The 288,358-nt window shown below is 42.8% G+C and overlaps 5 protein-coding genes and 1 long non-coding RNA gene across 8 annotated transcripts; 4 read left to right on the top strand and 2 right to left on the bottom strand.

The window, feature by feature from the left end:
* Positions 1 to 92,417: 92,417 nt before the first annotated feature.
* Positions 92,418 to 113,470, bottom strand: si:dkey-28n18.9 (sorting nexin-6). Its single transcript, XM_039015377.1, has 14 exons — positions 113,258 to 113,470; positions 112,267 to 112,371; positions 111,726 to 111,833; positions 111,214 to 111,274; positions 110,775 to 110,902; positions 99,439 to 99,522; positions 99,150 to 99,224; positions 99,036 to 99,066; positions 98,814 to 98,901; positions 96,147 to 96,186; positions 95,920 to 96,006; positions 95,248 to 95,337; positions 94,874 to 94,939; positions 92,418 to 94,692 (listed from the first exon to the last, which is right to left on the bottom strand). Exons 1-14 carry the CDS (start codon positions 113,468 to 113,470, stop codon positions 94,552 to 94,554), a joined length of 1,317 nt encoding a protein of 438 aa, XP_038871305.1. The 3' UTR covers positions 92,418 to 94,551.
* A 1,551-nt stretch (positions 113,471 to 115,021) lies between these two features.
* Positions 115,022 to 118,819, top strand: LOC120065277 (zinc finger CCCH domain-containing protein 10-like). Of its 2 annotated transcripts, XM_039016142.1 has the most exons (4): positions 115,022 to 115,415; positions 115,971 to 116,726; positions 117,057 to 117,256; positions 117,382 to 118,819. In XM_039016142.1, exons 2-4 carry the CDS (start codon positions 116,108 to 116,110, stop codon positions 117,904 to 117,906), a joined length of 1,344 nt encoding a protein of 447 aa, XP_038872070.1. In that variant the 5' UTR covers positions 115,022 to 115,415; positions 115,971 to 116,107; the 3' UTR covers positions 117,907 to 118,819. The 2 variants fall into 2 exon arrangements, with proteins under 2 accessions (XP_038872070.1, XP_038872069.1); XM_039016141.1 differs by having other exon boundaries at positions 115,971 to 117,256.
* Positions 118,820 to 123,879: 5,060 nt separating this feature from the next.
* On the top strand, positions 123,880 to 223,783 carry LOC120064772. The gene is made up of 95 exons (XM_039015376.1): positions 123,880 to 124,178; positions 130,003 to 130,096; positions 130,335 to 130,408; positions 130,564 to 130,636; positions 130,938 to 131,027; positions 131,249 to 131,304; positions 131,561 to 131,681; positions 136,848 to 137,024; positions 137,349 to 137,431; positions 137,703 to 137,751; positions 137,905 to 137,994; positions 138,196 to 138,297; positions 146,817 to 146,888; positions 147,046 to 147,132; positions 147,317 to 147,466; positions 147,704 to 147,823; positions 147,902 to 148,078; positions 148,408 to 148,493; positions 148,712 to 148,760; positions 148,925 to 149,014; positions 150,265 to 150,360; positions 150,547 to 150,618; positions 151,262 to 151,348; positions 151,457 to 151,603; positions 151,747 to 151,856; positions 152,056 to 152,257; positions 155,136 to 155,312; positions 160,490 to 160,572; positions 160,773 to 160,821; positions 160,960 to 161,013; positions 161,277 to 161,372; positions 161,576 to 161,647; positions 161,731 to 161,817; positions 161,992 to 162,138; positions 163,662 to 163,771; positions 163,929 to 164,130; positions 165,417 to 165,593; positions 169,570 to 169,652; positions 169,853 to 169,901; positions 170,040 to 170,129; positions 170,357 to 170,452; positions 170,656 to 170,727; positions 170,811 to 170,897; positions 171,072 to 171,218; positions 172,742 to 172,851; positions 172,991 to 173,192; positions 174,479 to 174,663; positions 178,577 to 178,714; positions 178,915 to 178,963; positions 180,050 to 180,139; positions 180,348 to 180,443; positions 180,633 to 180,704; positions 180,786 to 180,872; positions 181,042 to 181,188; positions 184,433 to 184,602; positions 184,735 to 184,873; positions 186,093 to 186,184; positions 186,310 to 186,451; positions 186,816 to 186,992; positions 187,268 to 187,350; positions 193,194 to 193,242; positions 193,682 to 193,771; positions 193,997 to 194,092; positions 194,286 to 194,357; positions 194,439 to 194,525; positions 194,824 to 194,970; positions 195,092 to 195,261; positions 195,400 to 195,538; positions 196,189 to 196,289; positions 196,415 to 196,556; positions 198,861 to 199,037; positions 199,313 to 199,395; positions 205,239 to 205,287; positions 205,727 to 205,816; positions 206,042 to 206,137; positions 206,331 to 206,402; positions 206,484 to 206,570; positions 206,869 to 207,015; positions 207,137 to 207,306; positions 207,445 to 207,583; positions 208,232 to 208,332; positions 208,458 to 208,599; positions 210,904 to 211,080; positions 211,356 to 211,438; positions 211,829 to 211,877; positions 212,027 to 212,116; positions 212,444 to 212,539; positions 213,113 to 213,184; positions 213,276 to 213,362; positions 216,337 to 216,483; positions 216,562 to 216,698; positions 216,971 to 217,102; positions 221,985 to 222,087; positions 222,363 to 222,412; positions 222,736 to 223,783. Exons 1-95 carry the CDS (start codon positions 123,961 to 123,963, stop codon positions 222,761 to 222,763), a joined length of 10,326 nt encoding a protein of 3,441 aa, XP_038871304.1. The 5' UTR covers positions 123,880 to 123,960; the 3' UTR covers positions 222,764 to 223,783.
* On the top strand, positions 160,325 to 161,046 carry LOC120065275. The gene is made up of 3 exons (XR_005478658.1): positions 160,325 to 160,572; positions 160,773 to 160,821; positions 160,960 to 161,046. It is a non-coding gene; the product is annotated as an uncharacterized LOC120065275 (long non-coding RNA).
* Positions 223,784 to 253,239: 29,456 nt separating the features above from the next.
* Positions 253,240 to 261,863, top strand: LOC120065274 (E3 ubiquitin-protein ligase DTX3L-like). Of its 2 annotated transcripts, none has more exons than XM_039016140.1 (11): positions 253,240 to 253,343; positions 253,772 to 253,861; positions 256,530 to 256,610; positions 256,708 to 256,812; positions 257,004 to 257,057; positions 257,295 to 257,429; positions 257,755 to 257,995; positions 258,285 to 258,457; positions 258,575 to 260,110; positions 260,253 to 260,470; positions 260,724 to 261,863. In XM_039016140.1, exons 2-11 carry the CDS (start codon positions 253,817 to 253,819, stop codon positions 260,791 to 260,793), a joined length of 2,658 nt encoding a protein of 885 aa, XP_038872068.1. In that variant the 5' UTR covers positions 253,240 to 253,343; positions 253,772 to 253,816; the 3' UTR covers positions 260,794 to 261,863. The 2 variants fall into 2 exon arrangements, with proteins under 2 accessions (XP_038872068.1, XP_038872067.1); XM_039016139.1 differs by having other exon boundaries at positions 258,285 to 258,475.
* A 3,786-nt stretch (positions 261,864 to 265,649) lies between these two features.
* Positions 265,650 to 271,407, bottom strand: LOC120064771 (low-density lipoprotein receptor-related protein 1-like). Its single transcript, XM_039015375.1, has 7 exons — positions 271,401 to 271,407; positions 268,895 to 269,078; positions 268,736 to 268,833; positions 268,140 to 268,190; positions 267,900 to 267,993; positions 265,958 to 266,102; positions 265,650 to 265,790 (listed from the first exon to the last, which is right to left on the bottom strand). Exons 1-7 carry the CDS (start codon positions 271,405 to 271,407, stop codon positions 265,650 to 265,652), a joined length of 720 nt encoding a protein of 239 aa, XP_038871303.1.
* Between the last annotated feature and the right edge of the window lie 16,951 nt (positions 271,408 to 288,358).

Raw genomic sequence — 288,358 nt, 5'->3', positions numbered from 1 at the left:
AGGTCCCTACTCCACTACCACATATCTACAACACAAAATCTGTGTGTGTGTGTGTGTGTGTGTGTGTGTGTGTGTGTGTGTGTGTGTGTGTGTGTGTGTGTGTGTGTGTGTGTGTGTGTGTGTGTGTGTGTGTGTGTGTGTGTGTGTGTGTGTGTGTGTGTAGTGCATATGCTATGGTGTGGGTGTAAGCATGTGTCTGTGCCTGTGTTTGTGTTGCTTCACAGTCCCAGGAACATGAAGGCTATCAAATGTGTACTGTAACAACTGTGTAGACATAGACCCCCATCCTCTTACTGGGACGACAGATCACTTTTATGTGAGGCATAAAATTACAACGTTTATATTGGTATAATTTCCACATCATATGTATAGTTACATGTATGTAGCGTTTCTTACCTGGATATGGTCACATCAGGTTAACCCTCAGAGGGAATGCTTTGTCCCTCACAAAGACATAAGAGCTCGTTGTTTGGGTCCTCAGCAAGCACTCTGGCCTTGGTAGCGGCATTTGGCCTGCAATGAGTTGGAAGCCGAACTTGCTTCGTGAGAAGATTCCTGCATCTCCCTCCCGACCATATGAGCCCACGTCGATCATGATTAAACGGTACTTTGCTTCGCAGTCTGCCATCAGGACCATTGAGAAAAAGCACTTGTAGTTGTAATACTTGCTGCCCAAGTTTGTCGGAGCTCAGATCCTGAATATATTTTACACAAGACGTATGTGGCAGGGGACTCCAGACAATCACGGATTACAAAGGAAAAACCAGCCTGGTCGCGGACACCGACGTCTTGCTCTCGGACAAGCTAAACACCTTCTTCCCCCGCTTTGAGGATAACACAGTGTCATCGACGTGGCCCGGTCCCAAGGACTGTGGGCTCTTGTTCTCCGTGGCTGACGTGAGTAAGACATTTAAGCATGTTAACCCTCGCAAGGCTGCCAGTCCAGACAGCATCTCTAGCCGCGTTCTAAGAGCTTGAGCAGACCAGCCGGCTGGAGTGTTTACGTACATATTCAATCTCTCCCTATCCCAGTCTGCTGTCCCCACTTGCTTCAAGATGTCAACCATTGTTCCTGTACCCAAGAAAGCAAAGGTAAGTGACTATCGCCCTGTAGCACTCACTTCTGTCATCATGAAGTGCTTTGAGAGTCATGGGTGAACAGTACTCCCTGTTCACCCATGACTGTGAGGCCACGCACGCCTCCAACTCAATCATCAAGTTTGCAGACGAGACAACAGTAGTAGGCCTGATTACCAACAATGACGAGACAGCCTACAGGGAGGCGGAGTGGTGGAGTGGCCATGGCTGAGTGGTGCCAGGAAAATAACCTCTCCTTCAACGTCAACAAAACAAAGGAGCTGATCGTGGCCTTAAGGAGACAGCAGAGGCAGCACGCACCCAACCACATTGAAGGGACCATAGTGGAGAAGGTGAAAAGGTTCAAGTTCCTCGGCGTACACATCACTGACAATCTGAAATGGTCCACCCACACAGACAGTGTGGTGAAGAAGGCGCAACAGCGCCTCTTCAACATCAGGAGGCTGAAGAAATTCAGCTTGGCCCCTAGGACCCTCACAAACTTTTACAGATGCACCATTGAGAGCATCCCGTCGAGCTGTATCACCGTCTGGTACAGCAACTGCACCGCCTGCAACTGCAGGGCTCTCCAGAAAGATCATCAAGGACAACAATCACCAGAGCCATGGCCTGTTCACCCCGCTATCATGCAGAAGGCGAGGTCAGTACAGGTGCATCGAAGCTGGGACCGAGAGACTGAAAAACAGCTTCAGACTCTTCAGCTCGTTCTAATATTTATATATTTCTAATATTTCATTCCTTTTACTTTGAGATTTGTGTGTATAGTTGTGAATTGTTAGATATTACTGCACTGTTGGAGATAGGAACACAAGCATTTTGCTACACCTGCAATAACATCTGCTAAATATGTGTATGTAACCAATAAAATGTGATTTGATTTGATTTCCGAAGACAGCTCCTGCACAAAACTTTGTTTTTGTGTTCTCCAAACTCTCTGGCGATTTCTTCCCATTTTGCCACAGAGGGATGCAACTAAATCCTCCTTCAGGACATGCCAGATAGCCTGGCCCATTTCTGTATCGATATCACAAACTGTCGAGATTCCTAGCTTTTAACTCGCAGTGATACTTTGCTGGGTGCGGCCACTCGCCAAAAACCGAAGGGTCACAGACAGCCTTTCTGGAGCAATTACAGGCAAGCTGTGAGTTCTCGTGCAAGATGTGAGGGGCAAGCAGCTGAAGCAAGTCGTCAAATCTTGCAACCGACATCCGAAAGCATTGAACATTTCTTTCCTCGTCAATGCTTCACATAGGTTGGACAAGAGACATGTATTCTCCATCGTCCCCTCTTGTAGTGTTCAGTGCATGAACTTGTCATTTTCTTAGTCGTTTTTCCCCCTTCTTCTCCTGAGTAGTAAGATCAGTTCAAGCTCTTGCTGTTCAAGCTGTAGCGATTGCAATTCATAGAGAGATGTGTTTGCCTCTGTTTCTGTGGCTAAAAGGTAGCGTTGTAAATCATAGCGCGCCAGACCAGCCAGAGATGTAGCTAGTTAGCATTTGTAAACAAAAAGGCATATAACACTGTTTTGCTTGGTTAGCTACTCTGGCTCCCCAAGATCTAGTGGGTATACATTACACAAGGCGGACTTCTTCTCTGTGTGGAACGCAACGACGATGTGGACAGAAATGTGCACTGCCCAAATAAAACATACTTCGCCCTTGCACATGCACGCACGTCGATCGACAAAGTGGAGCTTGTAGCTGCCTTAAGTCACTTTTCTATGAAAGCGTGTGCTCAATGGCATATATTATATTATATTAAGGATGTATATTAAGGATATTATAAGTGGATGATTCAATAAGAGCCTGTATGCAGCCGATATGGAGCGGGTGCTATAGGGACACTGCGGGCAGAGGGTACTTAGATGGCCCTGGATAAGATCATTCATTTAATCAGTCTTATTGGGTCATGCCATCAAGTCAGATAAGGCTACAGACCAGTGGAGGCTGCTGAGGGGAGGATGGCTCATAATAATGGATGGAACAGAGAAAATGGAATGGCATCAAATACATGGAAACCATCCGCTCCAGCCATTACCACGAGACCCCAATTATGGTGCCATCAACCTCCTGTGCTACAGACACAAACACATGTGTTTGAACACTATACTAGGGTATGCCCAACCTATCAAGCACAGTCTGCTTGTAAAGTTCAGTGTGGTTAGGTTTATCATTAGTTTTATCTTCAGGTACAATCATTTGGAATTGTAAGATCTGAAAATGTTTTCATTTCTCATCATACAATGCAACAGCATTACTCCACCTCTAATGGAGACAGGAATCTGAAAATGGAAATGTGATTCTGAGAAACATAAATCAGTGTCGCAATCTGCATACACACAATGCGTGATTTTTGGTTTTAAAGCTAGAATCCATAATTACTACATCCATTTTTGGACTTATAGCTTAGTGATATATACCCATTGATTCTTGAGGAATATAACTTATAAATGCCTCATGAGCTAAGTTCAACTGTAGTACCCCATCAGAACCCAAAATAGAAGCTTGTTTTACTCCAATGTTTGTAAACAATATAAGTGTAAACAAACACTGTATAGCCTCAAAACATGTTTAAAAAATGACAGTTTTGATATCATGGCTGATCAGGCCTTGCATCCATAGCTCTGTCTAAACATTTGAGAGTGGTTACATTTCTCCAGGCCCATCCCTCAGCTTTTTACCAAAACAGAGGTGGAGTGACCTCTTTGTTATTGTTTCAATTATTTCAATTTCAATTGTTTAACTTAAGTTTTTCGATTGCGCTCCTTATGTTATTTGATCTAATTAGCTGCTAATGTGAGACAGCTTGGTGGGGTTGTCAGTGGCAACTGTTGCAGTTGCCTCCTCCCACCCATATGTTTAGCACATTGCCACTGTCACATACCCACACCAAAGTGTCAAATACCCACGCCACACTGTCACACACCCACGCCACACTGTCACATACCCACACCAAAGTGTCACATACCCACGCCACACTGTCACATACCCACACCAAAGTGTCAAATACCCACGCCACACTGTCACACACCCACGCCACACTGTCACATACCCACACCAAAGTGTCACATACCCACGCCACACTGTCACATACCCACACCAAAGTGTCAAATACCCACGCCACACTGTCACACACCCACGCCACACTGTCACATACCCACACCAAAGTGTCAAATACCCACGCCACACTGTCACACACCCACGCCACACTGTCACATACCCACACCAAAGTGTCACATACCCACGCCACACTGTCACATACCCACACCAAAGTGTCAAATACCCACGCCACACTGTCACACACCCACGCCACACTGTCACATACCCACACCAAAGTGTCACATACCCACGCCACACTGTCACATACCCACACCAAAGTGTCAAATACCCACGCCACACTGTCACACACCCACGCCACACTGTCACATACCCACACCAAAGTGTCACATACCCACGCCACACTGTCACATACCCACACCAAAGTGTCACATACCCACGCCACACTGTCACATACCCACACCAAAGTGTCACATACCCACGCCACACTGTCACACACCCACACCAAAGTGTCACATACCCACGCCACACTGTCACACACCCAACGCCACACTGTCACACACCACGCCACACTGTCACATACCCATGCCACACTATCACATACCCATGCCACACTATCACACACCTACGCCACACTGTCACATACCACGCCACACTGTCACATACCCATGCCACACTATCACACACCCACGCCACACTGTCACATACCCACACCATACTGTCACACACCCACGCCACACTATCACACACCCACGCACAGTCACACAACACCCACGCCACACTGTCAATCACCCACGCCGCATCCAGACGCCAGCTAACACAGCTGACGACAAGTGACAGATGTCAGTGCAAACTCACACACACACACACACACACAACTCTGCGAAACACTGTGAGAGACGTGTCTGTGTCTGTCTCTGTCATCAGAGTAAGATGCAGTGAGATCAGCTCACAGATCATTTTTACCTGTTGTTGAATGTGGTAAGGAAACATACAAGGTACTGTAAGTACTGTACAAGTATATCCTGTCCTGGCTTTGTCTCAGATCCGGCTAGACGATCAGCAGTGGTGGAAAAAGTACCCAATTGTCATACTTGAGTAAAAGTATAGATACCTTAACATGCTGACCACACCGCTCGCGTCGCAAAATAAATGTAAACATACATGTTATTCAATTATTGCACTCACACTGCCTCTCCCATCTCCTCATTGGTTTATAGAAGCAGATACCCACGTGCCAACTCCTCATTGGTTATACCCACGTGGGTGATTGAAAGATGAACTGAGTTCGGTCGGTCATCGGGGTAACTATGAAAGTTAGATGCCAATCGCCATATAAAGTCCAAAGAAGAAAAAGCCTGGAAGGAGGAGAGATGATTAGAAATGATTTGGTTGACCGTTTTATGTGTGGATTAATTGTCGGAGTAGTGGACCTTCTGCATTTCAGGTAAAATAACATCTCAATGTTTATATCCCAGGACAAATTAGCTAGAAACGGCAAGCTAGCTAAAGAGGACAAATTAGCTAACAACTGCAAGCTAGCTAGCTAAATTGCCATAAATGTTTAATTCTTTTTGACCTGTCCCCAAATTAATCTAATTGGTTCAGAGTTTGTTTTGATATTTTAACCTGCGTGTCGTGATCACGTTTGGTGTAGGGGGACAAAATCAATTTGCGTACGATGGCGCACGCGCGCGGCCGGTTTGGGTACAGTGTAATACAAAGTTACTCAAGTAAAAGTGAAAGTCACCCAGTAAAATACTACTTGCGCAAAAGTCTAAAAGTATTTGGTTTTAAATATACTTAAGTATCAAAAGTACATTTAATTGCTAAAATATACTTAAGTATCAAAAGTAAAAGTAAATAATTTCAAATTCCTTATATTAAGCAAAGCGGACAGCACCATGTTCTTGTTTTTAAAATGTACAGATAGCCATGGGCACACTCCAACACTCAGACATCATTTACAAAAGATGCATTTGTGTTTAGTGAGTCCGCCAGAACATAGGCAGTAGGGCAAAGTACTCCTTAGGCATAGGCAAAGTACTCCTTACATTTTGAATGCTTAGCAGAACAAGAAAATTGTGAAATTCATGCACTTATCAAGAGAACACGTGGTCATCCCGACCACGTGTTCTCTTGATAAGTGCATGAATTTCACAATTTTCTTGTTCTGCTAAGCATTCAAAATGTAAGGAGTACTTTGGGTTGTCAGGGAAAATTTATGGAGTAAAAAGTACAATATTTTCTTTAGGAATGTAGTGAAGTAAAAGTAAAAGTTGCCAAAAAATATAAATAGTAAAGCAAAGTACAGATACCCCAAAAAGCTACTTAAGTAGTACTTTAAAGTATTTTTACTTAAGTACTTTACACCACTGACGATCAGAAATCAACTAGACAAAGTGGTCTCCGAGATCTGAGGATGAGCTGGGGATTTGCCTTAGTTATACCCGCCCCTGGTGTGATTGGGCAAGGTGCTGTCTCTGGGTGATGGGCATGTTGTGACACAGGGAGGAGAGATCTCACCTGACACCTATAGCCAGGAGAGGAGATGAGTGTATCTCTCTGTACAGGTTCCAGGGATAAACAACAACAGGCAATTGGAGTTCCTCTTCCTCCTGCTGAGGTCTTAGTGTGACAGTGCGTAGTCTCTGTCTGAATGTTGTCAGTGTAAGCTGTCCCTGTGTATTACCACTGTGTGTGAACTGTGTCATAAGGAGATATTTTATTGGTATTGATGTGTGTGTATGCCTGCCTGTGTGTGTGTTTGTGTCGATCCTGTTTTGTATGCCACAGTCTCAGGCTGAGCATCAATGTGAGCAGGTGATGAGGTTTCCTCTGCCATTTCACCAGTCACTACTCATTAGTCTTCACATTAGACCTTTCCCATCTCCAACCAATCAAAGCCACTTAACAAGAAAATCAACAGATCCCTTTATAATTGCTCCTGAGGAAAGCTATTTACCAAGGACTCTTGGGGTTTGATTTTCATTTGCGTTTGTCAAACATGTGCCTCGGTTAATTTGTTTTGGTCCAAAAACAAATTTAAACTGTTTTCTAAAAGTCACATGTACAAGTGTATTAAGCCGAATTGGCTGTCTGCGGTTGTTTGCTTGATGCACAATAAATTGATTAAATGACCTTAAAAGTGGGAGTTAAGGAATCTGGTTAATAGCAGCCATTTGCAAATTACCCCGTTCCCAATATTTATCCAAGCTAAGTGGCTGCATTTCAGACAAACAGGGAAACTTTTTTCAAACAAACAGGGAAAATATTTTTTTCAATTTATCCTCAATAAACAGAGCATAAATATTTAATTTAGTGGGAACAGTAGCTTTCTTGAATGCTGACTATTTGCGAAGGAGGGGAAACAATTTGTCAGTGACTGCATAAGTACTAGAATTACATCCATTAACACATTTTGAAAAACAGTTTTCTTGAGTGTGCAAACTGACATTTGCCTACACTTACAGAGCAGTTTCCTAGGCATAGCACCTACTGCCTAATCCAAGCACTCTTGTGGATGTCCACACAAACCATGCTTGATCAGTGACAGACTATACCATGACTAAACATAATCGCAGTTACTGTCATGCCCTGATCTGTTTCACCTGTCTTTCTGATTGTCTGCACCCACCTCCAAGTTTCACCCGTCTTCCCCATTATTCCCAGGGTATTTATTCCTGTGTTCTCTGTTTGTCTGTTGCCAGTTTGTCTTGTCAAGTCAACCAGCGTGTTTTTAAGTACTCCTGCTTTTTCCTTGGCTCTGTTTTTGTAGTCCTCCTGGTTTTGACCTTTTGTCTGCCCTAACACTAAGCCCGCCTGCCTGACCATTCAGCCTGCCCTGACCTTAAGCCTGCCTGCCTCCCTGTACCGTTTGGAACTCTGACCTGGTTAATGAACTTTTGCCTGCCTCTTGCCTGCCCCTTGTTGTTTAATAAATATCAGAGACTCGAACCATCTGCCTCCTGTGTCTGCATCTGGGTCTCATTATAGTACGAACTGGCCATGACTCAACCAGCAGACTTGGACCAGCTCCGTCATGCTGTCTCCCTGCAGGGAGCCACCATTAAAAAACATGAGGAGCTACTTCAGAACCTAATGGAAGGGTTCCAATCTCTGGCGGAATGCCACGACCAGGGGTTCAAGACGTTATTGGAGTAGTTCTGTGAATTATCTCACAGGCAGCATGCCACATCTGAGACCTCCCAGTCGCTCAGTAACCCCCCTACCAGTGGTAGGTTTGTTCAGCCTACCCTGCTTCCCCGAGAACCCTGCTTACCCCCTCCGGAGCGATATGCTGGGGATCCTGGAACCTGTCGGACATTTCTTTCCCAGTGCTCCTTTATTTTTGAGCTATAGCCATCTTCGTTCCCTTTGGATCGGTCGAAGATGGCGTATCTTATTACACTACTGTCTGGAAGGGCGCTCTCCTGTGCTACAGTTGTTTGGGAGCAACAATTCGCCTTTTGCTATAATCTGGAAGATTTCATGGCGGAGATGAGGAATGTGTTCGATTCTCTGGTGCCTGGGAGAGAGGTGGCCGAAAACGACTGAAATTACATCAGAGCTCTCGTACTGTGGCAGACTACGTGGTAGATTTTCACACATTGGCCTCTGAGAGTTCCTGGAATCCGGAGGCCCTGTTCGATAACCTTCCTTCGCGGACTATCAGAGGAGATAAAAGACGAGCTAGCAGCTCGGGAGTTACCTTTGGACCTCGATTCCCTCATCGCCCTTACCATTAGGATTGATGGGCGTCTACGGAAACGCAGGAGTGAGAGGAGGTCCGGTCTCGGTAACACTTGTTCATCTGCTGCTGCTTGCTCACCTCCGAAGGAACCCGGAAGTCCTCGAAGGCTGCATTTCCGAGAAGATCCGAAGCCACCCGAGTTCCCTCGAGAATCATCGGCAACGGGTGAGTCGGATACACTGGAACCTATGCAACTTGGCAGAGCTAGATTATTATGTAGGCTAAGTGTCGGGGTAGGTTCCTTGTTCCTTGTCAATCATTGGCTTATTGGTGAAATCAGCAGTCAAACAATATCTTCTTTAAGTAAATCAATTAAACCTTTATTAATGTAATAGCAGACAGAAGTTGACAACGGAAACACAACGGAAATAAGTTTCAGAGTAAGTTCTGCAAAATAAAAAAGTTCAAAGTTGCTTTAATATACTTGCAGTCGACCCCTAGTGGTGTAACTGCCTACGTCAACACCTTCTACTCATGAGACCAAGCCCATGCATATACAGTTATACAAACTTGCAGGAGAAAACAATTGTCCAGTGTTTTCTATGGGCTCAGCAGTAATTTTCTATTCACGTGTGGTTTACAGTGGTGTGTCTGACTTGTCTCTTATCTATTTACTCCCCTGCAGGGGTCTGTGTCTAAGTATCTCTTTTAGCTTTGAGGCGCTTTCTCACAGACACCCTGTTTTGACTGCAATGGCTCACACATCTGCTCAGACCGTTTCTATAAGAGGCAGAGACTAGAAAATAACTGTGGAACAGTATTAAACCTTATAATGCATATATTGCTAATCTGTGGTCCAGGACCCTATACATGTAGTGGGGGAGGGTCTTATAGCCCTTCCCCTTATATTAATACAACATAAGCATAATCAATTATTATAATACATCAATCATTTGGTGCAGCCCCTATCGTGACCCCCTATCATGACCCCCAATACAGACAGTTGTCTGTATTGTGGTGCTACGGGCATTACATAGCCACCTGCCCAGTAAAGAGACCTGACTCATTAGTAGGTACGAGTACACTGGTGAGCCAGACTGGGAATTCTCTGATTCCCGTTACCAAAACAATTTTTTTGTGATCCTGCTGTGGGGAGAGCAGTCTAAGTCTCTCCGGGTGCTCATTGACTCTGGGGCAGATGAGAGTTTTATGGACGCTACCCTGGTATCGGAACTAGGTATCCCCACTCAACTCCTCTCCGTTCCCATGGACGCCACGGCACTGGACGGCTAATCCATTGGAAGAGTCATGCACAGCATAGTTCCCATTAATCTGCGGGTATCTGGAAATCACAGTGAGTCAATACAGCTTCTCCTCATTGAGTCTCCCCACGTCCCTGTTTGGGGATTTTCTTATCTCCAGAAGCACAACCCCGATATTGACTGGATCACGTTGTTACATCTGCTCCTGCCACACCCTCTACTTCTCATCCTGGACCTCCCTAAACCTGCCACCACTCCCCCAGTGGTCTCTCCCTCTCTCTCCGTGTGTGTGTATGTGATTGTGTGAGTGGAGACAGGTGTGCTGGAAGCAGAGCAGATTTCCACCAGCTACAACCAGCTGTTCCATAATCAAGAACCCTACAAATACTCAGCCCTGCCACTTCCACGCTGCCAGATCGTAGGCTCTACTCAGTCAGTCTGCATTTCTAGCTGTTTGTTCCTGTATAGATTTTATTATCCTGGTTTGCCTGTTTTCCCTAGCCTCACACTGCTTTTTCTCTCCGCTACAGTCCCATCTGCTCTGACTCTGGTACCTGTCTCCAGACCCTCAACTCCTCAGTCCTGCTTCCCTGTCCTGGATCTTCGCTCTACTGCTTCATTGGATTCCGCTCCAGACCTGCTTACCCGGTTGCTAATCTCCTTGCCCCCAGCATCAGTCCCGATTCCCTACTACCTGCCCGAGATTCTCCTGGACTCCACCCCATCTCCGCTCCCACTTTGCAATAAATACATTGGTTACCTATCCTTGTCTCCTCGTCTGAGTCTGCATTTGGGTTCACCTGCTTCGCCCCGCGTAACACCCGTTCTGTCACTCACATTGCCTCAAGGTGCCGCAGCCTCCCCCGGAACATCCGCCTCCAGGTTTAAGTATGGCCTCAGATTTCTCTGCCGTTCCCGCAGAGTACCATGACCTCCTGGAGGTTTTCAGCAAGGCTCGTCCTACCTCCCTTCCTCCACATCGTCCTTATGATTGACCTCCTCCCGGGCACCACACCGCCTCGAGGCCGGCTATATTCACTGTCTGGCCCTGAGACCAAGGCCATGGGGGAGTACATTGAGAAATCTCTGGCTGCTGGGAGCATTTGCCCTTCTGCCTCCCTTGCCGGCGCAGGGTTCTTCTTTGTGGGGAAGAAGGATAAGACCCTGCATCAATGTATTGACTACCAGGGCCTCGATGACATCACGGTCATTAATCGTTACCTCTACCACTCCTCTCCTCGGCTTTTGAACCTTTCCAGGGGGCTACCATCTTTTCCAAACTGGACCTTTGGAATGCCTACCACCTTGTTCGGATACACAAAGGAGACAAGTGGTAGATGGCCTTCAACACTGCCAGTGGACACTATGAGTACCTGGTCATGCCGTTTGGACTCACCAATGCTCCCGCTGTTTTCCTGGCCATGGTCAACGATGTGCTCCGGGACATGGTGAATAATTTTGTATTTGTCAACCTCGACGACATCCTGGTTTTCTCTCGTTCTGCCCAAGAACACATTCTCCATGTCCGACAAGTCCTTCAGCGCCTGGAGAATCAATTGTTTGTAAAAGCAGAGAAGTGCGAATTCCACTGCTCCACTATTTTCTTTCTGGGATACATCATCGCCGAAGGGAATGTCCAGATGGATCCGGAAAAGGTGAGAGTGGTGGTGGATTGGCCCCAACCCATGTCCAGTGTGCAGCTACAACGGTTTCTGGGGTTTGCTAATTTCTACCGCCGTTTCTTTCGGGGCTACAGCACCCTGGCAGCTCCCCTCCCTGCATTCACCTCTCCCAAGGTACCGTTCACATGGTTCCCAGCAGCGGACAGGGCTTTTGTGGACCTTAAGCAGCATTTCATCCATCCGGACCCGACCCGTCAGTTTGTGGTTGAGGTTGACGCTTCCGACTTGGGAGTGGTGGCCGTCCTTTCCCAGTGACCTGTCCAGGACTAAAGCTTCATCCCTGTGCCTTACGTCCCAACATCTCAACTCTGCGGAAAGGAACTATGATGTTGGGAACTGGGAACTCCTAGCAGGTTAAGATGGCTCTGGAGGAGTGGAGGCACTGGCTGGGAGGGGCGGGGCATCCATTTTTGGTATGGACTGACCATAAGAATTTAGAATACCTCTGCACTGCCAAGCGCCTTAACTCTAGGCAAGCCCGTTGGGCCCTGTTATTCACCGGGTTCAATTTCACCATATCCTTACGCCCAGGGTCCAAAAATGTGAAGCCGGACGCCCTCTCTCGCCTGTACAGTTTCACTGCAACACCCTCTGAATCTGAGACCATCCTCCCTGCCTCATGTCTTGCGCTTCGGTCGTCTGGGGTATTGAGGCCCTGGTCTGCAAGGCACAACATTCCCAACCGGACCCTGGGGGGGAGCCCAACTAACCGGATGTTCGTCCCTGATTCGACCCGGTCTCAGGTCCTGAAATGTGCTCATTCCTACAGGCTTACCTGTCATCCTGGTGCCAGTCGAACCCTGGCTTTCCTCCGACAACGCTTCTGGTGGCCCACCATGGCTCCTGATGTCTCGGCTTTGGTTGCCGCATGAACGGTGTGTGCTCAAAATAAGACTCCGCAGCAAGCTCCGTCAGGCCTCCTTCAACCACTCCCTGTTCCTCACCGCTCCTGATTCCGTATTTCCCTTGATTTTGTCACTGGGCTCCCCCCGTCAGATGGCAACACCACCATCCTGACGGTGGTGGATAGGTTCTCCAAAGTCTCCCATTTCATCCCTCTCCCCAAGTTACCGTCAGCCGAGGAGATGGCCAAGCTCATGGTTACTGTCACGCCCTGATCTGTTTCACCTGTCTTTGTGATTGTCTCCACCCACCTCCAGGTGTCACCCATCTTCCCCATTATTCCCAGGGTATTTATTCCTGTGTTCTCTGTTTGTCTGTTGCCAGTTCGTCTTGTCTTGTCAAGTCAACCAGCGTGTTTTTCCATGCTCCTGCTTTTTCCTTGTCTCTGCTTTTCTAGTCCTCCTGGTTTTGACCTTTTTGCCTGCCCTGACACTGAGCCCGCCTGCCTGACCATTCAGCCTGCCTCCCTGTACCGTTTGTAACTCTGACCTGGTTAATGAACTTTTGCCTGTCCGCGACCTGCCTTTTGCCTGCCCCTTGTTGTTGAATAAATATCAGAGACTCGAACCATCTGCCTCCTGTGTCTGCATCTGAGTCTCTCCATGTGTCATTATAGTTACATTTGAATGTGGAGATAATGGAGTCATGTTAGAGACATGTTGTGCTATTTTCTCCAGAGAACTTTTAGCCATGCAGAAAAGGGGCCGTGTTAATAATAAAACAGCACTACAGTACTCTGTAATGCTGAGCCAGTCTGATCCAGCTCTGTCCGCCCTTGGACTAGCTGTCTACTGAAGGCAGGTGGTAAACACATTGAACCTAACATGCCCTTGTTGTAGATGTTGTTAAATGTTAAAGAAAATTGAGTTTATTTGTCCTTGTTTGTGTTGACTGGTTTGTAGTCTCAGATAGAGAGATCTTGAGGATTACAGATCATGATCTTCAAGGACTGAACTTGAAATACTTCTAGGTTCAAGCCTTATACCCCCTTTATCCCGTCCCCTCATTTGGCCCTCAGTGGGGGAGTGGGACTCAAATGGAGCAACTAGTGGTGGGGAGAGATGAATGAGGCCTCCCGGGTGGCGCAGTGGTCTAGGGCACTGCATCGCAGTGCTAGCTGCGCCACCAGAGTCTCTGGGTTCGCGCCCAGGCTGGGCTGGGTTCGCGCCCAGGCTCTGTCGCAGCCGGCCGCAACCGGGAGGTCCGTGGGGCGACGCACAATTGGCATAGCGTCGTCCGGGTTAGGGAGGGTTTGGCCGGTAGGGATATCCTTGTCTCAGTATGTAAAAATGTAATAAAATGTATGCACTCTACTGTAAATCGCTCTGGATAAGAGCGTCTGCTAAATGACTAAAATGTAAATGAATAAAGCCTAGAAAATAGAACATCACTACATAATTTGCGCACATCAGAAACTGCCAACAGATACCACGCAATTCATTCACAACGAGCCTTGTGTTATCCACAATGTCTGTACTGGCAGCAGTACTAGCTTTCCTTATATTTCTCATACAACAAATGTGGTTGAAGTCAGAAGTTTACATACACCTGAGCCAAATACATTTCAACTCAGTTTTTCACAATTCCTGACATCTAATCCTGGTAGAAAATTCCCTGTCTTAGGTCAGTTAGGATCACCACTTATTTTAAGAATGTGAAATGTCAGAATAATAGTAGAGAATTATTTATTTCAGCTTGTATTTCTTTCATCACATTTCCAGTGGGTCAGAAGCTTACATACACTCAATTAGTATTTGGTAGCATCGCCTTTAAATTGTTTAACTTGGGTCAAATGTTTCTGGTAGCCTTCCACAAGCTTCCCACAATAAGTTGGGTGAATTGATGTAACTGAGTTAGGTTTGTAGGCCTCCATGCTCACACACGCTTTTTCAGTTCTGCCCACAAATTTTCTATAGGATTGAGGTCAGGGCTTTGTGATGGCCACTCCAATACCTTGACTTTGTTGTCCTTAAGCCGTTTTGCCACAACTTTGGAAGTATGCTTGGGGTCATTGTCCATTTGGAAGACCCATTTGCGACCAAGCTTTAACTTCCTGACTGATGTCTTGAGATGTTGCTTCAATATATCCACATAATTTTCCTACCTCATGATGCCATCTATTTTGTGAAGTCACCAGGTCTCCTTCAGAGGATACATTTTGCGGAGTCTTTAAAGTCAGCCGGTGAATGAGATAATTTAGCTCCATTTCCTGGCTAGCTAATATCAATAGAGCGTGATGGAGAGTTAGAGTGTAAAGAGTGTGGGCTGCCATTCGCCATTATGAATCACACTGATTCCAGAGCGATGGAGCGAGTGGGAGAGAGAGAAAGATATGGAGATAAAGAAATAGAGAGCAAGTGAGACAGAAAGGGAAAGACAGAGACACTATCCTGCAACCTTATCTGAAACAGCTCCATCTGTCAGAATGATTGTCTCTCTCTCTCTTTCGCTCTCTCTCGCGCTCTCTCTCTCTCCCTCTCTCTCTTTCACTTTCTCTCTTTAGCTCTCTCTCCCTCTCTCTCTCATTCGCTCTCTCTCTCTCTCCTTTTCCATCTCTCTCATTCTCTCTCTCTTTCGCTCTCTCTTTTGCTCTCTCTCAACATCCAAGCTGTCTGCAGAAACAGACGAGTGGCATCCAGTTGAAGACTGAGTTAGGTTAGAATTGATTAGATCATACCGGGTGGTAGATCTGCTGGTAGATCTAACCAAATCTATATTCAGCCCTGTCATAGCCTGGACGCCAGGGTGAGCTATTGTTACTAATGAAGCAAACTTTGTCTGTTCTCAACCATAACTATGAGCCTTACAGTACATTTGGAATGTATTCAGACCCCTTGACTTTCTCCACATTTTGTTACGTTACAGCCTTACTCTAAAATGGATTCAATTGTTTTTCCCCCTATTAAATCTGCACAAAATATCCCTTAATGACAAAGCAAAATCAGCTTTTTAGAAATGTTTGCAAATATATATTTAAAAACAACTGACATATCACATTTACATAAGTATTCAAACCCTTTAGTCAGTACTTGAAGCACCTTTGGCAATGATTACAGCCTCGAGTCTTCTTGGGTATGACTCTACAGGCTTGGCACAGCAATATTTGGGGAGTTTCTCCCATTCTTCTCTGCAGATCCTCTCAAGCTCTGTCAGGTTGGATGGGGAGTGTCGCTGCACAGTTCTTTTCAGGTTTCTCCAGAGATGTTCGATCAGGTTCAAGTCCGGGCTCTGACTGGGCCACTCAAGGACATTCAGAGACTTGTCCCAAAGCCACTCCTGTGTTGTCTTGGCTGTGTGCTTATGGTCGTTGTCCTGTTAGGTCAACCTTCGCCCCAGTCAGGTACTAGCACTCTGGAGCAGGTTTTCATCAATGATCTCTCTGTACTTGGCTCTGTTCATCTTTCCCCACAACATGATGCTGCCACCACCATGCTTCAGCGTAGGGATGGTGCCAGGTTTCCTCCAGACGTGATGCTTGGCATTCAGGCCAAAGAGTTCAATCTTGGTTTCATCAGACCAGAGAATCTTGTTTCTCAAGGTTTGAGAGTCCGTTTGGTGCCTTTTGGCAAACTCCAAGCGGGCTGTCATGTGCCCTTTACTGAGGAGTGACTTCCATCTGGCCACTCTACCATAAAGGACTGATTGGTGGAGTGCTGCAGAGATGGTTATCCTTCTGGAAGGTTCTCCCATCTCCACGGAGAAACTCTGGAGCTCTGTCAGAGTGACCATCAGGTTTTTGGTCACCTCCCTGATCAAGGCCCTTCTCCACCGATTGCTTAGTTTGGCCGGGCAGCCAGCTCTAGGAAGATTCTTGGTGGTTCCAAACTTCTTCCATTTAAGAATGATGGAGACCAATGTATTCTTCGGGACGTCCAATGCTTCATACATTTTTTTGGTACCCTTCCACAGATTTGTGCTTTGACACAATCATGTCTCGGAGCTCGGCTTGGTTTTTGCTTTGACATGCACTGTCAACTGTGGGACCTTATATAGACAGGTGTGTGCCTGTCCAATAAAATTGAATTTACCACAGGTGCACTCCAATCCAGTTGTAGAAACATCTCAAGGTTGATCAATGGAAACAGGATGCACCTGAGCTCAATTTCGAGTCTCATAACAAAGGGTCTGAATACTTATGTAAATAAGGTATTTCTGTTATTTATTATTAATACATTTGCAAAAATGTATAAAACCCTGTTTTCACTTTGTCATTATGGGTTATTGTGTGTAGGTTAATGAGGAAAAACATTTATTTAATCCGTTTTTGAATAAGCATGTAACGTAACAAAATGTGGAAAAGGTAAAGGGGTCAGAATACTTTCCGAATGCACTGTACCATCCTGTATTTGACTGTGGACCGACATATTCAAATTAGTTTTGTTAATGTTTCATTGCCCCTAGCAGGTAACGTGCACACATTTAATGCATGCATACTAAATTGTAATGTGCGTGTGTGTTTCATTCCAGGTGGTGATATGGGACAAGGGGGTCCTGGCCAGCCCCTTCATGCCAGCACCCATCAAATAGTGGACAACCCAGGATGTAACGAGGTTAGACCCTCACGCTGTCTGCAGCTCCTCTCCTATGGGTTTTATACACTGCTGTATTCAAGTATACTGTATGCACAGTATTTATAGGAGTGTGTAGTGTGTAATGTTATTGGCCCCCTCCTACCATTTCAAACATTACAGCATTGTGCCATGGCCCTCAACATTTGCATAATTTATGTCTAGGATTTGCATTTAGCTCTAGTCTGCAGCTCATTCTGTGAGAATGGTGTGCTGCTTTATAGTTATAGGGTACCGGTGAAGGAGTTCTATTAACCTGAGCCGCAGTGCACCGGTCTATGGCTTGTGATGTGATCTGGCAAAAGCTCAATTTCGAGTCTCATAGCAAAGGGTCTGTTTTTTATTTGAAATAAATATGCAAACATTTCTAAAAAGCTGTTTTCGCTTTCTCATTTTGGGGTATTGTGTGTTGATTGATGTTTTATCCATTTTAGAATAAGGCAGTAACATAACAAAATGTGTAAAAAGTCAAGGTGTCTGAATACTTTTCAAATGCACTGTATGTGCTCTCCCTATGGGATCGTAACAATGAGACTGCTGAATAACACTATAGCCTGAACCCAGGTTACAGTGCAACTTCATATTGTATTCTGACACAAACAGTTCCGGGTTTCATGCACTACTTTTGACCAGTGTGGTCCCTGATCAAAAGTAGTGCACTATATAGGGAATAGGGGACCCTTTTTGACACAACCAGTCCCTGAGCCTTGAGCCTAATAGTGAATCTAGAGTACAGTTTAGTGATTGGAATGCATTCTTTTTTAGGTTTATCAGGGTAAATCAATAAGAGCCGGTCTTCAAAGAGAAACTCCCCACTGATGCCAGTGTCGGAACTCCTCTGAGCTGGGCCCCGTTTGCATAATTATTTAATATTAGTTTCCATAAACAGCCGACATGGGGCCTACTCCGACCACAAAGGCACACATGCTGAATACTGATGTGCATTGATGTGCTCTACCTAGCCATAGATGTTTTCAAGCTAAAATTACACAACGAAGCCCTATAATGATAGTACTGGCCCGCTGCTGTCTCAGAGGGGGTATTGAAGAACACAGATTTAACCACCCCCCCCCCACCCCCACCAAGAATCACTCAGTGCTCCCTCTTCCCCATTTTTCCTCCCTCCCCCTCCCTTCACCCTTGACTGAGAGTACAGTGGTTTCCATCACTAAGCACATCCAGAAGAACATGAAGTTTAAATATGAACCATCTTTCTGCCTGGAAACGGCATACACTCCAGGACAGCAGCACAGCTGCAGCTGATCTTAGATCAGTGCTCCAGGCAACGTCTCCTCTCTCCTCCTCCATCACACATGGGAGACACACTTGAGTCTTTTGTTTTACTTTCTATCTCATTCTCCCACACACCCTGAAGGCAGTTGGAGTGAAGGCTTGGATGGATTTTTAAAACACGAGGGGGTTTTTAAAGTCAGTGAACACTGTTGTGTCAATGGATAAAGCTGTGGCTGAGCAAGCCTGCTAGCAATGAATACCCTCTGAGGAGAGAAGGAGAGAAGAAAGGAGGGGAGCAGAGGGGGGAGGAAAGGAGAGGAGAGGAGGAGAGCTAGGAGACAAGAGGAGTGTGGTCCAGTGAGCCAGCATGAAGCTGTCCCTGATATCAGCAGTGGGCATCGGTCTGCTACTGCTGACAGGATCAATACACAGAAAAGAGCAGGGGTACCCGCAGAGCTAAATTAAACCACGAGAGAGAGAGAGAGAGAGAGAGAGAGAGAGAGAGAGAGAGAGAGAGAGAGAGAGAGAGAGAGAGAGAGAGAGAGAGAGAGATTTAAAATGTCTTTATTATTTTGGAACTTGTGTGAGTGTAATATTTACTGTTCACTTTTTATTGTTTATTTCACTTTTGTTTATCCATTTCACTTGCTTTGGAAATGTAAACATATGTTTCCCATGCCAACAAAGCCCCTCGAATTGAATTGAATTGAGAGAGAGAGGGAGAGAGACAGACAGACATGAGAGTGAAAGACAAATGTTTGGGTTCACAAAAAGGTTGTTTTGGTGACCATACTTCCCAGTCCCATCATAGGCCAGTTGGAACAACCTTCAACCTTGTACACACAACACAAGGCTTTATTACATAACAGGGACCCAGCCCAAGGAGATACGCGTCTCAATTCATTTAATCCAGAGCCAAAGGTAAGGCTGTCACAAATCCCGCCTGGCAACAGGCAGCGCTCTGTAAACACTGTCACCTTATACTCTTCCTCCTCACAGAGTGTCTCTGTCTGCCTGGTGGTACCGTGGCTAGCCTGGCGTCCCACTATAAAGCCTCTCAGCTTTAGCTCCTCATTTATATCATGGAAATTAGCTTGTGCGTTGTGCAATGTGAGTCTCCTTCCCAGCAGGTGGGATGTGGTTCCATTTGGTATTAAATGGGTCAAACGGTGGTGATTTATTCATGGTCTATGTATTTAGTGCCACTCAGCCTGGCTGGCTGGCAGGACAGCTGTCTGCTTTGCTGTCCTCCTCCCCCTCACAACATAAACTCTCCCACCCTCCCCCTTCCCTCACTCCCTCACTGTCCCACTCCATCATACCAACTCCACAGCCACTGAAGGGAATCTGAAGATTTATGTTACCTTAGTGTGCACTTTATGGCCAGAATAATTGCACTGGAGGAGATGGCTGCCGTTTTACTGACTCCTAACCAATTGTGCTATATTTGTAATTATTTTGAACATAATGTTTCTGCCACCGTCTCTTATGACCGAAAATAGCTTCTGGATATCAGAACAGTGATTACTCACCTCGTACTGGACTAAGATTTCTTCTTTAACGAGTCAGACGCGAAGGATTTACTCCAGATACCCGACAAGGACCAAATCCCTGTCAATCGCGTGAAGGGAAGACTCAGATACAGGGGACGCATGTCCGGGTGCCTTGTGAGAATTCATTGGCGAGTGTGTAACCCACTTCTATCATCTGTCGTATTGGCCACTGTGCAATCATTGGAGAATAAACTGGATGAGCTCCGTTCAAGACTGTCCTACCAACGGGACATTAAAAACGAATATCTTATGTTTCACCGAGACGACATGGATAATATACAGTTAGATGGTTTTGCCATGCATCGGCAGGACAGAACAGCTACCTCCGGTAAGACAAGAGGTGGCGGTCTGTGTCTATTTGTCAATAACAGCTGGTGCACAAAATCAAATATTAAGGAAGTCTCAAGGTTTTGCCTGTCTGAGGTAGAGTATCTCATGATAAGCTGTAGACTACCAGGAGACAGGCCAGTACATCAGGAGGCCGTAGGAGGGCAACAACCCAGCAGCAGGACCGCTACCTCCGCCTTTGTGCAAGGAGGAGCACTGCCAGAGCCCTGCAAAATGACCTCCAGCAGGCCACAAATGTGCATGTGTCTGCTCAAACGGTCAGAAACAGACTCCTGATGTACTGGCCTGTCTCCTGGTAGCGCCTCCATGCTCTGGACACTACGCTGACAGACACAGCAAACCTTCTTGCCACAGCTCGCATTGATGTGCCATCCTGGATGAGCTGCACTACCTGAGCCACTTGTGTGGGTTGTAGACTCCGTCTCATGCTACCACTAGAGTGAGAGCACCGCCAGCATTCAAAAGTGACCAAAACATCAGCCAGGAAGCATAGGAACTGAGAAGTGGTCTGTGGTCACCACCTGCAGAATCACTCCTTTTTTGGGGGTGTCTTGCTAATTGCCTATAATTTCCACCTTTTGTCTATTCCATTTGCACAACAGCATGTGAAATTTATTGTCAATCAGTGTTGCTTCCTAAGTGGACAGTTTGATTTCACAGAAGTGTGATTGACTTGGAGTTACATTGTGTTGTTTAAGTGTTCCCTTTATTTTTTTGAGCAGTGTATATTCCTCTGTTCCCCCCATGTCCTTGTGTGGAATTGTTTTGTTTCATGTTCAGTGTGACGTGCCAGGCTGGTTATTTCCCCCCTGGGTATTCTTGTTTAACCCATAGGAGTTTTGATTATTTACGTTAGTTTTGTGACTGTATTTTGCGCATTCCTTCTTTTGCATTTCAGCTGGAGGTTTGACGCAGTTGCGTCCATTTGTTGTGCTTCTGCCCTAATAAAGAGTGCGCCTGATCACAACTCTCTGCTCTCCTGCACCTGACTTCAACACCAGTAGCGCTTACGCTGACACCTACTACACCGGCTCCGACACTTGGCGGATGTGGCAGGGCTTGCAAACTATTACGAACTACAAAGGGAAGCCCAGACGCGAGCTGCCCAGTGACACAAGCCTACCAGATGAGCTGAATGACTTCTATGCACACTTCGAGGCAAGCAACACTGAAGCATGCATGAGAGCACCAGCTGTGTAATCACGCTCGCCGTAGTCGATGTGAGTAAGACCTTTAAACAGGTCAACATTCACAAAGCCGCGGGGCCAGACGGATTACCAAGACGTGTACTCCGAGCATGCACTGACCAACTGGCAAGTGTCTTCACTGACATTTTCAACCTCTCCCTGACCGAGTCTGTAATACCTACATGTTTCAAGCAGACTACCATAGTCCCTGAGCCCAAGAACACCAATGTAACCTACCTAAAGGACTACTGACCCATAGCACTCACGTTTCTAGCCATGAAGTGCTTTGAAAGGCTGGTCATGGCTCACATCAACACCATCATCCCAGCAACCCTAGACCCACTCCAATTTGCATACCGCCCCAACAGATCCACAGATGACTCAATCTCTATTGCACTCCACACTGCCCTTTCCCATCTGGACAAAAGGAACACCTATGTGAGAATGCTGTTCATTGACTACAGCTCAGCGTTCAACACCATAGTGCCCTCAAAGCTCATCAGTAAGCTAAGGACCCTGGGACTAAACTCCTCCCTCTGAAACTGGATCCTGGACTTCCTGACGGGCCGCCCCCAGGTGATAAGGGTAGGCAACAACACATCTGCCACGTTGATCCTCAACACAGGGGCCACTCAGGGGTGTGTGCTTAGACCCCTCCTGTACTCCCTGTTCACCCATGACTGTATGACCAAGCACGACTACAACACCATCATTAAGTTTGCAGACGACACAATGGTGGTAGGCCTGATCAACGACAACGATGAGACAGCCTTTAGGAAGGAGGTCAGAGACCTGGAAGTGTGGTGCCAGGACAACAACCTCTCCCTGAACCTGATCAAGACAAAGGAGATGATCGTGGACTACATGAAAAGGAGGGTCGAGCACACCCACATTTTCATCGATGGGGCTGTAGTGGAGAAGGTTGAGAGCTTCAAGTTCCTTGGTGTTCACAACAAACCATAATGGTCCAAACACGCCAAGACAGTCGTGAAGAGGGCAGGACAACGCCTATTCCCTCTCAGGGTACTGAAAATATCTGGCATGGGTCCTCAGATCCTCAAAGAGTTATACAGCTGCACCATCGAGAGCATCCTAACTGGTTGCATCACCTCCTGGTTTGGCAACTGCTCTGCCTCCGACTGCAAGGTGCTACAGAGGATAGTGCTAACGGCCCAGTACATCGCTGGGTCCAAGCTTCCTGCCATCCAGTACCTCTATACCAGGCGGTGTCAGAGGAAGGCCCTAAAAATTGCCAAAGACTCCTGCCATCCTAGTCATAGACTGTTCTCTCTGCTACCTCACGCAAGCGGTACCGGAGCCCCAAGTCTAGGTCCAAAAGGCTCCTGAACAGCTTTTAACCGCAATCCAACAGCTAATCAAATGGCTACCCAGACTATTCGCATTGACCCCCCCCCCTTTTTTTACACTGCTGCTACTCGCTGTTTATTATCCATTATCTATCCATAGTTTACCCCTACCTACATGTACATTTACCTCAATTACCTCGACTAACCTGTAGCCCGCACATTGACTCGGTACCAGTTCCCCTTGTATATAGCCTCGTTATTGTTATTTTGTTGTTGTTCTTTTATTTTTTACTTTAGTTTATTTATTAAATAGTTATTCTTAACTTATTTTTCTTATATCATTGTTGGTTAAAGGACTTGTAAGTAAGAATTTCACTGTAAGGTCTACCTACACCTGTTGTATTCGGCGCATGTGACAAATAAAATTGGATTTGATTTGATATGGGTATAGCACAATATGCATAGTCATTTGAGTCACACACTATCATACAACATGAGACAACATGAGACATGATAAGTGCTGTACCAAGATGGGACCATCCAGGTGATTCAGCACCATGGACAGTGTTAGAGACAAACAAGTACATGCAAGTGCATTTAAATAAATTTTAAATTGTATTATAGTCCCCCATCCCACCCACCCACAGTCAACAAGACACACAAGCGCATTCACATGAACATTATGCTGTAAGCACACAAACACACACACAAATGCACACGCACACTAAATATCGGTCTCCTCAAAGAGAGGGAGGAAGGAGGCATCGTGCCCCATAAACAGATTTCCACTGAGCTCTAATGTGGAGTGGCACTCCTGTCAACAGTCCTACTTCTCATCTGTACTGCACGCTAGAGCTATTACAGATCCCTCCCTCCTCTCCCTCACTTCTCTTTCTCTCTCTCTCTCTCTTTCTCACTCATTCACTATACTTTTCTGTCTCTCTCTTGCTTTCTCACTCATTCGCTCTTTCTCTTTGTCATTCACTCTTTTGCTTTTCTGTCTCAAACCATTCATTTAACCTTATTCACAAAAATGTGGGCCACAAAACAAGTAGCCCATCAGACAAGCTCCAGACAAGCTCAAGTCTATCTCCCCACTGAAAGCAACTTGATAAAATAATCCAGCTGTCTTGAATCTAGCCATGCCGCAGCCCTGGAGACATCAGCTTTAGAGTTGAGACATTAGAAAAAGGAAGTTTATATAGCTGATGTAGAGAAAGTCTCGAGTTTAACATATGCTACACAGCAAATTGGCCAGTGTTACCTCATGTTGATTTTTCAGTGTAACATTTCTAGTGTTGATTCAGGTGTTAAAAGAACACTCACTGGTGTAAAATAACCCCAGTCTTGGTGTTAATAACCAGTGTTAAAGAAAAACCATGCCCATCATGATCATATTTATCCCAGTATGCTCTATTGCAGGTTGATTTTTAGAATTGTTTTTGAGTACATTGATTGATTAATAAAGCAATAAATATGAATATGTAAATATGAATATATAAATATGTTACTTGGACTTATTGCATCCATTACTGAAATGCTTGTTCCAGTTTAGATGGTTTAGGTAGTCTCATATCTTAGTCTTAGTCCCAACCTGGCAGTTATTCTGAATGCAGGTTGCAGCTGAACAAAAAATCCAAATGTTGGATATCCCCAATCCGGCTGGATTCCAGTAGGAATTACATGTCACTTTGTAAGCCTTCATAATGTGACTTGCAGGCCTGAAAACCATGAGTTTCAGGCCATTGTATTAGGGTAAAACTAGGCCCTCAAAATAGGGCCTTGTTAAATAGTTTTTGTATTGTGTTCTATAATAAAAAATGTATGATAACATATTTTCTTAGGATCTCACTTGGGGAAGGCAACAGTGCTAAAAATGGATGAATGCAACAACCATGTCTCTGTCACTAACAAATAAAATAATAAGTGGTGACTACAGTTCACTTGAAAGGCAAGACACTGGGAAGTATGCAAACAAGGCTTTACACTAAGCAGTGTGTTAATTTTACCCTAAAAAGTCTGGGCTCGTAAAGACACATGACCAGTGTTAAATTTAACACTGTCAGTGTTGGTTTAACCTGCATTAATGAACAATGGGGGAGAATAGAGCCTTTGTTTTGTGTATTCAAATTCTACCGAAAGGTTCCAAAAGATCACACACAGGCACACACAGGCACACTCACACACAGGAACATACAGGCACACACAGGCACACACACTACTCTGAAAGAGATATACAGACAATTCTACCTCTCTCTGATCTTTTGTTTTAGAGAGTTTCAGGTGGCTGCTTTGATTCTCTCTCTTCTTTTCGGAGGGGAGGGGTGCGGTGTGTTCATTTAACTCCCCTGAGAGAACTGCTGATGTGGGGAGAGATGGAGGGCACGATTTCACAGAGGTTTACCCACGATTCGCCTCCGGCAAAAGCCAACACACACAAAAATAAAATACCCACCCCCCAATGCGGCAAACAGCTAGAGATCCTTATCAAGGTCACCATGCAGACAGCCAGGTACATTGCTTCTCTCACACCTTGTACTGTACAATCATAGCTCTGCATTCTCATTGCTATTTGTATCACTTGTCTGATGCTGACATTTTCTCACAAGTACCTCATCAGACTGTCTAGTACGTCTCAACTGAAGACAGATAAAAGGACTTTCTTTTTGTATATTTTTGGTATTTAGTATTTATTAGGATCCCCATTAGCCGCTGCAAAAGCATCAGCTACTCTTCCTGGTGTCCACATGAAACATGACATAATACATAGTACAGAACATTATCAAGGACTGAAATACATACATTTAAAACGTCACACACAGCCTACATATCAGTACAAACACACAATATCTAGGTCTAATACATAGTACAGTGCAAATTACAATACAATATATATAAAATGGCTGTGTCTCTTCACAGTCCCCTTTGTGCAGTAAGGTGTTCTTTTATCTCTTTTTTTAAACTGGTTTTATTGAAAGCTTGAGTTACCTGGGGTGGCATAGAGTTCCATGCAGTTATGGCTCTATTTAATACTGTGATTTTCCCAACCTCTGTATAGAGCACCTTTGTATCATTCCAACAACAGTTAACCATTATCACTTCTATTTATATCCATACCGAAGCTTGTGTTGTATTTTCTTCCCTGGTTATTTGCATAGCTACACATTCCTGCCACTTAAGATTCTATCCATCCCCCCTCCAGGGAAGGACACTTATCACCTTAACACCAAATCCCATAAGCAGTCACACAGTAAGAGGGGATATTTATCACCTTAACACCAAATCCCATAAGCAGTCACACAGTAAGAGGGGACACTTATCACCTTAACACCAAATCCCATAAGCAGTCACACAGTAAGAGGGGACATTTATCACCTTAACACCAAATCCCATAAGCAGTCACACAGTAAGAGGGGACACTTATCACCTTAACACCAAATCCCATAAGCAGTCACACAGTAAGAGGGGACATTTATCACCTTAACACCAAATCCCATAAGCAGTCACACAGTAAGAGGGGACATTTATCACCTTAACACCAAATCCCATAAGCAGTCACACAGTAAGAGGGGACATTTATCAGGGTAATACAGACACCCTCCACCCTTTGGCTCTCAACTCCAAACTCACCGTGTGAGATGCCCAGATAAGCCACCACTGTGCGCTCGCAGTAGATATTGACAGTATTTTGGAATATATGGGCTTGTTTGTACAGTGAGTGACAGTGGTGGGATGTGTTAATGCATACTCACTACTGTATCTACTGTATCAATAACTATATAGGTTAATATAACGGGTCTGATATTAACCCTGATACACACTCACCCCATTCCAAAGACAGTTCAATCCTTCCACTCACCAAGCTGTCTAGTTCTTCTATGGCAACTGTCTTAGTCACCATCCTTGTCTAGAAGCCTGACACATGAGGCAATGGCAACAGCTACACATGGCAGACAATATAGTAGCCTGATCCAAGGCCTCTATTCATGAGAACAGAACTATAGTCAGAATTCCCACAAAGGCCACATTGGCTTTGTCCCCAGAAGAATTAGGGCTGCTAGTTAATAGAGGAACCATCACAGTGAATGGACAGCCCCGAAGTCTAAGCTTATATCTATAGGAAATCTCAGTAACACCAACCATATCAACACAACACCTCCTCAGAGTTTGTGTTTCTCTATAGTGTGTGTGTATGTGCTTATTTGTTCGGTCTCTGGGACAGAGCAGACCGGATGGTCCCTTGAGAGCTAACCTTGGCCCTATTCATGAAGCAGGGTTTGACCCCATGACCTCTGAAGGGGTCACCTCTGACACTGGGCTCTTTAGGGTGTCAATAGATATGGGTCGGGGCTGTGGTAGTGCAACGACCCCCACCCCCGAATCCCACGACAGACTGCTTGACCTCTCCAGACTGAAGGCATCTGAGAGGCTGTGTGAACGACTGGGTAAGCCCCGCCTCGGCATGCCTTTACTGGGGTTCCCAGGCTCGGCTGTGGGGCCTCTGGAGGTGAACATCTGCCCTAACCAGAGAGGTTCTATAGAGGACTTAGACAGAGGGAAAGGGGGGAGGGGGTAGATGGGTAGCAGGGTACAAAGACAAATGCAAGGGAACAGACTAATGATGTCAGACCATGACAACACTGCAGCAGAGTGTGACATGAACTGTGAACTCTGTGTAGGATGTTTGGGTGAGCAAACAAAGCTGATGGGAATGTTCTAGGAGATCATATGGGAGATGCTTCCATGCTTTTTCTGCTAAAACAATGGCCTCCAACCAGCCCCTATGCCTGCGCAGTACCACCACACATTCAGCGGTGTAGTGGAGCACCTTTTTTTTGCACGACAGTTTACTCACCTCTGTGGAAAAAATGTATTAAAAGTATATGGACTGTTTTACTGTTCCGTAGGTTTGGGCCATTATTTGCTTCAAAATATAACTGAAACTTAGCCCTTACATAACCTAAGGGTTAAGCTGGGATGTGGACATGAAGCTTGCGTTAGGGTTAGGGTATGGATTGTGGTTGAGGCTAAGGTTAGGGTTAATGACTGGAAATGATAGGAATGGAAAAATCCATTGATCACATGACACTATTCATTAATATGCGAAGACTTAAAAGTGCATTGAAGCCAAATTAAGTAGTTTAACTTCTTATGGCTGGGGGCAGTTGAGTAGCTTGGATGAATAAGGTGCCCAGAGTAAACTGGCTGCTACTCAGGCCCAGTTGCTAATATATGCATATTAGCAGTAGATTTGGATAGAAAACCCTCTGCAGTTTCTAAAACTGTTTGAATGATGTCTGTGAGTATAACAGAACTCATATGACAGGCAAAAACCTGAGAAAAAATCCAACCAGGAAGTGGGAAATCTGAGGTTTGTAGGTTTGCCTATCCAATATACAGTGTCTATGGGGTCATATTGCACTTCCTAGGGCTTCCACTAGATGTCAACAGTCTTTAGAACCTTGTTTGATGCTTCTACTGTGAAGGAGGGGGGAATGAGAACTGAATGAGTCAGAGGTCTGCCAGAGTGGCATGAGCTGATCACGCGCGTTCACGTGAGAGTTAGCTCTGTTCCATTGCATTTCTACAGACAAAGGAATTCTCCGGTTGAAACATTATTGAAGATTTATGATAAAAACATCCTAAAGATTGATTCTATACTTCGTTTGACATGTTTCTACGAACTGTAATATGATTTTTCGTCTGAACTTTCGCCTGGACTTGCCCGCGCCTCCTGAGTTTGGATTTGTGTACTAAACGCGCGAACAAAAAGGAGGTATTTGGACATAAATGATGGACTTTATCGAACAAATCAAACATTTATTGTGGAACTGGGATTCCTGGGAGTGCATTCTGATGAAGATCATCAAAGGTAAGTGAATATTTATAATGCTATTTCTGACTTTGTTGACTCCACAACATGGCGGATATCTGTATGGCTTGGTTTGTTGTCTGAGCGCTGTACTCAGATTATTGCATGGTGTGCTTTTTCCGTAAAGCTTTTTTGAAATCTGACACAGCGGCTGCATTAAGGAGAAGTGGATCTAAAAGTCCATGCATAACAGTTGTATCTTTTATCAATGTTTATAATGAGTATTTCTATAAATTGATGTGGCTCTCTGCAAAATCACCAGATGTTTTGGAACTACTGAACGTAACGCGCCAATGTAAACTAAGATTTTTGGATATAAATATGAACTTCAACAAAACATACATGTATTGTGTAACATGAAGTCCTATGAGTGTCATCTGATGAAGATCATCAAAGGTTAGTGATTAATTTTATCTCTATTTCTGCTTTTTGTGACTCCTCTCTTTGGCTGGAAAAATGGCTGTGTTTTTCTGTGACTAGGTACTGACCTAACATAATCGTTTGGTGTGCTTTCGTCGTATAGCCTTTTTGAAATCGGACACTGTGTTGGAATATCAACAAGTTTATCTTTAAAATGATGTGAAATACTTGTATGTTTGAGGAATTTTAATTATGAGATTTCTGTTGTTTGAATTTGGCGCCCTGCACTTTCACTGGCTGTTGTCAAATCGAACCCGTTAACGAGATCTTAGCCGATCTCAGCCATAAAATAAGATGGTGTCTCATGGAGACATAACATGTTCAGTTTGAGCTATTCCAGGAAGAGACATTGCAGGCTAGCTCAGTGCTGCCCCCTCTCATTGACTAACTCAATTTGAAGACCGACCCGGGGTACTGCAGGCTGCCATTAGCAACTAAATTATCCTTCAAGGACATACATCTGGTTTATTAGAAGCAACTATTACAGACAGTTGTCTGTAATAAAGCCCTTTTGTGGGGAACAACTCATTCTGATTGGCTGGGCCTGGCTCCCAAGTGGGTGGGCGCATGCTCTCTCAGGCCCACCTATGGCTTCGCTCCTGCCCAGTCATGTGAAAGCTCTGATGAATTTATTTCAATTGAATAATTTCCTTATATGAACTGTAACGCAGTAAAATCGTTGCAATCATTGAAATTGTTGCATGTTGCCTTTATTTTGTTCAGTATAATTGAATAGAACTAATTACTGACAGAAAACCACACACTATTTACAACCAACCTAAGAGCATCGCACTATCAGAGTAACGAGATTGAGTGGACACAGGGCCATCTGCCTGAACAAGGGAGCCACAAAAACTAGATCTTAGGGTTTCTGAGTGGCACAGACTGATTAGGCCACGGAGCATTATGAATAGGCATGAAACTGCCATTGGGGATATACGTTTAAAAAAATGGTGACACAGCCTGGAATCTAATCAGGGTCTGTAGAGACGCCTCTAGCACTGAGATGCAGTGCCTTATACCGCTGTGCCACTCGGGAGCCCCTGTGGCTATACTACATGGTGTGGTTACTAGACTACATGGTATATAAATGGTATGATTACAGTAAGGACTATTGTATTGCATGGCAGTAACGTCTGTTTGTACTTTAGCAGCAGCAGCAGAAACCTGGGTGGATGGACTCTTTATTACTGATGGAATCTGGGGTGTATTCCACCACTAGTCCTTTACAGCGGCCGGCCGTGTTCATATCCGAGTAACGTTACATGTAACAGATTACAAAAGAAAACTGTAACTGTAATACATTATATTACCAGAAAAATATTGTAAACTTTTTACAGATTATTTTGAAAAACTAGATGATTACTTCTAGGATTACTTATAAAAAACAAACACCAGTCTCAACATCAACAGTGAAAAGGCAAGTCTGGGAATCTGGCCTTCTAGGCAGAGTTCCTCTGTCCAGTGTCTGTGTTCTTTTGCCCATCTTAATCTTTTCTTTTTATTGGCCAGTCTGAGATATGGCTTTTTCTTTGCAACTCTGCCTACAAGGCCAGCATCCCAGAGTCGCCTCTTCACTGTTGACGTTGAGACTGGTGTTTTGCGGGTACTATTTAATGAAGCTGCCAGTTGAGAACTTGTGAGGCGTCTGTTTCTCAAACTAGACACTCTAATGTACTTGTCCTCTTGCTCAATTGTGCACCGGGGCCTCCCACTCCTCTTTCTATTCTGGTTAGAGACAGTTTGCGCTGTTCTGTGAAGGGAGTAGTACACAGCGTTGTACGAGATCTTCAGTTTCATCTGCAATTTCTCGCATGGAATAGCCTTAATTTCTCAGAACAAGAATAGACTGACGAGTTTCAGAAGAAAGTTATTTGTTTCTGGCCATTTTGAGCCTGTAATCGAACTCACAAATGCTGATGCTCCAGATACTCATCTAGTCTAAAGAAGGCCAGTTTTATTGCTTCTTTAATCAGAACAACAGTTTTCGGCTGTGCTAACATAATTGCAAAAGGGTTTTCTAATGATCAATTAGCCTTTTAAAATTATAAACTTGGATTAGCTAACACAACGTGCCATTGGAACACAGGAGTGATGGTTGCTGAGAATGGGCCTCTGTATGCCTATGTAGATATTCCATTAAAAAATCAGCCGTTTCCAGCTACAATAGTCATTTACAACATTAACAATGTCTACACTGTATTACTGATCAATTTGATGTTATTTTAATTCGCAAAAAAATGTGCTTTTCTTTCAAAAACAAAGACATTTCTAAGTGACCCCAAACTTTTGAACGGTAGTGTATATGTGTATTTTAACCCAATAATGATTGAATTGAAGAAGCTTATGCTGCCCATCAGTCATTGTTTTTGCGACCAGGAGTGTATTCATTACAGAAACAGTTTACCGTTTAAGAACCAAACGGAAGCAAACAGAGAAAAATTAGAGTTTATATTGGACAAAGTCAGGTAAGTCCCGCCCCGTTTCCTTCCGTTTGTATCCGTTTAAGAAACGTTTTGCAACAGAATCGGAGTAATGAATAAACCCCAGTGGACAGCCAGTAAAAAATGTGCTCTTGCAACAGCTGCATAGTGCAGATCCCAGCCTATATAATAAACTCCCTCGTGGTATTGTGCTCCATATGGTCAAATACAAGTTTAATTTAAGAAGACCACGAGCTGAGCTTTTATTTTTGTATTTCACATGCAAATAGCACTTTTCAGTAGTGCTCAAAGCATGCCATTCCAAGAGCAACATTTATTTCTCAACTCCAAGCAATGAGGCCAATCAGTCCTCCATGACAAAACCCCCCAGATTAGGCTAATTAGTTTAGGGGTTATGCTCAGGTAAAAAAAATGCTAATCTATATTTCCAAGTCTTATTCTTGAAGATCAAGGACTATTAAATGAATTGCAATGACTGGAAATCTGACAGACAGTTTCTTATGTAAAGATATCGCCTAATAATATAATTATTTGTAGTAGAAAGCAATGAATTAGAAGAAGCCTACATAACCAATCCATAAAGTAAATGCAAATCAATTTATGGTCAGCTATGGAAACTAACAGATTTATCCTGCAATAGATGTTATTCAATTGGTAATATTCAGTTTTGTCTTCTTCTAATGCCTCTTAAGCAGGTTGACATTTATTGGGATGAGTCTTGTCCTTGAGACAGAGTCATTTTCTACAACACTCTTAGAAAAAAGGGTTCTTTGGCTGTCCCCATAGGAGAAGCCTTTTTGGTTCCAGGTAGAATCCTATGTGGAAAGGGTTTTACATGGAACCCAAAATGGTTCTACCTGGAACCAAAAAGGGTTCTTCAAAAGGTTCTCCTATGGGGACAGCCGAAGAACCCTTTTTGGTTATATATTGCAAAAAAAAATCTTAATGTTAGATGGGCCAGCTGCAAAGGCAAAATTGACTGTAGTGTAAAAGTTTATGAAAACACAAATGGGCTTTCTGGTCTGAATTGAAGGTTAGGATTAAAGTTAGGTTTAAAAAACAGATTTTATGACTTTGTGGCTGTGCCAGTTTCTAACCTGCGCCTCTTAAGGGAAAGTAATCTAAAAGTAACTTAAGGTAATCAGATTACGTTACTCAGTTTGGGCAATGCAAAAGTTACATTACTGATTACAATTTTGGACAGGTAACTAGTAACTGTAACGGATTACATATAAAGTAACCTACCGAACCCTGCAGGGGATAAATACAGATCCAGATGGATTAGCTATATGAATTATTTTTATGTATTCAGAAACTAGGTCAAAGTGCATATAATTTTCTCATGTCTCAAATATGGAAACTATTCAAACCCCTTATTTTTTTCCACAATTTGTTATGTTACAGCCTTATTCGGAAATTGATTAAATAGTTATTTCCCCCTTATCAAGCTACACACAATACCCCATAACGACAAAGCAAAAACAGGTTTTTAGAAATATTAGCAAATTTATAAAACAAAAAACAGATATCACATTTACATATGTATTTATACCCTTTACTCAGTACTTTGGTGAAGCACCTTTGGCAGTGATTACAGCCTCGAGTCTTCTTGGGTAGGACGCTACAAGCTTGGCACACCTGTATTTGGGGAGTTTCTCCCATTCTTCTCTGCAGATTCTATCAGGCTCTGTCAGGTTGGATGGGGAGCGTTGCCACACAGCTATTTTCAGGTCTCTCCAGAGATATTTGATCGGGTTCAAGTCCGGGCTCTGGCTGGGCCACTCAAGGACATTCAGAGACTTGTCCTGAAGCCACTCCTGCTTTGTTTTGGCTGTGTTGGAAGGTGAAACTTCGCCCCAGTCTGAGGTGAGCCCTCTAGAGCAGGTTTTCATCAAGGATCTCTCTGTACTTGGCTCCATTCATCTTTCCCTCGATCTTGACTAGTCTCCCAGTCCTTGCCACTGAAAAACATCCCCACAGCATGATGTTGCCAACACCATGCTTCACCGTAGGGATGGTGCCAGGTTTCCTCCAGACGTGATTCTTGGCATTCAGGCCAAAGAGTTCAATCTTGGTTTCATCAGACCAGAGAATCTTGTTTCTCATTGTCTGAAAGTCCTTTAGGTGCCTTTTGGCAAACTCCAAGCGGGCTGTCATGTGCCTTTTACTGAGGAGTGGCTTCCGTCTGGCCACTCTACCATAAAACCTGATTGGTGAGGTGCTGCAGAGATAGATGGTTGTCCTTCTGGAAGTTTCTCCCATCTCCACAGAGGAACTCTAGAGCTCTGTCAGAGTGACCATCGGGTTCTTAATCACCTCCCTGACCAAGACCCTTCTCCCCCGATTGCTCAGTTTGGCCGGGCGGCCAGCTCTAGGAAGAGTCTTGGTGGTTCCAAACGTCTTCCATTTCATAACGATGGAGGTCACTGTGTTCTTGGGGACCTTCAATGCTGCAGACATTTTTTGGTACCCTTCCCCAGATCTGTGCCGCGACGCAATCCTGTCTCGGAGCTCTACGGACAATTCCTTCCACCTCATGGCTTGGGTTTTTCTCTGACATGCACTTTCAACTGTGGAACCTTCTATAGACAAGTCTGTGCTTTTCCAAATCATGTCCAATCAACTGAATTTACCACAGGTGGACTCCAATCAAGTTGTAGAAACATCTCAAGGATGATCAATGTTAACAGGATACACCTGAGCTCACTTTCGAGTCTCATAGCAAAGTGTCTGAATACTTATGTAAATAAGGTATTTCTGTTTTTTATTTTCAATACATTTGCAAAGAATTATAAAAACCTGTATTTGCTTTGTCATTATGGGGTATTGTGTGTAGCTTGATAAGGGGGAAATAACTATTTAATCAATTTCCGAATAAGGCTTTAATTAACGTAACAAAATGTGGAAAAAGGGAAGGGGTCTGAATACTTTCCGAATTCACTGTTCACTTTCCGAATTCACAAAGTCATATGTGTATTAATATAATGAATCAACCAATCAATGTATATTGTAGCCCTTTTTGCAACATTATTTAGTCACAAAGTGATTTATTGTGACTGAAATGAGTGTTTGCACTCGGGTATACAGGACAGCAGTGGAGGCTGGTGGGAGGAGCTATAGGAGGATGGGCTCATTGTAATAGTTGGAATTGTATAAACAGAATGGTATCAAACACATCAAATACATGAAAACGACATGTTGGACTCCGTTCCATTGATTCCATTTCAGCCATTAAAATGAGCCCATCCTCTGTGGCTCCTCCCATCAGCCTCCACTGATGGACTGGTTAGAAGGTGAAAGCAATGCACCTGGATCTACACGTCACAGAACATAAACCAATAGAAATGTACCTGTCAAAAGAACAAAGGAAATGTGCTCAGGGAGCCGCAAATACAGTACCAGTAATAAGTTTGGACACACCTATTCAGTCAAGGGTTTTTCTTTATTTTTACAGTTTTCTACATTGTAAAACTATTAAATATGAAAAACTTTGAAATAACACATATGGAATCATGTAGTAACCAAAAATAGTGTTGAACAAATCAAAATATATGTAATATTCTTCAAAGTAGCCACCCTTTGTCTTGATGACAGCTTTGCACACTCTTGGCATTCTCTCAACCAGCTTCATGAGGTAGTCACCTGGAATGCTTTTCCAACAGTCTTGAAGGACTTGTTGGCTGCTTTTCCTTCACTCTGCAGTCCAACTCATCCCAAACCATCTCAAGTGGGTTAAGGTTGGGTGATTGTGGAGGCCAGGTCATCTGATGCAGCACTCCATCACTCTCCTTCTTGGTCAAATAGCCCTTACACAGCCTGGAGGTGTGTTTCGGGTCATTGTCCTGTTGAAAAACAAATGATCGTCCCACTAAGCGCAAACCAGATAGGATGGCGTATCGCTGCAGAATGCTCCTGTAGCCATGCAGGTTAAATGTGCCTTGAATTCTAAATAAATCACTGACAGTGTCACCAGCAAAGCACCCCCACACCATCACACCTCCTCCATGCTTCACGGTGGGAACCACAAATGTGGAGATCATCTGTTCACCTACTCTGCGTCTCACAAAGACACAGCGGTTGGAACCAAAAATCGCAAATTTGGACTCATCAGACCAAAGGACAGATTTCCACCGGTCTAATGTCCATTGCTCAAGCATTTCGATACACCCGCAATAACATCTGCTAAATATGTGTTTACATGTGTATGTGACCAATTTGATTTGATTTGATTTGCTCGTGTTTCTTTGCCAAAGGAAGTCTCTTCTTCTTATTGGTGTTCTTTAGTAGTGGTTTCTTTGCAGCAATTCGACCATGAAGGCCTGATTCACGCAGTCTAATCTGAACAGTTGATGTTGAGATGTGTCTGTTAATGTAACTCTGTGAACGATTTATTTGGGCTGCGATCTGAGGTGCAGTTAATTGCCGATTTCTGAGGCTGGTAACTCTAATGAACTTATCCTCTTCAGCAGAGGTACCTCTGGGTCTTCCTTTCCTGTGGCGGTCCCCATGAGAGTGTCACGTATACTCCCTCACTGGCGCTCTAGGTCACCATGCTGCTCATTGTTACGCACACCTATCACCATCATTACGCGCACCAGCGCCTCATCAGACACTCCTGGACTTCATCACCTTGATTACCTTCCCTATATGTCACTCCCTTTGGTTCTCTCCCCAGGCGTTTCTGTTCCATTGTTTCATGTCTGTACACTGCTCATGTTTCTTGTTTTGTCCATGTTCGTTTATTTATTAAATTATTCACTCCCTGTTCTTGCTTCCCAACTCTCAGGGTACACGTTACAGAGAACCAGTTTCATCATAGCACTTGATGGTTTTTGCAAATGCACTTGAAGAAACTTTCAAAATTCTTTAAATGTTCTGCATTGACTGTCCTTCATGTTTTAAAGTAATGATGGATTGTCGTTTGTCATTGCTTTTTTGAGCTGTTCTTGCCATAATATAGACTTGGTCTTTTACCAAATAGGGCTACCTTCTGTACACCAACCCTACCTTGTCACAACACAACTGATTGGCTCAAATGTGTTAAGATGGAAAGAAATTCCACAAATTAACTTTTAACAAGGCACACCTGTTATTAATTGAAATGCATTCCAGGTGACTACCTCATGAAGCTGGTTGAGAGAATGCCAAGAGTGTGCAAAGCTGTCATCAAGGCAAAGGGTGGCTACTTTGAAAAATCTAAAATCTATTTTGATATGTTTAAAACTTTTTTGGTTACTACATGATTCCATATGTGTCATTTAATAGTTTTGATGTAGAAAATAGTAAAAAAACAAAAAAAAACTTGAATGAGTAGCTGTGTCCAAATGTTTGACTTGTACTGTATGTTTACAAACAACGTGAGAAAATAATTGCCCGTGTCATTCTAACAAAAATACAAGGTCTCTTTGTTCACATTCTTACTGTATCTGTGAAAGCCAGGGGAGAATGACTGCCCCCTCTCAATGGAACCATGGAAGTTCAATGCCCACTGCCGTACTGCAGGCATTGTTTGCAGAAAACAGGATTCCCCCATTATAGTGAATGGAAAATTGTCAATCTTTGTGGTCAATCTTGACGTAAATAAAAATGTGAGTATTTTTAAATTGTACAGAGAAGAAGTTATAAGGATAATGTAATTGCTAATGGCAGCCTACCCCGGTTGGCCTTCATATTGAGTTACTCAATGAGAGGGGGCAGCACTGAGATAGCTTGCAACGTCCTGGCACTCGGGTATACTGGACAGCAGTGGAGGTTGTCATGTTATGTCTCCATGAAAGGCCATCTTAACCGACTTCATTTGGCTTCAATGCGCTATTGAGTCTTCACATAGGAATGAATGGTGTCATGTGATCGATGGCTTTGTCCATTCATATATACAGTTATTGGTAGACGCACACAAAGGAAAAAGGGATTTGATTGTAGCAGGAGATGTTGGCAGGAATCCAGGGAATATTCCTAACAGCCATTGGACAAGTTATTTTTGCATGGCCCGGTGCCCCGGGTGGGTAGTTTGCACATTTTAGATCATTCCATTTGTCCTTAGTCCTCTACAAACCTGGGGCACCAGGCCATTTTTAGCTCCATGGTCACAATTAAAGGGGCAGGACCCAATTTGGCCTTTGGAGCACAGGCTCTGATGAGCCTTTTGTACAGTGACCCAACTTAGACCCAACCTAGTTAGCAAGTAAAAACACCATGGTAGGTAGAAAACATACATAATGATTCAATAAGAGCCAGTAGACATGGCTGAGAATTTCAGTCACAAAGCAAGATGCTGGTTTTGATACAACACTGTTTTGACAGTATGGGATTGTTTTGCACTGATGTAATAAGGATTGTAATAGAGATGTATTTGACTGTAATATGGTCTGGGCAGTGAACAGCATACTCATTGTTCAGCAAGTCTGGACTCGAGCAGCAGAGAGAGAGAGGCAGAGTCAGGATGGACCTGTGTGGGCACTGACTAACGCCATACTCCAATGCCATCTCTGGCAGACTGCAAGGCATGCCTGGTGAGGAGCCACTCTGAAGAGCCTCATCCATATAAGCGAATTATGTTTCCCCCAGAGACCCCCCTGTTCTGTACCACTTTATTTTAGGTAGCCATGTATTATGCACTTATTATGTGCACAATGGCAGCTAATTAGCCAACCATTAATAATTGATATCCTCCATGTACTAGGCACTGGTTCAGCTATCTCTGAACAGCAATAGGCTTTCAGAAGGAACCTGGTTGAGTTAGAGTGTCTCATTGTCTCACAACATCTTCAGGGAATGCCACACACTGTCGCACACACTCCTGAGGGTCGTTCCATGTAATTTCCGCAGGCCATGACACCCACCATCTCAGATTGTTCTGAAATTTCTGTAGTTAGAAACAGATATGATTAGGATTCCTGCAACATTATTTTGTTGAAATAAAATTTGACCTGAAATTAAGCTGATTGATTGCACTTAAATTGCCCATTTTAATTCATAGGATTCATATAATATTCAATAAATATAGTACCTAACATCCGATTTGGACCAAACCTTTTTCTAACAATGAGTTAAACATGAGGAATCCAAAGAAATTGTCAAAAGCCACCCACAGACCAACCACACCATACGCCCAACCACACCATATGCCCAACCACACCATACGCCCAACCACATCATACGCCCAACCACACCATACGCCCAACCACACCACACACCCAACCACACCATACACCAATACCACCCTAACAATGAGTATACAGTAGCAGTTCTCTATGTTTAACAAGTAGTATGGAGCTGCAGCTCGGAGTACTGTTTCTCCTATGTAATTCATCTCAGTGAATTTGGTGATGTTTTTTTCCCCTGTTCAGAGAAAGTTGTTAGGTTTATGTTCCATCCTACAACTTGATATTATCAGATTCTAACCACTAGATAATGCCACTTCAATGTTAAAGGGATAGTTCACCCAAATTACAGAATTACATATTAGTTTCCTTACCCTGTAAGCAGTTTATGGACAAGGTATGACAGCAATCCATGCTTTGGTTTTGTTTACCTGGCCACTGTTTCAAATGCAAACTTTTTACCTACTGTATGTTAGCATTTTCGTAATTCATATCCAAATCATCTATAAGTAACATAATTGAGTTACACAATCCATTTTTAGATACTTCAGGTTGATATGGACATAATGAACTTGTAAGTAAGCATTTCACGGTAAGGTTCACCTGTTGTATTCGGCACATGTGACAAATAACATTTGATTTGATTAGGTACCAATGACTTGGATTTGTACTACAAATGATAAAAAGATAAGCATTTGAAATAGTGTACAACAAAACCTACTCATGGATTGCTGTCATACCTTGTCCATAGACAAATGTAATTTAGTAATTTGGGTGAATTATCCTTTTAACGTTGTCTTCAACATCTAGTGGTCAGAACCTAGTACTATTGGGGAAAAAACACAGAAAAGATGGTGCCGAAGAACATGGCTGACGTTTTGTGCTATTGTGCTATTTTGTTATTTTTTTGCGTTTTGTGTAACTTATTTGTTTACTTATTATGTACATAATGTTGCTGCTGCCGTCTCTTATGACCGAAAAGAACTTCTGGACATCAGAAAAGCGATTACTCACCCCCGACTGGAAGAAACATTTTCCTTTAACGAGTCCGACGAGAAAGATATCCTGCTTTCACTGGAACAGGCCCAAATCCACGCCTTTTGCGTGAAGAAAAGACGCCGGAAAAGGGGCCGCAGATCAGGCAGCCTTCTGAGAATCTGGAGGCGAGCAAGTAAACTCCCACTGCCTTCCATTCTTCTTGCTAATGTGCAATCATTGGAAAATAAAATTGATGACCTACGATTGAGATTGTCCTACCAACGGGACATTAAAAACTGTAACATCTTATGTTTCACCGAGACGTGGCTGAACAAAGATGGGGACAATATAGAGCTAGTGGGATTTTCCATGCACCGGCAGAACAGAGATGCTACCTCTGGTAAGACGAGGGGTGGGGGTGTGTGTCTTTTTATCAATAACAGCTGGTGCGCAATGTCTAATATTAAAGAAGTCTCGAGGTATTGCTCACCAGAGGTAGAGTACCTTACGATAAGCTATAGAACACACTATCTACCAAGAGAGTTCTCATCTATACTATTCGTATTATTCGTATCTATTTACCACCACAAAATGAATCTGGCACTAAGATCGCTCTCAACCAACTCTATAAGGCCATAAGCAAAGATGAAAATGCTCATCCAGAAGCGGTGCTCCTAGTGGCCGGGAACTTTAATGCAGGCAAACTTAAATCAATTTTACCAAATTTTTACCAGCATATCACATGTGCAACCAGGGGGGAAAAAATGCTAGACCACCTTTACTCCACACACAGAGATGCATGCAAAGCTCTCCCCCGCTCTCCATTTGGCAAATCTGACCATAGTTCTATCCTCCTGATTTCTGCTTACAAGCAAAAACTAAAGCAGGAAGTACCAGTGACTCGCTCAATACGGAAGTGGTCAGATGATGCGGATGCTACATTACAGGACTGTTTTGCTAGCACAGACTGGAATATGTTCCGGGATTTATCCAATGGCATTGAGGAATACACCACCTCAGTCATCGACTTCATCAATAAGTGCATCGATGACGTCATCCCAACAGTGACTGTATGTACAAATCCCAACCAGAAGCCATTGATTACAGGCAACATCCGAATCGAGCTAAAGGCCACTTTCAAGGAGCGGGAGACTAATCCGGACGCTTATAAGATATCCCGCTATGCCCTCAGACGAACCATCAAACAAGCAACTGGTCAATACAGGATTAAGATTTAATCCTACTACACCGGCTCTGACGGCAGGGCTTGAAAACTTTTATAGACTACAAAGGGAAACCCAGACGCGAGCTGCCCAGTGATGCGAGCCTACCAGACGAGCTAAATGCCTTTTATGCTCGCTTCGAGACAAGCATAACTGAAGCATGCACGAGAGCACCAGCTGTTCTGGATGACTGTGTGATAACGCTCTCGGTAGCTGATGTGAACAAAAGCTTTAAACAGGTCAACATTCACAAAGCCGCTGGGCCAGATGGATTACCAGAACGTGTACTCAAAGCATGCACGGACCAACTGTCAAGTGTCTTCACTGACATTTTCAACCTCTCCCTGACCGAGTCTGTAATACCTACATGTTTCAAGCAGACCATCATAGTCCCTTTGCCCAAGAAAGCTAAGGCAACCTGCCTAAATGATTACCGCCCCGTGGCACTCACATCAGTAGCCATGAAGTGCTTTGAAAGGCTGGTCATGGCTCACATCAACAGCATCCTCCCAGACACCTTAGACCCACTCTAATTTGCATACCGCCCCAACAGATTCCCAGATGACGCAATCTCAATCGCACTCCACACTACCCTTTCTCACCTGGACAAAAGGAACACCTATGTGAGAATGCTGTTCATTGACTACAGCTCAGCATTCAACACCATAGTGCCCACGAAGCTCATCACTAAGCTAAGGACTGACTAAACACCTCCCTCTGCAACTGGATCCTGGACTTCCTGACGGGCCACCCCCAGGTGGTAAGAGGAGGCAACAACACCTCTGCCACGCTGATCCTTAATACTAGGGCCCCTCGGGGGTGTGTACTTAGTCCCCTCCTGTATTCCCTGTTCACCCACGACTGCGTGGCCAAACACGACTCTAACACCATCATTAAGTTTGCTGACGACACAACAGTGGTAGGCCTGATCACCGACAACGATGAGATGGCCTATAGGGAGGAGGTCAGAGAACTGGCAGTGTGGTGCCAGGACAACAACCTCTCTCTCAATGTGAGCAAGACAAAGGAGCTGATCGTGGACTACAGGAAAAGGCGGCCGAACAGGCCCCCATTAACATCGACGGGGCTGTAGTGGAGCGAGTCAAGAGACTCAAGTTCCTTGGTGTCCACATCACCAACGAACTATCATGGTCCAAACATACCAAGACAGTCGCGAAGAGGGCACAACAAAATCTTTTCCCCCTCAGGAGACTGAAAAGATTTGACATGGCTCCCCAGAACCTCAAAAGGTTCTACAACTGCACCGTCGAGAGAATCCTGACCGGTTGCATCACCGCCTCGTATGGCAACTGCTCGGCATCTGACTGTAAGGAGCTACAGAGGGTAGTGCGAACGGCTCAGTACATCACTGGGGCCAAGCTTCCTGCCATCCAGGACCTATATAATAGGCGGTGTCAGAGGAAAGCCCATAAAATTGTCAGAGACTCCGGTCACCCAAGTTATAGACTGTTTTCTCTGCTACCGCACGGCAAGCGGTACCGGAGCGCCAAGTCTAGAACCAAAAGGCTCCTCAACAGCTTCTACCCCCAAGCCATAAGACTGCTGAACAATTCATAAAATCGCCACCGGACAATTTACATTGACACCCCCTCACTTTTGTACACTGCTGCTACTCGCTGTTTGTTTGCTATGCAAGGTCACTTCGCCCCCACCTACGTGTACAGATTACCTCAACTAGCTTGTACCCCCTGCACACTGACTCAGTACCGGTGCCCCCTGTATATAGCCTCGTTATTGTTATTCTTATTGTGTTACTTTTTATTATTACTTTTTATTTTAGGCTACTTGGTAAATTGTTCTTCTTCTTGAACTGCACTGTTGGTTAAGGTCTTGTAAGTAAGCATTTCACGGTAAAGTCTACACTTGTTGTATTCGGCGCATGTGACAAATAAAGTTGATTTGAATATCAGGATGTAGGATGGGACAGAAACCCAACAACTTCAATAAATTATTTCTCTGAACAGGGGAAAACAACCATCACCAAATTCACTGAGAATACATTACATAGGATGAGGAAACAATACTTCAAAGCCGCCGGTCCATACTACTTGTCGGACATAGTGAACTGATACTATATGGGGTGTGGAGGGTGGGGGTCTGGAAGGTCTGTGGGGGACTTTTGACCATTTCTTTGGATTTCTCATGTATATAAAAAATGGGATGTTAGGTACTGTATTTATTGAATATGATATGAATCCTATAAATTAAAATGGCCAACTTGGGTGCAACTAGCTCAATTTCTCAGAGATCAAATTATTGTTTCAACAAAGTAATGTTGCAGGAATGCTAATTTTATCAACAGAAACAATTTCAGAACAATCTGAAATGATGGGCGTCGAAATCTCTCTTGTGCTTTTTGAGGTGGAACGACCCCTGACACAATTGTCACGCACACTCCCGACACCCCTGACATAGGCCCTGTCATAGGCCCTGACATAGGCCCTGACACCTGGCATATGGACCCATCTGCAAGCGTCGTTACTCCCTACACCTGTTCCATATGACTTGTGTCACACCCATAGAAATAGAATGGAATAGAATTCTAGTTTTGTGCTCACACCTATAACCGTCGGGCCAACATATGTCATATGACAATGTAATGCCTGTTAACGGGAATACTGTCATTGTCACTGCGGATCTTGGAGTTGACAGTGAGGGTCTGTCCTTCAATGCTGTGACAGTGTGATAGAGAGTTGTTCAATCCAGGGGGCTGCTGGGAGAATGAATCTGTAGTATGATCTAAAATAAGGACGCGCAACAACGAGGTTCTAGCTCCAGCCTGTTTATTAACCTAACCCTCGCATGTCATACATAGGTACGGATAACCCCAAGGGATATCCTACTAGATCTTCCCCTCTCCCATGAACAAGAACTCAACATGCATAACCACTGAAGCATAACTGAAATGCAATTTGGAAACCAGTATTATCCTCTAACATGCTACTTCCCATCCTGAAACAGTATGAAAGCATTAAATCACACAGTATGAACATTAACTTAGGTACAGTCTCTTTTTGCTGGGTATGGTCCCCAACAGTACGTTTTCTCTTCACGTAACATAGTCTTTCAGCCACTCTGGTGGCTTCACATCCCTTTTTGGGCGCGCTTGTGGCTCTGTGAGCATTCTCTCTCCTTCACCCTCTTTTTGTGCATTTTCTGTGGCCTCAGTCTGTGTGGCTGGTAGATCTGGAAGAGCTCTGAGGTGTGTTCTGTTCCTTCGTATCTCTTCTGAGCCTGTGTCCACCACATAGGAGCGTGGGGCATCCGCTTTCCTCAGCACTATTGCTGGTGTCTTTGAGTTTGTAATCCACACACGTTGACCTTCGGTCAGCTCTGGCCTCTCCTTAGCACGGTGTCTCCGATTAAAGTCTCCAGTTTGCATTTGTTTCAGCTGTTTGTCCCGCTCAGCGAAGGCCTTCCTGTTAGGCCATCGGGGTTTGAGCTGAGCCGGCGAGACAGGCAATGGAGAACGCAGCCTCCTGCCCATCAGGAGCTCGGCAGGCGACGGCCCATGATGCAGTGGTGTAACTCTGTAAGCTAACAGAGCCCTGTATGGATCCTTGTTCTTTTTCAGCGGTCCTTTGACTGTTTTCACAGCTCTCTCTGCCTCACCATTACTCTGTGCATGGTAGGAGCTACTGGTCACATGTGTGAAGTCATATTCTGCGGCAAAAGCAGAAAAGGAGCTCGCAGAGAACTGGGGAGCGTTATCTGTAACCAGGACCTCAGCGACCCCTTGCCTGGAAAAAATTGACTTTAATCCATTGATAACACCAGCTGATGTGGTTATGGGTGTCTTTGCTATTTCAATGTATCTTGAGTAGTAATCTACCACTAGCAGATAAGTGTAATTTTTCCAATAGAACATATCTGCCCCTATCTTTTGCCATGGCCGTTTTGGCAGCTCCGTTGCCATCATTGGCTCCGGATGACAAGGTTGACATTTTGTACAGACCTCACACTGGGCCACCAGCTTGGTAATCTGAGTACTCAGACCAAGACACCACACTGACTGTTGAGCCCTCAGTCTGCATTTGGTTATCCCCATGTGTCCCTCATGCACTCTGTCTAGCATTTCTGGTTGTAGAGTCTCTGGGATAACTATCCATTGTCCTTTCATGAGAAGGTCTCCATTACAGTGGAAGTCACTTTGGTGCACCCAATAGGGCTTCAGCAGCTGAGGCAGTTCCTCCTGCCTGGGCCATCCCCTTTTGCACTGCTGCACTATCTGTCGGCAGATGTGGTCTCGTTGTTGCTCCTCTGCAATCTGCTGCAGTTTGGTCTGAGATGCAGGTAGACTGTCCCTTATTGCATTAATGGACACCTGTACCTCACCCTCTAGACATTGCTCCTCCTCTGATAATGGACGTTTAATTGGGGCCCTGGAGAGTGCGTCTGCTGTGATCAGTGCCTTCCCTGGCACATACACCATCTTGTAGGTGAACCTCAGTAATCTGAGGCAGAAGCGCAGAACTCTGGGAGGCAAGTCGTCCAGTGCTTTTGTCCCTAACAGAGCCAACAGTGGTTTGTGGCTATCACATGCCCATGTGATAGCCAACGCCTCCTTCTCCACTTCAGCATACCTTTGCTCTGTGTCGGATAAGCTTCGGGAGGTGTTATAAACGTTGTGAGTGCCCTACTCTCTGATGACAGCGGTATCTGCCAGAAACCTGAGCGGGCTTCCAGCTTTGTGAAGACTTGTGAGCCATCCAACTGAGCCAGTGACTGCTCCACTGATGGTAAGATGTGTCTCTCTCTGTCCACACATGTCCACACAGATCCTTATGTCCCTATTGGCTTTTGGGACCACTACCATCCCTGCACACCAGTCAGTGGGACTCTCTATTTTAGACACCGCCCCAATGTCTTCCATCCTCCCCAACTCTTCCTTTACTCTGGCCAATAAAGGGATAGGCACACGGCGGGGGTGGTAAGGGCATAGGGGGCAGCATCATCTTTCAGGCGGATTTTGTAGTCACCTTCTATCCTTCCTAGGCCAGAAAACACTTATTTTTGAAAACTTCACCTGGGTCCTCCAGTTCGCTCACTCTCTCAATGAGTTGCAATGCTTCAATTGCTGGCAGCCCCAGCAACGGTCTGGCTAGAGAGTCAATGACGAAGACAGGCTGGGTGGCACTTTTGTCTTTACTCTCCAGTGTAATCACCAAGTGCCCTACCACTGGTAAAATCTTATTACTGGGCCCGTACAGTTTTTTGTTTGTAGAGAGCAAAGGGCCATCTCTGCTATAGCTATACAGCCTAGTTGGGATAGCTGTCACTGCTGCCCCAGTGTCTAGTTTAAATGACACAACCTCCCCATTGAGTTTAATGTCTGAATGCCAGCCAGCATTGTTTTCCTTTACTTCTCCCAGAAAGATGCTGTCCTGCTGTACCTCCTCTGAGACCTCATGCATTTGCTTTAATCGACAGACAGCTGAAAAGTGTCCTCTCCTGTGACATTTCCTGCATTCTGCATCCTTTGCTGGGCAATCTTTCCATCTGTGGAAAGGGGATTTCCCACATTTGCGACAAACACTTGAACTAGCTACTGGTGCTGTCTGTGATTGTTTTCTCCACTTCTGTCTCTGTTCTGTGTTCCCCTGCGATTTTTTAGCTCGGTATGAAAATGCACTTATTTCCTCACTCTCTTCGCTCTGCAAGGAGCTGCTGTCGAGCAGCATCATCTGCTGTCTTTTTACTGTCTCACTCTGCCTAACCTGGTTTACAGCTTTGGACAAGGTAAGCTGGGAATCCATCTGTAACTTTTCAGAAAGTGATATATTTCTTATTCCCACTACAATCCGATCTCGGATCAGCTCTTCCCTGAGTGCGCCAAACTGACAATGTTCTGCTAGCTTGTGAACAGCTGTGATAAAACTGTCGGTGGTTTCACCCTGCTCCTGTTTGCGCATATTAAACCTAGCTATCTCAAATATACTGTTGTGTCTCCCTACAAAATGCGTTTCAAAACAGTCTTTAACGGCACTGTAGTTAAGTTTCTCTTCCTCGGTCAACGGTGAAGCATTTAATATATCCTCGGCTTCATCACCCATAGAGTAGATCAGTGTTTTTTCCACCCACTTGAAATGCCTCATTTTTCAGGTTTAAGCCTGATGCTACTCTGTACCTTTCAAAGCGCCTGATACATTTCGGCCAGTTTTGAATGTCCATACAAACAAAATTCTCCGGGGGACTAAGGCGAAATCCGTCAGCACTAGCCACTGGCCTGTCAGTGTTTGCGCCAGAGCCCGTTGAACTTGGAGTTGCAAACCCAACATGTTGCTTAGCAGTCATTGCTTGTTAGCTAGCAAAATAATGATATGTGCTGTTTTATCTCCAACACTGTGCCCTCCCTGCTTTGAAACAGCCTGAATGTATGGTTTACTTGGTACGTCCTTCACGTTTATGTGAATTTTAAAACCACTTCTGACACCATGTAGTATGATCTAAAATAAGGACGCGCGACAACGAGGTTCTAGCTCCAGCCTGTTTATTAACCTAACCCTCGCATGTCATACATAGGTATGGATACCCCGAAGGGACATCCTACTACAGAATCAATGAATCAATTTGCACACCTTCCATTTTCTGCCTTTCAATTCATTGACTTCTGTTGTGAATTCCACCCACAGTACAGCAGCACACTGCTTGGCGATGATGTTTCCCAATTAACTACATGCTGCTGTGCCGTTAAGAACACTGTTATATTTATTTGGTTGTATGAGTAAGAGTACAGCCTTATCACAGTATGTAACAGAGGAACACTGTTACTGCTGAGACACTTCCTTCTCAGTAAATCTTTTAATCAGTTTTTCCATTGGGCTGTTATCAATGAGGCAGCAGATCGTTGAAAATACAGAAACCACTGTGTCTTCTAATGAACTATTTTTCCTGCCCTCTGCATCCCACTGTGGGGGGTTAGAGAGCCACAGCTGTCACGGCCCACAAACGCAGAGATGTGATCCATGGTGCAGAGGTCACCGGTCCCACTCCAGGGTCATTACTGGGAATGGTAAGTGTGGGATGATGGGGGAAAGACAGGGGCGTGGAAGTGCTGAACAAGGCTCCAGCAGCAGGAACAGAAGACGCAGCATTAGGCCAGTAATGGAGCACTGAGAGGCCTGCTTTAGTGGATGAGCCTTTCCATCTCAGGGTGATGTTCTCTGGCTAACACATCTCAACCTCCACACGTTGACCCCACCCCGGTTAGTGTTCATGTGTGCTTGGGTGTGTGTGTCAGTTATTTTAGTCTGCTAGAGGTGAGAGGACTCCATCCATGACCAGGCAACAACTCTGGCTGATTCACAGTAGGGAGGAAATGCTGGTTGTAGAAGGAGAGGAACGAAGATATTCTTTCAAATTAAGATGAAGGTGGTCAAAATATCTGCAGTGAATTCTGTCTATCTGCATGAATGTCATGAAAATAACCGATGTCCGATGTTTCTATTCAATTCAGGTTATGTGTATACTGTAGGTATCATGCTTAGTGCATGCTTTGTTGCACAGCATGGGTCTGTAGTATGACTTTGAGGCATTTAAAACATAAGACCAGTATGGCAGAGAGAGAGAGAGAGAGAGAGAGAGAGAGAGAGAGAGAGAGAGAGAGAGAGAGAGAGAGAGAGAGAGAGAGAGAGAGAGAGAGAGAGAGAGAGAGAGAGAGAGAGAGAGAGAGAGAGAGAGAGACAGACAGACAGACAGACAGACAGACAGACAGACAGACAGACAGACAGACAGACAGACAGACAGACAGACAGACAGACAGACAGACAGACAGACAGACAGACAGACAGACAGACAGACAGACAGACAGACAGACAGACAGACAGACAGACAGACAGACAGACAGACAGACAGACAGACAGACTAACAGAAAAAAAATCCCCACTGAGACATCGTACTTCATGGCATTATATCATTATGTTACCTTTGCAACCATTGTGACCCCTGTTCCTTACCTAAGTGTCCCATCAATACCTCCCTCTTCTGATTGACAGGCCCCATTAGAACAGGTACTAACTTTAACTAGTTTAATACCGTGGAACTCGTTAGAGACGTTATACCTCTAACGAGTTTCAACATGTTCATGTACAAATTAAACCAGATTTAATCCTGCGATGGTTGAACTCTGATTGTAGTAATCAGAACACAGAGCTCCTGAAACACTCATTGCAAGTGAGAATTGTTCTGGTTCCAGTTAATGGCAAGGCTACAGAACTAGACGGCACAGTTACATAGGACTTCATGGTGCATGTAGACAGTGAAAGCTTGTCGCAATTCTCTACCCACATACTTAATAAAAGGGAACAGTTTACTGTGAGATCATATTTATCATGCACAGGCCATTGTAACCTGAAGAGGGAAGGAGTGAGAAAGAGAGAGACAAAAAAGAAAGAGTCACACACAGAGAATGACTAAGGTCATAGAAGTCTGTCCCTGTGAATATTATAATATATTCCATTTAGCAGACACTTTGATCCTAAGCGACTTTCAGTCATGTGTGCATACATTTTTTACCTATGGGTGGTCCCAGAAATCAGACCCACTATCCTGGTGTTGCAAGTGCCATGATCTACCAACTGAGCTACAATTCCTCCCATAGATCCTGCAGAGAGAGGCTGCTCATGACCTCAACACTAACCTTTGTCTATGCCCACTCCATGTGTTCTAGTGTACGCAGCATCCCTGCAGCAGTACACTCTAACCAACCATTTCACCCATACACACTCAAACACAACACACACTCTAACTCATACACACACTCATTTCGTCTCTGTGTGTGTGCGTGTGCATGCGCATGCGCGTGCGTGTGTGTTTATGAAAGAGTGATGATGTACCTGTCCGTCACCCCGTCGCTCAGTGATGATGGATGGGTTCCACTCAGTGCCTCCTCACCATTACTCAGGGGGAGGACCCAAGAGAGACCACCTTCATCTATATTCATATAGTCTCATTCATATTCATCAGTGGTTACACAGCTTAGATTAGCGAGCTCTGAGTGTATATCCATCATTTAACTCTCAGGAACTATGTCTAAAACTGCCACTTTTTCATGTAGCCCTATTGTGCTAGCCTGGTCCCATATCTGTTTCTGCTTTGCCTACTCATTGTCATTGTAAAGCCTTTTGCATGACAGTTCGATATGGAGTTGGCTGGAGAGCAGAAACAGACTGCCACCCAGCTTAGATTGTACTCTAGCCTCTGCTTAACTCATGGACTGTCTAATCAGAAATCCCTTTCTTGCCACACTGATCCTCAACACTGGAGCACCCCAGGGGTGCGTGCTCAGTCCCCTCCTGTACTCCCTGTTCACCCACGACTGCATGGCCAGGCACGAGTCCAACACCATCATTAAGTTTGCAGACGACACAACAGTGGTAGGCCTGATCACCAACAACAACGAGACAGCCTATAGGGAGGAGGTCAGAGACCTGGCCGGGTGGTGCCAGAATAACAACCTATCCCTCAACGTAACCAAGACTAAGGAGATGATTGTGGACTACAGGAAAAGGAGCACCGAGCACGTCCCCATTCTCATCGACGGGGCTGTAGTGGAGCAGGTTGAGAGCTTCAAATTCCTTGGTGTCCACATCAACAACAAACTAGTATGGTGCAAACACACCAAGACAGTCATGAAGAGGGCACGACAAAGCCTATTCCCCCTCAGGAGACTAAAAAGATTTTGCATGGGTCCTGAGATCCTCAAAAGGTTCTACAGCTGCAACATTGAGAGCATCCTGACCGGTTGTATCACTGCCTGGTATGGCAATTGCTCGGCCTCTGACCGCAATTGCTCGGCCTCTGGCACTTCAGAGGGTAGTGCGTATGGCCCAATACATCACTGGGGCAAAGCTGCTTGCCATCCAGGACCTCTACACCAGGCGGTGTCAGAGGAAGGCCCTAAAAATTGTCAAAGACCCCAGCCACCCCAGTCATAGACTAGCCTGACTGCCATTAGGTACCGAGATGAGATCCTCAGAGCCCTTGTGAGACCATATGCTGACACATGCACATTTGTGGCCTGCTGGAGGTCATTTTGCAGGGCTCTGGCAGTGCTCCTCCTTGCACAAAGGCGGAGGTAGCGGTCCTGCTGCTGGGTTGTTGCCCTCCTACGGCCTCCTCCACGTCTCCTGATGTACTGGCCTGTCTCCTGGTAGCGCCTCCATGCTCTGGACACTACGCTGACAGACACAGCAAACCTTCTTGCCACAGCTCGCATTGATGTGCCATCCTGGATGAGCTGCACTACCTGAGCCACTTGTGTGGGTTGTAGACTCCGTCTCATGCTACCACTAGAGTGAGAGCACCGCCAGCATTAAAAAGTGACCAAAACATCAGCCAGGAAGCATAGGAACTGAGAAGTGGTCTGTGGTCACCACCTGCAGAATCACTCCTTTATTGGGGGTGTCTTGCTAATTGCCTATAATTTCCACCTTTTGTCTATTCCATTTGCACAACAGCATGTGAAATTTATTGTCAATCAGTGTTGCTTCCTAAGTGGACAGTTTGATTTCACAGAAGTGTGATTGACTTGGAGTTACATTGTGTTGTTTAAGTGTTCCCTTTATTTTTTTGAGCAGTGTATATTAAAACATCTTGCATATATTTATTTATTTCCACAATTAATGAATAATATATGTAATGTAGGCAGTTCAAGTGAAGGATTGTTACCTATAACCAGGATTGTCATTCCAAACATTACATTTTTGGCAAGCAATTATTATTTTGGCAAACAATTATTGTGATTCATCCTACATTGTCCTTAACATTACCCCATAGCAACAGATGTGGGATACATACGCACACATACTCATACACACTCTCCACCCTTCCCCCACAAACAACCACAAGCTCAGATGTTCAACAGTTGTTCCATCCCTGAGCCCAACTCAAGAAAGGACTTGATGTGCAAATGCATATACAGTTGTAGCTGTTTGAGAAGGCATGCAAAATTGAGAAAGAATGGAGAGATTTGATTAACCAATGTCAAGTCCTCGCTGATGGTGCAAATCTTTCCCTGAAACACACACACACTGGTCCCCCGTTGTGACTATTTTCCCAAGCATCTCTGTGCAGTCAGACCTTTGATTATTTTGTGCCACCATGGCCACAATTTGCCCCCTCTCTGATTGTCAGAGTGTGACCCCCTCCCCATGGGTTACTGCAGCTAGTGTAGCCAGCACTACCTGGGTTGGGGCACCACACCGGAATTCCCACCAGCTAGGTACAAGGTCGTCAAGGTTCTCATTAGCAGCTTTGAGAAATTCCTTGTATATTATGCTCTCCCATCTGCAGGCTTTGGCTTTGTAGGACCAACCCTGCCAGGCAGGCTCAGACTCATGAGGGGGCTGCTTTAGTGGGTTCATCTTTCGGTCCTGGCTGCATACACTGTAGGCTACTTGCAGTAGGCCTATTAAACAGTTAAGGACTTCTCCTTAGTGTATCATTCCATCATAAGACAATAAATAAACTATACTTATAACTTTATTTTTAAATGTATATATACAAAATGGAAAGCTGTCTATGTCACAACTCCTGCTGGCAAAAACACATCGGCTCAGGAATTTGAAACCTTTTTCCTTTTTCACTCCCTTAACTCCACACTTTTCCAAACACAAAAACACACACCCCACCTTCCATCGCAATACACATACCCACATACTGTTCCTTCTATGTCCTCTGTTTTTATCCCTACCATGTTGACTCCTACCTAATTTCAGGCTTTTGAGTACTTTTGTGTTCCAGCTCCTTATATTTGAAGATGTATTATTTCAATAATGACCCTTTTTACTAATGCTGTCTTATCTATTTATAAATAATATAAATAGAAAGTCTAGTACTAATTATTTTACATCATTCCCTATCTTGAATGGTATAGTGCATTTGTAGTTATTTCTTTATCAATTGTTGTATTTGATTGTTTTCCTGTTAGTTGTTTTATTACAATCCCTACCATGGATAGTATTGGGTGTTCCATTATTCAACTCCTCTATGGGATTTTTGTATTATTTAGAATAGTCATGGAGTAGTCTTGGTGTCTCGGAACAGTTGGTTATCAATATACAGTTTATTGACGACAAGAGCTACACGTTTCCCTTTTAATCTAGAGTGAGTACAGAACTTTGCACCATTCTGCAATTTCCTTCAGGAACTGATCATTCATGCCTATTTTCATGCCAGTGAGTCTTTTGCCCCGGCTTTCAACCATTATTTTTCATCTTAAAGAATGCAAATTTGGCAACGATTGGGCGCTCATATCTCTGTCCTCTCTGCCCGAAATGGTGTACATGGTCGAGTTTGTCGACAGTATCGCCTGGGATCTGTAGCACTTTAGGAAATAATTATTTCACCACACTTTCAGTATCTTCACCCTCATTTGATACTAGTAAGTACCAGATTTTCCCACATAGATTTAGTATGTATTTTAAGTAAGGCTTCTCTGATACATGCTCTCCTTTTTAAGTTCTTTAATGTCCGTTTCAATAGTATTGACTACCTTTGAGCTTGTTTGTTTCTTTCTCCATTTCTCCATCGCAGCTTTTTCATCACTCATTTCGAGGCTTGCCTTCAACTCCTTTATATCTTTACTGACTGGTTCAAGTATGCCCAGTTTTATAAGGATACAGGGCGAGACCCAGACGCAGACACGGGAGGCAGATGGTTTGAGTCTCGGATATTTATTATAATCCAAGGGGCAGGCAAGAGAGTGGTCGTGGACAGGCAAAAGATCATAACCAGGTCATCTACTTTTTTAGTTTTTACTGAAATTAACCTGTTGATGGCTGCTTGAAAGTTGGGCCACAAACTGCATGAAAATACATCTTTAGAGCAGTGCTGGTGTAAGTGCCAAGCATTTGCAATGGACTAAAGTGTTAGTGTGAGCTTTACTCTTCCACTAAACTTCTCTTATCCAATGAAAACATGTAGAGAACTGAACTAGGGTAACTCATGAGATGTTTAAGGTGTAAAACTAAGGCTGGTCAAGGTAGCTCCAGAACAGATAAATAATTTGAAGGTCCTCATTTAGATGACAACCCTGCCTCATCTCTGACCTAACAAAGTTTAAGAGCCCTGCTCTGTATTGGCTATTGATTTGCCTGCAGAGGAGACAAATGGAGCACCCTCAACATTAGATGAAGCCTGATGAAATAGTTTAGTAATGATTGTGAATGGGACCCCAAAGCGCTTACTTGTGTTTTTCTCTGGCCAGGGTTAAGTCATCACACTGCAGTGAAATTACTTTATTATACCTTAATTTAGGAATAACTCGCTGGCCTCGATCCGCTGATCCCAAGACTCTCATTTGAACATTGTCTTCTTTTGTGTAATGTACTACACTGTTATTTGATAGCAGGAAGTGTAAACATATTAATTATTGTGATGCCAGACCAACAGCTCAGTATAGTTCTGCTGTTAATTACATTTACCATGGCTACAATTATCATAACTCCCACACGTAATTATAGCTTTATTGGTAAAGCATTAAGATGCTATTTTAGTCCTTTCTAACAGATCCCTCTCTGTCTCATAGAGAAGTAGATGGGATATCAGTCCTCTGCAGAAATCATTCAGACATGGCAGCAGGACTCTCCCTCATCATTCATTATCAGCACCACACACTAATTCACTCAGCTGTCTGCGTTTGATTAATACCGCAGTCGCCATGTGGAAGAAAATACCTGGATTCTGTGAAGATTACCCAATTAATTAAACTTTTCATAAAAGGGAGTCTGGTGTTTTTTTCATATTCTTCTTTTCCTCCAATGTTCTTCCGTGTGAGTTATGTTCCACCCCTCTCTCCTTTGCTTCCCACTGTAGCACCCCATTCTTCCCCAATCATTCTTTAATTGGCCAATCTCCTGCCGTGAGAGGGAGTTCAGACCTTCTCTCTCTCTGTGAAATTGAACAGAGTGTTACCTTCACAGCCCTGAACAACCACAGAGGCTCTGCTGGTGTTTCAAGGCTGGTTAGAAATGTTCCTTTCTGCTTCATCATTTTAAATGACTCTGGTAAACTGGTAGTTACTGTCTCGGGAATGCTTAGCGTTTTCTCTCCCCTGGTGTATTTGAGACGCTCACCAAGGACTCATGGACTGATTGTATCTCTCTCTCCTTTTTCTCTTTCTCTCTTTACTTCAGTCCCTTTCATTTCTTCCGCCCTTTCCTGCTTTTATCGGTCCACCTCACTCTGTTTCCCTCTTTCGTCTTGGGAGTTGAGTCGCCATCTGGGGGTCTGAAGAGGTCCTTGGGTGAGGCAGGCATGTGAAAAGGACAGAGGGGGAGAGAGAGGTGCAGAGGTGAGAGTGCGACTGAGAAAGAGAGACACTAAGAGTGTTAGACAGAGAAGGATGACAGAATAGTAGTAGTGTAGGATGCTCCCTGTCTGGTGTGGGGTTGGTCAGAGTCCCAGGGGTCTGATAGAAAACTGCTTCCCTCCTGTACAGAGCGTTACATAAAAGCATCAATCACTGATCAGTGAGTAGGCCTACTCAGTGAAAAAACAGAAAGTATGTGTGTGTGCTTGCTTGCATACATGTGCGTGCATAATATGCATCCGTGCATCTATTCATGCATGTTTGTGTATGTGTGCATGTTTCTGGCCGTGTTAAATCAGTGGGGGTGTAGTCCTCTCCCTTGTCTCAATATGTATGTCTGTTTTGTTGACCTAAGTGCTGTGATCAGCAGTAAAAGGCCTTTAATCACCACCAATTAGACGAGCGGCCAATCTCTCCTGGGTCCTGACCAAGACTGAGGAGAACATGGCACTCTCTCTTGCAGCTGATGAGAGCCACATCTTCTCTCCAGGCGTCCCATAGCCCTACACAGGTCAGGCCAGGCTCCTCACAGAGAAAACCAACCAGTCTCTCCACTGAGACACTTTAGGGATGCATCCCAAATGGCACCCTATTCCATATAGTGCATTACTTTTGACCAAGCCCCCTATGGGTCCTGGTCAAAAGTAGTTTCAAGTTGTATTTGTCACGACAAAAGCAACAAAAAAACATGAAAAATTAGAAAGGAAGAAAAAAAAAAAACAGGAGACTAAGCTATATACAGGGTCAGTGCCAGTACCACATTTACAGTGTGCAGGGATACTGGAGTAGTTGATATGTACATGTAGGCAGGGATTAGGAGAAAGTGACTGGTAGCAAGATTAATAATAATAGTGAACAATATAGCAGTGTAAACAGGCCTGAAAAGTGACTGGTAGCAGGAATATATAAATACTTATGGTAATATACACTGAGTGTACAAAACATTAGGAACACCTGCTCCTTTCATGACGTAGACTGACCCGGTGAATACAAGTGAAAGCTATGATCCCTTATTGATGTCACTTGTTAAATCCCCTTCAATCAGTGTAGATGAAGGGGAGGATTTTTAAGCCTTGAGACAATTGAGACATGGATCGTGTGAGAGGGGGGGTAGAGAGGGAGAGCAGTAGCTGTTAGCCATTTAACATTATTATGGCCAGAGTATAGAAGTTGTTTAGAAGTCTGTTGGTCTGGGCCTTGATGAACCGGTACCGCCTGCCAGACAGGAGCATGGAGAACAGTCCATGGCTCGGGTGGCTGGAGTCTTCGCCAATCTTTCGGGCCTTTATCAGACGTCGCCTGACATGTACTTGTACGTCTTGGATGGCTGGAAGCTTACCCCAGGGATGCGGTGGGCAGTCCGCACCACCCTCTGTAGGGCCTTTCGGCAGTTGCCATACCAGACGGTGATACAACTTGTCAGGATGCTCTTGATGGTGCAGCTGTGAAGGTTCTTAAGGATCTGAGGGGCCATTTCAGCCTTTTGAAGGAGAAGAGACACTGCCGTACCTTTTTAACAACTGTTCTGGTATGAGAGGGCCCTGTTAAGTCCTCAGCGATGTGGACACAGAGGAACTTGAAACTCTTGACCGTCTACACTGCGGCCCTCCCCCCTTTCCAGTAGTCCACGATCAGCTCCTCGGTCTTGCTGATTGTGACGTAGAAGTCCGTCACTGGCCGCGGGCAGCATTTGGTTCTTTAACGCACACACACATTCATCAAATCAAATCAAATTTTATTTGTCACATACACATGGTTAGCAGATGTTAATGCGAGTGTAGCGAAATGCTTGTGCTTCTAGTTCCGACAATGCAGTAATAACCAACAAGTAATCTAACCTAACAATTCCACAACTACTACCTTATACACACAAGTGTAAAGGGATAAAGAATATGTACATAAAGATATATGAATGAGTGATGGTACAGAACGGCATATGCAAGATGCAGTAGATGGTATAGAGTACAGTATATACATATGAGATGAGTAATGTAGGGTATGTAAACATAAAGTGGCATAGTTTAAAGTGGCTAGTGATACATGTATTACATAAAGATGGCAAGATGCAGTAGATGATATAGAGTACAGTATATACATATACATATGAGATGAGTAATGTAGAGTATGTAAACATTATATTAAGTGGCATTGTTTAAAGTGGCTAATGGTACATTTTTACATAATTTCCATCAATTCCCATTATTTAAGTGGCTGGAGTTGAGTCAGTATGTTGGCAGCGGCCACTAAATGTTAGTGGTGGCTGTTTAACAGTCTGATGGCCTTGAGATAGAAGCTGTTTTTCAGTCTCTCGGTCCCTGCTTTGATGCACCTGTACTGACCTCGCCTTCTGGATGATAGCGGGGTGAACAGGCAGTGGCTTGGGTGGTTGTTGTCCTTGATGATCTTTATGGCCTTCCTGTGACATCGGGTGGTGTAGGTGTCCTGGAGGGCAGGTAGTTTGCCCCCGGTGATACGTTGTGCAGACCTCACTACCCTCTGGAGAGCCTTACGGTTGTGGGCGGAGCAGTTGCCATACCAGGCGGTGATACAGCCCGACAGGATGCTCTCGATTGTGCATCTGTAGAAGTGCTTTTGGTGACAAGCCGAATTTCTTCAGCCTCCTGAGGTTGAAGAGGCGCTGCTGCGCCTTCTTCACAACGCTGTCTGTGTGGGTGGACCAATTCAGTTTGTCCGTGATGTGTACACCGAGGAACTTAAAACTTTCCACCTTCTCCACTACTGTCCCGTCGATGTGGATAGGGGGGTGCTCCCTCTGCTGTTTCCTGAAGTCCACAATCATCTCCTTTGTTTTGTTGACGTTGAGTGTGAGGTTATTTTCCTGACACCACACTCCGAGGGCCCTCACCTCCTCCCTGTAGGCCGTCTCGTCGTTGTTGGTAATCAAGCCTACCACTGTAGTGTCGTCCGCAAACTTGATGATTGAGTTGGAGGCGTGCATGGCCACTCGTGGGTGAACAGGGAGTACAGGAGAGGGCTCAGAACGCACCCTTGTGGGGCCCCGGTGTTGAGGATCAGCGGGGTGGAGATGTTGTTACCTACCCTCACCACCTGGGGGCGGCCCGTCAGGAAGTCCAGGACCCAGTTGCACAGGGCGGGGTCGAGACCCAGGGTCTCGAGCTTGATGACGAGTTTGGAGGGTACTATGGTGTTAAATGCTGAGCTGTAGTCGATGAACAGCATTCTCACATAGGTATTCCTCTTGTCCAGATGGGTTAGGGCAGTGTGCAGTGTGGTTGCGATTGCGTCGTCTGTGGACCTATTGGGTCGGTAAGCAAATTGGAGTGGGTCTAGGGTGTCAGGTAGGGTGGAGGTGATATGGTCCTTGACTAGTCTCTCAAAGCACTTCATGATGACGGAAGTGAGTGCGACGGGGCGGTAGTCGTTTAGCTCAGTTACCTTAGCTTTCTTGGGAACAGGAACAATGGTGGCCCTCTTGAAGCATGTGGGAACAGCAGACTGGGATAAGGATTGATTGAATATGTCCTTAAACACACCAGCCAGCTGGTCTGCGCATGCTCTGAGGACGCGGCTGGGAATGCTGTCTGGGCCTGCAGCCTTGCGAGGGTTAACACATTTAAATGTTTTACTCACCTCGGCTGCAGTGAAGGAGAGCCCGCAGGTTTTGGTACCGGGCCGTGTCAGTGGCACTGTATTGTCCTCAAAGCGAGCAAAAAAGTTATTTAGCCTGTCTGGGAGCAAGACATCCTGGTCCGCGACGGGGCTGGTTTTCTTTTTGTAATCCGTGATTGACTGTAGACCCTGCCACATACCTCTTGTGTCTGAGCTGTTGAATTGCGACTCTACTTTGTCTCTATACTGGGACTTAGCTTGTTTGATTGCCTTGCGGAGAGAATAGCTACACTGTTTGTATTCGGTCATGTTTCCGGTCACCTTGCCCTGGTTAAAAGCAGTGGTTAGCGCTTTCAGTTTCACGCGAATGCTGCCATCAATCCACGGTTTCTGGTTTGGGAATGTTTTAATCGTTGCTGTGGGTACGACATCGTCAATGCACTTTCTAATGAACTCGCTCACCGAATCAGCGTATTCGTCAATATTGTTGTTGGACGCAATGCGGAACATATCCCAATCCGCGTGATCGAAGCAGTCTTGAAGCGTGGAATCAGATTGGTCAGACCAGCGTTGAACAGACCTGAGCGAGGGAGCTTGTTGTTTTAGTTTCTGTTTGTAGGCTGGAAGCAACAAAATGGAGTCGTGGTCAGCTTTTCCGAAAGCTCCTCCCTGCTCCGTTATAAGATAAGTTAACAATGTGGGTCGACACACAAATTAACTTCTGTCTTAGTACATACATTTCACACTTGTCAATGTTCATATTTTAAGATATACAATATTTATTATACTTATCAATGTTGTGGACGAGTGCGTTGTTTGTTCTGTTCCTCTCTCTCTCCATCTCGGTAGCTTCCGGGTATGCTGGTTAAGGTCCCGAGCTAAGGGATTGGGCTGACTTTATAATGCCTGTCCCAAATGGCTCATTAATGTAAATGGGCATATGGGCATATTGAAAGATACTGTCAGTAGTGATGTAATGTTGTAAATGTTATGTTGTGATATTGTTTAAAACTGTGTTGCAATGTATATCCTTTAGTATGTTTAGTTAATGGAAAATGTAGGTTTGACTAGGTAATTGCTTAATTAATTAGGGTAGTAATTGTTCTGAGGGGAGGGGCTAGTCCTACAAAAGGAGCCTCTCTTTCAGTTTATGGGGAGGTATTTTGGATCAAGCTGTGGATGGGGCAGCATTGTTTTTAAGCTGTCCCATAAAATAGACGTTTGATGGCAGTACTGTTGTTTTTGTTCCGGAATCACCTTGTAAATAAACACCTTTGCACAGAAGAACTTTTGCGGCTCCGTCATCTTTTTATTTTGATAGGTTTTGTTAGGTTTTCCAGTTTAGCCTTCTGGCCTACTCTACGTGACACTGATGCTGAGGGAGAGGTTGTTGTCCTGGCACCACACTGCCAGGTCTCTGACCTCCTCCCTGTAGGCTGTCTCATCGGCGTTGTTGATCAGGCCTACTACCGTCATGTAGTCAGCAAACTTGATGATGGAGATGGAGTTGTGCATGGCCACAGTCATGGATAAACAGGGAGTACAGCAGGGGGCTAAGCACACACCCCAGGGGGGCCCACGTGTTGAGGGTCAGAGTGGCGACTTCTCAGAGTGGCCTACTCTTACTTCCTGGGGTCAGCCTGTCAGGTAGTCCAGGATCCAGTTGCAGAGGGAGGCGTTCAGTCCCAGACTCCCGAGCTTGGTGACGAGCTTGGAGGCCACTGTGGTGTTGAACGCTGAGCTGAACAGCATTATCACATTGGTATTCCTTTTGTCCAGGTTGGAGTAGGCAGTGTTGAGTGCAATTGAGATTGCATCGTCTGTTAGATCTGTTGGGGCGGTATGCAAATTGGAGTGGGTCTAGGGTGTCTGGGATGATGTAGTTTACAGTATGTGTGCCATGACCAGCCTTTCAATGACCTTCATGATTATAGATGTGAGTGCTACAGGGCGGTAGTTATTGTGGCAGGTAGCCTTTGAGTTCTTGGGAACAGGAATGATGGTGGTCAGCTTGAAACATGTGGGGATTACAGACTGGGACAAGGAGAGGTTGAACATGACCTTGAAGATGCCTGCTAGCTGGTCTGTACATGCTCTGAGAATGCGCCCTGGAATACTGTCTGGCCTCACGGCAGGGCCGACATAATGGGCAACCCTTAGGGGGCCTGGCCAGTGTCGTGGCTGAATCAGAATGAGTTGGGTATTATTGATAAGATGTTTTATTTTCATCATATGCTTGTGAGATACTTGTCATTAGACCCTTTGGACTATAGGGTTGGCAGTTGCAGTTATCACTTCTAAGCTAGGGCTTAGTCACTTGGGGCCCAGAGAGGGGAGAGGTCAGGCTTGTCTTCATATGTCAATGTATCTGTTAAACCATGTGGTGCTATGTAGAATATCAGAAGGGGAGGAGGACAGAATGGAACATTGTCTTCTTATGGGAATGTGTATGTAACTATTCCTAAACCATGTGAAGGGATGGCGTTATTAATGGGGAACCAGTTAGTTATCTCATACAATGTCTGTACGCCAGTCACTCCCTACTTTTCTCATTGGGGGAAGGAGTATGGCAGTGTCTGGAACCATTGTATGTCCCCTCTGAGGTTGCCCTTATCTTGACCTAGTATATGACCTAATAGGCTCACTGTCTTTTCTGAGCTTATCCAGGAGGGGGTGTATTTGAGATGGGAGTATCTCAATTGACAATTGATATATGCCATTGGATGAGGTAATGTTGTGGTACCAAGCATGAGATTGAAACCTCGTCTTAGGAAACCAAACTGAACGATAATTTATAGCTAATGCTATCTAGCTATGGGATACTCCTCTTTCAAGTAAAAGGTTATTTGTAAGTTGAGAGGGGTGTATCTTGGCTATAAATGATACTAAGAATTGTTTTGTAGACACTCTCAGATAATTAATTTATAGACACTGAATTGATCTGAGTCAAAAAGGGCTATGGTGAAGCTCATATATTATTAAAGATGGAATTTATAATATAACTCTGACTTGTGTGTGGTTGGCTCTCTCATCATTGAGTAATACAGGAAATTACCACGACACCAGCCTTCCGTACCTCCTTGCCCGTCCAAATAAAATATTGAAATATTGACCATTAATTTGACGGAGACGTGCCCCAACAGAAATACGCATCAATCTCAGTTAAAGCATCTGCGTGAGCGAAACAGCGCCCTTCTGTCAGTATGTGTAGACCATGTATCTGATGCTGTCTGGACCAAAAGAGTATGGCATGTCATACTATTCCTGTTTTGCCACTCTGATGCTTTTCCGGTGATATAGTTACAGTAGAGAGGAAGAGCCGATACGAGAGGGCTCACACTTGCCAAAATCTGCCCAGTATAAGCCCCATTAATTTCTATGGGAATAATATGCAGACCTAAGCTTGTCGCCTGCCTTCCTGCCTTTGGGACAACAACTCCCATTGTTAGGTCAGAGACATGAGCATCTCATTACTATATACAGATCTCTAGTTTCAGACTCTTGTAAATTGGAAAGGAAAGTTGGCGGGTGGATGCTGGAATGCCCTAAAGTAAATGTTTCGCAAACATTATATAATTACTCCTGTCTAAACAAAATCATTCAAAATACTTCCCCAGGGAGCATGACCTAGCCACAGAGGATCATTAGATTTTTTTTTGCTGTGGATTGTTTAAAATCACAAGCGTGTTTGCAAGTTTTCTAGCAACAGCTTCGGGCTGGACCAAGTGATGATTTGATACAATGCTGCACTTCACTATCAATAGCTCAAGAATTCAAGACAGATACACTATATGACACTATATATACATGTGCATGAATATGGAGTTGGTCCTCTCTTTACTGCTATAACAGCCTCCACTGTTCTGGGAAGGCTTTCCACTAGATGTTGGAACATTTCTGGGAGACTCTCTTCCATTCAACCACAAGAGCATTAGTGAGGTCGGGCACTGATGTTGAGAGATTAGGCCTGGCTCGCAGTCGTCATTCCAATTCATCCCAAAGGTTGTCGATGGGGTTGAGGTCAGGGCTCTGTTCAGGCAAGTCAAGTCTTCCACACCGATCTCGACAAACCATTTCTGTATGGACCTCACTTTGTGCACGGAGGCATTGTTATGCTGAAACAGGAAAGGGCCTTCTCCAAACTGTTGCCACAAAGTTGGAAGCACAGAATCGTCTAAAATGTCATTGTATGCTGTAGCATTAAGATTTCCCTTCACTGGAACTAAGGGGCTTAGCCCGAACCATGAAAAACAGCCTCGGACCATTATTCGTCCTCCACCAAACTTTACAGTTGGCACTATGCATTCGGGCAGGTAGCATTCTCCTGGCATCCGCCAAACCCAGATTCGTCCATCGGACTGCCAGATGGTGAAGTGTAATTCATAATTTCAGAGAATGCGTTTTCCACTGCTCAAACAAAGTCAAACTTTATTTGCCACATGCGCAGAATACAACAAGTGTAGACTTTACCGTGAAATGCTTATTTACAAACCCTTAACCAACAGTGCAGTTCAAGAAGAAGAAAATATTTACAAAGTAGGCTAAAATAAAAAAAGTTATAATAAAAAGTAACACAATAAGAATAACAATATCCAGAGTGCAATGGCCGCGAGCTTCACACCACTCCAGCCGACGTTTTGCGTTGCGCATGGTGATGTTAGGCTTGTGTTCGGCTGCTCGGCCATGGAATCCCATTTCATGAAGCTTTCGACAAACAGTTATTGTGCTGACGTTGCTTCCAGAGGCAGTTTGGAATTCTTTAGAGTGTTGCAACTGAGGACAGATGATTTTTACGCGCTACGCGCTTCACCACTAGGCAATCCCATTCTGTGAGCTTGTGTGGCCTACCACTACGCGGCTGAGCCGTTGTTGCGCCTAGATGTTTCCACTTCACAATAACAGCCCTTACAGTTGACTGAGGCAGCTCTAGCAGGGCAGAAGTTTAACAAACTGACTTGTTGGAAAGGTGGCATCCTATGACATTGCCACATTGAAAGTCACTGAACTCTTCAGTAAGGCATTTCTACTGCCAATGTTTGTCTATGGAGATTGCATGGCTGTGTGCTCAATTTTATACACCTGCCAGCAACGGCTGATGCTTAAATAGCCAAATCCACTAATTTGAAGGGTTGTCCACATACTTTTGTATATAGTGTAGAAAGGGAGGCATACAGGCGTAACAGAGAGATGAATGTGACTGAAAGAAACATTTTCATCAGAATATGTTCTACTGATTTGTATTGCCAGCTTTTACTTACTATAGTTGAACATGGAAGTTATAGGCCTACTGCATCTGTATAGTGCAGGGCTGCCCAACCCTTTTCCTGGAGATCTACTGTCCTGTAGGTTTTCAGTCCAACCCTAATTTAACATATCTGATTCAGCTAGTTAAGGTCATGTTGAGCAGCTGACTAGTAGAATCAGGTGTGTTAAATTAGGATGGTAGATCTCCAGGAAGAGGGTTGGGCAGCCCTGGTATATTGTATAAATGAGTCCATACTTTATGACCGAGGCTAGTGCTCTCACTATAGTTGAATTTTAACTTTGAGATTTTTATCATTTGACTTCATATTTTTATGATTAACCACATGGCAATGATTTTGAGAAATAAAAACATTATTATTGAAGTGAAACTGTGCATATGCATATCAAAATAATCATAACTGGCATGCAGATTAGTAAAAATGGTAGGGTAAATTGTAAGCTTCCCCAAACTTGAAACTCACTAGCTGCCTATGGTCTTTACTATTACATCCATTACAAAGAATGTGAACACACAAGCGTGGGCACACATAGGAGGTTCCGTGAAAAAACGTGCCCACCTATGGAAATCAAATGCCCTTCCAACTGATTCGTTCTGGTGCCCGGTCTGCCCCGCGGCCTTGCAAGTGAAAGACCAGTAGTACACTACAGGGAATAGTGCTACAAATTCCCTGCCGATGGCGGTTATCAGCACCTCAGAATCCTTTCAAGCTGCACACTCCATTCCCCAGGAGCGGTGCATGAGAGTCTAGGGGCACCATAAACCGGTCTCTCAAACTATCCCTGACCTGTGTGAAATGGGCCCTGATTGGTTGCTAAGGGGCACATTGTTAGAGGCAGGACACCTGACAGCTCTTCTGACTGTGCAGGCCAGTGTCTCCTCACTTCTCCACTTCTCCTCTGAGTGGACTTGTGTGTTGGAGTGTGTGCTGATGTGAGTTGTTGTTATTGTTGTACCTTGGTGTGTTTACTGTTACTGGTTGCAGTTGCTGATAGTTGTTTGCATTTGTAGTTCTATTATTATATTATGAGTGTTATTATTGCCCCAGCTGTGCTACTGTTGGTATTAGTCCATTCTATTCTGGATCCATTTGCTTATCCTGTTGATCCATTGCATATATTCATTGCTCTTATTTTCCTGTATTACAGATAACCACATCCTTCCCACATCTATTTCCTGTTGGTTGTGTGTAGGTTGCCTCATTCCCCTCTTACCGGGGAAGAGCAAGTGGGTGACAGATCAGCCCAATCTTTCAAATAGGATGCCATTTGTGACGCAGAAATACATTGTACAGAGTGAACCAAGCAGGCTCTTCACTGAGGCACATTAGATGAACAGGAGCCATCACATTGCAGGTTGTTTTCCTCTCAGTGGACGGTGGCAATGATAAATCATAGGGAAGAAACAGCAGGAGGCTCCTGGACAGCTGCTGGCTCCTCTGAGCTCCTCTCAGCCAAGCTTAAAACACCCCGACCATCTGTAGATAAGCACAGTCCTACGCACACAAACACATAACTATTGCTCACGCAAACAAACCTACTGGTTATTATATGTCCACGCAAACAAGACTACACAGATACACAACGCTACTATTCTTAGGCATGCCCAAGCTTTTTGAAATCAGACCCACATAGCTGAAAACTCACTGCATTAGGTAAGATGCAACAATACTGAAGCTGTCTGCTTATTAGGTTGGGATTTATTGCGTTTGAACTCATTAGATATTTTTCAGATGATGCTTGTTCCTAATGCTCAACTGTACCAACAGGTGAGAGATATAACAACATAAACTTGGTAAAATTGGTACCATATTCCCTATATAGTGCACTACTTGTGACCAGGACCCATATGGGTTAAAAGTGTATGACCTAATTGATCCATCTCACTAACTTCTGCCCTCCCCTAGAGTCAGATACGTGTATATTCTGTATGATTTTATTTACCACTACAAGCCCCCACCATCTAGTGTCTTGCTGATTATGATGTGTCAAATGTCCCCCAGCTGTTTCCATAGCATGTTGTTATAAAACTTTTAATTGGCTAATGGAACCAAACAGGTCAGCTATCTATCACTGTGACACGCCCGTCGCATGCTTTTAGTCCACACAGATGACAAATACTGCCCCATATGTCAATACACACCACCACACAACATGCTTTCTGTTAACAGTGGAATGTTTGTTTGCCCTTCATTAAAGACCAAAATGTGCACCAAAAAATTGTCATTTGAAAAAATATATACAGTGACTTGGGAAAGTATTCAGATCCCTAGACTTTTTCCACATTTTGTTAAGCTACAGCCTTCATCTAAAATAGATTTTTTATGAAATCTTCAGCAATCTACACACAATGCCCCATAATGACAAAGTGAAAACAGGTTTTTAGAAATGTTTGCAAATGTATTAAAAATGAAAAACATAAATACCTTTTTTACATACTGTAAGTATTCAGACCCTTTGTTATGAGACTCAAAATTGTGCTCAGGTGCATCACCTGTGGTAAATTCAATTGATTGGACATGATTTGGAAAGGCACACACCTGTCTATAAGGTAACACAGTGCATGTCAGAACAAAAGCCAAGCAATGAGGTCGAAGGAATTGTCTGTAGAGCTCCGAGACAGGATTGTGTCGAGGCACAGGGGAAGGGTACCAAAACATTTCTGCAGCATTGATGGTCCCCAATAACACAGTGGCCTCCATCATTCTTAAATGGAAGAAGTTTGGAACCACCAAGACTCTTCCTAGAGCTGGCCGCCCGGCCAAACTGAGCATCGGGGGAGAAGGGCCTTGGTCAGGGAGGTGACCAATAACCTGATGGTCACTCTGATAGAGCTGTGGAGATGGGAGAACCTTCCAGAAGGACAACCATCTCTGCAGTACTCCACCAATCAGAGAGATCCTTGACGAAAACCTGCTCCAGAGCGCTCAGGATCTCAGACTGGGGCGAGGGTTCACCTTCCAACAGGACAACGACCCTAAGCCCACAGCCAAGACAACGCAGGAGTGACTTCGTGACAAGTCTCTGAATGTCCTTGAGTGGCCCAGCCAGAGACCGGACTTGAACCCGAACGAACATCTCTGGAGAGACCTGAAAATAGTTGTGCAGCAACCATCCAACCTGACAGAGCTTGAGAGGATCTGCAGAGAGGAATGGGAGAGTCTCCCCAAATACAGGTGTGCCAAACTATTAGCGTCATACCCAAGAAGACTTGAGGCTGTATTCGTTGACAAAGGTGTTCAACAAAGTACCGAGTAAAGCGTCTGAATAATGATGTAAATGTGATATTTCAGTTTTTTTTATTTTATAAATTGTGATTTATTTATTTTTAAACAGTTTTTGCTTTGTCATTATGGAGCATTGTGTGTAGATCGATGAGGGAAAAAAACAATTTAATACATTTTAGAATAAGGCAGTAACGCAGCAAAATGTGGAAAAAGTCAAGGGGTTTGAATACTTTCCAAATGCGCTGTATATATACGGCATACAACTATCTCAGCTCTGCAGATTTTGCTACGAAGAGACAGAATCATTAGATCACTTATTTTGGTATTGCCCCGATGCAGCTTGTTTCTGGTCACAGGTTCAGGAATTGCTGAAAAACCACAACATTTATCTAAATTTAAACCTACAAATAGCACTGTTGGGAGATTTGGAAAAACATAGTCAATCAACAATATAATAATACTGTTAGAGCCAAATAGCCTATTTGTATACAATAACCAGAGCATTATTAGTCAAAGTATTAGTCAAAGTAAATCTCACACAAATTATCAAGGAACCCATCAGGTACTACTCTAAATCCGTAAACATGGGCACCCTCATATTACCCTGACCAACTTGCCCTCCAAATACACCTCTGCTGTTTTCAATCAGGATCTCAGCAATCACTGCCTCATTGATTGCCTACATCTGTTATGGGTCCGCAGTCAAACGACCACCCCTCATCACTGTCAAACGCTCCCTAAAACACTTCTGCGAGCAGGCCTTTCTAATCGACCTGGCCCGGGTATCCTGGAAGGATATTGACCTCATCCGTCAGTAGAGGATGCCTGGTTGTTCTTCAAAAGTAATTTCCTCACCATCTTAAATAAGCATGCCCCTTTCAGAAAATGTAGAACTAAGAACAGATATAGCCCTTGGTTCACTCCAGACCTGACTGCCCTCGACCAGCACAAAAACATCCTGTTGCGTACTGCATTAGCATCGAATAGCCCCCGTGATATGCAACTTTTCAGGGAAGTCAGGAACCAATACACACAGTCAGTTGTGAAAGCAAAGGCTAGCTTTTCAAACAGAAATTTGCATCCTGTAGCTCTAACTCCTGTAGCTCTAACTCCGCTGTGCAATCCGGTTTCCGAGCTGGTCACGGGTGCACCTCAGCCACGCTCAAGGTACTAAACAATATCATAACCGCCATCGGTTAAAGACAGTACTGTGCAGCCGTCTTCATCGACCTGGCCAACGCTTTCGACTTTGTCAATCACTGCATTCTTATCGGCAGACTCAACAGCCTTGGTTTCTCTAATGACTGCCTTGCCTGGTTCACCAACTACTTCTCAGATAGAGTTCAGTGTGTCAAATCAGAAGGCCTGTTGTCCGGACCTCTGGCGGTCTCTATGGGTGTACCACAGGGTTCAATTCTTGGGCCGACTCTTTTCTCCGTATATAACAACAATGTCACTCTTGCTGCGGGTGATTCCTTGATCCACCTCTACGCAGACGATCCCTGCCCGCACCTGTCCACCTGACTAGCATCACTACTCTGGACGGTTCTGACTTAGAATATGTGGACAACTACAAATACTTAGGCTAGACTGTAAACTCTCTTTCCAGACTCATATTAAGCATCTCCAATCCAAAATTAAATCTAGAATCTGCTTCCTATTTCGCAACAAAGCCTCCTTCACTCATGCTTCCAAACATACCCTCGTAAAACTGACTATCCTACCGATCCTTGACTTTAGCGATGTCATTTACAAAATAGCCTCCAACACTCTACTCAGCAAACTGAATGCAGTCTATCACAGTGCCATCAGTTTTGTCACCAAAGCCCCATATACCACCCACCACCGTGACTTGTATGCTCTCGTCGGCTGGCCCTCACTACATATTTGTCGTCAAACCCACTGGCTCCAGGTCATCTATAAGTCTTTGCTAGGTAAAGCTCTGCCTTATCTCAGCTCACTGGTCACCATAGCAACACCCTCCCATAGCACATGCTCCAGCAGGTATATCTCACTGGTCATCCCCAAAGCCAACACCTCATTTGGCCGCCTTTCCTTCCAGTTCTCTGCTGCCAATGACTGGAACGAATTTCAAAAATCTCTGAAGTTGGAGACATATCTCCCTCACTAACTTTAAGCATCAGCTATCTGAGCAGCTTACCAATCGCTGCAGCTGTACACAGCCCATCTGTAAATAGCCCATCCAACTACCTACCTCATCCCCATATTGTTTTAATTACTTTTTTTTGCTCTTTTGCACACCAGTATTTCTACGTGCACATCATCATCTGCACATCTATCACTCCAGTGTTCATTTGCTAAATTGAAATTACTTCGCTACTTACTCCATTTGCACACACTATATATAGATTTTTCTATTGTGTTATTTACTGGACTTTTGTTTATCCCACGTGTAACTCTGTGTTGTTTTTTGTCGCTTTGCTTTATCTTGGCCAGGTCGCAGTTGTAAATGAGAACTTGTTCTCAACTGGCCTACCTGGTTAAATAAAGGTGAAATATATATATATATATATATTTGTTTATATATATATATATATATATATATATATATATATATATATATATATAGTTTTTAATTCACAAGTCTCAGAAGGAGCTAAAGAAAATGGAATGAATGCTTACCCTGTAACGCTCGTCGTTGGAATGAGAAGAGGAGGACCAATGCGCAGCGTGGTAAGTATCCATTTTAATAAGAATACTTGAACAATGAACAAAAACAATAAACTGACAAATGACCGAGACAGTTCCGTATGGTGAAACACAGACACAGAAAATAACCACCCACAAAACACAAAGAAAAACAGGCTACCTAAATATGGCTCCCAATCAGAGACAACGACTGATACCTGCCTCTGATTGGGAACCATACTAGGCCAAACACAGAAACAGACAACCTAGACATACAACATAGAATGCCCACCCACATCACACCCTGACCAAACAAAACATAGAAACATACAAAGCAATCTATGGTAAGGGCGTGACAGTACCCCCCCCCCCCAAAGGTGCGGACTCCGGCCGTAAAACCTGAACCTATAGGGGAGGGTCTGGGTGGGCATCTGTCCGCGGTGGCGGCTCTGGCGCGGGACGTGGACCCCACTCCACCATCGTCTTAGCCCGCTTAAGTGGCATCTTTGGCGCGGCGGCCCTCGCCGCCGACCTTGGACTGGGGACCCTAATAAAGGGCACCACTGGACTGAGGGACGCCTCCGGACTGAGGGGCAGCTCCGGACTGAAGGGCGGCCCAGGCACCTCTGGACTGAAGGGAGGCTCCGGACTGAGGGGCAGCCCCGGACTGAAGGGTGGCTCAGGCGCCTCTGGACTGAAGGGCGGCTCAGGCGCCTCTGGACAGACGGGCGGCTCAGGCGCCTCTGGACAGACGGGCGACTCAGGCGGCTCAGGACAGACGGGCAGCTCAGGACAGACGGGCGGCTCAGGCGGCTCAGGACAGACGGGCGGCTCAGGACAGACGGGCGGCTCAGGCGGCTCAGGACAGACGAGAGCACCTGTAGGGAGGAGACGGAGAGACAGCCTGGTGCGTGGGGCTGCCACAGGACCCACCAGGCTGGGGAGACCTACATGAAGCCTGGTGCTTGGAGGAGGCACCGGCAGGACCGGGCTGTGGGGGAGCACTGGAGCTCTGGTGCGCAGCCTTGGCACCACTCCCCCAGGCTGGATGACTACTCTAGCCCGGACCCTCCAGAGTGCAGGCACAGGTTGAACCGGGCTGTGGGTGAGCACTGGAGATCTGGTGCATACTACGCGCACCTCCCCCTTAGGCTCAATACCCACATTTGCCCGGCACGAGCGGAGCGCAGGCATAGGACGCACTGCACCCTCCCAGCGCCCCAGAGACACAGCACGCAGAGCCGGCGCAGGATACCCTGGACCGAAACAGCGTGCCGGAGACCAGACACACTGAGCAGGCACAATACGCCCTGGCTGGATGCCCACACTCGCATGACACTTTCGGGGGGCTGTCCTATAGCGCACCGGGCTATGGACGCGTACTGGCAAAAATGTGCGCTTAACCGCATAACACGGTGCCTGACCAGTGACGCGCTGCTTATAATAAGCACGAGGAGTGGGCTCAGGTCTCCAACCTGACTCTGCCACACTCCCCGTGTGCCTGTCGCGCTGCCGTGCTAACTCCTCATATCGCCGCCGCTCAGCTTTCGCTAGCTCCAGTTCTTTCTTGGGGCGGCGATATTCCCCAGCCTGTGCCCAGGGTCCCTTACCGTCTAAAATCTCCTCCCATGCCCAGGAGTCCAGAGCTCGCTGCTGCCCATACCACGCTGCTTGGTCCTTGGTTGGTGGGTGGTTCTGTAACGCTCGTCGTTGGAATGAGAAGAGGAGGACCAATGCGCAGCGTGGTAAGTATCCATTTTAATAAGAATACTTGAACAATGAACAAAAACAATAAACTGACAAACGACCGAGACAGTTCTGTATGGTGAAACACAGACACAGAAAATAACCACCCACATGTCACACCCTGGCCTTAGTTATCTTTGTTTTCATTATTATTTTAGTTAGGTCAGGGTGTGACATGGTGAAGTATGTGTTTTTGTATTGTCTAGGGTGTTGTTTGGTTTAGGGGGTTAAGTAGAGTAGATGGTTTAGTGTTCAGTGTAGGTGTCTAGGAAAGTCTATGGTTGCCTGAATTGGTTCTCAATTAGAGACAGCTGGTTATTGTTGTCTCTGATTGGGAGCCATATTTAAGGCAGCCATAGGCTTTAGCTGGTTGTGGGTAATTGTCTATGTGTAGTGTTTGTGTCAGCACTATTTGTCTGTATAGCTTCACGGTCGTCATTTTGTTAGTTTGTGTATAGTTGTTCGTTTCTTGTTTTTTCTCTCTTCTGAAATAAAAGAAGATGTACTTTCCACACGCTGCATTTTGGTCCTCACTCTCTTGTCAAGACGATCGTGACAGAATTACCCACCAATCTAGGACCAAGCGGCGTGTCAAGCGGCAACAGGACCCACCTACACAGGATTCATGGACATGGGAGGAGATATTGGATGGAAAGGGACCTTGGGCACAACCGGGAGAATATCGCCTCCCTCGTGAAGAGCTGGAGGCAGCTAAAGCCGAGAGGAGGCGATATGAGGAGGCAGCACGGAAGCAAGGCTGGAAGCCCGTGAGTACAACCCAAAAATTTCTTGGGGGGGGCCTTAAAGGGAGTGTGGCGAAGTCAGGTAGGAGACCTGCGCCTACTCCCTGTACTTACCGTGGAGAGCGAGAGTACGGGCAGACACCGTGTTACGCAGTAGAACGCATGGTGTCTCCTGTACGCGTGCATAGCCCGGTTCGGTACATTCCAGCTCCACGTATCGGCCGGGCTAGATTGAGCGTTGAGCCGGATGTCATGAAGCCGGCCCAACGCATCTGGTCACCAGTGCGTCTCCTCGGGCCGGCTTACATGGCACCAGCCTTACACATGGTGTCCCCGGTTCGCATACATAGCCCGGTGCGGGTTATTCCACCTCCCTGCACTGGTCGGGCGACGGGGAGCATACAACCAGGTAAGGTTGTGCAGGCTCAGTGCTCAAGGGAGCCAGTACGCCTGCACGGTCCGGTATTTCCGGCGCCACCTCCCCGCCCCAACCCAGTACCACCAGTGCCTCCTCCACGCACTAGCCCTATGGTGCGTGTCTCCAGCCCTTTACCACCAGTGCCTACACCACGCACCAAGCCTCCTGTGTGTCCCCAGAGTCCTGTGCGTCCTGTTGCTGCTCCCCGCACTAGCCCTGAGATGCGTGTCCCCAGCCCGGTACCACCAGTTCCGGCACCACGCACTAGGCCTAATGTGCGTCCCCAGGGTCCAGTATGCCCTGTTCCTTCTCCCCGCACTAGCCTGAAGGTGCGTGTCCTTAGCCCGGTGCCTCCAGTTCCGGCACCACGCACCAGGCCTACAGTGCGCCTCATCCGGCCAGAGCCATCCGTCTGCCCAGTGCCATCTGAGCCATCCGTCTCCCCAGCGCCATCTGAGCCATCCGTCTCCCCAGCGCCATCTGAGCCATCCGTCTCCCCAGCGCCATCTGAGCCATCCGTCTCCCCAGCGCCATCTGAGCCATCCGTCTGCCCAGTGCCGTCTGAGCCATCCGTCTGTCCCGAGCCATTAGAGCCGCCCGTCTGTCCCGAGCCGTCAGAGCCGTTAGTCAGTCAGGAGCCGCTAGAGCCATTCGTCAGTCAGGATCTGCCAGAGCCGCCAACCAGACAGGATCTGCCAGAGCCGCCAACCAGACAGGATCTGCCAGAGCCGCCAACCAGACAGGATCTGCCAGAGCCGCCAACCAGACAGGATCTGCCAGAGCCGCCAACCAGACAGGATCTGCCAGAGCCGCCAACCAGACAGGATCTGCCAGAGCCGCCAACCAGACAGGATCTGCCAGAGCCGTCAGCCAGCCATGAGCGTCCAGAGCCGTCAGCCAGCCATGAGCGTCCAGAGCCGTCAGCCAGCCATGAGCGTCCAGATCCGTCAGCCAGCCATGAGCAGCCAGATCCGTCAGCCAGCCATGAGCAGCCAGATCCGTCAGCCAGCCATGAGCAGCCAGATCCGTCAGCCAGCCATGAGCAGCCAGATCCGTCAGCCAGCCATGAGCAGCCAGATCCGTCAGCCAGCCATGAGCAGCCAGATCCGTCAGCCAGCCATGAGCAGCCAGATCCGTCAGCCAGTCATGAGCCGTACAGCCAGGATCCGCCAGAGCCGTCATCCAGCCAGGATCCGCCAGAGCCAGCCAGCCAGGATCCGCCAGCCAGCCAGGGTCCACCAGAGCCAGCCAGCCAGGATCCGCCATCCAGCCAGGATCCGTCCCTCAGTCCGGAGCTGCCCCTTATCCTGGTGCTGCCCCTTATCCTGGTGCTGCCCCTTATCCTGGTGCTGCCCCTTATCCTGGTGCTGCCCCTTATCCTGGTGCTGCCCCTTAGTCCGGTGCTGCCCCTCAGTCCGGTGCTGCCCCTTAGTCCGGTGCTGCCCCTTAGTCCGGTACTGCCCCTTAGTCCGGTGCTGCCACTTAGTCCGGTGCTGCCCCTTAATCCAGTGGGGTTAAGTTGGAGGGTGGTCATTTGGAGGAGGCTACGAAAGCGGGTAGTGACTATGGTGGGGTGGGGACCACGACCAGTGCCAGAGCCGCCACCGTGGACAGACGACCACCCAGACCCTCCCCTAGACTTTATGCTGGTGCGCCCGGAGTCCGCACCTTAAGGGGGGGGTTATGTCACACCCTGGCCTTAGTTATCTTTGTTTTCATTATTATTTTAGTTAGGTCAGGGTGTGACATGGTGAAGTATGTGTTTTTGTATTGTCTAGGGTGTTGTTTGGTTTAGGGGGTTAAGTAGAGTAGATGGTTTAGTGTTCAGTGTAGGTGTCTAGGAAAGTCTATGGTTGCCTGAATTGGTTCTCAATTAGAGACAGCTGGTTATTGTTGTCTCTGATTGGGAGCCATATTTAAGGCAGCCATAGGCTTTAGCTGGTTGTGGGTAATTGTCTATGTGTAGTGTTTGTGTCAGCACTATTTGTCTGTATAGCTTCACGGTCGTCATTTTGTTAGTTTGTGTATAGTTGTTCGTTTCTTGTTTTTTCTCTCTTCTGAAATAAAAGAAGATGTACTTTCCACACGCTGCATTTTGGTCCTCACTCTCTTGTCAAGACGATCGTGACACCACAAAACACAAAGAAAAACAGGCTACCTAAATATGGCTCCCAATCAGAGACAATGACTGACACCTGCCTCTGATTGGGAACCATACTAGGCCAAACACAAAAACAGACAACCTAGACATACAACATAGAATGCCCACCCACATCACACCCTGACCAAACAAAACATAGAAACATACAAAGCAATCTATGGTCAGGGCGTGACATACCCGAAGAAGGAAAATCCCAGTGCATTTATGGAAGATGAACCAACACCTGTAACATCACCTGTGGATTTCATAAAGTTACGTGCTGTTCCAAAAACCACACTGCAAAGGGCCTTAGACTTACCGTCAACATTACCAGAGTCTATTTTGAAACCAGCAATAGGAAGAGGTTCACCCCTGCTAGCACAAAGGTCCAATCAACAACGGCCTTGTCAACCAAGCCATGGTAACCATGACAACCTAACCACTGTCATGCAAAGACAGAATGAGATAGCTGACCTGCTCATAGTACAACATAAACAGGCTACACTTCCAGCTAGGGAGATGGCAACAATTGAGGGTAATCCTTTGGATTACAAATCCCTTTATGCAGGCATTTGAGCATGGCATAGAGGCCAAGACAAGTAGCAGTGAGGACAGGCTCTACTAACTCGAGCAATTCACTTCCGGTCAGCCTAGGGATCTGGTCAGAAGCCGTCTTCATATGGATGCGCGAAGGGGCTTTACTGAGGCTAAGAGATTGCTGGAGGAGCACTCTGGCAATGAATTAAGTCACCACTGCTTTCATGGAAAAGTCTCTGAATTGGAATCCTGTTAAAGCTGATGATAGAGTGCATAGCTATACAGTCCTTTTCCATATGTGAGGCTGTTACAATACTATGCAAGACCTGGAATACATGGAAGAGCTCAACCTTCCCTCCAATTTGAAGCTGATTGTATCCAAACTTCCATACAAACTAAGAGAGAGATGGAGGTCAACTGCATTTGATGTTTTAGAGAGAAGCAAGCATAAAGTCAAATTCTGTGACTATGTGACTTTCATGGAGAGACAGGCCAAGGTCATGCAAGATCCATTGTTTGGCAATAATTAAGACCCAGTTACCAGCCCAAAAATGAAGACCATAACAGACTCCAGATGGAATAAATCAAAGAGCAAAGGAAGCAGCTTTGCTACATCAGTGGCTGTTGTGGATGACACAGCTGAAAGCCCTTCAACGGAAATGACATCCAAAGTGAAAAGGCAAAGCAGCAACATACCTGACGCCCCCAAAGGCTCAGGACCATGTATGTACTGCGATTGTAAGCATCCTTTGGTTGAGTGTAAGCGAGTCAAAGCACAGTCACATGACACTAAGATTGAGTTCCTGAGAACCAATGGCCTCTGCTTTGGTTGTTTAACTAAAGGTCACATGAGCAGAGACTGCAAGAAAAGATGACCTGCCTAAGCTGTAATGGAAGGCACCCCACCATTCTACATATGGAAGGAAAAGAGATCTCCATGTCAGAAGGCAGAGCGGTCAGACTCTCAAAGGTCAAAAGGTGGAAGAGTAGCAGCCATGCAGGAGGACACATCTGTCAGCAGTGCTCTCATTTCATTGGGAGATGGTGAAGGAACTGTGACTGGTAGGGATTAAACATTGGCAATAGTACCTGTTCAAGTCAAAGTTGCAAAGGGAACCAAGACCGTGTTCACCTATGCTTTCCTTGATCCTGTTAGCTCAGCAACGTTTTGTACGGAGGAATATGTCGGAAGATGGAAATTCTCCTACGGACAATAGGACAGGAGAAGCCTGTCAAGAGCTATGTGGTATCTGGTTTGGAGGTAGGTAGCGTAGACGGCAACATGTTTTTGGAACTCCCAAAGGCCTACACACAGAGCAAAATCCCGGTGACAAGAGACAACATCCCCACTCAAAGATATCCAAAGGTGGCTTCATCTAAAGGAAATCCAACTGAATGAGATTGACACTGACATTGAGTAACTGATTGGAGTCAATGCACCAAAGGTGACAGAACCCTGGCAGATCATTAATAGTGAAGGAAACGGACCGTATGCGGTAAGGACAGTGAGATGTCAGCTGAAGATCTCAAGTACATGCAGATGGCCTCAAGCTCTGTAGCTCTTAAAGATGACCACTATAACTTACCTTTACCTAAGGTAATGATGTGATCATGCCAAACAACTATTTGATGGCAGAGCAGCGAACCTTGAACCTAGGGTTGCACATTTTGGGAAATATTCAGAGGTGGAAACTTTCCGTGGGAATTCATGGGAATATATGGGAATTAATGTGAATACAGTTGAAGTCGGAAATTTACATACACTTAGGTTGGACTCATTAAAACATGTTTTTAAACCACTCCACAAATGTCTTGTTAACAAACTATAGTTTTGGCAAGTCGGTTAGGACATCTACTTTGTGCATGACACAACTAATTTCTTACAGACAGATTATTTCACAAAATTCCAGAAAAATATGTAATGGCTTTAGAAGCTTCTGAAAGGCTAATTGACATCATTTGAGTCCATTGGAGATGTACCTGTGGATGTATTTCAAGGCCTACCTTCAAACTCAGTGCCACTTTGCTTGACATCATCGGAAAATCAAAAAAAATCAGCCAAGACATCAGAAACAATATTGTAGACCTCCACAAGCCTGGTTCATCCTTGGGAGCAATTTCCAAACGCCTGAAGGTACCACGTTCATCTGTACAAACAATAGTACACAAGTATAAACACCATGGGACCACGTAGCCGTCATACCGCTCAGGAAGGAGACGCGTTCTGTCTCCTAGAGATTAACGTACTTTGGTGCAAAAAGTGCAAATCAATCCCAGAACAACAGCAAAGGACCTTGTGAAGATGTTGGAGGAAACAGGTACAAAAGTATCTATATCCACAGTAAAACGAGTCCTATATCAACATAACCTGAAAGGCTGCTCAGCAAGGAAGAAGCCACTGCTCCATAACCGCCATAAAAAAGCCAGACTATGGTTTGCAACTGCACATGGAGACAAAGATCGTACTTTTTGGAGAAACGTCCTCTGATTTGATGAAACAAAAATGGAACTGTTTGGCCATAATGACCATCGTTATGTTTGGAGGAAAAAGGGGGAGGCTTGCAAGCCGAAGAACACCATCCCAACCGTGAAGCACAGGGGTGGCAGCATCATGTTGTGGGGGTGCTTTGCTGCAGGAGGGACTGGTGCACTTCACAAAATAGATGGCACAATGAGGTAGGAAAATTATGTGGATATATTGAAGCAACATCTCAAGACATCAGTCAGGAAGTTAAAGCTTCGTCGCAAATGAGTCTTCCAAATGGACAATGACCCCAAGCATACTTCCAAAGTTGCGCCAAAATGGCTAAGTACAACAAAGGCAAGGTATTGGAGTGGCCATCACAAAGCCCTGACATCAATACCATAGAAAATGTGAGGGGAGAACTGAAAAAGCTTGTGTGAGCAAGGAGGCCTACAAACCTGACTGTTACACCAGCTCTGTCAGGAGGAATGGGCCAAAATTCAACTTATTGTGGGAAGCTTGTGGAAGGCTACCTGAAACGTTTGACCCAAGTTAAACAATTTAAAGGCAATTCTACCAAATGCTAATTGAGTGTATGTAAACTGCTGACCCACTGGGAATGTGATGAAAGAAATAAAAGCTGAAATAAATCATTCTCTCTACTATTATTCTGACATTTCACATTCTTAGAATAAAGTGGTGATCCTAACTGACCTAAGACAGGCAATTTTTACTTGGATTAAATGTCAGGAATTGTGAAAAACTGAGTTTAAATGTATTTGGCTGTTTGTGTGTACTTCCGACTTCAACTGTATATGGGAATTAACGGAAATATATGCTTATTAATATTATTACCATTTAAATGTAGATGTTTTTTGCATTGGATATATTTACCATATATGGAGACAGAAACATAAACCTTTTACCTTATAAGTAGACATAATTGCAAATTATTAAATTCTTCCAATAGAAAAAAAAACTATTTAGTTACAGTAGTTAAGTAGTTAGATTAAACAACTCCTTTGTAAGATACATGTTTTAAAATGAAATATGTATGGAAACAGGTGAATTAACACTCCTCAGTTAGCAGGCTCAAGCAAGCTAAAACCCACATGGTAGCAAAAACTAACTAGCAGAAATTGTTAACAAGTTATAAATGATTTAAACACACTTTGCTGTAGGCTACTATTTACTAGTTAACAAAAAATAATGAATGTCATATAAAATATATTCACCCCACCAAGTATTGTAATCAAAACTTACCAGAAAGCATGTAGTCCTTGGCTCAGACAGTGTAGTAGTGTGGGCTCAATAGCATCTCATTAGCGTGCAAGATCTTGAGAATCAGCTGTACATGTGATGGAAGAGTGCACTGCACATGTGATAGAATAATGCACTGTGCATGCAGAGGGTTGCAATTCCATTGAATTGGGGATAGTTTAACCAAAATATGCCACAAGACCTAGAATTGCCTTATGTGCATCTCACAAAAAAAGTTCACCGTTATAAGCTAACTGTTTTGATGAATTTAAGCAAAATTCCCCAAATTCCAGGGCTTAACTTCCCATGGAAAATGTATTGAAATTCCGGAAAATTACCAGAAGGTTTCTGACCCTTTGCAACCCTACTTGAACCTCATTAGAGCATTTAAGAAGGATGAAGTGTTTGCTAGGGAATACAAGGGCTTCATGGATGAGGTAATCAAGAAAGGCTATGCTGAAAAGGTGTCTCGAGCAGCTCCGCCGGAAAGATGGCAGGCTGTGGTATATACCACACCATGGTGTCTATCATAAATGCAAGGGATCCATTCGAGTGGTGTTTGACTGTGCATCGTCTTTCAAAAGCACATCTCTTAACAATGAAGTGCTTCAAGGCCCAGACTTAGCAAACACACTCATAGGTGTCTTGCTCAGGTTCCGCCAAGAAAACATTGCCATTATGGCAGACATCAAAGGGATGTTCCAAAGGGACGTGTGCAGGACAACGACGTGGACTTCCTGCGCTTCCTGTGGTGGCCAGAGGGTGACACCATCAAAGAATTGGAGGAGTACCGAATGACAGTCCATCTCTTTGGGGCTGTATCCTCACCAAGCTGTGTGAGTAGATAGGATGCTCAGAATGGAGCTCCAGATTGAACTACAAGAGTCGACTTTCTGGACAGACAGCCAGTCTGTACTGAAATATATCAACAAGACTACAAGATTCCATACCTTTGTAGCAAACCGAGTCTCTGTGATTCGTGATCTGTCAAGAGGAGAGCAGTGGAGATACATCAATACAAAACAGAACCCAGCTGACGATGCCTCACGTGGCCTGAACATTGAGATCTTTCTGAATTCAAGATGGCTGGCAGGACCAGAGTTTTTAGAGAAACCAGAAACACAATGGCCAAAGAATCCACAGCTGGGCTCTATCCCTCAGGACGACCCCGAGGTAAGGAAGGATGTCACTATAAATAGTGTGAGCGTGACAGAGGAGAGTCCAACTAGCAAGCTGATCGAGCACTATTCAACATGGAACAGCCTCAAGACAGCCGTTGCTTGGATGCTGAAGCTAAGAGGACTGCTGCTCCGATCAAGCCAGAACAGAAAGGTTCTAATTACCCGCTCGACCCAGCTCAAGCTGTCTGTCAAGATACAAAGCCTCACTGTGGAGGACATAGAGGAAGCTGAGAAAGCAACACCTGAAGATAAAGGGAGACAATGTGCTAAAGGAATCGGTAAGATGGACCCAATCATGGATAAAGGCCTGCTGAGAGTAGGAGGATGGATAAGTAAAGGATCCATGCCTATGGAGCTGAAAAACACCATGATACTGCCAAAAGATTCCCACATCTCCAAACTGATCCTACGACAGATTGATGAGCAGATTGGTCATTGTGGGAGGGGCCATATGCTGTCCAGACTTAGCTAACGCTTTTGGATGCCCTGTGACGTGTGACCCCTGACCTGCCACCCTTTACCCATGTGGGTATGGACTATTTTGGGCCTATACACGTCAAGTGAGGCCGCTCTCTTGTGAAGCGATGGGGTGTGATTTTTACCTGCCTTGTTTGTCGTTTAGAGGTTGCTAGCTACTTAGGCACAACTTCCTGCATTAACGCTTTGCGTAGATTTATCTGCCGAAGAGTGTCTAGTATCAGAACTGATAATGTCACAAACTTTGTGGGTGCACAAAGAGAGCTAGCAGAGGTTTTGAAGGAACTGGATCACAAGAAGATCCAGAACACATTTCGGAACGTTGGAGTAAAATGGTTGTTCAAGCCTCCCTCAGGAGCCCACCATGGAGGAGTATGAGAAAGGCTGATTCAGCTAGTGAAGAAGATTCTAGCATCAATCCTCAATGAACAAGCACCGGATGACGAAGCATTGCAAACAGCTCTGTGCGAGAGCGAGGCAATCATAAATGACAGGCCATTAACAACGGTGACCAACGACCTTGAGCCTTTCACTCCTAACCACCTGCTTCTACTGAGGGCAAAACCCATCATGCCCCCTGGGCTATTCCAGAGAGGAGACCTGTACTCCAGGGGAAGGTGGAGGCAAGTGCAGTACATTGCTGATCTCTTCTGGAAGAGGTGGGTTAGGGAATATCTCCCATTGATGCAGGAAAGGAGCAAGGTTAATAACCCTAGGAGAAATTTCACGCCTGGAGACCTGGTCGTCATTATGGATGAGACAGCTCCAACAAACTCATGGTTAATGGGACGCGTGGTGAAGGCCCTGCCAGGGACTAAAGGCCTAGTCCGGATCGTCTTAGTTAAGACAGACTAGCATTTTAGCCAGGACTATCACCAAGCTCTGTCTGCTCATTGAAGCAGACTAAGCCTATGAAAAAAGCCTGATGTTGAGCTCCAACCTCCATCTTTAAGTGACATGCAACCCAAGATGTCGAGCTCATGAACTATGGATTTTTTACCGACACGCGCCCACATACAACCATACATCTAGGTCTATAAAGGACCTTAGACAATTATGAATTACGATTACGCTCTGATGCAGTATAGTCTTTGTTGTTATGGGTTCTACTTGAAATATTTTAGGTAATTGAGTATGCATTTTGTGCATTTTACAATTAGGGGCCAGAATGTTATAGCCTATTTGTATACAATAACCAGAGCATTTGTAACGATCTTCGTTGGGAGAAAGAGAGGTTGACCAAGGCGCAGCGTGGTAAGTGTCCATGATGAATATTTAATGGAACAAACTGAACACTGAAATACAAAACAATAAAGTGAACGAACGAAAACCGAAACAGTTCCGTGTGGAGCACACAGACACAGAAAACAACCACCCACGAAACCCAGGTGAAAAAAGGCTACCTAAGTATGATTTTCAATCAGAGACAACTAACGACACCTGCCTCTGATTGAGAATCATACCAGGCCAAACGAAAAAAACAACATAGAAAAACGAACATAGATAACCCACCCAACTCACGCCCTGACCATACTAAAACAATGAAATAACAAAAGAACTAAGGTCAGAACGTGACAGCATTATTAGTCAAAGTATTAGGGTGAAGCCATTATTGGAGTTGAATACCCCCCTTGCGGCCGGTGCAGTAGCTACGGGAGGAGGAAAGGTTAATTGAGGGAGGAAGTCGGGCCTACGAGGAGGAGTCTTGGTTAGACGGGGGAGTGGTATAGTTTTTTGACCTCATTACTCACATGATATCTTGAATTGACTGCACACAATAGCCTTCCTCTAATTCTAAGTTATTAGAATTAGAGGAATTATAAAAAACATTTTCGTTTCCCCATCTTTTATCTTAGAAAGTCTAAGTTTTATATGCTTGAACGAACAAGCATCCTTTGTTTGTAAACTTGCAATCTGAAGTGCCACACTGCCATCATCTCTACAGATGTGCAGTAAAGCCTGCGGTGAGTGTGTCTGAAATAGCCCCTCACCAGGGCAGTGGTAATATTTATTGGATGGAATAGAGAAAATATACCATTACAAATACTTTTAGTAAAATGATTTCCTTAATTAACTTACAATCTGTAGACACTGCGATTAGACAGGTTCAGAATGTATGTGAAAAATCTAAGCACAGTTAAAAAATATATCTCACATGGAAATCATAAGAGGGAGGTTTGCGGAGATGGGTGGGATGGACTGAGACATGAGGGGTGGGTTTAAAAGCTCATGTTCTATAATAGTTATGACTGAAAATAAGATTTATAATGTATAAGTACTCTATCTTTGTATATCAAAATATCAAGTTACTTTATTCTTGCTATGTAACTGCTGTAAATAATAATAATGAAATGCCATGTATGTAAAACGTGTGTAGAATGTGTGTAGAATACATGTAACAACAAAAGAAAAAGCTGTAAAAACGTCTATTTTTGTCCCCCGAAGAGGGTGGTGGATGGGCCCCAAAAATTTTAAAAATACAGTCGAGTGAAGGTGCTTTAGTTCACATTATATCACATGCCTTTGTTCACACTGTATAAAGAATTTTAGAGTTTCCATAGTATTACAACCTTTAGTGAGAGTGGAGTAAAAAGGATAGTTTAAAATGACAAGGTGACCTTGCTGTGCCAACACTTATACCACAGAGTAAACCCCCTCTGCCGTAACCATGTGATGGGCTAATGGTGGTTGCTGTAGAATCAAATTCTTCAACTGTGTATGAGGCTATTGTGGTGTGCCAGTTAGGGCATAGGAAGTATGAGGTTTTTATGTAATGTTGGGGAGCTTGCTACTGCAGTCTGTTTTTAAATGGATCACTGGTTTATGAAAAAATAACAATATTCAGTGTCACTTTATGAGTTGTACACTGCTAGGAAAAAAATATTAATATTGACAGAATTCACATTTTCTCAGTCCATTCATTCCTATTCCATTAAATAATTCATCAAGATCCAATACCCACGTAGCAATATAACACTTTGGAAAGCAATCCCATTTCGGATCCATTCTCATATACTTTCATTATGTCAAATGCGAAACAAATTCCATTCTGTCCTTTGTGTTAAATGGAATGTTGCTGCTTGCTCAGCTTGTTTTGCTTAGTTGCTTCTCCCCTCTTGTCATTTCCTATTTGCTCCACAGTGTGGAAAAATCGGATTAAAAACACAATCACCATGGCGCCGGGCTCTGTGCATTCTAATCAAAACATAATGGGAGTTTAACATGCATTATCTCAGAGTGGAATTTAATGAGAGTTTAACAAGCCTTATCTCAGAGTGAATTTTAATAGCGGCTTCCAGAGGCATTCCGTAATAATGATCCCATCTGCATCTCATCCCAAGACAAAGTCAGAGGAGACCAAGAACAATAACTCCAGGGGTGACAAGGGAAACATCTGCAGCTCACGTGGACAAGGCTTGTGTCTCAAACTCAAACTATCTGGTGCTGTTGTGTTGTGTCTGTCTTGAGGTGTCAGGGTTGCAGTTTCCATCTGGTGTTTGTTGCTTTAACTTTGTTTGGTTTTTAGTCTGTCTATTGTTGTTTTGTCTGGTTCCAAATTTTTGGGGAGTTTTTGTCTTTTTTAGTTGGTCTGACATACAGTACCAGTCAAACGTTTGGACACACCTACTCATTCCAGGGTTTTTCTTTATTTTACTATTTTCTACGCTGTAGAATAATAGTGAAGACATCAAAACTATGAAATAACTAACACATATGGAATAATTTAGAAACCAAAAAAGTGTTAAACAAATAAATATATTTTGTAGTTGAGATTCTTCAAAGTAGCTACCCTTTGCCTTAACAACAGCGTTCCACACTCTTGGCATTCTCTCAACCAGCTTCATGAGGTAGTCACCTGGAATGCATTTCAATTAACAGGTGTGCCTTGTTAAAAGTTAGTTAGTGGAATTTCTTTCCTTCTTAATGTGAGCCAATCAGTTGTGTTGTGACAAGGTAGGGGTGAAGTCCAAATTAGGGCAAGAACAGCTCAAATAAGCAAAGAGAAATGAGAGTCCGTTACTTTAAGACATGAAAGTTTATTTAAGTGCAGTCGCAAAAACCATCAAGCACTATGATGAAACTGGCTCTCATGAGGACCGCCACAGGAACGGAAGACCCAGATTTACCTCTGCTGCAGAAGATAAGTTCAGTAGAGTTAAATGCACCTCAGATTGCAGCCCAAATAAATGCTTCACAGAGTTCAAGAAACAGACACATCTCAACATCAACTATTCAGAGGAGACTGCGTGAATCAGGCCTTCATGATCTAATTGCTGCAACCACTACTTAAGGACACCAATAAGAATAAGACACTTGCTTGGGCCAAGAAACACGAGCAATGGACATTAGACGAGGGAACGTCCAAATGTTAGATTTTTGGTTACAACTATCGTGTCTTTGTGAGACGCAGAGTGGTTCCCACCGTGAAGCATGGAGGAGGGGTGTTGGTGTGGGGGTGTTTGCTGTTGACACTGTTTGTGATTTTTAAAATTTATTCAAGGCACACTTAACCAGCATGGCTACCATAACATTTTGCAACGATACGCCATCCCATCTGGTTTGGGCTTAGTGGGACTATAATTTGTTTTTCAAAATGACAATGACCCAAAACACACCTCCAGGCTGTGTAAGGGCTATTTGACCAAGAAGGAGAGTGATGGAGTGCTGCATCAGATGACCTGGCCTCCACAATCACCCAACCTCAACCCATTTGAGATGGTTTGGGATGAGTTGGACCGCAGAGTGAAGAAAAAGCAGCCAACAAGTGCTCAGCATATGTGGGAACTCCTTCAAGACTGTTGGAAAAGCATTCCTCATGAAGCTGGTTGAGAGTATACCAAGAGTGTGCAAAGCTGTCATCAAGACAAAGGGTGGTTTTGCCGATGACACAACAGTGGTAGGCTTGATCACCCGACAACGACTAGACAGCCTATAGGGAGGAGGTCAGAGATCTGGCCGTGTGGTGCCAGGACAACAACCTCTCCCTCAACGTGATCAAGACAAAGGAGATGATTGTGGACTACAGGAAAAAGAGGACCGAGCACACCCCCATTCTCATCGACGGAGCTGCAGTGGAGCAGGTTGAGAGCTTCAAGTTCCTTCATGTTCACATCACCAGCAAACTAACATGGTCCAAGCACACCATGACAGTCGTGACGAGGGCACGACATACCTATTCCCCCTCAGGAGACTGAAAAGATTTGGCATGGGTCCTCAGATCCTCAAAACGTTCTACAGCTGCACCATTGAGGGCATCTTGACCGACCGCAAGGCACTACAGAGGGTAATGCAAACGGCCCAGTACATCACTGGGGTCAAGCTTCCTGCCATCCAGGACTTCTATACCAGGCGGTGTCAGAGGAAGGCCCTAAAAATTGTCAAAGACTCCAGACACCCTAGTCGTAGACTGTTCTCTCTGCTACCTCATGGCAAGTGGTACCGGAGAGCCAAGTCTAGGTCCAAGAGGCTTCTAAACAGCTTCTACCCCCAAGCCATAAGACTCCTGAACATCTAATCAAATGGCTACCCAGAATATTTGCATTGCCCCCCACTTCTTTTACACCGCTGCTACTCTCTGTTGTTACCGTCTATGCATAGTCACTTTAATAACTCTACCTACATGTACATATTACCCCGACTAACCGGTGCCCCCGCACATTGACTCTGTACCGGTACCCCCTGTATAGTGTCTCACTATTGTTATTTTACTGCTGCTCTTTAATTACTTGTTACTTTTATTTCTTATTCTTATCTGTATTTTTTTAAACTGCATTGTTGGTTAGGGGCTTGTAAGTAAGCATTTCACTGTAAGGTCTACACCTGTTGCATTTGGCGCATGTGACTAATAAAAATTGATTTGATTTAGATTTTTGCCTACTTTGAAGAATCTCAAATATAACATATATTTTGCTTTGTTTAATGCTTTTTTGGTTACTAAATGGTTCCATATGTGTTATTTCATAGTGTTGATGTCTTCACTATTATTCTACAAAGTAGAAAATAGTACAAATTAAGAAAAACCCTTGAATGAGTATGATTGTCCAAACTTTTGACTGGTACTGTACACCCATAATTAAATTAAGATGAATTAAACTTTCATTAATGGGTCACCTCTCAATCTTAAACAGAATTTAACCTCAGCTCAACAAGACTGTATGAAGGTGTGGTGTATATTTGAGCGATATCTCTGTATAGAGAGTGAATAGAAAGAGACGAAAACAAAAAGTATACTTCGGTCTCAGCAAAAATGTATTATCTGTGGAGAGGTCCATTTCACCTGCAGATCATATATGCTTTTACTCACTTTGAAATGTTTCTTACCAACGTATTATTTTGTCCCTGCTGTCCACCTTGAACATCATTTCTTAAAGACACTGTGTGACAAATCAAATCAAATTGAATCAAATCTACTGCAGATCATGCTTTTTCCAGAAGGACAAACCACAAACCCTAAGAGAACCATTCTCCTTTGTTCTCCAGCCTCAAAGGTATCTGTTTCTTTTCATCCTCTGTGCTCAATGTTTATTTGTTTATTCACACAGACAGAAGCAGAGTTGCTTATCTCTCCTCTCTCAGATCTCCCCCTTTAAAGGACACATGACTGGGTCGCTAAGGACTACACACGGCAACAGCAGCCCTGGAGACCAGGAACGACAAGGTAAGCAGGACCCTTACAGGTCCCACTGGAGTTAGAGGCCATGACTTGAGAGAAACAAGACAAGGGGAAGGTAGGTAGTGATGAGAGGGTGAATCATCATTGTTGTTATGAAGAAGATGAGCTGTCACGGTCTTCTGCTGGTACACCGGTGTATATTCATGTGGTGTTGAGAACCACTCAAATGGAAACGTATGTTAATGTATTCTGTTTGAAGAACCAAATTTAAGGTTGTGGTCTGACACTCTGACACTGACTTTTTCCACATTTTGTTACGTTACAGCCTTATTAAATGGATTAAATTGTTTTTTCCCTCATCAATCTACACACAATACCCCATAATGACAAAGCATAAACAGGTTTTTAGAAAACGTTGCAAATTAAACATTTTAAATAACCTGATAATCACATTTATATAAGTATTCAGACCCTTTACTCAGTACTTTGTTGAAGCACTTTTGGCAGCGATTACAGCCTCGAGTCTTCTTGGGTATGACGCTACAAGCTTGGTACAACTGTATTTGGGGAGTTTCTCCCATTCTTCTCTGCAGATCCTCAAGCTCTGTCAGGTTGGATGGGGAGCGTTGCTGCACAGCTATTTTCTGGTCTCTCCAGAGATATTAGATCAGGTTCAAATCCGGGCTCTCGCTGGGCCACTCAAGGACATTCAGAGATTTGTCCCGAAGCCACTCCTGCGTTGTCTTGGCTGTGTGCTTAGGGTCGTTGTCCTGTTGTAAGGTGAACCTTCGCCCCAGTCTGAGGTCCTGAGTACTCTGGAGCAGGTTTTCATCAAGGATCTCTCTGTACTTTGCTCCGTTCATCTTTCCCTCGATCCTGACTAGTCTCCATGTTCCTGTTTTTTATTTTTAGTAAATTAGCAAACATTTCTAAACCTGTTTTTCTTTGTCATTATGGGGTATTGATGAAGGAAAAAAACAATTTAATCCATTTTAGAATAAAGCTGTAATGTAACAAAATGTGGAAAAAGTCAAGGGGCCTGAAAACTTTCTGAATGCACCGTAGTAGGAGGGTCCATCAGATGTCTGAATGTGACAGTTGTTTCCTTGATATGCTGTTGATGACATGTACTGTGTATGGCATTTGCAATCTCCACATGTGGTGACTTCGAGGAGCCCAGGGGGTGTGTTCGTGGTGTGCCCCACTTCCCTGTTCAGACGAAGGAAAGGACCACAATGGAAAAAGGGAAAAATAACTGATCATGCCCTTGTTTTTGTGCATGTGTCTGTTTGTGACTATGTATACTGTTCTTTCCCTCTCCACATTTTATTTTCCTTCGTTGCACCAAATATAATTTGATTTATCATCAAATCACTCAATGTAATAGCTCCCAGGAGCCCTTGCTTTCAGTGTCTGCCAGGACATTATGGTGGCTGATTTGGGTCTAATTTATTATGTCCTCTGTGCTGAAGTGACAACTGTTGAGAGTTAGTCCTACACCACAAACCCTTAGCCTATGATTGAACTGTTATTCAAAATGGAAGCAAATTCCTCAACATGTGTAAATTGAAAGGACATTAAAAAAACAATTGTGCTGTACATTTCAGAACAGTGGACAAATGTTCCTATGCTGATCTGTTCAGTCAAATGAGCAGCTACATTCATGAAGTCATAAAACCTTTGGCGTACATCAGTAATTAGGAGTGACAGTGATGTCATCACCTCAACTTGTCATCTGAGACCTGAGTGGTGACATGAGTGATGAATGGCACATGGCAAGCACTCAGTCACAGGGGAATACAGAAGTATTAAAATGTATGGGTCCATTCAACAGTGAACAGAGAAATTGACCAAATTAGCAAATCTAATCCAGGCAATGTGAATACTGCGAGAGAAAAAGACATGTTCTGCATCAAGGTGTAAAGAGAGACCCACTGAGACAGTGAGAGAGACACTGCCCAGTGCCCACTGTGTAGCTGTGAAGCAGAGCTGAGATAAATCTATATCTATCAATACTAGCATATTATGTTTTTAAGATAGGTTTATTGCCATCTCATTGTCATGACAATTATATAGCTTTATTGGTACAGTGCTGGGGGGAGGGAGATTGTTAGCATGAAGATCACCAGGGTAGAGAGAGGGGAAACTCCCTCATGTATTTTTCATTTAAACAGTATGACCTTTTCCACACATTCTTAGGACTCACACTAACTCTCTCTGTCACACACACAACACGCACACAAACCAATGAATCATAATTTGTGTACTTCAGTGATTAGACTTTAATGAGGTCAAAACAACCTTGGGCTGACAAAGCGGCATTCAAACTTCACAGAGTACAACTAGGCCACAGATGTTTCATGACTGAGATTTCACATCCAACTGTATGTCTCACAGGCTTTATTTTTACTCTTTTGATTTCTGTTTTTTAAGATGTTCAAGCTTTGCCTGGAATATGAGGCTTTGAGCATTACGTTGGAATGTGGCAAAATTAAGAATCTCTCAGGTTAACTTTTGACTTTCATGGGCCCTCAGATGCTCTGAAGGTCTTAGAGCCGTGAGCAGTGAGACCACAGAGAACCTGCACAGGGTGGAAATAAAAGAGTTACACAAATAATGGGCAAACCCTTACCCAGCAAACTGTCCCAGTGTTATCACCACAGGCATACTGTATAACCACATTGGAGAAGAGTACAACCACAACTCAGAATGAAAACTTGTAAGTGAAGTAGCAAACATGCTGTCATTTTCCTTGTAATTTGAGCAGTGTTGCCTACTAGTGAATTAGGAACTGTTTTAAGCCTGGTTCTAAGAACAGAGGCTGTTGACTTTGTCGTGTTCCTCTCTAGGTTTCTTCCATCTAAGGAGTTTTTCCTGGCCATTGTGCTCTCGCTACTGCTTTGGTTGCACTTTGGGTTTAAGCTGGATTACTGTTTTGTGACAACTTGTGATGTAAAGAGGGCCAAAAAAATGTGATTGATTGTGACCTCTTGGAGTGTGAAATGGCGTAAATATCTTAAACTATAGTCAGAACACAGTAAATGTTGAAGATTCAGGACATAGATAAGGGTAGATTTACTGTAAACCAAAATACAGGCTGCAGATGCCCAACATACAGCACAGTCTAACCGAACCACAATCAGCACCTGGGCATATGATCATACATATTTATGTGCCCTTGGTCTAAAACCCCGGTAAAAAACTCCTTATTAAAACCCTCAAGTTAAAACATGAAAACGTTAATACGTGTTCAGTTACAGCCCCCATGGGCCAACAGTGTTCAGAGTCTCAGAGAAGATTGCGAGAAGGAGGATCTTATAAATCCAGCTGTGTAGATTTATGATTTAACACAGTGTGAATGAATTAGGCACGCATAAAACATCCCCTATGTAAACGCTTTGATTAATGTGGTGCTGCTGCAGTGTCTGCCTGCTCATCTGTGGTGGTCTTTCCCCATCTCATCTAATGAAGGAGCTCATTTGAGGGAGACCATGTTTCAGCTATATGGAAGCTAGGCTATTTGAGTTGTGTGCAACAAGACAGTCTCAACACCTGAGAGTCCCAGGTCAGATTTGTCCTGGGTCAAATTAAGCCCCTCCTAGAATTGGCAGTAGTACACTGTACTTAGTTCACTGTCTTAGGACTTTTCTCATTTGGGCAAAAGTCCATCCTCCACCCTCTCGCCTTCGTCTCCTTCTCAAAACACATTAGATAAGAAAGCCAGAGGTTCCTCCCCTCTGACCTTCTCCTCCAATGGGTTTTGAGAAGGAGACGAGGATAGAGGAGAATGGGCGCCAGGAGTATGCAATTGAGATCTTGCCTTGGTCATGTTTTGGACTGGTATTTGCACTGTCCCAGGTCTTGTTTAGCCCAGTTAGGACTGGTCCTAGTGTTCTGTCCTAGACCTGGTTGAGCCCTGTTGGGCCTGATTAATTAGGCTTGGTTCTAGACCCAAAGACTTTGTTCTGACAGGCCATTGATTTCATGAGCAGCTGACAAACAGGCCTTTACAGGGCCACAGGGCTGAATGGGCACTGAGTGCTGCTGCCTTCCCACCAGTAATGAGCCACTTTACTGAATGAGCCTTAAGTGCATGTTTCGTTGAGAAGAGCACAGTCACACAGCCCTTCTATTTGGTCATGCTCCCAGGTATCAGAAACCTTCTCATCACTGTGTGTGTGTGTGCATACGAGTCATGTGCTCTAATTAGCGCATAATGTATGAAACCATTTGTAAATATAGCTCCCTGTTGTATTATTCAGCTGGCATAATGTGGTCCTGGAACAGAAAAGAGCCAGGATGATCAAATCATGATGCACCCAAGGAACAGTAAGTTTGATCTTCTCACAACCATTTGGATTCCCTCATCTGTATTCTTGAAGCATATGCATCTTTATCCATATACTTCAGGATGTGTGGTTTGTATCCACACAGCAGAGCATATTCCTCATATTGATTTACATTTACATTTACATTTTAGTCATTTAGCAGACGCTCTTATCCAGAGCGACTTACAGTAGAGTGCATACATTTTATTACATTTTTTACATTACATTACACATACTGAGACAAGGATATCCCTACCGGCCAAACCCTCCCTAACCCGGACGACGCTATGCCAATTGTGCGTCGCCCCACGGACCTCCCGGTTGCGGCCGGCTGCGACAGAGCCTGGGCGCGAACCCAGAGACTCTGGTGGTGCAGCTAGCACTGCGATGCAGTGCCCTAGACCACTGCGCCACCCGGGAGGCGATTTAAGGGATTTAAGCCTTCAGAACATCAGAGGTAAAAATCACTGAGTCATCAACAACAGCCAATAAAAACACGTATACCTTCACACATCTTTATTGTGCATTTCATTAGAATCAAAATAGTTGTATTCAGCAGTGTTATGCATCTTCAAATACATTGAGGTGTTAGAATCATGTTACTGTATATGTTTAGTGCAGGAATGATAAAGTACTTACATATAAAAAACAAACGAATGACAGCCAATGTGTCAAGCCACTAGAGCACTAGAGCACTAGTCTCTTATAAAACCTGTTAAACCAAATGTTTAGCTATTGATTAAATTGATTTGGTACTGGCACCAAAGCCATGGGGATAAGATCAGTTAAAAAGCATCACACAAAAAACACACAAAACTGTTGTAACTGAAATCAAAAATCTGATGTCAAATCAATTGTTAAATGCATTGGTTTATTAAATACCTCAGAATTCTCACATGATTTTCTGAGCATAATTGTATTATTGGTAAGATTTACAAAATGAACAATGCTCTGTATTAAATTCTGCTCACAGCATCAGGCACAGAATGTATTCCAGTCTGATTGAATTGATTCCACATGTCGAGAACAATGATGCAGTGACCTCTGTATAGATTACTGAGTGAAACGTATGCCAGTGGCTAACAGGGGATTGCATGTAATTGCCTTGATAGTTAATCAAATGCAGTAAACAGGAACCGCAACACCAGTAAACAGGAAGAGGGAGAGTGAGGAAACATGCCAACAGAAAACATGCATAGTTAGAACATACAGCCAACTCCTGATAAATGCAATAACATGTCTGATTGGGACTATCTTGAATGCATGCACCAAATCAGAGCATGCAGATTTACAAGCAAGTAAAATGGATATACAGGTATTTGAAATGGGATAGGTGAATTGCAATGCTGTTGAGAGCAGCAGTGGGCTTTACGGCTGGGTTATCTTGACTCCAGAACACGGTGAATACAGCAGTATGTAGCCTGATGTCAAGACCATCTCTGCTGTGTCCAAACACTCCTTCACTGTCAGATTACCACATCCTGCACTCCTCCTTTCTCCCTGATTACTGTGATGGGATTTACTCCTCCCCACAACTCACAGATTACAGACCAAGACAAACAAGCTCAAAGACACAGCAGCATCCTCATAGATATGGCCAGCAGAGTCAACACAGGGTGAAGAGAGTGAAGAGTGATAGAGTGAAGAGTCAGGGATCAAGAGTCAGGGATCAGCCACAGTGGAGAGTCAGGGATCAAGAGTCAGGGATCAGCCACAGTGGAGAGTCAGGGATCAAGAGTCAGGGATCAGCCACAGTGGAAAGTCAGGGATCAGCCACAGTGGAGAGTCAGGGATCAAGAGTCAGGGATCAGCCACAGTGGAGAGTCAGGGGAGAGAACAGCACAAAGATCAGTTATAGGATCGACCCATCCCAGAATTGACCCCCAACCACTTATGGAGATTTGGGAGGATGAAGAAGTTTAAGCAATACCAGCCTACCATAACTATTACCATATTGCTTATACATAACACATCCAAACATGTGCCAAGGGGTAGAGTTAGTGGTCTTTTTGAATTGGACAGCCTAGAGTACACTCACATTCAGTAATAGAAGGATCATCTTAGGGCCCAGCCACAGTTAGTTGAGGAAACACCAGAAGAAAGAACAGTCATTGAATCAGCATATAAACCAAACAGAGGGAAGAGCAGAGGGAACAGTCCCAGAGTCAGAATACAGAGAGAGTGGGAGTGTCCTTGGGCGGAGTCTAACACACTGATTAATGACCCTGGAGTGAGAAACACACACAGGCAGCCAGAGAGTTGGGCAATCAGTTCATCATGCTTTATTTTGTGTGACCCTTACTACTGATGTGGCAATGGCTAGAGATCTCTCTCCTCAATGTCTGCACCATTGCACAATACTGACAGAGACAATCCAACTCCCTCTCTGCTAAAGTGCTAAGGAGAGGGGGAGGGGGTTTGGACAAAGGACACAGTATGTGACTGTGAGAGAGAGACAAAGCTATTGGGTTATTATTGCTATAAGGATTATACTGATTTCCTTACATTTACAAGTTTAATGGAAGCAGGGTTTGACGCATACATAGACAATACATGGACATATTTAGTGTGAGGTGCTCAGACAGTCAAACTGTGTTCAGGTGGGTCAGAGGGGTGTGTGGCAGTCATGGGAGGGGTGTCTGGCCGGTGGTGGTCACTCCCCCAGCCCTTTGAAGGCCTGCAAGTGCTCGCTGTAGCGGAAGGAGGTGTCCCTGGCTGTTTCAAGCTGCTTCTCACACCACAGAATCAAAGCCTGGCGTAACAACTCCACACGAGTACTGTGGAACCTTGCTATCTGGAACACACACACGCCACTGAACTTTAGAATAAAATAGAACAGAACATATATTTCAGTCAAAACTCAGCAGACAAAAAGCAACAGTCTGTTGTATAAGAGCAGCTAATAGGAGAGGTGAGAGTCGGAATGAAGTGAACATTGGAGGTGAAAGGCAGCGACTGCTGTGGGCTGTATGTACCTCCTGTTTAGCCACTCCAGATACATGATCAAACTCCTTCTCAGCTGCCACCTTCAATTCATCCATCTGAATCAGAGAGGAAAATACATCACTCACACAGTGCAGAACATAACAGTTTCAGAACTATTAGTCAATATACAGTCAAGTCCTGATAAGTGCACATTGGAGAAAGTGTAAACACTGTTTATTTGTATTGCAGTTCACCAGTACCAACTTAACTATATTTTTTACTGGGATATCTTTATGCAGGAATGACAGTCTCAAACCATGTAAGCAGTTGGCTCTAGATGAGAGAGCACTACTGACACCTGCTCGACCTATGAGGAACAAGCAGTGCCTGATGTGTCCCCGTCTGTGTGAACAAAAACACTTACAGCAGCTGTCTTTACAGGCTTGGCTCTCTCTGCATTCCTGCTGGCTGTTTCTAGCACCACAAGCTTACAGGTCCTCCTGTACAGCATCTCCTACAAATAGAACCCACTCAAATGGCTCAAAGATCAACCTTATTTATCCATAAAGATCATATTTAATAACAACTTTTTATTTATACATTTTTTATTTAACAACTAGGCAAGGCAGTTAAGAACAAATTCTTATTTACAATGACGGCCTACACCGGCCAAAACTGGACGACACTGGGCCAATTGTGCGCCAATCTATAGGACTCCCAATAATGGACGGTTGTGATACAGCCTGGATTTGAATTAGGGTGTCTGTAGTGACGCCTCTAGCACTGAGCTGCAGTGCCTTAGACCGCTGCACCACTCGGGAGCCCTTTAATATCACCAATATGTGTTAAGAGTTTCCTATGCAATTTGTTATGTCTATGACAGCTGAATGGGTTGAGGTTTTTCCACCATGACCTAATGGAAATGACAGTATGTCCTAATACAAACTGTGAGCACTAACAGTTACAACACTAATACTGAACAATGTTGTTGTTCACCAATAACTGAGCAGCTAACACTAAGGCGAGGAGTTTTTCCCAGTCAGGTCATGTAGACAGGAAAAACTCCTGGCCCTAGTAATGAAAGATGATGTCTGACCTTTTCTGCCTCTTGGCAACGAGACTCCAGATCCAGCCCCAGCCCCAGAGTGCTCAAGTTGTTCTCAGCAACACTCTCAAAGTTTCTCTGCCCACAGAGAAAGAGACAAACATAATTAGCAATGCATGTGTGGTAAATCATGTGAAATATCCTCCCAGTCTTTTTTCCTTAGAATTTTTGTTGTTTGGTCAAATGTATATTTCCACAGGGTGAGGATGACATTTTACCTTGATTGAATCTATGACCTCAGACAGCTTGACACATATCCTGCAAGATTAAATAGGGGAATAGATGAGTCCCTTTAAAAACAGCCCCCCATATACATGGTGAAGACAGATCATTCATTGCAATGGTATTCAAACTTCTTCAACGGGGACCCAATTTTTTCAGCCAGAATTTCTGGGGACCACATTTTGTCCCCCCAATAAATTACTGCGACCCCACCCCAAATCTAATGTCACAACCAAATCTGTACATTTCGATTTTTAAATCAACAAATAGGCCAAACCTTCATTTCATTTGAATATCTTACCAAATGAAAAGAAAACAATAAGTACATTTACTCAATAAAATAGTATTTTTCTAATTATCTTTCTCAAAAATGTTTGTATATTGTCCCATACAATAATCTGTACTCTTAATACAGTTGAAGTCGGGAATTTACACACACCTTGGCCAAATACATTTAAACTCAGTTTTTCACAATTCCTGACATTTAATCTGAGTAAAAATTCCCTGTTTTAGGTCAGTTAGGATCACCACTTTATTTTAAGAATGTGAAATGTCAGAATAATAGAAGAGAGAATGATTTATTTCAGCTTTTATTTCTTTCGTCACATTCCCAGTGGGTCAGAAGGACGAACCAGACTTGTGGAGGTCTACAATTTTTTCTGAGGTCTTAGCTGATTTCTTTTGATTTTCCCATGATGTCAAGCAAAGAGGCACTGAGTTTGAAGGTAGGCCTTGAAATACATCCACATGTACACCTCCAATTGACTCAAATGATGTCAATTAGCCTATCAGAAGCTTCTAAAGCCATTACATAATTTTCTGGAATTTTCCAAGCTGTTTAAAGGCACAGTCAACTTAGTGTATGTAAACTTCTGACCCACTGGAATTGTGATACAGTGAGTTATAAGTGAAATAATCTGTCTGTAAACAATCGTTGGAAAAATTACTTATACATGCACAAAGTAGATGTCCTAACCGACTTGACAAAACTATAGTTTGTTAAAACTTCTTATGGATAGGGGGCAGCATTTTCACGTTTGGATGAAAAGTGTGCCCAGAGTAAACGGCCTGCTACTTAGTCCCAGCTGCTAATATATGCATAGTATTAGTACATTTGGATAGAAACCACTCTGAAGTTTCTAAAACTGTTTGAATGATGTCTGTGAGTATAACAGAACTCATATGGCAGGCGAAAATCTGAGAAAAATCCAACCAGGAAGTGGGAAATCTGAGGTTTGTAGTTTTTCAAAGCTTGGCCTATCGAATACACAGTGTCTATGGGGTCATTTTGCACTTCCTAAGGCTTCCACTAGATGTCAACCGTCTTTAGAAACTTGTTTGAGGCTTCTACTGTAAAGGAGGGGCTCATAAGGGCTCTTTGAGTCAGTGGTCTAGCAGAGTGCCACAAACTCTTGACGCTCATTCATGTGAGAAGTAGCTCTCGTTCCATGGCTTTTCTACAGACAAAGGAATTCTCCGGTTGGGACATTATTGAACATTTATGATAAAAACATCCTAAAGATTGACTCTATACATCGTTTGATATGTTTCTACGACCAGTAATATAACTTTTTGGAATTTTCGTCCGACATTTCCGCTGGACTTGCCAGCGCCTCGTGAGTTTCGATTTGTTTACTAAACGCCCTAACAAAAGGAGGTGTTTGGACATAAATTATGAACTTTATCGAACAAATCAAACATTTATTGTGGAACTGGGATTCCTGGGAGTGCATTCTGATGAAGATCAAAGGTAAGTGAATATTTATAATGCTATTTCTGACTAATGTTGACTGCACAATATTGCGGATATTTCTTTGGCTGTTTTGGGCTCTGAGCGCCGTACTCAGATTATGCTTTTTCCGTAAAGTTTTTTGAAATCTGACACAGCGGTTGCATTAAGGATAAGTTTATCTAAAGTTCCATGTATAATAGTTGTATCTATTATCAATGTTTATAATGAGTATTTCTGTGAATTGATGTGGCTCTCTGCAAAATCATCGCATGTTTTGAAACTACTGAACATAACACGCCAATGTAAAATGAGATTTTTGGATATAAATATTCACTTTATCGAACAAAACATACATGTATTGTGTAACATGAAGTCCTATGAGTGTCATCTGATGAAGATCATCAAAGGTTAGTGATTAATTTTATCTATATTTCTGCTTTTTGTGACAACTCTCTTTGGCTGGAAAAATTGCTGTGTTTTTCAGAAAAACACAGCATGTTAGGTGGTGACCTAACATAATCGTTTGTGGAGCTTTCGCTGTAAAGCTTTTTTGAAATCAGACACTGTGGCTGGATTGATGAGAATTTTATCTTTAAAATGGTGCCTAATACTTGTATGTTTGAGAAATTTGATTTATGAGATTTCGGTTGATTGAATTTGGCGCCCTGCAATTTCATTGGCTGTTGGCGAGGGGTTCCACCATTCCCATACAGGTTAACAAGACATTTGTGGAGTGGTTGAAAAACAAGTTTGAATGACTCCAACCTAAGTGTATGTAAACTTCCGACTTCAACTATATATATAAATATTCTTTATCCTATTGTTTAATTCTGGCAACCCCACTGCAGTTAGGGTCGAAACCCCAACTGTGAATACCTCTGGTTTATTCTATGTAAATGTAGATATGACATCTATGGTGTGGTTCTCTCACTTTGAGAAGGCCAGGACAGCCGAGTCTTCTTCCTGCTCCACACAGAGATGCAGAGCGGTTGAGAAGTGTCCACAAGCCACTGCTAGTTCTGGGGAAACACACATGGTAAGCAATAGCAGCAGAAACCACAAACACATGTAACTTCTAGAACTTTGTTTAGCCACAACACAACATGTGCCACCACACTCGATCGCAACCTCACTCTGACTCAAAATGTCTTACTTTGTTCTGTCAGCACCACATCAATGAACCTCTGGAAAAAGAGAAGATATAAGAAGGGCTGCAGACAACCAAAACAGTCCAAGAGAGAGAGAGAGAATGGTACAGAGCACTAACCTCTGTTGCTGATTTGGAGCACCCAGTGAGGGTTAAGTTGTTATCACGCTCAGTCTGAAAAAAGTCATCCACATCCTGGAGACAGAAAGGAATGTACTGATTCACTTTGGACAATCTGACAACACACAAATCTTCTCAACACTTTCAGCTATTGTGGATGTTGTGCTGAACACATACAGTATTGTCTGGTTAATGTATATGGATGTGATTAGATCTTGTTTGTCCTTAGAGTGACATGTGGAAGGTGCAGGGTTAGGTTTTGATTGTCCAGTATATTATACTGAGGTACCTTGTGGCCCTCCTTCCTCATCCCTTCCATGGCCTGGCTCAGGCGATTGAAGATACCCTTCCTCACCCTCTGACGACCTGGGGGCTGGAGCGCACCCACGTATGCATACCCAACCCCACACACACACACACACACACACACACACACGAAAGGGACAGATTAAGGGTACGAGTAAATCATTTCATTATATTGAATCAAACTTTATTTGTCACATGCGCCGAATACAACAGGTTTAGACCTTACCGTGAAATTCTTACTTACAAGCCCTTAACCAACAGTGCAGTTCAAGAAAGACTTAAGAAAATATTTACCAAATAAAATAAAATATTATAAAAAAGTAACACAATAAAATAACAATAACGAGGCTATATACAGGGGGTACCGATGAGGAGTCAATGTGCAGGGGTACAGGTTAGTCGAGGTAATTTGTACATGTAGGTAGGGGTGAAGTGACTATGCATAGATAATAAACAGCGAGTAGCAGCAGTGTAAACACAAAGGGGGGGGGGGGTCAATGTAAATAGTCCAGGTGGCCATTTGATTAATTGTTCAGCAGTCTTATAGCTTGTGGGTAGAAGCTGGCAAGGAGCCTTTTGGTCCTACACTTGAAGCTCCGGTACCGCTTGCCGTGAGGTAGCAGAGAGAACAGTCTATGATTTGGGTGACTGGAGTCTTTGACAATATTTTGGGCTTTCCTCTGACACCACCTAGTATATACAGTTGAAGTCGGAAGTTTACATACACTTAGGTTGGAGTCATTAAAACAAATTTTTCAACTAAATTTTTCAACTACTCCACAAATTTATTGTTAATTAACAAACTATTGTTTTGGCAAATCGGTTAGGACATCTACTTTGTGCATGACACAAGTAATTTTTCCAACAATTGTTTACAAACAGATTATTTCACTTATAATTCACTGTATCACACTTCCAGTTGGTCAGAAGTTTACATACACTAAGTTGACTGTGCCTTTAAACTGATGGAAAATTCCAGAAAATTATGTCATGGCTTTAGAAGCTTCTGATAGGCTAATTGACATCATTTGAGTCAATTGGAGGTGTGTACCTGTGGATGTATTTCAAGGCCTACTTTCAAACTCAGTGCCTCTTTGCTTGACATCAGACCTCAGAAAAAGATTGTAGACCTCCACAAGTCTGGTTCATCCTTTGGAGCAATTTCCAAAAGCCTGAAGGTACCACGTTCATCTGTACAAACAATAGTACATAAGTATAAACACCATGGGACAACGCAGCCGTCATACCGCTCAGGAAGGAGACGCGTTCTGTCTCCTAGAGATGAAAGTTTCTGTTTCTTTTAACACTTAAAACACACTGAACAAACAGTCTATTTTGGTTTACAGCATACTGTATCTCTCAACATCAGGACTCAGTAGTCATGTGGACCTCGGTGCCTGATCAGCTCTTTCCTTCATTACACTGCAGGTAGAGTATCTTTACATGTGTGGGGTATTTCATGTAATGGAGACAAACAACTTACAAAATAAATCAGATAAGGTGTATGCAAAAAACAATATACACCACGTACACTATACTGTATGTGCTGTTGAAAGATACAAAGTAGAATATATTGCAGATTAAATCAGTAAATCTGAAGAATCACAAGCACAAGATGTGTTACTTGTTGCGTTTATCTGCTGTGTTTATCAACACATTCATTTAACTGTCAGTTTGTGTAACAAACAGTGCCCTTGCTTAGCTGTTAAAAGTAAGAGCTTAACATTTCATTTGATCATCAGTGCAACTGCAAAGGATTCTGTTATGAGGCACTAGTTGTATATTTGATTGCCTACAGACACAGTACATGCAGAATCCTGAATTTGAAACGTAATCTAAAGATTTTTCCACTGTGCATTTGCAAGCTGTACTCTGTCAGGAACTAACAACCCACAGCAAGAGATCACTGCCGACACAGGCCAGTCTGTGATCCTGTAGTGGGCAGTAATATTTGACATGTGTATATACAGTGTATATGATATTATAAATACCTCACGTGCAACTCATAAAAATAAGTAATTAGCCTATTCAAATGTTTATCTTAGACCATAAAGATAATTAGCAAAATGCAAGAGACAACAGTTGAACCATGTGCAATCAAGTCTTCTGCATTTAGCTGACTAAGATCAAGGAATGGTCATGAGAAGTGAATATCAAAGCAAGTATTATTTAATAACTTTGCAAAATGAATGGGTTCACATACAAGACATAAAGCTTAAGTTACGACGCAATACTGACTTTAACAAAGGATTATTCTAGGCATATAGATTATAAAGTTAATTTACAGGCAAAGCATGGACAAAGTGATGCTTAGTAGGCCAGAGTCCTAGAAGCCTAGGATACTGGATACAGGATAAGAGAGAAAACAAAGGCATTTCATTCCATTTATAACATCTGAAGGTGTAAACTTTCAACCCAAGACCAACCACCATTGACCAATCTATCAAACAATACCAAGTTTACAGTGTAACCTGACCACCAAGGCCCAATCTCCACAGGGCGTCACAGCATTTAGAGGCTTGTGTGGAGGATGAGACCAATGTAAATATGACAGAATTCCTGATAGGACCATAAAACATTTTTTGAGAGTAATTAGAGTTCACCCTATACAGATACAAGATACCACAGAGATAATATATATATATAGTGGGGAGAACAAGTATTTGATACACTGCCGATTTTGCAGGTTTTCCTACTTACAAAGCATGTAGAGGTCTGTAATTTTTATCATAGGTACACTTCAACTGTGAGAGACGGAATCTAAAACAAAAATCCAGAAAATCACATTGTATGATTTTTAACTAATTAATTTGCATTTTATTGCATGACATAAGTATTTGATCACCTACCAACCGGCTCTCACAGACCTGTTAGTTTTTCTTTAAGAAGCCCTCCTGTTCTCCACTCATTACCTGTATTAACTGCACCTGTTTGAACTCGTTACCTGTATAAAAGACACCTGTCCACACACTCAATCAAACAGACTCCAACCTCTCCACAATGGCCAAGACCAGAGAGCTGTGTAAGGACTTCAGGGATAAAATTGTAGACCTGCACAAGGCTGGAATGGGCTACAGGACAATAGGCAAGCAGCTTGGTGAGAAGGCAACAACTGTTGGTGCAATTATTAGAAAATGGAAGAAGTTCAAGATGACGGTCAATCACCCTCGGTCTGGGGCTCCATGCAAGATCTCACCTCGTGGGGCATCAATGATCATGAGGAAGGTGAAGGATCAGCCCAGAACTACACGACAGGACCTGGTCAATGACCTGAAGAGAGCTGGGACCACAGTCTCAAAGAAAACCATTAGTAACACACTACGCCGTCATGGATTAAAATCCTGCAAGCCAGCGCATGTCCAGGCCCGTCTGAAGTTTGCCAATGACCATCTGGATGATCCAGAGGAGGAATGGGAGAAGGTCATGTGGTCTGATGAGACAAAAATAGAGCTTTTTGGTCTAAACTCCACTCGCCGTGTTTGGAGGAAGAAGAAGGATGAGTACAACCCCAAGAACACCATCCCAACCGTGAAGCATGGAGGTGGAAACATCATTCTTTGGGGATGCTTTTCTGCAAAGGGGACAGGACGACTGCACCGTATTGAGGGGAGGATGGATGGGGCCATGTATCGCGAGATCTTGGCCAACAACCTCCTTCCCTCAGTAAGAGCATTGAAGATGGGTCGTGGCTGGGTCTTCCAGCATGACAACGACCCGAAACACACAGCCAAGGCAACTAAGGAGTGGCTCCGTAAAAAGCATCTCAAGGTCCTGGAGTGGCCTAGCCAGTCTCCAGACCTGAACCCAATAGAAAATCTTTGGAGGGAGCTGAAAGTCCGTATTGCCCAGTGACAGCCCCGAAACCTGAAGGATCTGGAGAAGGTATGTATGGAGGAGTGGGCCAAAATCCCTGCTGCAGTGTGTGCAAACCTGGTCAAGAACTAGGCAGTTAACCCACTGTTCCTAGGCAGTCATTGTAAATAAGAATTTGTTCTTAACTGACTTGCCTAGTTAAATAAAAATAATACATTCTGAAGGCACTATATATAGTCACTGAGTGTACAAAACACTAGGAACACCTGCTCTTTCCGTGACCAGGTGAAAGCTATGATCCCTTATTGAGGTAACCTGTTAAATTCACTTCAATCAGTGTAGATGAATGGGAGGAGCCAGGGTAAAGAAGGATTTTTAAGCCTTGAGACTTGGGCTGTATTCCAAACACTTAACAGACACACCCTCTCCCCATCAGCCCTCAAATTAAAGTGGATACTTCTGATGACGTGTCATGACATCAGAAGTGTAGGGCGAGGGAGGAATGATTTTTAAATGGACCGCCCTTGCCCAGAAATTCGCTCTTTCATCCCGCAATGATTGTGTTTTCAGCCACTGGTAGCTTGTGGGTGCTTTATATGCGCTACAGTCAATTATGATTGCATGTCTACTTACATTAAATATATAATTATTAATATGCGCCTACTGTATGATAGCTAGCAAATTAATTAGCTAACTGACGTTAGCCTGCCTAGCTGGAACTTCTGAAGAAGGAAAATGTTTTATTTATACAATTTCCAAAAGCTAACCAAACAAAAATATCATTACTTTTACGAGATGTGTTTGTGCCGCCATGTGCATTAGTAGCACTATTTATAATTTATTTACATTATCTTTTACTTACATATGTTAACTTCTCCATATTGACGTTGAGGTTTTGGCAAACTTTCCTTAGCGGATGTACAATCATTGCGAATTGAATTATGGGGCGTTTCAGGCCCCGAAGTGAACAGTAACTGTACACTCATAAGGTCGACCAAAAACGAGGGCTGAGGGGCTTACTTATTTTCCAGCTTCACATGGTCTAAAGTCAGAGATGGACAGAACTCAGACTATCAACCCAGAAAAAAACAGGGTGAAGATGTTTAATACTGAGATCCTCTCTCTCGTCCTCTCAAACCTCACCAATGGGATCAAGAAGATTACATGTGTAGAATCAGTGACACACAATTTCAAAACCTCCGACTCATTGTTAAAGGTAAGCCATTGATTATCATAATCTCATCATTATCATTATCATCATAATCAACACATACATGATGTTATCACAGAAGTCTCTGTACATCAGTGGTCACCAACCTTTTCTGAGTCAAGGTCACTTTCGCAGTCAAAAAGGCAAGATCTACCGCTCAGATTTGTTTTTTAACATGACTTTTAAAAAATTACGTTAACCTAATAAAAACAGTTCTGTAGGAATGAGGTTTGTGCAGTAAGCCTAATACATTATCACAGTATATTGGCTATATGCCTGGCCTGCCAATGCTGTTCTTCTCAGACCATATTACTCTGAACAAAAATATAAAACCCAACAATTTCAAAGATTTTTGTTGCAGTTCATAAGGAAATCAGGCAGTTTATATAAATTCATTAGTCTCTAATCTATGGATTTTACATGACTGGGAATACAGATGCATCTGTTGGTCACAGATACCTTAAAAAAAGGGCGTGGATCAGAAAACCAGTCAGTATCTGGTGTGACCACCATTTGCCTCATGCAGCGAGACACATCTCCTTCGCACAGAGATGATCCAGCTGTTGATTGTGGCCTGTGGAATGCTGTCCCACTCCTCTTCAATGGCTGTGTGAGGTTGAATATTGGCGGGAACTGGAACACAGTGTCGTACACGTCGATCCAGTGAATCCCAAACATGCTCAATGGGTGACGTATCTGGTGAGTATGCAGGCCATGGAAGAACTGGGACATTTTCAGCTTCCAAGAATTGTGTACAGATTCTTGAGACATGGGGCCGTGCATTATCATTCTGAAACATGAGGTGATGGCGGCGGATGAATGGCACGACAATGGGCCTCAGGATCTCGTCACGGTATCTCTGTGCATCGTTGTTTGCAGCTTATGCCTGCCCATACCATAATCCCATCTCCACAAAGGGGCACTCTGTTCACAACGTTGATCAGCAAACCGCTCACCCATACGATGCCATACGCGCTGGCTGCCTGGTACAGTTGAAACCGGGATGAATCTGTGAAGAGCACACTTCACGGTTGGATGTACTGCCAAATTCTCTAAAACAACGTTGGAGGCGGCTTATGTTAGAGAAATTAACATTAGATTCTCTGGAAACAGCTCTGATGGACATTCCTACAGTCAGCATGCTAATTGCACGCTCCTTTAAAACTTGAGACATTTGTGGCATTGTGTTGTGTGAAAAAACTGCACATTTTAGAGTGGCCTTTTATTGTCCCAAGCACAAGGTGCACCTGTGTAATGATCGTGCCTTTTAATCAACTCTTGATATGGTGGGTGGGTGGATTATCTTGGCAAAGGAGAAATGCTCACTAACAGGGATGTAAACAAATTTGTGAACAACATTTTTGAGAAATAAGCTTTTTGTGCATATGGAAAATGTCTGGGATATTTTATTTCAGCTCATGAAACATGGGACCAACACTTTAAACGTTGAGTTTATATTTTTGTACAAGTATATATTGCAAAACTCAAGCTTTAGTAACGAAATAGATCAGTTGGTGTAGCACTTGCGAGGCACAGCTGGGCATAAATTAAAATAATTTACAAATAGTTCGCTTTTTTATTTGACTGGATTGATAGTACCTGCATCTGATGGTCATGGTGCTTTCAAGACAACTGGGAAATGGGGGGGAGAGGTCAAACCATGACGTCAGCGTCATAGTCGCATCTCTAGAAAGATGCCAGAGTTTCTGACTTGGAATTCAGAGTTGGATAACTGTTATCCGTCTGTGAAAAATAGTTTCTCTCTTTTTTCAGAGTTACCAGCATTGAAGTCTAAGATTTGAGTTGTTTTGAACACTGCATTAGTCTCAGGAGGGAGAGAGAAGCAGAGGGGTCCACCTCTCACGGTCTTTGCTCTCTCCTTTTCCTCCAGTGAGACTGACCAGAGAGAGGGGGCAGTCTTCCACCTAATGGTGAAACTCAAGTCGCACCATATCTGTCTCGTGCACAAATTCATGTTGGTCCTATGACCAGAGAAAGTGAAATACTCCTCGATATTAAAATAGACATGACGAGCTGCTAATAATAATAAAAACACAGGGCTGTCGATGCAATGAATGAGTAGCCAAGTGTATCTGCATTGAGAGTGGAAGTAGGGAGAAGCGTGTTGATGGTGTTGAGGTCAGGGCTCTGTGCAGGCCAGTGAAGTTCTTCCACACAGATCTCGATAAACTATTTATTTATGGACCTCGCATTGTGCACGGAGGCATTGTCATGTCATGTTGAAACAGAAATATTACCTGTCAGCAATGGGTGTGGCTGAAATAGCCATTATTATTATTTTTGGCTCATTGCCATGTTAAACTATTTCAAAACTATTTTAACTAACTACACTAATGATAACTTCCTTGGTTAGGAACAGATCAACCCAAACACCCACTACCACCAAACACCCAACAGATCAACCCAAACACCCACTACCACCAAACACCCAACAGATCAACCCAAACACCCACTACCACCAAACACCCAACAGATCAACCCAAACACCCACTACCACCAAACACCCAACAGATCAACCCAAACACCCACTACCACCAAACACCCAACAGATCAACCCAAACACCCACTACCACCAAACACCCAACAGATCAACCCAAACACCCACTACCACCAAACACCCAACAGATCAACCCAAAGGACACGCCACAACAAATGTCGTAACAACTTCATCTCAAGGTTAGTACAAGCTGAAATTATACTATATGAGCTAGATATTCTAGCAAAAACCTTACATATTCATACTGTATATCTGTCAAAAGGTACATTTTCACTGCTCTGTCTGACAATCTCAAATGATGTTTCAACTATCAAATTACATCTGTAATAAATCACATGACCAAGCCTGCTCTCTTAGTCTCTACTGCATAAGTGTAAGTAATCCTTTGCTGTAGCACTCATGCAACTTCCCATGCCATCTCAGTTACACTGACAAAACATGTTCATGTCCGGGAAGGAACTCAGGGGGGACTCCAGGAGAAGCTCAACCCTCATCCTCTGACCCCAATACAATCCTCTACATCTTACTGTCTGTTCTACCAGCCATACTGATCATCGCTGGAGTGGCTCTGTACATAAACAAGAGGAACAAAGGTACTTTAACACACAGTTAAAACTACCAGATGAAAAATATTGTTGTCATTGTTAAATATGAGTTCAGATAGTGAATCCCTTGACCCCTATGGAAGAAAAACACGGAGAAGAAAAATAGTGGGAGCCAAACAGGAGGAAAGCAAAAGGATGAGGTAAAATAATGCACGTCAAATGAAACACTGAGAATGTTACTGAATTAAATTGCCTCAGTTTCAGTGGAAAAATCAAGCCTTGAAGTATTATATCCTATGTAGTAATCAAAGTGTTATTTGTTTAATGATGGAGGTGTGCAAGTCTCATTGTATCTCTTCTCTAGGATGATCCCTCTGCATTGTACTCCACAATTTCTGACAGAAACACTGCTGTTGACGAAAAGACGTTAGTGTAAGAGAATGTGTGTGCGCTAGTATAAACTTTAAATAGGCCTTGTGGGAATTAAAATAGTTGTGCCTTCTAGATTTTAGCAGCAGCGCGCACAGTTTCTCTGAATGTATCTTGTGTTTGTAATTGTCCCTCTCTACAGGAGAATCCCTCAGTCACATACTCCACCATCGACCACATGAAAGGAAAGCGGAGAGCAGCAGTAAGTCTGGAGTAGTGGTGAAACAGAGTACGCCAGCATCAAGATAGGCAGATCCTCCGAGAGCCACTATACAGTAGGCCTACAACTGGCTCACAGCCTTATACTGCAGAGAGATCTCATATTGTGTCCAGTATCATGTGGTTTTATCTGGCACTCTTGACTGTAAATATGTTTCACTCTCCACCTCAGTAAGACAAGTTCAGTGCTGAGCTGTTCACAGGAGATCAGATGTTAATCAACCAAACACTCTAGAGAAGAGATGAGTAAGATTAGTGAAATAACAAGAAGGCATGTTTGTTTTTGTGTAGCAGAGACACACAAAGCACCCTATATGGCTGTAAGTTGACCTAGTTCCCTTTTTATTTTGCTGTTGTGCAATTTTTTTAGATCTGTAAACTTCTTTGAAATAAAGAAGGAGAACTTCAGAATTTTTTTTTCAGACAGTATCTTTCTGCCAAATAGCTGGTACATCCTGAGCAACTCATCTTTCTCCACATTGACAACATTAAAACAGGTTAAAAAAAATGTATTATCGGAGTGTCACAGACAACAATCTCTGTGAAAACAACCTCAACCTTCTGTCAAAACCAGTTAACTACTTTCTCTTTGGTGTAATGGAGAAATCACACATTGTGGTCTTTGTGAACAAGAAAATCAGTCTGACAATGACATCGACTGAAGCTACACTTTAGTGCAGTGTGTGAAATGTTTCTGAGGTCTGTTCTCTTGCCCTTGGTTAGATACAGAGAACATTGTCATTTGTCAAAGTCAGATCCTACAATGGTCTACTTCAGCACACTCCCATAGACTCAAATCAGACGGTCATCTATCTACAGCTTCTTAATAAATTGTAATGAAACAGGAAGGGAGTGCGGCTCGAACCTTCAACTTTCTGGCCCGTAGCCCTGTGGAAATCAACTGTGCCACAAAAGCATGCTCAAGAGTTGATATCCACGCTTATAAAGCAGGGTCACTACAATATCTTGGCTGAGTAAGATAATGTGTTTTTGACACGTCCTTATGTTTCTACAACTTGATTGGAGTCGATCTGTGGTAAATTCAATTGATTGGACATGATTTGAAAGGCACACCTCTGTCTATATAAGGTCCCACAGTTGCCAGTGCATGTCAGAGCAAAACCCAAGCCATGAGGTCGAAGAAATTGTCTGTAGCGCTCCAAGACAGGATTGTGTCGAGGCAAGGGGAAGGGTACCAAAAAATGTCTGCAGCATTGAAGGTCCCCAAGAAAACAGTGGCATCCATCATTCTTAGATGGAAGAAGTTTGGAACCACCAAGACTCTTCCTAGAGCTGGCTGCCCGGCCAAACTGAGTAATTGGGGGAGAAGGGCCTTGGTCAGAGAGGTGACTAAGAACACAATGGTCACTGACAGAGCTTAGAATTCCTCTGTGGAGAGGGGAGAACCTTCCAGAAGAACAACCATCTCTGCAGCACTCCACCAATCATGCATTTATTGTAGTGGTCACACAGAAGCCACTCTTCAGTAAAAGGCACATGACAGCCCACTTGGAGTTTGCCAAACGGCACCTAAAGGACTCTCAGACCATGAGAAACAAGATATTCTGGTCTGATGAAACCAAAATTGAAACCTGGCACCATCCCTAAGGTGAAGCATTGTGGTGGCAGCATCATGCTGTGGGGATGCTTTTCAGTGGCAGGGACTGGGAGACTAGTCAGGATCAAGGGAAAGATGAACGGAATAAAGTACAGAGAGATCCTTGATGAAAACCTGCTCCAGAGTGCTCAGGACCTCAGACTGGGGTAAGGGTTCACCTTCCAACAGGACAACGACACTAAGCACACAGCCAAGACAACGCAGGGGTGGCTTCGGGACAAGTCTCTGAATGTCCTTGAGTTGCCCAGCCAGAGCCCAGACCTGAACCTAATTGAACATCTCTGGAGAAACCTGAAAATAGCTGTGCAGCGACGCTCCCCATCCAACCTGACAGCGCTTGAGAGGATCTGCAGAGAAGAATGGGAGAAACTTCCCAAATACAAGTGTGTCAAGCTTGTAGCGTCATATCCAAGAACACTCAAGGCTGTAATCACTGCCAAATATGTTTCAACAAAGTACTGAGTAAAGGGTCTGAATACTTATGGAAATGTGATATCTCAGTTTTTTATTTTAAATAAATCTGCAACATTTCTAAAAACCTGTTTTTGCTTTGTCATTATGGAGTAGTGTGTGTAGACTGATGAGGGGAAAAAAATATTTAATCAATTTTAGAATAAGGCTGTAACGGGGTCTGAATACTTTCCAAATTCACTGTATATAGCCAATGGGCAAGTGCCCTATGCTGATAAACTTTACAAAACAAGTGTGAATAAACTGTTTGCCAGTCTCTTAAACATTGTATGGAAACTCAATTATCCCTAGTTACTAAATGCACCATGTTACGAAGTACAAGACATACAACTGGAACTGGCCAGTTGGAAACCAAACAGGTCATTATTGGTAAAGACACAGGTCAAACACATGGAGATGATTGGACTCAAACTGAACAGGAGGGGATAGGACATTCAGAAAAGGGTAGGATTAAACAGCTGGAGAAAAAGAATAGGGTTTGGTGGTAATAACACACCTCTGAGCTAGTGAGGAAGTTCTCCAGGCATTTGTTCTTGCTGAGCGTGGTGTGTGCTGCCACCTGCTGGAGATAGGTCTCCAGTGCCATGCAGTACATACGCCAGTCCTCCCCCATGGCCAAGAAACCTACACAACAGACCAGTGAGACAGCAAAATATTTCACTTCAAACCAATATAAAAACATTGGTATGGCCACCCATACAATATCAGACAAGAAACTAACCAATGCATAACAACGTTGTAGACTTTCATTGGATGTAAGTTACGCATATATATTTTTTTATTGGTTTTCACATATTAATGATACAACATAATTATTTGTAACAAATTATCAAAAATAACTTAATATCTGTTAATAAAACACATTGTTAGCAAGCATTGAAAATATCTGTGTGATGTCAAGGCTGTAAGCGATATATTTGTTGACAAATACATACCAAGTTGTTTCAGAACTTTGGTTGGTGCATTCAACTGAGGTTTGGCTGGTAGAGGAGGAAACTAGAGAGAGAAGTCACATAGTGGTATTTTTTATGAGGCTTGAATTCCCAATGCAATGGTGTCTAGCCTACATTGAGCTACATTTTGAAATGGTTCGAGCCCTGAATTGGCTTACAGCCGTGGAATATCAGAGAATGCTGTGTGCAAAGCTGTCATCAAGGCAAAGGGTGGCTACTTTGAAGAATTTAAAATATAAAATATATTTTGATTTGTTTAACACTTGGTTACTACATGATTCCATGTGTTATTTCATTGCTGACGTCTTCACTATTATCCTACAATGTAGAAAATAGTAAAAATAAAGAAAAACCATTGAATGAGTAGGTGTGTCCAAACTTTAGACTGGTATAGTCACTATAGTCACTGTTGAAGCTTATAGGTTTGCTAGTTAGGGTCAGTGTCAGGATTTGATCATGTGTCAGGTGTAGGTAGGAAGAGGTGGGATACTAACAATGACACCCAGTATCCCAGGCACCACCTCCTGAGAGAACAGACACTGCTGCAACCACTGAAAGTCCTCATGAGTCCTAGCCACATGGTATTCCCCACTGCCTGACAACTGGGGGGGACAGACAGACAGACAGGCAGACAGGCAGAGATACAGAGAGAGAGAGAGAGAGAGAGAGAGAGAGAGAGAGAGAGAGAGAGAGAACATGTCACAACAGTCAAACAGGAAACAAGTGGATTTGGTACAGTATTCATGCACGCCATTGAAAACCTCCTGATCCTATAGCACATGTGGACACAATAACAGGCACTGAGAAAAAATACTAACTTTATAGTCACTGTATCTAACAAAGGAAATAAGAAACTGACCAATGTATAGTATATACCATAATTGTGCACTATACTATTACTGAATGACTTCAGTTAATGGCTATCTTCAAGGCTTTAAGGTCCCACTGAGTAGGGTTCTGACAATCAGTCATTCTCCAAAATAGTGGCAACATTACGCTGCGAGACCATTTCATTTATCTCTGAACACTACTTACCTTCTGGGATATGACTATGAAGGTCAGTGCATCCCCGTCTCTCACGGCCTCAGTGACCCGGATAGTTTGGGCACTCACACTAAGTGACCCCTCTCTAGCCTCCTCCTGAAATCAACAACAACTATTGAATGTCATTTAACTTAAAGTAGCATATCATCCTGCACATGCGCTGATAAATGTCCATTATTACCACACCCTCACAAAAGTACACTTTCAGGATTACAAAAACATCAGCATTCCAATACTTGCAGTATGATTCATTTTAGCGTTTTAAATTATCTTCACAGCTAAAACGTAAAATGCAAAACGTGTAAAGGTGTCTCTGGCCGACAGCCTATCACATGATGACCAGGAACCGTAGATAAACTGTCTTATCAGACTACAACATACTACACATCAGACTTACCATCATTTTCTAACTACTGTATGTGCAGTCACTCCCCCAACGTCTTTAGTGTGGTAAAACTGTAAATTTGATACAAATATAAAAGCACAGATCCTTTGTCTCCTAACGGCAGCGGTGCACAAACACAGACACACTAACTACTGAAGAGGCACAGGATTTCCTTTAGGTCAAAGTGCAGGAGAGGGCAAAAAAACAGCCAAACCAAAGAAAGTGCTGGTGCAGGGAAAAACAGAGAGGGGAGTAACGATGTGTTACTGAGTAACTCATATGTCTGGACCACGGCCACACCCATACAGCAAAGATAGGAGAACTGACCATAGAGTTCCCCTCAGTCAACCCTACAGACTGGTAAACTGGAACTTATTTTGGACCATAAAAGTAGCACAGCTCATTCAATAGTATATCACGTTTCCAATGGCCACTTTATACTATGGAATACAGGCGCTATGTGCTGTTATGTGACAGAATCAACACCAGACATAATCAATGTAAGGGCACTGTGACTTTATTGCACATTCGACCCATCTGACTGCAAACATTATATGAGCCTATGAAAACATAGATAGATCATGCCCCCTCACACACTTCCTCAGCACTGCTGTCTGTATGCGTTTTCTTCCAGCAGAACTGCTTTCCCTCATGGTCCCCCAGCCCCATCTGGCTGAAGGGATCCCCCGAGAGGTCAAAGAAGCTGCTACCCAGGAAGGCCTGATACTCATGGAGGTCATCCTCATCCTCTCCCCCCAACTGGAAGCTCCAGGAGTCCCCCACATCCTCCAGAAAGAGGTCCTCGTCCATATTCAGGCCCTGGAACAGCTCCTCCAGGTTAAAGTAGAGGGGTCCTGGCCCCCTCCATGCCCGGCCCAGTCCCCTTTACCCCCATCCTCCCCCTCAGTCTGGAAGGCCTCATGACCCATCTGGTCATACCGCTTCCGTTTCTCCTCGTTTGAGAGCACCTCGTATGCTTGAAGTGGAGAGAGGAGCACTCTGTTACCATAGCACTGGCAGCTCTGAAGTCTCTCAGTCCATTCACTCACACAATTACCCAGAACACATTGCTACATTACCTGAGCTTAAAAAAGGTAGCCTATTCTGAAAGGTTAATGTGGTGTTTTAGTGGTCCGAGTGCAGTGCAGTATGAGACAAAACAACCTGCCACTGTCTGCAGGTATTGGTTGCAACACACTCTTTGCAAAGAATGTCAGCTTTATCTTAAAATTATCAAGATATATTAGCACATACAAAGACGTATTTTATTACATACAGTACAATATATATTCAGCTCTTACTGATCAAAGAGAGAAAAATAAAGTTGTGAGCCTAGGACCTTACCTTCAGCTATCTCCCTGAAAATCTTCTCTGCATTGGGACTTTTGTTCCTGTCTGGATGGTATGTCATGGCCAGTTTATGGAAGGCCTTCTTGACCTGCCTGTCAGTGGCAGACTGTGGAAGACCCAGCACCTCATAGTAGTCTCTAGTAGTAGCCTCAGAGTCACAGGGCCACAGGAACACAACACACCACAACAAGCCCAGCAGCAGCATCCCAGAGGAAAGATGTCACATTGCCTATACTGTACCTGCTACAGCGAGGACATGAAGTCTAAGAAAAACAATGTTTTTCAATGTAACACGCATAGTTAGTTATTCTTCACTGTAACTCTAGTAGGAATGGTGTCCCACTCGTAACCACACAAAAGCAAAGTTAAAAACGTACAAGCATACCAGCATACCAACAGTGTACATAGGCATATGATGTCTTCAGGCAACACACACACACACACACACACACACACACACACACACACACACACACACACACACACACACACACACACACACACACACACACACACACACACACACACACACACACACACACAATGCATAACGCTGTATATGGGTATAAATTGTATGCACACAAATGTTGGTGTCAAACTTGGCTAATCATCAAAATGTGGATTCTCTGCTAGCACTAGCTACATGGCTTGCTAATGTTTGTATTAGTAGTTAGTAAGCTAATAGCATGCCAGGTCTAGTAAATAAGCAGCAGCCACGGTCGTCTCCCTCCTCGGAATATTTAGAAGATTATTTGTGACAAACTACATACACACCGAAGATCAGCTGGTACCTACTAAAAAGGTTAGTGCAGCTATCAATTAGGTCTTGTAGGCTATAAAGAACCACCGCCAGCATCTTGTTCATGTTTTGCAGCTGCACTGTAAATATCCCCGCCCACAATTTATCCAGGCAGGTACAGGGTCACCTGTCCTGTCATCCTGCAAACCCCGTCGTGTCTGAATCCCCCACCAGAGGGCGCTCTGTTGTCATCATCAGCGCAGACGCAGTACCTCTAGTGTTGGTTTTGTCAAAGATTTTTACAACCATAATCTCATTGTTCTATTTGTTGTTTTGTTGTCCTCCAATACATCAAGTAAATGGCACGAAAATCTGCCAGACGGTTTGTGAGAACATTTTGGATCAATAGAGGTAGAAATTGTTCTAACCCCCCTTCTCTGGGGGTTGTGCTTTGAGTCTTTGGATGGTCGACCCCGAGTGTTCAACAACACAGCAAGGACAATAGTCAGCAAAGAGAATGTGTTGAGAAAACCCAGAGGAATTAAGTCACAAATTATACGTTAGCCGTCTCACATTCGTAACATAGAAATCCCACCAGCTGACAATGAAAGTAGATAATACACAGTTTCTTTTGCGTAAAATACTTCTCCTCGGGGCAGCATTTTGGTAAGTTCTTGATGGCTAATCATAGGTAACGTTAGCTAGCTAGCTTGTTAGCAAACTAACGTTAGCTAGCTCTATAATCAGACACCTTCAACATACTAGTGGAATCCCTGTAGTTTGCTTGCACAATTGTACCATGATGTGACTTTGCAGCTTGTAACTAGATAACCACGGTGGGTTGTTATATTATTGTGGCTATCTAGCTAGCTAACGTTAGCTGAATAGCCATAACTAGCTCTCCTTCGGCTAGCTAACGTTATGTCGCTAAATAGCTAACATGTTGTTTAGCTAACGGCAAGCTAGGCTACTACCTCCCAAACAGCCAGAAACTGATAGCTATAGACAAGACATGTTTAATGGACCTGTCCCGGCCTTTGGTCTGTATAATTAAACTTTCTACTCACTTCTGTATTTGACCAATCAATGATTTCAGAACAAGCATTTGTTCTGGCTAATGCCATTGCCTATGTATACATTGATTTAGCTAACTAGCTTGATAACTGTCAGTAAGAATGTATTTAACTTGATAACACAACCAACTTGACATGTATATTTCAGATGCCTGGATAGAGGATTGCATTGGTCTTTAGAGCGTTGGACTTACACTCATTAACAGGGAACAGAAAAGGCTGTCGGAATAAGTCACTCGCCCACACACATGAGTGCTGTGTTCCCCTTGTGCTGGGCTGAGCGCCATGCCTGACCGGGACAGCGCCTACCTCTCAGGCGGTTGCAGCAGCGGTGGGGTGGGTACTAGTGTGGGCGAGGAAGGGGTGCCGGGGTCTGGTTTAGGAGGGGGCACAGGAGAGGGCCGAGGGGGATCAGCGGGAGGTGGAGGCAGTGGCTCTGGTTCTGGGGGCATGGGTGGAGTAGGGGCCCTGGGAAATGGGAACAACTGTGGGGGAGGTGGAGCTGGGGGCCCGGGGTCAGGACCGGCCCCGGATGGGGTCTGCAGGGACTTTCTGAGGAACGTGTGTAAGAGGGGCAAACGCTGCCGCTTCAAACACCCAGACTTCAATGAGGTGCCGGACCTCGGGGTGCAGAAGAATGAGTTTGTATTCTGCCACGACTACCAGAACAAGGAGTGTGTCCGCTCCAACTGCCGCTTCGTCCACGGCTCCAAGGAGGATGAGGACTACTATAAGAAGTCAGGGGAGCTGCCCCTCAGGCTGAGGGGAAAAGTAGCTGCAGGACTGGGCCTGTCCCCCATGGACCTCCCACACAGCCGAGGGGAGGTCCCCATCTGCAGGGACTTCCTAAAGGGAGAGTGCCAGCGGGGCAACAAGTGCAAGTTCCGCCACGTCAAGAAGGACTGTGAGTATGAGCAAGCCAGGGTGGGTGCCGGGGTCGTGATGGGCCCGGGGGCCAGTGGGATGGTGAACACAGGCGGGGGGGTAGGAGGGGTTGGGGTGGGTGCTTGTGGGGGCATGGCCGGACTGGTTGGGGGTGGAGGTGGGGGTAACATGATGGGGATGGGCTGTCCCAGCCTGGGAGGCTGCAGAGATCCAGGTATCTCAGGGGTGGGGGGAGTAGGGGTAGGTGGGATGGGGGGTTGCCTCTCCATGGCCTCAGGACAGCGTCGTTTTGACAGGGGACCTTGCTCGGTGTACGACTCCCTGTTTGAGAGTGGTCTGTATGAGACAGGGCCCCTGGAGTCCCCTTTGGACCACACAATGCTGCAGCTGAAGAGACGCAGGCTGGAGGGGCTCCGGCTGGACGGGAACGGAGGGGGTCACTATGAGCTGGGGATGCAGGCGGCCCTCCCGCCTCGGCCCCTAGAGTACAGATTTCTGGAGGAGGAGAACGCCCTGCTGAGGAGGAGAGTGGAGGAACTGAAGAAACAGGTCAGTGTAGGAGACAGGAGATGATCAACAACCCTCCACACATAATCAACAACCACACATAACAATACAATGAATCTATTAACCTTTTTAAGATCACTCCTCAAACACCTTAATCTCTTTTTCAGGTGTCAAACCTCATGGCCACTAACGAGGTGCTGCTGGAGCAGAATGCCCAGTTCCGGAGCCAGACCAAGGTGTCGGTGATGACCCTGTCCTCCACCCCAGCCCCCTCTGAGCAGACCTTGGCTCCCCCTGTGGGTGCAGTCAGCTCCTACAACCACAGCATCGCCCAGACCCATACCACCCTGAGCAGCGCCGGGCTGCAGCCTCGTACCGTCACCCTCACCCAGCAGGACCTAGTGGCCCCCACTGGTGCCCCTACAGTACCCCCATCCAACACCGCCCCACCCAGTGCTCCCCCGCCCCACCTCAACCCCGAGATCACCCCGCTCTCAGCCGCCCTGGCTCAGACCATCGCCCAGGGCATGGTGCCTCCCGTTTCCATGGCACCTGTGACTGTTTCTGTGGCACCGGTGGCTGTATCCATGGCGCAGCCTCTACCTTGCATCACTATAAGCCACGCCACCACCCCAATGGTGTCCTACCCTATTGCCAGCCAGAGCATGAGGATCACCACCATACCTCACTGATGCACTCTCTGGCAAACTCTGTAGAACTCTCCCATGGAACTAGAGATGGGGATGGTATGCAGAATGCATCTCTCAAGTTTTAATTGACCCACAGTAGCTGACTGACTCGAGGGGCAAAGTTGTGGGGGAACCCTAATGCCCACACGCCATAGGCAAAGAAAAGGCTAACTTTGATCGGATGACTCCGCCACACACACCCTGCTCTGTGGCAGCGTTACAAAGTCAGGTGGCCCTCTGAGGTGACCTCCGACCTTGTTAAACTTTGGTGTGCCAAAGGGACTTCTTCTAACACAGGCAGCAAAAATATGAAAATATGTCAGTCTGGCGATATTCATAGTTCTTTCACACATTTGACTGATGTCTTGATTACCAGGGGATTGTGACATTTCAGTTAGCTTCTGTTATTTTTGTTTATGGATTTTTAATGTGTAATGTTGAAATTTTGCATTGCACACCTTTAATGAGAATAACAACCACAAGAAAATGGATCTGTTGTTTTATTGCTAATGAATCAAGTTATCCAGAGTAATGTTATTGTGTGAGGATAAGGTTATTGACTGATTGACACACCATCAGATACATTTTTCAGTGCTTGATGCATTGGTATCTTTACCCTAGATGTAATGCTCAAGCCTAAACTCAGCTGAGAGCCTACACACAAACAAACGTAAGTCAATCATTAAGGTAAGCTTGGAAAAGAAACACCTTTAATTAACATGTTATGGATAATTTCCTAATGTACTTGTCAACATTTTATGCAGTCAGATGAATGTGTGAACCGATGGCCTCGGGTAGATACTTAAAATAGTAACATACTGTAAAATAAAATATATACACCCCCCCTGTTTTGCTCTCAGAACAGCCTCAATTCATCGTGGCATGGACTACATTGTGTCAAGCGTTCCACAGGGATGTTGGCCCATGTTGACTCCAATGCTTCCCACAGTTGTGTCAAGTTGGCTTTGGGTGGTAGACCCAGTGTTGCAGTTCTTGACACAAACCGATGTGCCTGGCACCTACTGAAAGGCACTTAAATAATTTCTTTCCCATTCACCCTCTGAATGGCACACATACACAATCAATGTATCAAGGATTAAAAATCCTTTATCCTCTCCTCCCCTTCATCTACACTGATTTAATAAGTGACATCAATAAGGGATCATAGCTTTCACCTGGGCAGTCTGTCGTGGAAAGAGCAGGCATTCTTAATGTTTTGTACACTCAGTGTATATATCACTTGGGGGAAAAGTATTTTGTAAACAAAGAAAATGCACCACTACACTTATGGCATTAACTATCTTGGTTAGGAACAACACCGTACTTAACCATCTTTGGTAACACCCTTTGTAAACCAAACACAAGATAGACTGGTGTTGACAATCCATCTTCAGGTTTGAAAATTCACGTGGCTATTGTAAACAATTTAAGAGCTCTTGATTCTGCATCAGTACCGGATACTTTGTCATTGACAGCCTATATTGCTCTCACAGGCTTTAGCGGAGATTGGAAATAAAATAAACAAGCGCATGGACTTTGGTGTGTGAACTTATTTTCTGTCCTGTATTGCCAATTGGATGTGGGTCATTTTGCCATTTCAAAGGAGGGTGCATCTCAGAAATATAATAAATAGGCCTAGGCCTATGTTTTTGGGGGGATCCTTGAGTTAATTTCCCCCCCGCAGTTGTACTTGTCAGTCTCCCAAACCAAAACATGACTGGGGGTGGATTTTTTAAAAATAGACATTTGTACAGATTAAAACAATTCCTAATAATGCTTTTCTCAGCACACTGCGACAGTTCACTTAATTAGTTGCACAACTCTTTAGATCAGCGACTCTAAACTGGTGGTTCACAACCCAAAGAGGTTTTGACTCGGTCGCTGGTGTCTGAGTAAAAACATATAGGTATACAGTGCATTCGGAATCTATTCAGACCCTTTTACTTTTTCCATATTTTGTTACGTCACAACCCTATTCTAAAATGTATAAAATAAAATGTTTTCCTCAATCTACACACAATACCCCATAATGACAAAGCATAAACAGGTTTTTAGAAATGTTTGCAAATTTATTACAAATAAAACCAAATAAGTACATAAGTATGCTGACCTTTTGCTGAGACTTGAAATTGAGCTCCGGTGCATCCTGTTTCCATTGATCATCCTTGAGATGTTTTACAACCTGTGGTAGATTCTATTGATTGGACATGATTTGGAAAGGCATGCACCTGTCTATATAAGGTCCCACAGTTGACAGTGCATGGCAGAGAAACATTTTTGAATGTCCCCAAGAACACAGAACGAATTGTTTGCCAACTACTATCTCCACATTAACCCACATGTCAAACTCATTCCACGGAGGGCCGAGTGTCTGTGGGTTTTGCCTCTTGTACTTGATTGTGGAATTAAGGTCACTAATTAGTAAAGAACTCCCCACACCGTAGGTATTTATTGAAAGCAGAAACCAAAAAAACAGCAGGCACTACTAGGCCCTCCATGGAATGAGTTTGACACCCCTGCACTAAACCTAACCGTAACTCTTTAACCTATCTCCTAACCTTACCCTTAGCCTAGCTAACATTAGCGCTAGCCACCTAGCTAACATTAGCAACAACACATTTAGTGAATTCGTAACATATTGCACGAATTGTTAAGCAATTTGTAACATAGTGTAACGACCCTGTGTTTATAAGCGCGGAAATCGACTCTGCCGCACGAGCATGCTTTTGCGGCGCAGTCGATAGCGCACCGGACCTTGGGCTAGGGGGTCGAGACCTGCTCCCTGCTGTTTCATTACATTGGTGTCAGAAGTGATCGGACCTTGCATCCACGACAGTGCGTGTGCTTCCTGGCCCTGATGGCCTGTCAGTTGAATTCTGTAGACAGTTTTGGGAGTTACTAGAAGACCCGATTTTCAATATGTTTCAAGATTACATTAAAAATGGGGAAATGGTCTCCACTATGAAACGGCCTTATTTCATTGATTCCGAAGCCTGATAAAGACCCTTCTCTCATTGACAATTGGAGACCAATTACTTTATTAAATGTTGATTACAAATTGATTGCTCTGGTTTATGCCAAAAGGTTAAAGAAAGGAATAGATACCATTATAAATGAGACTCAAACAGGATTTATGAAGGGCCGTCACATAAGCTCTAACATTCGTTTAGTCTTGGACCTTATAGATTATTCAGATGCAATTGACTCAGATGCGGTTGTCCTATTTCTGGACTTCTGTAAAGCCTTTGACACAATTGAACATGAATTTCTCTTTAGGTCTCTTAAACTTTTGGGATTTGGTGAACATTTTATTAAAGTAATTCGCATTTTACAAAGATATAAATAGTTCTGTGCTACTAAACCTTAATACTTCCAAAAGATTTAGTATCAACAGAAGTGTATGACAGGGATGCCCAATTTCGCCATTTTTATTCATTTTGGTTGTGGAACTTCTATCTCTAGATATTCTGAATGATGCAAATTTGTATGGCTTAACCATTTTTAACAAAGAAATCAAAATTTCCCAACTGGCTGATGATACTACTCTTTTCTTAAGAGACAAAGACCAGGTCGCACATGCCCTTAATGCTATAACGGCATTTTCTATTGCATCAGGATTAATGCTGAATGTTTCTAAATGTGAAATCTTATGTTTATTTGACTCTGATGATAAAGAAATTGAAAATATTCCTGTAAAGGACTGTGTTAAATATTTAGGAATACATCTGTCAAAAAACCACTTAGTCAGACAACATTTGAATTTCTCTCCTAAAATTAAGAGAACTAAAAATATATTTAATAATTGGCTACAAAGAGATCTTTCTATACTTGGGAGAGTACTTCTGTCCAAGGCAGAGGGACTGTCTCGTTTTGTGTACCCCTCATTATCGTTATGTGTAAATCCAGCTACTTGTAAAGAGATCAATAAGACCTTTGTTGACTTCATCTGGAAAAATAAGTCTCACAAACTAAAAAAATCTGTCCTTTCTAACAAAAGAGCTGAAGGCGGTCTAGAAGTGTTGGATTTTGTTGACATAAATAACACTTTCAAGATAAACTGGCTGAAAAAAGGTTTGCTCGATACTGACTCAATATGGTATTTCATTCCAAATAATGTGTTTAATAAATTGGGAGGTCTTCGATTTTTACTGAAATGTAATTATATTCCTGAAAGATTACCTGCTAAATTGGCTAGGTTTCACCAACAAGCTTTAATGGCCTGGAAAATATGTTTCCTGCACAATTTTTCCCCTCATAAAGCTCTTTTGTGGAATAATTCAGACATTACTGTAAGGAATAAGTCATTGTTCTACCCCAGCTGGCATGAGAGGAATATTGACTTTGTTCTGGATATTTTCGACAACAAGGGTACTATTCTCACATATGAACAATTTATAACAATGAAAGAGTTTCCAATACCTTTCAGAGAGTTTATTTCTGTGATCAAAGCCGTTCCCAGTGGTCTAACTACACTTATGAAAAGTCACCTTAATTTTGGGAATGATAACAAAGTTTATCCAGAACTCAGATTGGAAGGCGTGGGCTTACTTGAGAAATCTTGTTGTAATAAATATATAAGACAAATTCTTCATTCACAAAACCAACTTACACCGAGAGGAAAGTTTTTCTGGAACATGCTTATTCCTGACATTGTCTGGAAAAATGCATGGTTAAGGCCTTACAAATACTGTATACCAAACAAAGTTAAGGAAGTGCACTTCAAAATTTTACATAAGATATATCCATGTAACTCTATGATTTCCAAATTTGTGGCTATTGATGATATCTGCGTTTTCTGTGAAAAAGAAGGTGAGAATCTGTCTCACTTGTTCTTTGAATGTAAATTTGTGTCAGAATTTTGGGAAAACCTTGCAAAGTACTTATTTACCATTATGAACACTGCCTATAATTTTAACATAAAAGATATAATATGTTACTATTGCAATGATAACAAAACCACTGAAATGATTGTTAATTTTTGTATTCTTGTTGCCAAATACTTTATACACAAAAAAAAATTCCAAAATTCTATACCAAAATTACCAATTTTTCTGATTGAATTGAATTATCTTATTAAAACACTAACCCTAGTGAATAACAACAAGAATAACACCTTCATGAATCATTATAATAAGATATTTTCAGAGTGAATATAATTGCACTTAAATTGTTTATTTTTTGTATTTTATTTTTATATTTTTTGTATGTTTGAGCATTGTTAATACCTGTGTTTGGTTTGCTAGACATGTTTGATGTAGCAATGTAAGTTGATTTTTGTATTATGAATAAAATACATTTAAAAAAATAAAAAATAAAAAAAATAAAAATGTTTTTTTTTTTAAACGAAAAAAAAAAACGACGTGTGCTTGACCGGTGAGCGCGTTCCTGTAAAACGTAGAGTCGCAAGCTAGCGCGAGGACGCGCTCTTTGAAATGAGGGAGTAGTGTAACGACCCTGTGTTTATAAGCGCGGAAATCGACTCTGCCGCACGAGCATGCTTGTGCGGCACAGTCGATAGCGCGCCGGACCTCGGGCTAGGGGGTCGAGGGTTTGAGACCTGCTCCCTGCTGTTTCATTACAATATCATATGAATTAAATTCGTAACATATCATTCGAAATGATTGATAGACATCCACACATTAATACATACCATACGAAATGAAATATAGCATTGTAAATGGAGTGTGAGCCATTTACGTACAGAATAATACGACATGCTTTGAGACCAGGTTGCAAAGATGGCAGGCAGACACGCGCATTCAAGAATGAGTACACATAATTCGACTGCGGCTTTTCTCTTCATGGGCTGGGCGTGTTTCGGTTCTGCTAACGGCATTGGCTAGATTCTAGAACAGTTGTACATACAGAGTTGTACAATAGATAGTCTCTGTTGGGAAGGAAGTATTGAAGAACTTGTACTAGCTAGACTACTTTTTCTGTGAGAACCTGGATATAAAAAACACCACGATGCAAAATCCGGACTCGGGACAGGGAGAATCCACCAAGAAAGCATCTGGGTCGGTCCATTCCGATAATAATGCACCGAATAGCGGAGAAATGAAGCCACCGGGGTTTGACGCTGTATCGGTTCTTTGGACATTTGGCAAGTGCCTAGGTGCCTTGCTGCCCGTGTACCTTGCAGGATACTACCGGGTTAGCGCCAGTTTTTTGGTTTTCGGGCTTATGGTCTACACAGGATGGAGGCACTCGCGCGAGGCAAAAGAAGCTCGTCTGCGGTCCGCCATTCACCACTATGAGAACGAGCAACAATATACATCCATGAAATTTTTCAAAAGTAAAAAGGATCTCCCTGCTTGGGTAAGAAAAATGTGTGATAACGGTCTGTCACTCAATTCAATACGTTTACTTGGTTCACCAAGTGTTTCTGGATTTAAAGCCCCCTATCAGATGCCACAAAACGACGTCCTCGATTCTATCCCGTTAGGCTAGTATGGTCCTAACCAGCCAGTCTTCCACAATCTTTACACACAATGCCACAATAGGCTATACACATGCATGGTTACAGAAAATAGCCTATCGCTGGACCAAAGAGATCCTCTAAAATTTCTCCTAAACCATAGTTTGATATTTATTTTTATTTTACCGTTATTTTACCAGGTAAGTTAACTGAGAACACATTCTCATTTACAGCAACGACCTGGGGAATAGTTACAGGGGAGAGGAGGGGGATGAATGAGCCAATTGTAAACTGGGGAGGATTAGGTGACGGTGATGGTTTGAGGGACGGTTTGGTCATTTAGCCAGGACACCGGGGTTAACACCCCTGCTCTTACGATAAGTGCCATGGGATCTTTAATGACCTCAGAGAGTCAAGACACCCGTTTAACGTCCCATCCGAAAGACGGATGTAAATTATATAAAATATATTAATGATAACTGCGCTAATAGGAAATAAAATAATTTGGAACATGGGTAGAACAATATTATTATACAGTTACTACATCTACATGACAAAATCTCTGTCTCAAACTGCTCCTAATATTTGTGGGGCTGGTATACTGTATCCAAGCTACAGTAGTCTAGGCCATCATCCCCCATGCAGCTGAGCTGAGTGGATAATTCATCTTTCTTCCCGAAAGGTCCCAGTAAAGTAATGTTCTGAAGCTTGCAGACCATATTGATGCATAGGTATAGATTTTAAAGGCCATTTAAGATGCATTGATTGAGGTGTGGTCTTTTGATGCGCTCTCTCTTTTTCTCTCTCACTCTCTCTCCCTATGTATGATTCCGCAGCCTCCTCAGCTGCTTCTATATTAGGCCATTCTCGATATATCTTCTCTTGGGACTAAGGAGCGAGTGAGTCAGAGAGAATGCCTCTATTTCCAAATAACAGATAAGGGGAAGAAACGAGTTATCCCAACTACTGGTCACAACATAACCTTTGGCAGAGAGTAGTCTGCTATGGGTGAAGAATGGTGTTTGAATTGTTTACACTATAAGATAGTTTTGTTTAGTGACAAAATAAGCCATTGAGATGGTGGTGTACTTCTTTCTCACCCCCACTTCCTGCCCTTTGGATGTTGACAGTTCCTTTTTCGCTGTAGCACAATTTACAACACACATCAGACAAACACACTGGGAAAAGCTAGTCAGATCAGATTACACTTTATAGTGCATATGCAAATGACTAGATGACTGCTGAATTCCTAAATCTGTTCTATATGTGAATGATTTATATTCTAATTCCTTACAGGTCAACTTCCCAGATGTGGAGAAGGTGGAGTGGCTCAATAAGGTACTACTATATCACCCCCTACTGTACTTTCCGTCTGGCTTCCTCTCTGCTCACAGATGGCTGCCCTTTAGAGAGGATAAAGAGAAACCCTATGTATACTTCTCCCATTAAACACACAGTAAACACACATGCCTATCTCTGTCTCTGTGAGCCAGGTGCTGTGTTGATAGACGGTTGGTGGGGCATGGTAGCTGTCTGAGAGACTAGCTCTGCTGCTGTTACACTACCATGTTACAACATGGACACCCACTCCAGTAGCCTCGCCACTGTGTCTAGGCAGCCGCAGCAATCTATCCTCTCCTGCAGCAGAGAGCAGGCAGCAGGCCCAGAGCCAGGCTACTCTGTCAACCTTTCCATATTAGTGCTGGTTGACTCACAGGAAGGGGGAGGGGCCAGCCAAACCTCTAAAATCCAATCAAATGGCAATATTTGTACTCTCTTCCAGCCCTGCAAAACCAGGCTGTGTTGCTAAGAATAGACCTCCTCAGCAAAGACTGAAATGATTGTGTTCGCTACATTGGGAACACGAGGTCCGAGCGCCGCTATCTTTTGGACAAAGCAGAGATTTGAGTCGGGTTTGCTACAGGGACATCAGCAGACTCTACTGCCTTTAGGCGCCAGAAACCCTTGCTGTTAGTGTTGTTGATGACTCATTCTTTAGATTTACATACGCCGCCATCACCTTTGTGTTGAGATGTCTTGTGGCATGCAATTGGAAAGGGAAAGGGGGATACCTAGTCAGTTGTATAACTGAATGCCTTCAACTGAAATGTGTCTTCCGCATTTAACCCAACCCCTCTGAATCAATTGAGACGTCTCAAGACGTCTTGAGACACTTGACAGCTGTGGCATATCAATAAGCTGATTAAACAGCATGATCATTACACAGGTGCACCTTGTGCTGGGGACAATAAAAAGCCCCTCTTAAAATGTGAAGTTTTGTCACACAACACAATACCACAGATGTTTCAAGTTTTGAGGGAGCGTGCAAATGCCAGGCTGACTGCAGGAATGTCCACCAGAGCTATTGCCAGAGAATTAAATGTTCATTTCTCTACCATAAGCCTTCCCCAACGTCGCTTTAGAGAATTTGGCAGTACATTCAACTGGCTTCATACCTTTGGCAGCGATTACAGCCTTGAGTCTTCTTGGGTATGACGCTACAAACTTGGCACACCTGTATTTGGGGAGTTTCTCCCGTTTTTCTCTGCAGGTCCTCTCAAGCTCTGTCAGGTTGGATGGGGAGCGTCGCTGCACAGCTATTTTCAGGTCTCTCCAGAGATGTTAGATTGGGTTCAAGTGCGGGCTCTGGCTGGGCAACTCAAGGACATTCGACATTCAGAGACTTGTCCCGAAGACACGTGTTGTCTTGGCTGTGTGCTTAGTGTCGTTGTCCAGTTGAAAGGTGAACCTTCGCCCCAGTCTGAGGTCCTGAGCACTCTGGAGCAGGTTTTCATCAACGATCTCTCTGTACTTTGCTCTGTTCATCTTTCCCTCGATCCTGACTAGTCTCCCAGTCCCTGCCGCTGAAAAACATCCCCACAGCATGATACTGCCAACACCATGCTTCACCTTAGGGATGGTGCCAGGTTTCCTCCAGACATGATGTTTGGCAATCAGGCCAAAGAGTTCAATCTTGGTTACTTCAGACCAGATAAACTTGATTCTCATGGTCTGAGAGTCCTTTATGTGCCTTTCGGCAAACTCCAAGCAGGCTGTCATGTGCCTTTTACTGAGGAGTGGCTTCCGTCTGGCCACTCTACCATAAAGGCCTGATTGGTGGAGTGCTGCAGAGATGGTTGTCCTTCTGGAAGGTTTTCCCATCTCCACAGAGGAACTCTGGAGCTCTGTCAGAGTGACCATCGGGTTCTTGGTCACCTCCCTGACCAAGGCCCTTCTCCCCCGATTACTCAGTTTGGCCGGGTGGCCAGCTCTAGGAAGAGTCTTGGTGGTTCCAAACTTCTTCCATTTAAGAATGATGGAGGCCACTGTGTTCTTGGGGATCTTCAATGCTGCAGAATTTTTTTGGTACCCTTAATTAAATAAGGTATTTCTGTTATTTCTAAAAACCTGTTTTCGCCTTTCATTATGGAGTATTGGGCGAAGATTGATGAGGATTTTTTTGTATTTAATCAATTTTAGAATAAGGCTGTAAGGTCACAAAATGTGGAAAAAGTCAAGGGGTCTGAATTCTTTCCAAATGCACTGTACATTACATATTAAAATGCTTTGCTTGCTTACCTCAGGTTGAAAAAACAGTTTGTAAATCCTCCACGCTTGACAGACTTTAGTTTTTGAGTCTTACATCAACCGTCAGTTGAGGGAAGAATGTTCCATGAGTTTGAAATGTTCAACATTCCAAAATAAAATATCTCAAGACATAGAACTATTTTACTATTTTATTTTTTCCAACTGGACAACGACACTAAGCACACAGCCAAGACAACACAGGAGTGTCTTCTGGACAAGTCTCTGAATGTCGAATGTCCTTGAGTTGCCCAGCCAGAGCCCGCACTTGAACCCGATCTAACATCTCTGGAGAGACCTGAAAATAGCTGTGCAGCGACGCTCCCCATCCAACCTGACAGAGCTTGAGAGGACCTGCAGAGAAAAACGGGAGAAACTCCCCAAATACAGGTGTGCCAAGTTTGTAGCGTCATACCCAAGAAGACTTGAGGCTGTGATCGCTGCCAAAGGTGTGAGGCCAGTTGAATGTACTGCCAAATTCTCTAAAGCGACGTTGGGGAAGGCTTATGGTAGAGAAATAAACATTTAATTCTCTGGCAACAGCTCTGGTGGACATTCCTGCAGTCAGCATGCCAATTGCAGCTCCCTCAAAACTTGAAACATCTGTGGTGTTGTGTGACTAAACTTCACATTTTAGAGTGGCCTTTTATTGTCCCCAGCACAAGGTGCACCTGTGTAATGATTATGCTGTTTAATCAGCTTCTTGATATGCCACAGCTGTCAATTGGGTGGATTATCTTGGCAAAGGAGAAATGCTTACTAACAGGAATGTAAACAAATTTGTGCACAACATTTTAGAGAAAAAAGCTTTTTGTGCATATGGAAAATTGCTGGTATCTGTTATTTCAGCTCATGAAACATGGGACCAACACTTTAAACGTTGAGTTTATATTTTTGTACAAGTATATATTTCAAAACTTTAGTAACGAAATAGATCAGTTGGTGTAGCACTTGCGAGGCACAGCTGGGCATAAATTAAAATAATTTACAAATAGTTCGCTTTTTTATTTGACTGGATTGATGGTACCTGCATCTGATGGTCATGGTGCTTTCAAGACAACTGGGAAATGGTGGGGGGGGGGGGGGGGGGGGAAGAGGTCAAACCATGACGTCAGCGTCAAAGTCGCATCTCTAGAAAGATGCCAGAGTTTCTGACTTGGAATTCAGAGTTGGATAACTGTTAAACTATTTTTCCCAGCCGGATCTCGTTTTTTTCAGTTCCCAGTTGTTTTCAATGCCATGAAGTTTGTTCAACATTTTCAAATTAGTTTGAAATGTTCAACATTCCAAAATAAAATGTCTCAAGACGTAGAACTATTTTACATTACTGTCTTGAGACATGTCTTGAAGACACACATAAAATGTCTCAAGACATAATTCAGTGTCTTGTGAGACAGGCTGTGTCTCAAGACGTCTTCAAAATGTGTCAGGTGGGTGGATTATCTTGGCAAAGGAGAAATGCTTACTAACAGGAATGTAAACAAATTTGTGCACAACATTTTAGAGAAAAAAGCTTTTTAAGTATATGGAAAATTGCTGGTATCTTTTATTTCAGCTCATGAAACATGGAACCAACACTTTACATGTTGCGTTTATGTTTATGTTCAGTGACTGACCACCAGGGAGTCTTGTGCTGCTTTTAGACAAACATGAAACCCCCCTTAGAATCTTACAGAGATTGAATGGGTTTCTATAGGAACCATATTATAAACAGTGGAGGCGGAACAAAAACATCTACAGCTATGGGTGGCCCAGAATCCTGAATATGTGTATCTATGCCTATGCCATCATGGAAAAGACAGATGTCTGCATTGCAGGCTGAAACATGCATGTTGCCCTAGTTCTTATTCACAGATTGTGTACGAGTATCCCTTTGAGATAGTTGTGCTTGTTCTTAAAATGTTAACTCCTAAGTAGCAGGTGGTAGAACAAGTCTATCTGTGTTTCCCTCAGAATGCTGTAATAACCTGATTTAGTATTGCTGAAAAGCAATTGCTTGGTGTGCATTACACAAACTATGACCATCATCCCTGCTCTCCCTGTCCCCCACCTCAGATTCTGCAGCAGGTGTGGCCGTTTGTGGGTCAGTATCTGGAAAAGTTGCTGGTGGAGACCATCGCTCCCTCCATCCGTTCCTCCAGCACTCACCTCCAGACCCTCACCTTCACCAAGGTGGACTTTGGGGACAAGGTAACTTCTAAGATATAATTTCACCATTAAACACACTGCTTACAGGTCTCATCATATGGATACACAGTGACACTGTTTAAACACTGCACAATATTTTATTTCACTCTCACTGAAGTGAACATGAGACTTCAGACATATTGGTCAAGGACCTTTTATAATTTGAAAATTATAATTTGACGAGGGTTATGTTTGGTGTATATTATGTTCTGTATGTAACTATGCTGTGTGTGTGTTGTAGGCCATGAAGGTGGTGGGTGTGAGAGCACACACAGAGAATGAGAGGGGACAAGTCCTGCTGGACGTGTACATCAGGTGACCTTCCATGTTTGACTTTCCTCCAGGCCTCAAAAGCACCATTCACTCTCTCTTCAAAATGAGACCTACTGTGTATTGAAGATCATATCCGTTATACAAGGACCCATTATTGATTGCAATGTGTTACAGTATCCTTCTCTTTTACCATGCAGCTATGTTGGAAACGTTGAGATTAATGTGGAGGTGAAGAGGTATTTCTGCAAAGCAGGAGTCAAGGGAATACAGGTATGTTTTATCTTCTCTAGTCTATGATACGGCTGTGGGATATTATCGAAAATAGGGAGAGAAAGAATGAATTGACAAAAAAAATAAGAAAGGGAGAGGCATGAAGGGATGTTCTTCCCACTTTACAGTAAGGTACCCGTAAGACTAATTAACAGGGTTTTAGTCATTTACAAATGCCATCTTTGTTTTTTATATATAAACAAATAATTCACAGTCTATAAAGTACATATAAACCCATTATAAACCATTTATTATTGCCATTCATTTTATATTAATGTATCCATATTCCTGCCTCTTTCAGCTGCATGGGATGATGAGGGTGATTCTAGAGCCTCTGATTGGAGATGTCCCCATCGTGGGCGCGGTCACCATGTTCTTCATCCGAAGGCCGGTGGGTACCTGGGACCGTCCCTCTCTTTCCTCCACACCTACCATAAGTCTGTCCATCTCTCCCTTCCTATCCCCTTTCCCCCCAACACCACTATCGTCCACTCCCGGTTACTTGTCCATGCCTCCATTTGTTTACGTACTTCCCTTTCTCTTTGTATTGAATGTCCTGAACCCCAACATTTGCTCCTGTTTTTCCCTCATCCCTTCATCCCTGTCCTGCAGAAACTGGACATCAACTGGACTGGATTGACCAACTTACTGGACATCCCTGGACTGAAGTGAGTGAGGTTGACTCTGCCTGTTGTTAGTGTTCTGTAATTGGAGTCACTATGTAATGTGATGATAATTCACTTCATATAACACTGTAACACAAAACTATACTTCACTACACCACATGATACCATCAACACTGTGCTATGATGTGATATGCCACCTGACCAGGCTGTATAATGCTGTACTACTGTATTTACTGTATGTGTACTTCCGTATCTACTGTATATATGAAGTAGTGTGCTCCCTCTCTGTGTTTCTCAGCATCATGTCTGACACTATGATAATGGACGCCATCTCCTCCCACCTGGTTCTTCCCAACCGTCTGACTGTTCCCCTGGTAGCAGACCTGCACGTTGCCCAGCTACGCTCTCCTCTGCCCAGGGTGAGACCACACACTCCACAAACACTCTCCACAAACTTGTTACGAATGACGGAGTCATCCATGATTCACCAAACTATATTTTCAAAAAGGAAGAAAAATACTTTAAGCATGTTTTAATTTCAGTCTCCTCCATTTCCACTAATTGAAGTTAATTGTACGTTATTTTTTTATTTAATAGTGTAAAATGAACAGTTTTACAGAAAGACTAATGTATAAGGGCACAGGGCAAGACCCAGATGCAGACACGGGAGGCAGATGGTTCGAGTCCCTGATATTTATTAGTATCCATGGGGCAGGCAAGAGAATGGTTGTGGACAGGCAAAAGATCATAACAAGGTCAGAGTCCAGGAGGTACAGAGTGGCAGACAGGCAGGTTCAAAGTCAAGGCAGGCTTGGGTCAAAACTGGGAGGACTAGCAAAAAACTGAGAAAAGGACAAAGCAGGCGCACGGAGTAACACGCTGGTTGACTTGACAAAATAAGACGAACTGGCACAGACAGACAGAAAACACAGGTATAAATACCCAGGGGATAATGTGGAAGATGTGTGACACCTGGAGGGGGTAGAGACAAGCACAAGGACAGGTGAAACAGATCAGGGTGTGACATAATGTGAAGGCCAAATTACAAAGGAGGAACTTCTTGATGCAATTAAAGCCTTAAACTCCAGGGCTGGATGGCATACCAGTTGAGGTATATCAGACCTTTTTTGATATACTCAGAGGTTCGTTATTAGCATGTTTTAAACACTCTTATAAAAATGTTTGATCATCAGATGCTCAGCAAGAAGGTCTGATTTCACTATTATTGAAACAGGACCCAGGTGGAAAATATAAAGATCCAGTCCACCTAAGAAACTGGAGTCCCCTTACACTTCAGTGTTGTGATGCAAAAATTCTAGTAAAATGCAAAGCGCATTGAATAAAAATTGTATTTTTCGGATATTATTCATCCTAATCAGACAGGTTTTTTACACTGACGATACATTGGAGATAATGTAAGACAAGTACTGGAAACAAACTATGAAAAATCGTGGAAACCGGGCCTGGTTATTCATAGCTGATTTTTAAAAAGCTTTTAATAAAGTACGACTAGAATGTATATATAAATGTCTTGACTATTTTCATTTTGGAGAATCGCTTATACAGTGGTATAGTAAACCCAGGTGTAAAATAGCAAATAATGGCTACTCAGAAAGTATTAAACTGTCAAGAGAAGTAAAGCAAGGTTGTTCACTATCGGCATATCCTCTGACTTCCGGCACCGACAGAGATGGCCACCTCGCTTTGCGTTCCTAGGAAACTATGCAGTATTTAGTTATGTGTTATTTCTTACAATGTTACCCCAGAAAATCGTAGGTTTTATTACATACAGTCGGGAGGAACTATTGGATATAAGAGCAACGTCAACTCACCATCATTACGACCAAGAATACGACTTTCCCGAAGCGGATTCTCTGTTTGGCCTACCACCCAGGACAATAGATCGGATCCCAGCCGGGGAACCAAAACAACGACGCTGTAAAAGGGGCAGACGAAGCAGTCTTCTGGTCAGGCTCCGTAGACGGGCACATCGCACACCGCTCCCGAGCATACTACTCGCCAATGTCCAGTCTCTTGACAACAAGGTAGACGAAATCCGAGCAAGGGTAGCATTCCAGAGAGACATCAGAGACTGTAACGTTCTTTGTTTCACGGAAACATGGCTCACTCGAGACAAGCTATCTGAGTCGGTACAGCCACCTGGTTACTTCACGCATCGCGCCGACATAAACAAGCATCTCTCTGGTAAGAAGAAGGGCGGGGGTGTATGCCTTATGATTAACGAGACATGGTGTGATCATAACAACATACAGGAACTCAAGTCCTTTTGTTCACCTGACTTAGAATTCCTCACAATCAAATGCCGACCGCATTATCTACCAAGAGAATTCTCTTCGATCATAATCACAGTCGTGTATATTCCCCCCCAAGCAGACACATCGACGGCCCTGAAAGAACTTTATTAAACTCTATGTAAACTGGAAACCACATATCCTGAGGCTGCATCTATTGTAGCTGAGGGTTTTAACAAGGCTAATCTGAAAACAAGGCTCCCCAAATTCTGTCAGCATATCGATTGTGCTACCAGGGCTGGCAAAACCCTAGACCACTGTTATTCTAACTTCCACGACGCATATAAGGCCCTCCCCCGCCCTCCCTTCGGAAAGCTGACCACGACTCCATTTTGTTGCTCCCAGCCTATAGACAGCAACTAAAACAGGAAGCACCCGCGCTCAGGTCTGTTCAACGCTGGTCTGACCTGATCGGATTCCACGCTTCAAGATTGCTTCGATCACGTGGACTGGGATATGTTCCGCATTGCGGCGAACAACAACATTGACGAATACGCTGATTCGGTGAGCGAGTTTATTAGCAAGTGCATTGGTGATGTTGTACCCAAAGCGTCTATTAAAACATTCCCCAACCAGAAACCGTGGATTGATGGCAGCATTCGCGCAAAACTGAAAGCTGCTTTTAATCAGGGCAAGGTGACCGGAAACATGACCGAATACAAACAGTGTAGCTATTCCCTCCGCAAGGCAATCAAACAAGCTAAGCGTCAGTATAGAGACAAAGTGGAGTCGCAATTCAACGGCTCAGACACGAGAGGTATGTGGCAGGGTCTACAGTCAATCACGGACTACAAAAGAAAAAACAGCCCCGTTGCGGACCACGATGCCTTGCTCCCAGACAGACTAAACAACTTTTTTGCTCGCTTTGAGGACAATACAGTGCCACTGACTTGGCCCGCTACCAAAACCTGCGGGCTCTCCTTCACTGTAGCCAACGTGAGTAAAACATTTAAATGTGTTAACCCTCGCAAGGCTGCAGGCCCAGACGGCATCCCCGGCCTCGTCCTCAGAGCATGCGCAGACCAGCTGGCTGGTGTGTTTACAGACATATTCAATCAATCCTTATCCCAGTCTGCTGTTCCCACATGCTTCAAGAGGGCCACCATTGTTCCTGTTCCCAAGAAAGCTAAGGTAACTGAGCTAAATGACTACCGCCCTGTAGCACTCACTTCCGTCATCATGAAGTGCTTTGAGAGACTAGTCAAGGACCAAGGATCACCTCCACCCTACCTGACACCCTAGACCCACTCCAATTTGCTTACCGCCCCAATAGGTCCACAGACGACGCAATCGCCATCACACTGCACACTGCCCTAACCCATCTGGACAAGAGGAATACCTATGTAAGAATGCTGTTCATCGATTACAGCTCAGCATTTAACACCATAGTACCCTCCAAACTCGTCATTGAGCTCGAGACCCTGGGTCTCGACCCCTCCCTGTGCAACTGGGTCCTGGACTTCCTGACGGGCCTCCCCCAGGTGGTGAGGGTAGGTAACAACATCTCCACCCCGCTGATCCTCAATACTGGGTCCCCACAAGGGTGCGTTCTCAGCCCTCTCCTGTACTCCCTGTTCACCCACGACTGCGTGGCCATGCACGCCTCCAACTCAATCAGAGACGGCCTACAGGGAGGAGGTGAGGGCCCTCGGAGTGTGGTGTCAGGAAAATAACCTCACACTCAATGTCAACAAAACAAAGGAGATGATCGTGGACTTCAGGAAACAGCAGAGGGAGCAGCCCCCCATCTACATTGACGGGACAGTAGTGGAGAGGGTGGAAAGTTTTAAGTTCCTCGGCATACACATCACGGACAAACTGAAATGGTCAGTTTGTCCGAAGCAGCACCTCTTCAACCTCAGGAGGCTGAAGAAATTCGGCTTGTCACCAAAAACACTCACAAACTTTTACAGATGCACAATCGAGAGCATCCTGTCGGGCTGTATCACCGCCTGGTACGGCAACTGCTCCGCCCATAACCGTAAGGCTCTCCAGAGGGTAGTGAGGTCTGCACAACGCATCACCGGGTGCAAACTACCTGCCCTCCAGGACACCTACACCACCCGATGTCACAGGAAGGCCAAAAAGATCATCAAGGACAACAACCACCCGAGCCACTGCCTGTTCACCCCGCTATCATCCAGAAGGCGAGGTCAGTACAGGTGCATCAAAGCGCCGACCGAGAGACTGAAAAACAGTTTCTATCTCAAGGCCATCAGACTGTTAAACAGCCATCACTAACATTGAGTGGCTGCTGCCAACATACTGACTCAACTCTAGCCACTTTAATAATGGAAAAATGTATGTAATCAATTTATCACTAGCCACTTTAAACAATGCCACTTTATATAATGTTTACATACCCTACATTGCTCATCTCATATGTATATACTGTACTCTATACCATCTGCTGCATCTTGCCATCTTGATGTAATGTATCACTAGCTACTTTAAACAATGCCACTTTATATAATGTTTTCATACCCTACATTACTCATCTCATATGTATATACTGTACTCTATACCATCTACTGCATCTTGCCTATGCTGTTTGGGCATCACTCATTCATATATTTTTATGTACATATTCTTGTTCATTCCTTTACACTTGTGTGTATAAGGTAGTAGTTGTGGAATTGTTAGGTTAGATTACTTGTTGGTTATTACTGCATTGTCGGAACTAGAAGCACAAGCATTTCGCCACACTCGCATTAACATCTGCTAACCATGTATATGTGACAAATAAATTTGATTTGATTTTTATTTATTGTGGCCATCGAAATGTTAGCTATTAAAATCAGATCCAACAATAATATCAAGGGGCTAGAAATCCAAGGCTTAAAAACAAAGGTATCGTTGTATGCCGACATATGGTGCAATGATGCAAACAATTACTTTAATAGAACCCACAATCTACAGTATCTGCAATATTAAAGCTGATCTACCCCTAGAAATATATCTATATTTTTTAAACACTCTCCACAAACACTCTCCTTAAACACACTCCTTAAACACACACATTTACTCAGACCACAGACTCTATGTATCTTATCTGAGCGTACTGCCAACCTCCTTGATAAATGAACTCTGACCCAGAGTTATACAGACATTACACATAATAGAGCTTATACCAGTATCAATCCTCTCACTGTCTTCCTCTGCCTCCCTCCCTCCCCATGAAATGCTCCATTGTTCCCTCTCTCTCTGAATCCCCTCTTTCCCCCTCTCTTTCTCTCTCTACTCCTCTCTCTCTCTCTGTCTCCCCCCTCTCAGGGTGTGGTACGTATCCACCTCTTGGAGGCTGATGACCTGCCAGCTAAGGACAACTACATGAAGGGTGTGATAGCGGGTTTGTCTGACCCGTATGCTCTGTGTAGGGTGGGGCCTCAGACTTTCACCTCCCACGTTGTGGACAACACTGTCTGTCCCAAGTGGGGAGAGATGTATGAGGTGAGGGGGCCAGGAGCCGGAGGATTGTAAAATCACTTATTCCTCTTTCATTGAATGTCATTGCCACATATTAGTGTTGCATTTACTGTTGGAAAATAGCATGTCTTGATTTCCATACCTTTATTTAGGAAGATAATGCATTACTTGGTAGAGAATGCATTGGTCCGGTAACGGAGTTGGGATTCCCCTATATGTGTGTGTGTCTATTAAGGGAAATCCACTGCCAACTGAGTAATCATATACAGTACACAGCCACATTGTCTCCTCATTCATGTCCTGTGTTTGGTCCTCATGGTGTTGTGTATGTCCATGTGTGTGTGTCAGGTCATAGTCCATGAAGTACCAGGTCAGGAGCTGGAGGTGGAGGTTTATGACAAAGACCCAGACAAGGATGACTTTCTGGGGAGGTAGCTACATCTCTGCCTGCCTGCCTGCCCATGGGTTTCTTTGTGCTGCACTGCCACTTTTTTACTGACTCCTGACCTTTCACCTCTCATAGTCCTGCCACTGAGTCAAAAGGAGAAGGATATAAAGTCTCCTAGTTTTTTAAATGTAGTGTTATCCTCTTGTTCTTAAATACTACGGCTTCTCCTTTCCTTTTTTCTCCATCGTCTTGATTTCTCTCTGTTTTTGTTTATTTCTCTATTTGTCTCTCTCCCTCTTTCCATTTTTCTCCAGAACCAAGATAGATTTGGGTATCGTCAAGAAGTCCAAAGTTGTTGATGAAGTGAGTTATTTGTATTATTGAATGTCTGATAAAGTTCGACATTTAACAAGATAACAATTTAAGAAGATGACTCACAACCCATTTAGAAGTAATGTCTATGCTTCCCCCATTACGTTATCATCACAATCTGTATATTTATGCTTTGTTTCTCAGTGGTTCACCCTGAAAGAAACCAAGTCAGGACGTGTCCATTTCAGACTGGAGTGGTTGGTCTTGTTGCCCAATACGGAGCGACTGGAACAGGTCTGCATCCATATCTTCCCTATCATAATATTCCTCCCGCAGTCAATGTGAAAGGAATATGATGCTCAGGCTGTCTTGTATGGTTAAACATTGTGGTGACTGTGTACACTGGCAGTGAGCCCGTAGTGAAGGAATGTGCAGAATGAACATTGCTTAGAGCTGAGTGCCTCTCCCCTTCTCTCCTCTCCACTCCTCCCCCAGGTTCTTCAGAGGAACGAGAGCATGACGGTGTCCAGTAAGACTTCTGACCCCCCCTCGGCAGCCATCTTGGCAGTGTATCTGGACAAGGCTGAAGCCCTTCCTGTGAGTCACCACACCTCATCAACCTTTCCCCCCTCCTCTCTCAGCCCCAAGCTGCTTCCTGTCTGTGGCTTTGCTAGGGTACAGCTGTAACTGTCGTTAGGGTTCTTGTTACAGAGTTGTTCCCTACCATCTGCCCTTGTTCACTTCCCATCACTGAGCTGAGATAATTGGATAGATGTAAGGAATATCTCCACCTAGCTTTCAGGTAGGCTAGGTGGAGTTTCTGCCATGTTGCTTTCACGTATCCAGTCCTATTTGATCTGTTAAGGGGAGTGAATGGCAGGTGAGGGGAGAGAACAACAGCCACAGTGGTGGTGTGTTCAGCTTTAGACTTCCTGAAACTGTTTGCACACAGCTCTGTTGTTTCCTCTGTGCGTCAGGACGGCTTTGATTTCTGTACTGTTTTTCGGCGGTTGCCATGCAACATCTATGGCAGTAGTTACCAATCCTAGCTCTATAGCACTACAGAGTGTGCAGGCTTTTGTTACAAACCAAATGAAATCATATCAAACTTTATTTGCCACATGCGCCGAATACAACAAGCGTAGACTTTACCGTGAAATGCTTACTTACAAGCCCTTAACCAACAGTGCATTTCAAAAAGATGAAAGTATTTACCAAGTAGGCTAAAATTAAAAGTAATAATAAAAAGTAACACAATAACGAGGCTATATACAGGGGGCACCAGTACCGAGTCAGTGTGCAAGGGTACAGGCTAGTTGAAGTAATCTGTACATGTAGGTGGGGGCGAAGTGACTATGCATAGATAATAAACAGCGAGTAGCAGAAGTGTACAAAGGGGGGGGTCAATGTAAATAGTCCGGTGGTGCTTTTATGAATTATTCAGCAGGCTTATGGATTGGGGGTGGAAGCTGTTGAGGAGCCTTTTGGTCCTAGACTTGGCCGTCCGGTACCGCTTGCCATGCGGTAGCAGTGAAAACAATCTAACTTGGGTGACTGGAGTCTCTGACAATTTTATGGGCTTTCCTCTGACACCGCCTATTATATAGGTCCTGGATGGCAGGAAGCTTGGCCCCAGTGAGGTACTGGGCCGTTCGCACTACCCTCTGTAGCGCCTTATGGTCAGATTCCGAGCAGTTGCCATACTAGGTGGTGATGCATCCGGTCAGGATGCTCTCGATGGTGCAGCCTTTTGAGGATCTGGGGGGAGCCATGCCAAATCTTTTCAGTCTCCTGAGGGGGAAAAGGTTTTGTCGTGCCCTCTTCACGGCTGTCTTGGTGTGTTTGGACCATGATAGTTTGTTGGTGATGTGGACACCAAGGAACTTGAAACTCTCGACCCGCTCCACTACAACCCCGTCGATGTTAATGGGGGCCTATTCGGCCTGCCTTTCCCTGTAGTCCACGATCAGCTCCTTTGTCTTGCTCACATTGAGGGAGAGATAGGTTGTTGTCAGGGCACCACACTGCCAGTTTTCTGACCTCCTCCCTATAGGCCGTCTCATCGTTGTCGGTGATCAGGCCTACCACTGTTGTGTCGTCAGCAAACTTAATGATGGTGTTGGAGTCGTGTTTGGCCACGCAGTCGTGGGTGAACAGGGAATACAGGAGGGAACTAAGCACACACCCCTGAGGGGCCCTAGTATTAAGGATCAGCGTGGCAGAGGTGTTGTTGCCTCCTCTTACCACCTGGGGGCGGCCCGTCAGGAAGCCCAGGATCCAGTTGCAGAGGGAGGTGTTTAGTCCCAGGGTCCTTAGCTTACTGATGAGCTTCGTGGGCACTATGGTGTTGAACACTGAGCTGTAGTCAATGAACAGCATCCTCACATAGGTGTTCCTTTTGTCCAGGTGAGAAATAACTACTCCTATTAACTACTCCTATAGAAATGGTAGTCTGTCAGGTACTCAGCAGGAAGGTCTGATTTCTCTATTATTAAAACAAGACCCAGATAGCAAATATAAAGACCCAGTCTATCTAAAAAACTAGAGGCCCCTTACACTTCAATGTTGTGATGCGAAAATACTAGCAAAATGCATAGCACTCAGAATTAAAAGGGTTTTACCAGGTATTGTTCATCCTGATCAAACATGTTTTTTACATGGACGATACATTGGAGATAATATACGACAACTACTAGAAATAATAGAACATCATGAAACATATAAGAAGCCAGGAATGGTATTTATAGCGGATTTTGAAAAGGCATTTGATAAAGTAAGGGTAAGGTTTTTTTTCAATTTCGGTAATTCTCTTATAAAATGGGTAAAAATAATGTATAGCAACCCCAGGTGTAAAATAGTAAATAACGGCTACTTCTCAGAGAGTTTTGAATTGTCAAGAGGAGTTAAAAAAGGGTGTCCGCTGTCACCATATCTATTCGTTATGGCCATCGAAATGCTAGCTATTAAAATCAGATCCAATAACAACATTAGAGGATTAGAAATCCAAGGCTTAAAAACAAAGGTGTCCATGTATGCCGATGACTCAAGTTTTATGTTAAGTCCGCAAGCTAGATCCCTGCAATGTCTCATTAAAGATCTAGATAACTTTTCTGTACTCTCTAGACTAAAACCTAATTATGATAAGTGTACAATATTACGTATTGGATCCTCAAAAAATACAACTTTTACATTACCTTGCAGCTTACCAATAAAATGGGCTGATGGTGAAGTAGACATACTCGGTATTCATATCACAAAATATATAAATAAGCTCTCCACAATGAATTTCAATAGAAAACTTGTAAAAATAGACAAGATCCTGCAACCATGGAGAGGTAAATACCTGTCTATTTATGGAAAAATTGCCCTGATTAACTCCTTAGTCATATCTCAGTTTACTAATTTACTTATGGCGCTGCCTACTCCTGATGATTCGTTTTTCAAATCATATGAGCAAAAAATATTTCGCTTTATCTGGGACGCTAAACCAGACAAAATAAAACGAGCCTATCTATATAATGAATATGAATTGGGTGGGTTGAGATGATTAAATATTAAAGCACTAAACCTTTCTCTAAAAGCTTCACTCATTCAAAAGTTTTACTTGAACCCTAAATGGTTCTCAAGTAGATTAATAAGAAAGCTCATCCATTGTTTAAAAATTGCCTTTTTGCCTTTGTGCAGATTGCCATGTCTCATTTTCGATTAATTGAAAATGATACTTTTTTCAAAGTATCTGTCTTTTTCAAACAAGCATTGCAGAGCTGGCTACAATTTCAATTTCATCCCCCTGAAAGATAGAACAAATATTACAACAAATATTATGGCTGAACTCAAATGTGCTGGTTGATAAAATACCTGTATTTATGGGAAAGATGTTTGAAAAGGGTATTTTGTTCTTAAGTTATATTGTAATGGTAGAGTTATGTCCTTCATGGAGTTATCAGAATTGTACAGGAAGGTCTGCTCAATCCAAGAGTACAACCAATTGATTACAGCATTGCCCCAAAAATGGAGGAGGCAGGTGGTAGCGGGAGGAGGTAGGGAACTGGTCTGTCTGCCCAATATAAAGGATCAAAACTGTTGGAGGAATAAAAATAGCATAAATAGGAAAGTATACCAGTTTCATTTGAGGACCAGGATGTTGACAACTGTGCCATACAGATTGCAAAATAGTTGGGAAGAGATTTTTGATGTACCGATTCCATGGTACAGGGTGTATGAGTTGATATATAAAACAACGCTAGATTCAAGACTTTGTGCTTTTCAGCTAAAATTATTATATAGAATTCTTGCCACCAACAAAATCATCGAAGCTCTGCAGATTTTGTTGTGAGGATACAGAATCAATAGACCATTTATTTTGGTATTGCCCGCAGGTAGCCTGTTTCTGGTCTCAGATTCAGGAATGGCTGAAAATGCATAGCATTGATCTAAAATTGACCCTAGAAATAGTACTGTTAGGAGATCTGGAGAGACCGGGGCAGTCAATTACTAATATACTAATACTTTAAGTAAAAGTATTTATCTTCAACACGCAATCTTCAGATTCGATTAGATAGATTGAAATTGTACATTAAACATCATAGCATAGATGAAAGATATGTGTTGCGTAGAAACACAAAGTGGGTGGCCAGCAGAGATAGATGGGATGGGCTGAGGGAAGCTGAGGGTTGGTTTGTGGAATTGGAGACAAGTGGGAGTGGAGTTGCTGTGTGAGAGAGAGAAGGATGATCAAAAGATAAAGGGGAAAAAAAGTCAAAATAAATCATTATGAAAGTACATTTGAATGACACTAAGTGGCAGTGTTTTTACAACTAATACCGGTTTGCCTGAGGCTGATGCCATGCAGGTGTTTGTACACATGCATATACACACACTCTCATTCAAATAAACACATACATATACACACACTCTCATTCAAATAAACACATGCATATACACACACTCTCATTCAAATAAACACATACATATACACACACTCTCATTCAAATAAACACATACATATACACACACTCTCATTCAAATAAAAATAAACATATACAAGAACACACACATACATGTAATAGTGCCAGATATGCACACAAACATATACAGTTGGCATTTCTGTTATGATTTCAGTTGTCCTTGATGTCCTTTGTTTTAAATTTATTATTTTGTTAAATTTTTTTTGCATTGTTGTTTGCTGTTTTCTTCTGTCTTTTCCTTTTTAAAATCTTTAGTTCATTCTCTTGGTTGTTGGTGCATTGGGGGGTTCTTGTGGGTGGGGAATGGAATTAATTGTATATATTTTTTATCATTCCGGGGGGGGGGGGGGGGACTGTGGGAGGGGTCTCGAATGGTTGAGGGACAGCTATTGGGAGATCTTGGAGGGTTCGGGTTTCACAAGATTGTGATCATGAAAAAGGAAACTATGACATATATTTTATATCACTATCATGCACACGCACCCTCACACATAAGGATGGTTCTGTTGCGGAAAGACTGATACATGTTGATAGTGTCTTGATGCTGTATTGTTTGTCCTTCATGTTATAATTCTTTAATGTTACACCTTCCTTGTGTTTTTTGTAATAAATAATAAAAAAAGACTCGGTCAGGGAGAGGTTGAAAATGTCAGTGAAGACACTTGACAGTTGGTCCATGCATGCTTTGAGTACACGTCCTGGTAATCCATCTGGCCCAGCGGCTTTGTGAATGTTGACCTGTTTAAAGGTTTTGTTCACATCGGCTACCGAGAGCGTTATCACACAGTCATCCAGAATAGCTGGTGCTCTCGTGCATGCTTCAGTGTTGTTTGCCTCGAAGCGAGCATAAAAGGCATTTAGCTCGTCTTGTAGGCTCACGTCACTGGGCAGCTCTCTTCTGGGTTTCCCTTTGTAGTCCGTAATGGTTTTCAAGCCCTGCCACATCCGACGAGCGTCAGTGCCGGTGTAGTATGTTTCAATCTTAATCCTGTATTGACGCTTTGCTTGTTTGATGGTTCGTCTGAGGGCATAGCGGGATTTCTTATAAGCGTCCGGATTAGTCTCCCGCTCCTTGAAAGCGGCAGCTCTAGCCGATAGCTCGAAGCAGATGTTGCCTGTAATCCATGGCTTCTGGTTGGGATGTGTACGTACAGTCACTGTGGGGACGACGTCATCGATGCACTTATTGATGAAGCCGATGATTGAGGTGGTATACTCCTCAATGCCATTGGATGAATCCTGGAACATATTCTAGTCGGTGCTTGCAAAACAGTCCTGTAATGTAGCATCCGCGTCATCTGACCACTTCTGTATTGAGCGAGTCACTGTTACTTTCGGCTTTAGTTTTTACTTGTAAGCTGGAATCAGGAGGATAGAATTGTGGTCAGATTTGCCAAATGGAGGGCGGGGGAGAGCTGTGTGTGGAGTAAAGGTGGTCTTAGATATCCTTCTCGTCTGACTCATTAAAGGAAAACGTTTCTTCCAGTTCGCAGTGAGTAATCGCTTTTCTGATGTCCAGAAGTTATTTTTGGACATAAGAGACGGTAGCAGCAACATTATGTACACAATAAGTAAAAAAATAAGTTACGCAGAAAAAATAACAAAATTGCACAATTGGTTGGGAGAATGTAAAACGTCAGCCATGTTCTTCGGCGCCATCTTTACTGTCTTAACTAATCAATTCTAATCATCAATCATTTGATTAGTTGAATTGGTTGTAGTGCTGAGCGATTAGTACTTTGAGGTCAGTTCGATTTCGGTTTGATTATGAAAAGATAATCACAGTATTATTAAATAATGACATAGCAATGATTTTAGACCTTTTTTAATGGAAATTTCAAGGCTGAAAAATAGTGAAAATTAAATTGCCAAAACATAGAAAATATTCCATTGTCTCTGTCAGGTCTACATTAGGTAGACATCAATAGAGAAAGAGTTTATTACTATGAAATAACACAATATTTCAGTTGTGTATATTACCAAGTTTTTATTTGATGACTTTATTATTTATCATTCCTTAAAGTCATCAACTCATCTCTGCTCAGGCAGTAGCATTCAGCCAGCCAGACCATCTTACCTATGTTTTTAAATTTTTTACTTCACCTTTATTTAACTTGGCAAGCCAGTTAAGAACAAATTCTTACTTTCAATGACGGCCTAGAAACAGTGGGTTAACTTCCGGTGTCATCCCCCTCTTCAAAGGGGGTGACACTCTAGACCCAAACTGTTACAGACCTATATCCATCATGCCCTGCCTTTCTAAAGTCTTCGAAAGCCAAGTTAACAAACAGACCACTGACCATTTCAAATCCCACCGTACCTTCTCCACTGTGCAATCCGGTTTCCGAGCTGGTCACGGGTGCACCTCAGCCACGCTCAAGGTACTAAACGATATCATAACCGCCATCGATAAAAGACAGTACAATGAAGCCGTCTTCATCGACCTGGCCAAGGCCTTCGACTCTGTCAATCACTGTATTCTTAATCGGCAGACTCAACAGCCTTGGTTTCTCAAATAACTGCCTCGCCTGGTTCACCAACTATTTCTCAGATAGAGTTCAGTGTGTCAAATCAGAGGGCCTGCTGTCAGGACCTCTGGCAGTCTCTATGGGGGTACCACAGGGTTCTCTCTTTTCTCTGTATATATCAACGATGTCGCTCTTGCTGCGGGTGATTCCTTGATCCACCTCTACGCAGACGACACCATTCTGTATACATCTGGCCCTTCTTCGGACACTGTGTTAACAAACCTCCAAACAAGCTTCAATGCCATACAACTCTCCTTCCATGGCCTCCAACTGCTCTTAAACGCTAGTAAAACTAAATGCATTCTTTTCAACCGATCGCTGCTTGCACCCGCCCGCCCGCCCGACTAGCATCACTACTCTGGACAGTTTGGACTTAGAATATGTGGACAACTACAAATACCTAGGTGTCTGGCTAGACTGTAAACTCTCCTTCCAGACTCATATTAAGCATCTCCAATCCAAAATCAAATCTAGAATCGGCTTTCTATTTCACAACAAAGCCTCCTTCACTCACTCTGCCAAACATACGCTCGTAAAACTGACTATCCTACCGATCCTCGACTTCGGCGATGTCATCTACAAAATAGCTTCCAATACTCTACTCAGCAAATTGGATGTAGTCTATCACAGTGCCATCCGTTTTGTTACCAAAGCGCCTTACACCACCCACCACTGCGACCTGTATGCTCTAGTCGGCTGGCCCTCGCTACATATTCGTTGCCAGACCCACTGGCTCAAGGTCAGCTATAAGTCTTTGCTAGGTAAAGCTCTGCCTTATCTCAGCTCACTGGTCACGATAACAACACCCACCCGTAGCATGCGCTCCAGCAGGTATATCTCACTGGTCATCCACAAAGCCAACACCTCCTTTGGCCACGTTTCCTTCCAGTTCTCTGCAGCCAGTGACTGGAACGAATTGCAAAAATCACTGAAGTTGGAGACTTATATCTCCCTCACTAACTTTAAACATCAGCTATCTGAGCAGCTAACCAATCGCTGCAGCTATACATAGTCCATCTGTAAATAGCCCACCCAATCTACCTACCTCATCCCCATATTGTTTTTATTTACTTTGCTGCTCATTTGCACACCAGTATCACTACTTACACACCATCATCTGCTCATCTATCACTCCAGTGTTAATCTGCTAAATTGTAATTACTTTGCTACTATGGCCTATTTATTGCCTTCCCTCCTCACGCCATTTGCACACACTGTATTTAGACTTTCTTTTTTCCCCTATTGTATTATTGACTGTACGCTTGTTTATTCCATGTGTAACTCTGTGTTGTTGTTTCTGTCGCACTGCTTTGCTTTATCTTGGCCAGGTCGCAGTTGTAAATGAGAACTTGTTCTCAACTAGCTTACCTGGTTAAATAAAGGCGAAATAATAAAAATATTAATACAATTTTGTGTTTATATAAGGGAATTCAAGTAATTGAACCGACGTCAGTCAAGTCATTTTTTTAATAACTGGGAAAAAATGAAATGTTGGTTAATCGCGCCACACTAATCGGTTGTGTTAATGCTGGGCCGGAACAAACCCCCCCGTTGTGTTGTTAATGTTGGTTGTTTGTGTTTGCCTTATATTTCAATGTGTGTTTCTATGTTTGTGTTTTAGATGAAGAAGGGCAATAAAGAACCTAGTCCCATGGTGCAGTTGTCTGTGCAGGACATCACTCAAGAGAGCAGGGTAAGACTACCAGAGCAGTGACTTACGAGACTTATTCCATTCAGCTCCTATAGTGGAGAAAAGGACCAAACAGTGCTACCACAGTAGTAGACTATCTTTGCTTTGAAGTCAAACTCGCTCCTATTTCACTCTCAATTTTCCTTCACGTTGCTCTTAGACCTGTTGGACGACCATCAACCCAACGTGGGAAGATGCCTTCACCTTCTTTATCCCAGATCCACACAAGCAGTCAATAGACATTCAGGTATCTTGATATTCTAACTCCATTGGATAACATGTTCTGCACCCATTTGTCATCATGTTCATTTAATGAATGCTGCATTTATGTCTGTTTTTTCCACATAGCATTCTGTTCAATGACCACTGTCTCTTTTCTCTGTTTGTATTCTTCACTCAACATTCTCACTATCCTCCCATGTTTGTCTCAGGTGAAGGACAATGACCGGATACAGACTCTAGGTAGTCTGTCCATCCCTCTGTCCCGCCTGCTGTCGGGCCCCAACCTGTCTCTGGACCAGTGGTTCCAGCTAGACAAATCTGGCCCTGCCAGCCGCATCTACATCAACACTGTACTCAGGGTAAGGACTGGTACTTCCTCTCAATCCCAACCTACAGGTTGATGCACATCTAAAAACAAATTGCTCAGTTTGGCCTATGTAATGTATTATTCTATCTATCTCTCTCTTTCTTTCTTTCTTTCTTTCTTTCTTTCTTTCTTTCTTTCTTTCTTTCTTTCTTTCTTTCTTTCTTTCTTTCTTTCTTTCTTTCTTTCTTTCTTTCTTTCTTTCTTTCTTTCTTTCTTTCTTTCTTTTCAGGTGTTATGGTTAGATGAGGAAAACATCCCCACTTCCTCTACAGAAGCAGCCAACCTAGCAGCAGGTCTCTCAAAGATACGCCCCCAACAGACCTCCCCTGACCCCAGCTTTGCCACAGAGGTAAATAATGCCATGTTATGAGATAGCAATGTTGAAGAATGTAAGTCTGTGATGAAGTAAAGTGTTTTGTTGTTTTAGGGGGTGCTGAGAATCCACCTTCTAGAGGGCCAAAATCTGGTCCCCAAGGACAACATGATGGGGGGCATGGTGAAGGGCAAGAGTGACCCCTATGTCAAGATCAACATTGGGGGTGAGACCTTTGAAAGCCGGGTCATCAATAGGAACCTCAACCCCACCTGGAACGAGATGTATGAGGTAGGATATTACATAATGGCCATGATTTTATTTGGTCGACCCAATAAATCAAATCTTGTGAAATATAATCTTAATTTCAAATCAGATATTTTTAACCAAACAAACAAAGCCATTGTTCAAAACGGACACTCATGCCACTGTAGGGTAATAATGAGTTCAAGGAGGTCTCTGCACTTCAGTAAACAGTAGAACCATAGAATGAGTGCTCAACAACCAGGACAGCAGGCTTAAACTGAGGACTTGCCTATTATCATTGTTTCCCTGTGTGTTTCCAGTTTTAGTATGTAGAATACTGCCCTTACTGAAGCTGTTGTTGTGTTGTCTCCCAGGTGGTTCTGACCACACTGCCTGGCCAGGAGCTGCATGTAGAGCTGTTTGATAAGGACATGGACATGAAGGATGACTTCATGGGAAGGTATGCAGGCTGTGACCCAAATGGCATCCTAGTCTATATATAGTGCACTACTTTAGGGTGCCATTTGGGATGCAAACAGTCTCTGGGAATTAGATAGGTTTCTATGGCAGGGACATGTAACTACTCCCATAGATTTATTTTTGCTCCATATTACATGTGTTTGTACAGTAGTTGGCTCTCTAAGTAGTTTGTTCTCTGATAGTGATGTACTGTTACAGGTTGAAGATCAGTCTGAAGGATATCATCACCTCTCAATACACTGACCAGGTGAGATCTACCTGCCTGCAATGGAGTTGACATGACTACGCACTCTAATTTAAACAAACCAATCACTGTACTGAATGTTGAACTTTACCATCCTATGTGAAAGCTTTTTAGTTACCCTGTTTCAATGGTAGGCTACACTGTGAGTTGTTGTCTCTCTTTTCCAGTGGTACATTCTGAATGATGTGAAGTCAGGTCGTCTTCACCTGGTACTGGAGTGGGTACCAACAGTATCACAACCAGACAGACTGGATCAGGTCAGTCCTATTCTTCCAGTTTTAAATTCGTCCCCCAAATATTTGCAGTATTAAACAGTAGAGTAATATATCCTTATACACATACAGTGCATTCAGCAAGTATTCAGACCCTTTCCCTTTTTCAGTTTTTTTCTTTGTTACAACCTTTTTGTAAAATGTATTTACAAAAAGCACACTACCCCATAATGACAAAGCGAAAACAGGTTTTTAGACATTTTTGCTAAATAATGTGTGTAGATTGATGAGGGGGGAAAAACGATTTAATCCATTTTAGAATAAGGCTGTAACGTAACAAAATGTGGAAAAAGTCAAGGGGTCTGAATACTTTCCAAATGCACTGTAATTTAGGAGTTATTAAGGAGATCATGTTGAGATCATAGAATCTGTTTTGCAAATGATACCTGAGTACAAAACATAACAATATACACTGAACAAAAATATGAACGCAACATGTAAAGTATTGGTCCCGTGTTTCATGAGCTGAAATAAAAAATCCCAGAAATGTTCCATACGCACAAAAAGCTTATTTCTCTCAAATTTTGTGCACAAATTTGTTTATATCCCTGTTAGTGAGCATTTCTCCTTTGCCAAGATAATCCATCCACCTGACAGGTGTGGCATATCAACAAGCTGATTAAAAAGCATGATCATTACACAGGTGCACCTTATGCTGGGGACAATAAAAGGCCACTTTAAAATGCCACAGATGTCTTAAGTTTTGAGGGAACATGCAGTTGGCACACTGACTTCAGGAATGTCCACCAGAGCTGTTGCAAGATAATTGAATGTTCATTTCTCTACAATAAGCTGCCTCCAATGTTGTTTTAGAGAATTTGATAGTCGGTCCATCCGGCCTCAATCGCAGACCACGTGTAACCTCGCCAGCCCAGGACCTCCACATCCGGCTCTGGTGCTGAGGAGTATTTCTGTTGGTAATAAAGCCCTTTTGTGGGGGAAAACTAATTCTAATTGGCTGGGCCTGGCTCCCCGATGGGTGGGCCTATGTCCTCCCAGGCCCTCCAATCACTGCACCCCTGCCCAGTCATGTGCAATCCATAGATTAGGGCCTAATGAATTCATTTCAATTGAATAATTTCCTTATATGAACTGTAACTCAGAACAATTTTTGAAATTGTTGCATGTTGTGTTTATGTTTTTGTTCAGTATAATAGGCAGTAGAAAACAGTAGAGTAATGCATCCTGAAACACAGTGCTATACAGTCCCACTGACCTGTTTACATTTCCCTCAGGTGTTCCAGTTCCAGTCCAGGCAGTCCTACCACAACAAAGTCTTTCCATCCATGGCTCTACTGTTTGTGTTTGTGGAGAGGGCTGACGGCCTACCTGTGCGTCTAATCTACCTCTTTCTCAGTTTGGAAGGGATCTCATGACTTTGTGTGCAGGGCTTATGATAATGATGTTATGTTTGTTATGTTTAGAAGACTCATTCTATTTTGCATATGAATACGGTGTTTATTTTTGTGCACATCGAGTGTGTGTGTGTGTGTTTGTTCATTGTGGTGTGCTTCTAGCTGAAGAAGAGTGGGAAGGAGCCAAAAGTGGGAGCTGAACTTGTTGTGGGGGGGACCTCCCATAAAACGACGGTGAGACAGATAACTCATGCAATATGTCCTGTTTAAAATTGACATATGACACTGTAAAACCATTCAATGTGTCCTTAAAGAGGGTCTGCCCCTAAAAAGCAAATAATGTTTTTGACTACAAAGTGTTAATAAAAACATTTTGTTCATAAAGTCAGTCTTGTCCAAAACTGAGATTTGTGAGATGATAGGGAAAAAATGGTATGTCACGGAATTAAGGATACCGTAACAGTTTTCATTGTGTTAGGATTATTTATTTTAATCCTGCCCACATGCCCACAGCTGGCAGCACCCAAGTAATCATCAATTACACAAAATAACGTTTGCAGTTAAAATCCCATGTACCAAAAAAAGTGAAATGGGTTTCCATCGCATTTTCAACTCTACTGATGGTTTTCTCACCCATTTTTTTGCCGTTATATAGCTAGTGTGCCCACTCTGGTTTTGGCAAGTGCGCTGTTGCCAACAGCTCGTAGATACAATGCGGGTAGGCTAGTCTACATGATTAGATTATTTTTATTTGTCAAACGGCAGCCAAGCATCAATGATTATGTCACCAGAATAAGACTTATAGAGATATTTATTGGAAAGGAGCAGGTTTATGTCAGTGAATTACAGCTCATGCCTCCTTTCTATGTCTCTTAAGGTGTGTGATCGCACCATCTCACCCCAGTGGGACGAAGCTTTTTACTTCCTGGTTCATGACCCCAGAGAGGAGATCCTCATAGTGAAGGTGAGTGTGTATGTTACTTTTTAGATAAGAGCTTAAAGATGTGTGCTTTTATAAAAGGGTGCTACATTACGCTGTCATCCATCCTTCTTCCATTTTCTCTTATACTAGTTGTCTCACAGTTGGACCTTGCCTATTGGTTCTCTGGTGGTACCAGTCAGAGAGCTGCTGTCAGAACCAGATCTGGTCCTGGATCAGTGGCTGAGACTGGATGGAGCCTCACCTGACAGTCAGATTCTACTGAGGGCTGAACTGAAGGTGAGACACACTCTTGCACTTACAGTACTTTAGAAACACTATCTTACTTTGTAGGAGGCACTATAGTTGTGTATTGATTCAATACATGATGTTTTGTAATAAGGTTGTATGGTGGAGTTATTAAATGTGTTGTTCTTCTACAGGTGCTGTGTCCCAAGAAGTGTGAGATTGATGTGGAGAGGGCAGATCAACCCAGAGCTCGAGCCGCCTCTACTGCTGAACAGAGACTGGAGAGAGACACAGTGCAGCAGAGGTAGAACAAATGAGGGTGTACTGATAAAGACACACACACACACACACACACACACACACACACACACACACACACACACACACACACACACACACACACACACACACACACACACACACACACACACACACACACACACACACACACACACACACACAAGAATAACCAATTTCTCTGTTCTTCCACCATGTCTGCTCAGGTCTAGTTCAGGGGACACTCCCAGTGTTCCATCCCCCAGCCCTTCCTCTATCCCAGCACCAGTACCAGAGCCAGAGGAGGCTAAGAGGGTAACAGTTACTGAGATGGTAGCTGAGAAGGTACCTGAGGAGGTCACTGAGGAACCCAGTCTTCCTGGAACACTCCCCACACACACCAACCCTAAGCCCAGCTTTGGCTCTGAGGTGAGAAGCAGTGTGCCAGTGTTTAATTTAATTTAATTTATTTCACCTTTAGTTAACCAGGTAGGCCATTTGAGAACAAGTTCTCATTTACAACTGCGACCTGGCCAAGATAAAGCAAAGCAGTGCGACACATACAACACAGAGTTACACATGGAATAAACAAACGTAAAGTCAATAACAATAGAAACGTCAGTGTGTGCAAATGAAGTAAGATTAGAGAGGTAAGGCAATAAATAGGCCATAGTGGCAAAATAATTACAATTTAGCAATTTAACACTGGAGTGATAGATGTGCAGAAGATGAATGTGCAAGTAGAGATACTGGGGTGCAAAGGAGCAAAAAATATACACTGCTCAAAAAAATAAAGGGAACACTTAAACAACACAATGTAACTCCAAGTCAATCACACTTCTGTGAAATCAAACTGTCCACTTAGGAAGCAACACTGATTGACAATAAATTTCACATGCTGTTGTGCAAATGGAATAGACAAAAGGTGGAAATTATAGGCAACTAGCAAGACACCCCCAATAAAGGAGTGGTTCTGCAGGTGGTGACCACAGACCACTTCTCAGTTCCTATGCTTCCTGGCTGATGTTTTGGTCACTTTTGAATGCTGGCGGTGCTTTCACTCTAGTGGTAGCATGAGACGGAGTCTACAACCCACACAAGTGGCTCAGGTAGTGCAGCTCATCCAGGATGGCACATCAATGCGAGCTGTGGCAAGAAGGTTTGCTGTGTCTGTCAGCGTAGTGTCCAGAGCATGGAGGCGCTACCAGGAGACAGGCCAGTACATCAGGAGACGTGGAGGAGGCCGTAGGAGGGCAACAACCCAGCAGCAGGACCGCTACCTCCGCCTTTGTGCAAGGAGGAGCAGGAGGAGCACTGCCAGAGCCCTGCAAAATGACCTCCAGCAGGCCACAAATGTGCATGTGTCTGCTCAAACGGTCATAAACAGACTCCATGAGGGTGGTATGAGGGCCCGACGTCCACAGGTGGGGGTTGTGCTTACAGCCCAACACCGTGCAAGACGTTTGGCATTTGCCAGAGAACACCAAGATTGGCAAATTCGCCACTGGCGCCCTGTGCTCTTCACAGATGAAAGCAGGTTCACACTGAGCACATGTGACAGACGTGACAGAGTCTGGAGACGCCGTGGAGAACGTTCTGCTGCCTGCAACATCCTCCAGCATGACCGGTTTGGCGGTGGGTCAGTCATGGTGTGGGGTGGCATTTCTTTGGGGGGCCGCACAGCCCTCCATGTGCTCGCCAGAGGTAGCCTGACTGCCATTAGGTACCGAGATGAGATCCTCAGACCCCTTGTGAGACCATATGCTAGTGCGGTTGGCCCTGGGTTCCTCCTAATGCAAGACAATGCTAGACCTCATGTGGCTGGAGTGTGTCAGCAGTTCCTGCAAGAGGAAGGCATTGATGCTATGGACTGGCCCGCCCGTTCCCCAGACCTGAATCCAATTGAGCACATCTGGGACATCATGTCTCGCTCCATCCACCAACGCCACGTTGCACCACAGACTGTCCAGGAGTTGGCGGATGCTTTAGTCCAGGTCTGGGAGGAGATCCCTCAGGAGACCATCCGCCACCTCATCAGGAGCATGCCCAGGCGTTGTAGGGAGGTCATACAGGCACGTGGAGGCCACACACACTACTGAGCCTCATTTTGACTTGTTTTAAGGACATTACATCAAAGTTGGATCAGCCTGTAGTGTGGTTTTCCACTTTAATTTTGAGTGTGACTCCAAATCCAGACCTGCATGGGTTGATAAATTTGACTTCCATTGATAATTTTTGTGTGATTTTGTTGTCAGCACATTCAACTATGTAAAGAAAAAAGTATTTAATAAGAATATTTCATTCATTCAGATCTAGGATGTGTTATTTTAGTGTTCCCTTTATTTTTTTGAGCAGTGTATATAACAATGTGGGGATGAGGTAGTTGTGTGGGCTTTTTACAGATGGGCTATGTACAGGTGCAATGATCTGTAAGCTGCTCTGCCAGCTGATGCTTCGAGTTAGTGAGGGAGATATGAGTCTCCAGCTTCAGTGGTTTTTGCAATTCGTTCCAGTCATTGGCAGCAGAGAACTGGAAGGAAAGGCGGCCAAAGGGGGAGTTGGCTTTGTGGATGACCAGTGAAATATACTTGCTGGAGTGTGTGCTACGGGTGGGTGCTGCTATGGTGACCAGTGAGCTGAGATAAGGCGGGGCTTTACCTAGCAAAGACTTATAGATGACCTTGAGCCAGTGGGTTTGGCGACGAATATGAAGCGAGGGCCAGCCAACGAGAGCATACAGGTCGCAGTGGTGGGTAGTATATGGGGCTTTGGTGACAAAATGGATGGCACTGTGATAGACTGAATCCAATTTGCTGAGTAGAGTGTTGGAGGCTATTTTGTAAATGACATCGCTGAAGTCAAGGATCGGTAGGATAGTCAGTTTTACGAGGGTATGTTTGGCAGCATGAGTGAAGGATGCTTTGTTGCGGAATAGGAAGCCGGTTCTAGATTTAATTTTGGATTGGAGATGCTTAATGTGAGGCAGGAGCCAAAGAACCAGGCTCTGAGGGTTGGCCAGTCCTTTTCTGGCTGTGCCGGGTGGAGATTCTAAGAGTACATGGCCGTCAAGGCCAGATTGTTCTTCAAGATGTTCATAGATGACCAGCAGGTTCAAATAATAATCACAGTGGTTGTAGAGGGTGCTACAGGTCAGTACCTCAGGAGTAAATGTCAGTTGGCTTTTCATAGCCGAGCAGTACCATTTACTGTGTGAATAAGATATTTAATACTATGTATTGTGTGAATCAGGTATTTCATGCTACAATGCTGTGTTTTGTACAGTCTTGTTACTAGTGTTTGTTTTTAGGGTGTGCTGAGAATCCACCTACTGGAGGCCCAGAATCTAATCGCCAAGGACAACCTGATGGGGGGCCTGAAGAAGGGCAAGAGTGACCCGTACGTCAAGATCAACATCGGAGGGGTCAAGTTTAAGAGTCATGTGATCAAGGAGAACCTCAACCCCACCTGGAACGAGATGTTTGAGGTATGGAGGTTTTCAGTAGCAATATTTGGCATGTCATTAAGTGAACCATCCATCCTGTCTAACAGAATATGGAACAAAGCCAAAGTGACAATATTGCAATTTGTCATTAATAATGCTGATAGTACTGTATAGCAAAAGATAAAGAATACGATGAAGAGTAAGAAGAAGATATCAGTCTTCTAAAACACCAGAGCTGAAAAATAGAACACCGAAGGGGAGAAGTGTTAAGGGTAAATTAGAATGAATACAGTGTATTTTCACATAGCTGAGGTACAACAACTAGCCTGATTACAGTTGATGCGTTCACTTAACTCAGTAGTAGAGTCCACAAGTGACTGTTGACACAAAACCCAATCTTAAATTCAAATATGCACTATGCAGAAGTCGCTCTGCCATTTCCTGCGTGCAAAAATTCTAGCAGTTTGCCTAATTTCAGTTTATGTGACAAAACAAGCAAGTATAGTGTAAAGAATCACTGTACCATCTAAACAGCTGTGAAATATATTTCACGTAACCAAAAATAGTGTATTTTGGGCTTGTTAATATCTAACATTTAAAGTGTTTTTATTTTATAGAAACAGATCTTGCCTCTCTCACGTCAGCAGGAAGCAGATTGTGCAGTCATTCTTTCTATCTGTTCTTGATTATGGTGATACTATTCATCAATGTGCTGCTGCCACTACTCTTAAACCCTTGGATGCAGTTTGTCATAGCACTCTTCGTTTTATCACAGGAGACAGTTTTATTCTTCATTACTGCATTCTTTACCAAAAGGTTGGCTGGACCTCTTTAAAGTCACGTAGATCACATCATTACGCTCTTTTTGTTTACAAAGCCCTGCTCCATAAGCATCAGACTTACCTAACATTACTGTTAAGATTTCAAATGACAAGTTATCAAACTCGTTCACAGAGTTGGTTTTTAGTCCTTTGGTGTCTACAGAGTTAGGTAAATCTGCCTCTAATTGCCTTGCACCCTGTTTGGAATAATCGCCAAAAGACATTTGGATTGGATACTTGGAAGGCCCTAGGTCAATTCAGACAGCTGACAGAGGATTTTTATAATGAAGAATGTGTTGGTTTTAATTGACTGTGTTTTGTATCTTAATGTGTACATTGTCTATATTAGTTTTTTTCGATACTTGCCTGTTGTATGTGCTTGTTTTTGTATCGTGCAGGGCTCATTTGTAGAAGAGAGTTAAGTCTCAATATGACTTCCTTGTTTTAGGTCTTTGAAGCTGGTGTACCAAACCGAAAGTAAAAGACACAAAAACGAAACTTAAGAACGGGAAGCATAGAAATAGTGACACACATTTCTATGTGATTTTGGCTGGGTCGCCCAAAAAGTTACATAATGCAGCTTTAACATTTACCTTGATGTTTTTCCATAGTCAATTGTATTTGGTCCTCTCCTGCATTTTCTTTATCTGTTTCTTTTTGGCTTTGGATTTCTCCCACTCGAGCCATTGCCCCTCGACCTTCTGTCGGTTTGCTTCGGTCTTCAGGAGCTTGGTCCTCTTCTTTTCTTCCCGCTCTGCGCGGGTCTCACCAACGTAGTTTCCCAAACACCAGTTGTAGACCTCCTTGTCTCCTTTTTGTACCTATTGTAGTAAGTGTGTAACATTTTCTTCTGTTTTTCTCCTTAAAGTTGCACTATGCAGAAATCGCTCTGCCATTTCCTGGTTGCTAAAACTCTAATAGTTTAGACCACGTCTGCCTGTTATTCGTTTGTGACTGCATCCAGCTTTCTCAGCCGGTCCTCCTCCCACTCTCTCTTCATCTCGCAGTGTCTCTGCTCTTCCAGAATCCGGGTCTGCTTGGCTATCTGTGTCTTCATCATCTTCTATCTCTCCTCCCTTTGTCTCTCTTCCTCTCTCTCCCACTCTTCCTCCTGTTCTTTCTTAATCTCGTCCCACCTTGCTCTCTCCAAGGTGTTCTGTCTTAGCTCCGTCATCCTTCTATCCTTCAACTTTTCTTTCTTGGTAATTTTGGGATGTTTCTTTCCCTCCCTATCCTTCTCTAGCTTTCTCTGTCTCGCCTCTCTCTGTCTATCCAACCCTTGCCGCCTCCTTTTTTCTCTCTCTCTGTTTCTCAGTATCTCTCTCTCTCTCTTTGTCCTCATCTTTTAAATTGCAAATATGTCAACTATGATACAAAACCTGTATTCAACCCAAACATGCATTAATACCTACGCTATCTGTTAATATATCTCAACAATAAAAACAACACAATTTACTTGAAATTCTAATCTGAATAGCTTTCTGTTAAATGGAATCCTTGAAATCATCGGCATTGTGATGTCATCCCTTATGTCAATGACATCATCACTCTGGAGTGTCCTCAGCCATCCTCAGCCACAAAAGACCCATACATTTCCTGACCTTATTTGCCTTCGAGTTGAAAATAAATGAAGGGCGCGCAATTCAAATAAATAATCATAATATTAAACATTTATGAACATATAAGTATCTTATATCGGTTAAAAGCTTAAATTGTTGTTAATCTAACTGCATTGTCCGATTTACAATAGGCTTTACAGCGAAAGCATACCATGTGATTGTTTGAGGACGGCACCACACATCAACATATTTTTCAACCAGGACAGGCGTCATAAATTCACAAATAGCGATTTATTAAATCACTTACTGTTTGCAATCCAAAGGGTCCCAGCTACAACATGAATGATCGTTTGTTAGATAAAATCCTTCTTTATATCCCTCAAAGTCAGTTTAGTTGGTGTCATTGATTTCGGTAATCCACTCGTTCTACCTGCAGACAAATTAATCCCAAAAGCTACCGCTAAACTTTGTTAAAACAAGTCAAACTACGTTTCTATCTAATCCTCAGGTACCCTAAAATGTAAAGAAACTCTAATATTTCATCCGGAAAGAAGTATGTTCAATAGAAAAGTAAAATTAGCAAGTGCGCGTCCTATTCGCCAAAATTCAGGTTGGTTTTTATTTGGATTTTCTCCTACCATAGCAATTGTGTTATAGTCTTATACATTATTTTAACATTTCTACAAACTTCAAAGTGTTTTCTATCCAATGCTACCAATTATATGCATATCCTGGCTTCTGGGCCTGAGTAATAGGCAGTTTACTTTGAGCACGTCAGTCAGGTAGAAATTCTGAAAAAAGGACCCTAACAAGTTTCAAACTTCTCTGAATATATATTTTTTAACTTCTCTAAACAAAACATACATTTTTTCCAGGTAACTCCTAAGCAACCTAGTATACCAACTTTAGAATTGACCCCAGCTCTGACCATAAGTACAGTGGGGAGAACAAGTATTTGATACACTGCCGATTTTGCAGGTTTTCCTACTTACAAAGCATGTAGAGGTCTGTAATTTTTATCATAGGTACACTTCAACTGTGAGAGACAGAATCTAAAACAAAAATCCAGAAAATCACATTGTATGATTTTTAAGTAATTAATTAGCATTTTATTGCATGACATAAGTATTTGATCACCTACCAACCTGTAAGAATTCCGGCTCTCACAGACCTATTAGTTTTTCTTTAAGAAGCCCTCCTGTTCTCCACTCATTACCTGTATTAACTGCGCCTGTTTGAACTTGTTACCTGTATAAAAGACAGCTGTCCACACACTCAATCAAACAGACTCCAACCTCTCCACAATGGCCAAGACCAGAGAGCTGTGTAAGGACATCAGGGATAAAATTGTAGACCTGCACAAGGCTGGGATGGGCTACAGGACAATAGGCAAGCAGCTTGGTGAGAAGGCAACAACTGTTGTCGCAATTATTAGAAAATGGAAGAAGTTCAAGATGACGGTCAATCACCCTCGGTCTGGGGCTCCGTGCAAGATCTCACCTCGTGGGGCATCAATGATCATGAGGAAGGTGAGGGATCAGCCCAGAACTACACGGCAGGACCTGGTTAATGACCTGAAGAGAGCTGGGACCACAGTCTCAAAGAAAACCATTAGTAACACACTATGCCGTCATGGATTAAAATCCTGCAGCGCACGCAAGGTCCCCCTGCTCAAGCCAGCGCATGTCCAGGCCCGTCTGAAGTTTGTCAATGACCATCTGGATGATTCAGAGGAGGAATGGGAGAAGGTCATGTGGTCTGTTGAGACAAAAATAGAGCTTTTTGGTCTAAACTCCACTCGCCGTGTTTGGAGGAAGAAGAAGGATGAGTACAACCCCAAGAACACCATCCCAACCGTGAAGCATGGAGGTGGAAACATCATTCTTTGGGGATGATTTTCTGCAAAGGGGACAGGACGACTGCACCGTATTGAGGGGAGGATGGATGGGGCCATGTATCGCGAGATCTTGGCCAACAACCTCCTTCCCTCAGTAAGAGCATTGAAGATGGGTCGTGGCTGGGTCTTCCAGCATGACAACGACCCGAAACACACAGCCAGGGCATCTAAGGAGTGGCTCCGTAAGAAGCATCTCAAGGTCCTGGAGTGGCCTAGCCAGTCTCCAGACCTGAACCCAATAGAAAATCTATGGAGGGAGCTGAAAGTCCGTATTGCCCAGCGACAGCCCCGAAACCTGAAGGATCTGGAGAAGGTCTGTATGGAGGAGTGGGCCAAAATCCCTGCTGCAGTGTGTGCAAACCTGGTCAAGAACTACAGGAAACGTATGATCTCTGTAATTGCAAACAAAGGTTTCTGTACCAAATATTAAGTTCTGCTTTTCTGATGTATCAAATACTTAAAAATCATACAATGTGATTTTCTGGATTTTTAGATTCCGTCTCTCACAGTTGAAGTGTACCTATGATAAAATTTACAGACCTCTACATGCTTTGTAAGTAGGAAAACCTGCAAAATCGGCAGTGTATCAAATACTTGTTCTCCCCACTGTATACACAACATTGCATTCTGACGTGAGTCATCCTTGTTATGTCTGCCATTTCTCACCTGATTCAACGTTAGCTCTGCATCCGCTGTAGTCTCTCTTTTATCTAACTGGGGGCTTTGTCTGTGGAAAGTCTGGAAACTGTTCTTTGTGGAATTATGTTTCATGCAATCTATTGCTTTCTGATGAATAGGAGTAGAAATGTGAACTTTCTACACAATATTCATATGAAGTATTTATGACATGTTGTCTGTCAACGACTGTCATGACTCCTGCTCTATAGGTTTACTTATAGTTTCCTCTCTAAGTGTTACAGTCAATGTGATGTGTTTCCCCAGACGGTGATGACCCCACAGTCAGATCAGGAGGTCCAGGTAGAGCTGTATGATGAAGACATGGACAAGGATGACTTTCTGGGCAGGTGAGAGGAGCTGCTCTGCGTTCCAAATGGAACCCTATGCCGTATATAAAGTGCACTACTTTTGACACTAATTAGTGCACTATGTAGAGAATAGGATGCCATTTGGTCTACATCCAGGTTGGGTCCTGTATTTTTGTTAGCCATGTTGTTCCCTGTCAAAGTGTTTGATTTCTGACTGTATTTTTCCCTCCTGTGTACAGGTGTAACATCAGTATGAGAGACATCATACACTCCCAGTATACAGACCAGGTAATGCTTACATCTCTCTCTGCTCGTGTACTAAATGATGTCTGTACTCGCTTACATCGGTAGTCGGTACACTCATCTGTATAATGTGTATTAGTTTTAGTACACTGTCTGATGTGTGGTTTCTTGTCTCTTTTCCAGTGGTACACTCTGAATGATGTGAAGTCAGGTCGTGTTCACCTGGTACTGGAGTGGGTACCAACAGTATCACAACCAGACAGACTGGATCGGGTCAGTGCTACTTCCCTCCGTTCTGTCTCGTCAATTTATATATTTTTCACACCTCCGTGCCCCTCTCTCTAGTTTTCCAGTGTTACTTTTGCCCTGTCCTCACCTCTCCCTATCTCAGTACCCCTTCTCACCATCTCTCTCTCATTCTATTACTCGTTTTTATCCTTTTAACCACCTGTTTTGATGTTATTTCAAAGTGATTGAACTCTTTTCTCCCCATGCTCCAGGTGTTGCAGCTGCAGTCTCTCCAGTCCTACCAGAACAAGGCTGTTCCCTCTGCTGCTCTGCTCTTCGTCTACATGGACAGAGCCCACTCACTGCCTGTGAGTCACCTCTGACCTTTCACCACTTCACCTCTGTCACTGAGCTATTTTGAACTTTTGAACTCTGGCTTCAGGTTGATGTCTAGTTTTGGCAGCTGTTATATGTGTTATGCATAAATGTTTATATGTTTGATTTTTTTTATTTGCTCACCGTCAGTGTTTGATTTTGACTGTTGTATTGTTTGATCCCTGTTTGTTTGTAGTTGAAGAAGAGTGGGAAGGAGCCAAATGCTGGAGCTGAGCTTGTTCTGGGGGAGACAACCTACAGAACCAAGGTGAGAAACCGTACATGTAGATCTCAAATGCATGACTTGTAACAGGATCTGCCGTGAAAGTCAATTTCTCTGTCTCTCTGAAGGTGTGTGATCGTACCAACTCCCCCCAATGGGAAGAGGCTTTCTACTTCCTGGTTCGTGACCCCAGAGAGGAGATTCTCATAGTGAAGGTGAGAGTTCAGTCTGCTTCAGGATGGAGGCTCTAAACATGGATAATGTTTAATTAAAACATAATGTCACTCACTGTAAACATCTTGCACAATCACTGTTAAATGCAATTCATCCACACAAACCTACCCTTTTACCTTTTCCTTTCTAATCACTATTTATTTATCTTTCTCTAGCTCTCCAGTGCTTGGGATCAGGCGATGGGTTCTCTGGTGGTACCAGTCAGAGAGCTGCTGTCAGAACCAGATCTGGTCCTGGATCAGTGGCTGAGACTGGATGGAGCCTCACCTGACAGTCAGATTCTACTGAGGGCTGAACTGAAGGTGAGACACACTCTTGCACTTACAGTACTTTAGAAACACTATCTTACTCTGTAGGAGGCGCTATAGAACCCCGCGCTATAGAACCCTGTTCCGCTAGCGGAACCCCTCACCAACAGCCAATGAAATTGCAGGGCGCCAAATACAAATCAACAGAAATCTCATAAATCAAATTTCTCAAACATACAAGTATTAGGCACCATTTTAAAGATAAAATTCTTGTTAATCCAGCCACAGTGTCTGATTTCAAAAATGCTTTACAGCGAAAGCTCCACAAACGATTATGTTAGGTCACCACCAAGTCACAGAAAAACCCAGCCATTTTTCCCGCCAAAGAGAGGAGTCACAAAAAGCACAAATGGCGATAAAATGAATCACTAACCTTTGATGATCTTCATCAGATGACACTCATGTTACACAATACATGTATGTTTTGTTCGGTAAAGTTCGTATTTATATCAAAAAATCTTATTTTACATTGGCGTGTTACGTTCAGTAGTTCCAAAACATGCAGTGATATTGCAGAGAGCCACATGAATTCACAGAAATACTCATTATAAATGTTGATGAAAATTCAAGTGTTATGCATGGAACTTTAGATACACTTCTCCTTAATGCAACCGCTGTGTCAGATTTAAAAAAAACTTTACGGAAAAAGCATAATCTGAGAACGGCGCTCAGAGCCCAAACCAGCCAGAGAAATATCCGCCATGTTGGGTAGTCAACATTATTCATAAATAGCATTATAAATATTCACTTACCTTTGATTATCTTCATCAGAATGCACTCCCAGGAATCGCAGTTCCACAATAAATGCTTATTTTGTTCGATAATGTCCATAATTTATGTCCATTTATGTCCAATAGTTTCTTTTGTTAGGGCGTTTGGTAAACAAATCCAAAAGCGCGATCTGGTCCATTCGGACTAAATGTTCAAAAAGTTATATTACAGGTCAAAGAAACTTGTCAAACTAAGTATAGAATCAATCTTTAGGATGTTTTTATCATAAAAGTTAAATAATGTTCCAACCGGAGAATTCCATTGTCTGTAGAAAAGCAATGGAACGAGAGCTACCTCTCAAGTGAAAGCGCGTGACTGAGAACAAGGCTGTAGGCAGACCCCTTAGTCAAACAGCTCCCATCCGGCCCCCCTTCACATGAGCAGCCTGAAACAACGTTCTAAAGACGGTTGACATCTAGTGGAAGCCTTAGGAAGTGCAAAATAACCCATATCCCACTGTATATTTGATAGGGGTGAGTTCAAAAACTACAAACCTCAGATTTCCCATTTCCTGTTTGGATTTTTTCTCAGGTTTTTGCCTGCCATATGAGTTCTGTTATACTCACAGACATCATTCAAACCGTTTTAGAAACTTCAGAGTGTTTTCTATCCAATACTAATAATACTATGCATATATTAGCATCTGGGACTGAGTAGGGGGCAGTTCACTCTGGGCACGCTATTCATCCAAAAGTGAAAATGCTGCCCCTTATCCCAAACAAGTTAAATGTGTTGTTCTTCTACAGGTGCTGTGTCCCAGGAAGTGTGAGATTGATGTGGAGAGGGCAGATCAACCCAGAGCTCGAGCTGCCTCTACTGCTGAACAGAGACTGGAGAGAGACACAGTGCAGCAGAGGTAGAACAAATGAGAGTGTACTAATACAGACACACACACACACACACACACACACACACACACACACACACACACACACACACACACACACACACACACACACACACACACACACAAGATTAACCAATTTCTCTGTTCTTCTACCATGTCTGCTCAGGTCTAGTTCAGGGGACACTCCCAGTGTTCCATCCCCCAGCCCTTCCTCTATCCCAGCACCAGTACCAGAGCCAGAGGAGGCTAAGAGGGTAACAGTTACTGAGATGGTAGCTGAGAAGGTACCTGAGGAGGTCACTGAGGAACCCAGTCTTCCTGGAACACTCCCCACACACACCAACCCTAAGCCCAGCTTTGGCTCTGAGGTGAGAAGCAGTGTGCCAGTGTTTTATTTAATTTAATTTATTTCACCTTTAGTTAACCAGGTAGGCCATTTGAGAGCTGCGACCTGGCCAAGATAAAGCAAAGCCGTGCGACACAAACAACACAGAGTTACACATGGCATAAACAAACGTACAGTCAATAACAATAGAAAAGTCTATATACAGTGTGTGCAAATGAAGTAAGATTAGAGAGGTAAGGCAATAAATAGGCCATAGTGGCGAAATAATTACAATTTAGCAATTTAACACTGGAGTGATAGATGTGCAGAAGATGAATGTGCAAGTAGAGATACAGGGGTGCAAAGGAGCAACAAAAAAAATATAACAATATGAGGATGAGGTAGTTAGGTGGGCTATTTACAGATGGGCTATGTACAGGTGCAATGATCTGTAAGCTGCTCTGCCAGCTGATGTTTCGAGTTAGTGAGGGAGATATGAGTCTCCAGCTTCAGTGATTTTTGCAATTCGTTCCAGTCATTGGCAGCAGAGAACTGGAACGAAAGGCGGCCAAAGGGGGAGTTGGCTTTGTGGATGACCAGTGAAATATACTTGCTGGAGTGTGTGCTACGGGTGGGTGCTGCTATGGTGACCAGTGAGCTGAGATAAGGCGGGGCTTTACCTAGCAAAGACTTATAGATGACCTTGAGCCAGTGGGTTTGGCGACGAATATGAAGCGAGGGCCAGCCAACGAGAGCATACAGGTCGCAGTGGTGGGTAGTATATGGGGCTTTGGTGACAAAATGGATGGCACTGTGATAGACTGCATCCAATTTGCTGAGTAGAGTGTTGGAGGCTATTTTGTAAATGACATCGCTGAAGTCAAGGATCGGTAGGATAGTCAGTTTTACGAGGGTATGTTTGGCAGCATGAGTGAAGGATGCTTTGTTGCGGAATAGGAAGCCGGTTCTAGATTTAATCTTGGATTGGAGATGCTTAATGTGAGGCAGGAGCCAAGGAACCAGGCTCTGAGGGTTGGCCAGTCCTTTTCTGGCTGTGTCGGGTAGAGATTCTAAGAGTACATGGCCGTCAAGGCCAGATTGTTCTTCAAGATGTTCATAGATGACCAGCAGGTTCAAATAATAATCACAGTGGCTGTAGAGGGTTCTACAGGTCAGTACCTCAGGAGTAAATGTCAGTTGGCTTTTCATAGCAGAGCAGTACCATTTACTGTGTGAATAAGATATTTAATACTATGTATTGTGTGAATCAGGTTTTTCATGCTACAATGCTGTGTTTTGTACAGTCTTGTTACTAGTGTTTGTTTTTAGGGTGTGCTGAGAATCCACCTACTGGAGGCCCAGAATCTAATCGCCAAGGACAACCTGATGGGGGGCCTGAAGAAGGGCAAGAGTGACCCGTACGTCAAGATCAACATCGGAGGGGTCAAGTTTAAGAGTCATGTGATCAAGGAGAACCTCAACCCCACCTGGAACGAGATGTTTGAGGTATGGAGGTTTTCAGTAGCAATATTTGGCATGTCATTAAGTGAACCATCCATCCTGTCTAACAGAATATGGAACAAAGCCAAAGTGACAATATTGCAATTTGTCATTAATAATGCTGATAGTACTGTATAGCAAAAGATAAAGAATACGATGAAGAGTAAGAAGAAGATATCAGTCTTCTAAAACACCAGAGCTGAAAAATAGAACACCGAAGGGGAGAAGTGTTAAGGGTAAATTAGAATGAATACAGTGTATTTTCACATAGCTGAGGTACAACAACTAGCCTGATTACAGTTGATGCGTTCACTTAACTCAGTAGTAGAGTCCACAAGTGACTGTTGACACAAAACCCAATCTTAAATTCAAATATGCACTATGCAGAAGTCGCTCTGCCATTTCCTGCGTGCAAAAATTCTAGCAGTTTGCCTAATTTCAGTTTATGTGACAAAACAAGCAAGTATAGTGTAAAGAATCACTGTACCATCTAAACAGCTGTGAAATATATTTCACGTAACCAAAAATATTGTATTTTGGGCTTGTTAATATCTAACATTTAAAGTGTTTTTATTTTATAGAAACAGATCTTGCCTCTCTCACGTCAGCAGGAAGCAGATTGTGCAGTCATTCTTTCTATCTGTTCTTGATTATGGTGATACTATTCATCAATGTGCTGCTGCCACTACTCTTAAACCCCTGGATGCAGTTTGTCATAGCACTCTTCGTTTTATCACAGGAGACAGTTTTATTCTTCATTACTGCATTCTTTACCAAAAGGTTGGCTGGACCTCTTTAAAGTCACGTAGATCACATCATTACGCTCTTTTTGTTTACAAAGCCCTGCTCCATAAGCATCAGACTTACCTAACATTACTATTAAGATTTCAAATGACAAGTTATCAAACTCGTTCACAGAGTTGGTTTTTAGTCCTTTGGTGTCTACAGAGTTAGGTAAATCTGCCTCTAATTGCCTTGCACCCTGTTTGGAATAATCGCCAAAAGACATTTGGATTGGATACTTGGAAGGCCCTAGGTCAATTCAGACAGCTGACAGAGGATTTTTATAATGAAGAATGTGTTGGTTTTAATTGACTGTGTTTTGTATCTTAATGTGTACATTGTCTATATTAGTTTTTTTCGATACTTGCCTGTTGTATGTGCTTGTTTTTGTATCGTGCAGGGCTCATTTGTAGAAGAGAGTTAAGTCTCAATATGACTTCCTTGTTTTAGGTCTTTGAAGCTGGTGTACCAAACCGAAAGTAAAAGACACAAAAACGAAACTTAAGAACGGGAAGCATAGAAATAGTGACACACATTTCTATGTGATTTTGGCTGGGTCGCCCAAAAAGTTACATAATGCAGCTTTAACATTTACCTTGATGTTTTTCCATAGTCAATTGTATTTGGTCCTCTCCTGCATTTTCTTTATCTGTTTCTTTTTGGCTTTGGATTTCTCCCACTCGAGCCATTGCCCCTCGACCTTCTGTCGGTTTGCTTCGGTCTTCAGGAGCTTGGTCCTCTTCTTTTCTTCCCGCTCTGCGCGGGTCTCACCAACGTAGTTTCCCAAACACCAGTTGTAGACCTCCTTGTCTCCTTTTTGTACCTATTGTAGTAGGTGTGTAACATTTTCTTCTGTTTTTCTCCTTAAAGTTGCACTATGCAGAAATCGCTCTGCCATTTCCTGGTTGCTAAAACTCTAATAGTTTAGACCACGTCTGCCTGTTATTCGTTTGTGACTGCATCCAGCTTTCTCAGCCGGTCCTCCTCCCACTCTCTCTTCATCTCGCAGTGTCTCTGCTCTTCCAGAATCCGGGTCTGCTTGGCTATCTGTGTCTTCATCATCTTCTATCTCTCCTCCCTTTGTCTCTCTTCCTCTCTCTCCCACTCTTCCTCCTGTTCTTTCTTAATCTCGTCCCACCTTGCTCTCTCCAAGGTGTTCTGTCTTAGCTCCGTCATCCTTCTATCCTTCAACTTTTCTTTCTTGGTAATTTTGGGATGTTTCTTTCCCTCCCTATCCTTCTCTAGCTTTCTCTGTCTCGCCTCTCTCTGTCTATCCAACCCTTGCCGCCTCCTTTTTTCTCTCTCTCTGTTTCTCAGTATCTCTCTCTCTCTCTTTGTCCTCATCTTTTAAATTGCAAATATGTCAACTATGATACAAAACCTGTATTCAACCCAAACATGCATTAATACCTACGCTATCTGTTAATATATCTCAACAATAAAAACAACACAATTTACTTGAAATTCTAATCTGAATAGCTTTCTGTTAAATGGAATCCTTGAAATCATCGGCATTGTGATGTCATCCCTTATGTCAATGCCACAAAAGACCCATACATTTCCTGACCTTATTTGCCTTCGAGTTGAAAATAAATGATTTGACACATTTTAAATATTTTATTTGAAAGTTGCTTAAAAATTCTTAAGGCTAGGCGTTCCGCTATCTTGACACCTGTCGGCAACATCCGGTGAAATTGGAGGGCGCGCAATTCAAATAAATAATCAGAATATTAAACATTTATGAACATATAAGTATCTTATATCGGTTAAAAGCTTAAATTGTTGTTAATCTAACTGCATTGTCCGATTTACAATAGGCTTTACAGCGAAAGCATACCATGTGATTGTTTGAGGACGGCGCCACACATCAACATATTTTTCAACCAGGACAGGCGTCATAAATTCACAAATAGCGATTTATTAAATCACTTACTGTTTGCAATCCAAAGGGTCCCAGCTATAACGTGAATGGTTGTTTTGTTAGATAAAATCCTTCTTTATATCCCTCAAAGTCAGTTTAGTTGGTGTCATCGATTTCGGTAATCCACTCGTTCTACCTGCAGACAAATTAATCCCAAAAGCTACCACTAAACTTTGTTAACTTCTTATGGCTGCAGGGGCAGTATTGAGTAGCTTGGATGAAAGGTGCACAGAGGTGCCCATATTAAACGGCCTGCTCCTCAGTCCCAGTTGCTAATATATGCATATTATTATTCATATTGGATAGAAAATACTCTGAAGTTTCTAAAACTGTTTGAATTATGTCTGTGAGTAACAGAACTCATATGGCAGGCAAAAACCTGAGAAGTTCCACTTCCTGTTTGAATTTTTTCTGAGGTGGCAGATTTTCAACCAAGCTCTCAATGAAATTACAGCGAGATATGGATGAGTTTTCACTTCCTACGGCTTCCACTAGATGTCAACAGTCAACAGAACTTTGTCTGATGACTCTAATGTGAAGGGGGGCCGAAGGAGACAGGAATGAGTAATCACTGCCACGAGCTGATCACGCATTCACATTGCGCCTTCACATGAGGAGGACGTCCGTTCCACCGCTCTTCTGAAGTCAATCTAATTCTCCGGTTGGAACGTTATTCAATATGTATGTTAACAACATTCTAAAGATTGATTCAGTACATCGTTTGACATGTTTCTACTAACTGTTACGGAACTTTTGGACATTTCGTCACATTATAGTGGAGGCGCTTTGTGACTTTGGAATTGTTTACCAAAGGCGCTAACCAAAGTAGCTAATTGGACATAAATAACGGACATTATCGAACAAATCAAGCATTTATTGTGGACCTGGGATTCCTAGGACTGCATTCTGATGAAGTTCATCAAAGGTAAGGAAACATTTATCATGTATTTTCTGGTTTCTGTTGACCCCAACATGGCGGCTAATTTGGCTATTGTTCTGAGCTCCGTCTATTGTTAGCTCTGCATCCGCTGTAGTCTCTCTTTTATCTAACTGGGGGCTTTGTCTGTGGAAAGTCTGGAAACTGTTCTTTGTGGAATTATGTTTCATGCAATCTATTGCTTTCTGATGAATAGGAGTAGAAATGTGAACTTTCTACACAATATTCATATGAAGTATTTATGACATGTTGTCTGTCAACGACTGTCATGACTCCTGCTCTATAGGTTTACTTATAGTTTCCTCTCTAAGTGTTACAGTCAATGTGATGTGTTTCCCCAGACGGTGATGACCCCACAGTCAGATCAGGAGGTCCAGGTAGAGCTGTATGATGAAGACATGGACAAGGATGACTTTCTGGGCAGGTGAGAGGAGCTGCTCTGCGTTCCAAATGGAACCCTATGCCGTATATAAAGTGCACTACTTTTGACACTAATTAGTGCACTATGTAGAGAATAGGATGCCATTTGGTCTACATCCAGGTTGGGTCCTGTATTTTTGTTAGCCATGTTGTTCCCTGTCAAAGTGTTTGATTTCTGACTGTATTTTTCCCTCCTGTGTACAGGTGTAACATCAGTATGAGAGACATCATACACTCCCAGTATACAGACCAGGTAATGCTTACATCTCTCTCTGCTCGTGTACTAAATGATGTCTGTACTCGCTTACATCGGTAGTCGGTACACTCATCTGTATAATGTGTATTAGTTTTAGTACACTGTCTGATGTGTGGTTTCTTGTCTCTTTTCCAGTGGTACACTCTGAATGATGTGAAGTCAGGTCGTGTTCACCTGGTACTGGAGTGGGTACCAACAGTATCACAACCAGACAGACTGGATCGGGTCAGTGCTACTTCCCTCCGTTCTGTCTCGTCAATTTATATATTTTTCACACCTCCGTGCCCCTCTCTCTAGTTTTCCAGTGTTACTTTTGCCCTGTCCTCACCTCTCCCTATCTCAGTACCCCTTCTCACCATCTCTCTCTCATTCTATTACTCGTTTTTATCCTTTTAACCACCTGTTTTGATGTTATTTCAAAGTGATTGAACTCTTTTCTCCCCATGCTCCAGGTGTTGCAGCTGCAGTCTCTCCAGTCCTACCAGAACAAGGCTGTTCCCTCTGCTGCTCTGCTCTTCGTCTACATGGACAGAGCCCACTCACTGCCTGTGAGTCACCTCTGACCTTTCACCACTTCACCTCTGTCACTGAGCTATTTTGAACTTTTGAACTCTGGCTTCAGGTTGATGTCTAGTTTTGGCAGCTGTTATATGTGTTATGCATAAATGTTTATATGTTTGATTTTTTTTATTTGCTCACCGTCAGTGTTTGATTTTGACTGTTGTATTGTTTGATCCCTGTTTGTTTGTAGTTGAAGAAGAGTGGGAAGGAGCCAAATGCTGGAGCTGAGCTTGTTCTGGGGGAGACAACCTACAGAACCAAGGTGAGAAACCGTACATGTAGATCTCAAATGCATGACTTGTAACAGGATCTGCCGTGAAAGTCAATTTCTCTGTCTCTCTGAAGGTGTGTGATCGTACCAACTCCCCCCAATGGGAAGAGGCTTTCTACTTCCTGGTTCGTGACCCCAGAGAGGAGATTCTCATAGTGAAGGTGAGAGTTCAGTCTGCTTCAGGATGGAGGCTCTAAACATGGATAATGTTTAATTAAAACATAATGTCACTCACTGTAAACATCTTGCACAATCACTGTTAAATGCAATTCATCCACACAAACCTACCCTTTTACCTTTTCCTTTCTAATCACTATTTATTTATCTTTCTCTAGCTCTCCAGTGCTTGGGATCAGGCGATGGGTTCTCTGGTGGTACCAGTCAGAGAGCTGCTGTCAGAACCAGATCTGGTCCTGGATCAGTGGCTGAGACTGGATGGAGCCTCACCTGACAGTCAGATTCTACTGAGGGCTGAACTGAAGGTGAGACACACTCTTGCACTTACAGTACTTTAGAAACACTATCTTACTCTGTAGGAGGCGCTATAGAACCCCGCGCTATAGAACCCTGTTCCGCTAGCGGAACCCCTCACCAACAGCCAATGAAATTGCAGGGCGCCAAATACAAATCAACAGAAATCTCATAAATCAAATTTCTCAAACATACAAGTATTAGGCACCATTTTAAAGATAAAATTCTTGTTAATCCAGCCACAGTGTCTGATTTCAAAAATGCTTTACAGCGAAAGCTCCACAAACGATTATGTTAGGTCACCACCAAGTCACAGAAAAACCCAGCCATTTTTCCCGCCAAAGAGAGGAGTCACAAAAAGCACAAATGGCGATAAAATGAATCACTAACCTTTGATGATCTTCATCAGATGACACTCATGTTACACAATACATGTATGTTTTGTTCGGTAAAGTTCGTATTTATATCAAAAAATCTTATTTTACATTGGCGTGTTACGTTCAGTAGTTCCAAAACATGCAGTGATATTGCAGAGAGCCACATGAATTCACAGAAATACTCATTATAAATGTTGATGAAAATTCAAGTGTTATGCATGGAACTTTAGATACACTTCTCCTTAATGCAACCGCTGTGTCAGATTTCAAAAAAACTTTACGGAAAAAGCATAATCTGAGAACGGCGCTCAGAGCCCAAACCAGCCAGAGAAATATCCGCCATGTTGGGTAGTCAACATTATTCATAAATAGCATTATAAATATTCACTTACCTTTGATTATCTTCATCAGAATGCACTCCCAGGAATCGCAGTATCACAATAAATGCTTATTTTGTTCGATAATGTCCATAATTTATGTCCATTTATGTCCAATAGTTTCTTTTGTTAGGGCGTTTGGTAAACAAATCCAAAAGCGCGATCTGGTCCATTCGGACTAAATGTTCAAAAAGTTATATTACAGGTCAAAGAAACTTGTCAAACTAAGTATAGAATCAATCTTTAGGATGTTTTTATCATAAAAGTTAAATAATGTTCCAACCGGAGAATTCCATTGTCTGTAGAAAAGCAATGGAACGAGAGCTACCTCTCAAGTGAAAGCGCGTGACTGAGAACAAGGCTGTAGGCAGACCCCTTAGTCAAACAGCTCCCATCCGGCCCCCCTTCACATGAGCAGCCTGAAACAACGTTCTAAAGACGGTTGACATCTAGTGGAAGCCTTAGGAAGTGCAAAATAACCCATATCCCACTGTATATTTGATAGGGGTGAGTTCAAAAACTACAAACCTCAGATTTCCCATTTCCTGTTTGGATTTTTTCTCAGGTTTTTGCCTGCCATATGAGTTCTGTTATACTCACAGACATCATTCAAACCGTTTTAGAAACTTCAGAGTGTTTTCTATCCAATACTAATAATACTATGCATATATTAGCATCTGGGACTGAGTAGGGGGCAGTTCACTCTGGGCACACTATTCATCCAAAAGTGAAAATGCTGCCCCTTATCCCAAACAAGTTAAATGTGTTGTTCTTCTACAGGTGCTGTGTCCCAGGAAGTGTGAGATTGATGTGGAGAGGGCAGATCAACCCAGAGCTCGAGCTGCCTCTACTGCTGAACAGAGACTGGAGAGAGACACAGTGCAGCAGAGGTAGAACAAATGAGAGTGTACTAATACAGACACACACACACACACACACACACACACACACACACACACACACACACACACACACACACACACACACAAGATTAACCAATTTCTCTGTTCTTCTACCATGTCTGCTCAGGTCTAGTTCAGGGGACACTCCCAGTGTTCCATCCCCCAGCCCTTCCTCTATCCCAGCACCAGTACCAGAGCCAGAGGAGGCTAAGAGGGTAACAGTTACTGAGATGGTAGCTGAGAAGGTACCTGAGGAGGTCACTGAGGAACCCAGTCTTCCTGGAACACTCCCCACACACACCAACCCTAAGCCCAGCTTTGGCTCTGAGGTGAGAAGCAGTGTGCCAGTGTTTTATTTAATTTAATTTATTTCACCTTTAGTTAACCAGGTAGGCCATTTGAGAGCTGCGACCTGGCCAAGATAAAGCAAAGCCGTGCGACACAAACAACACAGAGTTACACATGGAATAAACAAACGTACAGTCAATAACAATAGAAAAGTCTATATACAGTGTGTGCAAATGAAGTAAGATTAGAGAGGTAAGGCAATAAATAGGCCATAGTGGCGAAATAATTACAATTTAGCAATTTAACACTGGAGTGATAGATGTGCAGAAGATGAATGTGCAAGTAGAGATACAGGGGTGCAAAGGAGCAACAAAAAAAATATAACAATATGAGGATGAGGTAGTTAGGTGGGCTATTTACAGATGGGCTATGTACAGGTGCAATGATCTGTAAGCTGCTCTGCCAGCTGATGTTTCGAGTTAGTGAGGGAGATATGAGTCTCCAGCTTCAGTGATTTTTGCAATTCGTTCCAGTCATTGGCAGCAGAGAACTGGAACGAAAGGCGGCCAAAGGGGGAGTTGGCTTTGTGGATGACCAGTGAAATATACTTGCTGGAGTGTGTGCTACGGGTGGGTGCTGCTATGGTGACCAGTGAGCTGAGATAAGGCGGGGCTTTACCTAGCAAAGACTTATAGATGACCTTGAGCCAGTGGGTTTGGCGACGAATATGAAGCGAGGGCCAGCCAACGAGAGCATACAGGTCGCAGTGGTGGGTAGTATATGGGGCTTTGGTGACAAAATGGATGGCACTGTGATAGACTGCATCCAATTTGCTGAGTAGAGTGTTGGAGGCTATTTTGTAAATGACATCGCTGAAGTCAAGGATCGGTAGGATAGTCAGTTTTACGAGGGTATGTTTGGCAGCATGAGTGAAGGATGCTTTGTTGCGGAATAGGAAGCCGGTTCTAGATTTAATCTTGGATTGGAGATGCTTAATGTGAGGCAGGAGCCAAGGAACCAGGCTCTGAGGGTTGGCCAGTCCTTTTCTGGCTGTGTCGGGTAGAGATTCTAAGAGTACATGGCCGTCAAGGCCAGATTGTTCTTCAAGATGTTCATAGATGACCAGCAGGTTCAAATAATAATCACAGTGGCTGTAGAGGGTTCTACAGGTCAGTACCTCAGGAGTAAATGTCAGTTGGCTTTTCATAGCAGAGCAGTACCATTTACTGTGTGAATAAGATATTTAATACTATGTATTGTGTGAATCAGGTTTTTCATGCTACAATGCTGTGTTTTGTACAGTCTTGTTACTAGTGTTTGTTTTTAGGGTGTGCTGAGAATCCACCTACTGGAGGCCCAGAATCTAATCGCCAAGGACAACCTGATGGGGGGCCTGAAGAAGGGCAAGAGTGACCCGTACGTCAAGATCAACATCGGAGGGGTCAAGTTTAAGAGTCATGTGATCAAGGAGAACCTCAACCCCACCTGGAACGAGATGTTTGAGGTATGGAGGTTTTCAGTAGCAATATTTGGCATGTCATTAAGTGAACCATCCATCCTGTCTAACAGAATATGGAACAAAGCCAAAGTGACAATATTGCAATTTGTCATTAATAATGCTGATAGTACTGTATAGCAAAAGATAAAGAATACGATGAAGAGTAAGAAGAAGATATCAGTCTTCTAAAACACCAGAGCTGAAAAATAGAACACCGAAGGGGAGAAGTGTTAAGGGTAAATTAGAATGAATACAGTGTATTTTCACATAGCTGAGGTACAACAACTAGCCTGATTACAGTTGATGCGTTCACTTAACTCAGTAGTAGAGTCCACAAGTGACTGTTGACACAAAACCCAATCTTAAATTCAAATATGCACTATGCAGAAGTCGCTCTGCCATTTCCTGCGTGCAAAAATTCTAGCAGTTTGCCTAATTTCAGTTTATGTGACAAAACAAGCAAGTATAGTGTAAAGAATCACTGTACCATCTAAACAGCTGTGAAATATATTTCACGTAACCAAAAATATTGTATTTTGGGCTTGTTAATATCTAACATTTAAAGTGTTTTTATTTTATAGAAACAGATCTTGCCTCTCTCACGTCAGCAGGAAGCAGATTGTGCAGTCATTCTTTCTATCTGTTCTTGATTATGGTGATACTATTCATCAATGTGCTGCTGCCACTACTCTTAAACCCCTGGATGCAGTTTGTCATAGCACTCTTCGTTTTATCACAGGAGACAGTTTTATTCTTCATTACTGCATTCTTTACCAAAAGGTTGGCTGGACCTCTTTAAAGTCACGTAGATCACATCATTACGCTCTTTTTGTTTACAAAGCCCTGCTCCATAAGCATCAGACTTACCTAACATTACTGTTAAGATTTCAAATGACAAGTTATCAAACTCGTTCACAGAGTTGGTTTTTAGTCCTTTGGTGTCTACAGAGTTAGGTAAATCTGCCTCTAATTGCCTTGCACCCTGTTTGGAATAATCGCCAAAAGACATTTGGATTGGATACTTGGAAGGCCCTAGGTCAATTCAGACAGCTGACAGAGGATTTTTATAATGAAGAATGTGTTGGTTTTAATTGACTGTGTTTTGTATCTTAATGTGTACATTGTCTATATTCGTTTTTTTCGATACTTGCCTGTTGTATGTGCTTGTTTTTGTATCGTGCAGGGCTCATTTGTAGAAGAGAGTTAAGTCTCAATATGACTTCCTTGTTTTAGGTCTTTGAAGCTGGTGTACCAAACCGAAAGTAAAAGACACAAAAACGAAACTTAAGAACGGGAAGCATAGAAATAGTGACACACATTTCTATGTGATTTTGGCTGGGTCGCCCAAAAAGTTACATAATGCAGCTTTAACATTTACCTTGATGTTTTTCCATAGTCAATTGTATTTGGTCCTCTCCTGCATTTTCTTTATCTGTTTCTTTTTGGCTTTGGATTTCTCCCACTCGAGCCATTGCCCCTCGACCTTCTGTCGGTTTGCTTCGGTCTTCAGGAGCTTGGTCCTCTTCTTTTCTTCCCGCTCTGCGCGGGTCTCACCAACGTAGTTTCCCAAACACCAGTTGTAGACCTCCTTGTCTCCTTTTTGTACCTATTGTAGTAGGTGTGTAACATTTTCTTCTGTTTTTCTCCTTAAAGTTGCACTATGCAGAAATCGCTCTGCCATTTCCTGGTTGCTAAAACTCTAATAGTTTAGACCACGTCTGCCTGTTATTCGTTTGTGACTGCATCCAGCTTTCTCAGCCGGTCCTCCTCCCACTCTCTCTTCATCTCGCAGTGTCTCTGCTCTTCCAGAATCCGGGTCTGCTTGGCTATCTGTGTCTTCATCATCTTCTATCTCTCCTCCCTTTGTCTCTCTTCCTCTCTCTCCCACTCTTCCTCCTGTTCTTTCTTAATCTCGTCCCACCTTGCTCTCTCCAAGGTGTTCTGTCTTAGCTCCGTCATCCTTCTATCCTTCAACTTTTCTTTCTTGGTAATTTTGGGATGTTTCTTTCCCTCCCTATCCTTCTCTAGCTTTCTCTGTCTCGCCTCTCTCTGTCTATCCAACCCTTGCCGCCTCCTTTTTTCTCTCTCTCTGTTTCTCAGTATCTCTCTCTCTCTCTTTGTCCTCATCTTTTAAATTGCAAATATGTCAACTATGATACAAAACCTGTATTCAACCCAAACATGCATTAATACCTACGCTATCTGTTAATATATCTCAACAATAAAAACAACACAATTTACTTGAAATTCTAATCTGAATAGCTTTCTGTTAAATGGAATCCTTGAAATCATCGGCATTGTGATGTCATCCCTTATGTCAATGCCACAAAAGACCCATACATTTCCTGACCTTATTTGCCTTCGAGTTGAAAATAAATGATTTGACACATTTTAAATATTTTATTTGAAAGTTGCTTAAAAATTCTTAAGGCTAGGCGTTCCGCTATCTTGACACCTGTCGGCAACATCCGGTGAAATTGGAGGGCGCGCAATTCAAATAAATAATCAGAATATTAAACATTTATGAACATATAAGTATCTTATATCGGTTAAAAGCTTAAATTGTTGTTAATCTAACTGCATTGTCCGATTTACAATAGGCTTTACAGCGAAAGCATACCATGTGATTGTTTGAGGACGGCGCCACACATCAACATATTTTTCAACCAGGACAGGCGTCATAAATTCACAAATAGCGATTTATTAAATCACTTACTGTTTGCAATCCAAAGGGTCCCAGCTATAACGTGAATGGTTGTTTTGTTAGATAAAATCCTTCTTTATATCCCTCAAAGTCAGTTTAGTTGGTGTCATCGATTTCGGTAATCCACTCGTTCTACCTGCAGACAAATTAATCCCAAAAGCTACCACTAAACTTTGTTAACTTCTTATGGCTGCAGGGGCAGTATTGAGTAGCTTGGATGAAAGGTGCACAGAGGTGCCCATATTAAACGGCCTGCTCCTCAGTCCCAGTTGCTAATATATGCATATTATTATTCATATTGGATAGAAAACACTCTGAAGTTTCTAAAACTGTTTGAATTATGTCTGTGAGTAACAGAACTCATATGGCAGGCAAAAACCTGAGAAGTTCCACTTCCTGTTTGAATTTTTTCTGAGGTGGCAGATTTTCAACCAAGCTCTCAATGAAATTACAGCGAGATATGGATGAGTTTTCACTTCCTACGGCTTCCACTAGATGTCAACAGTCAACAGAACTTTGTCTGATGACTCTAATGTGAAGGGGGGCCGAAGGAGACAGGAATGAGTAATCACTGCCACGAGCTGATCACGCATTCACCATGCGCCTTCACATGAGGAGGACGTCCGTTCCACCGCTCTTCTGAAGTCAATCTAATTCTCCGGTTGGAACGTTATTCAATATGTATGTTAACAACATTCTAAAGATTGATTCAGTACATCGTTTGACATGTTTCTACTAACTGTTACAGAACTTTTGGACATTTCGTCACATTATAGTGGAGGCGCTTTGTGACTTTGGAATTGTTTACCAAAGGCGCTAACCAAAGTAGCTAATTGGACATAAATAACGGACATTATCGAACAAATCAAGCATTTATTGTGGACCTGGGATTCCTAGGACTGCATTCTGATGAAGTTCATCAAAGGTAAGGAAACATTTATCATGTATTTTCTGGTTTCTGTTGACCCCAACATGGCGGCTAATTTGGCTATTGTTCTGAGCTCCGTCTATTGTTAGCTCTGCATCCGCTGTAGTCTCTCTTTTATCTAACTGGGGGCTTTGTCTGTGGAAAGTCTGGAAACTGTTCTTTGTGGAATTATGTTTCATGCAATCTATTGCTTTCTGATGAATAGGAGTAGAAATGTGAACTTTCTACACAATATTCATATGAAGTATTTATGACATGTTGTCTGTCAACGACTGTCATGACTCCTGCTCTATAGGTTTACTTATAGTTTCCTCTCTAAGTGTTACAGTCAATGTGATGTGTTTCCCCAGACGGTGATGACCCCACAGTCAGATCAGGAGGTCCAGGTAGAGCTGTATGATGAAGACATGGACAAGGATGACTTTCTGGGCAGGTGAGAGGAGCTGCTCTGCGTTCCAAATGGAACCCTATGCCGTATATAAAGTGCACTACTTTTGACACTAATTAGTGCACTATGTAGAGAATAGGATGCCATTTGGTCTACATCCAGGTTGGGTCCTGTATTTTTGTTAGCCATGTTGTTCCCTGTCAAAGTGTTTGATTTCTGACTGTATTTTTCCCTCCTGTGTACAGGTGTAACATCAGTATGAGAGACATCATACACTCCCAGTATACAGACCAGGTAATGCTTACATCTCTCTCTGCTCGTGTACAGCTAAAGACCGTGCTGTTCAGAAAAGCTTTCAAGGAACTATGTTAATTCTGTTCTCCCAGTCAACCGGATCTGACAACTCGTGTATATAGCTTTGATTGTTGTCTGCATACAATGTTGTGTGTTTGTATTGTTTTTAGAATTATACTTTTTATTTTGTATTATTTTCTTCAGAGCCTTGGGTGTGATAAAAGCACTTTACAAATTAAATAAATGATTATTATTATTAAATCATGTCCGCTGTACTCTCTTACATCGACTCACTCAATGTGTGTAATACTTTTAGTTTCTGTACACTCTGTCTGATGTGTGTTTATGTTCCAGTGGTACACTCTGTCTGATGTGTGTTTCTGTTCCAGTGGTACACTCTGTCTGATGTGTGTTTCTGTTCCAGTGGTACACTCTGTCTGATGTGTGTTTCTGTTCCAGTGGTACACTCTGTCTGATGTGTGTTTCTGTTCCAGTGGTACACTCTGTCTGATGTGTGTTTCTGTTCCAGTGGTACACTCTGTCTGTGTGTTTCTGTTCCAGTGGTACACTCTGTCTGATGTGTGTTTCTGTTCCAGTGGTACACTCTGAATGATGTGTGTTTCTGTTCCAGTGGTACACTCTGTCTGATGTGTGTTTCTGTTCCAGTGGTACACTCTGTCTGATGTGTGTTTCTGTTCCAGTGGTACACTCTGTCTGATGTGTGTTTCTGTTCCAGTGGTACACTCTGTCTGATGTGTGTTTCTGTTCCAGTGGTACACTCTGTCTGATGTGTGTTTCTGTTCCAGTGGTACACTCTGTCTGATGTGTGTTTCTGTTCCAGTGGTACACTCTGTCTGATGTGTATTTCTGTTCCAGTGGTACACTCTGTCTGATGTGTGTTTCTGTTCCAGTGGTACACTCTGTCTGATGTGTGTTTCTGTTCCAGTGGTACACTCTGAATGATGTGTGTTTCTGTTCCAGTGGTACACTCTGTCTGATGTGTGTTTCTGTTCCAGTGGTACACTCTGTCTGATGTGTGTTTCTGTTCCAGTGGTACACTCTGAATGATGTGTGTTTCTGTTCCAGTGGTACACTCTGTCTGATGTGAAGTCAGGTCGTCTTCACCTGGTACTGGAGTGGGTACCAACAGTATCACAACCAGACAGACTGGATCAGGTCAGTTCTATTTCTCCACTTGTCTCTACAATGTATATTCATTTTACACCTCATCTCCCTTCTCTGTAGTTTTCCAGTGTTATTTTCCAATATCCTAACCTCCCCTTATTTAAGAACCCCATCCCACCTATCTCACTCTCATTTGAATACTTTTTAACTTTTTGATGACCTGTTCTGTTTCTTATTCCAATGTGATCCCATGCTCCAGGTGCTACAGCTGCAGTCTCTCCAGTCCTACCAGAACAAGGCTGTTCCCTCTGCTGCTCTGCTCTTCGTCTACATGGACAGAGCCCACTCACTGCCTGTGAGTCACCTTACACCTCTTCACCTCAGAAACTGTGCCACTTCGTTTGAACTTTGGCTATGTGTTGTTGTCTAGTTTTGCAGCTGTGATATGGGTTATGCACAGATGTTGATGGTTTATTTTGTCTAGTTGCTCACAATCAGTGTTTGGTTTTGACTGTTGTATCGTGTGGTCTCTGTGTGTTTCTAGTTGAAGAAGAGTGGGAAGGAGCCAAAGGCTGGAGCTGAGCTTGTTCTGGGAGAGACAACATATAGAACCAAGGTGAGACAGTATCCTTAGAGCTGAAATGCATGACTTGTTATTGGATCTGCCGTGAAAGTCAACTTCTCTGTCTCTCTGAAGGTATGTGATCGTACCAACTCCCCCCAATGGGAAGAGGCTTTTTACTTCCTGGTTCGTGACCCCAGAGAGGAGATTCTCATAGTGAAGGTGAGAGTTCAGTCTGCTTCAGGATGGAGTCACTAAACATGGATAATGTTTAATTAAAACATAATGTCACTAACTGTAAAAAATCTTGCACAGTCTCTGTTAAATGCAATTCATCCACACAAATCTACCCTTTTATTTTCTAATTCACACTTTATTGATATTTCTCTAGCTCTCCAGTGCTTGGGATCAGGCAATTGGTTCTCTGGTGGTACCAGTCAGAGAGCTGCTGTCAGAACCAGATCTGGTCCTGGATCAGTGGCTGAGACTGGATGGAGCCTCACCTGACAGTCAGATTCTACTGAGGGCTGAACTGAAGGTGAGACACACTTCTATATCCTCTATGGTCCTCTACAGTGCCTAGAGAAAGTCTACACCCCACTTTGATTTCTTCACATTTTATTGTGTAACAAAGTGAGATTAAAATTGATTGAATTGTCATTTTTTGTCAACAATCTACACAGAATACTTGATTTGATTATTATTTTTTAAATATGAGTACTAAATATAACCCTAATATACCTTGATTAGATAAGTATTCACCCCCCTGAGTCAATCAATACATGTTAGAAATACCTTTTGGCAGTGATGACAGCTGTGAGTCTTCTTGGGTAAGTCTCATAAGAGCTTTGCACACCTGTATTGTGCAACATTTTCTTATTATTCTTTTCTAAATTCTTCAAGCCCTGTCAAGGTGTTTAGGATCATGGCTAGAAAGAAATGTTCTAGTCTTGCCATAGATTTTCATTCAGATTTAACTAACTTGGCCACGCAAGAACATGCACTGTCTTATTGGTAAACAACTCCTGTGTAGATTTGGCTTTGTGTTGGAGGCTAGTGTCCTGCTAAAATGTGAATTCTTCTTCTAGTGTCTGGTGTAAAGCAGACTGAAGCAGATTTTCCTATAGAATTTGGCCTGTGCTTAGCGCCATCCCGTTTCTTTTCATCCTGAAAAACTCCCCAGTCGTTGCCCATGTCAAGCACACCCTTGCTTGCAAATAAGGAGGCAGTTACTAATTTTTTTCACAGTTTTACTTTCATGCCTTCTTGAATGTTTTGGAATATTTGTATTCTTTATATTTGTATTCTTCTTTTCACTCTGTCATTTAGGTCATTATTGTGGAGTCAATACAATGTTGTTTTAAAATCACCAATGGCCTCATGGTGACATCCCTAAGCAGTTTCCTTCCTGTCTGCAGCTCAAAGCATCTTTGATGTGTCTGGATGGTTTAATAAATCATCCACGTAATAATGATTCACTTGACCATGCTTAAAGATATATTCAATGTCTGATTTGTTATTGTTAGCCATCTACCAATCACTGTCCTTCTTTATGAAACTTTCGAAAAGCTCCCTGGTCTTTGTAGTTGAATCTGTGCTTGTTTCTGGGCAACACGGACTTTCAACTACCTCCAAAGAGTTTCTATGGGATTGAGATCTGGAGACTGGCTAGGCCACTCCAGGACCTTGAAATGCTTCTTACGAAGCCACTCCTTCGTTGCCCGGGCGGTGTGTTTGGGATCATTGTCATGCTGAAAGACCCAGCCACGTTTCATCTTCAATGCCCTTGCTGATGGAAGGAGCTTTTCACTCAAAATCTCACGATACATGGCCCCATTCATTCTTTCCTTTACACGGATCAGTCGTCCTGGTCCCTTTGCAGAAAAACAGCCCCAAAGCATGATGTTTCCACCCCCATGCTTCACAGTAGGTATGGTGTTCTTTGGATGCAACTTAGCATTCTTTGTCCTCCAAACACGACGAGTTGAGTTTTTACCAAAAAGTTATATTTTGGTTTCATCTGACCATATGACATTCTCCCAATCTTCTTCTGGATCATCCAAATGCTCTCTAGCAAACTTCAGACGGTCCTGGACATGTACTGGCTTAAGCAGGGGGACACGTCTGGCACTGCAGGATTTGAGTCCCTGGCGGCGTAGTGTGTTACTGATGATAGGCTTTGTTACTTTGGTCCCAGCTCTCTGCAGGTCATTCACTAGGTCCCCCCGTGTGGTTCTGGGATTTTTGCTCACCGTTCTTGTGATCATTTTGACGCCACGGGGTGAGATCTTGCGTGGAGCCCCAGATCGAGGGAGATTATCAGTGGTCTTGTATGTCTTCCATTTCCTAATAATTGCTCCCACAGTTGATTTCTTCAAACCAAACTGCTTACCTATTGCATATTCAGTCTTCCCAGCCTGGTGCAGGTCTACAATTTTGTTTCTGGTGTCCTTTGACAGCTCTTTGGTCTTGGCCATAGTGGAGTTTGTAGTGTGACTGTTTGAGGTTGTGGACATGTGTCTTTTATACTGATAACAAGTTCAAACAGGTGCCATTAATACAGGTAACGAGTGGAGGACAGAGGAGCCTCTTAAAGAAGAAGTTACAGGTCTGTGAGAGCCAGAAATCTTGCTTGTTTGTAGGTGACCAAATACTTATTTTCCACCATAATTTGCAAATAAATTCATTAAAAATCCTACAATGGGATTTTCTGGAATTTCTTTTCTCATTTTGTCTGTCATAGTTGAAGTGTACCTATGATGAAAATTACAGGCCTCTCTCATCTTTTTAAGTGGGAGAACTTGCACAATTGGTGGCTGACTAAATACTTTTTTGCCCCACTGTATGTGGAAGACAGGAAGGGGTAGTCATTCAAAAATCATGTTAACCCCTATTATTTCACACAGAGAGTCCATATAACTTATGTGATTTGTTAAGCCAAATTTTACTTCTGAACTAATTAAGGCTTGCTTAAACAAAGAGGGTGAATACTTATGCAACAACTATATTTTAGTTATTTAAACTTTATTAATTTGTAAAAATGTGTATACATTTCTTTCCACTTTAACATTATGGAGTATTTTATGTAGATCAATGACAAAAAAAATACAATCCCACTTTGTTAAAATATAATATAATTTCATGAAATCATAAGTCCAATACAGCAAATGAAAGATAAACATCTTGTGAATCCAGCCAACATGTTCGATTTTTAAAATGTTTTACAGCGAAAACACAACATATATTTATGTTAGCTCACCACCATATCCCAAAAAACACAGCCATTTTTTCACAGCAAAGATAGCTTTCACAAAACCCACAAATAGAGATCAAATTAATCACTAACCTTTGAACAACTTCATCAGATGACAGTCATATGACATCATGTTATACAATACATTTATGTTTTGTTCGATAATGTGCATATTTATAGCCAGAAATCGTGGTTTTACATTGGCGCCATGTTCAGAAATGGCTCCAAAATAGCGAGAGTATTTATAGATAGCCACGTGAAATACAGAAATACTCATCATAAAACTTTGATAAAGATACATGTTTAACATATAATTAAAGATACACTGGTTCTTATTAAGCTACAAAATGTGAACAAATGTAAAAGGGGTGTAGTCTTTCTATAGGCATTGTATACTATCAATCAACATTTTTGAGTGTGCCATAGAGTACACAAAGCGCCACGTTATGTACTTTACCTGCAGTCTAACATTGTCTAACATTGTCAAAAAAATATTGGTAAGTTATTAGTGGCATGTTTTCATTCCAAGATCCTGAACTCGAAGATGACTGAGGGTGTTGGGGTACCACAAGGCTCTGTCTCAGGTCCAGAAACTATTACTAGTTGGAGTTACAGTGAGGAGGAAGAACCAATCACCATTGAGCAGCCAGTTACTGCGACCATTGAGGAGGACCAACACAGTGAGGTGCCCTCTGAGAAGTGAGTTTTTGTCTTGGCCCCTCCCAATATTCAAATAGTTATTATAAGTTGATTGCAATTGATATGCAAATGTATGCAGTGTATGTCAATTATAAAACCTTTTAGCATATGTGTCTCTTTGTGTGTTTTCAGATCTGTTGCAGTCTCCAGCCAACCCTCTATCTCTGAACCTGAGGAAGCAGAGGTTGTCTTTGAGGTCCCTAAAGAAGACCCCAGCCCTCCTGAGACACTCCACACACATACCACCCCTGACCCCAGCTTTGAAACGGAGGTGGGCAATCAGTATGTGGATGCCTCTGTATGCATATCATTAAGCATTCTGTCTGAATTGTATTCATAGTCAATATTTTTTCCTGTCACAATCAGGGGTTGGAACTGGTTCAGGGAACAGAACTGAAAACTGGAAAATAGAGACATTTTTCAAGAAACAGGATCAGAACCAGGAAGCAAAGTCATTAAAAGCATGGGAACCGGTTAATAACGTTATTTTACGTTCAGGGCATTTTTTCCCAGTCCCACAAAAAACACAACAAAGCGCCTATGCAAAGCCCTACCTCTGTCACTCAGAAACTTATTCCAGTGTCTGCCTGCCAGCTTAAAATCTTTGCCAGTGTGTGTGTGTGTGTGTAGGCTACCTGCCCCTCCCCCTCTGAAGCATAGTCTACAGTAGCCTACAGACGTTACAAGCGTGATTCAGAAGATAGGGAGAGAGATTTTTAATTACAGAATAATGGATGTACTTTTTCAATGCTAGTTAGGGATACTATAGTTATTCACATTGGATTTATTAACTACAAAAAGGTAAGACTTGTTTTTTTTCTGGTGACGCTCCGCACACACAAGCTTGTTAGCTTGCTAGCTAGGTCTGGTCCAATGTTAAAGCAACTCTGAAGTTCAAAGACAGTCAAAGTTCCTCCATAGAAGCCGCTCCTCCGTAGGTATAGTTCTGTAGGCCTAATTCAGATAATGCATGTCATCACAAGATGCCCAGCACTTCAAGCCATGCCTCATCCTCCACCCTCTCTCACTCTCTCCCCACCCACAAAATTTCAGTTGGATCTCACACCCTACACTTTTCTTTCCATCACGCATGTAAACAACTCACTGAGCTATAGCTTGCCCTCTCCATAGCAAGCTGTATGATTGGTGAAGTAATTTAATGTTGCGCTAAATGTAAAAAAATATATATACGGTTTCAGAGGTTTAAAAAGGAACAGAAAGAAACAATATAAACCGGTACTTTTTTGGGGTTCGAACCGGTTCAGAACTTTATTTTGCTGGTTGGAACAGTATAACGGAACAAGAAAAAAATAATGGTTCTGTTCAGAACAAAATGATTGTAAAATCATTTCAGTTCGAACCCCTGGTCACAATACACTGAAACCAAGTGTTTATGTATTCATGAATCATTGGTTTTGATATGAATTGCATGGCCAACTACAACTTTATAGCTGCAGGTGAAAGCATTGACATGTGTTTTTGACCAGCAGAAAGAGGAGCCAGAAGAACCTATCACCATCACCCAACTGTCAGTCACAACAGACACTGAGGAGCTCCAACCCTGGCAGGGGCAAATGGCAGGGTGAGCTCCATTCAACATCAGATCCAGAGAGCTTTGCATGTACACTGACTTTGCATTGATAATCTTCAGTGTGGTGAAGCAGCTATCAACATGCTGTGTGTGTGTGTTCCTTTGTGAATATTCAGATCTGTTACAGAGGACATTGCCAGAGCTACAGTGTCTAGCCTTCCTTCTGTGTCTGTACTTGAGGAAGCTGAGGCCATGCCTGATGTCATCCCTGAAACACGCCCTCCTCACACTACCCCTCACCCAAGTTTTGGAGCTGAGGTGGGTGCTCTACTGTAGGGACTATAAAAATGATTTATATTACCAAGAACAAAAGTTCAAATTGAATAAAAAATATCTCAAGACCTTCTTTAAGCACACACACAAACATTCCTTTCTAACCCTTCTACATGCTACCTAACAAATAATCCCAATGGTTAAGTTTCTGGGTAGAATTATTTAATCATTTATCTTAACCCTTGATAAAATATTCTAACACTATATAAATTATTTATATTACCAAGAACAAAAGTTCAAATTGAATAAAAAATATCTCAAGACCTTATATTGTTTGTATTCTGAGAATGCTAGGATGCCTTCAAAAAGGTTATAGTGTGCCACTGCAGTTCTGTTTTTTGTCCTGTAGGGGGTGCTGAGAATCCATGTACTGGAGGCCCAGGATCTGGTTGCCATGGATAAGCTGATGGGGGGCCTGAAGAAGGGCAAGAGTGACCCGTACGTCAAGATCAACATCGGAGTGGTCAAGTTTAAGAGTCATGTGATCAAGGAGAACCTCAACCCCACCTGGAACGAGATGTTTGAGGTATGGAGGGACTTGTAGTTTATTCAATTAATCTCTGTCGGCTGTTGAACTGTGTGCCCATTTAGATGAGCGGTAAAAGGGATTGTGCTGTACTGAAGAAAGTAAAAGCAATGCGTGTTAGGACAGACTTTTGATCTTTTCTCATGTAAGAATATATCTGAGACATCTAGAAGTGTGTGCCTTTGCTAGCTTTCTGCCTTAATAACATGTAATAGTATTATTTATGTGTAGTTTTGTTGTTATTGATCTTCCCTGACGTATGTGTGTTTCCCCAGACGGTGCTGACCCCTCAGGCTGGTCAGGAGGTCCAGGTAGAGCTGTATGATAAAGACATGGACAAGGATGACTTCCTGGGAAGGTGTGTTGTGACTGGCCCAACTATACACCATTTAATTAGTAACCTGCTATTGATAGTTTAGGATTATGTCCCTAAGGGCACCCTATAACCTGTATAGTGCACAACTTTTGACTGGAGTTGTATTTTGTATTTATTAAGAATCCCCATTAGCTGCTGCCAAGGCAACAGCTACTCTTCCTGGGGTCCAGCAAAATTAAGGCAGTTATACATTTTAACAAATTTACAATACATTCATAACAGATTTTACAACATATTAAGTGTGCGCCCTCTCTACTACCACTTATCTATAACACAAAATCCATGTGTACATGTGTGTATAGTGCGTATGCTATTGTGTGTTTTTATGCATGTGTCTATGTTTGTGTTGCTTCACAGTCCCCACTGTTCCATAAGGTATATTTTTATCTATTTTTTAAATCTAATTTTACTGCTGGCATGAGGTACTTGATGTGGAATAGAATTCCATGTAGTCATGACTCTATGTAGTACTGTGCGCCACCCATAGTCTGTTCTGGACTTGGGGACTGTGAAGAGACCTAAGATGGAATGTCTTGTGAGGTATGCATGGGTGTCCGAGCTGTGTGCCAGTAGTTCAAACAGACAGCTCGGTGCATTCAACATGTCCACCCCTCAGTGCCTGGTTCCTCTAGTTTTCTTCCTAGGTTCCTGCCTTTCTAAGGAGTTTTTCCTTGCCACTGTACTTCTACATCTGCATTGCTTGCTGTTTGAGGTTTTAGGCTGGGTTTCTGTACAGCACTTTGTGACATGATGTAAAAAGGGCTTTATAAATACATTTGATTGATTGATGTCAATACCTCTCACAAATACAAGTAGTGATGAAGTCAATCTCTCCTCCACTTTGAGCCAGGAGAGATTGACATGCATATCATTAATGTTAGCTCTCTGTGTACATCCAAGGGCCAGCCGTGTTGCCCTGTTCTGAGCCAATTGCAATTTTCCTAAGTCCCTCTTTATGGCACCTGACCACATGACTGAACAGTAGTCCAGGTGCAACAAAACTAGAGCCTGTAGGACCTGCCTTGTTGATAGGGCTGTTAAGAATTCAGACAGACTTCTCCCCATCCTAGCTACTGTTGAATCAATAGGTTTTGTTTTTACCATGACAGTTTACTATCTAGGGTTACTCCAAGCAGTTTAGTCATCTCAACTTGCTCAATTTCCACATTATTCATTACAAAATTTAATTGAGGTTTAGTGAATTACTGTTGAGTCATCCGCAGACATGGACAAACTGGCTTTACTCAAAGCCAGTGGCGTTGAAAAAAGTAAGGCGCATAGACAGCTGCCCTGGGGAATTCCTGATTCTACCTGGATTTTGTTGGAGAGACTTCCATTAAGGGATACTTCCATTAAGGAACACCCTCTGTGTTCTGTTAGACAGGTAACTGTATCCACAATATAGCAGGGGGTGTAAAGCCATAACACATACGTTTTTCCAGCAGGAGACTATGATCTATATGCTCCTGAGTGGCACAGCGTGGTCTAAAGCACTGCATCTCAGTGCAAGAGGCATCACTATAATACCTGGTTCGAATCCAGGCTCTATCACATCTGGCCGTGATTGGGAGTCCCATAGGGCGGCGCCCATTATGCCCAGCGTCATCGGGGTTTGGCCGGAGTAGGCCATCATTGTAAATAAGAATTTGTTCTTAACTGACTTGCCAAGTTAAAAAAAAGGTTAAATTAAAAAAAAATATATATATATATAATGTCAAAAGCCGCACTGAAGTCTAACAGAACAGCCCCCACAATATTTTTATCATCAATTTCTCTGTCAATCAGCAGTCATTTGTGTAAGTGCTGTGCTTATTGAATGTCCTTCCCTATAAGCGTGCTGAAAGTTTGTTGTCAATTTGTTTACTGTAAAATAGCATTGTATCTGGTCAAACACAATTTTTTCCAAAAGTTTACTAAGGGTTGGTAACAGGCTGATTGGTCGGCTGTTTAAGCCAGTTAAGGGGGCTTTACTATTCTTATGTAGGGGAATAACTTTTGCTTCCCTCCAGGCCTGAGGGCACACACTTTCTAGTAGGCTTAAATTGAAGATATGGCAAATAGGAGTGGCAACGTCGTCTATTATCCTCAGTAATTTTACATCCAAGTTGTCAGACCCCAGTGGCTTGTCATTGTTGATAGACAATAATACTTTTTTCACCTCTTCCACACTTACTGTATGGAATTGAAAATTACAATGCTTGTCTTTCATAATTTGGTCAGATATACCTGGATATGTTGTGTCAGCGTTTGTTGCTGGCATGTCATACCGATAAACTTGTTGTAAATCCAGCCACAGTGTCCGATTTCAAAAAGGCTTCACGACGAAAGCACACCAAACGATTATGTTAGGTCAGCACCTAGTCACAGAAAAACACAGCCATTTTTCCAGCCAAATAGAGGAGTCACAAAAAGCAGAAATAGAGAGAAAATTCATCACTAACCTTTGATGATCTTCATCAGATGACACTCATAGGACTTCATGTTACACAATACATGTATGTTTTGTTCGATAAAGTTCATATTTATATCCAAAAATCTTAGTTTACATTGGCACGTTATGTTCAGTAATGTTTTGCCTCCAAAACATCCAGTGATTTTGCAGAGAGCCACATCAATTTACAGAAACACTCATAATAAACATTGCTAAAAGATACAATTGTTATGCATGGAATTATAGATAAACTTCTCCTTAATGCAACCGCTGTGTTAGATTTCAAAAAAACTTTTCGGAAAAAGCACACCATGCAATAATCTGAGTACGGCGCTCAGACACTAAAACAAGCCATACAGATACCCGCCATGTTGTGGAGTCAACAGATTTCAGAAATAGCATTATAAATATTCACTTACCTTTGATGATCTTCATCAGAATGCACTCCCAAGAATCCCAGTTCCACAATAAATGTTTGTTTTGTTCGATAAAGTCCATAATTTATGTCCAAATACCTCCTTTTTGTTTGCGCGTTTAGTACACAAATCCAAACTCAGGAGGCGCGGGCAAGTCCAGGCGAAAGTTCAGACGAAAAGTCATATTACAGTTCATAGAAACATGTCAAACGAAGTATAGAATCAATCTTTAGGATGTTTTTATCATAAATCTTCAATAATGTTTCAACCGGAGAATTCCTTTGTCTGTAGAAATGCAATGGAACGCAGCTAACTCTCACGGGAGCGCGTGAGTCTGAGCTCGTGGCACTCTGCCAGTCCCCTGACTCAATCAGCTCTCATTCCCCCCTCCTTCACAGTAGAAGCATCAAACAAGGTTCTAAAGACTGTTGACATCTAGTGGAAGCCTTAGGAAGTGCAATATGACCCCAATATGACCCCCGTATATTCGATAGGCAATGACATGAAAAACTAAAAACCTCAGATTTCCCACTTCCTGGTTGGATTTTTTCTCAGGTTTTTGCCTGCCATATGAGTTCTGTTATACTCACAGACATCATTCAAACAGTTTTAGAAACTTCTGAGTGTTTTCTATCCAAATCTACTAATTATATGCATATTCTAGCTTTTAGGACTGAATAGCAGGCAGTTTACTCTGGGCACCTTTTTATCCAAGCTACTCAATACTGCCCCCCAGTCCCAAAGAAGTTAATGGATGCGTGCTTATTAGTAACTGGTATAAGCAATTTCATAAATGTTTCAAATGCAGCGTCTGGTTGCTCATCATTACACACCACGGACCAACAAATATTCTTCACATCAACAACATAGGAATCACTACAAAACTTATTGTATGACCTCTTATACACAATATTAGGCCCAGCCTTTAGAACTTTGGTTTTCCTAGATATGGCTACTATATTGTGATCACTACATCCGATGGATTTGGATGCTGCTTTAAAGCAAATTTCTGCAGCATTAGTAAAGATATGATCAGTACATGTTGATGATTTCATTCATGTGCTGTTTGTAACTACCCTGGTAGGTTGATTGATAACCCGAACCAGGTTGCAAGCAATAGTTACAGTTTTAAGCTTTCTCTTGAGTGGGCAGCCTGATGAAAGTCAGTCAATATTTAAATCACCCAGAAATATACCTCTCTATTGATATCACATACATTATCAAGCATTTCACACTTGTTATCCAGATACTGACTGTTAGCACTCCTACCAGAATGGGCTTTAGGTGAGGTAGATGAACCTGTAGCCATATTACTTCAACAGTATTTAACATGAGATCCTCTCTAAGCTTTACATTAATGTGGTTCTGAATATAAACAGCCACACCTCCACCTTTGGCATTTCTGTTTTTTCTGTAAAGTTATAACCATGTATTGCTACCACTGTATCATAAAAGGTATTATCTAAGTGAGTTTCAGAGATTGTCAGAATATGAATGTCATCTGTTACTAGCAAATTATTGATTTCATGAACCTTGTTTCTTAAGCTACATATGTTAACGTGGGCTATTTTTAGCACTTTTCTGGGATGCTTTATTGTTTTTCTTGCTTTACTGGGAGGCTTAGCAGAGGTAGACATGCTTGGGTTATTTGTATTAGTGCAGGGTGAGCTGCACACAGAGGTCTTCCTACTAGCACAGCCTCAGTACTAACTGTATTACTCTGGTTCATAGGCATATGATTACTGCATACAATAGCTGTAGGATCAACAGAGGCATTCAGGGCAGTAAGAGGGACATAAATTAGGTTACTTACATTGTGTCTCCCAACGCCCCAACGCCCCACATTTGCTGAAGCATTATGACAACTCAGCGACACAATGGTAGGGATTAAATGAGCTGGGCTTGGGTCATCGATAAGTCATTGTCTCAACACAGCCTTATAATGCTGTGAAAGGATCCAGGAACTCAAATTATTTGGGTGTATCCCATCCTCCTTATAATGCAAGCTTTGTTTCCAGAAGGTATTCAAATAGTCAATAAATGAGTTCTATGGGCCCTGGTCAAAAGTAGTGCACTAAATAGGGAATAGGGTGATGTTTGGGACGCACAAAAATAAGAATTACATTTTCATGCACTTTGGTCTCATGGTGGATGAAATGTTTGAATTTTTATTTTACCTTTATTTAACTAGGCAAGTCAGTTAAGAACAAATTCTTATTTTCAATGACTGCCTAGGAACAGTGGGTTAACTGACTTTTTCAGGGGCAGAATGACAGATTTGTACCTTGTCAGCTCGGGGATTTGAACTTGCATCCTTTCAGTTACTAGACAAGCACTCTAACCACTAAGCTATGCTGCCACCCTGTCACGTTCCTGACCTGTTTTCTCTTGTTTTTGTATGTGTTTAGTTGGTCAGGGCGTGAGTTGGGGTGGGCATTCTATGTTATGTGTTTCTATGTTTAGGTTCATTGTCATTTAGCCTGATATGGTTCTCAATCAGGGACAGGTGTTTTACGTTTCCTCTGATTGAGAACCATATTAAGGTAGGTTGTTCACACTGTTTGTTTGTGGGTGGTTGTCTTCCGTGTTTGTGTCTGTGCACCACACGGGACTGTTTCGTTTGTTCGTTCGTTTGTGTAGTCTGTACCTGTTCATGCGTTCTTCGTGTATATGTAAGTTCTCTAGTTCAGGTCTGTCTACGTTCGTTTTTTTAGTTTGTTGAAGTATTTTCGTATTTCGTCTTTACTTTAATAAATATCATTATGTCAAACTATCACGCTGCGCTTTGGTCCAATCCCTACTCCTCCTCTTCGGACGAAGAGGAGGAGAACAACCGTTACACACCCCAAATAAAAGAAATGGTTCTACTTTTCTACTTTTCTACTTTCACATATATAGCACATATTTCACACATATATATATATATACATATATAAATGTTCACAAGAATACAATTCCTTTTTGAATTGTGTGCGCAGGTTTATGATGAGGCTGAGTGATGTCATCAGTTCCCAGTACACAGACCAGGTGAGTCAGTGTATTGAGATATTTACTTCTCTTTCTAGCCTGACTTCCATGGGGCACTCCCTTTTATTACTTGCAGGTCTAATGTCAGGTCAAACTATATTTTATTACTTGCAGGCCTAATGTCAGGTCAAACTATATTTTATTACTTGCAGGCCTAATGTCAGGTCAAACTATCTTTTATTACTTGCAGGCCTAATGTCAGGTCAAACTATCTTTTATTACTTGCAGGCCTAATGTCAGGTCAAACTATATTTTATTACTTGCAGGCCTAATGTCAGGTCAAACTATCTTTTATTACTTGCAGGCCTAATGTCAGGTGAAGGCCATCATGGTGCTTCAATATAACTTTTGATTGAGAGGCTAAGCTTAGCTTTATTTCCCCCCTTTATTTTATTGTGCTACATGTGTAAACAGGCTATTGGGCATTTCTGTGTTCCAGTGGTACACTCTGAATGATGTGAAGTCAGGTCGTCTTCACCTGGTACTGGAGTGGGTACCAACAGTATCGCAACCAGACAGACTGAATAAGGTCAGTTCCACTCCTCCTTTTTTCAGTTTCTTCATCTCTCATTTCTCAATCTCATTTTCTTTCACTATGAGTTTAGTTCAACAATTTCTCTCCTCCCTCCCTATCATAATTTTCGGTTACTGGCCCAACGCTCTTAACCGCTAGGCTACCTGACGCCCATTACAGAGCACAACATTATTATTGCAAGATGTTGTTTCAAATTAACTATTTTCTCCCATGCTCCAGGTGTTGCAGCTGCAGTCTCTCCAGTCCTACCAGAACAAGGCTGTTCCCTCTGCTGCTCTGCTCTTCGTCTACATGGACAGAGCCCACTCACTGCCTGTGAGTCACCTTACACCTCTTCACCTCAGACACTGTGCTACTTTGAACGTTTGAACTCTGGCTATGCGTTGTTGTCTAGTTTTGCAGCTGTGATATGGGTTATGCACAGATGTTGATGGTTTATTTTGTCTAGTTGCTCACAATCAGTGTTTGGTTTTGACTGTTGTATCGTGTCGTCTCTGTGTGTTTCTAGTTGAAGAAGAGTGGGAAGGAGCCAAAGGCTGGAGCTGAGCTTGTTCTGGGAGAGACAACATATAGAACCAAGGTGAGACAGTATCCTTAGAGCTGAAATGCATGACTTGTTATTGGATCTGCCGTGAAAGTCAACTTCTCTGTCTCTCTGAAGGTATGTGATCGTACCAACTCCCCCCAATGGGAAGAGGCTTTTTACTTCCTGGTTCGTGACCCCAGAGAGGAGATTCTCATAGTGAAGGTGAGAGTTCAGTCTGCTTCAGGATGGAGGCTCTAAACATGGATAATGTTTAATTAAAACAATGTCACTAACTGTAAACATCTTGCACAGTTTCTGTTAAATGCAATTCATCCACACAAATCTCCCAACAGGGATATAAACCAATTTGTGCACAACATTTGAGAGAAGTAAGCTTTTTGTGCGTATGGAAAATTTCAGGGCTCTTTTATTTCAGCTCTTGAAACATGGAACCAACACTTTACATGTTTCCTTTATGTTTATGTTCAGTTTAATTCACTCTTTATTTATCTTTCTTTAGCTCTCCAGTGCTTGGGATCAGGCGCTGGGTTCTCTGGTGGTACCAGTCAGAGAGCTGCTGTCAGAACCAGATCTGGTCCTGGATCAGTGGCTGAGTCTGGATGGAGCCTCACCTGACAGTCAGATTCTACTAAGGGCTGAGCTTAAGGTGAGACACACTCACAAACATGTACCAACAATCAAGGTTTTGGAGTGAGGAACAAAATGTGCACAGCCTATACAAAGTACATTATGTACTTTAACTGCACTCTCCATGTTTTTGTTCACAGATCCTGAACTCGAAGATGACTGAGGGTGTTGGGGTACCACAAGGCTCTGTCTCAGGTCCAGAAACTATTATGAGTGGGAGTTACAGTGAGGAGAAGGAACAAATCACCATTGAGCAGCCAGTTACTGCAACCATTGGGGAGAAGCAACACAGTGAGGTGCCCTCTGAGGAGTGAGTTTTTGGCTTGGCCCCTCCCAATATTAAAATAGTTCAATTGCAGTTATACATTTATTGCAAATTATATGCAAAAGTATGCAGTGTATGCAAATGATAAAACCCTTAAATATATGTCTCTCTGTGTGTTTTCAGATCTGTTGCAGTCTCCAGCCAACCCTCTATCTCTGAACCTGAGGAAGCAGAGGTTGTCTTTGAGGTCCCTAAAGAAGACCCCAGCCCTCCTGAGACACACCCCACACACACCACCCCTGACCCCAGCTTTGATACTGAGGTGGGATACAGTGTATGGGTGTCTGTATGCGTAATACCTCGTGGGCAGATTCTGCATGTAGACCGAAAAATCAGTTTAGCCATAATGGTATATGTGAGATAACGAGCAGCAGTATTTCCAGTCTTTGGGTTTTTGTCACTGGTTATTTGGACATATCATGATTTGGCGAAGGCGGTGCTTAAATAGCTTTACTTCGAGTGTTTGCCCACATGGAATTGGAAGGGGGGGGGGGGGGGGGCTTTGGCTGACAGTTTCCTTTTGCAAGGGTGTGGACTTAGCAAACTGCCAGATCACTCCATTTCTAACCCATATAGACCAAATTATGCAAGATTTTATTTCTCTGTTCACAGTTAGTCTAGCGGCAGGTAACCTAGCAGTTAAGAGCGTTGGGTCAGTAACTGATAGGTCGCTGGTTCGAACCCCTGAAATTACTAGGTGAAATATCTGTTGATGTGCCCTTAAGCAAGGCACTTAACCCTAATTGCTCCTGTAAGTCGCTCTGGATAAGAGCATCTGCTAAATAACAACAACAAAAAACAATAATTGATGTATTCATGAGACATGTTATAATTGGTTTTGATAGGAATTGCATGGCAGGGGAAAAGCATTGACTGCAGGTGTATGCATTGGAATGTGTTTTTGACCAACAGATAGAGGAGCCAGAAGAAACTGAGGAACCTATCACCATCACCCAACTGTCAGTCACAACAGACACTGAGGAGCTCCAACCCTGGCAGGGGCAAATGGCAGGGTGAGCTCCATTCAACATCAGATCCAGAGAGCTTTGCATGTACACTGACTTTGCATTGATAATCTTCAGTGTGGTGAAGCAGCTATCAACATGCTGTGTGTGTGTGTTCCTTTGTGAATATTCAGATCTGTTACAGAGGACATTGCCAGAGCTACAGTGTCTAGCCTTCCTTCTGTGTCTGTACTTGAGGAAGCTGAGGCCATGCCTGATGTCATCCCTGAAACACGCCCTCCTCACACTACCCCTCACCCAAGTTTTGGAGCTGAGGTGGGTGCTCTACTGTAGGGACTATATGATGAAGGAATTTATTTCCTATATGTTCATTAACCAATTTATTTATACAAAGCAAACACTCTGTCCGTTTATAAGAATTTGTAAGATCCTTATTTGCATAAAATAGACATAGATCCGTGTCCAAATGTAATCAATAGTATTTATTTTCGAGAGTACTCTGACGTGCATATACAAAAACCGTTCTTTTTATCCCTTCTTTTACTAACGCACATACAGTGGGGCAAAAAAGCATTTAGTCAGCCACCAATTGTGCAAGTTCTCCCACTTAAAAAGATGAGAGAGGCCTGTAATTTTCATCATAGGTGCACTTCAACCATGACAGACAAAATGAGAAAAAAAATCCAGAAAATCACATTGTAGGATTTTTAATGAATTTATTTGCAAATTATGGTGGAAAATAAGTATTTGGTCAATAACAAAAGTTTATCTCAATACTTTGTTATATACCCTTTGTTGGCAATGACAGAGGTCAAACGTTTTCTGTAAGTCTTCACAAGGTTTTCACACACTGTTGCTGGTATTTTGGCCCATTCCTCCATGCAGATCTCCTCTAGAGCAGTGATGTTTTGGGGCTGTTGCTGGGCAACACGGACTTTCAACTCCCTCCAAAGATTTTCTATGGGGTTGAGATCTGGAGACTGGCTAGGCCACTCCAGGACCTTGAAATGCTTCTTACGAAGCCACTCCTTCGTTGCCCGGGCGGTGTGTTTGGGATCATTGTCATGCTGAAAGACCCAGCCACGTTTCATCTTCAATGCCCTTGCTGATGGAAGGAGGTTTTCACTCAAAATCTCACGATACATGGCCCCATTAATTCTTTCCTTTACACGGATCAGTCGTCCTGGTCCCTTTGCAGAAAAACAGCCCCAAAGCATGATGTTTCCAACCCCATGCTTCACAGTAGGTATGGTGTTCTTTGGATGCAACTCAGCATTCTTTGTCCTCCAAACACGACGAGTTGAGTTTTTACCAAAAAGTTATATTTTGGTTTCATCTGACCATATGACATTCTCCCAATCTTCTTCTGGATCATCCAAATGCTCTCTAGCACACTTCAGACGGGCCTGGACATGTACTGGCTTAAGCAGGGGGACACGTCTGGCACTGCAGGATTTGAGTCCCTGGCGGCGTAGTGTGTTACTGATGGTAGGCTTTGTTACTTTGGTCCCAGCTCTCTGCAGGTCATTCACTAGGTCCCCCTGTGTGGTTCTGGGATTTTTGCTCACCGTTCTTGTGATCATTTTGACCCCACGGGGTGAGATCTTGTGTGGAGCCCCAGATCGAGGGAGATTATCAGTGGTCTTGTATGTCTTCCATTTCCTAATAATTGCTCCCACAGTTGATTTCTTCAAACCAAGCTGCTTACCTATTGCAGATTCAGTCTTCCCAGCCTGGTGCAGGTCTACAATTTTGTTTCTGGTGTCCTTTGACAGCTCTTTGGTCTTGGCCATAGTGGAGTTTGGAGTGTGACTGTTTGAGGTTGTGGACAGGTGTCTTTTATACTGATAACAAGTTCAAACAGGTGCCATTAATACAGGTAACGAGTGGAGGACAGAGGAGCCTCTTAAAGAAGAAGTTACAGGTCTGTGAGAGCCAGAAATCTTGCTTGTTTGTAGGTGACCAAATACTTATTTTCCACCATAATTTGCAAATAAATTCATTAAAAATCCTACAATGTGATTTTCTGGATTTTCTTTTCTCATTTTGTCTGTCATAGTTGAAGTGTACCTATGATGAAAATTACAGGCCTCTCTCATCTTTTTAAGTGGGAGAACTTGCACAATTGGTGGCTGACTAAATACTTTTTTGCCCCACTGTACATACACACTAATCTGGATTATCTCCTGAAGCCTTTTACCAGTTTATTACCCCTTAGCTGACAGTTCCAGCCTCCCCAGATATGGAAAACCTGGAGGGGGGCTCTCCCTGTCTCCTCTTATCTTCACAGAGTTATAGCTGGGTCGGTTCAAACATAGTTTAATAATCCACAGAGTTTTCTTTAAGCACACACACAAACATTCCTTTCTAACCCTTCTACATGCTACCTAACAAATAATCCCAATGGTTAAGTTTCTGGGTGGAATTATTTAATAATTTATCTTAACCCTTGATAAAATATTCTAACACTATATAAATTATTTATATTACCAAGAACAAAAGTTCAAATTGAATAAAAAATATATTTTATTTTTCTTATATTGTTTGTATTCTGAGAATGCTAGGATGCCTTCAAAAAGGTTATAGTGTGCCACTGCAGTTCTGTTTTTTGTCCTGTAGGGGGTGCTGAGAATCCATGTACTGGAGGCCCAGGATCTGGTTGCCATGGATAAGCTGATGGGGGGCCTGAAGAAGGGCAAGAGTGACCCGTACGTCAAGATCAACATCGGAGTGGTCAAGTTTAAGAGTCATGTGATCAAGGAGAACCTCAACCCCACCTGGAACGAGATGTTTGAGGTATGGAGGGACTTGTAGTTTATTCAATTAATCTCTGTCGGCTGTTGAACTGTGTGCCCATTTAGATGAGCGGTAAAAGGGATTGTGCTGTACTGAAGAAAGTAAAAGCAATGCGTGTTAGGACAGACTTTTGATCTTTTCTCATGTAAGAATATATCTGAGACATCTAGAAGTGTGTGCCTTTGCTAGCTTTCTGCCTTAATAACATGTAATAGTATTATTTATGTGTAGTTTTGTTGTTATTGATCTTCCCTGACGTATGTGTGTTTCCCCAGACGGTGCTGACCCCTCAGGCTGGTCAGGAGGTCCAGGTAGAGCTGTATGATAAAGACATGGACAAGGATGACTTCCTGGGAAGGTGTGTTGTGACTGGCCCAACTATACACCATTTAATTAGTAACCTGCTATTGATAGTTTAGGATTATGTCCCTAAGGGCACCCTATAACCTGTATAGTGCACAACTTTTGACTGGAGTTGTATTTTGTATTTATTAAGAATCCCCATTAGCTGCTGCCAAGGCAACAGCTACTCTTCCTGGGGTCCAGCAAAATTAAGGCAGTTATACATTTTAACAAATTTACAATACATTCATAACAGATTTTACAACATATTAAGTGTGCGCCCTCTCTACTACCACTTATCTATAACACAAAATCCATGTGTACATGTGTGTATAGTGCGTATGCTATTGTGTGTTTTTATGCATGTGTCTATGTTTGTGTTGCTTCACAGTCCCCACTGTTCCATAAGGTATATTTTTATCTATTTTTTAAATCTAATTTTACTGCTGGCATGAGGTACTTGATGTGGAATAGAATTCCATGTAGTCATGACTCTATGTAGTACTGTGCGCCACCCATAGTCTGTTCTGGACTTGGGGACTGTGAAGAGACCTAAGATGGAATGTCTTGTGAGGTATGCATGGGTGTCCGAGCTGTGTGCCAGTAGTTCAAACAGACAGCTCGGTGCATTCAACATGTCCACCCCTCAGTGCCTGGTTCCTCTAGTTTTCTTCCTAGGTTCCTGCCTTTCTAAGGAGTTTTTCCTTGCCACTGTACTTCTACATCTGCATTGCTTGCTGTTTGAGGTTTTAGGCTGGGTTTCTGTACAGCACTTTGTGACATGATGTAAAAAGGGCTTTATAAATACATTTGATTGATTGATGTCAATACCTCTCACAAATACAAGTAGTGATGAAGTCAATCTCTCCTCCACTTTGAGCCAGGAGAGATTGACATGCATATCATTAATGTTAGCTCTCTGTGTACATCCAAGGGCCAGCCGTGTTGCCCTGTTCTGAGCCAATTGCAATTTTCCTAAGTCCCTCTTTATGGCACCTGACCACATGACTGAACAGTAGTCCAGGTGCAACAAAACTAGAGCCTGTAGGACCTGCCTTGTTGATAGGGCTGTTAAGAATTCAGACAGACTTCTCCCCATCCTAGCTACTGTTGAATCAATAGGTTTTGTTTTTACCATGACAGTTTACTATCTAGGGTTACTCCAAGCAGTTTAGTCATCTCAACTTGCTCAATTTCCACATTATTCATTACAAAATTTAATTGAGGTTTAGTGAATTACTGTTGAGTCATCCGCAGACATGGACAAACTGGCTTTACTCAAAGCCAGTGGCGTTGAAAAAAGTAAGGCGCATAGACAGCTGCCCTGGGGAATTCCTGATTCTACCTGGATTTTGTTGGAGAGACTTCCATTAAGGGATACTTCCATTAAGGAACACCCTCTGTGTTCTGTTAGACAGGTAACTGTATCCACAATATAGCAGGGGGTGTAAAGCCATAACACATACGTTTTTCCAGCAGGAGACTATGATCTATATGCTCCTGAGTGGCACAGCGTGGTCTAAAGCACTGCATCTCAGTGCAAGAGGCATCACTATAATACCTGGTTCGAATCCAGGCTCTATCACATCTGGCCGTGATTGGGAGTCCCATAGGGCGGCGCCCATTATGCCCAGCGTCATCGGGGTTTGGCCGGAGTAGGCCATCATTGTAAATAAGAATTTGTTCTTAACTGACTTGCCAAGTTAAAAAAAAGGTTAAATTAAAAAAAAATATATATATATATAATGTCAAAAGCCGCACTGAAGTCTAACAGAACAGCCCCCACAATATTTTTATCATCAATTTCTCTGTCAATCAGCAGTCATTTGTGTAAGTGCTGTGCTTATTGAATGTCCTTCCCTATAAGCGTGCTGAAAGTTTGTTGTCAATTTGTTTACTGTAAAATAGCATTGTATCTGGTCAAACACAATTTTTTCCAAAAGTTTACTAAGGGTTGGTAACAGGCTGATTGGTCGGCTGTTTAAGCCAGTTAAGGGGGCTTTACTATTCTTATGTAGGGGAATAACTTTTGCTTCCCTCCAGGCCTGAGGGCACACACTTTCTAGTAGGCTTAAATTGAAGATATGGCAAATAGGAGTGGCAACGTCGTCTATTATCCTCAGTAATTTTACATCCAAGTTGTCAGACCCCAGTGGCTTGTCATTGTTGATAGACAATAATACTTTTTTCACCTCTTCCACACTTACTGTATGGAATTGAAAATTACAATGCTTGTCTTTCATAATTTGGTCAGATATACCTGGATATGTTGTGTCAGCGTTTGTTGCTGGCATGTCATACCGATAAACTTGTTGTAAATCCAGCCACAGTGTCCGATTTCAAAAAGGCTTTACGACGAAAGCACACCAAACGATTATGTTAGGTCAGCACCTAGTCACAGAAAAACACAGCCATTTTTCCAGCCAAATAGAGGAGTCACAAAAAGCAGAAATAGAGAGAAAATTCATCACTAACCTTTGATGATCTTCATCAGATGACACTCATAGGACTTCATGTTACACAATACATGTATGTTTTGTTCGATAAAGTTCATATTTATATCCAAAAATCTTAGTTTACATTGGCACGTTATGTTCAGTAATGTTTTGCCTCCAAAACATCCAGTGATTTTGCAGAGAGCCACATCAATTTACAGAAACACTCATAATAAACATTGCTAAAAGATACAATTGTTATGCATGGAATTATAGATAAACTTCTCCTTAATGCAACCGCTGTGTTAGATTTCAAAAAAACTTTTCGGAAAAAGCACACCATGCAATAATCTGAGTACGGCGCTCAGACACTAAAACAAGCCATACAGATACCCGCCATGTTGTGGAGTCAACAGATTTCAGAAATAGCATTATAAATATTCACTTACCTTTGATGATCTTCATCAGAATGCACTCCCAAGAATCCCAGTTCCACAATAAATGTTTGTTTTGTTCGATAAAGTCCATAATTTATGTCCAAATACCTCCTTTTTGTTTGCGCGTTTAGTACACAAATCCAAACTCAGGAGGCGCGGGCAAGTCCAGGCGAAAGTTCAGACGAAAAGTCATATTACAGTTCATAGAAACATGTCAAACGAAGTATAGAATCAATCTTTAGGATGTTTTTATCATAAATCTTCAATAATGTTTCAACCGGAGAATTCCTTTGTCTGTAGAAATGCAATGGAACGCAGCTAACTCTCACGGGAGCGCGTGAGTCTGAGCTCGTGGCACTCTGCCAGTCCCCTGACTCAATCAGCTCTCATTCCCCCCTCCTTCACAGTAGAAGCATCAAACAAGGTTCTAAAGACTGTTGACATCTAGTGGAAGCCTTAGGAAGTGCAATATGACCCCAATATGACCCCCGTATATTCGATAGGCAATGACATGAAAAACTAAAAACCTCAGATTTCCCACTTCCTGGTTGGATTTTTTCTCAGGTTTTTGCCTGCCATATGAGTTCTGTTATACTCACAGACATCATTCAAACAGTTTTAGAAACTTCTGAGTGTTTTCTATCCAAATCTACAAATTATATGCATATTCTAGCTTTTAGGACTGAATAGCAGGCAGTTTACTCTGGGCACCTTTTTATCCAAGCTACTCAATACTGCCCCCCAGTCCCAAAGAAGTTAATGGATGCGTGCTTATTAGTAACTGGTATAAGCAATTTCATAAATGTTTCAAATGCAGCGTCTGGTTGCTCATCATTACACACCACGGACCAACAAATATTCTTCACATCAACAACATAGGAATCACTACAAAACTTATTGTATGACCTCTTATACACAATATTAGGCCCAGCCTTTAGAACTTTGGTTTTCCTAGATATGGCTACTATATTGTGATCACTACATCCGATGGATTTGGATGCTGCTTTAAAGCAAATTTCTGCAGCATTAGTAAAGATATGATCAGTACATGTTGATGATTTCATTCATGTGCTGTTTGTAACTACCCTGGTAGGTTGATTGATAACCCGAACCAGGTTGCAAGCAATAGTTACAGTTTTAAGCTTTCTCTTGAGTGGGCAGCCTGATGAAAGTCAGTCAATATTTAAATCACCCAGAAATATACCTCTCTATTGATATCACATACATTATCAAGCATTTCACACTTGTTATCCAGATACTGACTGTTAGCACTCCTACCAGAATGGGCTTTAGGTGAGGTAGATGAACCTGTAGCCATATTACTTCAACAGTATTTAACATGAGATCCTCTCTAAGCTTTACATTAATGTGGTTCTGAATATAAACAGCCACACCTCCACCTTTGGCATTTCTGTTTTTTCTGTAAAGTTATAACCATGTATTGCTACCACTGTATCATAAAAGGTATTATCTAAGTGAGTTTCAGAGATTGTCAGAATATGAATGTCATCTGTTACTAGCAAATTATTGATTTCATGAACCTTGTTTCTTAAGCTACATATGTTAACGTGGGCTATTTTTAGCACTTTTCTGGGATGCTTTATTGTTTTTCTTGCTTTACTGGGAGGCTTAGCAGAGGTAGACATGCTTGGGTTATTTGTATTAGTGCAGGGTGAGCTGCACACAGAGGTCTTCCTACTAGCACAGCCTCAGTACTAACTGTATTACTCTGGTTCATAGGCATATGATTACTGCATACAATAGCTGTAGGATCAACAGAGGCATTCAGGGCAGTAAGAGGGACATAAATTAGGTTACTTACATTGTGTCTCCCAACGCCCCAACGCCCCACATTTGCTGAAGCATTATGACAACTCAGCGACACAATGGTAGGGATTAAATGAGCTGGGCTTGGGTCATCGATAAGTCATTGTCTCAACACAGCCTTATAATGCTGTGAAAGGATCCAGGAACTCAAATTATTTGGGTGTATCCCATCCTCCTTATAATGCAAGCTTTGTTTCCAGAAGGTATTCAAATAGTCAATAAATGAGTTCTATGGGCCCTGGTCAAAAGTAGTGCACTAAATAGGGAATAGGGTGATGTTTGGGACGCACAAAAATAAGAATTACATTTTCATGCACTTTGGTCTCATGGTGGATGAAATGTTTGAATTTTTATTTTACCTTTATTTAACTAGGCAAGTCAGTTAAGAACAAATTCTTATTTTCAATGACTGCCTAGGAACAGTGGGTTAACTGACTTTTTCAGGGGCAGAATGACAGATTTGTACCTTGTCAGCTCGGGGATTTGAACTTGCATCCTTTCAGTTACTAGACAAGCACTCTAACCACTAAGCTATGCTGCCACCCTGTCACGTTCCTGACCTGTTTTCTCTTGTTTTTGTATGTGTTTAGTTGGTCAGGGCGTGAGTTGGGGTGGGCATTCTATGTTATGTGTTTCTATGTTTAGGTTCATTGTCATTTAGCCTGATATGGTTCTCAATCAGGGACAGGTGTTTTACGTTTCCTCTGATTGAGAACCATATTAAGGTAGGTTGTTCACACTGTTTGTTTGTGGGTGGTTGTCTTCCGTGTTTGTGTCTGTGCACCACACGGGACTGTTTCGTTTGTTCGTTCGTTTGTGTAGTCTGTACCTGTTCATGCGTTCTTCGTGTATATGTAAGTTCTCTAGTTCAGGTCTGTCTACGTTCGTTTTTTTAGTTTGTTGAAGTATTTTCGTATTTCGTCTTTACTTTAATAAATATCATTATGTCAAACTATCACGCTGCGCTTTGGTCCAATCCCTACTCCTCCTCTTCGGACGAAGAGGAGGAGAACAACCGTTACACACCCCAAATAAAAGAAATGGTTCTACTTTTCTACTTTTCTACTTTCACATATATAGCACATATTTCACACATATATATATATATACATATATAAATGTTCACAAGAATACAATTCCTTTTTGAATTGTGTGCGCAGGTTTATGATGAGGCTGAGTGATGTCATCAGTTCCCAGTACACAGACCAGGTGAGTCAGTGTATTGAGATATTTACTTCTCTTTCTAGCCTGACTTCCATGGGGCACTCCCTTTTATTACTTGCAGGTCTAATGTCAGGTCAAACTATATTTTATTACTTGCAGGCCTAATGTCAGGTCAAACTATATTTTATTACTTGCAGGCCTAATGTCAGGTCAAACTATCTTTTATTACTTGCAGGCCTAATGTCAGGTCAAACTATCTTTTATTACTTGCAGGCCTAATGTCAGGTCAAACTATATTTTATTACTTGCAGGCCTAATGTCAGGTCAAACTATCTTTTATTACTTGCAGGCCTAATGTCAGGTGAAGGCCATCATGGTGCTTCAATATAACTTTTGATTGAGAGGCTAAGCTTAGCTTTATTTCCCCCCTTTATTTTATTGTGCTACATGTGTAAACAGGCTATTGGGCATTTCTGTGTTCCAGTGGTACACTCTGAATGATGTGAAGTCAGGTCGTCTTCACCTGGTACTGGAGTGGGTACCAACAGTATCGCAACCAGACAGACTGAATAAGGTCAGTTCCACTCCTCCTTTTTTCAGTTTCTTCATCTCTCATTTCTCAATCTCATTTTCTTTCACTATGAGTTTAGTTCAACAATTTCTCTCCTCCCTCCCTATCATAATTTTCGGTTACTGGCCCAACGCTCTTAACCGCTAGGCTACCTGACGCCCATTACAGAGCACAACATTATTATTGCAAGATGTTGTTTCAAATTAACTATTTTCTCCCATGCTCCAGGTGTTGCAGCTGCAGTCTCTCCAGTCCTACCAGAACAAGGCTGTTCCCTCTGCTGCTCTGCTCTTCGTCTACATGGACAGAGCCCACTCACTGCCTGTGAGTCACCTTACACCTCTTCACCTCAGACACTGTGCTACTTTGAACGTTTGAACTCTGGCTATGCGTTGTTGTCTAGTTTTGCAGCTGTGATATGGGTTATGCACAGATGTTGATGGTTTATTTTGTCTAGTTGCTCACAATCAGTGTTTGGTTTTGACTGTTGTATCGTGTCGTCTCTGTGTGTTTCTAGTTGAAGAAGAGTGGGAAGGAGCCAAAGGCTGGAGCTGAGCTTGTTCTGGGAGAGACAACATATAGAACCAAGGTGAGACAGTATCCTTAGAGCTGAAATGCATGACTTGTTATTGGATCTGCCGTGAAAGTCAACTTCTCTGTCTCTCTGAAGGTATGTGATCGTACCAACTCCCCCCAATGGGAAGAGGCTTTTTACTTCCTGGTTCGTGACCCCAGAGAGGAGATTCTCATAGTGAAGGTGAGAGTTCAGTCTGCTTCAGGATGGAGGCTCTAAACATGGATAATGTTTAATTAAAACAATGTCACTAACTGTAAACATCTTGCACAGTTTCTGTTAAATGCAATTCATCCACACAAATCTCCCAACAGGGATATAAACCAATTTGTGCACAACATTTGAGAGAAGTAAGCTTTTTGTGCGTATGGAAAATTTCAGGGCTCTTTTATTTCAGCTCTTGAAACATGGAACCAACACTTTACATGTTTCCTTTATGTTTATGTTCAGTTTAATTCACTCTTTATTTATCTTTCTTTAGCTCTCCAGTGCTTGGGATCAGGCGCTGGGTTCTCTGGTGGTACCAGTCAGAGAGCTGCTGTCAGAACCAGATCTGGTCCTGGATCAGTGGCTGAGTCTGGATGGAGCCTCACCTGACAGTCAGATTCTACTAAGGGCTGAGCTTAAGGTGAGACACACTCACAAACATGTACCAACAATCAAGGTTTTGGAGTGAGGAACAAAATGTGCACAGCCTATACAAAGTACATTATGTACTTTAACTGCACTCTCCATGTTTTTGTTCACAGATCCTGAACTCGAAGATGACTGAGGGTGTTGGGGTACCACAAGGCTCTGTCTCAGGTCCAGAAACTATTATGAGTGGGAGTTACAGTGAGGAGAAGGAACAAATCACCATTGAGCAGCCAGTTACTGCAACCATTGGGGAGAAGCAACACAGTGAGGTGCCCTCTGAGGAGTGAGTTTTTGGCTTGGCCCCTCCCAATATTAAAATAGTTCAATTGCAGTTATACATTTATTGCAAATTATATGCAAAAGTATGCAGTGTATGCAAATGATAAAACCCTTAAATATATGTCTCTCTGTGTGTTTTCAGATCTGTTGCAGTCTCCAGCCAACCCTCTATCTCTGAACCTGAGGAAGCAGAGGTTGTCTTTGAGGTCCCTAAAGAAGACCCCAGCCCTCCTGAGACACACCCCACACACACCACCCCTGACCCCAGCTTTGATACTGAGGTGGGATACAGTGTATGGGTGTCTGTATGCGTAATACCTCGTGGGCAGATTCTGCATGTAGACCGAAAAATCAGTTTAGCCATAATGGTATATGTGAGATAACGAGCAGCAGTATTTCCAGTCTTTGGGTTTTTGTCACTGGTTATTTGGACATATCATGATTTGGCGAAGGCGGTGCTTAAATAGCTTTACTTCGAGTGTTTGCCCACATGGAATTGGAAGGGGGGGGGGGGGGGCTTTGGCTGACAGTTTCCTTTTGCAAGGGTGTGGACTTAGCAAACTGCCAGATCACTCCATTTCTAACCCATATAGACCAAATTATGCAAGATTTTATTTCTCTGTTCACAGTTAGTCTAGCGGCAGGTAACCTAGCAGTTAAGAGCGTTGGGTCAGTAACTGATAGGTCGCTGGTTCGAACCCCTGAAATTACTAGGTGAAATATCTGTTGATGTGCCCTTAAGCAAGGCACTTAACCCTAATTGCTCCTGTAAGTCGCTCTGGATAAGAGCATCTGCTAAATAACAACAACAAAAAACAATAATTGATGTATTCATGAGACATGTTATAATTGGTTTTGATAGGAATTGCATGGCAGGGGAAAAGCATTGACTGCAGGTGTATGCATTGGAATGTGTTTTTGACCAACAGATAGAGGAGCCAGAAGAAACTGAGGAACCTATCACCATCACCCAACTGTCAGTCACAACAGACACTGAGGAGCTCCAACCCTGGCAGGGGCAAATGGCAGGGTGAGCTCCATTCAACATCAGATCCAGAGAGCTTTGCATGTACACTGACTTTGCATTGATAATCTTCAGTGTGGTGAAGCAGCTATCAACATGCTGTGTGTGTGTGTTCCTTTGTGAATATTCAGATCTGTTACAGAGGACATTGCCAGAGCTACAGTGTCTAGCCTTCCTTCTGTGTCTGTACTTGAGGAAGCTGAGGCCATGCCTGATGTCATCCCTGAAACACGCCCTCCTCACACTACCCCTCACCCAAGTTTTGGAGCTGAGGTGGGTGCTCTACTGTAGGGACTATATGATGAAGGAATTTATTTCCTATATGTTCATTAACCAATTTATTTATACAAAGCAAACACTCTGTCCGTTTATAAGAATTTGTAAGATCCTTATTTGCATAAAATAGACATAGATCCGTGTCCAAATGTAATCAATAGTATTTATTTTCGAGAGTACTCTGACGTGCATATACAAAAACCGTTCTTTTTATCCCTTCTTTTACTAACGCACATACAGTGGGGCAAAAAAGCATTTAGTCAGCCACCAATTGTGCAAGTTCTCCCACTTAAAAAGATGAGAGAGGCCTGTAATTTTCATCATAGGTGCACTTCAACCATGACAGACAAAATGAGAAAAAAAATCCAGAAAATCACATTGTAGGATTTTTAATGAATTTATTTGCAAATTATGGTGGAAAATAAGTATTTGGTCAATAACAAAAGTTTATCTCAATACTTTGTTATATACCCTTTGTTGGCAATGACAGAGGTCAAACGTTTTCTGTAAGTCTTCACAAGGTTTTCACACACTGTTGCTGGTATTTTGGCCCATTCCTCCATGCAGATCTCCTCTAGAGCAGTGATGTTTTGGGGCTGTTGCTGGGCAACACGGACTTTCAACTCCCTCCAAAGATTTTCTATGGGGTTGAGATCTGGAGACTGGCTAGGCCACTCCAGGACCTTGAAATGCTTCTTACGAAGCCACTCCTTCGTTGCCCGGGCGGTGTGTTTGGGATCATTGTCATGCTGAAAGACCCAGCCACGTTTCATCTTCAATGCCCTTGCTGATGGAAGGAGGTTTTCACTCAAAATCTCACGATACATGGCCCCATTAATTCTTTCCTTTACACGGATCAGTCGTCCTGGTCCCTTTGCAGAAAAACAGCCCCAAAGCATGATGTTTCCAACCCCATGCTTCACAGTAGGTATGGTGTTCTTTGGATGCAACTCAGCATTCTTTGTCCTCCAAACACGACGAGTTGAGTTTTTACCAAAAAGTTATATTTTGGTTTCATCTGACCATATGACATTCTCCCAATCTTCTTCTGGATCATCCAAATGCTCTCTAGCACACTTCAGACGGGCCTGGACATGTACTGGCTTAAGCAGGGGGACACGTCTGGCACTGCAGGATTTGAGTCCCTGGCGGCGTAGTGTGTTACTGATGGTAGGCTTTGTTACTTTGGTCCCAGCTCTCTGCAGGTCATTCACTAGGTCCCCCTGTGTGGTTCTGGGATTTTTGCTCACCGTTCTTGTGATCATTTTGACCCCACGGGGTGAGATCTTGTGTGGAGCCCCAGATCGAGGGAGATTATCAGTGGTCTTGTATGTCTTCCATTTCCTAATAATTGCTCCCACAGTTGATTTCTTCAAACCAAGCTGCTTACCTATTGCAGATTCAGTCTTCCCAGCCTGGTGCAGGTCTACAATTTTGTTTCTGGTGTCCTTTGACAGCTCTTTGGTCTTGGCCATAGTGGAGTTTGGAGTGTGACTGTTTGAGGTTGTGGACAGGTGTCTTTTATACTGATAACAAGTTCAAACAGGTGCCATTAATACAGGTAACGAGTGGAGGACAGAGGAGCCTCTTAAAGAAGAAGTTACAGGTCTGTGAGAGCCAGAAATCTTGCTTGTTTGTAGGTGACCAAATACTTATTTTCCACCATAATTTGCAAATAAATTCATTAAAAATCCTACAATGTGATTTTCTGGATTTTCTTTTCTCATTTTGTCTGTCATAGTTGAAGTGTACCTATGATGAAAATTACAGGCCTCTCTCATCTTTTTAAGTGGGAGAACTTGCACAATTGGTGGCTGACTAAATACTTTTTTGCCCCACTGTACATACACACTAATCTGGATTATCTCCTGAAGCCTTTTACCAGTTTATTACCCCTTAGCTGACAGTTCCAGCCTCCCCAGATATGGAAAACCTGGAGGGGGGCTCTCCCTGTCTCCTCTTATCTTCACAGAGTTATAGCTGGGTCGGTTCAAACATAGTTTAATAATCCACAGAGTTTTCTTTAAGCACACACACAAACATTCCTTTCTAACCCTTCTACATGCTACCTAACAAATAATCCCAATGGTTAAGTTTCTGGGTGGAATTATTTAATAATTTATCTTAACCCTTGATAAAATATTCTAACACTATATAAATTATTTATATTACCAAGAACAAAAGTTCAAATTGAATAAAAAATATATTTTATTTTTCTTATATTGTTTGTATTCTGAGAATGCTAGGATGCCTTCAAAAAGGTTATAGTGTGCCACTGCAGTTCTGTTTTTTGTCCTGTAGGGGGTGCTGAGAATCCATGTACTGGAGGCCCAGGATCTGGTTGCCATGGATAAGCTGATGGGGGGCCTGAAGAAGGGCAAGAGTGACCCGTACGTCAAGATCAACATCGGAGTGGTCAAGTTTAAGAGTCATGTGATCAAGGAGAACCTCAACCCCACCTGGAACGAGATGTTTGAGGTATGGAGGGACTTGTAGTTTATTCAATTAATCTCTGTCGGCTGTTGAACTGTGTGCCCATTTAGATGAGCGGTAAAAGGGATTGTGCTGTACTGAAGAAAGTAAAAGCAATGCGTGTTAGGACAGACTTTTGATCTTTTCTCATGTAAGAATATATCTGAGACATCTAGAAGTGTGTGCCTTTGCTAGCTTTCTGCCTTAATAACATGTAATAGTATTATTTATGTGTAGTTTTATTGTTATTGATCTTCCCTGACGTATGTGTGTTTCCCCAGACGGTGCTGACCCCCCAGGCTGGTCAGGAGGTCCAGGTAGAGCTGTATGATAAAGACATGGACAAGGATGACTTCCTGGGAAGGTGTGTTGTGACTGGCCCAACTATACACCATTTAATTAGTAACCTGCTATTGATAGTTAAGGACTATGTCCCCAAGGGCACCCTATTCCCTATATAGTGCACAACTTTTGACCAGAGTCCTATGGTCCCTAGTCAAAATTGGTGCACTAAATAGGGAATAGGGTGCTATTTGGGATGCACACAAGATAAGACTTACAGTTTCATGCACTTTGGTCTCATGGTGGATGAAATGGTTGAAATGTAGGACATCGTTCTACTTTTCTACTTTCACATATCAAATATATAAATGGTCAAAAGAATACAATGCCTTTTTGGAGAGTTGCCAAAGCATCTGTTTTATGTGTGTGTGTGTGTGTGTGTGTGTGTGCGCGTGTGCGTGTACGTGCACAGGTTTATGATGAGGCTGAGTGATGTCATCAGTTCCCAGTACACGGACCAGGTGAGTCAGTGTATTGAGATATTTACTTCTCTTTCTAGCCTGACTTCCATGTGAGGTCATTACTGTTGTCACAGCTTTGCTTTATTTTCCATCTTTATTTTATGGTGCCTCATTTGTTAACAGTCTATGGGTATATTTCTGTGTTCCAGTGGTACACTCTGAATGATGTGAAGTCAGGTCGTGTTCACCTGGTACTGGAGTGGGTACGAACAGTATCAGAACCAGACAGACTAGATCAGGTCAGTTCTATTTCTCCAGTTTCAGTTTCTTCTGTCTCCCCATCTCTCTCTTTCCCTGTTATTGTCTTTTCTTTCACTGAGTTTGATTTAACCCTCTCTTGCCTCCCCCTATTACTCTCTCTCATACAATCATCCTATGACATATTCATACTGTTTACATAATGAAGTCTTTCTGCATCCAGAATGCAATTGACTCAAATTACATAACTCATATGAGGCTTTTGTATTTGAATTTATTAGGGATCCCCCCCACCCCACTTAACAATTAAATAGCACAGCATTAGGTTGAAGATGTGTCATTTTAACTCCTGGCTCCCCATGCTCCAGGTGCTACAGCTGCAGTCTCTCCAGTCCTACCAGAACAAGGCTGTTCCCTCTGCTGCTCTGCTCTTCGTCTACATGGACAGAGCCCACTCACTGCCTGTGAGTCACCTTTCACTTTTCACCTCTGATGTTGTCATGTTACCATGATCTTTATAGCCTACTGTTGTCTGATGTTTGTGATAATGTTTGTTGTTTCCTTTGGTCATTTTAAGTCTGTGCACACTTGTTCTCTTGTGTTGTGTAGTTTATTTCATTGGTGAGATATGACCTCAGTGTTATAGATGCAATATGCAGAAATCGCTCTGGCAAATCCTGGTTGCTAAAATTAAAATAGTTAGACTAATTTCAGTTTATGTGACAAAACAAGCAATGTATAGTGTAGAGAATCATTGCACCATCTAAACTGCTGTGAAATACATTTTCAATAAGAAAAAAATATTGTATTTTCAGCTGTCTGAAGCTGGTGAATGAAACGTATGATCGGGAAGTATAGAAATAGTGCATCGAACAGATCTACTGCTTCTTAGACTTGCTTTCAATGAGAATGACATCTATAACTCAGATTTCTAAAAAGTTACATATTGCAGCTTTAATTGTCTTATGATCAAGATTTAATGGTATCGTATTATGTCACAGAGTTACCCATAGTGACATATCTCTGTGTGTTTGTAGATGAAGAAGAGTGGGAAGGAGCCAAAGGCTGGAGCTGAGCTTGTTCTGGGAGAGACAACATATAGAACCAAGGTGAGATTCTCATCTTACAAGATCATGCTTGTAATTTGTCTTAGATTGACCAAATAACATCTTTTTCCCTATCTCCTCGTTCTCTCTGAAGGTGTGTGATCGCACCAACTCCCCCCAGTGGGATGAGGCTTTCTACTTTCTGGTTCGTGATCCCAAAGAAGAGATGCTCATAGTGAAGGTGAGAGGTTGTTTATTTGTGATTGCAAGCACTTTGCCTCCTGTTTTATTACTGATTTAACACACAATACGATTTCTTTATTGTCCACCCATGTGGAAGTGTTGTTCAAGTCAGCACATCAGTGTTAATTTTGTCAACAATAACTATGACGAAAAACTACCTATTTTTCCTGACTAAAACTAAACTCAGCAAAAAAGAAACGTCCTCTCACTGTCAACTGTGTTTATTTTCAGGAAACTTAACATGTGTAAATATTGTATGAACATAACAAGATTCAACAACTGAGACAAACTGAACAAGTTCCACAGACATGTGACTAACAGAAATGGAATAAGGGGGGGTCAAAATCAAAAGTAACAGTCAGTATCTGGTGTGGCCACCAGCTGCATTAAATACTGCAGTGCATCTCCTCATGGACTGCACCAGATTTGCCAGTTCTTTCTGTGAGATGTTACCCCACTCTTCCACCAAGGCACCTGCAAGTTTCCGGACATTTCTGGGGATATTGGCCCTAGCCCTCACCCTCCGATCCAACAGGTCCCAGACGTGCTGAATGGGATTGAGATCCGGGCTCTTCGCTGGCCATGGGAGAACACTGACATTCCTGTCTTGCAGGAAATCACGCACAGAACGAGCAGTATGGCTGGTGGCATTGTCATGATGGAGGGTCATGTCAGGATGAGCCTGCAGGAAAGGTACCACATGAGGGAGGAGGATGTCTTCTCTGTAACGCACAGCGTTGAGATTGCCTGCAATGACAACAAGCTCAGTCCGATGATGCTGTTACACACCGCCCCAGACCATGACGGACCCTCCACCTGCAAATCGATTCCGCTCCAGAGTACAGGCCTCGGTGTAACGCTAAATCCTTCGACGATAAACGCGAATCCGACCATCACCCCTGGTGAGACAAAACCGCGACTTGACAGTGAAGAGCACTTTTTGCCAGTCCTGTCTGGTCCAGCGACGGTGGGTTTGTGCCCATAGGCAACGTTGTTGCCGGTGATGTCTGGAGAGGACCTGCCTTACAACAGGCCTACAAGCCCTCAGTCCAGCCTCTCTCAGACTCTCTCAGCCTATTGCAGACAGTCTGAGCACTGATGGAGGGATTGTGCGTTTTTGGTGTAACTCAGGCAGTTGTTGCCATCCTGTACCTGTCCCGCAGGTGTGATGTTCGGATGTACCAATCCTGTGCAGGTGTTGTTACACGTGATCTGCCACTGCGAGAACGATCAGCTGTCCGTCCTGTCTCCCTGTAGCGCTGTCTTAGGCGTCTCACAGTACGGACATTGCAATTCATTGCCCTGGCCACATCTGCAGTCCTCATGCGTCCTTGCAGCATGCCTAAGGCACGTTCACACAGATGAGCAGGGACCCTGGGCATCTTTCTTTTTGTGTTTTTCAGAGTCAGTAGAAAGGCCTCTTTTAGTGTCCTAAGTTTTCATAACTGTGACCTTAATTGCCTACCGTCTGTAAGCTGTTAGTGTCTTAACGACCGTTCCACAGGGGCATGCTCATTAATTGTTTATGGTTCATTGAACAAGCATGGGAAACAGTGTTTAAACCCTTTACAATGAAGATCTGTTAAGTAACTTGGATTTTTACGAATTATCTTTGAAAGACAGGGTCCTGAAAAAGTTTATGACGATAACAAGCCGAGATGCCATGGAAGACTATTACAAATTACTTTTCATTTTGGTTGACGATCAAAATTACACGTGAGACTGACATTTTATTTGACATGACATTCGGACCGCAACACGAGAGAGAGTAAGAGAGAAAGTAAACATTATGGTAGAGAAATAAACATTACATTCTCTGGCAACAGCTCAGGTGGACAATCCTGCTGTCAGCATGACAATTGCACGCTCCCTCAAAACTTGAGATCTGTGGCATTGTGTTGTGTGACAACTGCACATTTTAGAGTGGCCTTTTATTGTCCCCAGCACAAGGTGCACCTGTGTAATGATCATGCTATTTAATCAGCTTCTTGATATGCCACATCTGTCTGGTGGATGGATTATCTTGGCAAATTTGAGAGAAATAAGGTTTTTGTGTGTATGGGAAACTGTTGGGATCTTTTAATTCAGCTCATGAAATATAGGACCAACACTTTACATGTTGCGTTTGTATTTTTGTCCCGTATAGTTGAGGTTAGTTACAAGTCAAGTTTCCTTTCATTGGCAGAATTGACATCTTTCAGTTGCACGGTCCTATGGGAAAAATAATATTAGGAGTCAAATTTTTGTCTCATCATACCACATAATCTTTTGCCTTATCGCAGAGTCTTTCACGTGCCTTTTTGCAAACTGCAGGTGTGCGGTCATGTGCCTTTTTCTCAGGAGTGGTTTCCTTCTGGCCACACTCCCATAAAGCTCAGATTGGTGAAATGCTGTAGAGACTTGTCCTTCTGGCAGGTTCTCCCATCTCAGCCAAGGAATTATGTAGTTCTTTCAGAGTGGTCATTGGGTTCTTGGTCACCTCCCTGACCAAGGTTCTTCTTACCCGGTTATTCAGTTTGGTCAGACGGCCAGCTCTAGGCATAGGCAGAGTCTGGGTAGTTCCATATTTTTTCCATTACCCAATGATGGATGCACCTGAGCTCAATTTGGAGTGTCATTGCAAAGGCGTGTGAATACTTATGTAAATTAGATATTTCTGTATTTCATTTTCAAAAAATTTGCTGACATTTCTAAAAACATGAGGATAGTAGGCCTAGTTGAACAAGGCTATCTGAATGTGCACATGATGGAAGTTAGTGGTATCCTAAGTATTTATTCTGTGACTAAAATGGCTGTGTCTAAAACGAGACAAAAATGGTGCAGTTTTAGTTGACTGATAACTGAAACTAACAAAGGATGAAATGACAAAAATTTGAGCATATAATATCTGCCTAAATTAACACTGCAGCATATTACAGATTTTGAGAAACTAAAGTATGTCTATTGTCAATGGCCCATCTCTCTACATGCAGCTGTCCAGTGCTTGGGATCAGGCGATGGGTTCTCTGGTGGTACCAGTCAGAGAGCTGCTGTCACAACCAGATCTGGTCCTGGATCAGTGGCTGAGTCTGGATGGAGCCTCTCCTGACAGTCAGATTCTACTGAGGGCTGAACTCAAGGTTACACACAGACACACACTTCTATATCCTCAATTGTTTCTGTTGAAATGACTACTTACGAAATGTATCTTTCAACAGATTCTGGAATCTAAAATGGTGGACCTGATAGGTCATGGAATTCTTCCGTGTGCTGCAAGAAACTGTGGGCAGGTGAAGCTGTCTCTCTCCTATGCCTCAAAGAAGAAGAAACTGACCATCACAGTCCACGCCTGCAGGTTTGCGTCTGAGTGTCTGCATCATTCATATCTCCACCATGTCATATAGCAAGAGCCCAGAGTTTGTTAGGTGACATGATGGTCAGCAAAAACTACTGCCCCTTACATATAGCATAGCTTTAAAATCATTGCTAAAGAAGGGGTCCCTTCCTGTAATGATATCCCTATCATACATTTTCAAAAAAATCCTCATACTGTACCTCTTTCTCTTACCTTACCAATTGACAACACTTTTTAAGGCCATGGATCACATGTTATGTGTTTGTGTATAGGGATCTGGAGTCGTCCAGTAAAGACGGTCTAGACACCTACGTCTCCCTTATGCTGCTGCCAGACAAAAACAAGGCCACCAAGAGGAAGACAAGCATCAAGAAGAGAGACCTCAACCCAGAATATAACGAAAGGTGTGTGATATCAGCATTGGCATGTGTGTGTGTCAGATGTTTCCGTTAGGAAAATGTGGCGCCCGACAATCGTCTGGGAAGATTTTAATTTATTGGACATTTGAGAAATTGACCGGTCATCGATATGCATTGGGTGCATATCCCAGGGCATCCACTCTCGCAGCCAGCGCCATCAATAAACAAGGGATATTGGCCAAATGAGCCACATTTACATGTCCTTAAAAACAGCCTATAACAAATTGCCAAAATACAATTCCTTGTGTTTCGATGTGTAGCATATACAGTGGGGAGAACAAGTATTTGAGACACTGCCGATTTTCCTACTTACAAAGCATGTAGAGGTCTGTAATTTTTATCATAGGTACACTTCAACTGTGAGAGACGGAATCTAAAACAAAAATCCAGAAAATCACATTGTATGATTTTTAAGTAATTAATTTGCATTTTATTGCATGACATAAGTATTTGATCACCTACCAACCAGTAAGAATTCCGGCTCTCACAGACCTGTTAGTTTTTCTTTAAGAAGCCCTCCTGTTCTCCACTCATTACCTGTATTAACTGCACCTGTTTGAACTCGTTACCTGTATAAAAGACACCTGTCCACACACTCAATCAAACAGACACCAACCTCTCCACAATGGCCAAGACCAGAGAGCTGTGTAAGGACATCAGGGATAAAATTGTAGACCTGCACAAGGCTGGGATGGGCTACAGGACAATAGGCAAGCAGCTTGGTGAGAAGGCAACAACTGTTGGCGCAATTATTAGAAAATGGAAGAAGTTCAAGATGACGGTCAATCACCCTCGGTCTGGGGCTCCATGCAAGATCTCACCTCGTGGGGCATCAATGATCATGAGGAAGGTGAGGGATCAGCCCAGAACTACACGGCAGGACCTGGTCAATGACCTGAAGAGAGCTGGGACCACAGTCTCAAAGAAAACCATTAGTAACACACTACGCCGTCATGGATTAAAATCCTGCAGCGCACGCAAGGTCCCCCTGCTCAAGCCAGCGCATGTCCAGGCCCGTCTGAAGTTTGCCGATGACCATCTGGATGATCCAGAGGAGGAATGGGAGAAGGTCATGTGGTCTGATGAGACAAAAATAGAGCTTTTTGGTCTAAACTCCACTCGCTGTGTTTGGAGGAAGAAGAAGGATGAGTACAACCCCAAGAACACCATCCCAACCGTGAAGCATGGAGGTGGAAACATCATTCTTTGGGGATGCTTTTCTGCAAAGGGGACAGGACGACTGCACCGTATTGAGGGGAGGATGGATGGGGCCATGTATCGCGAGATCTTGGCCAACAACCTCCTTCCCTCAGTAAGAGCATTGAAGATGGGTCGTGGCTGGGTCTTCCAGCATGACAACGACCCGAAACACACAGCCAGGGCTAAGGAGTGGCTCCACTAAGGAGTGGCTCCATAAGAATCATATTAAGGTCCTGGAGTGACCTAGCCACATTTACATTTACATTTAAGTCATTTAGCAGACGCTCTTATCCAGAGCGACTTACAAATTAGCCAGTCTCCAGACCTGAACCAAATAGAACATCTTTGGAGGGAGCTGAAAGTCCGTATTGCCCAGCGACAGCCTCGAAACCTGAAGGATCTGGAGAAGGTTTGTATGGAGGAGTGGGCCAAAATCCCTGATGCAGTGTGTGCAAACCTGGTCAAGAACTACAGGAAACATATGATCTCTGTAATTGCAAACAAAGGCTTCTGTACCAAATATTAAGTTCTGCTTTTCTGATGTATCAAATACTTATGTCATGCAATAAAATGCAAATTAATTACTTAAAAATCATACAATGTGATTTCCAGGATTTTTGTTTTAGATTCCGTCTCTCACAGTTGAGGTGTACCTATGATAAAAATTACAGACCTCTACATGCTTTGTAAGTAGGAAAACCTGCAAAATCGGTAGTGTATCAAATACTTGTTCTCCCCACTGTACAAACTATATAGCCTATTGCTTTATTAGTTTTTACTTTCCTAAGACAATAATTGTCCACCTCACAGTTCAGCTGTACGATATAGAGATACATATGCCGGCGGCATGCTACGACACCGACATGCTTTTCTTATCCTTGTCCGATAGGCTACTGCGTCTGCTATACAGATATAGGCGTACAGAAAGACGCTAATTCGTAAATTTTCTATCAGAATATTTTTTATAAAGATAAGCATTATGTTGTTAGATTATAGGAGTAACACTGGTAGGCCTAAAACATTCTTCATCACCTCAAGATCAACTGTCGAAGTCAGTTGGAGCGCCAGTACACACTGCCTTCATATCATAGGTCTGCAGTATAACAGGCTAATAGCCACACCAAACCTTGACAAAAGTTTCTAAACTTTATTAGGGTAAAATAAATAGTAAGTCAAGCAATTGTTTACAGGGAAAATACAAGCAGGATATTATATTGCGGCAAACAACATTACAGTTGGAACTTAATTTGGTCAAAGAAAATGGCTCAACAGAATGAAGCAAAACACTTGCAAACTGGTTTAAACCTTCTAAAAAATGTTGAACCGTTTATATTGGAGCAATTACCAAGAAAGGCTAGTGCATAATGATATCTATTTTACAACAGGCCTATTAATAACCATCTTAAACTAAATATAGAGCACACAATTAAAAAGACAGATCAAACTTAATTTAGCCAATGAAAATGTCTCAACAGAATTTAACAAAACATGTTTTGTATATTTAAAGAACTGGTTTAGATAGTAAATAGGCCTACAAATTATTATAAAAAATGTAATTAAAAAAGTTTTAAAAATTGCATCCTACCTGCATAGTGAATTGCACAGTAGCCTGCATTTGGACACACCAACGTTCTTCTAATTTTTATCCACTACAACATGAAAACTTGTCCATACGGAGGACATTCCCCTTGTAGGCTTTTCACTGTAGGCATACTCTCTAACTTTTGTTTTACTTCAATGAAAAAGGCCTCCATCTTCGCAATCAACAGTAACCCAAGGCTTCTCTCTCGCTGTCTCCTCAGCAGCGGACATGTAAGGCAACGTGCAAGGAGTGAGAGAATAGTGCTGAGAACAGTGCCTTCAGAAAGTATTGTGTTACAGCCTGAGTTTAAAATTTATTAAATTGAGATACGTTATCACTGGCCTAAGAATAATACCCCATAATGTCAAAGTGGAATTATGTTTTTCAAAATTGTAGAAATTAATTAAAAATGAAAAGCTGAAATAAGTACTCAACCCCTTTGTTATAGCAAGCCTAAATAAGTTCAGGAGTAAACATGTGCTTAACAAGTCATAAGTTGCGTGGACTCAGTCTGTGTGAAATAATAGTGTTTAACATGATTTTTGAATGACTACCTCATCTCTGTACCCCACACATATAATTATCTGTAAGGTCCCTCTGTTGAGCAGTTATTTTCAAACAGAGATTCAACCACAAAGACCAGGGAGGTTTTCCAATGCCTTGCAAAGAAGGGCACCTATTGGTAGATTACAAAAAAAAACATTGAATATCCCTTTGAGCATTGTGAAGTTATTGATAACACTTTGGATGGTGTATCAATACACTCAGTCACTACAAGGATACCTGCATCCTTTCCATCCAACTCAGTTGCCGGAGAGGATGGAAACTGCTCAGGGATTTCACAATAAAGTCAATGGTGACTTTAAAATAGTTACAATGGCTGTGATAGGAAAAAACTGAGAATGGATAAACATTGTAGTTACTCCACAATACTAACCTAATTGACAGTGAAAAGAAGGAAGCCTGTACAGAATACAAATATTCAAAAACATGCATCCTGTTTGCAATAAGATACTAAAGTAGACTGCAAAAAACTTGGCAAAGAAATTAAGTTTATGTCCTGAATAAAAAGCGGTATGTTTGGGGCAAACACAACACATCACACTTTTCATATTTTCAATCATGGTGGTGGCTGGATCATGTTATGAGTGTGCTTGTCATCGGCAAGGACTAGGGATTTTTTTAATGATAAAACAAAACGGAATAGAGATAAGCACAGGCAAAATTCTAGAGGAAAACCTGGTTCACTCTGCTTTCCAACAGACACTGCGAGACAAATTCACCTTTCAGCAGTACAATAACCTAAAACAAGGCCAAATATACCCTGGAGTTGCTTACCAAGACAACATTGAATGTTCCTGAGTGGTCTAGTTACAGTTTTGACTTAAATTGTCTTGAAACTCTATGGCAAGACTTGAAAATGGCTGTCTAGCAATGATCAATAACCAACTTGATAGAGCTTAAAGAATTTTTTAAATAATAATGTGCAAAGCTCTTACACTTACCCTGAAAGATTCACAGCTGTATTTGCTGTGATTCTAACATGTATTGACTCAGGAGGTTGAATACTTATTTAATCAAGATATATTAGTGTTTTATTTTTCATAAATTCTAACATTTGTTTAAAAAAAAAATGTTTCTTCCACTTTGACATTAGTTTTTTGTGTAGATTTTTGACCCAAAAAATGACAATTAAATCAATTTTAATCTAACTTTGTAACACAACAGAATGCAGCCCGCTACAATTTTATTAATCGGCTTTTCATTCATTTTATCTTCCAAAAGCCGTCCATTACCAGCTAACGGAAACCCTGGTGTGTGTCTGTTAGTTATGATCCTCGTGGCTACTGGAAGTCCCCACAAGGATAGTAAACCAAGGAAGATTCTCTCTCGTGGGGACATTTCCCAGGTCCCCACGAGGACAAAGGCTATTTTAAGATTAGGGGTCATGTTTAGGGAAAATAGGATTTTGAATGCAAATCAATTTTAGGTCCCCACAATGATTGTGTGTGCACAACTCAACAGAGTCATTTGAACCTGTGGCGGCAGAATGTAACAGTATTTTCCTTCTGTCTCTCTGTTTAGGTTTGAGTTTGAGCTGTCTGTGGAGGAGGCCAGGCGCAGGCATCTGAGTGTGTCGGTGAAGAACAGCAAAGCCTCCTTCAGGAGCAGCGATCTCATTGGACAGGTCAGCCAGGATTTGGATTACTGCTTCTGCTATTATGGCTATACTATACTCATCATAAGGTACTATACTCCTCATACTGTACTATCAGCTGGGTAACTTCGGAGTGAACATCGGTGTCTGTACTTTTTACAAGCAATGCTCACCTTTCTCACCTGGTGCAAATGATGATTCATGCTTCTGTTCTACTCAAGCAATATCATAACAGTATTATGTAAATACCACTTGTTTAGAATGGTGTATACTAATACATATTAACACCAAACTGTCTTTTTCAGGTGCAGATAGAGCTGGCTCAGATTGACCTGGCCTCAGGGGTCACAGAATGGTGAGTAGTAGCCATAAAACAGAAAGTGAGTGACTAGTGCCTAGATTCAATCCGGAATGGGGAAGATCTGAAATAGAAATTGAAAGGCAATGTTCCCACATTTGTGGAGACTGCAGTCACGGTAAACACTGCAATTGTCGGCTCAATCAGAAATTACCTTTTAAATCTCAATCACGCAGATCTTCCGCACTCCGGATTGAATTTAGCCCTTATTAATTGATTGCACTCACAAAGGTCGGTTGACCGAAATTTGTACATTTGTACTGTTATTATGTTTGCATCTTCTCATTGGAGATCAACTATTTAATCCTCCTCTCCCCCAGGTTTGACTTGAAACAGGAAGCTGAATAGTGGATCTGTCTGCAGCTGTCATACCTGTTATACCACAGGGTTAAAGTTCACCTGTACAGCCTAACTCACGCCGATGCCTTCCCCCACCACTGCTGCAGCCTTCCCTGTCCGCCTGTTAATGTCTATCTCTAAATATCCACATATCAATATTATCACTAAAGACAGGGCTCAATAGGTCAGAACCTGGATTGAACCAGGAGAAAGTCTGTATTATATAGTTTAATCTGAAGTTTATACCTAGTATTAAGTTAAGTAATAGTTATGAAGGTCAAAATGTGTATATACTTATGAAAAGGTTGAAGGTTATACCTGCTTATGAAGGTTACTTTTGAAGTTTACATTAATAACTTGTTAGGGATATTTGAAGATCATGTACGTTAAAGGTTAATGTACTAATGAACGATAGCTACATGCATTTATCTTGCTAAAGTAATATATCAGTAAGGAAGGAGTTAATATTATCAAGGTAAAGAGACTCTTGCCTGATCCAGGAAGCGAACAGGGACCAGCATGCGTTGTCAGTATACGGTATCAGATTGGTATTATCAAATAACTTATCCATGTGAAATTCAGCCAATGATCAAAGTCACTCTGATAATACAGATTACAGATACTGACCAATGAGGTTCAAAAGTGTGTCATGGAGTGTTACCAGTTATTAATTTCTAACTAATACAAAAAAAGTATTTATCTGTTGGCATTTTTATTTTACTATTTCATTGTCATACAGTTGATGCATTCCATTCCATTTTTTGCTACATCATATATTTTTGTTTGCACTTAAGACATGTTACTTGCCCTTGTGTTACTATGCTGCTTTGTGTTTTACATTTGTTTTGATGTGTATCTTGTTTTTTTTACAGCAGTCAAATATTTCAATCTTTTTAACACATTACAATTGTGCATCTATTCATCCTTTCTAGCAGGGTTGTGCTCAATTCAGAATGGAAGGAATGCCTCAAATTCCAATCAAATTTGTGAATTTTAATTGAAGTAGTAAACAGGATATATTCTTTGGTATCCTGAAGTGTGATTTTCAGATTCAACTTATGTTTTATGAGTGAGTAGAATGTCTTTCAATTGCACTGAATTCAATTCAAATCTGAAAAAGAAAGATGATCATAAAATCAGTGTGCATCGTGGCAGTCAAATAAACAGTTCTCGTTGGTGGTAGGAAGAGTGGACCAAAGCGCAGCGTGGAAAGTGTTCATGATTCTTTTATTTAAAAAAAACACTCAAACAAAATAACAAACGTGAAAACGAACAGTTCTGTCAGGCAGAAACACTAAACAGAAAACAAGATCCCACGAAACCCAAAAGGAAAATGACAACTTATGTATGATCCCCAATCAGAGACAACGATAGACAGCTTCCTCTGATTGGGAAACACACACGGCAAAAAACAAAGAAATAGAAAACATAGACTTTCCCACCGAGTCACACCCTGACCTAACCAAACATAGAAAATAATAAGGAACTCTAAGGTCAGGGCGTGACAGTACCCCCCCCCCCCCCCCACCCCCCCAAAGGTGCGGACTCCGGACGCAAACCTGAACCTATAGGGGAGGGTCCGGGTGGGCATCTACTCTCGGTGGAGAGTCCCCCGTAGTTCGTCGCTGCAGGCCCCGGCCTGGGGACCGTCGCTGCGGACTGGGGAGCGTCGCTGCAGGCTCCGGACTGGGGAGCGTCGCTGCAGGCCCCGGCCTGGGGACCGTCGCTCGAGGCTCCGGACTGGGGACCGTCGCTGCAGGCTCCGGACTGGGGAGCGTCGCTGGAGGCTCCGGACTGGGGAGCGTCGCTGCAGGCTCCGGACTGGGGAGCGTCGCTGCAGGCTCCGGACTGGGGAGCGTCGCTGCAGGCTCCGGACTGGGGAGCGTCGCTGCAGGCTCCGGACTGCGGAGCGTCGCTGCAGGCTCCGGACTGGGGACCGTCGCTGCAGGCTCCGGACTGGGGACCGTCGCTGGAGGCTCCGGACTGGGGACCGTCGCTGGAGGCTCCGTGCCATGGATCACCGCTACAGGCTTCAGGCCATGGATCATCACTGGAGGCTTCGTGCCATGGATGCTCCGGAACATGGATCATCACTGGAGGCTCCGGAACATGGATCATCACTGGAGGCTTCGTGCCATGGATTATCACTGGAGGCTCCGGGCCATGGATTATCACTACAGGCTCCGGGCCATGGATCATCACTGGAGGCTCCGGGCCATGGATCATCACTGGAGGCTTCGTGCCATGGATCATCACTGGAGGCGTCGTACGTGGAGCCGGAACAGGTCTCACCGGACTGAGGAGACGTACTGGAAGCCTGGTACGTGGAGCTGCCACAACGCGTCCTGGCTGGATACCCACTTTAGCTCGGTGAGTGTGGAGAGCTGGCATAGGACGCACTGGGCTAAGAAGGCGCACTGGAGGCTTAGTGCGTATACCCGGCGCAGGATATACTGGGCTGTGGAGGCGCACTGGAGGTCTGGAGCGTAGAGCTGGCACAATGCGTCCTGGCTGAATACCCCCTGTAGCACGGCAAGTGCGGGGAGCTGGCACAGGCCGGACTGGGTTGTGCTGGCGAACTGGGGGTACCGTGCGTAGAGCTGACGCAGGATATCCTGGGCCGAAGAGACGCACCGGAGACCAGGAGCGCTGAGCTGGCACAATCTGTCCTGGCTGAATGCCCACTCTAGCACGGCAACTGCGGGGAGCTTGCACCGAGCACACGGTGCGCAGAACCGGAAAACGTGGCACTTGAACCATGACCAACTCCTCATTGTATTTACAGGGAGTTGGTTCTCGTTCACCCTTTAGTTCCGTTCGCTCCGCTCGCCAACCCGTGTCCCCCCCCCCCCCCCCAAAATGTTTTTGAGGCTGCCTCTCTTGCTTCCGTCCTTGCCGTCACTCCTGGTATCGCCGCCGTTCCTCCCTCGCTGCTTCCGCCTGTTTCCACGGCAGGCTCTCATGCCCAGCCATTACCTCTTCCCATGTCCATGATGTCCTCCACTCCGGGGCACGCTGCTTGGTCCGTTGGTGGTGGGATCTTCTGTTATGGCTCTCATTGGTGGTAGGAAGAGTGGACCAAAGCGCAACGTGGAAAGTGTTCATGATTCTTTTATTTTTTTAAAAACACTCAAACAAAATAACAAACGTGAAAACAAAAGCGCACAGTTCTATCAGGCAGAAACACTAAACAGAAAACAAGATCCCACGAAACCCAAAAGGAAAATGACAACATGTATGATCCCCAATCAGAGACAACGATAGACAGCTGCCTCTGATTGGGAAACACACACGGCAAAAAACAAAGAAATAGAAAACATAGACTTTCCCACCCGAGTCACACCCTGACCTAACCAAACATAGAAAATAATAAGAAACTCTAAGGTCCTATGACAATATTATTGCATTTAAATTATCTGTTTACAGGTCCACAACATTTCCCAACTGTTTTTTTTTCTTCAGTAAATGTCAAATACAGCAGTTTTAAACATTCTGCCAACACCTCCAAGTACATTAGATCAAGTTTGCCATTGCTTTTTACTATAGAATCTGCCTTAACCTAATTCCAATAGGCCTACTTCCAAAGAATACAGCAAATAAGGGCATTATTGTCACAGTACCATCAGGAAGTATTCACACACATCTTGATGTTGTCCACATTTTGTTGTGTTACAGCCTGAATGTAAAATGTGTGTCCCTCATCAATCTACTAGAGGATTGGGGTGGCAGGTAGCCTAGTGGTTAGCGTTGGGCAGTAACCGAAAGGTTGCTGGATCGAATCCCTGAGCTGACAAGGTAAAAATCTGTCGTTCTACCCCTGAACAAGGCAGTTAACCCACTGTTCCCAGGTAGGCCGTCATTGTAAATAAGAATTTGTTCTAACTGACTTGCCTGGTTAAAAAAATAAAAAAAATATACAATAAACAATCACAATGTGAGAGTTCTGCTTTAATTCTATCGTAAAACCAAACTTTCCAACTTTCTCTTCTCTTTCGGCTTCACCCTTATGAAATGTCCAAAATGTAAAAGTACCATGTACTTCGCAAAATTTATAACATATGTCAGTCAATCCATAAGAATGAAAAACATTTCGGTGGGCACCACTCTATCGCCATTATCTCTCCGCTATTATTGAGAATTTCTTTAATTTAGGTAACTCTATGATACAGTAATTTGAGTACGACTCCATTCTCAATACGTTATTCCAGCAGATCATTTAGGCAACAGACACCGTCTTGCACCGAAATTCGTTTCGCTATTATTTTGAATGAATTAGTCTCTCAATTTAACCTAAACAATCTATTAAAAAGTTCAACTTATCCCTTAAACAAACATTAACGACCGTATAATTTCAGGCAAAACATACCAATAGTTTTATTACAATCCGAAACCCATCATAAACTGGGAAACGAACCAGGGTCTCCCGTGTGACGAGCGAGAGTTCTACCACTGGACCAACAAAGCTATTGAAGTAAGAAAAACTCCTCGCCAATAACCCTATTTATAATTGTCTGTAGTCGTAAAATCAGGCACATCCTACCGAGACAATTCCCAGAACATTGCCCTAATTTTAAGGTCCAAGCGTTTCTCCAACGATGATTCTCATTAATCTCGCTCTCGTCCCTGCCTCTCTCTTTCTCTCCCGATTGTCGCGCCTGTCCTTCCCCCTGTGTTTGCAATTTCGGTGGTTGTCTCCTATTCGGTCACAGTGTTTACAGGGAGCCTTACACTCCCGGGCGACACGCCCTGTCTCATCGCAATTCAAACATTTTCTATCGTCTGATCCTGTCCGTTTTTTTTCTTCTTCTTCTCTCTTAGGTCCCTTCCCCTTAAAGCCTCCTTCGTGCTTGTTTACAATTACCCCGATAGTTACTGTCAGATGCTCTGACCCAACCTCTTCTCTCTTTTTACAGTCTCAGTGATTATGGCCTACTTTATTGCAGTGTTTACACGGTGCCTTACAATCTCTAGCCAAATGACCCGGTTTGTGACAGTTAAAGCATTTTTCTCCCCCTTTCTTTTGACTGTCTCTATGCACTTTTCTCAACTTTATCCCTTTCTCTACCTCTATCCACTTTCTCAATAAGGTTGCTAAATCCTGTCCTCCTTCCCCAGCCCGTGGGTTCGGTAAGGCAATTAGGGGATATTGACTGACCTCTTCTCCTTCCTCGGCCTCTGCCCACTCTGACTCTACCCCCCTTCTCCCTGGGCTTTGATTATGTGACTTCAGCCTTCTGAGGGATAAAGCCTGGTCTCTACCCCTTTTCTCCTCTTCCTGTCGCTTGTTTACTCTGCGTCTCCTTTATGACTGTCTCTAAAGTAACTGGCCCTATCCTTTCCTCTTCCTCTTCTATCCCTCCCTCGGCTCCAGCAGGCTCCACATATGGGGGTGGTGGTTGTGGTACGGGGAGCACTGGCTGCCGTCTCCTTACCACCACTATTTCATCATCAGGATTCTCTCTCCACGCCTGGTTGGCCAGAGGGGGATACAATTTAGGTTTATGGGGAGCCTCCTGAGGAGCCGTGGGAATACTTGTTATCTGTTCCTGGCAACCTACATCTTCTTTCTTTGTTATTTCCTTTTTCTTTTCTCCCTCTGATCTATTCCTCGGTTCGGCTAACCACACCCTTGCCGTGTCTAACCCCTATGCTTGCTGTTTATCTACTTTGTCCTCACATGCCTTTTTTATTTGTCTTATCATTAGTCCCGACTTCTCTACCTCCAACCTTCCATCAAATTCATACTTCTTTCTCCATTTTAGACCGAAATCAATATTTATTTTTATCTTTTATCCATATAGCGCTCATCTCCTGTTAAATCCGGAACCTCCTTTGAGGATTTACTGCCCATTGTTAGTAAACACTTGTCTCTATGTATCTCACACTTGATGTGTATGTCACTACTCCCTGTGTGTGTGCTCACCTTCTATGCTCACAATCTATGTGTATTTTTTTAACCTATGTGTATCTATATTAAGTCTCTATGATCTATGTGTGTGCTTTCTACCGTTATCCAATTACTATAGTTATGTTCTATGGTATATTCTCACACTCTATGTGTTATCTCGATGTGTGTTTCTCCTTTCTGGAATCTTTATCTATAGAGGTGCATTTATTGGACATTAAATCTTACCCGCACGACTATAAGCTATTTCCCAGGTGTCGTAAAGTCCCAGTTAACAACCTATTCTCTGTTGTGTGAGAGGACTTTTAAAGTTAATATCTCGTATCTTACTCCGCTATATTAGGCTTCCCTCTCCTCCTTTTTGGACTTTATTTCAGTATTGTCTTTTGAATTGGTTGGGTTATCTTGTTTGCATAGAAATACCGTCCATTTCACAAAAACAAAACCCAGTTTATATCCTCGCTGTATATCAACCAGTTTCATGAGGACTTTATTTAGGTATGTCTTTTGAATTGGATCTATGGCTAATTTACTACATGTTAATTACCCATTTAAGTTATCCTATTTGCACAAAATCACCGTCCTATCTCACAGCACCTATTTAAATCCCTGCGTTAACAAACCTCGCAGGCCGTCACAAAGTCGGCCAGATCTATTTTTCTTCTCATATTTTTACTAGTCCCAGACTACTTCCCATATTCCTCTAATAGTCCCAGACTACTTCCCATATTCCTCTAATAGTCCCAGACTACTTCCCATATTCCTCTAATAGTCCCAGACTACTTCCCATATTCCTCTAATAGTCCCAGACTACTTCCCATATATTTTTACTAGTCCCAGACTACTTCCCATATTCCTCTAATAGTCCCAGACTACTTCCCATATTCCTCTAATAGTCCCAGACTATTTTCCATATATTTTGAATAGTCCCAGACTACTTCCCATATATTTTTACTAGTCCCAGACTACTTCCCATATTCCTCTAATAGTCCCAGACTACTTCCCATATTCCTCTAATAGTCCCAGACTACTTCCCATATTCCTCTAATAGTCCCAGACTACTTCCCATATTCCTCTAATAGTCCCAGACTACTTCCCATATATTTTTACTAGTCCCAGACTACTTCCCATATTCCTCTAATAGTCCCAGACTACTTCCCATATTCCTCTAATAGTCCCAGACTATTTTCCATATATTTTGAATAGTCCCAGACTACTTCCCATATATTTTTACTAGTCCCAGACTACTTCCCATATTCCTCTAATAGTCCCAGACTATTTCCCATATATTTTTACTAGTCCCAGACTACTTCCCATATTCCTCTAATAGTCCCAGACTACTTCCCATATTCCTCTAATAGTCCCAGACTACTTCCCATATTCCTCTAATAGTCCCAGACTATTTCCATACGGGGTAGTTTCTTTTGGTAATGGCCTCAACTACCTTGAGTCATTGCGGACCCAATTTCGTTCAATACTCAGCCCCCCGTTTTATATTTATCTAGATACTTTGTTACTTTTGAACTTTCTCCATATAAACTTCTAAAAACGGTATACTGAATATGAATCCTCATGGACTTTAGTAATTATCACCTTACCTACACAAGATTTATAACAATGTATACGTCTAATGCAAGTTTATATCCTACCCCCAAAATCTTGGATATTTTGGATATTTTAGCGTCTAACACCCAGAACACATTAAAATCCTTTACTCATCTCCGGTTAATTCCTGCATGCCCTTAAAATCCTTTACCTCATTTAAAGCAATCATACAGATATTATCCTCTATATCCGTGAATAAAGAGCACTGACCTTATTTTTTGCCGCTGAGGTTTCAATGTTGGTTGGATCTCGTCACCGTTTCTGTCGCATACCAGTTCGCCACCGGCAGGTAAAGAACCCTCAGAAAGGGGCCAGGTCTTTAATCTACGGATATTTAATCCGCCCGTGTACGGTTTCGGTGTCTCTCTGGACCGACAGAAGCAGGTATTGAGATCCGGCTCAAAGGACCAAGCTGTCACGAGAATTTTAAGTCCCAATGATAATAACTATCAATCAATAGCTTTGACCAATCCCCGAGGTTTGTAAGACCATGGGTATAATAATAATAATTAGGCAAAGACTCAGCTCATGCAAAAGGTTAGTACAGTTTATTCACGAGAACGTTCTAATGTCAAGAATACAAAGACATCCATTTTATAGCTGCGCACATACTTCCACACAAACAGTAGATATCCTACGCACATACATACACACAAACAGTATGTGAGTTTTATCCTTCATGGTTCTCACCACTGTGTATCCCTACCCAGCCGACAGTTCCATTCCCCCCGAGATTAGAGAAACCTTGACAAGTCCTCCCTGTCCTCATAAGTGTTCTCAGTTCCTGCCAGGTGGGTTCAAACACAGTCTAACTGTTCTCGGTATCTTTCTTCAGCCCCCCCCATACAAGTTCAAATCCTGAGCTACGCCTTGCTCAGACAGTCTGTGTTTTTTCACTACACAGATACAGTGTTTAACCTAATTCTGACTAAAACTACACACATCAGATTATAATTTTATGATTCTAATCAATTTCATACAGTTATAAGGTTTCAGAGTGGAATTATTTAATCATTATCTTTCACCCATATAAATTATTTTATCATAATGACAAAGCAAAAACAGGTTTAGATATTTTTGCAAATGTGTTAAAAATTAAAAACTGATATCAAATTTTTGTGCCTTTGGAAAGTATTCAGACCCCATGACTTTTTCCACATTTTGTTGCGTTACAGCCTTATTCTAAAATTGGTTAAATGTTTATTTTCACTCTTCAATATACACACAATACCCCATATCTGAAATAATCACATTTACATAAGTATTCAGACCCTTTACTCAGTACTTTGTTGAATCATCTTTGGCAGCCTAGAGTTTTTTAGGTTTTCAATGCAAGTTTGGCACACCTGTATTTGGGGAGTTTCTCAGATTTTTCTCTGTAGATCCTCTCAAGCTATGTCAGGTTGGATGGGGAGCATTGCTGTACAGCTAATTTCGGGTCTCTCCAGAGATGGTTGATCGAGTTTAAGCCCAAGCTCTGGCTGGGCCACTCAAGGATATTCAGAGGCTTGTCCCGAAGCCATTCCTGTGTGGTGGTGGCTTTGTGCTTAGGGTCGTTGTCCTGTTGGAAGATGAACCGTCACCCCAATCTGAGGTCCTGAGCACTCTGGAGCAGGTTTTCATCAAGGACCTCTATGTACTTTGCTCCGGACTGGTCTGCAAATCCCTGCCGCTGAAAAACATCCCCAGAGCATGATGCTACCACCACCATGCTTCACTGTAGGGATGGTGCCAGGTTTTTTCAAGACGTGACGCTTGGCATTCAGGCCAAAGAGTTCGTTCCATCTTGGTTTCATCAGACCAGAGAATCTTGTTTCTTATGTTCTGAGAGTCTTTAGGTGCCTTTTGGCAAACTCCAAGCAGACTGTCATGTGCCTTTTACTGAGGAGTGGCTTCTGTCTGGCCACTCTACCATAAAGGCTTGATTGGTGGAGTGCTACAGAGATGTCCTTCTGGAAGGTTCTCCCATCTCCGCAGAGGAACTCTAGAGCTCTGAGCTCTGTCAGATTGACCATCAGGTTCTTGGTCACCTCCCTGAGCAAGGCCCTTCTCCCCCGATTGCTCAGTTTGATCGGTCGGCTAGCTCTAGGAAGAGTCTTGGTGGTTTCAAACTTCTTCCATTTAAGAATGATGGAGGCCACTGTGTTCTTGGGGACCTTCAATGCTGCCTTAATATGGTATTTTACCAAATAGGGCTATCTTCTGTATACCAACCCTACCTTGTCACAACACAACTGATTGGCTCAAACGAATTAAGGAAAGAAATTCCACAAATTAACTTTTAACAAGGCACACCTGTTAATTGAAATGCATTCCAGGTGACTACAGTACCTCATGAAGCTGGTTGAGAGAATTCTTAAGAGTGTGCAAAGCTGTCATCAAGGCAAAGGGTGGCTACTTTGAAGAATCTAAAATATATTTTGATTTGTTTAACACTTTTTTGTTTACTACATGATTCCATATGTGTTATTCCGTAGTGTTGATGTCTTCACTATTATTCTACAATGTAGAAAATAGTAAAAATAAAGATAAACCCTTGAATGAGTAGGTGTGTCCAAACTTTTGATTGGTACTGTATATAGTTGTGTGTGTGTGTGTGTGTGTGTGTGTGTGTGTGTGTGTGTGTGTGTGTGTGTGTGTGTGTGTGTGTGTGTGTGTGTGTGTGTGTGTGTGTGTGTGTGTGTGTGTGTGTGTGTGTGGATGAGTGTATATCTGTGTGGGTGTTTTATGTAACCAAAAGTAACATATCATACTCATTTGAGTGTCCCGGATTTAATTGTACTATGTTACATCTAGTTGAGACCAGGCTTCAGGGTGGCATGCCGAATTTCTTCAGCCCCTTGATCACATCTACAGCGGCATTGCGCAAAATGGTACGCAGTATTATCTGGATGTGTGCAACAAACATTCAACATTCACCTTCTGCTACCATTTCTGTCAAGCCGTCTAGCATACAATTTAATGCATACATTCGATAAATCCCAAAAGTTTGCACCACACAGAACGCACTGCAACTGCAACGCAACACTGCAAACACAGCGTTCCATTGGACATTAATGTACACTACATGGCCAAAAGTAGGTAGACACCCTTTCAGATGAGTGGATTTGGCTATTTCAGCCAAACCTGTTGCTGACAGGTGTATAAAATCAGGCACACAGCCATGCAATATCCGTAGGAAACATTGGCAGTAGAATTGCCCATACTTAAGAGCTCAGTGACTTTCAACGTGGCACTGTCATAGGATGCCACCTTTCCAACAAGTCAGTTCGTCAAATTTCTGCCCAGCTAGGCTGCCCCGCTCAACTGTAAGTGCTGTTATTGTGAAGTGGAAATGTCTAGGAGCAACAACGGCTCAGCCGCAAAGTGGTACAGTAGGGCACACAAGCTTACAGAATGGGACCACCAAGTGCTGAAGCGTGTAAAAATAGTCTGTCCTCAATTGCAACACTCACAACCGAGTTCCAACCTGCCTCTGGAAGCAACGTCAGCACAATTTTTAAATGGTTTATTTATTTAACCTTTATTTAACTAGGCAAGTCAGTTAAGAACAAATTCTTATTTACAATGACGGCCTACCCTATAAACACGCAATGGCGCTGTAGATGTGATCGAGGCATTAGGAAGTAGAGACGCTGTTGCGCCCTCTTGACAAGAGTGGTGGTGTGTTGCTCCATGTCAAGTCCTCAGTGATGTGGACACAAAGGAACTTAAAACTGTTGACTCTCTACTGCAGTCCTGTTGATATGGATCGGGGCATGAACTCAATAATCGACTCCTTTGTTTTCAATAATCAACAACCCGGAGAGGTTGTCCTGACACCACAATGCCAGTTCACTTCACCTCCTCCCTATAGGCTGACTCGTCATTGTTGGTTATCAGGCCTGCAAACGTGGTGTCGTCAGCAAACTTGATGATGGAGTTGGGGATCTGCAAAGCCAAACAGTAGTGGGTGAACAGGAAGTACAACAGAGGGCTGAAGACACAGGACTTGATCAATGTTCCCTCTAAGCTGCGTCCCGCCCCCGAGACTGGTGCGCAGCTCCCAGGGACTGCCACACAGAAATATCTGCCCACTGAGAGAAGCATGAGATTGTACTTCATTCAACTTTCTAGAGCGGTGGTCACCAACCAGTTGATCGCAAGGCATTCCTAGTCGATTGCCAAACATTTCCATAAAAACTTCAAAGATAAAGCCTTGTGTTCCTATTGTTATTTGTCTTAGGCTGTTGGCAGTAGGTGCACCCGATTCAGCTGCCGGGTAGGCAAACTGTTGCCATTTTGGACCATTACATGTGTCTGAAGGTCCAAAATGTGCCTTCCCGGTGCCCCCAGAGAGCAAATGAAGTGCACTATAGGCTTACTGCTGGCCAATTGGATGGCTCAGATAACCATGTCTGCAGTAATGTAGCAGGCATAAAAGAAAGCTATATCAAAGTAGATATTGTGAAAAACCATGACTAGAGAAAAGCTGTCAACAAATACAGCAAAGAGATGCTGTTTTTATGAGTGAGTTCATGTTTAAGTTCTTACTCAGCACTGTCAACAATTTGTATTCAAGACTTTTATAAGCCATAAAATGCACTTTCTTCCTATTTCCACTCAGTGCTACAACAAGCACTGCAGCAGTAATGAATGAGTAGGAAAGTGTATCTATAGGCATTGTTATTATTAGCGGCTTGGATCTTTTTTATTATCAAGGAATATTTCACTTTCTCTGTTCATAGGAGTAACAACATGAATTTGTCCATGAGGTAAAAATAATGCGGTGCGACTTGATTTTTTTAATGGCCAGAACAACAATGCATTGGCAGGGCAATTCAAGCAAAGCCAACATGCGGTGATAATGTATTGGGCCTATAGCTTACTGCACAAACCTCATTGCTACAGTACTGTTTTTGATTGGTTAATGTTGCATAGGCTTATATTTTTTTAAGTCATGTTAAAAAAAAAGAGCTGTAGCGCTCGGCTTTCATTTTGACTCAAAGGGATCTTGACAAAAGGTTGGTGACCACTGTTCTAGAGTTTTCCCTGTTAACACTATCAGTGTTTCCCTTTACTGTGGCAATTGTGATCGAATCATTGCAATATTAGCAACCTTCAATAGAACATACCGAAACAAAACGAACTATGCAAGAGATATTGTTGTAGGCAGAACGCATTAGAGTAGGATTCTATTGCATTGACATGCACTACTCAGCCCGTACTCTACACAGACTGGTGTGGCATAAACAATCAGAGCTGCACTATCACTATATGCCAATAGATCATTGCCATATATGGCTCTGAGCCATTTACTTTGAACTGGACTGTGTTAACAGCATGAGTGGTCATGAGTATATGCGCTTGTTTTGAGATCAAAGCGAGAGCTGCATGTAGCCACGTGTGCCCATTTTGTTCATATCCTTTGCTAGTTAGTGAGGTATTAGCCCAGTCATAGATAATTTGTAGTCAGAAATGGGGGAGTGACTGCTTCCTACAAGAGAACAAAACGTGTGCATTTCTAGCCATCTTTGAAAAGTGACTAAAAAGCTTTTTTTGAAGCTAGGGGGCAGAATTTTTATGTTTGGAAAAATAACGTTCCCAATGTAAGCTGCCTATTTCTCAGGTCCAGATACTAGAATATGCATATAATTGACAGAGTAGGATAGAAAACACTCTAAAGTTTCCAAAACTGTCAAAATATTGTCTGTGAGTATAACAGAACTTATTTTGAAAAATCACTGTTCCAGTGCCTGCCTTTCATCCATTTAAAGGGATATCAACCAGATTCCTTTTCCTATGGCTTCCACAGGTTGTGAACAGGCTTTAGACATAGTTTCAAGCTTTTATTCTGAAAAATGAGCGAGATTTATCAAATCGCGTCAGTGGATAGCTGAATGTCCTTCCATTAGTTCATGCGCGCGACACTGATAGCTCGACATTTTCTTTCTCTACTGTATTGAATAGTTTACAGTCCGGTTGAAATATTATTGATTATTTATGTTAAAAACAACCTGAGGATTGATTATTAAAAACGTTTGACATGTTTCTACGAACTTTACGGAAACTATTTGGAATTTTCGTCTGCCCTTCATAACTTGCCTAAGGCTGTGGAATACTGAACATAACGCGCCAAACAAATTGAGTTTTTTATATAAAAATAATCTTTATCGAACAAAGGGAACATTTATTGTGTAACTGGGAGTCTCGTGAGTGCAAACATCCAAAGATCAAAGGTAAGCGATTCATTTTATTGCTTTTCTGACTTTCGTGACCAATCTACATTGCGGCTAGGTGTTTGTAATGTGTTGTCTAGTGATCGATAAACTCACACAAACGCTTGGATTGCTTTCGCTGTAAAGCATATTTTCAAAACCTGACACGACAGGTGGATTAACAACAAGCTAAGCTGTGTTTTGCTATATTGCACTTGTGATTTCATGAATATGAATATTTGTAGCAATTTATTTTGAATTTGGCGCTCTGCAATTCAGTGGTTGTTGATGAAAATGATCCCGCTAAAGGGATCCGTGCGTCAAGAAGTTAAAAGGGGCAGTGTTGTATTTTGAGACAGGCTTGAATAAGCCAAGTAGCCAATAGGCAGAAGGTAACATAATTAATCAGATTTTCTGTAATAATGATGCATTTTATTTTGTAAAGTGGTTTATTGCATCAAACAACATTTTCAGTCACTTCCTTGTCTGAAGGACGAGTGGATAAACAGGTTAATGTCAAGCCCTGCATGTTTTTTCAAAAGTCTCATGGAATGTAGGCCTACATTGAACACCGCACATTGGCTGCTACTGTAGGCTGAATGATAGCTGTTCTATGTCCATGTTAAAATGTTATGAGACCCATTTTCTCCATTGTTTTTATGGTAGGCCACCCTGGTATGCCTACATTGTGATCAAATAGCCACAGTAGCCTACATGGCCACTGTTAAAACTATAACTTAAGGTGGGTACAGCCTCAGTGTTCACAGTAAATGCATGCTGGAAGTTGCACAGAATTTTCACAACATTCCAGTTTGCAGCAGACCTGAAATTTGCTCAGTGCCATTTTCTTTTTGTAGGGAACATTGGATGTGACGTCTCCTTCCATTTAACCATGGCATTCGACCAGTGGCCGTAAGTTTAATATTCACATTGGAAACTACCAGGAAGTGTAAGTGTGCATTTGCTATGGTCTTTATGTCCATCATAAAAATTTACACTTTTCAGATTCTGCACGTTCTAGACTGGATTTAAGCCCGTCCACTGATATGTCCTCAGCACTCATGGTGGTTTCCACGGTACAAGGAAGGGTGTTTTCACCACCAGCTAAGGCATGAACCATCCCTAGGAAAAACAAACAAATCACAGAGTAACACGTCATACTGTACTTTTGAGGCACATGAACAACAAGACATTGAGAATGCAGGTTGACGGTTGACGGTAACTCACAGTAGCCAAGGGAGAAAATCTGATTCTGAAACGGTCTATGAACCTGTTGTCAATATGAAATGGCTAGCTAGTTAGCAGTGTGCACTAGTAGTGTTCAGTTAGTAACTTCGCTTGCTCTGAGACCTATAAAAAGCCACAGCTTTTGTGGAGCGATAGGTAAAGAGGTTTCATGGGTAGGGCGGTGGAGGTAATGAAATTTTGTCAGCCAGTTATTGTCATGCAAAAGATTGCTAATTGTTATGCAAAAGACCGTTAATTAACATAAACATGTTCAGCATCTCTAGGCTGCTGATATGTCTTTGGAACGTCTGCATTGTAAAAGGTATTATTTATTTTAGGCAGATGTAAAGAAACAATATGATACACTGCTCAAAAAAATAAAGGGAACACTTAAACAACACAATGTAACTCCAAGTCAATCACACTTCTGTGAAATCAAACTGTCTACTTAGGAAGCAACACTGATTGACAATAAATTTCACATGCTGTTGTGCAAATGGAATAGACAAAAGGTGGAAATTATAGGCAATTAGCAAGACACCCCCAATAAAGGAGTGGTTCTGCAGGTGGTGACGACAGACCACTTCTCAGTTCCTATGCTTCCTGGCTGATGTTTTGGTCACTTTTGAATGCTGGCGGTGCTTTCACTCTAGTGGTAGCATCAGACGGAGTCTACAACCCACACAAGTGGCTCAGGTAGTGCAGCTCATCCAGGATGGCACATCAATGCGAGCTGTGGCAAGAAGGTTTGCTGTGTCTGTCAGCGTAGTGTCCAGAGCATGGAGGCGCTACCAGGAGACAGGCCAGTACATCAGGAGACGTGGAGGAGGCCGTAGGAGGGCAACAACCCAGCAGCAGGACTGCTACCTCCGCCTTTGTGCAAGGAGGAGCACTGCCAGAGCCCTGCAAAATGACCTCCAGCAGGCCACAAATGTGCATTATTCCTCCACCAAACTTTACAGTTGTCACTATGCATTGGGGTAGGTAGCGTTCTTCTAAGGCATCCGCCAAACCCAGATTCATCTGTCGGACTGCCAGATGGTGAAGTGCAATTCATCACTCCAGGAAACGCGTTTCCACTGCTCCAGAGTCCAATGGCGGCGAGCTTTACACCAGTCCAGCCGACACTTGAAATTGTGCATGGTGATCTTCGGCTTTTGTGCGGCTGCTCGGCCATGGAAACCCATTTCATGATGCTCCCCACGAACAGGTCTTGTGCTGATGTTGCTTCCAGTGGCAGTTTGGAACTTACGCACTACAGCACTCCCATTCTGTGAGCTTTTGTGACCTACCACTTCGCGGCTGAGCCGTTGTTGCTCCTAGACACTTCCCAATAACAGCACTTATAGCTGACCGGGGCAGCTCTAGCAAGGCAGAAATTTGACAAACTGACTTGTTGGAAAGGTGCCATTCTATGACGGTACCACGTTGAAAGTCACTTAGCTCTTCAGTTTATTTTATTTTTTACCGATTTTTTACTAGGTAAGTTGACTGAGAACACATTCTCATTTACAGCAAAGACCTGGGAAATAGTTACAGGGGAGAGGAGGGGGATGAACGAGCCAATTGTAAGCTGGGTATGATTAGGTGACAGTGATGGTATGAGGGACAGCTTGGGAATTTAGCCAGGACACCGGGGTTAACACCCCTACTCTTACGATAATTGCCATGGGATCTTTAGTGACCACAGAGAGTCAGGACACCCATTTAACGTTACATCCGAAAGACAGCACCCTACATAGGGCAATGTCCCCAATCACTGCCCATGGGAATTGGGATATATTTATTTTTTTAGACCTGAGGAAAGAGTGCCTCCTACTGGCCCTCCAACACCACTTCCAGCAGCATCTGGTCTCCCATCTAGGGACCAACTCTGCTTAGCTTCAGAAGCAAGCCAGCAGTGGTATGCTGACTCAGTAAGGTCATTCTACTGACAATGTTTGTCTATGGAGTTTGCATAGCTGTGTGCTCGATTTTATACACCTGTCAGCAACAGGTGTGGCTGAAATTGCCGAATCCACTAATTTGAAGGGGTGTCCACATACTTTTGTATACACACTGTATTTTCACCCATCAGACTATTCTCAATTTAATCTGGTTTTACCTATTATGGAAAATTTGTTTTGATTTAGAATGGCACATTATCAAATGGGCAAGAACAGGGACAGGGAAAAAAGACATCCATATGCACTTAATAGAGAATTTTCCGCTGGTTAGTTTTTCAACCATGCAGGGTACGCTACTCCTGGTATTCCTCTCCATGCATCAACCACTGTATGAGGAACATAGAACTAACTCTAATCAATTAACCAACAGCATTGCCTAGGCCAATAAGTTATCTCCCAGACTCATGAATAGAAAGTTTGGAGCGTAGCATAAGGTAACCAATCCATCCAGTATGCATAATAATACAGAGTGCATAAAAGGAGATTACTGTGACTCAACGGTCATGTGGAATTTGACTGCGGTCATGACTCATGCCTGTAATATGGTCACCGCAACAGCCCTATTCGTGGGTAGCCGATACCGAAGCAGCCATTCTAAAATTAATGTTTTAGAGTCATTGAGACTGATAGTAAAACTTTTTTAAAGCTATACACTGTTATATAGACTTTCGCTAACAACCTTATATTGTGTGTCATGATAGGGGTAGTGGATGTGAGTCTGCTCATGGTCTCGGGATGATGTAGCCTTGCCTGCGACTTTAAAATCATTATCACTCTCAGCCCAAGAAAATACTGTTTTGTGCTAACGCTAAGACGTTCCAGCTCCTGAGTGTTCCTCCTCACTGTCCCCTGGCTACCCAGTCGTCACTATATGGGCAAGTGACAGTAATAAACCCTGCCTATTTTTACAATTATTATTCTTAAAACCTAACCATAACTTATATTTTTTTCTAAATTTGAGTTTTATACATTATGATAGTACATTTTGACTTTGACACTTGCTCATCTAGTGGGAACCTGACTAAAGTTTTTGACTTCAGTAGTTCAGTAAAACTACCTTCAAGTCGAAACGGTCATATGCCAATATGTTTTCACCTCGGTGAACGGGAAAGGAAATGGTTTGAAAACATTCCTCAGTCCAGAGATGGAAGGTGTCGCTCTTTTCTTATTTATCCCATCAGGCCAATCGAGAAGATTATAAACTAGCAGTATTTCACTGTCTTAAATGGCATTTTTCGTCTTCATGCTAGCCAATGCTAAAGCATCCCATTTAATTCCACAACATTTCGGGCAGCTTTTCACCCCCCCTTCAACATTAGCTAGTCTAGCACGAAGACTTTTGACTACCTGGCCCTCTCAACAGAGTAACATTGTTGTCATTGTTGTTGCAGTGTGAAACCAACATCATATGTGCTACTAACAGTACAATCTTCCTCTACTAACAGTACAATCTTCCTCAACTGTCACTGTCCCCATACAGGGTTTGAACCAGTTATCCTCTGCTCGCAGACACACATTATCGCCCTCCTTGACAACGTACTAACCGTTTGAGCTTTCCGTTTGAGCTATAGCTGTAGAGTGTGCTTACGGTACGTATTTAGCTCTGCAGAGTATGGTTAGTAGCTAGCTAGGTGTGAGTTCTTATTTATTAAAGGCAGTGTATTCAACTGTGCCCGGCAGACTTGGAAAGGTCTGCGGGAGGATGGATTGTGAGATGGCAGAAGTGGATGCCAAGTTTGAATCGAGCTGCGCATCGAGCAAAGGTGGTAAAGATGGACAACAGTAGAGTCGAAGAATGGAACAAAAAGGAAAGTGTCTAAAATTGGAGTGCAGGATACGTGTATGTCGGATAATGATTGGTTTCTTGTTGGGTAAGGACGCATATCTGGGAAAACCGTTTGAGGTGTCGAAGTATCTGCTGATAAAAGTCTATCAGAGTGAGCAGGAGTGGTCTTATACTGATTAATTGTGTTTCTGAAGAACAGAGGAAGATTGCAGTGGGCCTCAAAAGAATATAAGAATTTGTTCTTAACTGCCTTGCCTAGTTAAATAAAGGTAAAAAAATTATAATTAAATCCAGACAAGAGAAGTATCGTGCTTTGAACTTCAGAGCAGAGAGACCATCAAAGGATCATCTCAGGGGTGACGATGGATGTTCAGGTTGAATACCTGAAGAGAATTCCATTTGTGGTACTGGGCCTCGTGCCCTGTAAAGGTGAAGGAGATTGAGGTGGTCCAGCAGATCGCCTATGTATGGAAATGTTTTGTACCGTCTCAACAAAAGTAAATTAACTTGACTAGATTTAGCCAGTCGATGTACCATTAGCCAAAAGTTGACTAATGCGTTAGCTATTCTTTTTGCCTCAATCACACTAGAACTCAATCAAACCGCTATGCCCTCAGTCGAACCACCAAACAGGCAAAGCGCCAATACTGGCTCTGACGCTCGTCGGATGTGGCAGGGCTTGCAAACTATTACAGACTACAAAGGGAAGCTCAGCCGCGAGCTGCCCAGTGACACAAGCCTACTAGACGTGCTAATTCACTTCTATGCTCGCTTAGAGGCAAGTAACACTGAAACATGCATGAGAGCATCAGCTGTTCTGGACGACTGTGTGATCACGCTCTCCATAGCAGATGTGAGTAAACCCTTTAAACAGGTCAACATTCATAAGGCCAAAGAGCCAGATGGATTACCAGGATGTGTACCGAGAGCATACGCTGACCAACTGGCAAGTGTCTTCACTGATATTTTCAACCTCTCCCTGTCCGAGTCTGTAATACCAACATGTTTTAAGCAGACCACCATAGTGCATGGGCCCAAGAATACTAAGGTAACCTGCCTAAATGACTACCGACCCGTAGCACTCACATCTGTAGCCATGAAGTGCTTTGAAAGGCTGGTCATGGCTCACATCAACACCATTATCCCAGAAACCCTAGACCCACTCCAATTTGCATACCGCCCCAACAGATACACAGATGATGCAATCTCTATTGCACTCCATACTGCCCTTTCCCACCTGGACAAAAGGAACACCTATGTGAGAATGCTATTCATTGAAAACAGTTCAGCGTTCAACACCATAGTGCCCTCAAAGCTCATCAATAAGTTAAGGACCCTGGGACTAAACACCTCCCTCTGCAACTGGATCCTGGACTTCCTGACAGGCCGCCCCCAGGTGGTAAGGGTAGGTAACAACACATCCGCCATGCTGATCCTCAACACAGGGGCCCCTCAGGGGTGTGTACTCAGTCCCCTCCTGTACTCCATGTTCACTCGTGACTGCACGGCCAGGCATGACTCCAACACCATCATTAAGTTTGCCGATGACACAACAGTGGTAGGCCTGATCACCGACAAGACAGCCTATATGGAGGAGGTCAGAGACCTGGCCGTGTGGTGCCAGGACAACAATCTCTCCCTCAACGTGATCAAGACAAAGGAGATGATTGTGGACTACAGGAAAAAGAGGACAGAGCACGCCCCCATTCTCATCGACGGGGCTGCAGTGGAGCAGGTTGAGAGCTTCACGTTCCTTCGTGTCCACATCACCAACAAAGCACACCAAGACAGTCGTGAAGAGGGTACAACAAAACCTATTCCCCCTCAGGAGACTGAAAAGATTTGTTATGGGTCCTCAGATCCTCAAAAGGTTCTACTGCTGCACCATTGAGAGCATCCTGACGGGTTGCATCACTGCCTGGTATGGCAACTGCTCGGTCTCCGACCGTAAGGCACTACAGAGGGTAGTGCGAACATCCCAGTACATAACTGGGGTCAAGCTTTCTGCCATCCAGGACCTCTCTACCAGGCGGTGTCAGAAGAAGGCCCTAAAGATGGTCAAAGACTCCAGCCACCCTAGTCATAGACTGTTCTCTCTGGTACCGCATGGCAAGCGGTACCGGAGCACCAAATATAGGTCCAAGAGGCTTCTAAACAGCTTCCACGCCTAAACCATAAGACTCCTGAACACCTAATCACATGGCTACCCAGACTATTTGCATTGCCCTCACCCCTTTTTTTTACACCGCTGCTACTCTCTGTTGTTATCATCTATGCATAGTCACTTTAATAACTTTACCTACATGTACATACAGTTGAAGTCGGAAGTTTACATAAACCTTAGGCAAATACATTTAAACTCAGTTTCACAATTCCTGACATTTAATCCGAGTAAAGATTCCCTGTCTTAGGTCAGTTAGGATCACCACTTTATTTTAAGAATGTGAAATGTCAGAATAATAGTAGAGAGAATGATTTATTTCAGCTTTTATTTCTTTCATCACATTCCCAGTGGGTCAGAAGTTTACATACACTCAATTAGTATTTGGTAGCATTGCCTTTAAATTGTTTAATTTGGGTCAAACATTTCGGGTAGCCTTCCACAAGCTTCCCACAATAAGTTGGGTGAATTTTGGCCCATTCCTCCTGACAGAGCTGGTGTAACTGAGTCAGGTTTGTAGGATCCTTGCTCGCACACACTTTCTCAGTTCTGCCCACACATTTTCTATAGGATTGAGGTCAGGGCTTTGTGATGGCCACTCCAATACTTTGACTTTGTTGTCCTTAAGCCATTTTGCCACAACTTTGGAAGTATGCTTGGGGTCATTGTCCATTTGGAAGACACATTTGCGACCAAGCTTTAACTTCCTGACTGATGCCTTGAGATGTTGCATCAATATATCCACATAATTTTCCTACCTCATGATGCCATCTATTTTGTGAAGTGCACCAGTCCCTCCTGCAGCAAAGCACCCCCACAACATGATGCTGCCACCCCCGTGCTTCACAGTTGGGATGACGTTCTTCGGGTTGCAAGCCTCCCCCTTTTTCCTCCGAGCATAACGATGGTCATTATGGCCAAACAGTTCTATTTTTGTTTCATTAGACCAGAGGACATTTCTTCAAAAAGCATGATCTTTGTCCCCATGTTCAGTTGCAAACCGTAGTCTGGCTTTTTTAAGCGGTTTTGGAGCAGTGGCTTCTTCCTTGCTGAGCGGCCTTTCAGGTTATGTCGATATAGGACTCATTTTACTGTGCATATATACTTTTATACCGGTTTCCTCCAGCATCTTCACAAGGTCCTTTGCTGTTGTTCTGGGATTGATTTGTACTTTTCGCACCAAAGCACGTTCATCTCTAGGAGACGGAATGCGTCTCCTCCTGAGGGGTATGACGGCTGCTTGGTCCCATGATGTTTATACTTGCGTACTATTGTTTTGTACAGATGAACATGGTACCTTCAGGCGTTTGGAAATTGCTTCCAAGGATGAACCAGACTTGTGGAGGTCTACAATTTTTTTTCCTGAGGTCTTGGCTGATTTCTTTTGATTTTTCCATGATGTCAAGCAAAGAGGCACGGAGTTTGAAGGTAGACCGTGAAATACATCCACAGGTACACCTCCAATTGACTCAAACTGGAATTGTGATACAGTGAATTAAGTGAAATAATCTGTCTGTAAACAATTGTTGGAAAAATTACTTGTGTCGTGTACAAAGTAGATGTCCTAAGCAACTTGCCAAAACTATAGTTTGTTAACAAGACATTTGTGGAGTGGTTGAAAAACGAGTTTTAATGACTCCAACCTAAGTGTAAACTTCCAACTTCAACTGTATTAACTTAACTGACCGGTGCCTCCGCACATGGACTCTGTACCGGTACCCCCCTGAATATAGGCTCGCTATTGTTATTTTACTGCTGCTCTTTAATTACTTGTTACTTTTATTCCTTATTCTTATCCATATTTTTTAAAACTGCATTGTTGGTTCGGGGCTCGTAAGTAAGCATTTCACTGTAAGGTCTACTACACCTGTTGTATTCGGTGCATGTGACTAATACAATTTTATTTGATTTGAGATAGCGCTATAATAGTAGCTAACTTTAGATGCTAGAGCTGAACTGGCTGTGGTAGCTACTGTCGTGTATTGATGTGACGTACTGATATATCACGTCACCACGTCAGTAAAGGACTATGGGGCTTGTTACACGGACAGTGATGGAGTTGATGTTTACCGCAGTCTGGTTGATGGCGTTTGAGCTGTTCGTGGATGGTAAAGTATTAATACTATCCGGTGGCGTTGATGCGGTTACAAAACAACGGAGAAGTGCTTTGCTTCTACATCATGCTGGGACAGATGGGCCCTGGGCTAACATTAGCGTGGACACTCTAACTAGCCACACAATGAAATTGAAGTGCAAATGTCCACCATGCGTGCGAGTACAGATGCAAAAGATAATGAGACCGTGCATTGTGTTTTCAAAAAGGAGGGGAATTATCACAAAAAAAGAGGCAGAGTAAGAAAACAGAAGGAAAAGACAAATCAGAGAAGATCTGCTAGCATTGTGGACATGGACATGCAGATCATTTTGAAAAGGACCCTGCTTGTCCAGCACATGGGCAGACCTGCAAGAAATGTAATGGGAAGGACCATTTTGCTAAAATGTGCAAGACCAAAGGCTACTCGAGTCAGACTGTGAAATATGTTGATTCAGAGGAACAAAACCGAGACTATGCATTTGGTAAATGAGAATTGTAACTCAGACAGGATCACGTTCTCAGTAAGAGGGGTCAATATATTAATGTTAATTGACTGTGGCCACGAGTAACATACTGTAGATGAGAGCACATGGGAAATGTTGAAAGCCAAGGAAATCAGGTGACATTCATCACCGAGTGAGAAAAAGCTATATGCATGCTCATCAAGCAAGCCATTACCAAAAGAGGTTTTCACATGCCAAATCAAGTTAGGCAGCACACAGGCTGAGTTCACTGTGCTATGTGGACGTGTATAACCGTAACTAGGTAAAGAGACTGCCATCAAATTGGGTGTGCTAAAAGTGGGTGTTGACATAGCAGCAGTGACAGATGTAAAAACGCAGATAAAATAGCAATACCCCAAGTTGTTTGAAGGGGTGGGTAAGCTAAACACAAAGCAGATCAACCTACATGTTGATAAAAATGTGACGCCAGTAGCACAGGCCCTTAGGCATGTACCATTCCACCTGAGAGAAGCTGTGGAGAAAAAGAGAGAGTTACGACAAAACATGGACTTAATCGAGAGAGTGGATGGTGCGCCACACCATGGGCGAATCTGGTAGTGGTAGTGCCAAAATCAGACGATGACATAAGGCTGTGTCAGGACATGAGACAAGCAAACACCGCAATCATACGTGGCAGGTACCCAATCCCCACAGTAGATTAACTTCTGCAAGTGTAACAGTTTAACTTTAGACCGTCCCCTCGCCCCGACACGGGCGCGAACCAGGGACCCTCTGCACACATCAACAACGGTCGCCCACGAAGCATCGTTACCCATCGCTCCACAAAAGCCGCGGCCCTTGCAGAGCAAGGGGAACCACTACTTCAAGGTCTCAGAGTAAGTGACGTAACCAATTGAAAGGCTATTAGCGCGTACCACCGCTAACTAGCTAGCCATTTCACATCCGTTACACTCCCCCCCCTTCAACCTCCTCCTTTTCCGCAGCAACCAGTGATCCGGGTCAACAGCATCAATGTAACAGTATAACTTTACGGCGTCCCCTCGCCCCGGGCGCGAACCAGGAACCCTCTGCACACATCAACAACGGTCACCCACGAAGCATCGTTACCCATCGCTCTACAAAGGCCACGGCCCTTGCAGAGCAAGGGGAACCACTACTTCAAGGTTTCAGAGCAAGTGACGTCACCGACTGAAAGGCTGCTAGCGCGCACCACCGCTACCTAGCTAGCCATTTCACATCGGTTACACAAGGAATGAATGGGTCTGTCATGTTCAGTAAACTGGATCTTAAATGGGGCAATCATTAATTGGAGCTAACACCAGAGTCAAGAGGCATAACAATGTTTGTAGTGCATAATGGGATATACAGATATAAAATAATAACTCATATTTGGAGTTTCATCGGCGAGCGTGGGCAGGCATCGAGGGGGCGTAGAACATATCGGATGACATGCTTCTACACCTGAATTGCTTGCTGTTTGGTGTTTTAGTCTGGTCTTGAGATATCAGCTGATGTAAGAAGGGCTATATAAATACATTTGATTTGATCATCGCCCCCAGACAAGGAGACCCATGTCCAGCCTCAATAGGCGGGAGAACTGTGGGCTGACTCTCAACTCGGAGAAATGTCAGTTCGGGCCTCCCGGGTGGCGCAGTGGTCTAGGGCACTGCATCGCAGTGCTAGCTGCGCCACCAGAGTCTCTGGGTTCGCGCCCAGGCTCTGTCGCAGCCGGCCGCGACCGGGAGGTCCGTGGGGCGACGCACAATTGGCCTAGCGTCGTCCGGGTTAGGGAGGGTTTGGCCGGTAGGGATATCATTGTCTCATCGCGCTCCAGCGACTCCCGTGGTGGGCCGGGCGCAGTGCGCGCTAACCAAGGGGGCCAGGTGCACGGTGTTTCCTCCGTCACATTGGTGCGGCTGGCTTCCGGGTTGGAGGCGCGCTGTGTTAAGAAGCAGTGCGGCTTGGTTGGGTTGTGCTTCGGAGGACGCATGGCTTTCGACCTTCGTCTCTCCCGAGCCCGTACGGGAGTTGTAGCGATGAGACAAGATAGTAATTACTAGCGATTGGATACCACAAAAAATTGGGGAGAAAAGGGGATAAAAAATTAAAAAAAAAGAAATGTCAGTTCAACATTGACAAATTGGTGTTTATGGTCATGTTACTCTCACAGAAGGGCATTGGACCCACAGCTGAAAGAGTGAGAGCAGAGGTCGAGGCCAGGGAGCCTGAGACGGCAGAGGTTCCTAGCTTTCTAGGCTTAGTGGGCTACAGCAGTAGGTTCATTCCCCAGTTCTCTACACTCTCAGAGCCTCTGCAGAAGTTGACCAAGAAGGACACAACATCCCACTTTGGATCAGAAAAGGCATTTTGGACATTAAAACAGAAACTTGCCGAAGCTGCGATACTCGCGTACTTTGACAAAGATGCTCCCAAAAAGTAAAAGCAGACGCAGGACCAGTGGGCCTAGGAGCTTTGCTCGTGCAAGAACAACACAGAAATGGTTCCAGTCTTATGTGAGCAGGAGTCTGTCAGAGTGTGAACCCAGATATTCACAAACTGAGCGTGAGGCCCTTGCATTGGTTTGGGCTTGTGAAATGCTTCACCCGTATGTATACGGCAGGGAATTTGATCTAGTGACTGATCATAAGGCGTTGGAGGCTATTTACAGTCCTCGCTCAAAGCCATGAGTTCGCATCGAACAGTGGGTGCAGAGACTACAACCGTATGACTTTCGTGTTGTCCACATACCAGGGAAAAACAATATTGCTGACCCTCTGTCTCGTCTAATTGGAAAGACTGCAGTGAAAGACTCTCACACACATGGAGCAGAGGAGTATGTGAGATTTGTGGCTGTGTACGCAACTCCAAATGCAATGACCACAAGGGAAGTGGAGGAAGCATCAGGTACAGATAAAGAGCTAAGAGAGGTGAGAAATGCTCTTCACAGCGGTTGTTAGGAGACATGCCAGGCATATGCACCGATAGCAAAATTAACTGTGTGTTATCGGACAATTAGTCCTAAGGGGAACACGCATTGTTTTGCCACATGCACTTTATGCCAGGTCTCTATCCTTAGCTCACGAGGGACATTTGGGCATTGTAGTTACAAAACAACATCTCAGGAGTAAAGTATGGTGGCTGGGCATGGACAAGGCTGCAGAGAGACACGTCAAGTCATGCCATGGTTGTCAGACTGTAGTACGACCAGATGTGCCAGAACCGCGGAGACCCACAGCGCTACCTGATGGGCCGTGGCAGGACGTCGCCACTGACCTATTTGTTCCACTACCAACTGGACACTCAATACTAGTAGTTGTAGACTATTACAGCAGATAATATGAATATGATCTCATGCAATCTATTACCGCAGAAAAGGTGATTGATAATCTGGAGACTATTTCCAGTCGTCATGGTCTACCATTAATAATCTGATCGGATTGTGGCCCACAGTACATGTTATCCCAGTTCCAGAACTTCAGCCAAGAAAATGGGATACAGCATGGAAAAATTATGCCACAATGGGCATAGGCAAATGGTGAAGAGGCAAAATGCCTCCCTCATGAAACGGATTCGCATTGCACTAGCTGAGGGGCTGGACTGGAAGCGGGAGCGGGAGCTAGGCAAGTACGTGACAGTCTATAGGTCCATTGATCACTCTACCACGAGCAAGAGCCCAGCTGAACTCCTTTTCAAAAGGAAAATGAGGGGGAAGCTTCCGGATATAGCTACACCACAGAGTGACCTGGAGACACGGGACTATGATGCTGAGCAGAAAGGGAAAGCCAAGATCTATGCAGACAACCATTGCAGAGCCAAACACTCTGACGTGGACATTGGAGATTAGGTTCTCCTAAAACAGGACAAAACAGACAAGTTCACAACAACCTTCAACAAGACACCACACACTGTGATCAATAAAGAGGGAAACAATGTGGTTGGTCAATCTCCAACCTGAGCTAGGTATTCAAGGAATAAAACATTTGTGAAGAGGTATACAATTGAGGAACAAGATCCACAACTAAAGTACACCACACAACTGAAAGAGACTGTGGAACAGAGTCCTACTCTGAGATATTGCATTGAATCCAAACCAGAGACTATCTGTTAGGGATCACCACAAAGACCACAGACACCCAAGCCAGTCAGGCTTCACAGATAAATTAAACTGCCACAGAAGTTAACACTGCAAGGGGTAAAGGAAACCAGTATAAACTGAAAAAGGAGGACAAATGCAAAGACTCTGAATGTTTGAATTATGTTGTGAAAAAGGTGCAGAATGTTTTGCTACAATAAGAAAAAAAGAACAATACTGTTTTGTTTTGCTTAGAAGTAAGCTTAAAAGGAAAGTATATTTGGGCTCCTGAGTAGCACAGCGGTCTAAGACACTGCATCTCAGTGCTAGAGGCGTCACTACAGACTCTGGTTTAGATTTTTTATTCTATTTATTTCACCTTTATTTAACCAGCTAGGGCAGTTGAGAACAAGTTCTCATTTACAACTGCGACCTGGCCAAGATAAAGCAAAGCAGTGCGACAAAAACAACAGAGTTACACATGGGATAAACAAAGGTACAGTCAATAACACAATAGAAAAATCTATATACAGTGTGTGCAAATGTAGTAAGATTAGGGAGGTAAGGCAATAAATAGGCCATAGTGGTGAAATAATTACAATTTAGCATTAACACTGGAGTGATAGATGTGCAGATGATGATGTGCAAGTAGAGATACTGTGGTGCAAAAGAGAAGAAAAAAATAACATGGGGATGAGGTAGTTGGATGGGCTATTTACAGATGGGCTGTGTACAGGTGCAGTGATCGGTAAGCTGCTCTGACAGCTGATGCTTATAGTTAGTGAGGGAGATATAAGACTCAGTGATTTTTGCAATTCGTTCCAGTCATTGGCAGCAGAGAACTGGAAGGAATGGCGGCCAAAGAAGGTGTTGGCTTTGGGGATGACCAGTGAAATATACCTGCTGGAGCGGGTGGGTGTTGCTATGGTGACCAGTGAGCTGAGATAAGGCGGGACTTTACCTAGCAAAGACTTATAGATGACCTGGAGCCAGTGGGTTTGGCGACGGATATGTAGTGAGGGCCAGCCAACGAGAGCATACATGTCGCAGTGGTGGGTAGTATATGGGGCTTTGGTGACAAAATGGATGGCACTGTGATAGACTACATCCAAAATGCTGAGTAGAGTGTTGGAGGCTATTTTGTAAATGACATCGCTGAAGTCAAGGATCGGTAGGATAGTACGTTTTACGAGGGTATGTTTGGCAGCATGAGTGAAGGAGGCTTGGTTGCAAAATAGGAAGCCAATTATAGATTTAATTTTGGATTGGAGATGTTTAATGCGAGTCTGGAAGTAGAGTTTACAGTCTAACCAGACACCTAGGTATTTGTAGTTTGTAGATCCCATAGGGCGGCGCACAATTGGCCCAGCGTTGTCCGGGTTAGGGTTTTGCCGGGGTAGGCAGTCATTGTAAATAATAATGTGTTCTTAACTGACTTGGCTAGTTATTATAAAGGTTACATAAAAAAAATAAAAAAAATAGGAGAACAGAAATAACAACACAAACAGATTTCAGTTATTTACTGGTAACAAAGGTTGCTATACAGGTAAAGAATGAGTTTGGTTGTGTATGTCAGGTTGACATTGAAGTTCATATCCAAGTAAAGGGGATGTCGTGTATTGATGTGATGTACTGATATGTGACGTCACCACGTCAGTAAAAGGAATGTGTGGCTTTTTACACGGACAGTGATGGAGTAAAAACATGTTGAATTTTACCCTCGGGTCTGGTTGATTCAATTCAGTATAATATCCTAACTTAGCCCACATAGTAAGTATAGGCTGAACAGCAGCTACTAGCTAGCTAATTCATTCACATCAGTCGAGTGGGATGAAACATGAACTAACGTTACATGTCAGTTAGACTACTAGCTCAGCACTGGGAATAAACCAGCGTTTCAAAGGACCCCTCATATGCTCATAGGTCTGCGGACAGAGCTCAGTTTTTATGTCATACATAATTATTGATGTAGTTTATAGGCTCATCAGAAATGTCCAGATCCTGAAATAGGCAAAACTAGAAACTGTTCTCCATGGGTCATGTGTAGATCCTAGCTTATAACACGATTTTCAGACTGTGGCTGCCTGCCCCATGATTAAATGCCTCAATAATGGAATATCGAATGACATTCATGCTTTCCTGTAAAATCGAGTGGTTATGTTGTCTAAGCTCGTAGGTACTCAAGCTTGTGTTGATCAGTTGTATGTTATTGAGCCTATCCACAATTATATAGACTACAGGTTAAAGTGCTTAAGGTTGTAAAAGTTGTGGAAGTGGCTGTCTCACTGACCTAGGCCAATTTGGACTGGACACATGACCCACTACAGTGACTGTCAATCATCAAATCATTGGAATGAAGAAAAAAAATATTTTTTTATTCAATGACATAATATGTAAGATCAAAAACATTAAGAAAAAAACATTTATAATTTCTGTGTTGTCAGGAAGCCACGACTATTAATTGGCCAAAACGTATGGTGCACGGATTGAACCAGAACGGATAATTAAAAACACATTTGAATAATGAAATCATTATTTCGTTTCTCGTTATTTAATATGACCTTCAGACAATAAAAAAATAAAAATAAACGTTTGTTTGATTTCAGATTCAAATAAATGAGCAACGACCCTTTGCTCGTTTTTTTATCTTGTCATCTAATAGGAAATATTATTGGCCAGAAAGTACACGGACCCGACTAGATGCAATATCTCTTTGGCAGGGTAGCCTATTTGGACTAGTCCGCCGACAACACATTAATTGAAAGAGTCAATGATTTACTCAATATATTTACCTTTAAAAAACGATAATTGAATTTTGTTTGGAAGTTGGATCGTGAGAATAAAGGCTATACAGTATTTTCTTGTTTTTATGTACCGTCTATGTGGATTGTGGTTAATTTGGTCCATCCATCCGCATACAGTACATTGAGTAATAATTTTAGCAAATTAAACCCTACAATGTGCCATAGGCTACAATAGCTGTGATACTCCCCCTCTTTTGACGGAAAGTGCGTCTAGCCAGCTAACGTTATAGTGTTGCATTCTTGAATCATCGTTACTTTCGTTTTCGCTTCCACGTCTACAAATTAGATGACATTAAAAACTGAGACAGAGACAGCTGTACACGCCTGGTATGTAACCTAGACAATATTTTAGCAAAACTTCGGGCCCACCTGGCACCGAAAACAATTTAATAAACTATAGTATAGCCGTAATATTAAAATAGAAAATATGCATAGAAAATGACAAGTTCATAATGTTTTCTTTTTTAATCAATTGAATAATCTGTGAATCAAATTAACAATGTATTATTCTCGATGTGTATTTATGTTTTAATCTAAAACTACACGCGTTATATTCTAACTAGGCCTATTCACCTCGAGTTTTTTAGGCTACTAAATCGACATAGGTTATCGTCAACCTTGGGCTGTGTTGCAATTTGTGAAACGAAAGTGATACTATTTTCTGTGGCGTCGCGCAGTTGGCCCAAAACGGCAATGAGAGATTTTCGTATTGATGATATTCATCCAACGAATAAGGCCTATTTCCTGCTGTGTAGGACACACGGAGTTTGACTGGGTGAAGCAAGAAGACTTAAATCAACATGGCAGAAAATGACGTTGACATGGTGGAAGTGGGTGATAATAATGTGAGTATGCTGGTTTGAGGACAAATACATGAGTACCTTTAATATTGCAGCGACCAAAAGCAACACCCAGCGGTTAGGATCTCTTGGCTTAACCGTTAACATGCTGACCACATCTCTCGTCCATTTTGATTTTGTCCGCCTACTAGACGCAACCAGGACACGCAGGTTGACATATGAAAACGAACTCTGAACCAACTATATTCATTTGGGGACAGGTCGAAAAGCATAAAACATGCATGGCAATTTAGCTAGCTAGTTTGCAAATTTCTCCTGGGATATAAACATTGGGTTGTTATTTTACCTGAAATGCACAAGGTCCTCTACTCCGACAATTAATCCACAGATAAAATGGTAACAGTTAGTTTATAGTAATATCTCCTCCTTCAGGCTTCTTCTTTGAACTTTATATGGCGGTTGGCAACCAACTTTAAGGTGCATTACCACCACCAACTGGACTGTGGACCTCAGTTCACCTATCAATCACCCACATAGGTATATGCTCCTAAAAACTGATGGAAGAGGTTGGACTTGCAGCATGTCAAGCTTCACAAGTAAAACCAAGTTCTATTGTAGTGCTTGGCTACACTGATGCTCGTTGACACACATGAGCAATGTGGGTGCAATGATTGAATAACATGTATGTGTACATTTATTTTGCAACGCTCGTGCATGCAACACATGTGTGCGGTGTGGTCAGTATGTAAGGTGTTGGGTTGGGTTAGGGTCCCGGTCGGGGCTACTTCCAAATTCATTACATTGGTGTCAGAAGTGGGGTGGGGTGGCGCGTGAGGGACTTGAGGCGCTCTCCCGAAGGAAGGGGTAGTGTATAGCCCAACACCTAGCAACCTGGTCAAGAGGTTTGGATCTCTTGGAGAGTAACTGTGTTGGGTTGACAGTCACTTGACCCAGGTTCCTGGAATATGAATTCGCTACAATATTCATACATTCATTTATTTTTAGCCAAACAGCAGCTTGTTTGATATAATGGGTATATTATTTTGGATATTGACCAGCAGTAATAGATAAGTTGTTTGACATAAGTTCTCCATCATTTCTAACAGAGTTTTTAATTAAACGTATCATTTTAGTAGACATTCTTATCCAGAGCGATTTAGGATTAAGTGCTTTGCTCAAAAGCACATCGACAGATTTTACATCTAGTCGGCTCAGGGATTCAAGCCATCTGTTACTGTCCCAATGCTCTCAACCACTAGGCTACCTTCCACCTTTTAATCTTAAAGGACAAAGGGAACTAACTACCTCTTACTTTCTCCACAGATAATTGTCTGTTAACCTGTTTGCATCTCTTTCAAGACACTTGCAACATTCGAGACAGTAAATTCTCCTGATACTGGGAGCTGTGAATCTGCATGAGAGCACCAATCACAGCAATTCCCAAGGGCAGGTTTATACCATAAGTACCGTATCAAACGATGCAGCTGGGATAGCCAGGGATATACTTAAGCAATAAGGCCTGAGGGGGTGTGGTGTATTGCCATTATATACTGAACAAAAATATAAACACAGCATGCAACAAATTCAACAATTTTACTGAGTTGCAGTTCATATAAGGAAATCAGTCAATTGAAATTAACTAGGCCCTAATCTATGGATTTCACATGACTGGGCAGGGGCGCAGCCATGGGAGGGCATAGGCCTATCCACTTCGGAGCCACGTCCACACACTAGGGAGCCCCACAAAAGGGCTTTATTAGAGACAGAAATACTCCTCAGTTTCATCAGCTGTCAGACGATCCCGCAGGTGAAGAAGACAGATGTGGAGGTCCTGGGCTGGCGACAGAGGCGGCTTATGGTAGAGAAATGAACATTCAATTCTCTGGCAACAGCTCTGGTGTACATACCCGCAGTTAGCATACCAATTGCACGCTCCCTCAAAACTTGACATCTGTGGCATTGTGTTGTGACAAACCTGCACATTTTAGACTGGCCTTTTGTCCCCAACACAAGGTGCACCTGTGATCATGCTGTTTAATAAGCTTCTTGATATGCCACACCTGTCAGGTGGATGGTGTATCTTGGCAAAGGAGAAATGCTCACCAACAGAGATGAAAACAAATTTGTGCAAAACATTTGAGAGAAATAAGCTTTTTGTCCATATGGAACATTTCATGTTTTATTTCAGCTCATGAAACATGGGACCAACACTTTACATTTTGCCTTTATATTTTTGTTCAGTATACCATGGCTAAGAGCTGTTATTAAAGGCTCTGCATGGTCAATCCGATGTCAGCAGTGGCCGTACAGCATTTACCGCAATACTGCCTCTACAGAAGTCAGGGCATTCATACTTCTTGTGCTGCTCAGAGCAGAGTTGTTGTAAAGGTAGTGGTCAAGGAAGTGAGTTTGTGTTTATACAGGACCTCCCGCTCCCACCTACCGTCAACCAATCATGTCTATACGGAGCCCTCCGCATTCTTTAAAAATGAATGTAAATATAAAGCTGTTCATGAGGGTACACTTAAAAGTTACTAATGTTTTACCTAAAAGGTGGATATGTGGAACTAGACGAACCAAACAACAGTAGTTTGCTTGTGTTCGAATTAGATTGTATGAGAACCACATTTCTTCAGGAAGAGAAACTGCACAATGAGAATTGCACTGTATGTGAAAATCTACAACCCATACACATCTCGCTCTTCTCTTGCAGTCTGACCCAGCCTTGGCTGCCAGTGGAGCACCGCACTATCCACAATGGGAGTCTCCGAGCCCCCATGGGAGAGGTGATAGGGTAGGTATTGTTTTTCTTATGTGGAATCATTTAAGACCACAATTATGAAATGTACTATTCTGTGATGAAGATATTAACCCTCTCCCATCTCTCTCAGACCTATTCTTCAGGAACAAGTTGGGAGCCAGTGATAGTAACACAGCCACATTCATGTCCTACCAGTCACACCCAAAGTACTGATTTGACTGATGATAAGCAAAAGGTAAGGAGTAACAGTGTAATTATGATCATGTCAACTAGTCTCTGACTCAGGCCTGAGAAAGCAGGTGATCTTATCTTTATCATACCTGTTTGCATAGACTATCCAATGCTGTTTCATGAAGTTGCCAAAACGAATCACAATTAAAGTTAGGGTAAGATCAACATCATACTGATGTACAGTTATTCTTTCAGGACCTGTATTTGACAGATGATGAATCTGACAAAGGACTGGATACACCACCCCAGGTTAAGACCACAAGTTGACCATTTATTTTTAAATATCTGAATGACATGTAAGACGTTATATAGTACATGTTAAAGAATAATCATTATTTTTATTAGTAAATGTTTTTTCTAAAGCTCTGATGACAGAAGTAGCTATCAGAGCTATGCTTTCTACAGCTCACCTTTTAAGACTATAGTCCAAATGGAGTTGAAATTGATTGTTAGGTCAAAATCATATTGAATCTCTTATTTTTTCAGGGCACAGATCTGTATCGGTCAAAGGAGGAGATGAGTCTGGATCCTCCTGCTGGAGGAGCTGCTGGCTCTAATAAAGACAGACAATCACAGAGAGATCAGCATTCTCCCATCAACTCCCAAAGGACTCAAGATGTGGTAATTCTATCCAACAGATCACAGGATTTTCTAAATTTCACATTCTATAAAATGTTCTATTTCAATCAGCCTACTATTTAGAACGCAAGTATGGGTATTTGGACACGGACAGTGTTTCTGTTATTACCCTAAAAATCCCAAAATATATAAATAAATATTTTTTTATTTTTTTTAAATAATACAAAAAAATCAGGCTCTGATTTGTACCCAAGGAGCAAAATGAGATTATCCTCTATGAATCTCAATTACTAAACTACAGGTCCTCTTTAGGACTGAATAAGCTGTTACGCCAACAACCATATTTATGCTCAGACATTTTTTTCAGGATCTGAATCAAGCTAAGGTTGAAGAGAGAAAGCAGCCATCAGCATCTCCAGATGAGGCTACAGTCTACGTCACTGTGAAGTGGCCTAGGAAAGACCTTCCACCAAAATGGAAATCTACACTAGAGAAAACTCTCCAGTCATGGCTCAATAAAGACTTTGGTGATAAGACTACAGATTGTACCTTGAAAGGTCTTTATTACAATGGGTCATGGGCTGAGGTCAAGATAAGTCCCTCAACAGGTGAGAATGATGGAGTCAAAAATGTAAAGTTCATTACAAAAAAAGCTAGTACCCATTTTAAATGTTGAGGATACACAAGCCATGGTGGTGCTGCTAAGAAGAAAATATTCACATCAACAGTACATTATTAATGTGTTGCAGAGTGAATTCTCAAATGCATGCTTTTATCTGGGAACAAATATTTTATTAGATATGTGAGCATATTTGATTTGGTTACAGTTATTGTTATCTTAAATCCTTATTTTATTCTTAATGTTAATGTTAATATATTAATCTGCCCTATTTGAAGATCTAAAAGTACTTCTGAATCGGAGGGCAACACAGATGACCTTCAAAGACGAGGCCAAGACAACCGCTACTGTGCAGTTTCACAAAACTGCACCATCTACACCCTGGAACCAATCAGACTGTAAACCTAGCTCAATAGATGGCTCTCCTCCAACATCACACACTCCACAGGATGTAATTGGCTTTGCTTTTGTAAATATTTGATTATTTGATTGCATTTTCAAATCAACTATAATATAAAGTATAGATGTAAGATATGTAAATCTTTTTAATATTATATTTTCCCACTAGGTCAAACTCCCAGTGACTGTACATACTATCATTGATCTCAGTGGCATCCCACATGAAGCACAGGTTTCCCTTCAGACCAGGTTCAGTCAGTACCGCACTTATCACTCACTGACCTTTACTGGGAACTTTGAGGAAGGGGAGAAGTTCTACAGAGAGGTGCACAAGGTCATCAAGGAAGCTGAGGCTGGGCCAGCAGGTGATAGGAATGGTTTAGCAGTGACACCAAGCATGACTCACAAGGGAATGAACACCCATGAAGCCCCTGGGCAAAAGGAAATGAGATTTCCAGTCCCACTGACCCTCTTTGGGTACATGAACCAGGCCTACCAGAAGGAGATGGAGGACATAGAGAAAAGAAATGGAGTCAAAATCAATGCAGATGTGAAGGTGTCCATCAAAGAAGATTCAGCGAAAACAGGTAGAGATTTTCTGCTGCCCGAAGCCTACCAGGAGTTAATTGACCTCTTCCAGAAGTGTGCAGGTGATTTTGACAGCATCTCCGCACATCTGCCACACATGAATCTAGAAGACCTCCAGAATACGCTGAAGAACATCCAGAATGAGGAGTCCAGGCTGGTGCTGAACGTGTCCGCCAACAGTTGCAATGTGTTTGGGCCGAAGCAGAGCATGGTAGCAGTCGGGAAGGCTTTTGGGGTGGGCCACAGCTCCACAGTGAAGACCTTCGGAATGGATCACAGCTCCACAGATGAGGCCTTTGGATCTGGAAGGAGATCTACAGAGATTCCACAGAAGATTGTGCTTGACATCAAAGACCCACTGGTGTCAAGTGGGCTGTCCATGGACCCAGCCCACTGGGAGCTGATTAAAAAAATATTTGATGAAAAAATAAAAGCAATCCAAAATAAATTTGGAGTAGTTTTCATGAATAATCCCTCTCAGGGGAAGGTCAGAGTGACAACCAGACCTATCAAGTCCCAACACACTGCCTCTCTGGAATGCCACGCCATCAGAGCTCTGATGCACCTCTACCAGAAGGTTGCCACGTCAACAATGAGCTGCTACCTGCTAGACACTACCCAGGCAGGGACTGTGGGGGATATGCTGGAGAAGATCCGCTCTCGACACCAATGTGTTGGGGCAGGAGAAAACTACGGTCCCTGGAGGCTGATTGGCCTACCGGAGCATTTAGGCCCTGCTGTCAAAGAGCTTGAAGAGAAGCTGGGTGGGCATGTGTTTAAAGAGGAAGACAAGCAGAGGATTGTGTATCCTGAAGACTTCAACACAGGAGCAGCTGAGGTGGGAGCAGCTGGAGAAGCGACATGCCCCATATGCATGGATATATTTACCAACAAGGAGAAGTTGTCGTGCACCCATGAGTTTTGTAAAGAGTGTCTGAGGCGGTCAGTGGAAACCATGGGCCCCAGCTGTCCTGTGTGTAAGGATGTGTACGGGAAGGTGGAGGGAGACCAGCCTGATGGAACAATGAAACACACTATTTCTTACACCAACCTACCTGGATTCACTCAATGTGACACGATAGTTATCAACTATGATATTCCAGATGGAAAACAGACGGTAAAAGCCTCAGGTTCTTCATTATACTGTAAATGTAAAAGTTGACAATACATTATCTCCCAATTTCCACTGCAGTGTTTTATATTTACACAGCCATTTGTTGCCTTTGCTATTAGTTTGTGTTTACATTGTCTGTTTTCAGAAGAAACATCCCAACCCTGGAAAGCACTTCTATGGGACCAAAAGAATGGCTTATCTACCCAATAACATGGAGGGGAATGAGGTCCTGAAGCTGCTGAAGAAAGCATTTAATCAGAGGCTGATTTTCACAGTTGGGATCTCCAGAACCACTGGGGCAGAGAATGTAGTGACCTGGAATGACATTCACCACAAAACCAACATCGAAGGAGGGGCACAAAAGTACACCATCTAAGACTATAGATATGAATAAACTTCTGTATGCTTCTAGTGACTAACATGGTTAACATTTTCTTATGTCATGTATAAATGTTTTTTGTCTGTTTTGCATTTACTCAATTCAGGTTAAGTGTCTACTACTACCTTGCCTGGGGGAACAACATTGATCCCTCATGAGATTTGAACCAGACGCATGCTCAGAAATAATTGGAGAATTTGTTTAATTCAAAGTTGTGTGTGCTTTGTGTTTGCCCAGTTTCGGCTATCCTGACCATGACTACCTGAGAAGAGTGAAGGATGAGCTGAAAGCCAAAGGCATCAAATGAAGACATTTTTGGAAATAGAACAGAAGACTAGTTCAGTTGAGATTCGATACTTTAAAATTATACATTGAGGGGAAGCTATACTATGGAATCAAGATGTTTGTTGATTGTTTGCCATATCACTGTTCCCTCTGGGTTGTGACAATACTACAGTACAAGAGTCTTTTGGAAAAATATTTTTGGTGTCAGGGACCATTTTGGTTAAGATTCTTTGTTTTATGAAGCCATTTGTCTAAACAAATGTCAACTTTCGGGGGATTTAGTTTTTGATTGGTATACTGGTAGTTCTTTTTATTATAGATGCTTGGATCTAGGCTAACGTGTGAGCTATGGATCTAGGCTAACGTGTGAGCTATGGATCTAGGCTAACGTGTGAGCTATGGATCTAGGCTAACGTGTGAGCTATGGATCTAGGCTAACGTGTGAGCTATGGATCTAGGCTAACGTGTGAGCTATGGATCTAGGCTAACGTGTGAGCTATGGATCTAGGCTAACGTGTGAGCTATGGATCTAGGTTAACGTGTGAGCTATGGATCTAGGCTAACGTGTGAGCTATGGATCTAGGTTAACGTGTGAGCTATGGATCTAGGCTAACGTGTGAGCTATGGATCTAGGCTAACGTGTGAGCTATGGATCTAGGTTAATGTGTGAGCTATGGATCTAGGCTAACGTGTGAGCTATGGATCTAGGCTAACGTGTGAGTTATGGATCTAGGCTAACGTGTGAGCTATGGATCTAGGCTAACGTGTGAGCTATGGATCTAGGCTAACGTGTGAGCTATGGATCTAGGCTAACGTGTGAACTATGACAAAATATCTTGAATGATTAGAAATATGTAACATTAATCTTGTTTGATTATTATGTCAGTGCTTTTAAACAGAATGGTAACATTCAGATTTAAAATCAACCTCAACATATTATAATTATCAGTTGGTGATCTCATTATTAGATACAGATCCACTTGCTCACTTAAGGCCCAATAAACGTGTTCTTGTGTGATTAACTCAAGTTTGCGTTGAATTTTGTTTGATGATTGGTAATGAAAATAAAAAGTTAATTTAAGACTGATCTCACATTTGTTTATATTTGTGGTTAATTTGGTATTAATTGTATCCTCCACAATATGTCCAGTCCAGCTAGATATGAAAACACAACCACAGAAGTGACCGTGATGTTCAAAAGGGACCAAACTGCGATACCAAGTGATACCAACAATGTAACATCGAACTCAAAATAAAATGACAACATAAAAGGCAATAAAAGAACACAAATCCAGTTGATTGTTTTCTGTACAGTTTTTAAAATTGTATTTATAACAATCTGTTATTTAGCTTGTAAAGTACTCTACCAAAAACATACATTCTCTTTCCAGAATAAAGTTTGAGCCTCCATGCATTTTGTACTATAAAAGCTATGTGTAATTTCTCATAAAACAAGGACTAATCAAAAACAACTTAAATCCAAGAATGCATGTATGACTTTGCAAAAATGTTCTTTAAAGTAAAATGATTGTACTTGTATCTCCTTTCAATTAAAAAAATAAAATGCGACCGCATAAATCAAAAATAACACTTGCTGGCAGATAAGCAAAATACGGATTTGTTATTCTAGTTACTTGAACATTTGTTTGCCTTTTCTCACATGCATTAAAATATGGCTGATCACCTGACAGAAGCAGCATTTTGGGACAGTGGCTGAGCTTAAAGACACGTCAAGGCAACCGTTTGTTTGAAAGGCAAACAAACGGCAGCGTTAGCAGCAGGATACAAAAGACAGAGATGATCAGAAACGGCTAAAGGAAGAACAGTGGAGGGAAACGCTACGTGACAGTCAAAAAGAAAGAAAGAAACGAATGCCCTTCAGAGGGAGCTGTTACAAAACCATTAAAAACTTCTTGTCAATAGGGGGGCGCTATTTTCACTTTGGAAAAAATTGTGCCCAATTTAAACGGCCTCGTACTCTATTCTAGATCATACAATATGCATATTATTATTACTATTGGATAGAAAACACTCTCAAGTTTCTAAAACTGTTAGATTATATCTGTGAGTTAAACAGAACTCATTTGGCAGCAAACTTCCAGACAGGAAGTGAAAATTCTGAAAATGGGGCTCTGTTTCAGGGCCTGCCTATTCAACTGGCTTATATTTATCGATATACATGCACTTCATACGCCTTCCACTAGATGTCAACAGGCAGTGGAAGGTGGAATGGGGTGTCTGAGCTTGATCTGAGGTCGAACAAGAGCTTTTGGAGTGGCGGGTCAGGAATTTCCTTTCTCTACCAAGGCGCACGAAGCACCTCTATATTGTCTTCTGATAAGCGTTCGGTTTACACGGCGAATATCTCCGGCTCTGATTTTATTTGATACATGTGATAATAACATCGTAAAGTATGTTTTTTCAACCGAGTTTTATCAGATTATTCAACGTTTATTGGGACTTTTGGAGTTTTCCGTTCTTTGTGTAGAGAGAAGATGGGAACGTTATCAAGCTTGGCTAGCATTGTGGCGCGAATTCGACAGAAGAAAAGGACATTCTAAAACCAAACAACGATTTATTCTGGACCAAGGACTCCTTGTACAAGATTCTGATGGAAGCTCAGCAAAAGTAAGAACAATTTATGATGTTATTTGGTATTTCTGTGGAAAATGTTGATTCCTATTCTCTGCCGTTTTGGCGAGCGCTGTCTCGCAATAACGCAAGCTGTTTGTTATGGTAAAGTTATTTTAAAAAATCTAACACGGCGGTTGCATTAAGAACCAGTGTATCTTTCATTTGCCATACAATAAGTATTTTTATGTAAAGTTTATGATGAGTTCTTTGGTCAGATTAGGTGAGTGTCCAAAATATCTCTGGAGATTCTGGTGAATCGATGCTACGTATTCACAATGTATAATCAGGATTTGTAGCTCTAAATATGCACATTTTCTAACAAAACATAAGTGTATTGTATAACCTGATGTTATAAGACTGTCATCTGATGAATTTGTTCAAGGTTAGTGATTAATTTTATCTCTATTTTGTCGGTTTTGTGCAAGCTATTTTTGCGGGGAGTAAATTGCGTTGTGTGTTTGGCTACTGTAGTGAGCTAATAGAAATATATATTGTGTTTTCGCTGTAAAACACTTAAAAAATCGGAAATATTGGCTGGATTCACAAGATGTTTATCTTTCATTTGCTGTACACCATGTATTTTTCATAAATGTTTTATGATGAGTATTTAGGTATTTCACGTTGCTCTCTGTAATTATTCTGGCTGCTTCGGTGCTATTTGTGATGGTAGCTGCAATGTAAAACTATGATTTATACCTCAAATATGCAAATTTTTCGAACAAAACATAAATGTATTGTATAACATGTTATAAGACTGTCATCTGATGAAGTTGTTTCTTGGTTAGTGACTAATTATATCTCTATTTGGTCGGTTTTGTGATAGCTACCTATGCGGTAGAAACATGGTGAAAATATGCGGTTGAGTCTTTGGCTATTGTGGTTAGCTAATAGAAATACATATTGTGTTTTCGCTGTAAAACATTTAAAAAATCGGAAACGATGGCTGGATTCACAAGATGTTTATCTTTCATTTGCTGTATTGGACTTGTGATTTCATGAAAATTATATTATATGATATCCCTGTCCCGTTAGGCTAGGCTATGCTAGTCAGCTTTTTTGATGAGGATGCTCCCGGATCCGGGATGGGTATCACTGAAAGGATAAAGCACAAAACTAATGTTCTCAGGTTAGAAGGATTCATCTGTACTGAAGTCTGACAGGGCCAGGTGGACAGTCAAGCCCTTACATAAACCAAAAGAGGAAATGCTGCGAAAAACAAAACATACATTAGACCAAACGTTATCCCATCTCCTTTCTCTGTCCATCCACACAGCTGTAACTAAGACACTTGTCCTCTGGCACCACAGTCCACTGAAGGGGTGCAGATTGGTGACGTTCTTCTCAACGAAGGTGTCACACATTTTCTCACAGTATCTCTGGTCCGTCCCATCGTTACTATGCTCTGACCTGCCATGACATGGGCACTGGGCACACCCACAGCCCACTATATGGAAGCATTCCCAAGCCTGGAATCTTCAACATCATCATAATCATCACATCTCACCAGTAATCAGTCAGTCACTCATCCTCAGTCGCTTCAACAACACTTTGATTATGCTATTTTAACATCACATGAGCCCTACACACCTTAAGGATAGAAACAAACATATATTGACCTGCGTTACATCTTACGGTAGATACACAGTAAAACCTTGTCTGTGCAAGAAAGAAAACAATTTCATGAACATAGTTTTCTGAGAAAATAATATGGAAATAAGTTGCCATCCGGTCCTGCCATTCATTTTAGATGCGCTGTACACAAATCATACTGTATTATTCCTGTCTTACACACTCCTGCAGACAAAACTGTCATCAAGACAACATTGGTACCGACTTACAAAACTGAGTTCGCCTTCCCCTGCTCAAAATTAACACAAACAAAATTAAATAGAACAATGTTTTTTTCTCTATACAATTCATACAAAACAAAATGCTCCAATGATGATGTTTTTCTTCTTCTAATTGTTTTTTTTCCCATTTCCTTGTGCACAGAGGTAGTGGCTATTTAGGTAAAGGGACAAAAATAGTAAATAAAACATTTCTTCTATGAAATGTTTTTGTTCATTTTTGACCAGAGGAATCGTAAAAGAACAAAATATAATACTGCAATCACATACAAAAGGTCAATTTTTGTACAATTTATACAGTGTGCACAACTTTTCTGTTTATTTTCTTTCCGTTTTGTCTTTCAAAGGCAAAAAGAGGGGTGTGTTTGGAATGTTACGCCCCAGGCTAATAGACCGTTTATGCTAGCAGGTCCACCAGAGGCTCCTCATCCCCCCGTGACAGAAGCTCCTTCTTCTCATCTGTGCTGGTCAGGGAGTTGCGGCTGTTGTGGGCTCCCATGTACAGTGTGGCGTACACTAGGTTGGTGAAGTTGGTGGGCTGGGAAGAGACCAGGGAGGACCATGAGATCAACTAAATACATGGTAGTAGGTCTGTGTTTGTATGTTGCCTCATTTGTGTCCAGGATGTGTGTGTTTGCTTGTGCAGGTATGTGTGACATGGTGCAAGTGTCTTTGTGTGCTTGCTTGTATTACTTTGTGTTTTACCTTGTCTGGGTCCAGTGTGAAGTCTGAGTCTAGAAGATCCCCGGCATCATCGTCTGGCTCACCCTCGTAGATCTTGTACGCTGGGTTTCCTATCTCTACGTTCATGGCCCCGTTAGTCATCCTCTGGTGCTGGAAGCCCTTGGCCCTGCAGATACAGAGGTGAAATGACATGATCCCTTTGACACAGACGGGTCCTGAGAGCGTCCACACAGCGCGGGCAGCGACATGGCCACATCATGGGGGTCAGGGCTCACATCACTGTCACGGTAACCCAGGAAGCCTGGACCCAAAGCCACAGCCCAGGCAACAACGCAAATCCAGCATTCACCTAGCTAGTATATACTACAGGACACACTGGTCCTGGAGAGGGGTATGTAACAGTACCAAGTAAGCCAACATTACACATACACCCTGTAAGTGATACTACTGAATGCCTACTAAAAAGACACAAGCAAGGTCAAATCTATCGATGTCTTGGACAGAAATCCAAGTTGTTGTCAGTTTGGAGCATTACCATATTGGTTCAAACCATGGACTTGAAGAATGGAGAGAAGTAACAAATCAACCAACTACCATTGTAAATGCTGGATTTTCATGTTGCATTTTCCAAATCCTGGCTTGGAACAACGCAGTCAGAGCGTCCTCTCTCTCAGTATGATAAATACTATAGCATTCTACACAACCCAATACAGTACAGCATGATGGAGAACAGCATGGGGTCCATTAAGACATCCTGGGGCCATAGACTGATCAATTTCACAACCTCTTCAACAGATCACCACCTGTTACACCCCTAGAAGTATAGTAGGGGTTTTGGAGAGGGTAGACCAGTCCTGAACAGGTATTTAGATCAGGAGAGGGAGGGGCAAGCTGAACTAGAGGGTCATGACTCCTTAGGCACAACAGATAACGACATTGACCACAGGACCCAACACTGCACAACAAAAGAGACTGATGAAGAGAGAGAGATGGATGGGATGCCATATTGAGTGAGAGAGGATGGAAAGCGTAGCGTGGCAACCGTTACCGCGAGAGTCTGGAGAAGGACTTGCCCGGCCTGCCAGACCTGAGGGACAGAAGAGATGCAGTTACTCACAGCAGAGAGGGGTGGGGGGTAGGTGACCACATTTAAAATAATCAAATGCGGGACAACGGGATGATTTTGCGGTACAGTGTAGCCTACATGAATACATGTTCTTGGCAGCGCTCCAAGCAAGCTAACTGAAGCGCACAAAGCCTACTCTTTTGCCGAGCGAGCACCTTATTTGGTGATGCAGAAACGAGACCACATGTGGCTGTTTTATAAGAATCTGGGAATATTTGGCCAAGTAAACATTTGTGGTTGGTCTCAGGGAATGTAAAACAGTTCGGAAGGGAGACTTTTAAAAACGGGATTGAGTGAAGTACCAGCAAATATGTTGAATGAGCAACTAATGAGCTTTACAAGTTTGATGAAATTACCTTATCTTTCAGTCTAATACGGCTATTTACGTCTCGTCTTGTGCAGCCAGAATATTCAATCTCATCAACGATTGGAGAAGTGTTTAACATCACCAGTACCACATACTTATGATATATATATCTTGTCATAAGCGCAATGTGACTGCAAAAGAGACAGATTGGAATGTCAATTCTCAAACGAATAGAAAGTCTGACTTAAATACAGGACAAATCTAACTTTGTGTAAAGTAGTGTTGCTTTAAATTGTTAATAAAATATGGGACATGATTGTTTGGTTGTGGAACGCACAATCTGGGACATGTGGTCACCTTAGGAGAGAGCGAGGGAGGGAGGAGAGAGAGAGAGAGTGCAGAGGCCGTAAGAAGCATCATTAAAGACAGCCTAAGAAGAAGAGAGAGCTTGATATGGGGTTTAAGGTAGATATTGTCCCAGTGTTCCGCTAGTGCCCCGGTGTTGTATTGTCTAGTGTAGCGTTCCTCACCCACTCATCCTCCTCCTGTACCAGAACACAGCTCCTCCCACCAACATAACCAACAACAGCAGCATCAACAGTGGGATCACTATGGAGGCAGTACCTGCACATGGACACACGGAAACAGTATACATACACAGACTTCAGGTAGCATCAAGTCGATGTGCAATCACAATAATATGTGTAAAATGTAGAGTAGCAGATCTTCTTTTTGCAAACCATCAGAAAAGTTGAGGACAGTTTACTTACGTCCACCAGACTCTGAGGAGGCCACCGCCTCACAGCGATGCCCCACCCAGCCTGCAGAACACCTGGGGGAGTGTCACGCCCTGGCCTTAGTTATCTTTGTTTTCTTTATTATTTTAGTTAGATCAGGGTGTGACATGGGGGATGTTTGTGTGTTTTTTGTCTAGTCTAGGGTGTGTGTATTGTCTAGGGGGTTTTGGTAGAGTTCATGGGGTTGTGTTCAGTGTAGGCGTTCATGTAAGTCTATGGTTGCCTGGATTGGTTCTCAATTAGAGACAGCTGTCTATCGTTGTCTCTGATTGAGAGTCATATTTAGGCAGCCATAGGCATTAGGTAGGTTGTGGGTAATTGTCTATGTTTGACGTTAGTAGCTTGTGTCTGCACTTTCGTTTGTTAGCTTCACGTTTGTTGTTTTGTCTAGTTTGTATTAGTTTCATCTTCAAATAAATAGAAGATGTATTTATATCACGCTGCGCCTTGGTCCTCTCTTTCACCTAAAGATGATCGTGACAGGGAGAGAGATAGACACAGACAGATGTAACCAGAGGTACTATAATATATGTATGTGAGAGTGCGAGATAGAAAGAGAGAGAACTTACTTGCACTCTGGTGTGTGTGTGGGTTGACAGAGCACTGTCCATTAGCACAGTATTCATCACATGTGTAGCAGCTGAGCTGGACTCTGCCATTTGTGCAGCTACAGGACACACACAGGTAACAATAGGTTAGGAGGATGTGTGTGTGAGTGTGACACTTACATGCAGGTGACCTCTCCTGTGGGCTGGAAGGAGTTGGTGGGGATACACTTGCCGTTGCTGCAGTAGTGACACTTGTCCACCTCGCAGGTGCTGCCGCTGAACTGGGGTAGACAGCGACACTGGCGCGCCCCGCTGGCACTCTGCAGAGAAGTGCCTCTGTTCAGACAGTGGCCCTCGCAGCTACCTACTCACACACACACACATACATGAGAGACAACTATCCGTCTGAGTATAGTGAGAGCAAGGAGTCTTGAGGTGGATATCAAAAGAGTGCCAGGCAGTTAACATTTTGTATTCCTCCACTATTCTAACTCAGTAGTGTTTGAGTATTATACTGCCAGCTGGTGGCAGTAGAGAGACAGTTTTAAATGTTTTGTTTATTAGAGCCCGAATTAGCTGTTGCACATGCAGCAGCTATTCTTTGTGGGGTCCATACAAAACATTAAAAACATGAACATTTCAGTCATTTAGCAGATGCTCTTGTCCAGAGCAACGTACAGTTACTGCATTCATCTTAAAGGGCAATTCGGCCACTTTCAACTGCATATTCCTTACCTCCAGCACCACACCCGTGTGTCTACATATGTGAAAATGGAGCGTTTCCATGTGTGGTTAAAAGTACTAAAACATGCATCCTAATTGCAACAAGGCAGTAAAGTAATACTGCAAAAATGTGGCAAAGCAATTAACAAAAGTTAATTTGTTAAGTTGTCCAGAATACAAAATGTTTTACAGTATGTTTGGGGCAAATCCAATACAACACATTACTGAGTATCACTCTCCATGTTTTCAAGCATAGTGGTGGCTGCATCATGTTATGTGAAGGCATGTAATCGTTAAGAACTGGAGTTTTTCAGAATAAAAAAGTAACCGAATGGGAGATGAATTCACCTTTCAGCAGGACAATAACCTAAAACACAAGGCACAAATATACACTGGAGTTGCTTAACAAGATGACATTGAATGTTGCTGAGAGGCCTAGTTACAGTTTTGACTTAAATCACCTTGAAATTCTATGGCAAGACTTGAAAGTCTAGCAATGATCAACAACCAAATTGACAGACCTTGAATAATTTTTTTAAGAGTAATGTGAAAATATTGTACAATCCAGGTGTACAAAGCTCTTGGAGACTTACCCAGAGACTCACAGCTGTAATCGCAGCCAAATGTGATTCTAACATGTATTGACCAGGGGTGTGAATACTTATGTAAATTAGATATTTCTGTATTTCATTTAATACATTTGCTAAAATTTCTAAAAACATGTTTTCACTTTGTCATTATGGGGTAGTGTGTGTAAATGGGTAAAACAAATCAATTTTGAATTTGGACTTTAACAAAACAAAATGTGGTATAAGTCCAGGGGTATGAATAGTTCCTGAAGGAACTTCACAGCACAGTCACCTATACTATAGCTAGCTAGCAAGCCAAACTTGTATATAGTTAGTGACCCATAGGCCAACTCTTGCTGCTACTTTTGCGCTGCCGTGCATAACGTCTCCAGAAACGACGATGTATCGCAGCCGTGTTGACATTTCACCTCTCCACGTCTTCATCCACTTTTGATGTCACTAATGTTAGCTAGGTGATGCGCCTATGATACATCGTTCGGTTAACGTGTGCCTTGCCGGGCTGCTTACTATAGCCAAGTGAACGACATTAGCTCATAATAATATTAGCTACTTATTATAATATTAGCTTACTCATGTAATAAATACCATTTAAAATAACACAAGCATATTGCTATTACGTTGTTATAACTAACTTCTTTCAAAACAGGGTTTCTCACAAACTCATAAACAGATACAGAGACCCACACACACACCCAAGGACAGAGGGCTGACGTAAACCTTTCATAAACACTGATAAGAAAAGGGTGCTTGGGTCTGCATTTCACGAGATAATAAGACACACACACACATACCCAAGGACAGAGGGCTGACTACGCACACACAAAATCTCCTGCTTAGCTGAACATTTGGTAACAAAGAACTTTTGCTACAAGACTCAGAAGGATGACGCCCAGCTCATCAGGACCAATCTGAGAAGACAACAACCTGTCCAGAACCAACCAGAGGACCAGAACTTCCAGACTCAACCTACTTTCTGTGCTGTATAAAATGTCTATGCACTCTGTTATCTGGGCTTTTTCTGGAGGTTCCTTATGAGCTAAATGAACGAGTCCGTATACGCTTGTACCAGATATCTTTACTCTTAAATTAAACTGTCGCTTGTCATACAATTTACCACCTTGTCTGAATCGATCCTTGACCGGCTCACCCTTCTCCATATCCCATTATCAACAGAAACTTGGTAGCAGAGGATGGTTGTCTAGATACCCGGTCCAGAGTGGTTGATGTAGATGTGAGGGGGCGAGTTGGTGAAAGGACGGTTCACGGAGGACAGGTGAAATCTTTTGGGGGGGAGGACAACAGTTCTGCTCAGCTCGGGAAACTGATCTCCTGGTCGACCATAAACAAGGTAAGCAAGACCTGTTAAATCAAACCTTGCATATTGTCGTATAGTATATCCAAATTTCGATCAGTAGTACCGAGTCTGGGTAAGAATTCTTGTTTAAATTTATGTGTATAGATGACATGTGAAAGACAGTGAAGTAAACATATGTGGCCATAATTTTGTTCCGATAGTCCGGCGGCGACCGGTCCGGCAGAGTCCGGTAAGGGACAAAATTGTGTTATATTCCGATAGTCCGGCAGAGACCGGTCCGGCAGAGTCCGGTAAGGAATAGTTAAAAGTTAATTAAGAAGACTTATCCGATAGTCCGGCGGCGACCGGTCCGGCAGAGACCGGTAAGGAAGTCTTAGTCCTAAGTCCGGCAGAGACCGGTCCGATTAGATTCGGTGGGGAACCAGTGGTGTTGGAAACACAAGTATGAAGTAGTGGTGTCAGAGACACAAAAGAATATATACTGATTAATGTGCATTGTTTAAATGACAAACGCTCCATGTACCAATAGGGTCGGATGTGTAAATGTCAACTGATTAATGTGTATTACTTAATGACAAACGCTCCATGTACCAATAGGGTCGGATGTGTAAATGTCAACTGTTTAATGGATGTTGTTTAATGATGAACATTGCTAGTTAAAAATAGGATTCCGATAGTCTTAAAGTGTATAAGCCTCATCCAAAAGCCCGAATATTCGTTCGGTGAAGGATGTATTTAAGGTGAACAGTGGTAAATGATAAAGTGGTAACTATTCTAAGTCCGGCTGAGACCGGTCCGACTGAGGTCGGTAAGGAATAGAGATAATTGTGAAAAGTGATAACTATTCTAAGTCCGGCTGAGACCGGTCCGACTGAGGTCGGTAAGGAATAGAGATAATTGTGAAAAGTGATAACTATTCTAAGTCCGGCTGAGACCGGTCCGACTGAGGTCGGTAAGGAATAGAGGTAATTGTATTTATTCTAAGTCCGGCTGAGACCGGTCCGACTGAGGTCGGTAAGGAATAAACTTAATTTGTGTTGTGATAAGACCTACTCAATAGTCCAGGCTGAGACCGGTAAGGAGTAGGTTTGAATTGTGTAGTGATAAGTGATAGCTATTCAATAAGTCCGGCTGAGACCGGTCCGACAGATCGGTAAGGAATAGGTTCAGAGTGTTCGAGAGATCTTTAATGTAATGTGTAAGTGTTGAATGTATACTGATTAATGTGAAGTATTTTAAGTGACAAATATTGACTATATTGAATGAATGCTTAAATGATGAGTTTAAATGTGCTGATATAATCTGTTGGTTGCGCATTCCACAACGCCGTATAAATTAAATAATACATATAAAATTCTGAGTGTACGAGGGAGGAGCTCTGAGATAAGACAGAGTACGTGTCTCCAAGAATTCATCACGGGTATTTACCAGTGACGGGCTAAGTATATTCAGATAGTCTAAATATAGTGATGAAATTTAATCAGATGTTTTAAAATATAGAGATAAAAGTTAAAATATAAAATACATGACAATATGACGACCCCAAATACTCCAAAGCTAAAATTTAACGATTTTCTAGATCAGAAGATACAAGACAGGTCAGGGGGAAAAGAACAGTGGAAGTCTATAAAGAATGTTTGGGAAGGGGTGAAGTTGAAATGGACACAGGCAGGTTACCTAGGAGGGGGCCCGCCAAGCAGGGCCCAACTGAGTACGATGGAAGGCGGACTGAGAGAGGCAGTGCAGGAAGCTAGAGACAGGGAGGTAGAAAAGAATAAAAGTCATTTGTTTAAGAAGGAAAGGACCACCAAGAGAGGGAGGTCATATGCCCGCTCTTGATGTACACCAGATAGGTATGACTGATTATGTAAGGAAACTGACGGAACTCTCTGTAGCACTCTCTACCCAGGTTCGCAAGGTCCAAGAGGGGGAGCTGCCAGGAGGCACGCCACTACTGAATGTAAAATGGTGACTGGGTGGGGGTTAAAGTCCACAAGAGAAAGTGGCTGGAACCCAGGTGGACTGAACTGTACGAAGTGAAGGAGGTTACTTCACACTCAGTTCAGGTCAAAGGTAAATCAGGCGCACCTTGGCACCACCTCACACATTGCACTCCAGCTCCAATTCCTTCCAGAACACTGACAGAAGTCAGAGCTGATTTGAGCGGCCTAAATTCGATTCCAAATGAAGACACTCCTGACTCAGGTGATGCGGCATCAAACTCCGCCTCCCCTGAAAAAGGAACCTCGCACAGTTAGAGGGACATTTCTCCCTCCCTGGGCAAGACTAGGGATATCTGGCCCCTTATTTGTGATATTCCTCCACACACTCATAACTCTTAGAATAGTTGGGGGTGGAGAGCTGTACAGAGAATGGACAGAAGATGGCAGTATTGCAGCACTCAACGGTCTCCCAGCAAACGGGGAGCCTGTTTGAATGCTGGTGACAGAGAAAAACTTAGAACCAATTCGGAGTAGAGAGAATACATTTAATAACTTATTTAGGTTAAATTTACAGACTAATGATATTATTGTTATGGATTGGCTGACATGCGATATAAATTTAGCGAAGTATATGGTAAGTTTACACTTTGGAATGGAGAAAGTTGAGAAGTTGATTTTACTTATACGATAGTTTTGCTGCTAAACTCAGTTGGAGTAACTAGATGTTTTGCCTAGAGGCATGAATAAGACAGTCATTTTTGGTATTATATTGGCTAGTTGCTGCGTTCTGAACACAGGTTGAGCGCTAGTAAACGCATATCTTTATTTGAACTATACTAATCTATTTGATAAAAGTACTAAACCTGTATATTTAACATTTGATAATGATTGGCAAATCCATATATTTAACCACAACTTTGAATTTAGCATTGAGTATTATAGGAGGAACGGGATAAAATTTGTACTCTCCCCACCGGGTGTGGCCGTATTAAATTATGCTAGAGAAAATTGGTTGTGTCATTTAGAGGGAAAATGTGTACATTATGGCTTTGAGATACTTTTCAAAAGTCGCTGAAAGTTATTGGTTTTGGTTTAGGTAACACCAGAGAATTCGAACAATAAGTAAACGTATTCTAAACGTGATCTGTTTTCATTATGGGGAACAAAGAACGACTCGCAACCTGGTATGGCTGGCAGGGAGTTTTTAAAGGGACAGTACACGTTTATCACAGTTGTGTTACAGGAAACATCGGGGAAATTTAAAACGAATGATTTAAGGGTATTATCATAATTATTAGGTTTTGTTTTTGTGGTAAACGTTTGGGTTAAGGGGTTTTCCGTGTTCCCAGAGACAAGATATCTTAAAAGAATACACTCATATTGGAATAGGAGTTTTACTTTCTGAGTTTTATTTAGACAAGGGACTTTGAGAAGATAAAGGGTTCTTTTGGTATGTCTAGATATGGTATGGAACACGAATGTAGGTGTAACCTTTTTGACCTCTTTTCGTTGCATTTTCCTGTGACTTGATCACTCACGGGGGGATGTAGTGAGAATAATGAAATTGTGGTCATTTGGGAATACTAGTTTTGAGGTAAATTGATATAATAGAGTTTATAACTCTTGACCATAATTGTAGTTTTAACCACAGAGGAGTCAGGATTCTGTTTTTAAACATTGGCTATGACGGTTTTGAATGGGCTGTTATTGAATTGGTTTGAACAGGAGATATTTTAAGCCTATAGGGCATGAAAATAAAAGTGATAGAGAGCTTATTAGTAAAGAAAGGAATTTATATGGTTAGCATTTGTTTTGGCCATAAGAAGATAGAGATAGGTTTATTAAGGTTATGTAAGGACTTTAGAGATTGACACTATAAGACATGTTGTTATTTTAAATCCATGATTTCAGATAAAGTCAAAACAGTGAGACACTTAGTTAATATTGCAAAAGAACACATAGTTGTTATTGACTATTATTAGAAAAAGGCAGACAGATGGGTCTACCCCGCACTGTTGAGACCTTGAAGGTTTGAGAGTAGAGTGGGGAGGGTGGACCAGGAAATGAGCAAGGTAGGCTGTGAAATAAGATAGGACAGAAGGGGGTTAACGCATATAAGCAGCACAGATACATTTTAAAGTAGATAAGTCACTTGACAGATAATTGGTAAAGGATAGATATGAATGGACACCCAAACTCAAGGGACAATTGGACATGTGGAAAATGAAAGGGACGTTATAATATACTAAGTCATTATTTAGAGTAGGTAAGGTTGATACCTGGCCAGAGCCAGGTATCAAACGGGGGAGGGGTACATTGTGGTCTAGGATAGGATGGGGCCTATTGGATAATAAACTAATTTAAAATTTAAAAATTCTAGCTAAAAAAATAGGCATAGAATTTAAATATATAATCAGATAGAACAAATGAGAAACTGTTTGTTAACCAAACCTGTATGTCCAAGATTTTATGCGTTGCAGGTGAATTAAAGGAGAAGGTGATTCACTCGACCTGGGGGCATATCGCACTTGGAGGGTGAGACACACTGACACTGCCGAATGATCACAGAGTTAAGGAGAAGAACCGTTACTAATAGAGTTCGGGGATCAACTCCTTAATGAAGAATTCCCTGCCCCCGACCTTTCCTCACTGTGTGCGTTCATAGAAGTGAAAGTGTTGCTTGGTCTCTGGCTGATGATGTGTTCTCTGGGAGAGGGTGGGGCTTTGCAGGACTGCTTGTGGTCCTGAGCTGTCTGTTTAGGATACGATGGGGATGTTACCGTCGCAGTGCTGCCAGAACCACCCCCAGTTCCGACAGACCAGGTTCAGCCGGCCTCCTCCACCACTTCAAGACCAAGTCCCACGCCATCACCTGAACTCTACAATCTGGTATAGGTAATAAATGTAAAAGACATCTCAGATAGTGACCAATTGGGGACTGAAACTGGTTATGAGGGAAGGGAGAATATGTGGTTGGCCTACAAAACACTTAATAGAAAGGACTGTGTCGTATGTGGACATGCCAGACCTATTCTGGCTGCTCACCCATTTGCCCTAAGTAAGGGGGAAGGTTGGATGTGCATATTGGAAAGTTTAAGCCAAATTCAACCCTGTGTAAAACTCTGAGTCTTGTGTTCCCAGAAGTCCGTCCCCAGAAGACACCATGGGGGGTTAAGGCATATGGGGGATATTACAGCTGTATCACTGGTACAGGTAGAGGTATAGACTATGGGAGGTTCCCTACTGCTGCCTGCATCACTAATGTCACTATTAACTAGAGGTGTTGCTGATGTATGGTGGATGTGTGGACCTGCCAGGCGGTTGACCCCATTTTGAAAGGAGATTATCAGGGAACATGTGTTTTGGCCAGTCTGATAAACACCATTGCCTATTATTGAGGTTACAGCTAACCAACTTTTGGGAGCTGCACATGACAGAGGCTTGGGACCAACCCAGGAGACGGCAGAAACGTGACGCTCCTTGGTCCAAGAGTACAGATAACATCCACACCAACCTGTTGGGGGTCCCAATAGGGGTCCCCCACGAATTCCAGACATTAAACAGGAATGATGGCCTGTGGCATCTGATGCCCATCATTGGCCCAGCTATTGTTGATGCTAAACAAAATGCCTGGGTCAATTATATCTACTATAATTAATAATGATTTGTTAAATACACCCACACAGCACTTACAGGGATGGCTGAACAATTGGATGCTACCTCTCAAACCAGTAGACAAAATAGACTAGCACTGGACATGATTCTGGCCGACCAGGGAGGTGTATGTAAAATGTTTGGAGAACAGTGTTAGACGTTTGTCCCTAACAATACTAGTCCGGATGGGAGCATTTCAAAAGCTCTGAGTGGGTTGGCAAGGTTATCGGTGGAGGTGGGGGGTCTTGCAGGTGTGGAGGAGAGTGGACTGTTCCCTTGGCTGGGTGCTTGGTTTGGTAAGTACACTGCAGTGATGATTACTGGATTTCTGACCCTAAGTTGTTGTTTTTCGTATGCTCATGTTCCGTAATGCCTGTATCATACCTTGTTTGAAGAAGTCTGTTACAGATGTGGAAAGGGCCTATGGTATGATGCCGCTGCTTGATGCTCCAGTTGGAGAGGCTGATACGAAATCAAGCTTTCGCAGGAGAGTGGGCCTGACAGAGGAGGACCCTTGGTTCGCTGTAGTTGATGTTGTCGAATGAATAAAAAGTGATGTTTGTCCTCCCTGTTGTGAAGGTTTGAAGTTCCCGGGTGGCGACGAGCCCACCTGATACAGGTTGTATAGAGGGATGGACCTGAGGGTTTAACATATTCTCGTTTTTTGGTTACTAATGTGTCCAGGGGTAGTTCTTGGAGTGGTCTCCTTTTGGTCCTTGCTCATCCTTATCGTGGGCAAACTTGGTATGTGAGACTAATTATGACTGGTCCAGTTACACCTCTACTACATTAGGAAAACAATGGAGGAAACTCTTGACTTTGACAAAAAACTCTGAAGGACTTAAAATTACTATCCATCCTGGTATTGCATTAGGCTGCCAGGACTTTACACTTGCTCCTTATGTGAGCTGTACCACTCCACCAGTCTCTTGGGAGGTTCGAGTTTGTTATATTGATGATACAAAAGCACAGGCTGTAACTGAAAATGGTAATAAGAATAATTCTATTATTTTACTTGCAGCACCGCCTGCTCTTGACGGTGCTATCCTTACAGCTACAGGGGTCTCGGGACTTACAAATAACTGGCTACTATTGGCTGAGGAAGCTGGAAAGGCCTCCCGCCAGAGCTGTGTGGTATGTATGGGAGCCCGTCCACTCCTACGCATTGTACCGGCTACCCTACCTGATGTATGTCTGCTTCCTGTTATGAAGCATGACAACCCAACTGCCAACTGCTCTATGTGAGACAAGGTTTATCCTATTGTTAAAAGTACCAGACGGGCCCGATGTTTTCTTCTCGGGTTGCCAGGGCTAATTTTACTTGTATAAATATGTCCCTTGGCCCTCCAATGCTGGGAGCACTACCTTATGAATGGTGCAATAACACCCATAATCCTAATGCCCCTTTCCAACCTGTGTCTAGAGCTGATGTCTGGTGGTGGTGTGGAGGAAATCATCTATATGACCGCCTGCCAGGGAATGCCACTGGTCTTTGTGGTCTTGTCTCTCTGCTTCTTCCTGTTTCAGTGTATCCTATGGAAGTAAAGGACCTGATGGCCCGTGTAGAGAGGGACGGGGATTTATCCCGGTCCAAAAGATCAACAGGAGTGGATCCTGGAGACCCCACCTATCTTGATGCCATTGGGATCCCTAGGGGGGTGCCAGATAAGTATAAACTTGTGGATCAAGTGGCAGCCGGTTTTGAATCATCAGTGTGCTGGTGGTGCACCATTAATAAAAATGTTGACAGGATCAACTATATCCATTTTAATGTCCAAAAACTAGGCAATTGGACCCAGCAAGGCTTTGAGGCGGTACATGGCCAATTGGCAGCTACCAGCTTGATGGCCTTCCAAAACCGCATTGCAGTAGACATGCTACTCTCTGAGAAGGGAGGTGTATGCTCTATGTTTGGTGAACAGTGTTGCACCTTTATACCTAACAACACCGCCACTGATGGTAGCCTGACCATTGCCTTAGAAGGCTTGAGGACTCTTAATGGTAAAATGAAATCCCATTCTGGTGTAGACACCTCCATGTGGGATTCCTGGATGGATGCTTTTGGGAAATATAAAACCCTGGTGTCCTCAATTTTGGTTTCTATCTCAGTGTTTGCAGCCATTTTGGTTTTGTGTGGTTGCTGTTGCATACCATGCATTCGTTCACTCACCACTAGGGTCATATCTAAAGCCATTGACCCAACAAGCCCTTCCCAGATGTTTCCTCTTTTAGGGGATGAAGGCCCTCCATCTTTTGAGGACAACAACATGCCTGCTGCTTTTACCTTTTTCTAGTTTATGTCACGTCTCTTAGGAGACGTGAAGAGAGGGCATATGAAACTTTCTCTTCAAGAAAGTTTCTGCATATACTACTCCTGCTTGATCCCATGTTTATGTCACGTCTCTTAGGAGACGTGAAGAGAGGGAATCAAAACTTTTTCTTCTGGAAAAAGTTTCCCTTCTTGTGCCTGGATTCGCTTAAAGTTTATGTCACGTCTCTTGTGAGACGTGAAGAGAGGGAATCAAAACTTTATCTTCTGATAAAGTTTACTCTAATTTTGCCATTTATAGCTTTTGTCCTAGCTTTTGTCACGTCTCTTATGAGACGTGAAGAGGGGGATTTGTAATAAATACCATTTAAAATAACACAAGCATATTGCTATTACGTTGTTATAACTAACTTCTTTCAAAACAGGGTTTCTCACAAACTCATAAACAGATACAGAGACCCACACACACACCCAAGGACAGAGGGCTGACGTAAACCTTTCATAAACACTGATAAGAAAAGGGTGCTTGGGTCTGCATTTCACGAGATAATAAGACACACACACACACATACCCAAGGACAGAGGGCTGACTACGCACACACAAAATCTCCTGCTTAGCTGAACATTTGGTAACAAAGAACTTTTGCTACAAGACTCAGAAGGATGACGCCCAGCTCATCAGGACCAATCTGAGAAGACAACAACCTGTCCAGAACCAACCAGAGGACCAGAACTTCCAGACTCAACCTACTTTCTGTGCTGTATAAAATGTCTATGCACTCTGTTATCTGGGCTTTTTCTGGAGGTTCCTTATGAGCTAAATGAACGAGTCCGTATACGCTTGTACCAGATATCTTTACTCTTAAATTAAACTGTCGCTTGTCATACAATTTACCACCTTGTCTGAATCGATCCTTGACCGGCTCACCCTTCTCCATATCCCATTATCAACACTCACCATTTCACCGTCAGCTCATTCAACAGCTCCAGATCGAACTAAGTGCATTACAGACAGCAGTAAGCAGTAGTAAGTACCAGGTTGTAAACAGGAAGTAATGAGCCCGCACATGTACATGTTTTGCAGGTGGTTCCAAATGAACTAAAGCTATCCCTCGTCAGATATAAATGTAATTAATCTTATAATGAAACACACGGCATAGACCCAATATATTACACAGACTAAAACGATGATTTATTGACTCAATCGTTTTGCAATATCAGGGGTAAACTATGGGCATCATCTTTCAGCTGAAAAAGTGGATGATTTTAGCTGGTGTGGGCATTTAATCCTACTTTAGAATTAGGTGAGCATTTTTTGGAATATTTTTTATTCTGTACAGGCATCTTTCTTTTTACAATGACAATTAGGTTAATATTGTGGAGTAACTACAATGTTGATCCATCCTCAGTTTTCTCCTATAACAGCCGTTAAACGCTAACTGTTTTAAAGTCACCACTGGCCTCATGGTGAAAACCTTGAGCAGTTTCCTTCCTCTCCGACAACGGAGTTAGGAAGGACACCTGTATCTCTGTAGTGACTGGGTGTATTGATACACCATCCAAAGTGTAATTAATGACTTCACCATGCTCAAAGGGATATTCAATATCTGCTTTTTTGGAAGATCTCCCTCGTCTTTGTGGTTGATTCGGTTTGAAATTCACTGTTCGACTGAGGGACCTTACAGATAATTGTATGCGTGGGGTAAAGAGATGAGATAGTCATTAAAAAAATCATGTCAAACACTATTATCATTAGGTGACTTGCTAAGCACATTTTTACTCCTGAATTTATTTACATAAGGTGTCTCTACAGTAACCTACGGTGGGGCAAAAAAGTATTTAGTCAGCCACCAATTGTGCAAGTTCTCCCACTTAAAAAGATGAGAGAGGCCTGTAATTTTCATCATAGGTACACTTCAACTATGACAGACAAAATGAGAAAAAAAATCCAGAAAATCACATTGTAGGATTTTTAATGAATTTATTTGCAAATTATGGTGGAAAATAAGTATTTGGTCACCTACAAACAAGCAAGAGTTCCGGCTCTCACAGACCTGTAACTTCTTCTTACTTCTTATATCCACCATAATTTGCAAATAAATTCATTAAAAATCCTACAATGTGATTTTCTGGATTTTATTTCTCATTTTGTCTGTCATAGTTGAAGTGTACCTATGATGAAAATTACAGGCCTCTCTCATCTTTTTAAGTGGGAGAACTTGCACAATTGGTGGCTGACTAAATACTTTTTTGCCCCACTGTATATATAAAGATCCAGTTCATTTAAAAAAAAATGGGAGGCCTCTTACATGTCAGTGTTGATGCAAACATTCTAGCTAAATGCTTGGCGCATGGAGTTAAAAAGGTATTGTCAGATATTATTCATCCTAATCAGACATTTGTTTTTACATGGACGATACATTGGAGATAATATAAGACAAGTACTGGAGACAATAGAATACTATGAAATATCGGGGACACCAGTCCTGGTTTTCATAGCTGATTTTGAAAAGGCTTTTGATAAAGTACGACTGGAGTTTATATATAAATGCCTAGAATATTTCAATTTTAGAGAATCTCTTATAAAATGGGTTAAAGTTATGTATAGTAACCCTAGGTGTAAAATAATAAATAATGGCTACATCTCAGAAAGTTTTAAACTGTCAAGAGCAGTAAAACAAGGTTGTCCACTAAATCAGCATATCTATTTATTATTACCATTGAAATGTTAGCTGTTAAAATTAGATCCAACAATAATATTAAGGGATTAGAAATCCGTGGCTTTAAAACAAAAGGTGTCATTGTACACCGATGTTTCAGGTTCTTTTAAAACCACAATTAGAATCCCTCCACAGCCTCAGAGGATCTAGACACTTTTGCTAACCTCTCTGGATTAAAACCAAATTATGATAAGTATTGGATATTACGTATTGGATCACTAAAAAAATTCAACTTTTACATTACCGTGCAGTTTACCAATAAAATGTGGACATACTCGGTATACAAATCCCAAAAGAAAGAAATTCTCACTCCAATACACTTTTTAGAGGTTAAGGGAGGGGTTAAAATCTTGCTACCATGGAAAGGAAAATACCTGTTTTTTTGTGGAAAAATCACACTGATTAACTCTTTAGTCATATCACAGTTTACCTATTTGTTATGGTTTTGCCTACACCCAGTGACCTGCTTTATAAATGATAATGAACTAAACATATTACATTTTATTTGGAATGGCAAGCCAGACAAAATTATAAGGGCCTATTTATATAACGAATATGAATTCGGAGGGCATAAATTATTTAATATTAAAGCACTAGACCTCTCACTAAAAGGCATTAGTCATACAAAAGGTATACTTATCCAAAATAGTTCTCTAGTAAATTGGTAGGAATGTCTCACCCCATGTTCAAGAATGGCATTTTTCCCTTTATTTAGATTACAACTGCTCACTTTCAGTTGCTTGAAAACTAAATCTCCAAAATATCATAATTTTTTAAACAAGCCTTAGAAAGTTGGTGGCAATTTCAGTTTAATCCACCTGAAAAGACAGAACAAATAATACGATAAATATTGTGGTTAAACTCAAATATACTAATTGATAAAAAAATATTTTTCAATTACTTTTTATTTTTTTAAAGGTATAATGTTTTGTAAATGATATCATAAATAGGACTGGTGGAGTTGTGTCACACATGCAGCTAACACAGACATATGGAAATGTCTGCTCTACCCAAAATTACAACCACAAAAATGGAAGAGGCAAGTTGTCACACCCTGCCCGTAGAGAGCCCTTGGTTCTCTATGGTGTTGTGGTTCAGGGCGTGACTAGGGGGGTGTTCTAGTTTTCCTATTTCCATGTTGGTGTACTTGGTATGGTTCCCAATTAGAGGCAGCTAATTATCGTTGTCTCTAATTGGGGATCATACTTAAGTTCTCCATTGTTCCCACCTGGGTTGTGGGATATTATTTGTGTATGTGCTTGTAGGACCACTGAAGTTACGTTTCGTTTATTTGAGAAGCTTCACTGCAAATAAAGATGTGGAACTCAACACATGCTGCGCCTTGGTCCCGTCCTTATTACAAACGTGACACAAGTAGAAGGGGGGAAAAGTAAGGAACTTGTCTGTCGGCCCTGCATTTAAGAACATAAATGGTTAAAGAAAATTGTGATATATGAAAACATATACCAATTTCATTTGAGGACCAAAAAATTGACAGCTGTGCCATATAAATTGCAAAATAGTTGTACCCATTCCATGGCACATCGTTTATGAATTGACACGCAAAAGAATGCCGGATTCAAAACTTCACATTTTTCAATTTAAATTATACAAAATTCTTGCAACCAATAGAATGTTAAAATATTTATTTATTTAGGTACTGTCCATATGTAGCTCGTTTTTGGTCACAGGTCCAGGAATGGCTTTAGAATTGCAACATTTGCCTAGAACTAACGCTGCAGATAGCAATACTGGGTGATTTGAAAAGTCTATAATCAATCAATAATATAATTATTTTAGCAAAAATATATCTCTAATTTAAAATCAGTAGACAATATGAGAATAGAAAGGTTCAGTACTTTTGTGAAGCATCACAGCACAGTTGAAAAATACATGGCAAATAGAAAACCAAAATGGATGGTGTTAAGAGAGATGGGAGGGGTTGAATGGAGCTGAATGGTGGGACTAAGATAATCAATGTAAAACATACGGGGTCTGTAAAGTGTATATAGGTTCAGAAATTGTGAAATAGCACTGTTACAAAAATAAATCAAACTGGATGGACTTCAGAAATAGGACTAAAAACAATATAACTATTGTAAAATAGATTTTATGTAAAATGTGTATAATATGTATAAACTGAAGGTAGAAGCCTAAGTGTTGTTGTTTATTAGTTTACTCCAATTGGGGGAGGGGTGTTAGGGTCTGCAGGGAATAATAAAGGTATATTCTAAAAAACAGTAAGCATGCATGTACGCATAACCCCCCCAACCCAAATGTTTAAAAAAAACAAAAAAACAATGTAGCCTACTACAGCTGTAGGTAGCATAGAGAAGCTTATGCACTCTGACCCCATCTGGGCCAGGGGAAACGTAATGTCATGTTTCTATAGCCTAAGCTATGTACAATAAAGTAGCCACCTGAAGTGTGACTATAAACTAAATTTGATCACGTTCACATTTTTTTTAAATGTTTGCAAAAGAAATAGAAATATTACATTTACATTAGTATTCAGCCCCTTTCCTCAGTACTTTGAGGCACCTACGGCAGCGATTACAGCCTCGAGTCTTCTTGGATATGATGCTACAAGCTTGGCACACCTGTATTTGGGGAGTTTCTCCCATTCTTCTCTGCAGATCCACTCAGGCTCTGTCAGGTTGGATGGGGAGCGACGCTGCACAGCTATTTTCAGGTCTCATAGGTGATGTTCGATTGGGTTCAAGAACGGGCTCTGGCTGGACCACTCAAGGACATTCAGGGACTTGTCCCGAAGCCACTCCTGCATGGTCTTGGCTGTGTGCTTCGGGTCATTGTCCTGTTGGAAGGTGAAACTTCGCCCCAGTCTGAGGTCTTGGGTGTTCTGGAACAGGTTATTATCAAGGATCTCTCTGTATTTTGCTTCGTTCATCTTTCCCCTCGATCCTGACTAGTCTCCCAGTCCCTACCGCTGAAAATGGTGCCAGGTATCCTCCAGATGTGACGCTTGGCATTCAGGCCAAATCTTGGGTTTCATCAGACCAGAGAATCTTATTTCTCCAAGCGGGCTGTAATGTGCCTTTTCCTGAGGAGTGGCTTTCGTCTGCCCACTCTACCATAAAGGCCTGATTGGTGGAGTGCTTAGAGATGGTTGTCCTTCTGGAAGGTTCTCATCGCCACAGAGGAACTCTGGAGATGTCTGTCAAAGTGACCATTGGGTTCTTATTCACCTCCCTGACCAAGGCCCTTCTCCCCGGATTGCTCAGTTTGGCCGGGCGGCTAGCTCTAGGAAGACTCTTGGTGGTTCCAAACTTCTTCCATTTAAAAATGGAGGCCACTGTGTTCTTGGGGACCTTCAATACTGCAGAAATGTTTTGGTATCCTTCCCCAGATCTGTGCCTAAACACAATACTTCTCAGAGCTCTACGGACAATTCCTTCGACCTCATGGCTTGGTTTTTGCTCTGACATGCACTGTCAACTGTGGGACCTTATAGACAGTTGTGTGCCTTTCCAAATCATGTCCAATCAAATGAATTTACCACAGGTGGACTCCAATCAAATTGTAGAAACATCTCAAGGATGATCAATGGAAACAGGATGCACCGGAGCTCAATTTCAAGTCTCATAGCAAAGGGTCTGAATACTTACGTAAGTAAGTTATGTTTATTTGTAATAAATTAGCAAACATTTCTAAAAACCTGTTTTCACTTTGTCATTATGGGGTATTGTGTATAGATTGATGAGGATAAACAAATGTTTAATTCATTTTAGAATAAGGCTGTAACTTAACAAAATGGGGAAAAAGGGAAGGGATCTGAATACTTTCCAAATGCACCGTATTTATAGCCTAAAATAGGAACGTGATCAAATTTGGTTTATATTCACACTTCGGGTGGCTAGGCTACCGAGGCCTTGAACCAAAATGATTAACTGAATTAGTCAACACAATAGTGTTGACATACTGTATGAGTATCTTTTTAGTTACAGATGCAAAAGCCTTACATGATGCAACCCTGCATACAGCGAGGTCAGCCTTGTTAGGTTGTATGCAATCAGTTGTCTCTGTCTGTGTAAAGGGTTTTAATTTTGTCATCCTCCCTGGGCCAGGATTTTTTTTTTTTTTAGCATATGACCTGAATATAAAAAATTCTGGTCCCATCATAGCCCATATAATACCTTTTTTAAAGCTGATTTATTACTGTCATACGCTACAACAACTAGGGTGAGGAGTTGGATAGGTTTGTCAGTGGTGTAAAGTACTTTAAAGTACTTTAAAGTATTTTTACTTAGTTTTTGGGGGTATCTGTATTTTACTATTTATATTTTTGCCAACTTTACTACATTCCTAAAGAAAACTTTTTCTCCATACATTTTCCCTGACACCCAAAAGTACTCATTAAATTTTGACAGGAAAATGGTACAATTCACACACTTATCAAGAGAACATCCCTGGTCATCCCTACTGTCTCTGATTTGACGGACTCACTAAACACATGCTTCATTTGTAAATTATGTCTGCGTGTTGGAGTGCCCCTGGATATCTGTAATGATGTCTGAGTGTTGGAGTGCCCCTGGATATCTGTAATGATGTCTGAGTGTTGGAGTGCCCCTGGATATCTGTAATGATGTCTGAGTGTTGGAGTGCCCCTGGATATCTGTAATGATGTCTGAGTGTTGGAGTGCCCCTGGATATCTGTAATGATGTCTGAGTGTTGGAGTGCCCCTGGATATCTGTAATGATGTCTGAGTGTTGGAGTGTCCCTGGATATCTGTAATGATGTCTGAGTGTTGGAGTGCCCCTGGATATCTGTAATGATGTCTGAGTGTTGGAGTGTCCCTGGATATCTGTAATGATGTCTGAGTGTTGAAGTGCCCCTGGATATCTGTAAACAAACTATTGGGCCATCTCATTTGCTTAATAAGGAATTTTAAATGGTTTATACTTTTACTTTTGATACTTAAGTACATTTGATCAATTCCATTTACTTATGATACTAAAGCATATTTAAAACCAAATACTTTTAGACTTTTACTCAATACTATTTTACTGGGTGACTTTTACCAGAGTCATTTTCTATTAAGGTATCTTTACTTTTGCTCAAGTATGACAATTGAGTACTTTTTCCACCACTGAGGTTTGTCTACTACCACAGGGAAAACTCTGGGGCCCAGGAAGACAATTTCCCCTCCACCACTCTGGGACCTGAGGTGCCGCCTGAAATCACCACAATGTTACAAATGAAAAAAAACATATCCTATTTGTATGATCTACATCTTGCATGTTTTTGGTGGTGGGGATAGGCTTCCATAGTTGTATGTGGCTCAGTGCAGATGGCAGCTACTGCGACAATTTCAAAATGTAACAGGATGTTACTGCAATTTCAGGTAAAAACTACAGAAAAAGTATAAAATTAGGAAAATGTCTATATATTTCAGCAGTTTCAAAAACATTGCTCTGCTATTACCATTTATACTGTAGGAGTGTTGGCTCAACAAGACAACTGTTTACACTGCCCTGCTTCAAGGGGGGAAACTTTCAGGCAGGCAAGTGTCATGCACTAACTCCGGAGGTAGAGGTCTAGATGTATGCAAGTTTACATTTTAGTAATATGTGTAGCTGACGGTATATTTATAAAAAGTGTAGAGGCTCTAACTATCTACTAACCCTAACTCTTAACAGTAACATTAGCAAGCAGTTGCTTATCAACAGATAGATGCTCTACCAACGCTCATACTACAGATTGGCTAGACAAATAAAGTTTGACCAAAACTTCATACCAAATCATTGCGCCATTAAACCAATGGTGTCCATTTTTCCCAGGAATGGCTGAAAACCACAACAGAGAATAATAGACACTCAAGAATAAATTGCTTTCAAATTCCAAAAGATAAATGGAAGAAAGGCTGACAGTTTGTTTCTGGTGATACAGTATGTTACACTTGAGATCTGAAAAGGGAGGCTAGAGAAGCTAAGTGTATTAAAAATATTGATTATTGGGTGGACAGTTAGATCTACTCCCCAGTAAAATACAATACAAATTAACCTAACACTGATTTCCCCTAGTTTTACACACAAAATGTTGAACAAGACGGATATTTTAGATAAGTACAGGACTAAATCAAAACATCTAGGGGTTCATAGGGGGTGAGAAGGGCAATGGCTTTATGAGATGAAGTCACTGCTCACAGGATAAGTCACTCACACATCTCTGCCCTGCCAAAACAAATCCTATGTATCTGCTCCTTTTTAAATCAGACACATTTATCAATCAATATCACTCCAACACCTACTCTCTCTTTCTCTACATTTCTTTCCCTCCCTCCATCTCCAGGCCTTAGGAGGATGGTTTGGATGTGTGAATAGCTTTTTCACAGCTCCACAATGGTAACAGCCTTTATATCTAAAATGAGCTTCCTCTGCCAGTCACACACACTCTCACCAACATACAATC

This window comes from Salvelinus namaycush, chromosome 20 (assembly GCF_016432855.1).
Source record: "Salvelinus namaycush isolate Seneca chromosome 20, SaNama_1.0, whole genome shotgun sequence".
NCBI classification, from domain to species: Eukaryota; Metazoa; Chordata; class Actinopteri; order Salmoniformes; family Salmonidae; genus Salvelinus; species Salvelinus namaycush.
Note: the sequence above shows the minus strand (reverse complement) of the source record. Positions and strands in the feature narration are given on the sequence as shown.

What these genes read in the sequence shown, in the direction of transcription:
- LOC120065277 (XM_039016141.1), top strand. Translation starts at nt 116,108, where the DNA reads ATGCCTGACCGGGACAGCGCCTACCTCTCAGGCGGTTGCAGCAGCGGT. An exon ending in TGGAGGAACTGAAGAAACAG is followed by an intron (nt 117,257 to 117,381) that starts GTCAGTGTAGGA and finishes TCTCTTTTTCAG; the next exon opens with GTGTCAAACCTCATGGCCAC.
- si:dkey-28n18.9 (XM_039015377.1), bottom strand. Translation starts at nt 113,470, where the DNA reads ATGGACGAGGACCTCTTTCTGGAGGATGTGGGGGACTCCTGGAGCTTC. An exon ending in TCATAGTCATATCCCAGAAG is followed by an intron (nt 111,834 to 112,266) that starts GTAAGTAGTGTT and finishes TGTCCCCCCCAG; the next exon opens with TTGTCAGGCAGTGGGGAATA. An exon ending in TGAGGAAGGAGGGCCACAAG is followed by an intron (nt 99,225 to 99,438) that starts GTACCTCAGTAT and finishes TTCTGTCTCCAG; the next exon opens with GATGTGGATGACTTTTTTCA.
- LOC120065274 (XM_039016139.1), top strand. Translation starts at nt 253,817, where the DNA reads ATGGCAGAAAATGACGTTGACATGGTGGAAGTGGGTGATAATAAT. An exon ending in TGACTGATGATAAGCAAAAG is followed by an intron (nt 256,813 to 257,003) that starts GTAAGGAGTAAC and finishes TTATTCTTTCAG; the next exon opens with GACCTGTATTTGACAGATGA. An exon ending in ATCGAAGGAGGGGCACAAAA is followed by an intron (nt 260,471 to 260,723) that starts GTACACCATCTA and finishes GTGTTTGCCCAG; the next exon opens with TTTCGGCTATCCTGACCATG.
- LOC120064772 (XM_039015376.1), top strand. Translation starts at nt 123,961, where the DNA reads ATGAAGCCACCGGGGTTTGACGCTGTATCGGTTCTTTGGACATTTGGC. An exon ending in AAGGATGACTTTCTGGGGAG is followed by an intron (nt 137,432 to 137,702) that starts GTAGCTACATCT and finishes ATTTTTCTCCAG; the next exon opens with AACCAAGATAGATTTGGGTA. An exon ending in TACTAAGGGCTGAGCTTAAG is followed by an intron (nt 207,016 to 207,136) that starts GTGAGACACACT and finishes TTTTGTTCACAG; the next exon opens with ATCCTGAACTCGAAGATGAC.
- LOC120064771 (XM_039015375.1), bottom strand. An exon ending in ACAGGAGAGGTCACCTGCAT is followed by an intron (nt 268,834 to 268,894) that starts GTAAGTGTCACA and finishes TGTGTCCTGTAG; the next exon opens with CTGCACAAATGGCAGAGTCC. An exon ending in TACAGGAGGAGGATGAGTGG is followed by an intron (nt 266,103 to 267,899) that starts GTGAGGAACGCT and finishes CTGTATCTGCAG; the next exon opens with GGCCAAGGGCTTCCAGCACC.